The 288,358-nt window shown below is 46.7% G+C and overlaps 1 protein-coding gene across 2 annotated transcripts; it reads left to right on the forward strand.

The window, feature by feature from the left end:
* Nucleotides 1–63,312: 63,312 nt before the first annotated feature.
* On the forward strand, nt 63,313–241,225 carry YIF1A (Yip1 interacting factor homolog A, membrane trafficking protein). Of its 2 annotated transcripts, none has more exons than XM_078660748.1 (9): nt 63,313–63,447; nt 82,990–83,118; nt 83,289–83,512; nt 130,739–130,843; nt 140,886–140,964; nt 163,866–163,923; nt 192,165–192,320; nt 192,560–192,653; nt 240,782–241,225. In XM_078660748.1, exons 2-9 carry the CDS (start codon nt 83,091–83,093, stop codon nt 240,944–240,946), a joined length of 909 nt encoding a protein of 302 aa, XP_078516874.1. In that variant the 5' UTR covers nt 63,313–63,447; nt 82,990–83,090; the 3' UTR covers nt 240,947–241,225. The 2 variants fall into 2 exon arrangements, with proteins under 2 accessions (XP_078516874.1, XP_078516873.1); XM_078660747.1 differs by having other exon boundaries at nt 63,318–63,453.
* Nucleotides 241,226–288,358: the final 47,133 nt, after the last annotated feature.

A 288,358-nucleotide genomic window follows, 5' to 3' on the forward strand; every position in this document is an offset into this window, starting at 1 on the left:
CACTTTCATGAAGGCGACAGGTAAATAGTCTTCTTTAAAAAAATGCCCAAATGATGTGCCTTGAGTAGTAGTGCATCCATCAGTCAGTCGTATTCATCCATTCAGGGAAAATGATGTCACCTGTTCAGAGAATACCACGGGATGTCGTCATTATGACTAATCTCATGACTACGAAGTCTATACACACACTTCTGTTCCCTCAGGACAAGCAGTTTTTAATGTCTCCTGTAGAGTTATAAACATTTGGTTTATCCAACACCCTCCAGAAGATGTCATCCACAGAATGGTGTTTTCCAGGTAGTATGTGGTAAACTTTGTGTTTGTTTTTGCCATTGTATGTTGCTTCTGTGCTCCATTATGCCTATCTTCAGTTTGCGCGTCGTCATACCTATATATTGTTTTTTGCATGGGCATTCAATCAAGTATATGACGTTTTCTGAGTTGCAATTTGTGTGAATTTTTTGCACCCACGGGTAGGTCAGACCCCGTCTATTCTCTTTCAGTCCCTGGTTAAATTGCACACATCACTTGAACCACACCTAGGGGTCGATCAGGATGGCGGACGGAAGAGCCACCGCGGCCCTGGAGTAGGCGGAAAAAGCCTTTTCCGTGTCCGCCTGCCGCGGATACTCCGTCCGCCATATCAGGATAGGAAAACGTGTCAAATTTCCGTCCGCGACGGAAAAGCACGCTCCGCCGGCCAACTACACACGACCACGCGGCGGACGGAACACATCCGGACGCTCCGCCGTACGCACTGACGTCGAAGACCGTCCCCCAAATCAAGATGGCGGAAAACACACATAAAACCGCTGCGGAAAAACAACCTGTCTTAACACGGCGGAATCCCCACAGCGAACATAGGTGACACAGCCGAGATACCCACCGCAAGCTGACCACCACCATGGACCCGGCGCTACACGCTTTCCCGATGCTCTTCGCGATCCACCACGTCCTAGTCATGGCCTACTATGGACGACGACGCAGGTAAGGTACAAACCATTGGCTGTCTGGAGGGGAATACCAGCAAGGGACGTGACGTAGGGAGGGGGAGTGTCATGTTACCGAAACCACTGATGAGAAGCATATACGAATACACATTAGCAGTACGCAAGCAGGAATGACAACGACAGACCACGAGACTTGATAGACTACCTTTATTGTCAAATAATAGGGGTCAAATCACAGTGTATGCGTGAACATGGGCAAAGTGGGCACCAGAGCAGGTACAACATAGCAGGTAACGAGAGGGCAGCATGCAGTATCAGAGCATCAACAGGGCATTGTGCATTACAGAGCAGGTACATCAGAGGCAGGTAACGAGAGGGCAGCATGCAGTATCAGAGCATCAACAGGGCATTGTGCATTACAGAGCAGGTACATCAGAGGCAGGTAACGAGAGGGCAGCATGCAGTATCAGAGCATCAACAGGGCATTGTGCATTACAGAGCAGGTACATCAGAGGCAGGTAACGAGAGGGCAGCATGCAGTATCAGAGCATCAACAGGGCATTGTGCATTACAGAGCAGGTACATCAGAGGCAGGTAACGAGAGGGCAGGTTGCAGTATCAGAGCATCAACAGGGCATTGTAGAGTACAGAGCAGGTACATCATAGGCAGCACGTGAGAGGGGCAAAGTGCATCAACAGTCCATTGCACAGAACAGGCCCATCAGAGGCAGCACGTGAGAGGGCCAAAGTGCATCAACAGTCCATTGCACAGAACAGGCCCATCAGAGGCAGCACGTGAGAGGGGCAGTATGCAGTATCAGAGCATCAACAGGGCATTGTGCATTACAGAGCAGGTACATCAGAGGCAGGTAACGAGAGGGCAGGTTGCAGTATCAGAGCATCAACAGGGCATTGTAGAGTACAGAGCAGGTACATCATAGGCAGCACGTGAGAGGGGCAAAGTGCATCAACAGTCCATTGCACAGAACAGGCCCATCAGAGGCAGCACGTGAGAGGGCCAAAGTGCATCAACAGTCCATTGCACAGAACAGGCCCATCAGAGGCAGCACGTGAGAGGGGCAGTATGCAGTATCAGAGCATCAACAGGGCATTGTGCATTACAGAGCAGGTACATCAGAGGCAGGTAACGAGAGGGCAGTATCAGAGCATCAACAGGGCATTGTGCATTACAGAGCAGGTACATCAGAGGCAGGTAACGAGAGGGCAGTATCAGAGCATCAACAGGGCATTGTGCATTACAGAGCAGGTACATCAGAGGCAGGTAACGAGAGGGCAGTATGCAGTATCAGAGCATCAACAGGGCATTGTAGAGTACAGAGCAGGTACATCATAGGCAGCACGTGAGAGGGGCAAAGTGCATCAACAGTCCATTGCACAGAACAGGCCCATCAGAGGCAGCACGTGAGAGGGGCAGTATGCAGTATCAGAGCATCAACAGGGCATTGTGCATTACAGAGCAGGTACATCAGAGGCAGGTAACGAGAGGGCAGGTTGCAGTATCAGAGCATCAACAGGGCATTGTAGAGTACAGAGCAGGTACATCATAGGCAGCACGTGAGAGGGGCAAAGTGCATCAACAGTCCATTGCACAGAACAGGCCCATCAGAGGCAGCACGTGAGAGGGGCAAAGTGCATCAACAGTCCATTGCACAGAACAGGCCCATCAGAGGCAGCACGTGAGAGGGGCAGTATGCAGTATCAGAGCATCAACAGGGCATTGTGCATTACAGAGCAGGTACATCAGAGGCAGGTAACGAGAGGGCAGTATCAGAGCATCAACAGGGCATTGTAGAGTACAGAGCAGGTACATCAGAGGCAGCACAACTACGTGTCCCTACCAACCCGTCACAGGGACCACAAGAGTGCCACGCAGTTCTCAATGGACACACCATGTGAATTAACATTTGAGTGAAGTGTACAGCACGTCACATCACAGAATCAGGGGGGACTGCGTGAACTACCTGCCTCGGACACACTGGCAGCACCAGCAACAGGAGTGTGAGACACAGCCACAGCCCGAGTGACACACACATGGGCCACGGACCCAGACACACTGGCAGCACCAGCAACAGGAGTGTGAGACACAGCCACAGCCCGAGTGACACACACATGGGCCACGGACCCAGACACACTGGCAGCACCAGCAACAGGAGTGTGAGACACAGCCACAGCCCGAGTGACACACACATGGGCCACGGACCCAGACACACTGGCAGCACCAGCAACAGGAGTGTGAGACACAGCCACAGCCCGAGTGACACACACATGGGCCACGGACCCAGACACACTGGCAGCACCAGCAACAGGAGTGTGAGACACAGCCACAGATGTAGTCACTGACACGTGAGCCACTGACCCAGACAGACTGCCAGCACCAGAAACAGGAGTGTGCAACACAGCCACAGATCTTCTAACTGACACGTGAGCCATAGACCCAGATACACTGCCAGGACCTGCAACAGGAGAGGGCACAACTGACACTGTGCCACCATCTGATACATGAGAGTCAACTGCACCGGCGCCACTGGGACAACTGAAATGATGAGCCACAGGGCTGTATGGGCCAGGAGGCAGGGTGGGCCTGGGAGCTGGGGATAGCTCACCTAGAGCCAAATCGGGGTTTGCAGGTGTCAATGGTGTGTGTCTGCGTTTCTTAGGGAGGTGTGAGTGCACCCTGGACAGGACAGGACTGCCAAGTGGTGGGGACTCCAAAGAATCACCACCCAGCATAGGTGGAGCAACTGCTGCCGGGGATCTGGTTTCGGGGGACGTGCTGGAGCCTGCTTGTCGTTTGCTCTGTGCCTGCCGCCTGGACTCGGAATGATGTGTAATGGGGGATGCAACAACAGGGGACACCCTCCTCTGCTTCTGACTGGCCTGGATGGGAGTGGAGGTATGGGGGGACTCCGCCGCGGAGACATCAGTTTGGCGTTTAGTAGAAAACATCAGCCTCAGTGCAGCCAGGGGTGAAGTATGCCTGTCCTTGATTGCGCCATTGTCCATGCTAGATGCCTTGTCCGTAGGATGTGCCTTATCCTTAGGTGGAGTGTTGTCTCTGGATGTAGCCTGTGCCCTGCTCGCCGCCCTGTTCCTGCCAGCAGGCTTGTCGTCTGTGGTGCACCTGCCTCCAGCAGACACCTGCTCCCTGTGTGTGTCGCTGCCCTTGGGAGTGTTCCTATCCACTGCTGTGGGCCTGCTCTTGGGAGTCTCCCTGCTCTTAGTAGGTGCCTTAGTCTTCTCACTGTCCTTGGGAGTGTTCCTATCCACTGATGTGGGCCTGCTCTTGGGAGTCTCCCTGCTCTTAGTAGGTGCCTTAGTCTTCTCACTGTCCTTGGGAGTGTTCCTATCCACTGCTGTGGGCCTGCTCTTGGGGGTCTCCCTGCTCTCAGTAGGTGCCTTAGTCTTCTCACTGTCCTTGGGAGTGTTCCTATCCACTGCTGTGGGCCTGCTCTTGGGGGTCTCCCTGCTCTCAGTAGGTGCCTTAGTCTTCTCACTGTCCTTGGGAGTATTCCTATCCACTGCTGTGGGCCTGCTCTTGGGGGTCTCCCTGCTCTCAGTAGGTGCCTTAGTCTTCTCACTGTCCTTGGGAGTGTTCCTATCCACTGCTGTGGGCCTGCTCTTGGGAGTCTCCCTGCTCTCAGTAGGTGCCTTTGTCTTCTGACTGGCCTTGTCCAAGGAACAGTCCATGGACATGTGAGTATCCCTTGCCTTCGGAGTACCTTTCGTGTTGAATGCCTGTGTAGCTCCGGAAGGCATGTCCCCCAACAACACTTGTGGATCCTGTGTGTGTACTCCAGTGCATCTGACGTCGTCTACGTGAACAGATTTAGCTGATCTAGGGGATGGGGTCTGTGCCCTGCGTGCCCTGACGTGCTGTCTGACGCTGCTTCTAGTGCAATAACCTGTATTTGAGTCCTGCTCTGAATAATCACTACCCCCTGAGACATCCAGCGGTGTAGATGGGGAAACAGAAGTAGCACCCTGTTCATTCGACTGTACTATTGCAGACGACACACTGCTTGCCAATGACTGCACTGTCCTGTGTAGACCTGCAAGATCGCCATGCATCCCTTCCATGAATGCCACCACCTGCCCCAACTTCCTATCATGATCCTGGAAAGCATTTGTCATATTGGTCTGACCCACACACAGCTGTCGCAGCAGATCAACGGCCTCAGCACACAGTGCATTTTGGCTCACCGTGGCAGGGGCAGCGGTGCCTGCACCGAACGCCACTCTGCTCCCCCTACTCCTTCGGCCACGAACAATACATGGTGCAGTTGGCGGAAGTGTGGGCCCTGTGTGCTGTCTTCCGACAGAAGGTGATGAGTGCCCACTCCCAGTCTGTGACAACAGTGCAGGCTCACCAAGAGTGTCCGACGAGGAGGACGATGGTGTCTCCACATGCGAGTCCTCAGGGACGGTCCTGTCCCCCTCTCCGGCGCTGGCCTCCTCCGTGTCAGTCTGCGTGTGTGCGAAGTCTGAGCCGGACTCATTTCCTCGGCTACTCTCCACCGTCTGTGGCTGAGTGTCCTCTGTCAAAGCTGAAATGCACAGAAAAGATGTGTGAGTCATGGGCACACTCACGTACAGAAGGAACAGGATAGCCAAATCACATAGCAGACAAAGGTTCATGAGCCCTCATCCTGCACATGGCCCACCCCTACCAGTCATCCTCACATTTTCTGCCATGGGGACATGGACCACTAGGGGATGTGCTTTAACACTCAACTACTAAGCAAGTGGCGTGTCAACATGGCGGACCTGGATGTCAAATGAGTACCACCCAATGGGACCAAAATGCCATCACAGGCATACATACGCAACACGGAACTCAATAGTGTGTCTGTGCACCAATACATGCATAGCACTCACAAGTTTCCTACACAGACAGTATGCTCACCGCTAGTTTGCTGTTGATCGGCACTCAGACGTTCGGCCAGTTCAGGATGCGTCACTGCAATGATACGGTGCATGAGAGGGGTCATGGAGCGTCGGGCCAGACGGGGCGTCCTTGGAATCAGGCCCAGTGTTACTTCCGCTACATTCTTGCTCAGCCTGGAAATGTCGTCCCAGCGTTTGTGGCAGTGTGTATGTCGTCTGTTGCACACCCCCAATGCCCGTACTTCCCGTGCTATGGTCCTCCACAGGTCCTTGCGAAGGTGCAGCTTGACCTACCATGATGGGAGACAAAAGGGTTTAAGTCAGTGGACAGGTGGCCTGTCACACACATAGGGGCAAGACGTTACTGTCAGCAGCCATGCACAATCAGGAACATATGTCTAGCCCACACTACACAGCTAAGATATAAATAGGCCTGATCATTTGGCCCCCTCATGCACACCAACATGTCCCACACTGCACTTACCACCCGTCCCGGTGCGCCGTAGAGGCGTCCATAGTTGCGGAGTACACCGTCCACGAGGACATCAAGCTCCGCGGCGGTGAAGGGTCGAGACCGGATCTCTTTGCCACTCGACATGGCAAGATCACGGAGTATGGCACTAGAGCAGCAGTCGGTGGTCAGCTCAGCAGCAGCAGCAGCAGGTCGAGGTGATGGTCACAGGCAGCAGTCGGTGGTCAGCTCAGCAGCAGCAGCAGCAGGTCGAGGTGATGGTCACAGGCAGCAGTCGGTGGTCAGCTCAGCAGCAGCAGCAGCAGGTCGAGGTGATGGTCACAGGCAGCACTGGTCCCCAGGGTAGGAAGTTTCATGTTGGCCAAGACACATATATAGGGCCCTCAGCACGTGTCAGTGGCATACGTCGCCAGCAATTGGTCAGCCCTGGAAGCGTGATCGTGAAATGGGCCAATGACTGGCCCTGTTGTTGCGGTGCACAGCTTCCGCTACTTGCGATTGGCCGTATGCGGCCAGCGTCCCTCTTCCCATTGGCTGCATGTGCAGGGACCGTGACGGGCACACATCGGCAACCGCACGTGCAAGCTTCAGGCACGGATGCTTCAGTTGCAACAATGTACTATCACTGGCGCCTCCATGGCGGTGCACGTACACAGCGGGGGAGGTGCAGGCCTATACACCCTGCAGATGTACTCAATGGACATGCCAGTTCATGACCCCCCTTACAGTCACCTTGCATCATCCACCGTACACCGGCCGGAGCGGCCGGCCCATGAACATCCGCCGTGCCCGGCCATGAACACAACCGACATGGCCGGGACCGGCGGTTGTTCATGGCCGGGCACGGCCATGGCGGTTGTGTTCATGGCCGGGCACGGCGGTTGTTCATGGCCGTGCCCGGCCATGGCGGTTGTGTTCATGGCCGGGCACGGCGGTTGTTCATGGCCGTGCCCGGCCATGGCGGTTGTGTTCATGGCCGGGCACGGCGGTTGTTCATGGCCGGGCACGGCCATGGCGGTTGTGTTCATGGCCGGGCACGGCGGTTGTTCATGGCCGGGACCGGCGGTTGTTCATGGCCGTGCCCGGCCATGGCGGTTGTGTTCATGGCCGGGCACGGCGGTTGTTCATGGGCCGGCCGCTCCGGCCGGTGTACGGTGGATGATGCAAGGTGACTGTAAGGGGGGTCATGAACTGGCATGTCCATTGAGTACATCTGCAGGGTGTATAGGCCTGCACCTCCCCCGCTGTGTACGTGCCCCGCCATGGAGGCGCCAGTGATAGTACATTGTTGCAACTGAAGCATCCGTGCCTGAAGCTTGCACGTGCGGTTGCCGATGTGTGCCCGTCACGGTCCCTGCACATGCAGCCAATGGGAAGAGGGACGCAGGCCGCATTCGGCCTTTGGGAAGTAGCGGAAGTTGAGCACCGCCATGGCGGCGCCAAATATGTGATCTTGTCAGACGCTGCACCGTGATGTGTTGTGTGCAGTTGCGTCATGAGGGATGTGAGCGTGATTGTGAAAGGTCATATGTCATACAATATAGCATGTGTGTCCATACAATGGACATCGGTCGGCACACAATGGCCAACAGATGTGCATTCGTACGTGTTGACGTCGGGTTTGACCCTACAGACGTTGTTACATCTTCACAACTACACAGTACATCACGGCTGTGTGGCCAATTCATGCATCTGTTGTCGGTTTATTGTTGTGTCGAGGTGACTACAGTGGTGGTGGTACACATGCATTCCGTGTATGTGATTTATACGTTCTGTCACCATGCATGTCATTACCGTATGCACATCATCATTGGTGGTGGCATTTGTGCTTGATGACATGGCGTGTGTAAACTTATCGTTTGTGTGCATGCAGTTGCATGAGTGTCTGTGATGTGTCTACGATACATTAGGGTGACGACTGGAGTTATGTCAGTAAGGTACACATGTGATGGAGTTGTACACGTATGCGTCGTTTGTACGTTGACCTAAGTTACATCTCTCTCCCACACAGGAGGGCTCCAAATGTGCATCGCCCATACACTCAGCTGGAGGATATGGTAGACGAGGAGGTGATTCGGAAATTCAGGCTGGATCGACGTCGGTTGCTGGAGCTTGTGGCTCAATTGTCTCCTCATCTGCAGCCACGTAGAACGTATCCTGGCTCGTTTACACCCACTGCAAAGGTCATGGCGGTACTACATTTCTTCGCTACTGGCACATTTCAGTATACAGTTGGAGGTGCCGGGGGTATGTCACAGGCAATGTTCAGCACGGTTCTTCGGGATGTGTTAACAGCTATGATGCTGTACAAGGATGAGTACATACATTTCCCACGTCCGGAAGAGTTGCCAGCTGTCAAAGCTGGTTTCTATGCACTGGGCCACATACCTCACGTTGTGGGCTCAATTGATGGCACGCACATCGCGCTCATTCCACCACGGGCACGCGAACAAGTGTTCAGGAATCGCAAACACTTTCATTCGCTGAACGTGCAGGTGGTGTGCCTGGCGAGCAACATCATCTCCCATGTGTGTGCAAGATTTCCTGGATCCGCACATGACGCCCACATCATGCGAACCAGCAATGTCCCACGACTCATGGCAAATCTGCCACCCGGTCAAGCGTGGCTTGTTGGTGAGTGTGCAGTGGGGACTCTTGTGATCTCTGTGTTGCATGGGGTACCCACCATATCTTGTTCTGATGTTTGTCTCTGTCATCCCCCTACATAGGCGACTCGGCTTACCCAAACCGGCCCTGGCTCCTCAGTCCCCTACGTAATCCGAGGACGGCGGGTGAAATGCGGTACAATGAGGCACATGGAAGGACACGGAGAGTCATCGAACGTACCTTTGGACTGCTGAAGTCTAGGTTTCGGTGCCTCGATAAGACCGGAGGGGCACTGCCTTACTCACCAGGAAAAGTATGCAAGATCGTGATTGCCTGCTGCATGCTCCACAACCTGGCAGTACGCAATGACATTGAACTGCTGTTGGACCCTGAAGACGAAGGAGTTCCTCGGCCTCCCATCCCACCCATGTCGACTGATGAGGATAGTGGTGAGGAGGAAGGTGTGGACCAGAGGCGCCAGCTCATTGATCGCTACTTCCCTTGAATGTGAGTATCTACCTCTAGTGGCGGTTGACAATGCCTCATGTATGTTTTCTGGTGTTGTGTGGATATGGGGTTATTCAGCTGGGTGTGGTTTGTGATGGTTGCACATGTGTGTCTTCATGTCTTTGGACATAGGAGTGTCCATGATGTGTGTGCTCCCATCCCATGCTTGTGTGATGGTTGTCGTTTGTGTAATGTTGCTGTGCATTGTGTTGTGATGTGTGTGAATCTCTTTACTGACGTGTGTTTGCTGTCTCTGGTTTTCTCTAGGTCACTCCCGCAGCGCCATGATCATGTGCGACTATGATCCCTGTACCTGTTTACGTCTGTATCTGATGGCAATCATGTGAATAAACATGGAGGCAAAACATCATTGTGTGAGTAAATGCAATTTATTGACAGGTTGTGCTTTTGTGCTGGTGAATATTTACAAGTAAGTGGGAGGGAGGGAGTTGGAGTTGTAGGTAATGGCAGATGAAATGTCCGTGCTGACACCACATTGGGGGGTGTCAGGCTAGTCCAGCAGACCAGTGGCAATGATTGTCTATGTGGGACAGGATGGTTTGCAGGGTGAATGTCTGGCACAGGCAGTGGCATTGTCAAGGTCGTCCCCTCTTGGAGCGTGTGCCTGGCGCTCCAACACTGCTCTCAGCAACTTCCTGCCTCGGCCGCCCCCTCCGTCTCGGAGGTGGTACAGAGGCAGCTGGGAGGGCAGGTTGGTGATGGGCCACATCCGTCGCCAGGGGCTCAGGTGGTGGTGGCGGCGGTGGAGGCGGAGGCGGAGGTGACGGGGGAGGCGGAGGTGACGGTGGCGGTGGCGCTGACACACATGGTGGAGGGGGGGGGGGTTGTTCCGGGCAACCCATTCCCTCCACATCGTTGCCTGCTGGCCCATGATCACCAACATCTGGCCAAGGATGCCAGAGATCTCGCGCAGGCTGTTGGTGTTGTCCACTGAGTCCTCGTGAACACGATCAGCGTTTGCCTGGGACCGGTCGTATGAGGCCTGGCACCTGGCAAGAGCTTGTAGGGACTGTGCCACTGGCTCGGGTAGCTGTCCCTCCTCTGACCGGCGGTGTGTGGGTCGCCTGATTGGCAGTTGTCCCGTTGCCTGTGTTTGTGGCCCACTCACCCTGCTTGTGTGTGGGGCCGTTGGACCAGCGTTGCGCGCTGGGTCATGCTGGGTGGCACCGGCAGGAGTCGTGGTGCTGGTGGTAGTGGTGGTAGTGGTGGTACTGGTGGTACTGGTGGTACTGGTGGTGGTGGGGACTGTGCAGATCACAGAGACGGGTGCCGCGGGAGTCACACATGCGACGTTGGTCGGTCCCGGGAGTCCCTGTGAGCCAGATGGCCCTGGCTGCGTGCTTGGTCCCGCTCCATCCTCCGCCCCGGAGCTGCCTGTGTCGTCGTCGGCAGAGAGTCCTGTAGGTGTGGGAGGCGAGGCTGGCGGCCGGGTACTGCTTTCCCCAGTCAGTTGACGATCACCTGAGGGACAAGATCGAGCAGGTCAGTAATGTGGACAGTACATGGTTACATTGATTTGTAGACATTTCTGTTTCCTGTCGCACACACCCCACCCTCCACCACCACCGCCACCCTCCCCGTGCACATGGGGGCCTGTTGGGAGTTGTAGTTTGGGCCTCTCACACACCCCACCCTCCACCACCGCCACCCTCCCCGTGCACATGGGGGCCTGTTGGGAGTTGTAGTTTGGGCCTCTCACACACCCCACCCTCCACCACCGCCACCACCACCGCCACCCTCCCCGTGCACATGGGGGCCTGTTGGGAGTTGTAGTTTGGGCCTCTCACACACCCCACCCTCCACCACCGCCACCCTCCCCGTGCACATGGGGGCCTGTTGGGAGTTGTAGTTTGGGCCTCTCACACACCCCACCCTCCACCACCGCCACCACCACCACCACCCTCCCCGTGAACATGGGGGCCTGTTGGGAGTTGTAGTTTGGGCCTCTCACACACCCCACCCTCCACCACCGCCACCCTCCCCGTGCACATGGGGGCCTGTTGGGAGTTGTAGTTTGGGCCTCTCACACACCCCACCCTCCACCACCGCCACCCTCCCCGTGAACATGGGGGCCTGTTGGGAGTTGTAGTTTGGGCCTCTCACACACTCCACCCTCCACCACCGCCACCCTCCCCGTGCACATGGGGGCCTGTTGGGAGTTGTAGTTTGGGCCTCTCACACACCCCACCCTCCACCACCGCCACCACCACCACCACCCTCCCCGTGAACATGGGGGCCTGTTGGGAGTTGTAGTTTGGGCCTCTCACACACCCCACCCTCCACCACCGCCACCCTCCCCGTGCACATGGGGGCCTGTTGGGAGTTGTAGTTTGGGCCTCTCACACACCCCACCCTCCACCACCGCCACCCTCCCCGTGCACATGGGGGCCTGTTGGGAGTTGTAGTTTGGGCCTCTCACACACCCCACCCTCCACCACCGCCACCACCACCACCACCCTCCCCGTGAACATGGGGGCCTGTTGGGAGCCATGGACATGTTAGTGTGTTGGTGTCCGACGTGCATGGGTTGGGGCGTGGGGGATGTTTCTTCTCAGTTGTGTGAGCCTGACCATGTCGTGCTGATCGTGGTGCTTGGTTTGTACTCACCAGTCTCTTCTCCTTCGTCAAGGCCGTCTAGGCTCTCTGGGTGTAGTATCACCAGCACCTTCTCCTCCCAATCGGTGTAGGGTATGGGCTCCGGGGGTGTGCCACCGCCAGTAAGATTGGCTCTGGCGTGGTTTTTCGCTCGGATGCCCTTGACCCTGGTCTTAAGGTCATGCCACCGCCTCTGAATGTCGTGCTTGGTCCTCGGCACAGTCCCCGACGCATTCACACGAGTGACGATCCTGTCCCACATGTGGTTCTTTTGCGCCACGGTCGTCTGCTGGACTTGGGCCCCGAAGATGTTGGGCTCCACACGGATAATTTCATCTACCATTACCCGCAACTCTGTCTCCGTGAATTTGGGGTTTTTTTTGGGTGCCATGGTGTGTGGTGCTCAGTGTGTGAGTTGAGTGAGTTGGGAGGTGCAGGTGTGTGGTGTGTGATGTGTAGGATTTGTGTGGTGGGTGTTTGTGTGGTAGGGTGGTGGGTGGGTGTCTTCTATGTGATTTTATGTGAGTTAGCAGTGTCTCGAATGGCCCTCTTGCTGGCAGCAATGCTGTGGTGCAAGGGATTGTGGTTGTGTGGGGGTGTCTTTTTATAGTCGTGTCTCGATGGTTGTTGGCAGTCAGGTGGTAGGTGGGCGTGTTGACTTGTGTGCATTATTGGATAATTGGGACGTGTCATGGTGGCTTGTGCTGGGGGGGGGGGCCTTGTCAATGTTCGTATGTTTGCTTAGGACTTGCGGTGCACTTTCATACATTTGTTAGGCGCTAGGGATGTTGTGCGTGTTGGCCTTCCGCCCTGATGCTGTGGTTCTCGTTGCATTGTTTCCGCCGCGGACGTGGATGGCTGTGAGTTCCGTTGTACGGGCGGATTTATCCTAATTGCGGCCACGGAGTATTCTCAGGGATGGCGGTACATGTTTTATTTTCCGCGGTCATTTCCGTCCGCGGCAGTGGTTGTTCATTGGACTCCGTCCGCCGCGGACGGACTTGGTTGTGTTCCGTCCACCGCGGACGGTGTTGGTTGTGTTCCGTCCGCCGCGGTCGGAGTTTCGTGACATGAATATCCTAATCCCAACCGCGGTTTCTCCGCGGCGCAGCCGGGAGTAAAATTTCCCCCACCATGGCGGACAGTACCCATTTCCGTCCGCCATCCTAATCGGCCCCTCAGTGTGGCCTGTCACAGGGGTATTTCCCCATGGGCCCTGGACTCTGTTTAGCGCTGTGATGTAAGGTTGTGTTTGCGCCTGTATGTCTCTCAAGTTGGCGCTTCTCCTGTTAGAGAACAAGGGTTTTTCCACATTCAGGCCATTGGAGTTCAAGATGCGCCAGTTTTTTAATATGAGGCGTCTTATGTTGCGCCAAGGTGTATTAAAAGCCGTGACACAGACTATATTCGTCACGTTGGGTTTTTCCACTTTATGCAAGAGACTCTCCCTGTTCATGGCTCTTTTCCTAGCCCTCTTCACTACTCTCTTTGGATATTGTATTTCACTGAGTTTTCTCGCCAGCAGAGAGGATTCATCCAAGATGTCTGTTTTGTGTGTACAATTTCTCTGTAAATGGACAACTGTCCCACTGGCAAGTTTTCCCCGAAAGATGTGGGGTGGAAGCTCTCAAAAGATAGTAGGGCATTGTTGTTGGTTTGTGGTAAACCAGAGTAGACAGGGTTCCTTCTTTGGGTTTGATAACCAGATCCAAAAAGGGCAGTTCCATTCGTTTGATGGTCAAAGTGAAGTGCAGTAATGGATTTCAATCATTGAGCCAATGTAGAAAATCTCGTACTGATAGTTCATCTCCCCTCCAAATCAAAAGGACATCATCAATGAACCTCTGCCATTATCCGATGTGATGGAACCAGGGGCCGTCTTGGTTTAGAAGTACTCCTTCTCAAAAACACCAACACACAGACGTGCCAGGTTGGGCACAAAGGTACTCCCCATAGAATTACCATGGGTCTGAACGTAGATGGTTCCTTCGAATTCAAAGTAGCTTCTGGTGAGGGCAATCTCTGCTAGGTTTAAAATGAAGGCTCTAGGTGTTTTATATGACCATTCCTCTTCATATTGGAGATCCTCTACAACCCTCAGGGTTTCTCTTTGTGGGATATCGGTGCAGACTGATTAGATATCGAAACCCACCAAGTATTCACTGGAGGGGTCAAACTCCATTTCTTTTATTAGGTTTAGTATGTCATGTGTGTCCTGCAAATAGGCTTTCATCTTCTGTACCAAAGGCTTGAAGTAGAGTCACAAGACTGTGACAATGGTTCGAGTATAGAGCCTATCCCAGAGACAATCGGTCTCCCTTGAGGTGGTCAGGTAGGTTTGTGAATTTTCGGGACTGTATAGAAATACAGGGTCACAGGATGATCATTACAAAGGAAGAGGCCTTCCTGTTGCAAGATCCAATCATTAACTAACCCTCTTCCACTAAGGTGCCTATCGCCCTTTTTATTTCTGCTCTGGGGTCCTTCTGGAGGATGTTAGTTTCTCTGGTCTGATAGAATCTCAAACATTCATCTGTGTAGGTTTTCTTGTTTTGTATGACTATTGCTCCTCCTTTATCAGACGGTTTTATTACAAGGTCTGGATTCCTTCTCAATTGTTCCAGGGCTTCCTTCTCCTCCTTGTTCAGATTCTTAAAGGATTGACATTGTTTCTTGCTGAGCTCCTCAATGTTGTGGTTCACAGCCTGTTTGAATGCTGCTACCTCTAAGGGTAAAGAAGAGATGGAAGTTTGATTTTGGGCACAGAGTTGTATCCCTTGCAGGTGCTCTATTGTTCCCCTTTCCTTCAAAGAACATTTTCAATCTAATGTTCCTGAAGAATTCTGCTAATTCTTGCTGTGATTGAAAACTGTTCAAAACATTTGTGGGCACACAACCTAATCCCTTATTCAGGAGGTTCTCTTGGGGTGTAGTTAGTGGCATGACTGTGAGGTTGACCACTAGTACCTTCCTGCTCGTCCCGGGACCCTGGTCCAGTGACATGCTCCTTGTTACCCACTGGTTTAGGTCCTCCCAGGGTACCCTCTGCTGTCCTTTCTGTCTTCCTCTGCCCCTTCCTCTGTCTAAAATAGGGTTGTGGCTGTGGAAATTGGGTGTTCTGGAAGCCTTTCATCTGTTGTAGTGGAGGCAACATCATTGGACACCCATACCCTTGGTTCATATAGCCTTGGTAAGGGACAGTGTACATCGGGCATGGTCCATGTTGGAAAACCAGCCCTCTCCCCCTCCTCCGCAGGTTATATACATTGTCGCTGCTGACACTGTTGCTACTTTGTGTCTACCTCTCTCCTTCCTTCCTGGAGACCCCTTTTCATGTCCTCTTGTTTTTGTTGGACATATTCATCTCTTATATAGGGGTAGACCTTTTCTTTAGTATAACGTTTTAAATCCTTCTGCAATTTTGGATTGCTTCAGGTACTCTTTGTATTCACCAGTTCCCTGTTGATTTCCTCCAATTTCCGTTTGTATGTAGCTATTATCACATTTGTCTTCAAACCCTGTTCGTTGGCTTGTATATGATTGATCAATGTGTCAGCAATCCTTTTTGCAGTGTTAACAATAAGGATTAACCAATCCATCATTCACTTCCAGGCAATAAGTGCCCGGTCTTTAAAAAAGGTAGCATCTTCAAGGAAAATCAAGGGTTCATTTGTTACTAGTAAACGTTAAGATGCTGCGTTTCCCCTCAGATACTCTGTCAGGATTGCTCAATGTAAGATAGTCTTGACGTGTTTTTTTCAATTCTAAAAGTGTGTCCCAGCCTTCTCCCTGGGTGAGGACCTGATTGATTATTGTGTCACCCAGTAGAGAGGGTCCTGATAAAATTTCTGCTACCGCTTACTCACCATATGATAGGCCTTGTTCCTCTGCCATGGTGGCCAGTGGTACTAGCAAAACTCAGGGTGGAATATGGACTCAGTATTAAAGTAGGCCGTTACCTGTGTCTAAATTGCCCACTTGCACTTCCCCTGCCGCTCAGCTGCCACGCTGTCTAATAAATCCACTCAAGAAGGGGTAAGAGGTTACCTTCCTACCCGACCTCCCCAGTCAAAACACTATCCATACAAAAAAGAGGTAGGAATGTATGTTGTGGCTCAATTATTTAGTGTATGTGGCGTGTGCTCTGTGCGAAAAGACTAGTCTAGAACTGCCATGTCAACCTGGCAAGTACACCCACTTGCCAGGCCCTAACCTTCCCTTTTCTTACATGTGAGTCGCCCCTAAGGTAGGCCCAAGGTACCCCTGTCTGCAGGGTACAGTGCATGTGAAAGGTAGGACATGCCCTGATGTGTGTGGCAAGTCCTGATAGTAAAACACCGCCTATTTCGTTTTTCACAATTGAAAGGCTATCTGTCCCATAGGATAGAATGGGGAGTACACTTATAACATCTTATGAAGTATAACTGCCCATGGGAACAAGATTGGAGAGTAGAGTTTAGTATGCCTGAACTCAGAATGTATAGATGCATCTTTTAGTAAGGATGATTTTTACATGCTAGGTTTGAAAAAAACACTTTTAGAAAGTATGTATTTTCTTGCTTAGCCATCCAGTGTGCCTCAGCAAGGTCTGTGTATTGACTGTCTTGTTTTGGATTGACAGGGGCTGGGGATGTGCATTCTGTTCAGACAGCCACTTGGGGGTGAGGTGTGTCCTGCCTTTCCAGGGTAAGTCAGGGCTGGGCTGAATAGACCTGGGCTGCATTTAGAGTAGATGGAGGAGATTCCTTTCAAACCTGAATGGGCCTGATCCGCCTTGGACAATGCTGTCCTCACCTCCTGCCAGGAAGCTGCACCAGAGAGGACAGAACCGGTTTTGGCTGAGCACAGACACTCTCTGACTCCAGAGAACAAAGGATTTTGTACAATAAAAAGTGGCACCCAGACCCCTGAACGTTAGATAACTTTTGGATTTCAAGAGGAACCTCTGCCAAGGAGAAGAGCTGGAAGAAACTGGAGGAGTACTGCCCCTTTGCTGTGTGCTGTCTGGGGTTGGCCTGCAGTAGCTGTTTCTGCTAAGGAGAGGAACTGTGTGTGTTAACTGCTTGAAAACGTATCTCCAAAGGCTTGGAAGGGGAGCATGCCCCCTGTTCAAGAGGTCTCAGGAACAGCAAAGACCTCACCATCCTTCTGGGCACCATCTCTGGAACCGCTGGTTTCAGTAGCTGCAGAAGAAAAGGATAACCGACTCTGTCACTGTGTTCTGAATGCCCCGCAGAAGGCACCGCCGCACTTTGTACTGCTTCCTTGGTCTCACCGACGCCATCTTGACGATCATCACCGAGCCGCTGCTCACACCACGTCCTGTGGGCACCAGAATCCTCACCATCTCACTTCACCCCGCCTGGACGTCACCAACACCGTGGCTGCCCAACCCGAACTTCGACCAGCTCCGTCGCCGGCACCGCAACCTGCCAGCACCGCATTAAGCACTGCCTCACCCTGTACCATAAGCCTTGGCCTCACCGATGCCGCCTGGACGACCGTCACCGAGCCGCTGCCTACTCTGCATTGTGAGGGCTCCGCACCCTGCATAACTTCCATTTTGCAATTCAACCACAATGGTTTCCCTGAGCTGTACTGTTTTCGAGCCTGGTGACGCTTTAGCTGACCCATACTGACGCTGTTGGCTGGAATTGTTATGTTGTTTTCAGCATTGCGGTGTCCCCAGACAGAGCGACCGACTCGGAAGAACTGTGTTTTTCAGCTATTTTTATCTTACAAAGTAACTATTTTTACAATATTGAATGTCGGATTTTTGTCATTTTTGGTCTTGTTGGTTTAGACAAAGTTTTGCTTATTCTTCTAAACTGGTGTGGCGTTCATTTGTAGTTTTTTCAATGTGTTACTGTATGCATGCACAAAAACTTTACACACTGCCTCTGAGATAAGGCTGTCTGCTGGTGCCAAGGTACCAAGGGGGGTGAGCAAGGGTTATTTTGGAAGTGTATCCCCCTGACCCTGACTAGGAAGAAGGGTTCCTACTTGGACAAAGGTGCAAACCATTGCCAACTAGAGGCCTCCATTTCTAACACCCATGCACACACACAGTTGCAAACACTCTGCCCGGTCACTTGGGGGAGAAACCATGCAGCAAAAGTGCTGTTTCCACTCAGTGGAACACTGGACTCGTGTGAAGCAGCACATGCCATGTGCAACAAATAGCTGATCAGTTTTGCAAACCGAAGTCGGCATATACAATTCTTTTCACTTTTACACAGCGCATTGCATTGGTTCTATGTGGTGGCATAAAACCAATGCAGAGCGCTGTGTGAAAGTGAAAGAATTATGTATATTGACGTTTGCTCGCAAAAGTGATCAGCTATTTGTTCAATATTCTTTCAAGAGCCAGATAAGTGGGTTTTGTTATTAAAATCAGATTCCACTGAATAAAAAAATTGTGTTTTTTTTTTCCAGAGGAATCCGCTTAAATACAATACCACTTATCTGGTGCATCTAAGAATATCACACAATATAGCAAGAAAGGTCTAAAAATGTTCATGAGTCTGGCTTGACAGATCACCACAGCTCTAAACACCCTGCCAGAGGTTGGGGAGGGGGTCTCTATGTCCACCTCCAGATCTTCCCCTAGCTACTCGTGTGTGGATGCCCCCTCTGTTTCAGTGATTCTGGTTCATTGGTGCCCAACACTTGGTCCTCCTCTGAGTCCGAAGTAATTGTTGGTCGCACAGAAGCGCCCTGTCTCCGCCACGGCATGTCAGTATAACTTTACGACCGTCTCAAACCCTTCCGCCTGGGCTACTGCTTGTCCTTCCACAGCGCAAGGGCGGGAGTCAAGCCCATTCTCCCAGCGTCCCAGCAGTCTGGGGTGCTCCTCCAGTCAGGTCCAGGCTTCCTGAGGTGTCAGGAAGAAGTAGGATTTTCCATGGAACAAAACTTTAAGCTTGGCCGTGAACATTGGCATGCATTGTAGCTGGAGGACTCGCAGTCTAGCCTTCATCGCATCAAAGGTGCCTCTTTGTTTCTGCACTTACCTGGTGTAATCAGGAAATATCAGTATTTTAGAATTGTCATGGCGCACTTTCCCAGTTTGCACCCCTCTATTAAGATCATGGCTCTGTTGTGAAAGTTCAGAAATTGAGCAATCATATTCCTGGAGGGTGACCTATGTGGGGTCCCCCCTCCACCCCCAAAGTGTATGGTGCGCCCTTTCTATGACAAAGCAGGAGGAAAATGTGTCCTGGGGAGGAAGGAGTGTAGCCACTTATCCAAAAACGTCACCATGTCAGGGCCCTCAACCCCTTTGGGAAATCCTATAAAACATAGATTGTTCTGAAGGGGTAGGTTTTTGGCACCTTCCAGTCACCACAACACGTACTTAGTGGTAGCCTGGGACTCAGTGACATCCTTGAGGAGAGTTGTGACAGTGTCATTACTGATATCCTTGACTCTGAAGAGGAGACTCTTTCGGCCACATTACAGAGATCTTGACGTAACAGGGTAACCTCCGAGCATACTTCGCCGACTCTTCCCTTCAGCGCCTCTCAGGAAGACTGTATGGCCAGGAGCAGGGCTGCGTTATTGGGCATGGGTTGCGGGGCAACTTCTGGCAGAGGGGGGAAGTCACTACCCTTGCATATCGGTCAAGCCACCCTTGGGGGGTAGATTTCAGGGCCCTGTCCTTAGCCATTGATGTCACTGATGTGTATCTCCTGTTTAGTGTCAAGGCGCCATTTGCTTGAAACCAGTAGCAGTACATTGGTGCAGCCATCGTAAACTTTTAAGCTAGTATTACCTGACACCGAACTGGGCCTTGAAATTAAGTTTTACTGCAAAGGAGAAGCCAGTGTGACTGAGGCCGCTATGAAAACCTTCACACAGAGGGCCAGCCAGGCTATAGAGACCGTACACATTAAAAAGCAAAACTGACTTTCACAGAATGAGGCATTCAAAGATAATTCCATCCTTTTTACAGAAGTGTTGGATCCTCATGCTTTAATTAGTAATGCTCAGTGTTATAGGCACTGTTCCTATCCATTTGTATTGTAGTCCCTCGACCCAAAGGACTAGTAAGCCCCAGAAAGTTCTCACCCAGCTAAAAATCAGCTTGCCATAGCAAGTCGGCGAGAGGAATTTTCGAGGCCTGGAGTGTGGGTATATCCACTGTACCAAGTGTACCAGAAGCAGAAATACTTCATTTTGTATCAGAATCATCTACTGATTTAACTGCCGCAACTACAGTTACTACTGTTACAGTCATAGAGCCGAAGTCACTCGAAAGAGAACCAGTGCCCAAAGAAATGAATGTATGACAATTGAAGACAGAATTTGAAGAGATACTGAGGGATATGATTGGCACAGAAAAACTGAATACATATAATGAGACTGATTTGAAATATTTGAGCAAGGGATCTGCTAGGCAGTCCTGTGAAGCTTAAAATAAATTGGAAACCCTGGCTGAGGAGTATGGAACTGATTTAAACAGAAATAAAAATGTGTGAAAGAATTTCAAGATTGGTGGTGAGTGATGAAAGAAATTATATCACCAAGTTTGAGAGTGCCCATTAAGAAAATAATATATCCTACAAACGAAAGGCGAGAACTAAAGAAGTTCAAGGATTGATGTGCAAGAAAAGAAGGAGAGAAGGTGAAACAGAAAAGTCAACAGGTGAAGTTGAGCACGAGACTAGTGGGAGTGAGTTGGAGACTAGAGTAACTACTGAATTACCTTTGAGAAATGCTTGGAGGAGTGTATGTGCATGGGCCTGTGTCTTGGAGTTAATCTGATCACCTTTCGTTTGCAAAACACTTCACCAAGCTGAGAAAGAATAACGGGAGGGAAGGCTTGAAGATACAGAAAGGATTGTGACTGAGTCAAAGTTGCTTTAAGAAGATTTGAGCATGTTGGTTTCAAGTTGTCGTTCCCAGGGATTTGTGGATGGAGTGCAAAGGGGTCTTAAACTGGCCCAAACAAGAAAGCTTGAGAACAGCCCAAAATGGTCCTTCTTCAGTCATTATAGCAAAATACAGGGAGGTGATTGAGCATCTAAAACTGAAAGCTCCCCAGAAGAAAGTGAATTCCTCTAAAAGTATGAGGGCTTCACAAGAGTCCAAGGAATCAATACATCCTTATTATGAGAGGTTAATGCAGATTTACAGACAGAACAATAGGATAGAAGACCTAGCTTGCGAAGGTCTTAGTGAATTTGTTTCAGTGCTTGTGCTTGGTTTGCACCCGGAGCTTAGTTCTCAAAGAAAGCAGAATGGAAACCTCAAGCAGACAAAATCTGTGGATGAGATCCTGAAGATTGTGAAGTATTGAAGTGATACTCAGGAGGCCAAATATTAAAGAAGGGTACATTATGGCACAGACAAAGCTCGCTTGGGGAAGTTGGCAGATGAGCTCTTCCATGACAGATTCTGGTATTCGTTCCATTCAAAGTATGAATATTGGGGCACAAGGAGTTGGTGTTCAAGGTGGTGGTCGGCATCCACTACTAGGGAATGTTGTCACCAAAGACACAGAGGTTTTGCTGATAATTTGCGTGTGAATGTGAGCATTAGCACCTTGAAAAAGAGTACCATATGCCATATCTGTAACAAGTTTAGACATTAGGGAAAAGTCTGAAGACCCCACAGGTGTCCTGTAATTCAGGGTTGGTCTATTATATAGACCACCTAATGGTAGTGTCCAAAAGAAAAGAAGGGGGAGGGCTAGACACATTGCTTTGTTAAATTCTCTTGCAGAGAATGGATACAAGGTGTCTCCCACTAAGCGCCAGCACTGACGAAAAGAGGTCATATATTTGCGACATCACATTGAGAAGAGAGTGAGAAAGTAGACCAAAAAGCACGTCTCCACAATTATAAGAAGAAACCCACCCACAACTCAAAGCTAAGTGCTGTTGTTCCTGGGAATAATGGCTACTAACAACAGTGGATTCCTAACTTTTCTCTAGTGTTAAAGCCTCTACAGGGGCTTACTCACAATGATGTGAGTGGTCTGGTACCCTGAGATAACAAAGGCATAAGTGCCTGCCTAGATCTCTGAGACGCACTCTGTAGACACCAGCATTAGGAATCCCAGATTATGAGAAGGATTTCTTTTTATTCTGTCATTAACGTGGCGAGTGAGCATTGTCTGTTTTGGCACAGACCCATGCAGAAGTGAAACGGATAGTGGCTTACTTTTCAGCCACACTGGATCCGGTTGGATAAAATAGGTCGCATAAGTCTGTGTGAGGATCCAGGAGAGTGAGGGAGGTGTAATGGATTACATTCACTTTGTGAGGGTTGCCACTCAGTTGAGATTTTGCTGTCTTGTAATCACCATATGACAAAACAGCGGTTTAACCAAATATGAACATGTAATCTTGGCAACTGAAAACATTTCCTTCATATGAGGCACTGTTCTGAATCCCGCAATACTTTTGCCATTTCCTGGTCAGAATGTTGAAGAGGAGGATTTTGAACATGACTGTGTGAATGCTACTGGGTTATGTACCAAGCCAAGACCAGACATACTGAATGTACCACTTGAATCAGCTAATTTGACAATTTTTTGTAGATGGCTCTTATTTAGGAGACTTTATGGAATGTTGGGAGCTGTATATATAGCTGTGAACATATTAAAGCACTGCATTTACCGAGATACATTTCTGCTTTGAAATGTACTGCACACAAGAGTGGCGAACACCTGGTCACAATGGGCAATCGATATTCTGATGAAGTGGCCAGATACTGTGTTCTTGAGTCCAACTCATTCAATTTGGATGAATCATGAATCATGTAAATCTGACAATGTAACCAGTATGGAAAACTGACAATGAAATCTGTATGGTTTTGACAACAATCCAAACATTTAATGGACTCAAAGAACTCCAACGAGAAGCGCCTAAGAATGAAAAAGAGAAGTTGGCAAGAGTGGGTTGCACCAAAGATGTAAGTGATAAGTGGGTTTCAAATCATGGCAGGCTAATGATATCCTATTCTCTGTTGCCTGCAGTGGTCTGATACTTTCATGCTAGCACGGTAATAAAATATCATAAAGTTCAATGCATCCCTAGAAGATTACGAATTCTCCTTAAATCAATCCTATGTAAAAACAGCAACAGGTTCACTGCACACTGGTATGCAATAAGTGCTCTTTAGATCTGATATTATTGATAGTAGAGGAACTATCTAAACTACTGGAGGAACTTAACAAAGTAGTGATTCAACTCAAACAAAACGAACTGAGAAAATGGCAAAAGACAAATGGGAAAAGACACTAACGGACATAAATATTCAACTTGAACAATACGCAAAAGAAATAAATTAAAGAAGAATTTGAAAATGTAAAAGATATACGATTGATTACAAGTTGGGGGTGGTATACATTGGGCGGAAGTGTATGCACGCAGACAATATCAAAAAACATTCTCCTTAAGTTTCCTCGATGGTAAAACTTCTTCCTCTGATGAATAGCAACCACAAACACATAAAGGTCGTCAAAATAACAAGAGAAAGCGACCAACCGGTTTAAAACATTTCCACCAAGGGGTACCTTTTTTAGAGCGAGGCTAAGACATGCCCATCAAACCCAGAGGGGGAGGGGGCACAAAACAAACAGACCAACCAATAGTAAAATCAACCAGGAGCCAGAAACCATAGTAATCAACAGCTCAAAATACAATTTAACTACATTCCGACCTTTTAAAAAGGTCCTGAGGAAAGCCAGATTTAGTTTAAGGCACTGGCTGAAACATGTCGACCAACTGATGGATGTAGGAGGTAGTAACTCGCCTCCCTTAAACATCCCCAAGCCTTATTTTAACCGCTGAAGGGGGCCCAGTTATTAAAATTTAATTTACCCTCGGGTACTGGGACCCTCGCCAAGCCGTTTTAACTCACACTTCATTTTACACCTCACACTGCACTCTCAGTAAAATACCAGCTCCGCTGTAATCAGGCGTCGCAGCACACCCGGGACACATTAGGTGCCACTGGGTGGGCCCGATGATGAAGCATGCCACCAACCAGGTTGGTGGGTGAGGGCTTCATGAACTCACCAACGAGGTGCCCATGACAAATCTAATCAGAGTCCTAACAATGTTGGTCATATTTAAGCTAGTCTCTTTTGATAACACATATCAACCACGGGGACTCGGACTAGCTTTCTAGTCCTCTCTCTCTCTCTTGATACGCGCACACTTTTCATTATACCATAGCTACATTGAATAGAATAACGAGAATTAGATTCAATTATCTGTTACTTCCATGGGAAATTGTGCTGCACTGTCATATGCAAATCTTTTCATGCATAGGTTAGAACTGGACAACATTTCCTCAAAACAAAGTTGGCTGGAAAGTGTGATTATTTTCCGAATAAACATTGATGATATTTTCCTAATTTGGAAGGTAGATCATATCGGTTTAACAAATGCTATTGAGATTCTGAATACCATCAATGAAATTATAGAGTTTACTTTCACCATGAGCACAGAAATGATCATCTTTCTAGAAGTGGAAGTAACACTACAAAATCGACGATTAGCAACCAATGTCTTTACCAAGCCAACGGACCACAACAATCTACTTTACTACACTAGTTTCCATCAAATGCCTCTGAAGAGACATTTACCCTACTCTGAATTGCTCCGATTGAAATGCATATCTTCCAGTGAAATTCTATAACAAAAGTCAAGCTAAGATAATTACCAAGTTTAAACAAAGAGGATACCCTGATCACATTACACAATCTGCCATAAATAGAGCAGACACCAAGGATCGAGTGAGCTTACTTGAAAATAAAGCAAAATCAAAAAATCAGATGTCAGATCTGTATTTGTATCTAAATTTTCTACCAGGAGTCAAAAAGTAAAAAGTATCATCTTGAAATATCGGCCTATGTTACAAAGAGAAACCGAATTCAAAGGCATATTCAAACATCAACCTCTCTTTGTATACTAAACGTCAAAGAATCTTAAACAACTTCTTGGCAAAACCAGTGAGCACAAAAAACAGACATACATGGGAACTATACCCTGTTTCAACTGTGGAAGTTGCAATAACCTAATCAATGGTACAACCATTATGTATCCCACTCAGGGGACGCCAATTAAACTACAAACTACGGCAACATGTGACACAAGCAATGTTATTTATCTGCGTAAATGCCCATGTGGACTGGTACACGATGGAAAAACTGAACAAAAAATTAAAACCAGACTCACAGAACGTAAAAGGAATATACATACCAAAAATCCTGAATCTACAAACTCAGTACATTTTAATCCTCACAATCACAACATTAGTCAACTTGGATTCCTGCTATTAGAACAAGTACCACTTAAAGAAGGAAGAGACAACAGCAAATATCTGCTCTAAAGGGAAATCTACTGGATATTAGAACAAGTACCACTTAAAGATGGAAGAGACAACAACAAATACCTGCTCCAAGGGGAAATCTACTGGATATTAGAACAAGTACCACCTAAAGAAGGAAGAGACAACAACAAATACCTGCTCCAAGGGTAAATCTACTGGAAGAATCGCTTGGACTCAATAAGCCCCAAGGGACTGAACAAACGGATGAACTTTAAGCTCCCCTTTTGTCTACCTTTATTGTGAACTCGTCAACTGCTTCATATCGAGGCCACTCTTCAATTTGTATATTTAATTTGTATATTTAATTTATGTTATTTTTTAATTCTTCCCCAATTTTCCCAAACACAAAGTAGCATTGGATATTTACTCATATTTATTTAGAATATTAACATTTGTTTCCAACAGGAAGCATGTACATTGATATTCAACTTAGGCTGAAAAAGACTGGCCACCTGAATTTGTTAGGGAGTGCCCACATGGCGAGGAAGTAATTATGCCACACTTCTCAAATCACATTCCTATTCATAAAAAACCCCCACATATGCCAGAAAATGGGCTGTGGCGCAAGCTCCAGCATTATATAAAAATCATACAGGATGGGATGAGGATTTCCCTCACCATAAAATCCAGTTAAAAATCAACCTACTGCACAAAGGCAGTATCCAGTTAAGCAAGAAGCTAAAAAACAAGTCAGGGAGATTTTAAATCAACTTGAATACCAAGGGATGATTGAAACATGCACCTCGTCAATGAACAATCCTTTGTTTCCTGTCTCCAAACCAGACAATTCATATTGTCTAGTTTTGGATTACAGACACTTAAACTCCTGTTGCAAAACATTTGTAGTACAAAATGCACATAGTGCAGCACTGATGAATAACATTGTGCCGAAAAAATATAAAACCACATTAGAAATTTCAAATGGGTTTTTCGGTCAAAACATTGCACCTGAAAGCAGGCATTTGACCGCTTTCTCAATTATGGGGACACAGCGACAATGTTGCCGTCTCCCCCAAGGATTCAAGAATAGTCCAGGGTTATTTTCAGCCAGAGTAACAGAGTTACTACAAACGTACGATGATGAGGCATTATCATATGTCGATGACATCTATCTTACAGATGATGATTTGGACGTGCACTTGAAAAGAGTGAACACCATCATGCTTGGGTTTGCTTCTGAAGGGTACAAATTAAATTTTAAGAAATCACGAATTGCCCACCTCAACGTCCTATTCTTAGGATACGAGTTATCAAGTGAAGGCAAAAGCCTGGCAGAAAACTTTCTAGAGAAATGTGCGCTGCTCCAAACTCCAAGAACGCTGAAGAACTTACAGTCAATTCTAGGTTTCCTGAATTTTGGAAGAACATATGTTCTGAATTACGCAGAAAGGGTTAAACTGCTCTACGAACTAATCAAACCTGATTTCAAACCAACTAATTGGACTAAAACGCACCCAGAAATTTTGCGTTCAGTGCAAACAGACATGTTAGCAAAAACACAATTAGATACACGTGATAATACACACAACCTTGTGATCCGAATCATCCCAGGGAGATGCGGATACACGTACCAGACTTTTAATAAAGGTGAAAAGGTACGAATAGCATACAAATCCCACTTGTACACACACGCGGAAATAAAATTCACTTCTACAGAAAAAATTCTGACAGCGGTTCAAACTGCAGTAGCAAAGGAGAGAGCCCTGGCACAGGGTCAACGCATAATGATCGTTACACCTGTACCTGCCTTACAGGCAGTGACAAAAGCAAGCATTCCCAATGCAAAAGCTTTACATCCAAGATGGATACAATGGGTTAACTCTCTTGCTGCAACAGATGTTGAATACGTGTTTGATCCCTACTTAAAAACACAAGAATTCCTACAATACGAGTACGAATGTCCCCTGCCGACCGAGATTCTGCCTCTAGAACATTACGGATGTATAATCTATACAGACGGATCAGAGCAGCCTGCATTTGGGGGTAAACAAGCCTATAGTGCTGCATGCGCGATCGTTAAAGGTCATTGGCGCAAAAGGTAAATTCAGACCTATGGTCACTAAAACTGAATCACTCGGAGACTGTACAGCTCAGCGAGCTGAACTACAAGCTTTTAAGATGGCGCTTGAAAATACCGATCGCGAATTCCCCACACTAATAGTGTGCGATTCGCATTACTGCGTACAATCTTACAATGAGTATCTACAGAAAAGGGTTCAAAACGGTTTCAAAGACGCAAAAGGTGGCACAAATAAGCATAAAACTCTTTGGGAACAAGTAGTTCTTTTGCAGAAAGAACTACAAAAGACTCACGTGATTCATACACTGAGTCATCAACGTGATGGCGTTCACGTTGCAGGGAATTCATTGGCTGATGAAGCCGCGAAGGCAGCTGTGCAAACGGCTTCCGTAGCTGGGATCACTCGGTCAAAAACAAAAATAGACAGAGAAATAATGCAAGCTGTCACTGCTTCAGTCAAAGACAGTGGTAAGATACTCCCGAAAGGCTTTCCAGTAAAGTACTTATATATAACTGATGCAAATAATGTTCCTTTTGCTCAAATCCCTGGAGTGGGGGATAGGGCAATTCCAAACATGGAACATAGGTTAGGACTAATCTTAGCAGCACATGAAGGACTAGCGTCTGCACACGCAGGGGTTTCCGCCAAAGTATCATTATTAAAACAAAGATATTGGTGGCCGCGCATGAGGAAACAAACTAGAAATTATGTTCTAGAATGTGAAATATGCCAGTAAATAAAAGTTTCAACAGTGAAACGACCTGCACAGACGCCCCTTTTTATTTCAGATAAACCACTCGCATGCGTTTACCTGGACCACTGTGGTCCCTTAACAAGGGATGGCAACTATAAATATATCATGGTCGCAGTGGATTCCTGCACAAGATTTATTTGGATGTGGCCCCAGCGCTCGGCTGATGCCAGAACTGTTATAAATTTGCGAGTCTTTATCGGCACATACGCAATAGGCACGCTACATTCTGACCATGGTCCTGCGTTCAGCTCTCGAGCTTACAAGGAGGCCATTGCTAGTTTGGGCGTTGCATTGCGGTATTCTAGTCCCTTCCATCCTGAGGGTAATGCGGTTGTGGAAAGAAAAAACCGTGACATAAAGCAATCCATAACAGCTAAGGCACAGCTTTCCAAACTGTGTGGCGCGACACATTACTGTGTCGCGCCCCAGCCGTAGGTGTGTCGCGCGATGAGATGACTTCTGCCGGGAATCGGCAGAGTCGAGCTGCAGGGGCTCTTAGAAGTGGTGAAAAACAACAAAGCACTATTAACATGCGCAAGGCCTTTAAAGACCTGTGAAGTGCTCGGGAGCGGCTGTGAGCGGCCACGGGCTGCCACACATGACGGGGGGGGATGAGTGGGGGCTGCATGAGTAATGGTACACATTATTCAATTGTGCAGCAAAAATGCCTTTGCGTGAGCACAAGTGCATTTTATTATTTTGTTCCTCCTTTGGGAAAATATTTTTCCTCTCATTGTCACACCTAAATTGGTTAACTGCTGCCAGAAATAAATCTCTGATTTCCTGATTCCACTATATTTTCTACATTTTCATGAGCATGTCCACCCTGGAACTCCCACGCCCTGCCCCTGGAGAGGATTTACTCATGCGCACTGGTACAAGAAACGGGCAATATTTTGCCCGAATAAATGAATCCGTGCATGCAAATTCGCCGCTTGTGAAACCCAAAAGCGAGTTTGCCGCCATAAATTGAGCCATTTGCAAGTGAAAATTGAAATGACAAATGCCAGCCATTTGGCTCTGTGAGTCAGACCTGACATTTTAAATCGATATGCAGATAAAGCACCTTCTGCTCAGCCAGTGGCGTCATGAGCCCGCCCTCCCCCTTCCCCCTATTATCTTTATCAGCCACAGACCAGGATTGCCCTTGTGCCACTAAAATGTCACTGAGTTCTTTATGGGCAGTTTCCATCACCAGGTTTTCTGATAGCTGCTCATACATGATGTAACATATAGGGGATGTGGGTCAAGGAATGAATATTGGAAGGAGCGGTGGAAGGAAGGAAGGAACGAAAGATGGAAGGAAGAGAAGAAACAGAAAGTAACAAAATGTGGAAGGAAGGGAGAGAGGAAACAGAAAGGAAGGAAAGGTGGAAGGAAGGGAGGAAACAAGCAACAAAAGGTGGAAGGAATGGGAGGAAACAGAAAGGAAGGAAAGGTGGAACGAAGGGAGGGAGGAAAGAGAAAGGAAGGAGGCGTAGTTACATAATTTAAGTGACACTGCTGTCAGGGGATTTACTTACCTTGTGGCAGGATACCGCAAGGACAGGCTTCTAGGAGCCCCACCCTGCCTGCAGTCTACCGGCACATGCTGCACGCACAGATGGTGGGGTCGGGATGAATGGCTGTGCGCGCATCCCTGTGTCTTTCCCTATATGTGCTTTCATACTGTTGTGTGTGTGTGCGTCAATGAGTTGGTACCTTCGGATTTGCTTCCAATTGCCTCTCGGCATGGTGTGGTAGTATTTAACATGCACATCCCTGCGCTACCTGTTTTTTTGTGTTAGTATGTTGTGTTGTTAGCATGTCGTGTGTTTGTGTTAGCAAGGCGGCACACTTTTTCGTTTTTGCTCATTCATGTTTGTTTGATCCAGGCATTTCTTTGACAGTTTTTGAGCATGTTTGTGACTATAATTTTTATGTCAGGTACTTTATTCCCTGCACTTGCCCGGATGCATTGGCCTCTGTATGTGTGTCTGTGATTGTGTGTTTTTTGTATGCGCATCTGCCCATGTGCGTGCACTGATTTGTGTATTTTTACTCTCTCTGTGCGTGTACCTCTGTTCTGTGTAGGGGTATTTGGTCGTGTTTCTTTTTGTGTTCTTGTTTCTTATCGGAGTTTGTCTGCGTGTGTGTGCACCGGTTTGTTCTGTGTGCTCCTGGGACCATGTCTGTTTACATTCATGTTTAGACTTTCCAGCCTGCATTTATTTGCCTTCCTGTTTTTTTTGTTTCTGAACCTTTTTAGGTCTCGCCCTGGAATTCGCATCCGAAGGATGCGTCCAGGGTCGGAGACTTATAGCGAGCTGACACGGGGGAATGACGGACAAAAAACTGTCACGCGCTTCTCCCCGGCTGGATTCAGCTGCTTGCACGCGCACCAACATTCACGCATGCGCACATCACAGGCACACGCATACACAGCACTCACGCATGCGCACATACACACGCGCTGCTTACTTTCACTTTGCAACCCCCCCACCAGTCATCGTTTTTTTTTACACACACACGCATGCATGCATACATACACACACACAGACACACGCGCACGCACAGGCACACACGCACACACAGGCACACACACAGACACACACGCGCGCGCGCGCACATGTCCCCTCCCCCCCTCACACCCCACTCACCGAGTTCTTTTCGTGTGTCCCTCTCTCCTTCCCTCTCTCCTTCGGCAGGCAGCGGCAGGCAGCGGGTCATCCTCAGCAGCAGGCGGGGCTCTCCACGAGCACAGGAGCCCCGCTAGCTGACACGCAAATCTTCCGGCAATCTTCCGGCTGACGGGCACAGGAGCGCGGGGTAGGCTCCCGTCTGCTTCCTGTCTTTTTGCGGCCCCGCCCCCGTCCCAACACAGGTTGCCTGGCTTCCTGTTCGAGCCGGGCTGCGGCGGTGAGTTTTTGCTTTTCCTTGTTGTATTGGAGCCGCAGTCATGCATTTTTAATTCACTGTAAATATTGCAAACAACCAATTTAGTAAATGTCATCTCTGCAGACGTAGAATGGCCGGTATTAAAAGATCAATGTTCTGCTGGCATACTACAGCGTTTATTGTTCAAGACAGGGACGGCGGCTGTTAAGTGTTCTACTTCATGGAAACGTGACCCCGGCTGCGGTGGTAACGCACCCCTGCAGGATCAGTTTCCTCCGAGAAGCTCCATTTAAAGTTGCAAGCAGGGGGTGCGTGGCGCAGAGTTTGCAGACATGTCATCTCTGCAGACGTAGAATGGCCGGTATTAAAAGATCAATGTTCTGCTGGCATACTACAGCGTTTATTGTTCAAGACAGGGACGGCGGCTGTTAAGTGTTCTACTTCATGGAAACGTGACCCCGGCTGCGGTGGTAACGCACCCCTGCAGGATCAGTTTCCTCCGAGAAGCTCCATTTAAAGTTGCAAGCAGGGGGTGCGTGGCGCAGAGTTTGCAGACATGCTGTCATCATTTTGTTGCATTCAGAAAGGAAAATCTCAAATCCCTTTTGCCTTTTTACCTTCTGTTTGTGTGTCCGTGTAATGATTGTGATAAGAGCATTTAACCAACATTGCTGCCTTTCACTGCAAGGGAGCAGTCTTGCTCTTCTTCTTGCATCCCTGACGTTTGTGAAATCGTTTCGTAGGATGGAGTGAAAATGACAAACAAATGTAGAACTATAGGGTGGTGATTGCGTGTATGAGTAAGAAAGAATGAAGAGCCGCCTCTAAATCGCATTTAAACCAAGGGTTTCAGTTAACAATACAATAACCCTGCACAAATCGTGGCTCTCAGTAAGTTGGCTGCAGTAACTTTAAAAAATATATATCTGGTAATGTACAATATATACTTTAAAAGGAAATCACAGACATCGATATTTTAACTGGAGGCCCTTGTTCTCATGTTGTAAGGTTTAATTTCATAGTCTAATACTTGACTGAATTAATATCACAGCTCAGCCGGTGCCCTGTTCCTTTCTATTACCTGTACTACCCATGCAAGAAGCGCGTCTCCAGGTAATCTGCAGGATTGAAGTAACTCAATCTGGGTTGATGGGTGTTTGTTTATGCACCAGCAGCCTGTGTGGTCTCGTTGTGCCCGCCAGGACCTGTGGCTTTCAGGGGAGGCATCTTCGGAGACCCTCGCATTCCCACATCACAGGTGCTTTTGTGCACTGCAGCCTCCTCAAAAAACAACAAAGAACCAATGACAGATATTCATTGCCACAGCAACTCTTACTAGCTGTCCTGTTTAGGTGTCACAAGAGGTTTCGGTTTCAACTCCTTTGATTCCACTCTGTTGTCCCAAGTCTGCTATTTTTCTGTGATATTTGGATTCATTTTTACATAAATTTAAAGGGTTATTTAAAAATATATGCTTGGATTTCATGAGGATCAAAGCCTGGGTGAAGTCACTTCCTTTCGCGTCAACGGAGTGATGTTACTGTTGAAGTGGCTTCAAAGAATTCATGATGTGAAGTTAACCTTGTGATTTTGTTGACATTTCGCCTGGAGTAAATATAAGATGTCTTGTCCCTGTGCTGCTTGGGTGCACTTGCGACAAGAGACATAGTCTTTCAGGAAATGCTGTTTAGGTTATTGGGGTTACGACTACAGCGACAGGGGCTACTGGAGTTAATGACACGAACGCCCACCTCTGACTGGAGTAGGTACCAACATCTTTAACTAAGTTAAGATTTTTCATGCGTTTGGTACTAAACGCACCTCTAAAAAAAATGCATTATTTAGAACGACAAGTGGAGGAATACATATACCGAGATGGTGGGGTAAATGGACAGGGAGATTTGATTGAGGTTAAAGACACCAATACATATTTTTGCTGAGAAATAACAGCAAACGCATCTTCTAACGGAGTGGCCAGACATAGTGTGACCTTGTGGAATTATACATGTTTACAGAATGATCCCTTAGATGAGTGAGACACAACATAATGTACAATTTTACAGAATGCTTAATGCAGTGCTAGGAGGAAGCTTAGACCGACTTCTTATAGTTTGTGTATTTGTAGTTTCAAGAAACGTGGGCTTGATATCATGCGCGTGCGTGGGTGTTCATGATTGTGTGTATGTGAATGCCTCTCTCTTTCTGCCAGCCTTGTAATGTGCTGTAGACCGTGTTCTGGCTATTAATTTAGCTATTTTCAAAACCAACACATAAATGAACATTTGGTGAATTACCATTAAAATATTTGACTTTTTTACTAAGATATTATTGTACTCTTTTATGCAAACAAAATTTAGATACTGCATAAATAACTTTAATAAAACATATTTTATATGTAGCTTTTTATGTAAAAAAAAAAACTATAGCACAAAGCAAAAAACAATTGCCATTTACAATGCTATTAGCTCAAATTTAAATAATGCGAGACCTATTGCATTGCAAATGCTTGTTCTTTGTGTAGGAGTTGTTGAGTGTGTTTGTCTGCCTGCGATGGTTTCTGCATTTGCTTTGCGTATTTTTTTCACAGCTGTGTGCAAGTTTAAAGCCAGTTGTATTTGAAACATCTAGCAGGGCAGATATGGTTTCAGTTACTTGAGGGTGTACTGTCAAAAGTGCAGGTGCTTCCATTTTTGTTTTGGGGTGCTCCCAGAGAGTTTGTCTATTTATAGCATTGTGTGTTTGTTAGTCAATTGCCCTTTGTGTCTAGGAGAGTGCAAGCATTTGTGTATGCGAGTGTCTGGGAATTTGCGTTCATCATGCCGGCACTTCTTTGAGTCCTCTCTGTGTGTGTGAGTGTGTGTATATGTGTGGGAGAGCGTGTGCTCGAGTCTGGAAATATCACATATTTCCATGCATTTGATTGTTTTTGAACATGTCGGTCATCCTTTGTATATTTATGCATGTTTGTGGCAGAGTATGAGGGAGAGGTATGGGAGACATTTACATACTCCAGCACTATAAGTAGAGTATGAGGGGGAGATATGAGAGACACGTTTACATAACCCAGATACCCGCTTCTGTGGTACGGTGTGCATTAAAATAATTCATATGCGCTACAGGTGAAACATGTTTTCTAAGATTGACTTTTTCATCTTTAAAGTTTATTTTATTATAGCGATACTAAGGGCGCAGGTGGCAATCGGCCACCAGTTCCGCAATAGATCAGCAGCACGGACGTTATTATGCATGAACACTGGTTGTGGGCATGTGTCAATGTGTGTATGATTATATTCTTGTTTCAGGCACAAACTTAACCTTCCGTACACCCAGTTTTGCGAGTCACTGTCTTTGTTAGAAGATATTCACAATTGCTTTATTAGCCATCCTGCTTTCTCAAATTTGCTTGAAAATGCACCATTGGCCCACTATTTTTTCAAAATGTTCTCCCCCCCCCCCCGAACCTTCCTAAGGTGGTACGGGCTCGCGCGCTGCGCACGCGTTAGCGTGTCGCACGATCAAGATTGTCTAAAAGGTGTGTCACTCACATGAAAAGTTTGGAAAGCTATGAGCTAAGGTATTAGGTTCGGGTGATGGGTGGGTCAAACATCTAATAAGTAAAAAAACAACTGCTGAGGTCTTTTAGAAATCCAGAAACACTGGGCGCACACCTGGGTAACCGCTAGATGATGGAAAACAAGAGTAAATGGTGTAGGCAATGGGGCGAGTGGTAGTACCTCACAACCACTCAGAAAGACCAGAAAACTGGTCTGCAATGAATAAGAACAACTGTGCCCCTGCACTAACACAATACATAGAAAGCTTCAAAGTTTGAATTAAATTGTTTACATGTAATAGTAACATATAGCACATCAATCTAAACAGATAGTGGAGGTATGTAATTCAGTGACCAATAGTCGAGTGAGAAGTGTAAGTCAATTAGTAGTCTGTAATTAGAGTGTCCATTTTCTGTTTATTGTTCCGTTTCAAAAGCCAACACGTGTTTCATCGCAGGGAACAAATGCGAATCTTCAGGGCTAAACAAAAAATACAAATTATATCTTCACTAAACATGTTCTGTTTGTAGAATTTTGTCAAAAACGGGTGACTCTTAGTGTCACCATAGTGACACAAGGCATGCTAAAAAGGTGGGGGGGTGACTTGGTGTCTGTGTGAAGAACAGTCATGAGTAAAGTGACATATGTGACAAGGTGGAGTGTGAGGTGACAAACAATATTTTTTATATAAAAGCAAATAGTGTAACTAGTTATTATACATTTGGAATACTGGCCGGTCTGAGAGGTGAAGTGGTGAGGCAGATAGTGTGTGTAAATAGAAAGGACGATATCCCCAGTGACTCGTGAGTGACGTATGTAAACATAATGGATTCAGAATACATGAAAAGTGATGGCAGTGTTACATATTCGTGAGTATTCATCTATTAGTTTGCTGAGCTTGCAGTACTTAGAATTAGTAGACGCAATTGTGCACAACTCATCTTGACGAAGTTTATCCTATTTAAATCAAAATGCCGACTTGAAATGCCAGACATACCTGGAAGAAGTGGCTTTCGAGATAGGATGTACTTGTTCAACTAGAACACAAGAAGGGGCGCGAAAGGACCGGTCAGTGCGTAGACTCTGGTGTTTGTCATAGATAGGATTTCATAACAAAGAGAGAAAAGAAAGAAGGAGGAAAAAATAGAATACGTAAAAATAGTGAAAAAGTAAAAAATGAAAAAATGAAAAAAAAAGTAAACACACGCTGGGCGTTAGGTTTCAACGTTGGAAGAGAAAGTTTTTTATAAATTACACCAAAAGTAAAAGAGGGGGGAGCAGTGTTTCAAAAATAGTAGTATTACACAAAACGGGGGGACAGGGCTACACAGGATCTATTAACTCGTGGTAATTGTAGTCATGAATTATACTGACGGTGCTGTCTAAAATGGTAAAAACTCACCGGGAAAATCAAAATTGTGTTTTTTTGATTTTTGTTATAAGGGTATTTGCCACGGTCGGGGCGTAGTAGGAAATCCCAAGTGTCGGATTTTCGAACAATAATATCTTTAGTGTAGAGAACAGATCTGCAATTAGAGCAAGTTTTAAAGCGCAATGTAAGTATCATTTTTGGTTGACGTGTCGTTAAGCACGCAGGCAGAGAGGGAGCATAAGTATAGAGTCACACCTACCTCGGTAATTAGCAGGTTAGGTGGAGACCGGGAGGAGAAAGGTCTTCGTGGTTTGGGCGGGTACGCTTGTAACCACAGAGTGCCTTGTCTTTAGAAGAAAAGAAAAGGAGGGGTTAAGTCCACATGGACTACACAGGATCCAAAGCGTTTTTCTAATGTAGTTACTAAACTACATAAGGCTGCAGATGTTAAGGGACCCAGAGCGCTTACCTGATAAACGAAATTCTCCCTCTTAGAGTTTCCCGGCGCCGTGTTTCAGAAACGGACACGTGACCGGAAGTAGAGTTCATTTAAGTACTGGTGCGTATGGGTTGGTTAAAAAAGACTAGAACGTAGCCATCGAACCCTATTGCAGAGAGAGTGGCAGAAAGAAGAAGAAATACTACCCTGATTGGTTGGGTAGAGGAAATATATCTCAATGTTAGGAAGATATTAAATTCCCGTAAACAAGAGGGGGGGGGGGGTTTCAACGAGCGCAAAACTGGTGTAAAGTATTACATTCTCGTTCGCAATTCCAGTATAATAAACATTCTTTGCAAAAATATTTATATATTTGTTATAGGTGATAGAATAAATGGTATATTCTTTAGAAATATCTTGCGACCGTGGATTTTATTAGAAAGGTGATCCACTTAAACTAATGTGAAGCCCAAGGGGCCTCAGACCTATAAAAGTCAAAAGTCAGATAGGACAAAAAACAAGTGACGAAACACCCAGCTGGGTAAGTATAAACATCACAATGCAAGTGTGTTTGCATATATAGATGAGTGGATATACCTCGAGAAGGTCTCGGTTAGAAGAGATGTAAGCGAGATGTGTTACATGTCTAAGCCCGGGTAGGGGTAAATTAGGTTCATTATTTTTGATAAGTTGCAACTCTTGTTCTAGTCGTCACACGAAGGATCCGGAATAGTCCTGAGTGAGCACTTGTGTTTAAGTAGAGCAAATGTTTACCCATATGGGAAAGTAAGTGCACAAGCTGGTTTTGAACGCAAAATGAGAACAACAATAAAGTACTGTTAAAACATGATTACTTATGTCAATGCATATTCATATTGGAGTTTTTACAGGGGAAAGAACAGGACAGCAACAAAGATACAGTTTGGAACAGGGTGCATCCTTAGTCACCCAAAAAGAATTGCAATTCTGGGTCATAATTCAAACCGCACTCTATGCTACGAAGGCGCATTATCCAAGTCGCTTCTTTGCGTCTTAAAAGTAGTTCTCGGTTACCACCTCTCACATGGATAGGCACAGTTTCTATTCCATAGAACGAAACTTGAAAGTCCTCTATGTTCGGTTGACATTTGGCTACATGTAGAGCCACTGGGTATTTAGGATCTTGCTTTAAAATGGCTCTCATATGCTCAGAGATTCTTTCTTTCAAAGATCTTATTGTGCTACCAACATACTTCTTACCACAATGGCATTCGATGATGTAAATTACGTATTTGGTAGTGCAATTTATGTTGGTTCTGATGTCATATACTTCTTCTGAGGGGCCTATAAAGTGTTTGGTTTTATGTTTGGCCCATTTACACATTGGGCATAACCCACATTTGAAGAAGCCATTACCACGTTGGGTTAGCCAGGTCGGGTTTCTATCCGAACGTGGCACTGTGGGACTGAGCCTGTTCCTCAGGGTCCTCCCTTTGCGAAATGTGATTTGAGGGGTGGTCGGGATCATTTCTTTTAGTGTAGAGTCATCTCTTAACAGCTTCCAGTGCTTGGTCATGCTGGTCCTGATCGAGTTGTGCAGAGCATTATATTCTGTAATCATTCTCACTGTACTCTCTTTCTTGGTTTGGGGGTCTTTGGTCCTCAGAGTTTCCTCTCTCTTAATTTTGTTTAGTTTGGATTTTGCTTGGGACAAGATTGCTTTAGGGTAACCTCGTTTGGTGAATCTCAGATTCATGTCACTGATTGTATTATCAAATTCTTCATCATCGCTACAATTACGTCTTGCACGAAGAAATTCGCCAAACGGTATGGATTTGATCTGATGGAAGGGATGAAAACTATCCGCTCTTAAAATTGCATTACAAGATGTGGGTTTCCTGTATAGTTTGCTTTGTAGGGTATTGTTGATTATATAGAATTCTAGATCTAGAAATTCAATGTGCGATTTGCTCTGTTTCATGGTGAAACTAAGTTCCCAAACATTGTTGTTGAGATAGTCAAAGAAACTTTGTAGTAAAACATCAGTTCCGGTCCATAGCAAAATGCAATCGTCTATGTAACGACCCCAGAAAAGAATGGAGTCAGTGTATTGACTGCTATGCGTACCCCAAAGATGGTCTGCTTCGAACGCTCCCATAAAAAGGTTAGCGAAGGAGGGTGAGAATTTCGAACCCATGGCTACTCCTCGTTTCTGTTGGTACCATTTCTTATTGAACATGAAAAAGTTGTTGTCCAAGATTAATTTCATCATGGAAATAAGCATTTGTGTATGTGCCCAAAGCGAGGCCGGCCGTTTGGACAACACTCTAGTAATTGCTTCAATGCCTAGTTTTGGATTGATGCTGGTATAGAGAGCAACCACATCCATAGTGACTAATGTGGTGCCTGGTTGCCATTCTAGATCCCCTAGCAAGCTGAGAATGTGTTTGGAGTCTTGAATGTATGAGGGGAGGTTTTTGACAAGTGGGCCCAGAAATAAATCCACATATTCTGCTAGTCTTTCAGTCGGAACTCCGATTCCTGAGACTATCGGTCTACCAGGGGGAAATGGGAGATCCTTATGAATCTTAGGAAGGGTGTAAAGCCATGGATATGTTGGTTTCAATACTTTTAGATACATGTACTCTTCTTCATTTAGGAGACCATCCTCTTTCCATTTCAGTAGATGGTCGTTGACGGTCTTTGTGAGTGCACCCATGGGGTTAGATGCGATGGGTTCATAGCAGGAGAGGTCTGCTAGTTGGGTCATTATCTCATTGTTGTAGTCTTCTGCGTTCATCACCACAATATTTCCTCCTTTATCTGCCTCACGAATAATAATGGAGGGATTCAGTGTCAGTACAGTCAAAGCGTTGCGCTCTCCTTTGGTTAGATTGTCTTTAAATATGAATGTTTCTTGTAGTCTTTTGGTGTTGATTTTGTTAAGGTCTTCCAACACATGTCTGTGAAAATTGTCAATGCTGTTACCGCCTGGTAACGTCGGAGTCCATGTGGACTTGGATTTGAGACCACTGGCTACCCCAAAGTCCATGTCTATGTTGAGTTCTTCTAAGAGTTGCCCCATTTCCATAGGGCTGTCTTCTCGTTCAGTGATTGACAACAATAGATGGACTGCTTGTATATCTTTTATTGTATATACAACATTGTCATTCAATACATCAGGAATGTTTTTGGTATTTTTCTTAACAGGAACTTTACCTGCAAAGTACTTTTTTATTTTTAGATTACGGACAAATTTGAAGAGATCTATTTTTGTTTGACAAATATCACCGGTGGAGTAAGGATTAAAACTCAAACCTTTTGCGAGTAACTTTGTCATGTCAGAGGTGAGGGGAAAAGAGGATAGGTTGATAACTTGCACCTCCTTGTTGACGTTATCTAATTCTTTGTTTTCCCTGACCTTAGTTTTTTGCGATATTCGTCGTTGTCCCTCCCTGCTCCCTCTGTGGGTTTTGGAGTTATAAGGCCTCTTCGGGATTGCGCCCTGTTCCCCTTGCGAATGCGTTCCATTTCTACTAAAAAAGGACTGCTGTTAGCGTCCAGATTGTCTTCGCTTTCTGTCTCTGGTTCGCTGGTACCCACAGTGTTTAGGGATGTAGTACTCGATGAGATGGAGCCTGGGGCAGATGTATTGCTCTCAGGTTTTTTGGATTTAGTAGAGGGAATCAGGGCATCATACTTTCGATCGAAAGTGAACACTCTACCGTTACGGTAGTCACCATCATCTCTTTTGATTTGTCTTGCTTTCCTATTTTTGATTTCTTCCTGATGTTTTAGTAAAACCTCGTCCAGAATAGTGTAGTTTTTTACAGTTGGTTCTGGCAGGTTAAGGTCTTTTATTTCTTGTTCAAGAATAGCGATTTCTCCCTGTAGTTTCAGGGTTTTGCGGTCCGCACTTTCTATTAGAATGTCCATAAGGACAAAAGAGTTGTTATTAACAGAGTCTTCCCATTTTTTCATAAGGTCTACATCTAGATTATCATAGGTCGGAAAAATTTGAGAGCGCAAGCCTCTGGGTATTTGCTTGAGGCGCATATATTGCTTCAAAGTGGTGGCATCCCACCATCGTGAGTTCTCTTGCATCTTCAATTTTTCAAGTTTTTTGAATTTCTCTTTGAGGCCCTCCACTCGAGGGGGACCAGAATTGGCTGCTGCTGTATGAGTAGGCATGCCTTTAGCTAGATTTTCAAACAGGTCTGCGGCTACTTTGTCTCTATCCATGTTGTAAGGAATACGTTTAGATTGTTAAGACAGTTAAACGGTGCAATTTAAGGAGTACTGGTGGGGGGCAGCCCACTCTGGCAATCTGATATTGTAAAAAAACAACTGCTGAGGTCTTTTAGAAATCCAGAAACACTGGGCGCACACCTGGGTAACCGCTAGATGATGGAAAACAAGAGTAAATGGTGTAGGCAATGGGGCGAGTGGTAGTACCTCACAACCACTCAGAAAGACCAGAAAACTGGTCTGCAATGAATAAGAACAACTGTGCCCCTGCACTAACACAATACATAGAAAGCTTCAAAGTTTGAATTAAATTGTTTACATGTAATAGTAACATATAGCACATCAATCTAAACAGATAGTGGAGGTACGTAATTCAGTGACCAATAGTCGAGTGAGAAGTGTAAGTCAATTAGTAGTCTGTAATTAGAGTGTCCATTTTCTGTTTATTGTTCCGTTTCAAAAGCCAACACGTGTTTCATCGCAGGGAACAAATGCGAATCTTCAGGGCTAAACAAAAAATACAAATTATATCTTCACTAAACATGTTCTGTTTGTAGAATTTTGTCAAAAACGGGTGACTCTTAGTGTCACCATAGTGACACAAGGCATGCTAAAAAGGTGGGGGGGTGACTTGGTGTCTGTGTGAAGAACAGTCATGAGTAAAGTGACATATGTGACAAGGTGGAGTGTGAGGTGACAAACGATATTTTTTATATAAAAGCAAATAGTGTAACTAGTTATTATACATTTGGAATACTGGCCGGTCTGAGAGGTGAAGTGGTGAGGCAGATAGTGTGTGTAAATAGAAAGGACGATATCCCCAGTGACTCGTGAGTGACGTATGTAAACATAATGGATTCAGAATACACGAAAAGTGATGGCAGTGTTACATATTCGTGAGTATTCATCTATTAGTTTGCTGAGCTTGCAGTACTTAGAATTAGTAGACGCAATTGTGCACAACTCATCTTGACGAAGTTTATCCTATTTAAATCAAAATGCCGACTTGAAATGCCAGACATACCTGGAAGAAGTGGCTTTCGAGATAGGATGTACTTGTTCAACTAGAACACAAGAAGGGGCGCGAAAGGACCGGTCAGTGCGTAGACTCTGGTGTTTGTCATAGATAGGATTTCATAACAAAGAGAGAAAAGAAAGAAGGAGGAAAAAATAGAATACGTAAAAATAGTGAAAAAGTAAAAAATGAAAAAATGAAAAAAAAAGTAAACACACGCTGGGCGTTAGGTTTCAACGTTGGAAGAGAAAGTTTTTTATAAATTACACCAAAAGTAAAAGAGGGGGGAGCAGTGTTTCAAAAATAGTAGTATTACACAAAACGGGGGGACAGGGCTACACAGGATCTATTAACTCGTGGTAATTGTAGTCATGAATTATACTGACGGTGCTGTCTAAAATGGTAAAAACTCACCGGGAAAATCAAAATTGTGTTTTTTTGATTTTTGTTATAAGGGTATTTGCCACGGTCGGGGCGTAGTAGGAAATCCCAAGTGTCGGATTTTCGAACAATAATATCTTTAGTGTAGAGAACAGATCTGCAATTAGAGCAAGTTTTAAAGCGCAATGTAAGTATCATTTTTGGTTGACGTGTCGTTAAGCACGCAGGCAGAGAGGGAGCATAAGTATAGAGTCACACCTACCTCGGTAATTAGCAGGTTAGGTGGAGACCGGGAGGAGAAAGGTCTTCGTGGTTTGGGCGGGTACGCTTGTAACCACAGAGTGCCTTGTCTTTAGAAGAAAAGAAAAGGAGGGGTTAAGTCCACATGGACTACACAGGATCCAAAGCGTTTTTCTAATGTAGTTACTAAACTACATAAGGCTGCAGATGTTAAGGGACCCAGAGCGCTTACCTGATAAACGAAATTCTCCCTCTTAGAGTTTCCCGGCGCCGTGTTTCAGAAACGGACACGTGACCGGAAGTAGAGTTCATTTAAGTACTGGTGCGTATGGGTTGGTTAAAAAAGACTAGAACGTAGCCATCGAACCGTATTGCAGAGAGAGTGGCAGAAAGAAGAAGAAATACTACCCTGATTAGTTGGGTAGAGGAAATATATCTCAATGTTAGGAAGATATTAAATTCCCGTAAACAAGAGGGGGGGGGGTTTCAACGAGCGCAAAACTGGTGTAAAGTATTACATTCTCGTTCGCAATTCCAGTATAATAAACATTCTTTGCAAAAATATTTATATATTTGTTATAGGTGATAGAATAAATGGTATATTCTTTAGAAATATCTTGCGACCGTGGATTTTATTAGAAAGGTGATCCACTTAAACTAATGTGAAGCCCAAGGGGCCTCAGACCTATAAAAGTCAAAAGTCAGATAGGACAAAAAACAAGTGACGAAACACCCAGCTGGGTAAGTATAAACATCACAATGCAAGTGTGTTTGCATATATAGATGAGTGGATATACCTCGAGAAGGTCTCGGTTAGAAGAGATGTAAGCGAGATGTGTTACATGTCTAAGCCCGGGTAGGGGTAAATTAGGTTCATTATTTTTGATAAGTTGCGACTCTTGTTCTAGTCGTCACACGAAGGATCCGGAATAGTCCTGAGTGAGCACTTGTGTTTAAGTAGAGCAAATGTTTACCCATATGGGAAAGTAAGTGCACAAGCTGGTTTTGAACGCAAAATGAGAACAATAAAGTACTGTTAAAACATGATTACTTATGTCAATGCATATTCATATTGGAGTTTTTACAGGGGAAAGAACAGGACAGCAACAAAGATACAGTTTGGAACAGGGTGCATCCTTAGTCACCCAAAAAGAATTGCAATTCTGGGTCATAATTCAAACCGCACTCTATGCTACGAAGGCGCATTATTCAAGTCGCTTCTTTGCGTCTTAAAAGTAGTTCTCGGTTACCACCTCTCACATGGATAGGCACAGTTTCTATTCCATAGAACGAAACTTGAAAGTCCTCTATGTTCGGTTGACATTTGGCTACATGTAGAGCCACTGGGTATTTAGGATCTTGCTTTAAAATGGCTCTCATATGCTCAGAGATTCTTTCTTTCAAAGATCTTATTGTGCTACCAACATACTTCTTACCACAATGGCATTCGATGATGTAAATTACGTATTTGGTAGTGCAATTTATGTTGGTTCTGATGTCATATACTTCTTCTGAGGGGCCTATAAAGTGTTTGGTTTTATGTTTGGCCCATTTACACATTGGGCATAACCCACATTTGAAGAAGCCATTACCACGTTGGGTTAGCCAGGTCGGGTTTCTATCCGAACGTGGCACTGTGGGACTGAGCCTGTTCCTCAGGGTCCTCCCTTTGCGAAATGTGATTTGAGGGGTGGTCGGGATCATTTCTTTTAGTGTAGAGTCATCTCTTAACAGCTTCCAGTGCTTGGTCATGCTGGTCCTGATCGAGTTGTGCAGAGCATTATATTCTGTAATCATTCTCACTGTACTCTCTTTCTTGGTTTGGGGGTCTTTGGTCCTCAGAGTTTCCTCTCTCTTAATTTTGTTTAGTTTGGATTTTGCTTGGGACAAGATTGCTTTAGGGTAACCTCGTTTGGTGAATCTCAGATTCATGTCACTGATTGTATTATCAAATTCTTCATCATCGCTACAATTACGTCTTGCACGAAGAAATTCGCCAAACGGTATGGATTTGATCTGATGGAAGGGATGAAAACTATCCGCTCTTAAAATTGCATTACAAGATGTGGGTTTCCTGTATAGTTTGCTTTGTAGGGTATTGTTGATTATATAGAATTCTAGATCTAGAAATTCAATGTGCGATTTGCTCTGTTTCATGGTGAAACTAAGTTCCCAAACATTGTTGTTGAGATAGTCAAAGAAACTTTGTAGTAAAACATCAGTTCCGGTCCATAGCAAAATGCAATCGTCTATGTAACGACCCCAGAAAAGAATGGAGTCAGTGTATTGACTGCTATGCGTACCCCAAAGATGGTCTGCTTCGAACGCTCCCATAAAAAGGTTAGCGAAGGAGGGTGAGAATTTCGAACCCATGGCTACTCCTCGTTTCTGTTGGTACCATTTCTTATTGAACATGAAAAAGTTGTTGTCCAAGATTAATTTCATCATGGAAATAAGCATTTGTGTATGTGCCCAAAGCGAGGCCGGCCGTTTGGACAACACTCTAGTAATTGCTTCAATGCCTAGTTTTGGATTGATGCTGGTATAGAGAGCAACCACATCCATAGTGACTAATGTGGTGCCTGGTTGCCATTCTAGATCCCCTAGCAAGCTGAGAATGTGTTTGGAGTCTTGAATGTATGAGGGGAGGTTTTTGACAAGTGGGCCCAGAAATAAATCCACATATTCTGCTAGTCTTTCAGTCGGACCTCCGATTCCTGAGACTATCGGTCTACCAGGGGGAAATGGGAGATCCTTATGAATCTTAGGAAGGGTGTAAAGCCATGGATATGTTGGTTTCAATACTTTTAGATACATGTACTCTTCTTCATTTAGGAGACCATCCTCTTTCCATTTCAGTAGATGGTCGTTGACGGTCTTTGTGAGTGCACCCATGGGGTTAGATGCGATGGGTTCATAGCAGGAGAGGTCTGCTAGTTGGGTCATTATCTCATTGTTGTAGTCTTCTGCGTTCATCACCACAATATTTCCTCCTTTATCTGCCTCACGAATAATAATGGAGGGATTCAGTGTCAGTACAGTCAAAGCGTTGCGCTCTCCTTTGGTTAGATTGTCTTTAAATATGAATGTTTCTTGTAGTCTTTTGGTGTTGATTTTGTTAAGGTCTTCCAACACATGTCTGTGAAAATTGTCAATGCTGTTACCGCCTGGTAACGTCGGAGTCCATGTGGACTTGGATTTGAGACCACTGGCTACCCCAAAGTCCATGTCTATGTTGAGTTCTTCTAAGAGTTGCCCCATTTCCATAGGGCTGTCTTCTCGTTCAGTGATTGACAACAATAGATGGACTGCTTGTATATCTTTTATTGTATATACAACATTGTCATTCAATACATCAGGAATGTTTTTGGTATTTTTCTTAACAGGAACTTTACCTGCAAAGTACTTTTTTATTTTTAGATTACGGACAAATTTGAAGAGATCTATTTTTGTTTGACAAATATCACCGGTGGAGTAAGGATTAAAACTCAAACCTTTTGCGAGTAACTTTGTCATGTCAGAGGTGAGGGGAAAAGAGGATAGGTTGATAACTTGCACCTCCTTGTTGACGTTATCTAATTCTTTGTTTTCCCTGACCTTAGTTTTTTGCGATATTCGTCGTTGTCCCCCCCTGCTCCCTCTGTGGGTTTTGGAGTTATAAGGCCTCTTCGGGAATAAACAGAAAATGGACACTCTAATTACAGACTACTAATTGACTTACACTTCTCACTCGACTATTGGTCACTGAATTACGTACCTCCACTATCTGTTTAGATTGATGTGCTATATGTTACTATTACATGTAAACAATTTAATTCAAACTTTAAAACATCTAATAAGTGTCCAACGTAGTCTTAACAATCTGCCAAGAAATTATCTTGGTGGAATCACTCAGTATGAATTACTGTTTGGTACTAGAATGTTAATCGAAGACCTCAATTGTCAAACTTCAGTGGTGGAACAAAAACCCTTTGATGTCAAAGATCGTTTGGCTGTTTTACAGGACTTAAATGAAAGAAGAAGAAGAACACATCACAAAAGCCAGCATCCACTGAAGAAAAACCACCTGTCCCAGGAAGACCTGTCTGGATTCCAAAGATTGGGGATCTAGTCAGAGAGAAGATCGCGGTGAAGAAGGAATGTGGGCCTTCTTACAGAATAGCAGTATCTATCTTGGCAATTCAAGGAACAAGATCTGTAGTACTACCGCGCCTTGCTGGAAAAAGGGAGAACAGAGTTGTATCCATCGACCTGGTCAAACCACAATATGTGGCCAATAATAAGTAGTAGGTCCAGTGGACTCCCAAGAAGTAGCAGAAGACCAAATCTCGCTACTATTCAAGAGGTTCAAAATGAAAGACGTATCACCTTTGATAAACCTGCAGTAAGAAATGAAGGACTATGCAACAAAGTCATGGAACTCGTGCATCTTGAGACCCAAATAACAGTTCGTCAAGAAACTCCTGTCTACAATGATGTAGCCTCTGACTATACAAATATGACAAAGGAAGATTCAGCTACAAAAATTAATAACAATCCTAATGCAATTCCAACAACTGACAGAACTGCCTCTGGCTATTTTATCAACTTTGATACATTTTCTGAGGATCCCAGTGAGCCCGAAGATGAGTCAGCAAATAAAACTTTCAACGTAAAAATAAAAGAACTCTTTCATCAACTTGAGAAAGTATATCTGGTTTCACCATGGATTGAATTTTGGATTGTGTTAGGAGTACTTTTCCCCCTCCTCTGGCTCATTCTGGTTTTGAGCTTGGGAAGAATGATAGATGGAAAATATAATACAATGGACACAGCAAGTCAGAAAATCAACTTAGTCCTGAAACCTTATAAATCTTCCCATCGTGAAAGAAGAGATCTTTCATCAGTGAACATCACATCCGTTCTTATACTTGGTGGTATAGCATGGGACAAAACTGAATATGACATCTATGGTCTGGCAGAGCTTCTGAAGATTCCGCACCAGTTCATGATCTCTTTAAGTGACTTTGTATCACCAAACACATTTTCTGATGATTGGGACTTTGAGACTATTAATAATATGATGTCAGATTTAGAGATGTCAGCTAAATTTACTGAACATGAATACTTACAAGGTTCATCAGATTATGAACAAATGTATTGTTTTAATCATTATGGTCACCATTATTTGCATAAATCTGCAAACCCTAGAAATGTTTATACATATTATCAATGGGAACACTGTCCAACGCCGCCATAAGGCAGCTCAATAACGTTCTATGAAAAGTTTCCATACTTCACAGGGTTTAATGTTACAAATCCAGAAATGTTTTATTTCAAAAATGAGAATAAGACCGGAATGAAAACAATGTTGACCAATACTAAACAAATGTATTCTGCAAACTTTTATGCTCAGCTGTCTACATTAGGTTTTGACTTTTGGAAAGACAACATCGAGACAAAAACTGTCTGGGGCACAAAAGACTGGCATGTGCAAGGTTTAGGAGCCCTGTTCAGAGCCTGCATTATACCAGAACAAATAATGTTTTTAAATGACACTGTTCAACAAACTTCTTGTCTTGGCCTAGCTAAGATAAAAGATTTAAATAAACCGTCTATACCTAAACCCACATCTGACAGTGATAATGCTACAGAAGAGGAGGTAGATGTACCCTATATTTTAAAACAGAACCAAACTAATCCTGATTGGAAAAAATGGTTAATCTGGCCCACAGACACTAATAACTGTCATGATAGATTCCTGAAAAAAAACCACAGGGGTTGACAATAAATAGGCCAGATCAAAGATACTCCCAGAGACAACATCCAGGGTTAGTAACTACTTATAGTGTAGGAAAGCTATGCCTTGAGTGGCTACAGAAATCTACACTTCCGGAAATCAAACAACACTTATCTTTACTTAAAGAAGGCAATGATTTACGAGATTTCATAATGGGGCCTCCCAAACCACGTCAAAAACGTTTCAAATACGCCGCTATATATGCTGCGTACAACGAAGCTTGGAAAGTGACGCAAATAGAAACTGCAGAAAGAATACGAGAAATTGATCGTATTAATTTAGAGAAAACTCTCTCCGTAGTAGGCAATGGGTTAACAACTCTGTCCTCCAGAATATATTCATTGGACAGCATTGTATCATCTGCAATTGACATAATAGAGCAGGACTTGCTAATGTTACAACATGGCCAGTCTCAATTACGTTCTATAATGCAGCTGGGCTGGACGTTGCAAAATCTGCGTTCAGGCTATGTGCCATGGCGTCTAATCAACACGTCTTCGTTTTCTGTATTTAACCTTACAGATAAACAAATATCTTTGGCACAAAAAGGAGCAGACTATACGGTGCTGAGCATTGAAAAACTGGAAAGATTACCATTAACAGTTTCTGAGAAGCCTGTCATTGAATGGATAATACATGGCACCATTACGATACCAGTGACGATTTTCAAGTTCGAGTATTGTCTACAGCATATACCAGCGGGCCTGTATGAAAGATTGGGTAAAGAAAACATTAGGTCGACCTGGACTTTACCTTACACACATAAATGTTTCAATAAGGGAAAAGAGGTATTCCTTAGTGGTAATAATTGTATCAACTCACTAAGTGGTACACTTTAGTGAAAAGGTATTAATTTACACTGAGCCTGCGACGGTTCTCCAAATAACCTTTCATGCCATCTGCACGGGACACCCTCCGCAGTGATAGGTCCAATTTTCAGGCAACTATCCAATGGCAGTTACGTTATGCTGAATGATCACAGCTGTTGTGGCATGTTGCCAGGAAAAGCTTATCTAGTTAGTGTGTCGTCCATGGTCACTTGTTGTATGCAAGTATTGTATCCAACGCACAAGGCAGACAGAGGGACGGACTTATGGCCTTCACTGAATATCTCTTCTATACGAATTGATACTTTAAGCAGAATGAAAGTCATTCTTTTACAAAAAAATGTGCCACTGACCTCGTCTAGAGAAACGTATGGGGCCCGATGTAGGTAGGCATTTACCGGTCGGTAACGGCCGTTACCGACCGGCAAATGCCTTTTCCAATGTAGGGGGCATGTATTTACAGATTCGGTATTTTTACCGAATTTGTATTTATCGAATCGGTAAAATTACCGAATTGGTAAATACAGACTCGGTAAAAATACCGAATCTGTAAATGCAGATGTAGGTGGCGCTTTAAACAGTGCCACAGGACCCTCAGAATTCGTTATTTACCATGTAATACTATTGCATGGTAAATAACGAATTCAGGTGTACATGCACATCTGTGCATATACACCTATGCCATGTGACACACAGACATGCCCTTAGGGCATGTATGTGTGCCGCATGGCACACAAGCCTGACCTTGGGGTGCTACAGGGTGTCAAAGTGACACCCGTCCCCCCTGGCAGGATTCGGTATTTACCGATTCGGTAATTACCGAAATGGCAAATACCGATTCGGTAATTACCGAATCGGTATTTGCCATTGATTCCTATGGGCTTCAAGGCCCATAGGAATCAATGGCAAATACTGATTCGGTATTTACCGAATCGGTAAATACCGAATCATACAGATTCGGTAATTTAAAAAGAAAATTTACCTACATCTGCCTACTTCATATTTACCTACTCTTAAATACCGAATCGGTATGATTCGGTATTTAAGAGTAGGTAAATCGACATTACCTACATTGGGCCAATGATCTGCAAGTTGCAAGGTCTTCTGCAGAGATACATGCATTATTATCAACAAACTGCCCAGTACATTTCGCAGAAATGTTAAGTCAAATCTTAAACATGCCTGATACCAGCGGCATAGCACATGTATTTAAGACAATTTTTTCGGGACTGTTAACACCATTTGAAGCAGTCCTCGGCATTTTCCAAATTTCGTGCACTCTGTGTTCGGCGACCTGCCTCTCACCTTGGGACTAGTAGCAGGAATTCTATTTTTATTCCTTCTACTCCGATATGGCAAGTCTGGCCACCAGCAACACCCAGACTACCATGGAACAATGCCTCCTTGCCATGAGGTATCGTGAGAGAATTTCACTGATTCTTGGCTTGGCTCGTTTAAGAGATCTGAACACAACCTGGTTTCTATCGTTCAGACCAATCTGGCAAGATTGCATCTTACCTGTTCTTCGATGCCAGCTTTGCGGACAGGAATGCGTGTTGGACATTTGTCTTACACTTCCATCAGTACTGCCATCGGATGTTGACGGTTTGCTAGGTCCAGTAACGGCTCATGCATCGTGTTGCCCCCAACGGCTGCCTATTCTGAGGAGGCTCACCGGCAAGTCTAACTGAGGGTGAGATACGCGAAACTACAGGCATACAGGTACCATCTACTACGGACATTGCTAATGCATCAAACGCTGATGGCGATGATCCACACTTCTGCACTTTTGATCTGCTAACTGAAGTGGTTCCACTTTCACCTACTACGGTAGACGGTTTCTTTGTCAGCCTAGATGATCTGATGTTTTCTCCTGACACTCCTGAGAATAACTTTTGATTATTTCACACAGCTTTCTCTGAACTCTGAAATTCGGCCTTCATTTTTCAAAAACAATCTACTAATTTGCCCTTTTTCCAGTAATCTGCTTAAAGTAGAACTATTCTCAGAGAAAAAGATTTATTTTGAAAAACTTCCTAAATGACTATATTTGGCCTAATAATCAGAACAAAAAGGTCTTTTAAAGTATGATATGGGATGGTCTCGAAAATGTATTTTTCCTTTCTGTAAAGCTTCAGAGACATTTCATGAATATATTTTACAATGATAGAATGTTTTTTCTATGCTTCATGTCTATAATGACCTGCATATTCTATACTCATTACATTCAAACAAGCCTTTTCAAATGCAATTTTGTATGTTGTATTTTGGGTGGGATTGTATACACCAGCTTTAGATATGTTCAGTGCTTACAGATTTAGTTTTATTGAACTTAAGATCGTGGAGTGGGTGTTGTAAATGAATCTAGGACCCTAGTGTTAATTTTCCCGATTCATGCCCTTATATAGATACGGATTATCCTATCCTTATATAGGCATAGAAATCATTAACATATTTAGACTGAGCCTATGCAGCCCAAATACGGCATGGCTACTTCCACTATGTTCCAAGAATCAGCAACGATTTCTTAGAAAAACCCGCCTTCAGCAGCTAGGGACATCCCCTTGCCTGCATACTAATTTATCTAGGAAATCATGGAGTTTTCAAAAAAATAAGTCTTCTATGACGTTATTAAGTCCAATCACACGTCAAACTCGGCACCTTCATAGTATAAATATGCCTAGATTTGCCCAAGCAGACACACGGTGGTTTAGAGCAGATCGACTTACTACTTGCCCGACGCCCTGCAACAGCAAGTGCCGAAGGAAGCCCACCCTCCAGCTGACGCACTGAGAGACTCTGTCTTTTCTCCTGCCGAGAAATCCAGCTCCAGTGTTTCCAGGCTACCCTTGCGGGTTACTGGGAAATCGAGTCCTGAGAGAGCGATACAAGACCTCCTTCATTCTAAACCAAGGTACGGAGCTGATTAGACCCTTAGAGAATTCTTGATTAGATTCTTGGCAGAAAATACTAAACTTAAACTACTCCTCACTTACTTCTTCCCTTGTGCTAGGCTTAGGTCAGGTACACCGGGGTAGGCGTATTTTAGAAGCACCAGTTGAGTACTTTTAGCCATCATTTTAACACTGTATGTATTTTATCCGTTTTAACCCCTTCCATGCTCATGACAAGGTCAGCTCGTCATGAGGCACACTGGAGCTGTGCTAATGACGAGCTGACCTTGTCATGAACAATGGAAAATCTGACTTTCAGCACCCAGCGGGAATTGCCTTAGCACCAATGTGGTTAAGGCAATTTATGGCTTAGAAACCATATCATGCTTTTACAGTACTACTTTATAATACGGTTCTTATTATATACTCTGTACTTTATTACCAGTATTACGATTGTAGCAGTACATTTCTTATGCGTGAGAAAGAAGACTGTTCAATAAATACTTTTTATTGAAAACGCCCGTCTCTCTATTTTCTCAGCACCTTTGGTGAAACGAAGCATGCACGAATGACTGAGTAAAATAGCTATCTATTGTTTCCGCGACTCTAGAGATTGATTTCTTATTCTTGGGAAACAAAGTTGTCATGTTTATGCGGTTGTCAGAAACGAATCCCTTCTTGTGAATTCGAGAAAGTTTCTAGTGACCTCTGAGCTAGCTGGCACTCACAATTAAGTCTAATAGATTCGGTAGAGATCTAGTTGACCTCAGTCCTACGTCTAAACTACAGGATTTATTATTCCAATACGCAGAGCCTATTGGGAATATAGGAACTACACTACAGAACCACCACCACCGGTGAGGAATAGTTCAAGACCCAAGGGCGGAGGTTGTCTACTCGCGTCGGCGCAGCCATTTCCTCATCCTGGTGAACTGTACCTAGAGATCAAGACCCCAACAACCCGTTCCCCGTTCCTCATTGTTCAACTGCCTATACCAAAAACCCTTCAATAAATATCTGGTCACAATTACTCACCCTATACGGCCTCCTAGCTTTCAATTCCGACCCTCCCTCCGACACACACATTTCAGAAATAACGGTTTAATCGCCTCTTCTGACCCATTGCCAAACGTTTGTTTCAGCAGTATATTACATGCCAGCAGATAAATGCCGGTAAGACAAACCCCCCAGGATTTTGCGGCCTTGGGTGGCAAATTTCATGCCCAAAAAAATACACAATTTGCAGCCTAAAACCTCAAATTGTGCGACATTTTTGCGGTGGGCAAAACATGTGCCCGCCACAAAAATACTGCACACTTATGATTTCAAATGGCCTGCAGGGTCCGCAGGGTGAACACAAAGGTGTGAGTGGGGTCTGCAGGCTAATTGCTCAGGAGGGGGTGAGATGTATTTAAAGGTAGGCCACAGAGGAATGTATCACCTCTGCTGACTGCCTGTTGCTCACCCTCACTTTAATGGCACAGTAGCTGCACAGAGCCAGTAAAGAGAGGATGAACAGCAGTTTTTTTTCTTTCATATTTTGCATGGACTTTTGTAAAAATCGCTGTATTTTTACAAAAGCGCCAATTTCGCAATTTTTTGGGCAATACGCGAAATCCTGGGGGGTCTGGTAAGAGGACAGTTCTGAGCATGAGTCACATAGGAAAGTCTGATGGGCCATTTAGTCCCCTGCAGTTGGAATTTGTTGAGATGCCTATCTGTAATGGGATGAGATATATTTCAGTGGTAGTCTGTCTTTTTTCCTGATGGGTTGAGGCAAAGGAGATGTGAGAGCCTCGCTGTAGCCAAACGATGATTGCTGGAGTTGATCCCAAGGACTGGCATGCCAGTTTTTTTAGAACCGGACCATGGGACCCATTTCAAGAATGAGCTAATGAAGCTACTCTGTACAGCCCTAAAGATTTACCAAAGGTTTCACTGTAGCTAACAACCAGAAGCATCAGAATTGTTGAATATGTTTACAGCACAATGAAATCCAAGATTGGAAAAGAGTGCTTCTCCGCATCACCAAAAAGGCCTGACGTACTCCCACTTGTTTTGAAGAGTCTCTGAAGAACACCAAACAAAAGAACAAGACTCTCCACTCATGAGGTTCTGATAGGGAGGTCCTTCAAACCCTGCAACTGCACATGTAAACATCACAGATGACATTGGTCTTGAGTACTGCAATGTGGTGCATTCTATCTCTCGTCAGATTGATTAGGAAACCCCACCAACAGGGCAGAAGCAGTGCCACAAACCTCAAACCTGGAATTTGGTGAAAAAGCACTTTTGCAAGACCTGTTTGGCGCCTCACTGTAAGGGACCGCAACAGGTGATTCTTGTGGTCAATTCTGCTGTGAAATGTGACGGATTGCCACAGTGGACTCACATGTTGTACGCAAACATATTGAGATGATTCAATGAAGAAGTGGGGAACACAGCCACAGTGTCACCAAATCGATCCCCATCTCAGTGTGTGGGCTCAGAAGTAGAAGCCCAAGTTGAGCCTCTACAAAATTAATGCTGGCAGATCCTTTCTGATGAAGCCGTAGAACGCCAGGCCCAAGCTCAAAGAGAGGATCCTAAAAAGTCTCTCATCTAGAAAAGAGAGACTGAGATTAAAGATTCACATCTTTCGAACTCCTGGCAAGTGTTAGTCTGCTGTGAGATGTGAAGGTGACCAAACTGAAAACAATCCTCAACCTGTTTAAAATGAAGCAAGGTCACCAGCAGTGGCCCAAAATGAATCTGAAGATGGAAATGAGCATTGTGAATCAGAATCAGTCATAAGAAGTGGAAAAGTGTTTTGTGAGGTAGAGTGACCAAAAGGAACAGGAATACATACATTAATATTTAAAAGGATGCACAGACTCAACAATTGAAGAGGAAACAGAGCACATAGTGTATTGTGACAGTGATAGAAGACATTATGTATTTCCTCAATGTTCATATCAAGTTGATGCCAGCAATCATAAAATTGGGAGGAAGAAACGATTGATCCGACAGATTGTAAGCTCATCTTTGAAGAGCTTCCATGAACATGAACTGATAAAATGCTGAAATGATAATCTCGGAGTAATTTCCTGTTGGAACACTGAACTGAGAGTCGAACCAAAATCTTTAAGTCAGGATATGTTTTGGTGTGTACCTTAGGTATCCAGTCAAAAATATAGGGCTTCCTTGTAGGTAGGTATTGACTTATGAACTGAATGACATCTGAGTTTTTGAAAAAACAAACGTTTATTGACTTTTGTACGGCAACATTTGTAGTTATTGATTTTATTTTTAGAACTTTTTTTAGAAGAAACATGCCAGACAGCAAGAATTGCTGCAAATTCTTACAATTTATCTTTAATGATTTAATTGTAATATTCATTGTTGGCTTATTAGAGGAATATAGCACAACAGTTAGGCATGCCTCATTTTAAATTAAAATAAATCAGTCCATAACAGATGAATGATTAGATAGCAAACTGTTGCATAGAGATAATTCAGTAGGAACTTTTGGGGATAATGTATATTTAGGTATTTAGACTAATATTTAAAACTCATGGAAGTACAGGATTGTTATGTTTGTATCTTTTTGCCTGCATCTGATGCTGAGCAGGTCACCTTTCATCACCTTCTCTTTACTTATCCTTTATCTTGCTGAGTGTTTATTAATCTATTCTATTGACAGGAACTTCTTGAAATATATCTTTCCAATCATGATGCTTCTTTAGAAAATGTGCCTACTCTTATAACCTTGCATTCTTATGGAAGCAAAATCCTGCGGACTATATCTAAGTTCATTGCTTACATTATGCAAATGAACTGAACTAACAATGCTGTTAATAAATTCAAAAACAGATCAAATAGAGATGAGGAGTTTGTGGAAGAGCTAAATGAACGAAAGGTGAGGTTCAGTGGGAAGTTGGAAGAGGACAAAGCGGTTAAACTGGAAAAGCAAGAAATGAAAGTCAGAAATTCCAAGGCGCACCCAAGACTCAGTCTTGATCAAGCAAAGAAAGGGCAAATGTGGATACTATGTAACAAGCATTGGAAATGCAATAGGTCTCGCATTAGAAAAGTTGGAGTTATTGGTCTTGTAAATGACATATTTTATTTATTTGTTGGTTTTTAAAATTGCTAAATTGATGGCTTTGTCATTTACAATGCCAATAGTTATAACTTTCGCGAATGTGACACTTATAGCATTTGGAATGCAACATGTTTTGTATTTACGTGATTTAGATGGCAGCTCTGGTCGTTAGGCCACATCTCTAGAGAGCAGGAGAGTGCAGCAGGGGAGAGAAGCACAGCAATGCAATAGGTCTCGCATTAGGAAAGTTTGAGCTATTGGTATTGTAAAGGACACATTTTTTATTTATGTGCTTGTTTTGAAAATAGTGAAATTAATAGCTTTGTTATTTACAATGCCAATAGTTTTATCTTTCGCAAATGTGACACCTATTGTAACACAATATGTGTTGTGAGGGTGAGTGAGGGTGAGGGTGAGGGGTTGAGGGTGAGGGGTTGAGGGTGAGGGGTTGAGGGTGAGTGAGGGTGAGGGGTTGAGGGTGAGTGAGGGTGAGGGGGTTGAGGGTGAGTGAGGGTGAGGGGTTGAGGGTGAGTGAGGGTGAGTGAGGGTGAGGGGTTGAGGGTGAGTGAGGGTGAGGGGTTGAGGGTGAGTGAGGGTGAGGGGTTGAGGGTGAGTGAGGGTGAGTGAGGGTGAGGGGTTGAGGGTGAGTGAGGGTGAGTGAGGGTGAGGGGTTGAGGGTGAGTGAGGGTGAGTGAGGGTGAGGGTGAGTGAGGGTGAGTGAGGGGTTGAGGGTGAGGGGTTGAGGGTGAGTGAGGGTGAGGGGTTGAGGGTGAGTGAGGGTGAGGGGTTGAGGGTGGGTGAGGGTGAGGGGTTGAGGGTGAGTGAGGGTGAGTGAGGGTGAGGGTGAGTGAGGGTGAGTGAGGGTGAGGGGTTGAGGGTGAGTGAGGGTGAGGGGTTGAGGGTGAGTGAGGGGTTGAGGGTGAGTGAGGGTGAGGGGTTGAGGGTGAGTGAGGGTGAGGGGTTGAGGGTGAGTGAGGGCGAGGGGTTGAGGGTGAGGGGTTGAGGGTGAGTGAGGGTGAGGGGTTGAGGGTGAGTGAGGGTGAGTGAGGGTGAGTGAGGGTGAGGGGTTGAGGGTGAGTGAGAGTGAGGGTGAGTGAGGGGTTGAGTGTGAGTGAGGGTGAGGGGTTGAGGGTGAGTGAGGGTGAGGGGTTGAGGGTGAGTGAGGGTGAGGGTGGGTGAGGGTGAGTGAGGGTGAGGGGTTGAGGGTGAGTGAGGGAGGGTGAGGGTGAGTGAGGGTGAGTGAGGGTGAGTGAGGGTGAGGGGTTGAGGGTGAGTGAGGGTGAGGGGTTGAGGGTGAGTGAGGGTGGGTGAGGGTGAGTGAGGGTGAGTGAGGGAGGGTGAGGGTGAGTGTAAGGGTGAGTGAGGGTGAGGGGGAGTGAGGTTGAGTGAGGGTGAGGGTGAGTGAGGGTGAGTGAGGGTGAGTGAGGGTGAGTGAGGGTGAGGGGTTGAGGGTGAGTGAGGGTGATGGGTTGAGGGTGAGTGAGGGTGAGGGTGAGGGGTTGAGGGTGAGGGTGAGGGGTTGAGGGTGAGTGAGGGTGAGTGAGAGTGAGGGTGAGTGAGGCGGTGAGGGGTTGAGGGTGAGTGAGGGTAAGGCATTGAGGGTGAGTGAGGGTGAGGGGTTGAGGGTGAGTGAGGGTGAGGGAGAGTGAGGGTGAGGGTGAGTGAGGGTGGGGGTGAGTGAGGGTGAGGGTGAGTGAGGGTGAGGGGTTGAGGGTGGGTGAGGGTGAGTGAGGGTGAGTGAGGGTGAGGGGTTGAGGGTGAGTGAGGGTGAGGGGTTGAGGGTGAGTGAGGGTGGGTGAGGGGTTGAGGGTGAGTGAGGGTGAGGGGTTGAGGGTGAGTGAGGGTGAGGGGTTGAGGGTGAGTGAGGGTGAGTGAGAGTGAGTGAGGGGTTGAGGGTGAGGGGTTGAGGGGTTGAGGGTGAGTGAGGGTGAGGGGTTGAGGGTGAGGGTGAGTGAGGGTGAGGGGTTGAGGGTGAGTGAGGGTGAGGGGTTGAGGGTGAGTGAGGGTGAGTGAGGGTGAGTGAGTGAGGGTGAGTGAGGGTGAGGGGTTGAGGGTGGGTGAGGGGTTGAGGGTGAGTGAGGGTGAGGGGTTGAGGGTGAGGGGTTGAGGGTGAGTGAGGGTGAGGGGTTGAGGGTGAGTGAGGGTGAGTGAGGGGTTGAGGGTGAGGGGTTGAGGGTGAGTGAGGGTGAGGGGTTGAGGGTGAGTGAGGGTGAGGGAGTGAGGGTGAGGGGTTGAGGGTGAGTGAGGGTGAGGGGTTGAGGGTGAGTGAGGGTGAGTGAGGGTGAGGGGTTGAGGGTGAGTGAGGGTGAGTGAGGGTGAGGGGTTGAGGGTGGGTGAGGGGTTGAGGGTGAGTGAGGGTGAGGGGTTGAGGGTGAGTGAGGGTGAGGGGTTGGGGGTGAGTGAGGGTGAGGGGTTGAGGGTGAGTGAGGGTGAGTGAGGGGTTGAGGGTGAGTGAGGGTGAGGGGTTGATGGTGAGGGGTTGAGGGTGAGGGGTTGAGGGTGAGGGGTTGAGGGTGAGTGAGGGTGAGGGGTTGAGGGTGAGTGAGGGTGAGTGAGGCTGAGTGAGGGTGAGTGAGGGTGAGTGAGGGGTTGAGGGTGGGTGAGGGTGAGGGGTTGAGGGTGAGTGAGGGTGAGGGGTTGAGGGTGAGTGAGGGTGAGGGGTTGAGGGTGAGTGAGGGTGAGGGTGAGGGTACATGCTTTTCACTTTCTTCAAAGGTTGTCCGTGCATCAAGGGTAGTTGACTGAACTTTAAGTATAATAATTGTACGTACTCTTCGGTGGCATTGAGCTCACACCCTCGAATGGTCTTCGGTAGTATTGTTTCCTGTAGAATTCTATTTCCTGCTTATAAAGCGCATGTCTCGGTCAGTATCAGCAAAGTGGTATGTGCATGTGAAAGTCGGAGAGTTGGAGGCGGTTAAGGAAATGCAGAACATTCTGCAAAAGTAATGGGAAACCATTTTTATCTTGAAACTGTTTTTAACCGACAGTCTTTTATTCCTAATCATAGATGAGTGGGAGTAATACAGGGACTGGAGCAGCAGCGCCTCAGTTTGGATTGGTGTGGCAGGCAGGAGAAAGTCAGGAGAGGGAGGAGGGGGAACTGCTTGCGAAATGAAATTAAAAGCGGCCGGCCGGGAAATGCTCTCGGTAGCATTCGTTTGAAGTGTGAAGCAGGGGGCGGGAGCAGCCTTTGATGTGCGGATAATTAGGGGAGGAGCAGCCAGGAGATCCAAGCTGGGGAACAGATGGCTGGCGATTTGATGCTGTGCACGCGCATTTTAGGTCAATGCGCTTGCGCATTGACCTAAAAGCGCACGGGCACAGCACCAAATCGCCACAGTTAGTTAAGCTTTGTTTAAAGCCCTATAGTCTCGCTTCTCTCAATGCGCATGCGCATTGATAGGTCACGAGACCTAAAAAGAACCAGAATAAAACAATAGTGTGTTGGAGTAAGTGTGAAGAAAGTTATGTGGATTTTGACTGGATGAGAGCCCATTATTAGGAGGATTTATTATCTGTGTGGAAGGACAAATTATTTTGAAGTCCCAGCACCCAACTGGGCACGTGCTGCTACTTAGGTTTAGAGTTTTCCCACATCTATCAAGTGAATTAATTTAATGAGAAGGATGATAGTTGTGAAAAGGGAGTAACATAGTCCTAATCAGGTGGTAGAAGATTCCTTCTGTTGGTGTAGCCTTGAATGATGTTTTTGTAAAGTATATCAAGGCCCGGTCTGAGTCTTCATTTTAGTTTCACGTTTTAGCCTGACATTGTTTTCTAATAATGACTTTTTACAAGTTATACACTTACACGATATAGTACTGAGAAGCTGTTCTACATGCAGTTTGTTTCTTAGTAAATATTACTATCATACAAAAATGGAAACGGAACGGTGCAACCATAAAAATAATCAGTAAGTCTTCAAATATATTCTTTAGGAAAAAAGTCCTTTTTATTTCCATTCACTTGTTTTAAAAAACGGTGAATGGTCCAGAAACCAGCACATACAGCCAAGGTGTTTTGTTCAGTATACACTGAATTTCCTCAGGGCTTATGTGATTTTTATTCTATGATGGAAATGGTCCTTAAATTATTGTTAGTAATCTGTATCCGGTCACATATGGTTTCCTATTTCTCAACATTCCATAATGGTTAATGCCAGTACATATAGGCCCAAGAAATACGATACAAAGTGAACTATGAGGAAAAAACTATGCCCCTACCGATACCAGAATCCGTCTCACAGCACTCCCATAGCGTGCCAGCATTCAATCGGAACTGCATTTGGCAGCATGTGCTAGTTGCGGACCATATACAATTTATTTAAACAAGTGAATGGAAATAAGAAAAGACTTGTTTCTTAAGAATATATTTGAAGACTTAGAGATTATTTGTAGGGTGCACTGCTCCTTTTCCATTTTTGAATCTTACTCTGCTATGCAGTAATATCACTAAACGATGGAGTGAGAGTGCACCAAACCATGATTTCTTGGAACTGAGTGCAATATAGAGGTCAGCCGTTGGTGTGGTTATTCGATTTCTGTTTAAATATTACGATGCTATGTTAACCCGATTTGTAAAGCGCGCAGCTACTCAACAGAGTGTCCCTGCACTCAGGCTAAGGGCAACAGATCAGGGTACCTAGATTTATTGCATAAAAAGCCACGTCTTCAGTTTCCTCTTGAGGGCAGAGAGATTGCTGACCATGCGGAGGTCTTTCAGGAGTTTGTTCCAGGTGAGCAACCCTAAGTAAGAGAAGGATCTCCCGCCTACTCTAAGTCGGTTGATCTGGGGCACACTTGCAAGGCGCCTGGAGGAGGAAAGCAGGATAAGCGCTGGAATGTATTTGCTAATACTCTCTCTGGGGTATATCACGCCTGCGTCATGCAAGGCCTTAGGCATTAAGACCATGGCCTTAAAAATAATCCTCTTTTTTATAGGGAGCCAGTGGAGGGCCCTCAGATGAAAGGACATGCGAGACCTAGGTGGGAGTCCGAGTAGCACTCTGGCCGTCGAATTCTGCCCCACCTGGAGTCTACTAAGAAGGAAATCAGGGAGATCAAGGAAGAGGGCATTCCCATAATCCCGTCTCATCATGATAAGAGCCTGAATAACATTTCAACCTGCTGACTCAGACAGAAGAGGTAGAATTTTTTTTAGCATGCGGAGAGTGTTGGAGAAGGAGCTGGTTAGAGCTTGAATCTGTGGTTGTAAAGAGAGGGCGCTATCAATTTTAATGCCAAGATTCTTCACAGAGTTTTGGAGGGGGCCAGGCTGGGGCACAGCGCTCGGCCAGTAGGTTCTCACAAGATTGTGGGGGACATCATCGAAGACCACAATCTCAGTCAGGGTTGCACTTCAGTAGCCAGCATAGCCAGGGGCATGAGGTAAATATTAAACAGGGTGGGGCTAAGGGCAAATCCCTGGGGTACACCCACAGTCAGGGTTCTGGCTTGAGAGGCATATGGGCTAGCCAAACTTCCAGAGTACGATTACTCAAAAATGATACCAGACAATTCAAGGCCATGTTTCTGATCCCTATCTCATGAAGACGCTCAAGAAGTTTAGAATGGGGCACAGTTTTGAAAGCTGCAGTGAGGTCCAAGAGGATCAGAATGGCCTTGCCTCCCTTGTCAAGGGTGTTACTAACGTGTTCAACAATTCCAGAAGCGCTGCCTCTGTGCTGAAATGGGGTCGAAAACCGGATTGGCTGGGGTGTAATATTTTATCTTCCAAGTAAAGGGAGAGTTGGCAGCTGACTTCCTGCTCCAGAATCTTGAGAAGGCATGGAGAAGAGAGATGGGCATATAGGTAGCCAATTGCTTAGGATCATCTGCCGTTTCTTTTAAACAGAGGGAGCACTTTCGCCCTATTCCAGACTAATGGTACCACTCCCGTAGCCAGCTAGGGGTTAAGTAGGTTGTTCACTTTAGGATTAATAGATTGAGCAGCCACAGTTAGCACGGAATTCGGGCAAGGGTCTAGAGGGGAGCCAGACTTCAGGACTTCCAATAATTAAAGTGACAGTTGAGGAGGAAGAGGTGAACTTGTATATCATGTTGTTTGTATACTTTATCCAAGGCTAAGTACACAGTAGCGATGTCCGTTTATTTGGTTTTACAGTTGGAGACAGCGTTAAAGCTCTCACAACAATTGCATCAGCTCTGCACCTTTGACACTGTGCATTTGAAATGGTGCTTTTATTATGTAAAAAGCCTCTGTGCTTCACTTGGCAAAGGAGCACTTCTGCTGGGATTATCCTGCATAGCGGAGTACGGTTACTGAGATGCAGCCCTGCTCACTCTGACCTCTATTCTATAAAGGACGATAGCCTGCACTACATCAAATAGGCTTTCTGGGACCATAGAGATCTGATTAACTGTTATGTTTCAAATATCACTAACATCAGGCATGAGATTACGTTTTAGGAAGAATCAGGTGCCTGAGAAATTGCACAGCGTTTATTGTGATTGGAAACGGTTCTCAGAAACTGGTGAGTGGTTTGGTAATCCAAAAGGTGTCCCTAGTACTATATTAACACCTATTTTTATTGTTTTAAACTAGATGTTTATCATTAAGGGAGGGTTAAATAATGAGTGTTCAAAGAGGTGGCCAGCAAAGAGCGGAAGTAAAAGCAAACTGGTAGATTATGAGTTAAAGGACATCAAATTCAAAATGCGAAATGAAAAGGTTGTATAAAGTCAGACCCAAGTAGCTGACATCAGAGAAAACTGTGATAAAGGGATTTAGTTAATGAAGTATCGACTACAATAATTTATAATCATCAGGGGAGGTTGATAAAGGATTTTTTGTAATTCAATTTGCAAATAGCATTAACACGATAAAAGAAAAGTAACATATAGTTGAGGTTTTTACAGTACCTAACGTCATAATTTTTTTTCTTCAAATATACCAACATGACGTCTAACACGGGACTTTTCAAGTCAGTCATGCCAAAACTTTTGACATGGTATCTGACATGTCTATGAGCAGTCAGTGTAACAGCAAGATGCGCAATGAACCAGTATCGCATCACAAATGAAATATCAGTCAGTAAATGCTAGAAAGCCGACATATGCCCCAAAAACTGCCAACCGCTATCCTATAGAGCACCGGCCGCGCCCCCTACGGCTGTCAGCTCGAGTGAGTCCAAAGGTTCGGTATTGTGAGGAAAACTGAGGACCGTCTGTCAAGTCGAACACAGACCGTGTCAAATCCCAACTTTCACACAAAAGCCCTACTTCGCAGTACACGCTCCCTTCTCCCCGCCATTCCAGCCCAGCACTGCAAAAAAATATCAACGTGGCCTAGTCTGCCAGTGCCGCCACGCCCCCGTGTACTCTCCAACCAATCAGCACTCATGAATTCTGTTCGGCTGCTAGGATTGGCTGCGGTGGCAATAAACGTCCAATCATGGGGCACCTTGCATAGGAGAAAGGCCCTCCAGTTCGCCAACGACTCTCAGAATATGTTCAACAGCGACACTGGTTGTTGGGCGACCTGGAAGTACTAAAATTACCGATAGCTTCGGAAAGATCAGCAACGAGTGACGGACAGTAGGATGGATTCAGGGACGGTGCGTGTAAGTAGTGCCACGTAGCATACCTGTAAACTTTTAAAGATTGAAGTGTAGGTGAAAGTGCCCAGAGATTAATTTTATAGACAATTCACATATGGAAGTGAGGGGTATCACATAGGAACTAATTTTGCCATTTAGTTTAAATACTTGATTTTAAAGCAGATTGGGTGAAGAGCTTATTCGAGGATTGAGAAGACTTAAAGGTACAGCTTAAAGTTGCGGGGGGCAGGTGGTATCTTCTCAACGTATATATAGAAATTAATTGGGAAGTTGTAATATTTAAATCCCGTGGACAGATTACACATGGGGGCAGAGGCTGAGAATGTGGGGTTTGAAGGCAGGGGTTCTCTCAAAAGGAGTTCTGAGGGGAATATGGTAAAACCTTTTTGAATACTGAGGGGGTGATATGGTAAAACCTATCTCATTTCAATGGCTATTTCTAATGTGTCACTCACTCAATTTTCACTTACTGTGTATAGTACATGTATGTGTGTATATATGTATACAGGGTACAAGTCATATTAAAAAGAAGTGGGGGGACAAACCAAGTTAGGTAGTATGCAAGTGAAAGCATGATGCGTGCCTTCACAGCACATGGTGTCACGACGCGTGACACTGCATGTGACATAACTGGAAGTGACAAAACAAGAAGTGACATCAGATATTAATACCTCATACATACGTTTATCAGATATAGCATGAGTACATTTAAGCGCATTATGAGATTTAACAAATTAGAATTTGAATTGGGGCTGTGCCAAAAATGTCACAATCCTGGCGCAAAATCTGGGCCTCAACCAATGCATTTATTTTTTAAACCCTGCCACAAAGATATTGGCAACAAGGAGAAGCGTGGCAGCAGATCTATTCTGCTTAATTGGTTGCAAAGTCTGCATTTTAAAATATTTCATTGGGTTAAGCCAAGGCATCTGCTGCACAGGTGCCCACTAAATCTAATGGAATGGAAGTAACAGTGAGAACTCTGGAGGTTAACGAATTTGTGGGAGAGATCAGTGGTTTGTGAAGTCCCAGATTTGAATCAAAGTAGTATAGAATGTTAATGTCTCCTGGTAAACACATCATGTACCATGCAGAGGACCAGTATTTATTTTATGTAGATAGGTAAGTGGGTTACTGCTTTTAATACAGAGATCCTTTTGATACCTGCAGTTCTCCTACACCTTGTAACCCTGTCTCAAGTCCCTCATCTTGTACATTGATTTACACACTTGCATGATTTACTGTCAATGTACAATGTGTATGTTTCGTAAAGAGCTCTCACACCCTGCACTAGGATATGTAGTGTTATAAAACAGTGCTATTGAAATTACTTGTGTAAATACTGGGAAAGATCAACACAAAAATAAATAAATATATATATATATATATATATATATATATATATATATATATATATATATATACACACACTGAACAAAGTCAAAAGCATGCTTCTCAAGTACCTGTGAAGAGATGAGAAGCTGTGTGCCTTTGTTTCTCCTCCGTTGCATTTACTTTTAAGTGTGAGGTTCCACACCGCCTCCAGTCAGCATATTCAAACAAGCCACCTCATGCCTGCACGTTGCTGCTGGGAATGGAAAGCACACCATGTTCAGACACTGCTGAATGTGTCCTTGCATCTGAAAATTACACCGGGACAAGTTCAACACACTTATGTCTGTTCAACTTCTTGGTAGGGTGGATAGCGTACACCCCCGGAAAATAGTGGGTGGACGCAGTGTACCTGTGTGTACCCCCCACTTGTCCCCTGTCTATATAGATTTTTTCATTTCAGCTCCCAATATGGGTTCTTCCTCAATTAACTGTTGGGAGTACCCAAAAGAATCCTGGTGTTGTCTTTATTTTGTTACTTACCATTATGAAAGCTTGGGACACCTGCTTGCTTTTTGTTGGCATATGGATTTGTTAAAAATTTCTTTTGAATTTTGTGCTCTAGTCTAAATCGACAGAAGAATCAAATTATAAGGAATACTCTATTATGGTAACCCGTGCTCGTGCTGCTTTGCTACAAATCACTGCCGTCCCTCTACTAATTTACCCTCCGTCCACTGCATCTAAAAGATTAAGTGCGTCTGCCTTGCAAAGTCCCAGAGATTCTTTGAAAATGGCTCAGCGCAGGGCTCCGAATTATATACTGAAAGATAATCTTCAACTTTGATATCAGGTTATTGGTAATGCGTTTCAGTACATTTAAAAACATTTGGTACCTCTCTCTTCGATTAAATATTCAGTGTCAAGGGCACAGTTGTTTGCCGTCATTCAAGGGACAACCCTTTCCATTACATTACTACAATGAGTGCCAAAATACCAAAGCAAAAGACGAGCACGCGGTTAAACACAGACTGAAGCTGTGTGCCCATTAAGGGCAATCAGTCATCATCCATGAATTACTATGCTAAATATGGAATTAGTCTGATATCAACTAGCCTTGGAATAAAAGTGACATCCAAGTGGTTTACAAAAACAAGTATCATGTCCACTGGCCTAGTTTGACACTGGCACTGGCACATGCTGCTCTTCAACGATGTAAAAAAAATACAAAAATCCTTGGCGCTTGAGGGTCTCAACCAACTTTTATCTCTGGTTACGGGTGACAGCCTAAGTCTTAGATTGTGACCTGCCCTGAATGTTGGTGATACCAGGATATTGTTGATGTGTTGACATGTCTGTTTGGTCTCCTTACTGTTGATTTATGTCAGATCTTGTGTAATTCTGGTTTTAGGGTCCAGACAAAGAATGTTTTAGGCCTAAAACGCTCCAATTCTGCATTTGCCCGCTCTAAAATGCTTTTTTCTATGTACGAATTGCATTTTAAGAATGAGAGCAGTTTTTCCAACTCCTATAGTGGGGGTTCCAAATGGATAACACTTCGGTATCTGGAAGGGGCATGTTGTAGGTGTGAGTAGTAGAGAGTATTAGAGTGTGAGTATTAGTGTGAGTAGTATTGTAGTAGAGTAGTAGTGTGAGTAGTATTGTAGTAGATAGTAGTAGTGTGAGTAGTAGTGGAGTGTGAGTAGTAGAGTAGTAGTTTAGTAGAGTGAGTAGCAGTGTAGTAGTGTGAGTAGTAGAGTGTGAGTAGTAGTGTAGTATGGTGTGTATTAGTGTGAGTAGCAGTGGTGTAGTAGTGTGCGTATTAGAGTGTTAGTAGTAGTGTGAGTAGTAGAGAGTATTTGTGTGAGTATTCGTGTAGTAGTGTGAGTAGTAGAGTATTCGTGTGAGTATTCGTGTGAGTATGAGTGAGTATTAGAGTGTGCGTATTAGAGTTTTAGAGTGTGAGTACGAGTGTGAGTATAAGACTGAGTAGAGTGAGTAGTAGTGTAGTAGTGAGAGTAGTAGTATGAGTAGTATAGTGTGAGTAGTAGTGTGAGTAGTAGTGTGAGTAGTAGAGTGTAGTAGAGAGTAGTAGTGTGTTTAGTAGTGTGAGTAGTAGAGAGTATTCGTTTGAGTATTGTGAGTATTAGAGTGTGAGTAGTATTGTAGTAGTGTGAGTAGTATTGTAGTAGTGTGAGTAGTATTGTAGTAGTGTGAGTAGTATTGTAGTAGTGTGAGCAGTATTGTAGTAGTGTGAGCAGTATTGTAGTAGTGTGAGCAGTATTGTAGTAGAGTGTGAGTAGTGTTGTAGTAGTGTGAGTAGTATTGTAGTAGTGTGAGCAGTATTGTAGTAGTTTGAGCAGTATTGTAGTAGTGTGAGTAGTAGAGTGTGAGTAGTGTTGTAGTAGTGTGTGTGTAGTATTGTAGTAGTGTGAGCAGTATTGTAGTAGTTTGAGCAGTATTGTAGTAGTGTGAGTAGTAGAGTGTGAGTAGTGTTGTAGTAGTGTGAGTAGTGTTGTAGTAGTGTGAGTAGTGTTGTAGTAGTGTGAGTAGTATTGTAGTAGTGTGAGTAGTATTGTAGTAGTGTGAGCAGTATTGTAGTAGTTTGAGCAGTATTGTAGTAGTGTGAGTAGTATTGTAGTAGAGTAGTAGTGTGAGTAGTATTGTAGTATTGAGCAGTATTGTAGTAGTGTTAGTATTGTAGTAGAGTGTGTAGTATTGTAGTAGAGTAGTAGAGTGTCGGTAGTAGAGTAGTTTGAGTAGTGGTTTGAGTAGTTTGAGTAGTAGAGTGTGAGTATTGGAGTGTGAGTAGTATTGTAGTAGATAGTAGTAGTGTAGTAGAGTGAGTAGCAGTGTAGTAGAGTGAGTCGCAGTGTAGTAGTGTGAGTAGTAGAGTGTGAGTAGTAGTGTAGTATGGTGTGTATTAGTGTGAGTAGCAGTGGTGTAGTAGTGTGCGTATTAGAGTGTTAGTAGCAGTGTAGTAGTGTGAGTAGTAGAGTAGTAGTGTGAGTAGTAGAGAGTATTCGTGTTAGTATTCGTGTGAGTATTTGTGTGAGTATGAGTGAGTATTAGAGTGTGCGTATTAGAGTTTTAGAGTGAGTACTAGAGTGTGAGTATAAGACTGAGTAGAGTAGTAGTTGGAGTAGTAGAGTATTAGTGTGCGTATTAGAGTGTGCGTATTAGAGTGTGCGTATTAGAGTGTGCGTATTAGAGTGTGCGTGTGAGTACTAGAGTGTGAGTATAAGACTGAGTAGAGTGAGTAGTAGTGTGAGTATTAGTGTGAGTAGTCGAGTATTAGTGTGAGTAGTAGAGTATTAGTGTGAGCATTAGAGTGTGAGCAGTATTGTAGTAGTGTGAGTAGTATTGTAGTAGTGTGAGTAGTATTGTAGTAGAGTAGTAGTGTGAGTAGTAGAGTGTGAGTAGTATTGTAGTAGTGTGAGTAGTAGTGTGAGTATTACAGTGTTAGTGGAGTGTGAGTAGTAGTGTGAGTAGTAGTGGGAAAGGAACTACTGAGCAGTGCTTGAACTTAGCACTGATTATGGGCAAGTACATGGGTGCCAAGAATAATTCTATTTACTTGGCATTCATGGACTTGTCCAGTGCCTTTGATACGGTATGCAGGGATAAATTGTGGCGTATGATGGAGTCTATGGGGTTTGAGGAGCCTTTGGTCACTCTGCTCCGCAGGTTACATACCGCCACAATGGTTAGAATTAGATATGGCCCTGGAGGAGAGAAAACTAGACCTATATTATCTACTGAAGGCGTCCGCCAGGGATGTATTTTAGCTCCTTTTTTATTTCTGGTTTATACAAACGGTTTAGAAGGTTTTCTGTTAGAAACTGGTGCTGATTTTCCTAAAATTAATGGTAAAAGAATTCCAATGTTGTCATATGCAGATGACACTGTCCTAATGACCCTTACCCCCAATAGCATGCAGATTTGTCTGAATGCCTTTGATATGTGTATGGGAAAATTAGATCTTGGGGTCAATTTTACTAAATCTTTTGCCCTGACTTGCGGTTCGAAAAGTGTTAAAATTCGCAAATTCAGGGTGAGGGACTCCAATATAGAGAAAGTTGATAACTTCAATTATCTGGGAAACCTTTTTAATAAAAAACTGAACTGGGAACCCTTGATGTTAGCCCGAGTTCAAAAGGTTACACAGTCAATTGAAGCTCTCTTTCGCTTTGCTAGTAAATTAGGACAACGACGTATAGCTGAAATAACATCTTTGTATAAAGCCAAATGTGTTTCTGCTATGACCTATGGTGCTGGTGTCTGGGGGTCACATAATTGTGAAAAGATACAGATTATGGAGAATAAGTTTCTAAAACGTTTACTATCTGTCCCATCTGGCACATCAAATATATTTTTCCATGGTGAGGTTGGAATTGAGTTTGTAAGTGATATTATTCACGTTGCACCTTTAGTATTATGGTCTAAAGTTTGGCAATCCGATGAATTGAAATTGACAAAAGATATTCTTCAAGATTGTTTTAAACTTGAGCATTACAGGGAAATCCCATGGCTCCGATATGTCAGAGATACCTTTTATAAAATTGGGTTAGGCACTATGTTTACAAATCCTGACATGCTTAATAAGGATACTAAGGAAATTATAAAAAAAAGCGTATAGTCTTAAATTGGGTTCCCTAAAGAATGAACATGTATTACGTGTTCGGGGAAGGCTAGTGCGACCCTTTTATTTATCATATATTATGAACACGCAATGGCGTTTCTATCTCACAAGGTTTCGCCTCGGTACTTTACACTTCCTTTTTGCTTTTCCAAAGCAGGGGGGTTGGAGGGAGAAGTTACCTTGTTGTCCCTGTAATAATAAGGTTTCGCAAAATACCCTGCACCGTATCCTTTTTTGCACTTTGTATAAGGTCCCAAGAAATACCTTTATCAGACCATTACTATTATCCCTTGGAACGTGCTATTATAAAGAAGGTTATGAATTTTTGTTATCACTGTCAACTGTAAATATCTGTAATGCTGTATTGAATTTTATCAGATCAGCTCTTGTAATCAGAAACCGATATTGAATGTTTTCGAAAATCAGATTTATGTAATTATGTATTGTGGTTTTACTATAGAATATGTAAAAATATATTGTGATTTTATCGCAGTTCAAGTGCCTTTTAAATTGATGTATACTTTTATGATTTCCATGAGGAATCGAAATAAAGTTATTTGAATTGGAGTAGTAGTGTGAGTAGTAGAGTAGTAGTATGAGTATTAGAGTGAGTAGTATTGTAGTAGTGTGAGTAGTAGTGAGTATTAGAGTAGTAGTGTGAGTATTAGAGTGTGAGTATTAGAGTGTGAGTATTAGAGTGAGCATTAGTGTGTAGTAGAGTGTATTAGAGTGTGAGTAGTATTGTAGTAGTGAGTATTAGAGTGAGTAGTATTGTAGTAGTAGAGTGTGTATTAGAGTGTGATTAGTATTGTAGTAGAGTGTGAGTAGTATTGTAGTAGTGTGAGTAGTAGAGTGTGAGTAGTATTGTAGTAGTATGAGTTGTAGTGTGAATATTACAGTGTGAGTATTAGTGTGTAGTGGAGCGTGAGTAGTAGAGTGTGAGTAGTATTGTAGTAGTGTGGGTAGAGTGAGTATTAGACTAGTGTGAGTATTAGAGTGTGAGTATTAGAGTGTGAGTATTAGAGTGTGAGTATTAGAGTGTGAGTATTAGAGTGTGAGTATTAGAGTGTGAGTATTAGAGTGTAGTATTGTAGGAGTGTGAGTAGTAGCGTGAGTATTAGAGTGTGAGTAGTGTGAGTATTAGAGGGTGAATAGTAGAGGGTGAATAGTAGAGGGTGAGTAGTATTGTAGTGGAGTGTGAGTAGTAGTGTGAGTAGTAGTGAGTATTAGAGTGTGAGTATTAGAGTGTAGTGGAGTGTGAGTAGTAGAGTGTAGTGGAGTGTGACTAGTATTGTAGTATTGTTAGTGTGAGTGTTAGTGTGAGTATTAGTGTGGGTATTAGTGTGTGAGTAGTAGTGTGTGAGTAGTATTGTAGTAGTGTGAGTAGTAGTGAGTATTAGAGTGTGAGTAGTATTGTAGTACAGTGTGAGTAGTAGAGTGTGAGTAGTAGTGTGTAGTATTGTAGTAGTGTGAGTATTAGAGTGTGAATAGTAGTGTGAATAGTAGAGGGTGAGTAGTATTGTAGTGGAGTGTGAGTAGTAGTGAGTATTAGAGTGTAGTGGAGTGTGAGTATTAGAGTGTAGTGGAGTGTGAGTAGTATTGTTAGTGTGAGTGTGTGAGTATTAGTGTGTGAGTATTAGAGTGTGAGTAGTAAAGTGAGTATTGTAGTAGTGTGAGTAGTAGTGAGTATTAGAGTGTGAGTAGTATTGTAGTACAGTGTGAGTAGTGGAGTGTGAGTAGTAGAGGGTGAGTAGTATTGTAGTGGAGTGTGAGTAGTAGTGTGAGTAGTAGTGTGAATATTACAGTGTGAGTATTAGTGTGTAGTGGAGCGTGAGTAGTAGAGTGTGAGTAGTATTGTAGTAGTGTGGATAGAGTGAGTATTAGACTAGTAGTGTGAGTATTAGAGTGTTAGTATTAGTGTAGTAGAGTGTGAGTATTAGAGTGTAGTATTGTAGGAGTGTGAGTAGTAGCGTGAGTATTAGAGTGTGAGTAGTGTGAGTATTAGAGTGTGAGTAGTATTGTGAGTATTGTGAGTAGTATTGTAGTAGTGTGAGTATTAGAGTGTGAGTATTAGAGTGTGAGTATTAGAGTGTGTAGTATTAGAGTGTGTAGTATTAGAGTGTGTAGTATTAGAGTGTGAGTATTAGAGTGTGAGTATTAGAGTGTATTAGAGTGTGAGTAGTATTGTAGTAGTGTGTATTAGAGTGTGTGTATTAGAGTGTGTGTATTAGAGTGTGTGTATTAGAGTGTGAGTATTAGAGTGTGAGTATTAGAGTGTGAGTATTAGAGTGTGAGTATTAGAGTGTGAATTAGAGTGTAGTAGAGTGTAGTAGAGTGTAGTAGAGTGTGAGTAGTATTGTAGTAGTAGAGTGTGTATTAGAGTGTGATTAGTATTGTAGTAGTGTGAGTAGTAGAGTGTGAGTAGTATTGTAGTAGTATGAGTTGTAGTGTGAATATTACAGTGTGAGTATTAGTGTGTAGTGGAGCGTGAGTAGTAGAGTGTGTAGTATTGTAGTAGTGTGGGTAGAGTGAGTATTAGAGTGTGAGTATTAGAGTGTGAGTATTAGAGTGTGAGTATTAGAGTGTGAGTATTAGAGTGTGAGTATTAGAGTGTATTAGAGTGTATTAGAGTGTATTAGAGTGTATTAGAGTGTGAGTATTAGAGTGTGTGTATTAGAGTGTGTGTATTAGAGTGTGTGTATTAGAGTGTGTGTATTAGAGTGTGAGTATTAGAGTGTAGTATTGTAGGAGTGTGAGTAGTAGCGTGAGTATTAGAGTGTGAGTAGTGTGAGTATTAGAGGGTGAATAGTAGAGGGTGAATAGTAGAGGGTGAGTAGTATTGTAGTGGAGTGTGAGTAGTAGTGTGAGTAGTAGTGAGTATTAGAGTGTGAGTATTAGAGTGTAGTGGAGTGTGAGTAGTAGAGTGTAGTGGAGTGTGACTAGTATTGTAGTATTGTTAGTGTGAGTGTTAGTGTGAGTGTTAGTGTGAGTATTAGTGTGTGAGTAGTAGTGTGTGAGTAGTATTGTAGTAGTGTGAGTAGTAGTGAGTATTAGAGTGTGAGTAGTATTGTAGTACAGTGTGAGTAGTAGAGTGTGAGTAGTAGTGTGTAGTATTGTAGTAGTGTGAGTATTAGAGTGTGAATAGTAGAGGGTGGGTAGTATTGTAGTGGAGTGTGAGTAGTAGTGAGTATTAGAGTGTAGTGGAGTGTGAGTATTAGAGTGTAGTGGAGTGTGAGTAGTATTGTTAGTGTGAGTGTGTGAGTATTAGTGTGTGAGTATTAGAGTGTGAGTAGTAAAGTGAGTATTGTAGTAGTGTGAGTAGTAGTGAGTATTAGAGTATGAGTAGTATTGTAGTACAGTGTGAGTAGTGGAGTGTGAGTAGTAGTGTGTAGTATTGTAGTAGTATGAGTTGTAGTGTTAGTATTGTAGTGTGCCTATTAGAGTGTGCGTATTAGAAAGTGCGTATTAGAGTGTGCGTATTAGAGTGTAGTAGAGTGTGAGTAGTATTGTAGTAGTGTGAGTATTAAAGTTTAGTAGAGTGTGAGTAGTATTGTAGTAGTGAGTAGTACAGTGTGAGTAGTACAGTGTGAGTAGTACAGTGTGAGTAGTACAGTGTGAGTAGTACAGTGTGAGTATTAGTGTGAGTATTAGTGTGTATTAGAGTGTGAGTAGTATTGTAGCAGTGTGAGTAGTAGAGTGTGAGTATTAGTGTATTAGAGTGAGTAGTATTGTAGTAGTAGTGTGAGTATTAGAGTGTGTATTAGAGTGTGAGTAGTATTGTAGTAGAGTGTGAGTATTAGAGTGTATTAGAGTGAGTAGTAGTGTGAGTATTAGTGTAGTGGAGTGTGATTAGTAGAGTGTGAGTAGTATTGTAGTAGTGAGTAGTACAGTGTGAGTAGTACAGTGTGAGTAGTAGAGTGTGAGTATTAGTGTGTATTAGAGTGTGAGTAGTATTGTAGCAGTGAGTAGTAGAGTGTGAGTATTAGAGTGAGTAGTATTGTAGTAGTAGTGTGAGTATTAGAGTGTGTATTAGAGTGTGAGTAGTATTGTAGTAGAGTGTGAGTATTAGAGTGTATTAGAGTGAGTAGTAGTGTGAGTAGTAGAGTGTGAGTAGTATTGTAGTAGTGTGAGTAGTAGTGTGAGTATTTGTGGAGTGTGAGTAGTAGTGTGTGAGAATTAGTGTGAGTATTAGAATGTGAGTAGCAGAGTAGTAGTATGAGTATTAGAGTGTGAGTAGTATTGTAGTAGTGTGAGGAGTAGTGTGAGTATAAGAGTGTGAGTATTAGAGTGTGAGTAGTAGAGTGTGCTTAGTATTGTAGTAGAGTGTGTGTAGTAGAGTGAGTAGTAGTGTGAGTGTTAGTGTGAGTGTTAGTGTAGTATTGTGGGTATTAGTGTGTGAGTACTAGTGTGTGAGTATTAGTGTGTGAGCTTTAGTGTGAGTACTAGTGTGAGTATTGTAGTAGTGTGTATTAGAGTGTGAGTAGTATTGTAGTAGTGTGAGTTGTAGTGTGAATATTAGAGTGTAGTAGAGTATGAGTAGTAGAGTGAGTATTAGTGTGAGTAGTAGTGTGAGTATTACAGTGTGAGTATTAGAGTGTATTAGAGTGAGTAGTATTGTAGTAGTAGTATTGTGAGTATTAGAGTGTGTATTAGAGTGTGAGTAGTATTGTAGTAGAGTGTGAGTATTAGAGTGTATTAGAGTGAGTAGTAGTGTGAGTATTAGTGTAGTGGAGTGTGATTAGTAGAGTGTGAGTAGTATTGTAGTAGTTAGTAGTACAGTGTGAGTAGTACAGTGTGAGTAGTACAGTGTGAGTATTAGTGTGTATTAGAGTGAGTAGTATTGTAGCAGTGTGAGTAGTAGAGTGTGAGTATTAGAGTGTATTAGAGTGAGTAGTATTGTAGTAGTAGTGTGAGTATTAGAGTGTGTATTAGAGTGTGAGTAGTATTGTAGTAGAGTGTGAGTATTAGAGTGTATTAGAGTGAGTAGTAGTGTGAGTAGTAGAGTGTGAGTAGTATTGTAGTAGTGTGAGTAGTAGTGTGAGTATTTGTGGAGTGTGAGTAGTAGTGTGTGAGAATTAGTGTGAGTAATAGAATGTGAGTAGCAGAGTAGTAGTATGAGTATTAGAGTGTGAGTAGTATTGTAGTAGTGTGAGGAGTAGTGTGAGTATTAGAGTGTGAGTATTAGAGTGTGAGTATTAGAGTGTGAGTATTAGAGTGTGAGTAGTAGAGTGTGCTTAGTATTGTAGTAGAGTGTGTGTAGTAGAGTGAGTAGTAGTGTGAGTGTGAGTGTGAGTGTTAGTGTAGTATTGTGGGTATTAGTGTGTGGGTATTAGTGTGTGGGTATTAGTGTGAGTAGTGTGTGAGTATTAGTGTGTGAGTACTAGTGTGTGAGTACTAGTGTGTGAGTATTAGTGTGTGAGTTTTAGTGTGAGTACTAGTGTGAGTATTGTAGTAGTGTGTATTAGAGTGTGAGTAGTATTGTAGTAGTGTGAGTAGTAGTGTGAGTAGTAGTGTGAGTATTACAGTGTGAGTAGTAGTGTGAGTAGTAGTGTGAGTATTACAATGTGAGTATTAGAGTGTAGTGGAGTGTGAGTAGTATTGTAGTGGTGTGGGTAGAGTGTGAGTAGTAGAGTGTAGTAGAGTGTGAGTAGTATTGTAGTAGAGAGTAGTATTGTAGTAGAGTAGTATTGTAGTAGAGTAGTATTGTAGTAGAGAGTAGTAGGAGTGTGAGTAGTAGGAGTGTGAGTAGTAGTGAGTATAAGAGTGTGAGTAGTAGTGTAGTAGTGTGAGTAGTAGAGTAGTAGTGTGAGTATTACAGTGTGAGTATTAGTGTAGTAAAGTGTGAGTAGTATTGTAGTAGTGAGTATTAGAGTGAGTAGTAGAGTGAGTACCAGTGTAGTAGTGTGAGTAGTAGTGTAGTAGTGTGAGTAGTAGGAGTGTGAGTAGTAGGAGTCAGTAGTAGTGAGTATTAGAGTGTAGTAGAGTATGAGTAGTAGAGTGAGTATTAGTGTGAGTAGTAGTGTGAGTATTACAGTGTGAGTATTAGAGTGTAGTAGAGTGAGAGTATTAGACTGTGCGTAGTATTGTAGTAGTGTGAGTAGTAGTGAGTATTAGAGTGTGAGTATTAGAGTGTGAGTAGTATTGTAGTAGTGTGAGTAGTACAGTAGTAGTGTGAGTAGTAGTGTGAGTAGTAGAGTAGTAGTGTGAGTAGTAGAGTAGTAGTGTGAGTATTAGTGAGTAGTATTGTAGTAGTGTGAGGAGTAGTAGTGTGAGGAGTAGTAGTGTGAGTAGTAGAGTAGTTGTGTGAGTAGTAGAGAGTAGTTGTGTGAGTAGTAGAGAGTAGTTGTGTGAGTAGTAGAGAGTAGTTGTGTGAGTATTAGTGTAGTCGTGTGAGTAGTAGTGTGAGTAGTATTAGAGTGTGAGTATTAGAGCTGAGGGATATACAAGCCATCAGCAGCACCGCAAGGGCCAGTGAGAGCTTCATCGTAGTCAGGTCGATACCAGCCACAGACCCCGTAGAACTGTGTGTCTGAGCGCAGGGTCTGAGTCCAGTCAGAGCCCGGGGTCTGTCAGAGCCAAGAGTCCGAGCAGAGGGACCATCTCTAAAGAACCCTCGAGTCCTGGGTGCCAAGAAGCCTTCTACTGAGCCCTGCTCGCCAGCTCATGTTTGCTACTGGCCCAGCCCCTAATGAGCTTGGACTGAAACTCTACCAAACAGGATATCCAGTCTAAGCAACAAGTGTGTGAGGGAGGAAGATTCCGGCATCTGTTAGGACCTCTCACTCTAGGACCTGCTTCTTCTGCCACGGTCAGAGCTCGTGCACAGCGCTCTCTCGCCTTGGACTGCTATTACAGACGTGTTGTTTATGGCCCACGGAAGTACTGCATCACAGCTTGTGGATCACGTACATTGGGGGAGGGGACAACACCCTTGCGCAGTAGGCGAGCTGGACTGAGGCGGCTGAATCCCTTGGATATATCTAACGCGTTAAGTCCATGAAGGGTCAAGGGAGTGGGTGAGGTGCAGCGCAGAGCTCCTCCTCGTGCAGCGACCAGCAGGTCAGCATGAGTGCAAGGGACGCCAAAGGGCACTTACACGGCAGCCTCAGTCACATATCACTTGGATATGTGACCTGAGCCTCTCTGGACCACATCCAGTCACACACCGATCATGGCACTTCAGTCGGGGGTCAGCCCTAACCCTCTATTCCTAGTCTTGGTCTCTCGTTTTCTTAATGTTACTAAGGCTGAAGACAAAGCCCCCGCATCGGAGAGGGGCCTTGACTTCTGAGGGAAGTGCTTGGAATCGCACGAGGTGCCCACCTTGAGCGAATGTCTGTTTTGCAGGAGAACGCGCAGGATACGCGTTTCATTAACTGGAAGCCTGTAAATAAATAAATGCTTCACTTTAAGCGAGATGCAACAAGCAGGAGTGAGGAAATGCGCTCGCCACAACGCCGACTTTTCTCTTTTGGAGCGGTCCCATTCGGACGGCCTCAGCCTGACTTGCTGCTGACACAAAAGGTTCCTTATCTTGTTTAAAGGGCCATCTGGACCCATAAAGAAGAGGAGAAACCTTTTACGCCAGCAGTAAGTCAAGGAGCCCAGTCTGAAAAGGACTGGGTTTAGAGAGAAAGAAGAACGTCACTTGGACCTCTTCTCCAGTGGCTGGCCACCTTTCAGCATGAACGGTGACGCCAGCCAATGGAAAAGAGGGGCGGGGCTTAACCTCGCTAGTGGTTAATACTCGGTCATTAAATCTTGCCAGAAGTATTACTTTGGTAGCTGTCCTTGCATGTCTCATACCAGACATTTGTCTTTGTTTTTACTGCCTTGGGACGTAAACTGCATATTCTTGATACATAGACCGCAGAGCTGTCTCTTAAATAGAGCAATTAGATAAGGCTGTACTAGTTTCACATAGCATGTTGCAAAATGAGCTTTATTGTTGATGTCAGTGGTTAAAGTTTTGACATTTTCTCTGCATGCTGCCCACATGGTACTCTGTTTTTTTGTTTTTGTTTTATTTTTTATTTCCACTGTCGTGCTCTGACTACTTTCCTTTCACTCTTTGCTCTCTGTCTCTGCTTTTGTCTTGCTCAGTTACTGCTTTCCTGTCACTCTTTGCTCTCCTATGCTATTGACAGTAGGAGGGGCTCTCAGGTTCCCTTTAAAAACGCCTCCTATATAGAATGTTGACCAACGAGGTCCTCTCATCAAATTATTGCGCAGTCAATACCAGGAGGGATGAACAGGGCACATTGAATTGACGCCTAATTAAATATCTGGTACAGTAAATAAAATTAAAAAAAGGGAAAATGGCATCGTTTGTTTTCCTAGTCGCGTGTTCTCTTTGGAACAGTCACTCTGAGTTATTAAGCAGAACCGTAGAGGACACGCAGCCACATCGTTTAGGCTCAGAGTGGCAAGCGCACCCTTTACTTTTATTTCCTCCTCATTAGTGATGTGCTCACGGTCTTCCTTTTTTAAATTGAATATTTTATGACAGAATGACCATAAAGGTTTAGTACGGAAGAGGCACCAACACTGTCAAAGAACTTTAATTAATGACTGGTAGTAATAGGGCAAGTATATCATAGATGATTTCCCACAAACGTTGATGTCTTTAATAGCTAATATAATGTAATGCATAATATGCTGCATGGCTAAACACTCATAAGGTCCCAAAGGCGAGACCTATTGGCTATGCCAATGCTTGTTGTTTTCATGCTTTGCTAGATGTAGTTTTTTCTGCTATCTCATAATGTGACCCAGTAGGATACACTGCTTCTGTTTTTGCTTAGGTTTTGAAAGTCAGATTGTTTTTACTCAGAAAATCTATGATGACGTAGCACCTCCTACCGTTGCTTCATACTTGGTACACTGCTTCAATAGTTTTTCAGGTCTAGATTTTGACGGTGCAGCTGTCAAACAGCTGTAGCCAAACATACTTTGCGTAGACTTTTGAACTGCTCTTTTCAATCATTGACTTTTTTTTATCCGCCTCTTTCAGCCATTTGGCTTAAGATTTTGTCAGTCATATCTTAGCTCTGTCATGTGGGGTGTTTATCTCCGCCTTTCTGTTATTGACTATTCGGGAGTATTGTTTCACCTCCATTAGAGTGTGCACATTAAACTTCACAAGGGACTTCTTTATAACGGCAGACATCTCTGTCCATTTCTGCTGGCTTCCACCTTTTTGAATCTCGCTCTAATGTGCTAATATTTTTGTGATACGTTAGTTAACATATTAAGCCTAGACCTTTAAGTTTTGTCAGTGCTAGTTAGGTATGGCTTGACAATGCACCTGTATGACCTCTTATTCCAGAATACATAGCATGGGCTTTGGATCAGCCCACTTCCACTATTGGTTTGTTTGGCTCAATCCTATTCTATTCTATTCTATTGGTTTGAAACTTTGTCAGTCACATCTTGGCTCTGCCTAGGGGAGTAATCTCTCCCCTCATGCTATTGGTAGTTAGGTGCTTCAATGCATTTGAGCGGGATGAAGTGCTTTGTAATTGTAATTGCAATGAGAGTAGTGCGGCTTAGGTGAAAGCTATCCCTCGGGGTTGTCATCTCTGCCCAGGTACGCAATTGTAAATCGATACTGGTGAGCCTGCAGGAATGATTTTTTCAATGCTCAACAGCAAATGTAGAGCAGATCCTTGAAACAGAGGCACAAAAGATTTTGATCAGTTGCTTCTGTGAATGCATGACAACCGCAGAGTATATCTATGTCTTCTTCTCGTTTTGTGAGTAACACTGTTCCATTGTTATCAAAGTTCTGTTGGCTTATGTCACAACTTACAGCTGTATGTTTTTCTTGGCTTTAAATGGGAGAACCCTGGTACACATGGACCTGATGCCCTTTGCCAGTTCCATCTCCTTCGGATTAAAATTGGTCACACTAAAGGTGCACTTCTTTAGTATGGGAGTTGGGAAAATATGAGAGCATGCAGGAGGTAAAAATAGATTAAGTTCAAGAGCCTACAAATAATGGGTAGCTCCACATTTGGCCTCTACAACAGTGTCCTTAACATTACCTGACTTGAACTGGATTTACTACTGTGTAGGATTTATCGTGTTGAGTGTTTGCCCAAAGGAAATGAATGACCTGCCCACCATTATCTGGGGTAGTTTGTTGCAAACACCATCCAGCATATGAGAGAGTCTCAGGGCCGTATCAAATCCTTCATTAAATCTGGTTTGCAGGGGAGGAGCTACGACACCAACCAAGATGGCAGCATAGTCTCCCGGCTTCGCTGACCTCCGTCCTACGCTCGCTTATCCTGTCGACTATCCTGATCTCCTGCCCCGGATTCGTGTGGGTGAACTAGTCGGCACCCCAATGGTGTGACCACTGAATTTTTCTGATGTTCTGGGGTGAAGTAACATCGAAAATGTTTTGAGGCCTAACCCAGACTGGAAGCCGGGGACTCGATTGCTGGTCTACCCGGGTCCGAAGTGAACAACAACGGACTGAGGAGAGTGGTTGGGTCCGGTCCTTGGAACTTTTGAAAATTTCTCTGGACTACTTTGCAACCATCTGCTGCCTGGTGCTGTACCTGAGGTGAGGTGACGGGTGGCGCGCGGTGCTGCGTCGCGGGGGGCCCCGGCCCTAGCACCGCTGGTGCCCCGGGGTGGGGGTCCCGCCGCGCGTTGCTGCGTGCTGCTGGCCCGTCCCTCACGGCTTGTTTCTGCTCCGGCGTATCCTGCCCCGGAGAAGGCGCCTCTCCGTGGGGATCGTTATGTCTGCGGACGTATGGAACTTGGCGGAACGGACCCAGTGTGGCCCTTCCTTGCGGATGGTAATGGCAGAACTTGCGGCGCTTCACGCGACGGTGAGGGCCCAGGTCAATCATTTACTGTCTGCAGCAGATGGGATCATAGGACCGGGAGCAAACCCTGACTTGATTTTTGAGACCTGGCTGCCGACCTGCCTCCTGTTGGGCGCCCTAGTGGCGCGTTTGGACCCGGTGCTGGAAGCTGTGCCTGCCCCCGAAGAAATGGAACTCATCGTGTGTGCTGAGATTGGTGACTCTCTTACGTTTTCGGAAACATCGGTCCTACAGTTATCGGAACATTTCACTGCTTCCCTCATCCTGGACACTGTTGGCCCACGCTATAATCTGTATCGGAACGAGTCGCACCCCCTCCCCAATCGGTCTCCCAACATGGCGGATGTAACGATGCTTGGCTTCGGAGACGGGGAGGGACATCGTTTGTGCAAGCCGTGTGCGTTGGGATCTGCTATTCCTCTCCCGTTTGCTGGCCCAGGCTCCGGCTGCTACTGTGTGACTTTTGACTTCCCGGGGATGGGGCTTTACTTATCCGAGGGACTCGGCAACTTTGATAGACGGGGCCAAGGCTGAGATTGTGGGTTGAATTGTTCACAATGGATCTATTGGTAACGGGACTGCTTCATTAACAGACGGATTCCGGGGCAGGGGGTTTCTGGTTTCCCCCCGGGGCATTTTTGTATGGTGGACAACTTTATTTGTGCTGGCTTAGGGGGGCCCCCTTTGTTAGGGCGGGGGGAGAGACCGGGAGCGCATAGACTATCGCCCTCCTCCACTTCCCCGTTGGGTGGGATTTCCTTTCTTTCTCCTTTTTCTCTGTTTCTTCTATATTTCGGGTTTGGTTCTCGGGCGACAGGCACACTGCTGGGGGGGGGGGGTGTAGTCATCTGCAGGGGTACAGGGTGGGGGGTTGGGGAGGGGATTTTTTCGTTTTTATTTTTGTTTCTATGGCCTTTTTTCTCTTCTCTTATCTTTCTTTGTCTTTTTCTTTTTCTGGGTCAATGCAGTGGGTTTCCTTTGGTATTAATCACTGCTTTTTCATCTGTGCCTCAATTTTCGTGGTGTTCTCTGGGTCTTAGGGCAGGTGACTAGCAGGCGCGAATTGATCGTAATATTCCCTCCCATCCTGAACCGCCTGTTCCAGCGCCATTGATTTGACCGATTACTGTTGACACGTTTACTATTCTGCCTGCCGTTTTTTGCTGCTGGGAAATTGTTCGGCACCTGATCCTTCCATCCTATACTATAAAATGAAAACCTTTTATATCCTGTTTTTCTAATTGTGCTGTTCAGTGACCAAGAGTACGCTAGCATGGTGATTCTGCTCCCCGAAGTGCTGCATGTGATTAAAATTGCTCTCTGTTAATCTAACTGCTTAGCGGCCAGCCCCGGGGGTTGTAGGCCCATACTTGTATTTGGTTGAAATGTCAATAAAGATTTAAAAAAAAAAAAAAAAATCTGGTTTGCAGAATTCTGATCAAGGATATCCTCGAGCAAAGACTTGGAATTTTCCAACATATTTTGAAATTCTGAATGCCGTAGGCCTGGTGAGATATTTGGTTATGTCATAACATAGTTAATTAAGGCATATGCCCATTTAATACGTATGATGCAATAAAATGAAACTACCGTCCTTTTTTCAGACGTAGTTTTGGTTTCCAACGGTTCCTTGACATACAACTCCAGTTCAAATAAAGAACACTTTTAAAGCATGTTTGAAAACATTGCCACCTGCTATTGCAACCCTTGGGGGTTTCACATTAAAGATACGATCAAACATTTAAAAAAAAAAAAATCAATTCAGTTTTATTGTGGATTCTTTGAAACCTTTACAATACCATGTCAGCGTACACTAAATAACTCCATGCCGTAAGCTGTGTTTCTATTCTTATGGCTTCTAGTATCATGGTTGACCAAGGTAAGGATCACCATCTCTGTACACGTTTCACTACTTGATGATTCCATTCTAAATTACTGCTTAAGTAGTTCTGCTCCATACTGGAAATGAGGACGAATCAAAGCGCTATAGGCTGACCGAATTGGGCATGAAGAAGGGCCTCCGCACTTATTAATAAACTGCTTTAGCCCACGTTATGAGGACAATGCTGTAGATTTTTTATCAGTTCAATGTGGTGTTTCTGTTTTTTAACCCCTTTTATTTTCTTTCCTCCTAGAAAACGCCTCTAATTTGTATTACCTATTTGTATTACCTTTTCCCAGTACCAAAACCTGTCTTGAACGTATTTAGTTAAAGCTCCTTCCTAAGGCAGTATTCATGTAATACTTCAATTCCCTTGGCAGGCCAATTTCTGTCATGTTCATTATCACCAAATCGTCTGCATTTAAAACACATAAATATGTGGCCAGGCTCCAAGTAGTGTCTGTGTCGTGGATGTTTTCCTGACAATCCCCATATTTTTTTTCCCTATGTCTTTATTAGCATTTTTTTATCATAATACAACAATACACAACATGAGACGAAGACTGCAAAATTCTCCAATACTCATTGTCAAGTATACAATACTATATACTCCAATCCCAAGGAAAGGAGTCTTGTCTGTACAGGAGCAAGATCGTGGGGGGTATACTCAAACACAAATTATCCAGAGAATTCCCATGCATTTAACAGAGTTTTGGGATTGTGGGGAAGGACTGTCTTCTGTAGCTGGGCAATATTGACCATGTTAAGATCTGTAGTTACGGGTACTGACTTTTGAATGTTAATTTTAAAAGTGAACCTATATTTTTTCATTCTTGCATCAGGGATGGGAGTGAATCCACGGCATCCAAGAGGAAAAGCATCACATTGTTCATAGATTATCAACTTTCTAAAGAGTGTTGGGTAAATTGGTTTATGGTACGGCATGGCAGACCCTCTTCGGTTTCATTCTGGTAAGTTTGAGATTTTCCTATCAATGTGAATAGATCACTGTGCACCAAAGGATTTATTCCAAGTTTGTGCATCCAAAGCTTAAATTGTGCTTCAGAATGTGAAGTTGAGGCCAAACAGAAGCTTGTTGCTTTACACTTTTTCGTGTATTATGGTTCTCTCCTTTGTTTAGGATCCAAGCACCGGGGGAGAGGCCCACCCCCACAGATGGCCGACCCTAACCAGCTCTTTGATGACACCAGTGGTGCAATCCCACCCCCTCACGCAGCCTACGGCAACCAAGGTATTGATATGGGATTCAACGTCAACAACATCTTCACTGATCCCATGGCCAATGTTGCAATGACCTACGGCTCCTCCATTGCTACACAGGGCAAGGATATTATGCACAAAGAGGTAATGGAGCCATCCCTTCTCTTTGGGGCTTTAGTGCCCGTGTGTTTTAGACATGGTCCAGAATGCTGAGAGTGACATTAGCTTATTTTAATCTTGTATTGCTAAAAGTATAAAGTATTTTTAGAATGTAAAAGACTTAAGTTCATTCGTGGTGATTTTTGATTGTCCTCATTTAAAAAATAGAGCAGAGTATGTTGTGGTTGACAAACCACCAGACACCACATGGCATGTCCTAAAGACATTCTTGTCCTTTGTGGTGGTGGGTTCCCTAGATTGAAAGACCAATGAGGACCTGAGGGGGGTACTCTAGTATTGTTCTATGGTTCTCTGTTTGAGTGTAATATGGGTTCTTAGAATGTTTCCTTTTAAGGCACTGAGTTATTTTGAGTTAACATGTTGTAGGCGGAGTTAAAAAGACAATTTACCTCGTTCAGTGCTTCTGTATATTGCGTGGCCACTGATGAGGAGGTTGGTTCAAGAGGATGTGTTCTTTCCTGGTTAATAGGTTCAGTTAGAAGTTTAAATTGTATTGCGCTTTCAGGGCTCTTAATGAGCACCCTTTGTACTTAGCATCTGCTTTTTGATGCTGGTGGGAGCAAGCATATTTTGCTGATTTCTAGAGCTCTCATTTCTGAAGCAGGGAAAACAGATTCAATAAGTGAAGTCTGTGTCTGGATATGATTCTAGAATTTATCTATGAGTGTGAGAAATAAAGGTTTCAGTTTGTGAGAAGAATCCTAAACCATTGAAATATAGTCCATTTTTGATCCCTGTGACCTATCTTGAAGTTGAGTTCTAGACCTTCTGGTAATGTTATGAATTGCTTCACCAAGCCAACTCGTAGGCCAATTCTTTGGATAACTCTGAGAAAAATGTTCATAGGATTGATTCTCATAGAGATATGAGGGTGATGCTAGTCTCTCACTTTTAAAGCTGAAAAAATATGCTGATGACAGTAAGTACTTGATGGTGTAAAGTCAGATCTTTATGTACCTGAAAGCCAAGGTTGTTGACTCCTGATATCGGAGAGGGGCAGGCACTTTGGAAAAAGGTAAGAAATCTGCCATACAAGTGTCCTCTTTGACTTTTGTTGCTAGTAACATGAGTCGCTGGCGCATAAACTTTCTTATCAAACCCTGTTTTCATCCAAGTCCTGTCTGTGGATAAGGCTTTGTGTACTCTTTTTAATAGTTAGAAGGTGAACCTTGTGGCTTTGAGAATCTCCTGAAATATATTTTTGTACAGAAGAGACATGAGTCTTTAATAAGTTTGTCTAGACCAGCAGTTCTTCACCTTTTGGTTTCCGTGAACCACTACTGAAATACTAATGGAAGCTGGGTACCACCACGTAAGAAATTTCGATGATTTTGAACTTCAAAGCAGTACAAAACAATGCAATTTAATTCTGCAGGATCAAATTCTGCGAGTTCACCCGTGCCTAAATTTTATTTTGGACACTGGACTAATGTCAAAAAAGGTATTGCTCCCCCACTTGTAGTGGTCAAAGACCACCTAACTTCCCTCAGATGGTTGTGCAGCACAATAATAGTCCTAATGGGCACAGATTATGATCAAACTAGTGTATCTCTTGGCAAAAGAGAGGTAGTTCAGTGCTAAGCTGCCTTGAGCAGCCCTGTTGCCTTCACTTCTCTTTATTAGTAACAGCTTTTCATGGATTTCCAACCTCTGATATCTGGTAAAAAGGTGTTTGACCCTATCCTCTTTCTAGCAGCTGATTAAACAAAGTTGTAAATGGTGAGCCCCAAATCCAATTCTCTTTTAAAATACTATGATCTTTAAATTGCCTTATTCATCTCAACATTTATACTTGGTGGCAGAATTTTCAGTGTCCATAATGTAGGCTGGCATCTACCTCTTGATTTGCGAGGATAGCTTTTTATTGTTATTGTTGTGATTACGGAACAACACTATTAGGATGAATGTTTTCATTGTTTTTTGCACGTTTCCACATGTTTCCTTTTCCTGCCAAGCTTACAGTACTGTCCCTTCATACACTACATTTGTTTCCTTGCGTCGCTGGCCTCTGCTAACTTGATCCCAATTGTGTCCATGCTTTATCTATGTAATAGTGCTACTGCATCTCTTGTGTAAACTTTGAAACCCAACCTGGGTGAGCGCTTCCATAAACCAAGTGTGGGTACTCTGTATAGAATGGTTAGTTCCTCTGATTCCCCAGTGGTAGTCGGCTAGGAAACTGTAGTCCACCATTGGGAAATTGAACAACCTTCTGAGGACAAACACACCAAATTGCTAACCCTTTCCTTAAACTGAGTGGGATTCTCTTAGAATAATTAGCGCAGGAGATAAATTGGATCGCAGATGGCAATTATGCATTCAGAATTTAGAATCAGTAATTACTTAAACATTAGGAAGGAGTGTTGATTTATAAATAACAAGATGGAGGTCAGTATGCACCAAGCTGTAAGTAAACTAGGTGGTACCCATTGACCGCACTAGGGTAAGTATTAGACTAGGGACTGTCTGGAAACATCCAAGACTGGCAGTAGAAGGTCAACAGGGACCAAGGTATAGCAGTAATAAATAAACCTAGAGGCAACTGGCGTTTGATAAGGCTGAGTAGAAGAGCAATAGCAGTGGAGCAAAGAATGGTATTTCTGGACCAGAGCATACCAGAGAGGCAGAGGACTGGAAAAAAAGAACATGTTACACGAACAACTATTTAGTAAACAGTGGTTTCCATCTACCTGTTACGAGCAGACCGATCGAAATTTCACTTTCCATATCTTGATGTTTACAGAGACATCCAAATTCTTTGTGGAAAAAAGAGCAAATGTAGTCTGCGTGTGTGTGTGCCAAATGTAGGCTTGTGTGTGTCGCCATATGACAGTACCTTAATAAGTCATTGTATTCTTCGATGGGCTCACTTGCACCCTGGACAGAAATAGAATGGAAATGTAAGCTATAGACAGGAGAGAAAATTCAGTTTTTCCTGTATTGGGAGTGAGGGGAGATGGGAGGGGGGTTGCTGGGCTAGGAGAAAGAGCGCTAGAAAAGGGCCACAGAAAAGGCTGTACGTTGGCCTAGGATAGAGTGGCTGGACCAAAAGAAGTAAATTCAGAAAAGAATAAAAAGTCGGGGAAGAAAATTGTCCTGAGAAGAGCGGGAACTTGTATTCCATAATTTACAGTAATGTAAAATACTAATTGGAACACTGATGTAGAATACATTAAATTAATCAATAGATTCAAGAATTATACAGGTCTTAAAACCAAGGAGCACTATGATAGAAGCATTATGCTGTAGGTATGAATTTTGGCAGCAGAGAACAACCCCACATGAGTGAGTTCAAGGTAGCATCAGGCATGTGTGCAACTTCAAGAAAATCAATGCATGAGGAGCTACGACACCAACCAAGATGGCAGCATAGTCTCCCGGCTCTGCTGACCTCCGTTCTACGCTCGCTTATCCTGTCGACTATCCTGATCTCCTGCCCCGGATTCGTGTGGGTGAACTAGTCGGCACCCCAATGGTGTGACCACTGAATTTTTCTGATGTTCTGGGGTGAAGTAACATCGAAAATGTTTTGAGGCCTAACCCAGACTGGAAGCCGGGGACTCGATTGCTGGTCTACCCGGGTCCGAAGTGAACAACAACGGACTGAGGAGAGTGGTTGGGTCCGGTCCTTGGAACTTTTGAAAATTTCTCTGGACTACTTTGCAACCATCTGCTGCCTGGTGCTGTACCTGAGGTGAGGTGACGGGTGGCGCGCGGTGCTGCGTCGCGGGGGGCCCTGGCCCGGAGGCCCGGCACTAGCACCGCTGGTGCCCCGGGGTGGGGGTCCCGGGGTGGGGGTCCCAGAAACAAGCCGTGGGGGGACGAGCCAGCAGCACGCGTTGCTGCGTGCTGCTGGCTCGTCCCTCACGGCTTGTTTCTGCTCCGGCGTATCCTGCCCCGGAGAAGGCGCCTCTCCGTGGGGATCGTTATGTCTGCGGACGTATGGAACTTGGCGGAACAGACCCAATGTGGCCCTTCCTTGCGGATGGTAATGGCGGAACTTGCGGCGCTTCACGCGACGGTGAGGGCCCAGGTCAATCATTTACTGTCTGCAGCAGATGGGATCATAGGACCGGGAGCAAACCCTGACTTGATTTTTGAGACCTGGCAGCCGACCTGCCTCCTGTTGGGCGCCCTAGTGGCGCGTTTGGACCCGGTGCTGGAAGCTGTGCCTGCCCCCGAAGAAATGGAACTCATCGTGTGTGCTGAGATTGGTGACTCTCTTACGTTTTCGGAAACATCGGTCCTACAGTTATCGGAACATTTCACTGCTTCCCTCATCCTGGACACTGTTGGCCCACGCTATAATCTGTATCGGAACGAGTCGCACCCCCTCCCCAATCGGTCTCCCAACATGGCGGATGTAACGATGCTTGGCTTCGGAGACGGGGAGGGACATCGTTTGTGCAAGCCGTGTGCGTTGGGATCTGCTATTCCTCTCCCGTTTGCTGGCCCAGGCTCCGGCTGCTACTGTGTGACTTTTGACTTCCCGGGGATGGGGCTTTACTTATCCGAGGGACTCGGCAACTTTGATAGACGGGGCCAAGGCTGAGATTAAGGGTTGAATTGTTCACAATGGATCTATTGGTAACGGGACTGCTTCATTAACAGACGGATTCCGGGCGGGGGGTTTCTGGTTTCCCCCGGGGCATTTTTGTATGGTGGACAACTTTATTTGTGCTGGCTTAGGGGGGCCCCCTTTGTTAGGGCGGGGGGGAGAGACCGGGAGCGCATAGACTATCGCCCTCCTCCACTTCCCCGTTGGGTGGGATTTCCTTTCTTTCTCCTTTTTCTCTGTTTCTTCTATATTTCGGGTTTGGTTCTCGGGCGACAGGCACACTGCTGGGGGGGGGGCCGTAGTCATCTGCAAGGGTGGGGGGTTGGGGGAGGGGATTTTTTCGTTTTTATTTTTGTTTCTATGGCCTTTTTTCTCTTCTCTTATCTTTCTTTGTCTTTTTCTTTTTCTGGGTCAGTGCAGTGGGTTTCCTTTGGTATCAATCACTGCTTTTTCATCTGTGCCTCAATTTTCGTGGTGTTCTCTGGGTCTTAGGGCAGGTGACTAGCAGGCGCGAATTGATCGTAATACTCCCTCACATCCTGAACCGCCTGTTCCAGCGCCATTGATTTGACCGATTACTGTTGACACGTTTACTATTCTGCCTGCCGTTTTTTGCTGCTGGGAAATTGTTCGGCACCTGATCCTTCCATCCTATACTATAAAATGAAAACCTTTTATATCCTGTTTTTCTAATTGTGCTGTTCAGTGACCAAGAGTACGCTAGCATGGTGATTCTGCTCCCCGAAGTGCTGCATGTGATTAAAATTGCTCTCTGTTAATCTAACTGCTTAGCGGCCAGCCCCGGGGGTTGTAGGCCCATACTTGTATTTGGTTGAAATGTCAATAAAGGTTTTAAAAAAAAAAAAATCAATGCAAAGCAACTGCACACACTTTGGTGTAACACAGTACAGAATATACCAACCAAGCAGGAAACAAACTTGTATATTTTGTGACTTGGATCCAAGTCTATTTTCAAAATTACACGGCCTTACAAGGACATGAATATGCAAGTTTGCTTGGTTTATGCAAACAGCTTTCAGACAGTCCGTTTTGTTTAGTGACCCAAATGCAGATAAACTGGGATCTACTTTGTGAACGTGGTTTTTCAATAGTCTAAATAGAAAAGAACCAGAATACATTATTCTGGCTATTTGCCAAATTAAATGTGTCTTGGCGAGTTTTCTGGAATTGATCAGAGGTTTGCAATTCAATCAGTGCAACCAATTTTATTATTTAAGTTTTGGAACTCAACTGAGGTCCATATAAAAAATACATAGATAAATGCTTAAAAAAATCGTCACTACAGTATAATAAAACCTTCCCCCCCCAAAAAGGGCAATCACAAAATATATTTATGAAAACCATAATAAAGTGTACTATTCCATCCATTCGATATTAGGATACAGAAATACATATGCATATCCATAAAAATAAATGAATAACACGTACAGTGCGATACACTCCATAAGAAAATACTAAACCTTAAAATGTGTAAAATACAACACACTTCATATTAAAGTGCTGACGACCTAGAAAGTGGAAATGCAAGAACAATCCTATTTGGGACAAATAACGTGTTGTTAGAACATGTAACTGCAAGGACGGAATATACGGTTCAGTCCATCCAATTAGTGAATTGAAAAAATACAGATATGTGCAACTAACATAGGTTGAAGCATATGAAGTGCAAATAAAGTATATAAAAGCACATGGATTGCAATTCCTTGCACGTAAATTATAAAGTGCGAAGTGCCATACACATATACATGAAAACATTTAAACTCATTAAAAAAATCATTTAAAAAAGTTGAAATAACTGTGTGCAAACCATTTCAGTTGAGGCTCACCAATGTTTATTTGCGCATCCAACCAAAGGAGTTATATTATGTTTCAGAAAGATCAGTTTTTAAAAGTGGAGATGTGCAGAATGAAGATATGGACATACAAAAATCACACAATTTAAATCTTGAACGTTATTGAGGCAAAGATTGTGAGAAGTTGGTCTGGTATATTAGAGTGGGCACCTTGCACCAGTCCAAACGCCCCTTATTGATGATGAGGTCAAAGACAACCTTCAAAGAAAGCTATCCAAGTGGTAGTTGTGGAGAGCAGCCTTCAGTCTCGAAAGAATGTAAAGCAGCTTGTTTTACCAGACTAGAACCTCCTGAATAAACAAATGAAAGGAGAACCACACAATAGATATATAAATTATATGTATTTATTAGTAAACACACTCTACTAACCTCTATACGAGATTAGAACACAAGGCACACAATTATTAATCAATAGAACAGTAAATGGCACAATGCACAGTGGGCTCCAGGGGGAGACCATACCATATACTAAGAGTGGTATAACCACCACGAATTACCTAGACATAGTACCTAGAGCACGTAGAATCACTGGGGCCCCAAGCAACCACCCAAAGTAGTGACACAGGGGACCCACGGAGGACTGGTGCAGTGGGAGAACACAGACATGAACTCCGTGCAACTCTATGGGAAAGTCACGGTTGGAAAATTAGATTAAGGTCACTTCAGAGAGTACTTCAAGCAAACTTTTTGGAACATAGAAGGTTCTAAGGCCAGCACCCTTGTGAGTACCGGAGTACCTGTGTTACCTATCCCAGGGTAGGCGGGTGCATAGGTGTCAAGTGATGTCGGAAACCTTCGTCGTTTTCAATGGCGTGACTCGAAGTGCTGCTGCCGGGAAGATGAAAAGTGTCCGGTGGAATCCAAGCCTGGATCCGAGGTGAAAAGAACCTGAAAACAGAAGCGTGACCAGGGGATCGGTAGACTAATGCCCAGCGATGTTGGGTGCTTTAGGTGAGATGACGGGATGCTTGACTCTGCAGCCACGGGGACCAGGAGACTTTGACGACGACCAAAGTCCGGAGGTGAGCAGTCCCACGAAGGAGGTCAAGTACTGAGTGGTCAGTGTCCGGATCGAACATCAACAAGCCTTGGCAAATGCAACCCAGGAGGGAGAGGAAATCAGTCCCGTTGTGGACCGGCATGGTCCAGGAGACTCCAAGTTATGGGGAGTCGGGGCATGTCTGGAGAAACCAAGAAAGCCCAAGAGAAATCAAAGTTACCTTCACAGGGACCCACAGGCCAATGGACCAGGGATTGCAAAGGGACCTTGAGCTGAATCAAAAAATACCAGTCCACGGAACACTTTGGAGTGTAGGACGGAAATCTTCGGTGCAATTACTGCTCGGGGTCAGGACAACATGTAGCCCACAGCACAGCCTCCGGGATCGCCAAAAAGCATATGCTGCTGCAAAAGTACACTGTGCACAGGGGTTCGGGTTGCACGGTCCCCACTAGGGATACTGGTCTCAGAATTGCTGAGAGGGCAGATCGACCTGAGGGACGCTCAGGAACCCACCTCCTGTGTTGCAGAAATCTTCCCGAGTCCTCAGGAGCTCGGGAGATGGAAACCGGTCAGATGCGTTAACGGTGCCTGCCTTGCAGGGGAGTAACTCATTAACTCCAAGAGAGATTCTTCAGTCATCCAGCAGAGTGCAGATCGTCGAAGTACTTGGTTTCTGCTTTGAGAGTTTAGTCCAGGTAAAGTCTAAAGTCCTGTAGTCGGGGTTCCTACTTTATACCCAATGAAGGGGTGGGACAAACTCTGGGAACCCACCTATGGGAGTGTCCGGACAGAGGGGTGGTTACACCCATGTCCTTTGTCCAGTTTTGCGTCGGAGCAGGAGCAAATGGCTCCTGCAACCGGTTTGAACTGGACTATGCGCAGGGACACCAAATGTGTCCCCAGTGCAGACTGTCAGGCACTCTCCGGGTGCACCCACCCAGCCCCAATACACAAAATTATGTCTGGGAGGTGGTCACAACTCCCTGCGACAGGAAACCTATTGACCAGCCTCCCCTGCTCTAGCTCAGCCGCAGGAGGGCAGACGCATGTCTGTGGCTGGCATCATCCATTTTGTGATACCCAGGTCGAGAAAGCTGATACCGGGTTGCCCGGTGACCCAAAGTAGTGAATCTACAAGGGAGGAATCATACCTTCCACACCAGTTACTCGTGTGGAGGAGGTATGATTCCAAGGTGTTTGACACTAAACACAACATGTTTCTAAGCAGCCGTTTTAAAGTTAGCATTTACTGCAAGGTTATAATGCACTTCAATATAGATAAATAAATAATTTATTTATATATATATATATATATATATATATATATATATATATATAAGCGCTCCAAGGTTGCCCAGCTGGCAGGAAGCACTCAGGGAATCCGCAATGCCACCTTGACTCTGTGACCCACGGAATGCAGCCTGACGCGTTTCGCAATAATTCTCTTCAGAGGCCGTTTCGTTGTGTGTCATAGCGTGAGGCGCCACACCTTTATTATGAAATGCTGCCTCCTGATAGGCTTTCACTATTCAAGCAATTAAAGCAGTCCCCCACAGCATTGTGGTATACGTAGTGCGGCGCTATGGATACCTGTATAGGTGCTATTATCACAAGTCCACTGATTCATGCCCTGTATGGGCTCCGTGAATCTCAGAGTCTATCATTCCGGCACTTCCTCCCTCGTTACAACCTGTGCTTGTTCACAGCTCGCCGACCCGCTTCAATTCTCGCGGTGGTGCTTCCCTCGCGACAGGGCCTGCCGCGTATATATAAAAGCTCCAAGGTTGCCCAGCTGGCAGGAAGCACTCAGGGAATCCGCAATGCCACCTTGACTCTGTGACCCACGGAATGCAGCCTGACGCGTTTCGCAATAATTCTCTTCAGAGGCCGTTTCGTTGTGTGTCATAGCGTGAGGCGCCACACCTTTATTATGAAATGCTGCCTCCTGATAGGCTTTCACTATTCAAGCAATTAAAGCAGTCCCCCACAGCATTGTGGTATACGTAGTGCGGCGCTATGGATACCTGTATAGGTGCTATTATCACAAGTCCACTGATTCATGCCCTGTATGGGCTCCGTGAATCTCAGAGTCTATCATTCCGGCACTTCCTCCCTCGTTACAACCTGTGCTTGTTCACAGCTCGCCGACCCGCTTCAATTCTCGCGGTGGTGCTTCCCTCGCGACAGGGCCTGCCGCGTATATATAAAAGCTCCAAGGTTGCCCAGCTGGCAGGAAGCACTCAGGGAATCCGCAATGCCACCTTGACTCTGTGACCCACGGAATGCAGCCTGACGCGTTTCGCAATAATTCTCTTCAGAGGCCGTTTCGTTGTGTGTCATAGCGTGAGGCGCCACACCTTTATTATGAAATGCTGCCTCCTGATAGGCTTTCACTATTCAAGCAATTAAAGCAGTCCCCCACAGCATTGTGGTATACGTAGTGCGGCGCTATGGATACCTGTATAGGTGCTATTATCACAAGTCCACTGATTCATGCCCTGTATGGGCTCCGTGAATCTCAGAGTCTATCATTCCGGCACTTCCTCCCTCGTTACAACCTGTGCTTGTTCACAGCTCGCCGACCCGCTTCAATTCTCGCGGTGGTGCTTCCCTCGCGACAGGGCCTGCCGCGTATATATAAAAGCTCCAAGGTTGCCCAGCTGGCAGGAAGCACTCAGGGAATCCGCAATGCCACCTTGACTCTGTGACCCACGGAATGCAGCCTGACGCGTTTCGCAATAATTCTCTTCAGAGGCCGTTTCGTTGTGTGTCATAGCGTGAGGCGCCACACCTTTATTATGAAACACCACCGCGAGAATTGAAGCGGGTCGGCGAGCTGTGAACAAGCACAGGTTGTAACGAGGGAGGAAGTGCCGGAATGATAGACTCTGAGATTCACGGAGCCCATACAGGGCATGAATCAGTGGACTTGTGATAATAGCACCTATACAGGTATCCATAGCGCCGCACTACGTATACCACAATGCTGTGGGGGACTGCTTTAATTGCTTGAATAGTGAAAGCCTATCAGGAGGCAGCATTTCATAATAAAGGTGTGGCGCCTCACGCTATGACACACAAACGAAACGGCCTCTGAAGAGAATTACTGCGAAACGCGTCAGGCTGCATTCCGTGGGTCACAGAGTCAAGGTGGCATTGCGGATTCCCTGAGTGCTTCCTGCCAGCTGGGCAACCTTGGAGTGTGTGTGTATATATATATATATATATATATATATGTATATATATATATATATGTATATATATATATATGTATATATATATATATATATATATATATATATATATATATATAATTTTTTTAATGCATATTTTATATAGCGCAAACTCAACCCAAAGGTATTGGAGCGCTGTACATGAGCACCGGGTACGTTACATATTCAGGCACGGGGAGATTAGGTTGGCTGCTTCACAAACAACCCCGGAAAATAGGTTCCTGTTGCGGGGCAAGAGTAACGGAGTCGGACACCTTAGTGAGGGATTTTAGTGAAGGCTTTATTTTCATAAACACTTTTCTCCTCCTACTGGTGAGCCTCTCTCGGGCGAAGGCCGCCGGTTCCACCTTGGTGTTTCGTAGGGGATACAGGCTGTAGGCGGTACAGAAGGGATGAGGGGCCCTCCGTGGTTCAAGGATCTCCCTCCGTAATGAGGTGCCAAACCGCGTCCAAACAAAGAAACACAGGGATTAGGACGGTTGTCCGGAGTCAGTGTATCCGAGGGCCGGGAGTGAAGGAAACAGAGTGCTTGAGTGCTCACACAATGGCGGCAGGAGTGCTCAGGTGCTCGTGAAGAGGGTAGGGGTTTTTAGACTTTACAGGATATCTACAACTATATACATGCGGGTTTTACGTGGCAGGCTGGTTGCGACGTCCCACCCAACCCGCTACCCTACCCCGTACCTGTTCAAGCCACGCTCCTCCCGTGGGAACGTGGCAGGGCGGCTCGTGGGATCGTTGGCCTCCTGGCTTGTCAGGGACGCCGGTGGGGTTCCACGCCTGGCACGTCTCGTCGTCTTCGTCCTGGGTCTTCGGGTTCTCTCTTCTCCTCCACTCGCTTTCGCCTCCTTCTTCCTCCTGGGAAACGCCGTCCGTCCTCTTCCTGGTTCCACCTTCTTTTAACGTGCTCGGCGCGATGACGTCCGTCAGGGAAAGCGTGTCGTCCCAGTTAAAGAAGCCGTGTCCGTTTCCTTCCTCTTGGCTCCATAGAGGCTGTTTCTCCGGTTTCCATTCCTCAGTGCAATACTGATCGGGCTGCTGTTGAGAGGGGACAGAAGCTGGTGAGAGGGGGACTACTGACCACCATTCCCTTATCTGGTCCAGTCCCTCACGAGAACGCCTAACCCCATCACAGTTCCGAAGGCTACAGAGCTGCTCTGCTCATGTAGGAGCACCCTCTCACACAAAACCCAACACCCTGCCTTCAGGATTGATAAGGTCGGCCATACGGGTGACTGATAGGTTTATATGTGCAGTGATTTAGAATAGAAAAAGTGAACCTATATGTATGTAAGTAAGGGGTGCATGCACCAACTTACACAGGCTGCAGTAGTAGACCTGTGGTGTCAGTTTGAATGGTCTCTTAGGGGTGGCATTATACATGCTGCAGCCCCTGAGAGGCCTCTGGGGTACCTGTGCCCTGGGTACATAGTGTTCCATGTACTAGGGACTGATCAGGGTACCCCAGTATCCAATCTGAAGTGTACCTAATGTACATGCAATCAATTTAGAGGAGAAAGCAGCTTGACTGGGGTCCTGGATAACAGGATCCCAGTCAGTCTAAGTCGAAAACAGTGATACATCAGCAAAAAGTGGGGGTAACTATAAGAAGCAGATCCTACTTTCCTACAAAGATCACAAAACCTCTGATCCTTCAGAATGCCTTACCATATTTCTGTAATAATAACTCGCAAAGGAAGCAAACTTAGACTTAATAGCAAAAAGAATTTCGAACACCATGTAGGAGATTCCATAGGAGGTAGGATTGTGTTTGTTTTAATTTTTTTTTTTTACAAATACTGTTATGATCTCATTCCTCACATGCTGTGAGCTAAGAAAAATATCCCTTTTTCTACTGAACATATACAGTGATTGTTTTAAAAATGTATTAAACTTTTTAGAAAGGGGTTTAGTAACAGTAAATCTGCATGCTCCGCAGTCCCTATCATTTCCAATGCCTCTGTATCAGAAGAATAAAGTGCATTTTTTTCTCTCATGGTGTGGAAATGTTTGTGCTTTAGGGCTGCTCGAATAGATCCCATTTCACTTCCCAGCAGACTGTTGCCCCACTTTAAACAGCTGCCATAGCAAGCCCTACTTTAGAGGGTAACTCCAATCCGAGTCGGAGAGCAGGTGGAGAAGCAGAAGAAATCAAATTACAAATGTGACCAAGTACGTCCCTTCGCAGTGTTAAACAAGCATTTACAATGCAATGGTTTTGCCTTTGTTAAAGTTAGAGCTATTGGCATTGCTCTTGACATTATTTTTATTTGTTTTTTTTTTAACATAAATAAATGGCATTGTCATTTACAATGCCACTAGCTTTATCTCTCGCAAATGACACACACAAACACACACAAAGCCCCCCCACACCCACCCACACAGAGCCCCCCACACACACAGCCACACAGAGCCCCCCACACACACAGCCACACAAAGCCCCCCCACACACACAGCCACACAAAGCTTCCCACACACACAGCCACACAAAGCTTCCCACACACACAGCCACACAGAGCCCTCCACACAGCACAAGCAGGCAACAGGGGCACACGGAGGCACAAGCAGGCAACAGGGGCACACGGAGGCACAAGCAGGCAACAGGGGCACACGGAGGCACAAGCAGGCAACAGGGGCACATGGAGGCACAAGCAGGCAACAGGGGCACATGGAGGCACAAGCAGGCAACAGGGGCACGAAAACGGAGGCACAAGCAGGCAACAGGGGCACACAGAGGCACAAGCAGGCAACAGGGGCACACGGAGGCACAAGCAGGCAACAGGGGCACACGGAGGTACAAGCAGGCAACAGGGGCACACGGAGGCACACGCAGGCAACAGAGAGGTGTTTTATGTAAAGAGTGTGTGCGAGGACTTGGCACGGGGAGTTGTTGCGGGAGCTGGTTATTAAAGAGCAGGACTGAAGATGTTCTAATGTAAATGAGGTGGGACAGACGGCCGGAGACACGGACACCGGGAGGGGGGGTGGGGGGGGGGGGGGGTGCGGGAAGGAACGGGAACACGGACATTATGGAGCTGGGGGGCCAGGGTCGAGTCTCGGCGTCGACAAAATAATCTGTTAGGATAGTAAAGAGGCCATTGTGCAGGGGAGAGAGAATCGTGAATCTTAACATTTCAAACAAATACCTTTATATCTATAAATCTCAGAAAGCGAGCATGCAAGCATGTATCTGACAGCTGATCACTTACAAGACAGCGTGCCTTTGGAGGCTAATAATACTTCTCAGCAGGAACCTCTAAAACGAAGACATTCGGGAATGGATCGCGGATTGGAATGTTTGCAGCACTATTTTTGGCTAGACATGCCTGCTAATAGACAGAAATAGTCATCTTATTTTTTTTTTTTTTTAAAGCCAAAGACACGTACACATTGGCAACCCCCCCAGGCCATGTGCAGAATACCTCTAGTAATGGTTAACCGTATTGGCTCCAGGGTGCCCCTGTGGCACTGCACAAAACAATCCTTATTGCATGCACCCCCTCATTCATGTCACTTCTCACGCAGGACCCTGCCTTAAATAATCCTATAACGTATGATTCTCGAATCCAGATTCATCCACATACCAGGCCTTCCTGTTAATTCACAGACCATCCACGTTCAGCGATTCCAGCGCCATTAAATACCACGGGTTACTAACTAGCCGCCCTCGGCCATTAACCAGCTCCGTTGTCATTAAAACGCACTAAGCTGAGCACTCTGCACTGGTCGCCGCCGCCGGCCCTGGAGGAGTGTCACTGGGCTCGGGGTTGCCACATTAGACATCGGGACAATAAAACCAGAATTTGTCTGCAAACAATATTTAAAACGTAGTTTCCCTTCTCCAACTCAACCAAGTTTAAGTCACCTTGGTGTCTTGGTGCCGGCGGGGAAAGGAGCAGGGGGCGGGAGGGGGCGGGATAGAAAAGAAAATAGAAAAGGTCAAATTTTTTAGATTCATATTCTTTTTCAGGCTGAAATAGGGAAGGGGCAGTTTGAAGCAAAGAGCATCTTTCCTACTGCAAAAGCGAAGATGAGCAAAATCACAGGTTTTGTTCTGCTGCTCCCCCGCCCCTCTTGCTTCCCCCGGGTGATTTCCAGGCTAGCACATTCTCCAGATGAGAGCCAATACCTACGTTTGCTGGATGACGTCGGACATAGGAGAAGGAACAAAGTGGATGAGTAAAGAGATAAGGATGGAAAGAGTGAAGTATTAGAGTGACTGTAAAGAGGGAGGCGATGAAGGAAGAAAAGGAGGGATATGAACAATTAAAAGATAGGAAAATATGAAAGCAAGGAAATACAAGGATGGGGAGGATAGAATGGTGAAAAAAGAGGGAATAAGAAGGAAGAAAGAAGGTTTACTACAACGTACAACAGCAAAATAAAAAAAATTGAGAGAAAGAACAAACCAGCGCGAACCTCTCCGGGGCGCAGAGCAGCAGCAGGGCCCAGCAGAGCAGGGCGGCAGGGGCTCGCAGAGGTGTCTCCTGGGGCAGCCGCCCAGGTCCACCATGGTGCATTTCACTTATAGGCCCACGTGCCCACTCAATGACTACTACCAGTAGCGAGCGGGCTGCCTGACCCTTTCCATCCCAGAAGCAAGTGATTGTAAAAGTACTCACGATGAGATGGGCACCGCCGAGGCCAGACCAGCGACCGCCACGAGGCACAGGAGGGCGAGCATCTTCATGGCGAGGGTGACAGAGTGGAGTCCACGGAGGCCGCGGAGCCGGGCAATATCTGCTGAGACCGGGGGCGGGGCTAAAGGGCACAAAAGCAGAGGGAGGGTCACAAGCCACTGACCCTCCCATGCCAGCTCCAGCCAGCCTGGCAGAACCTGTTTGGACGGGGGGGGGGGGGGGGGGTAGACAGGGGGAGAAGGACGAGGAGAGAAAATAGGATGTGAAGGAGATGAAAGGATGTGAAGGCGGAAGGAAAGAAATGGCAAGAATAACGGAAGCAAAGAGGGGAGAGGAAAAGAATAAAGAGGAGAAACGAGAGGAGGGGGATGTGAAAAAGAGGACTGTGACGACCCCATACAAAGGGCGGACATAGGCGGTGGGCTGCGAGCACTTCTCTGGTCTCCCTCTTCAGCATGGGAGACCGGCAACGTCCTCCGCTTCTCCCGGGGCTCCCTCCAGGCAGGCCACGGGAGCCCCGCGTGGGCCGCCATACTTCTTCTGCTGCCGTCTTCCTTCTTCCCCCGCCGTCTTCCTTCTTCCCCCGGGCTGCAGGGGGGGGGGGGCGGGCACTTCCGGCCGGCCGCGCTAGGATTGGCCGGCCGGCTAGTCACTTCCGGGTCGCCGCGGGCAGCGCGGCGGCCCGTCTCTAGCTCAGGCAGGCGGGCGGCAAAGTTTCCCGCAGCTCACGGGAGCCTGGCAGAGCGCCCGCCATGGTAGTGCTGGTGGCCGAGGCTGCTGCAGGGCCCCGCTGCGGCGGGACGGTCGGAGGCGGCGGGACGCAGGAAGAGGTGGCCTGACATGCAGCCTAGGACTCGTGGAAGGGGTGCCGTCAATGCTAGAACAGATTCGGGGGTGTTCCCGAGAACAGGCTGACGTCACCAAATTGGAAAAATTCTCGGGAACGCCCCCGAATCTGGTCCGGCATTGACGGACAGAGCCCTCTCCCAATGGCTAGCCTCCATTTATGGAGCTAGCCAATGGGAGGAGGGGGCGGATACCCGACCCCACATACAGATATCAGAGATATCATTAGATTTTGCTAGCGCATGCGTACTTCGTACGCATTGCGTAGGCAAAACCTAAAAAGAAACCATGTCGCTTGTCCATCACTTCACAGGCTTAACTCAATGTGGTCGAGATTTGTGCCTTTTAAACCGATAAAATGTGCAAAGTGCCTTCTTCTACATCAATTATATAATCAATGAATAGCAGAGACCTGGGTCAAGACCTTACTTTCAATGGTTTATATGATCCTTAATTAAACAGTTACTTGAAAATATGCTACTAAGACCAGAATAAAGTAGCATTACCATCTTAACAATCCCCTAGAACCATTTAAGATTTTGTCTGACTCTAACCCACTTCTTTCTGTAAGTCAGAACCTTACTCTAGGAAGTGTTTATTCTTAAATAATGTTCTTCTGCAAATTTTCCAAAGCACGAAGGCGTCTTTGGAGACCTATCAAAGTTAAGTCTAACCAAATAACATCAGCATATAGAAGACAACCAAGTTTGGGGGAAATCCTCCTTTGGCAGACCAACTCTGCAAGGCAAGTCATACGTGTGGGGCAAGAAAAGAAGTGGCTGCAGCAGGCACCCCTGCTATAAACCATTCTGTGTCTCCACCCTTCTCTAAAGTCCCTGATTACCTCCTATCAAAACCTAAGTCCAAGTGGAAGAGTGAAGGCCAAATATTAGTCTCCAACGGTGAGCAAGAATTCCTAGCAGTGCGTTTTCTCCACAGCTTCCCTCAGTCTACCGCGTTGAACGCCGTAGAGAAATCAATGAATGCAGAATACATGGGCATGCTCCTGAACTGAGGATACTTTTCTATAAGAGTTTGTAAGGCCGTAATGTTGTAGAGAGTACCACAATTCTTAGGAACGTCAGCTTGCTGTGCATGTATGATGCTATTACCAAACGCCCATTCTTGGAGATGAAGTAAAATGCTTTTGGCAAATAATTTACATGTCTTGTCCAGAAGGTCGATTTGTCTATAGATGGCAGGTGAAGTCTTCATAGCTTTTTTGTATAGGGGAACTAAAATGCTTCCCTTCCAGGAGGATCTCACCAGACAGCAGTGCTGAAACAATGGACAAAAGAAGATAGCCCATAGGGAAGCTTCCTACTTTATTAGTGCTATCGGGAATTCATCAGGGCCCATAGGGCCCAAAGGTTTTGCGCCTTGGATGGATCCTTCGATCTCCTTACCAGAAGGTGGACCATATTATTCCATTGAGTCTGCTTCAGCCTTTAAAACGGGCAGGACACTGCTTCTTGAGTTACAGGGTTATAATTCCAAAGTCCAAAAATAGTCCGATATCTGGATTGCTTGAGCAGTGACTCTGGAGTCAAGGTCAAGAATAACTTTATTTGGTTCAATGAAATTGACCATAAATGTATAACATTCATTCATTCATACATACATATAAAATGTACATGTCCACCATATATCATTTGACTCAAAAGCCCTAAAACGTTTTCTAGTTCAAAAAGTTAAAAATCAAATTGCTAAAAGAACAAACAGCCATTTCATTTACAATTCATATTGTTTCCTTATTGAAAATGCATTTCTGCCCCACCACCCGAACACTCCGATCTGGACTTGAGTGACTGATAAACTGAAAGTATGCTCACCTTGGGAAGTCCTCTATGTAAGGCGGTGGAGGTTGAAAATTTTACGACGGTGGGATGGTAGCAAATGTACTTATATTTATACTTCTTGTGTATAGTGATATTGCTTTGTGTATTATGTCAACGAATAACTGTAACAGTCAATGATAGTGAACAGCTCTACTCGATGTGTATAATAACAATCAAATGTTTAATACATTTCCTGAACAAATCCTGGGAAACTACGACTGTCAAAAAAAAGAAAATGCAGTTCTGATAAATTGTAATACTGCAGAACAAATAGCTTCAGAGGACAGTGAACACAGGAGGTTGAAGCCTTCATGGAAGCTGCGAGGGCGGGCTTTTCTTAAAAAGGGGGTAAGGAACCGTGACTCATTTTCCAAGCACAGAACAAATAAAGTGCAGAGTGCTTTGGTGAGTTGAGCCATCACAGGGGCAAAGAGTAAGATTATTGCGCCAGCGGCCTGTTTGTTGAAGGCCACCAAAAAGTGCAATGTGCAAAGCCGAAACCTAGTCAATAAAAATCTATAGTCCGAATTCATGGTAAAAGACAAGTAAAATTGTTGGTGGTGAGAAAGGTGCCGGTCTATATGAGGGTGCACACCTGGGTGCTGCTCCTGGTTATCAAGCTCAGAAAAGTAGGCATTTTTTATAATCGATTTCATGTTTCTGTCAATTCAACAAGGATGATCATAATAGTGTCCTAGGCCTATTTCGTTAAATGTATCTTTCACGTAACTAAGCCAGGGGATGGCCTTGGCATTATCCAAGGCCATGCAATCCTTGATAATGGCCCTTGTGAGATTTAAGTCTTCCGACTGCCAGACTTTGGCCCACAGAATCAAAGGGGCAATGTGAATTGGATCTTCAATAAAGCCCATCCCTACCTCAGAATGGCAGAATACTGTGGGAGCTCATTTTGGGAGCATCAACAATTTTTAATGAACTTGTTTTCTAATGTTTGCAACTGATTGCCTATGTGAACTCTGTGAGAAAGTGGCTCTAAATATACTGAACCAAAGTAAGGTATAGAGTCCACAATCCCCAGAGGTATAACAGAGGTTAAAGTCAAGTCTGACCTTACTCTCTAAAGTGGTAGCTTGGTCGAGCAGTAAGGCAGTACCAGAGGACAGTGTAAAGCATTGGTTGTATACAAAAAGGTTTCACACACTCAAGAACTGAACTCTAAGTCAATTGTTTTTATATCAAAAGATATCGTTTTATTTTTAGAACCAACAGGTATCAAAATATACTTTCCTCAATATGAGTACTCTCAGGTAGTTACTTTGCAAAGAGGCAATAAACTTTGTAAACACAATAGGTACAGTGGTTGCAGTAGGCAACCCAATTCTAAACCCAATTTAACATTGAGCTCAATGGGTTTTTCTACATAAATGCAGCTGATTACTTTATAGATTACTTTTGTAACTTCAGGACTGGATCCTAGATTCAGTCCCGAGGGTCTAAGCTGAAAACAGTTTAGTAAAAACGTTTTAGTAATTGCAATGATTTTTAAAGAATATAAAGGTATTTTCAAAGTTGACACAGAAACTTTTCATTGAAAAACTAGCAATGTTATCCAATGGAAGGAAATTCAAAGCACAGGTAAAGTAGGTTCTCGTTACTTTTGTAATCCAGTACTGGACTCCTAGGTTCAGCACTGGGGTCTCTACCTAAGACAGGTAAGTAATAACGTTTTAGTAGATGGTACGATTTTTAAGGAATATTTGTAATTTTCAAAAGTAGACAGAAGAAATTTCACAGAAAAACAGTCAATGGTTTCCTATAGATGAAATTTAGATTACTAGTAGCCACGCTTGTGATGACTTTTGCGGTTCAGTACTGGGCTAAGAGATACAGCACTGGTTTATATCCTGAATACAGGTGAGGACTTCGTATTTCGATATTCGGCTGATTTTAGATGAATATTTTAACATTTCAAAACTTCACACTTAACAGTCAATGGTTTCCTCTGGAAGAAATTTTAGATTACTAGCAAACACGGTTGTGATTACTTTTGCGGTTCAGTACTGGGCTACAAGGTACAGTACTGGCTTCTCTCCTGATCACAGGTGAGAAATTCGAAATTCGTTATTAGGCTGATTTTAGATTAGTATTTTAAAGTTTCAAAACTTCACACTTAGAAGATTTTTCGAGTCAAACCAATCAATGTTATCCTATGGCAGGAAAGTGAGTCCTCGGTTTTCAGGTGAGTACTCTACTGTTGAAGGTAAGGTTCTGGGCATAGACTCAGGGGTCTCCCAGGGTCAGGTAGGTACAGTTGGTACACCCACACCGGCACAGGGGCAGCAGGGTGCAGAGGTAGTTAGGCCCAATGTTATCCAATGAGAGGCAGGGTGCCTTCGGCTGGTGACTGCTGACTAGCAGGCCACGCGGCTGTGACATCGTGTGCACTTACAACACACACGACGGTACGACGCGTGCGTTGTCTACGCACGCCATTACGTCGCATGCGCATTTAGAACGCATGCATTCCCAACGCATGGGATGTAATGGACGCACGCCGAGACGGCCTCTGGGGGTCACAGACGACAGGGAGACAACGCTAGAACAGCGACAAGACGGGTAAGGAGGTGCTGTTTTGGGGTTGCGTTAGGGTTTAGGGCTAGTTGCAGTATAGGTGCTGTTTTGAGGTGGGGGATTAGGGCTACTTGTAGACTGGGTGCTGTTTTGGGGTTGCGTTAGGGCTACTAGGGCTACTTATAGAATGGGTGCTGTTTTGGGGTTGCGTTAGGGCTTAGGGCTTTGTGTACTATTGGTGCTGTTTTGGGGATTCCGTAGGGCTTAGGGCTACTTGCAGTATAGGGACTGTTTTGACCTTTAGGGATTAGGGTTCAGGGTTTAGGGTTGAGGTCGTAGTGTAGGCTTGATTTACTGTTTAGGGCTTAGGGTTTAGTGAAGTGTTAGCGTGCCATATTGTAGGGTACTGTTTCATGGTTCAAGGATTAGGGTTTAGGGTCGGGTGAAGGGAAATGCGCATACGGCAAAAAAATGCTATGTAATAACATGTGGGGTGTCTGTATGCGATGTAACTGTATTTCACATGCATGCCTATACGAATGCAACGTAATGGTATGCGATGTGATTACTCATGATGTAAGGGCACATGCGATGTATCAATTGCGCTGTAAAGGCATGGGATATGAGTGTTTGCGATGTATCATCATACATCAGGCTGTGGGAGCTGGGCTCCTGGTCACTTGCTCAGGGTAAATGGGGAAGTAGAATAGGGTACAGGTTGCACTGCCAGGGGCACTCGGGCGGCTGGGTGCAGGGTGATTTTGAGCCGTCGGGCGCTCAATGTTATTCAACGGAGATCTTGAAAAGGGAACAAAGGCTGCAGGCTCGGGGATGGAGGTATCTTCTGGAGCAACCAACACTTCGAGGGGTAAGTTGGGATCTTGGGCCCATGAGTTGGGCACAGGGGGCCGTGGGGCGCCGGTGCAGGGGTGTCTTTTGAGGTCGGGAAATCTTACCCCCTGCTGGTCGCGGTCGGAGGGGTCCTTTGTCCTGAGGCTGCAGGTGTCGTCGGGGGCATCGGAGGGTCCTTGGGCACTGGATTCCAGGTCAGAGTCGCCGGGGGGACGTCCTCAGGGTCTTGACCCACTCCAGCACAGGCCAGGCTTGGCGGGTGCAGAGTGTGCTGAGTTTGCGGTTCCGGGCTGATGCCAGGGCTTGTTACTTGCTTTGAGCAGTACCACTGCTCGAGGGAGACCCAGGTAGTTGGAGTCACAAGGCAGTCAGGTCCTCCAGGGTTTTTGAAGTTGCTGACCCCTGGAGACGCCGGGGTTGAGCAGGTTTGAGGGTTGACAGGCCGGTAGGGCTGGGGCCAAATCAGTTGGTGTCTTCCTCTTTTTAGCAGCTGCACTGCAGGTCTTCTTGTTCCTTGTTATTCTTTCTTGTTTTGGAATCTGGATCAGTGGAAAAAGGTTCAGGGTGCCCCTAAATACTAAATTTAGGGGTGTTACAGGTAGGGCAAGGGCAGGGACCAATGGGTCCCTGTGCTGGGGTGGGTACACCCCCCTAGCCTGCTCCTCTCCTGTGGGAGGGGGGCAGGAGCCTCGCTGTGATTGGCAGGGCTCCCCATCTTCAAGATGGCCGGAGCCTGGGGTCGTGCATCACCTCATCTCTCCCACCTGAGGGATGGAGTTGGCACAGGCTGGCACACCCCCCTTTCTGACATAGGGTTTCCCGCCAGTCTTTCCGCCAGAGTGGGGGTCAGAGCTGGTGGGGGCCAGTTGCTGAGTACAGCTAGTGGTCTGGAGAAGCTCACAAAAGCAGAATGCCTTTGAAGCTTCCCCTGCTCATCCTGGGGGAGGAGGCTTGGCACCTCGTCCCAGGATGTGCATTATTGCAAGCCCAGGAGAGCGGGAGCTCTCCACCCAGGGGTCCAGCAGCATGTCTGCTGTGTTGCAGCCTAGACAGCCTCTCAGACAAGACGTGGATTGTAGGTTAGGTTTCAGGGGACATCTCTATGATGCCCTCTGTAGTGCATTTTACATTAAATCCCACACTGGCATCAGTGTGGGTTTAATGTGCTGAGAAGTTTGATAGCAAACTTGTCAGCCTTCAGTGTAGCTATTATGGTGCTGGGGAGTTCGTAATGACAACCTCCCAGCACCATATACTCTTAATGGCATCACTGCCCAGGAATGGCCATGGGTACTGTAGGGGCACAGGGCTCATACACCTGTGCTCACACCACTGGCATAGGGCACCCAGCTAGAGGGGTGGCTGATGTATGCCAGGGCAGTGGGTTTGTGGGCATGGCATACAGGGATGTGTGGCATGTCGACTCTTTGTTTAGTTCTGCACCAGGACACTCAGCCTGCAAAGGCAGTGTGTGTGTGTGTCGGTTAGAGGGCCCCTAAGGGTGGCACAATAAGTGCTGCAGTCCTTAGGGGTCTTTTCTGGTCACAATGCCCTGGGTACCATTTACTAGGGGCTGACATGTGGCCAGAGAAGCCAATTGGAGTTAGGCTTTAGTACAGTATTTAGGGAAGGAACACAGGCCCTGGGTACCTGATTGGCAGGGACCCAGGGCACACCAAGGAAAAATGCATCGTACAAAAAGTGGGGGTGTACTGCAACAGAAACTCACTTTCTCACAAACTCCCCATACTCCCGCCCCGTAGGTAGCACTGGACCAGCATTTTGCTTGTATAGGGTGATCATTCTGCTACGGGTTTATGGCCTAACTTGCGTGCGAAACGGAAAAGGCCTTCCACAGCACGGTTGGTGTTCATCACCCTGGACGTAATAAGGGGGTCCCAATTCAATTTATTATTAAAAACATTCCCCAGATAGTTAAAATTAGAGACCTTTACAATTGCCCTTTAGAATACATTTCCTTGATTTAGTGTGGCGTGGACCGCAAACCATAATATAAGATTTTGTGAAATTAACTTTTAGGTCCAAGTCTAACATCAAATCAGTGAAGGTATTCAGGGACTTCTGCAAAATATTTGCGGTTAAAGCCATTAAAACCGTGTCGTCCGCATATGACAACAAAGGTATCTGGTTACTGCTGCTTTTCGGGTAGTCTAAATTCTGTTCTCTGAGGGCTGTTTCCAGACCATTAGTATACACGAGGAACAGAAAGGGTGCCAGTATGCACCCTTGTCTTACTCCCTCTGTGTAAACGATGGGACCTGTCCTCTCACCTCCTAGACCAAAACGTATGGCTACCGAGGTGGATGCACTCTAGAGTCACAATATTGTGCAATTAAAGCCCAGTATTTTCATGGATTATTGGAGGTGGCGGCTTCCCTCGATTAATCCACTTCCTTTCTGCATTCTGCCATCCTCAGCCTTGTTATCTTATGTTTAAGGTAAATAATGTCCCCGTCTCGAGATCATAGGGAATTTATTTCATGATGTACCTTTTTTTTATTTTTTTATTTTTTTTTATTTTTTTTTTTTTTACAGCCCAGTAGATCCTAATGAATGATGAGGATCTTTTACCTCTATCTTTGCTCCCAAAGGCTTGAATGGGGGTCAACTGGCTTTCAAACCAGGAGGTAGGATGATGCAGTGACAAATTAGGTGGACCCAAGGTAGCTGTTTTAAGACATTGCCCCAGAGCCTTTATATTACGTGCCTGTTGCAAAGTCATCCTCTGTCCTGGGCACCACCCAACTTTTTTGCTGACTGGTACTGGTGGTAATTGACTCTGACTGACCCTGGGCTCTGCCTAACCAGGCCCAGGCCCAGTTCTATGCTGAAAGAGAACTTAGAATATAGTGAGAACACCTAAATACACTGGGGTACACTATAGGTTAAGGTACCCCTGCGATTGACATGACCTACCCTATACAGGGGTGGGGAATTCATATCGCCCAACGCCAGAGACATGTTGATTTCTGTCAGGGGCAAGAAGATTTAATGTCTATTTTATCCGACGGACAACTAGACATTAAATCAAAGTAAACTGCGAGTTCCCTGCTCGGCCCCGCCCCGACAGCTATCTTCTCGGTGAGGGGCCGGTAGTGTTCTGTCAGAAGCAGCTTCTCTTCCACTACTGGTTGTAGCTTCTGTACGCACGCATCTCTTGTGTATTAGGAGTGCGCACAAGAACAATGGTCTGCCTATGGCTGCTCCACAAGTCTGTCATATGATTTACTAATGCCATAGCATGCGTGATGGCACGTTATGCCGAATACAGAACGTAACATTTATTTGCCTTGTTGGTAGGATTCTAAAAACACGTTTTTGTGTTTTCCTAGCTGCTAATGTCTGCGTGGCTAGTGCTGAAACGTGGACACTTTTGCTCTGCAAGCACACGTAGTAGGGGAAAGAGGCGGTAGAAAGAGAAGGAAACCGGGATGAGCAAGGAGAGGAGTCTTTAAGAGCGTGGTGTCTGCATTTTTTTGTTTGTTTAGTAATTGCCCAATTATACAAGAATGAACTCCATATCAAAGTTATTTTAACTTGTTTAGGTTAAAATAAGAACGCAATATAAAATGGGCTGAGGCACGGTAAATACTTTCTTCCATCTGTTTGGTTGTCCGTTTTCTCTCTTTTCTTTGGTGCAGTTGTCCAAACAAATCGAAAGTGTGGTGAGTATTGCTCATGCAGGAGAGTAAGTTTGTATTTAAAATATTTAACTACTGGTGCGCCCTGAAGCAGTCCTGCGTGGGTAGCGCTGGAGAGGCCTATCTCATCTGGCATGCGGGGTCCCGTTTGGCTCAGATTCTCTCCTGTTCTGGCCATGGCGGCACTGCAAGGGTTGGAGCAGTCGGCCGAGGCTGTGCTAAAGAGGGCAGTGGAGTTGGATGGTGCTTTAAGATCCAAGAGACCCTGATTGGCCGCCAGGACGGGGTAGACCTTGTCATTTAGGTGCTGAAAGGTGATCTTGTGTTCAGGAGAGACGCTGCCACATTTTCAGTGTGCTTAGGCATTACAATTTCATATTTTCAGGGTATTTAAATTTAACGTGTTGTTTTATGTGTGAAATTTAAGAATTATCCTGCCCCGACCCTTAACACGGCAAAGTATTTTTTAAGAGTTATGCTTTTGGCTCTTTGTGAAGGCCTTTAAGTTGAGGTTGTGCTCTTAGCTGACGATTTTTTATTGCGTATGTGTGACAGTTCCGTGGATTCAGTGTACATTCTACTGTCAAATGTTGGACACCTCGAATGACATTTTATTGTGAGTAAACCGAATAATGAAGATGTGAAGAAATGCATATCAGAAACGACCCCCTTTGAGCAATGAGAACTGCCACATAACCCCTGAATTGGACAATCAACATACTTCCGAGTCAATACATGTAGTTTTCCCAACAGTAATACTGTCTCCATTTTTCCCAATGCTCTGTGGACAATAAACCACAAAGCAAGCAGTGAGACCTTTCCCTACAATCCTACCAAATTAGGTGGAATTTTCTTCCTACGTTTACCCTGGACCCAGATTTCGTTTGATCTTTGGTATAAATAAATATTTGGCCATGTACATGATGAGAATGGGCTGTGGAAATAGTTGTGAATACTCCCAAATGCATTATTTCGTGGGTGTGCATACACTTCCCAGGGCAAACCGTCCCTGAAATACCCTCTTGAAACACCCTCTTCTCTCACCTCAGAAAATATTTATCCACAAGAAAAGGTAGGTGTAAGTGAATCTTTTTACAAGTGTACATTTACACTTTGAGCCTAACAACCTGAAAAGCTGTGCTATTTGCTAACCAAAGTTGAAATAAGCAATGGCAAACTATAGATCCTAAACAGCCAGAGACTAGGGGTGTCCAACATGTTCCAAGGAGGGCCAAACCCATACTAGATTTTCAGGATTATTACATAAAATAAACATATACCAATTTAATCTCATTAGAACTAATTTGAATAGTCAGTGGTCATTTTGAAAGTCTGGCAATGGATTCTGACCTGCCCTCGCGGACCTATGCTGGACATCATTGCCACCTAATCCAAAACTTCCTTGGAACCCTTCCCCTTCTGCAACATATATTTGTATTTCTCATACATTTGTAGAATGTCCTTCATTAGAACAGAAAACGAGTGGCTTCTTTCAGCCTTTTCTGGAAATCCATGGATATGTTTGCGGGCAGTATCTCTGCTCCAGTCAGGGCCAAGTTAAGCACATGTTATGCAAACCTTTCCTGTTAGGCACTGCCTATCTATAGGAGGTATCCTTACGTCTGCACGGGGGTATGTCTCTAGGGGTGTGGTCCTGCATGGGGTTGTGTGTCTGTCCATTAAGTGTATGCATCTGCAGTGTAGCTATGTGTCTGTGCAATGGTGTTGTTTGAGTGTGCAGTGGGTGTCTGTCTGTCCCAGGTGTGCGTGTCATTGCAGTTGGGTTGTGTGTATGTGCAGTGAGTATGTCAGTATGGCAAGATAAAAGGGGAAGAACTAATTAGGCTGGAAGGAGGCCAGACGTTTTGTGACAGACAGCACCTCCCCAACTGCACAGCATTTCTCATCCATTTATTTTTTACTGCAACACTGAGGTACTCCACCTTAATTATGAATAAGTATATCGTGCTACCAGAATATTATATACAAAATTTTGAGCGTCAAAATTTGGAGAAGGTAATTGGTAAGCAAAGATTTACTATTCCTAACTCCAGACTCTATATTTTGGTTTTCAATATTTTGGCAGCATGATGTTTCTGCAGTAGATATTTCCACATACAACCAACATGGGTGGATGTGCAAATATGCTGCAGCTTGTGATTTGGACCAGTATATCGAAGCTTCCATAAATGAAGTCAGTTATTCAAGATCCTTCCAAGATAATATGGAGGAAGCTTTTCACAACTTCAAAGAATGTCTTGGAGCAGTCACAACTTGGATGGATGCAAATTGTTTAAAACACAATTCTGACAAATCACAAGTTTTGGTTTTTAACAAAATGGCCCCGGCCACCTTCTATCTGGCGGTAGCCTACCAACCACCTTTCCTAATCATACCACGTCTGCTAGAAATGTGTGCATTATCTTTGACTCCACCCTCTCTTTTATGTCTCAAATTAAACATATTTCGTCTGTCTGCCTTATGAAGATGAACATTATAAAGAAGTTTCTTGATCTGGTTTCTAAAGAGACAAGGAAAACAGTTAGTTCATTCTTTAATTTTGTTCCATCTGGACTACTTTAACAGTCTCAACCTTGGTCTTCCTGCATATTTGATACACCAACTTCAGCTAATTCAAAATGCAGTGGCACGACTAATCAGGAGAGTGCCGAGGTGCCATAACATCTCTCCATATTTGAGACATCTGCACTGGCTTCCAGTGGTATAGCCTATCAACTTCAAAACTCTAACATTGGCTTCCAGCACTTATCATGGTGAGGCCCCATGTTATCTCCTGAATAGACTGTCTCTGTATACTCAAAAGAGGGCACTTAGATCCAACAATAGTCAACTCCTGCGGATTCCAACATTTCTGAAGTCGCATTGTGGAGGTAACCCCTTTACTGTATGCACTGCAAAATTATTGACATTCTTCCTTTTCAGTTACGGTTAATTGACTGTCAGCTATTTGACTCAGTTACATTTTTTATTACTTTGGCCTTCCTTTACTGTCTGCTAGATCGCTGGGACACTACTTTCATACTGTGGGCTTTAACAAGTGTCATTTGATTGGTTCATTGATTGTTTTGTTTCAGTACTTAAGGAGAAGATCGCTTTTCTCTGCAATAAAGTCAAGATTTCCTTCAACATTTTTGCAAATCATTGATATCACTGGTCAGTTTTATTAAAACAAAAATCCATTAATGGCTCTTTGTCATCCCACATTACTGATTTGGGAACAGATGGGACAAGTAGATTGTCTTACAGGACCTGTAGGTATAAGTTGCATTTTGTCCCATGGACAAGTAGATTATTAAAAAATGTCCACACCCCTGCCTATAAGACCCTAGTATATGATAGGGCAGGGGGATTGAAACTACCTTTAAGCCTCTCGTATAGAATAGGGCAGGGCAGTTTAGAGGCTGATTGATGTTATTTTTAAGCAAAATATCAATTCTTACACTGGCATGGCCTTTTATGGAAGATTTTCCTACACAGGAAAAAAAATAGCAATTGTCACATGTAAAATCAGTACAGTCCCACATTTCCTGCAAACATGATCAATGGCTTAAGATTCAATCCTAAATTCTATTTCACATTAGAATGGCGTAGGCCAACCATATTCTAAGATACTGATTTGCCCGAGGGTTACCTCCGCAGCACTGGGGCTTTGCAATGTTGCTGGTCCCATTCAGTGTGCATGCTACCCAACTCCAGTTGGTTAGGTTGAGGTTCCCTAGCAGACAATTCAACCTACTCCGCCACATTTATAAACTCTCCTCCCTGTGTCTCTACCTACAAAGACAGTAATTTCCTTCGGGTTAACAAACATCCTCCGTGTAGGATTCAGAGATTTACACTGAGGAATTACCACAAAACTGTTACAATTAAACTCTGGGATAGGCTCTGTGCAAAAGACATCGATATATCGTTTCAGGAAATAACCTACTTTCTCCGAAATCACCTTCACGATCAGACGTTTGCAATTCAAGGTGCGAACACTCAAACCTGCAATGCAGTCTGTGTTTTGTGAGATTTTTTTTGTAATTCTTTTTTTTGTTTGTTTTTTGTTTGCTTTTTCGTTTCTTGTAATACATCATCTATGCAAGTGATAAATCAGTCATCAGCAGCTCAAGTTGTAAAGTAGATAAGTGATTATATACTTTACTATATTAACATGCCAATATATATTAGCCTGCCATTTCTATGTCTAATAGATGTTAGGGTGTTAACCTTTTTCAATTTGAGACAAGAATGCCTAACAACATAAGTGAATTATGCATGTCTGGAGCCAAAATTTGCAATTAAGATTAACAATTTCAAAGCTGAACCCGCTGTCAATAATATATTTTGTCATGTCAACAGTGTGGACTTTGGGTGAAGTAAAGTTTGTATAGTGATCCACAGATTTGATATTAAAGAAAGGATACATCAGAGCGGTTATGGAAGGGAAGGACGGTTGCTAGCAGGAATACACGTGAAACAGCAGTGAAAAGGTTTATGGCTGTAACTACCATCACTGCGATTGTAGGGTCTTGTCAATTAAAAGCAGAATTGGCATATAAGTTAACACTGAATGAACGGAACTTAAATCTAAGGGTGTTTGAAATCATTTGTGGTGCCATCACAGAATACCTGAAATAGGGTATCCCACGCACTCTGCAATAGGTCTTTTTTTGCAATCCCCTTCTCTGTAGAGAGCTGTCCTCTGGCTGCAGTGCACTATTTAACACGAACAAGCAGAATTATTGAATCCTGGCTTGCTTTCAGGCTGAGCTGCATTTCTTTTATACTGTATTTTAAAAAGTTTGTAGATTTTAGGTTTGGCGTTAAAAAGGGTTTCTTCACTTCTATATTTATTTCTATAAGGGGGTATATCGCGACTCTGTGTCTGTTATGTCAGCCCGGCACGATTTGTTAGCTGGTTATGCTACAGAACAAAGGGCTTGTGCATATTGCACACTATCATATTGTCATTCTATTTGTAGGAGAAACAAGTGTATCACTTTCCAGAAAATTAATTCTTGGCCTTATATGTGTCCGGTGCTGTATCCTTCAGACACCATGATCACTTAATGTCCCAATGAATTCAGCAGATTTTCTGTGGGCTAGCGGCAGCTCCTGCTCTATGGCGGAGGAGTGTCTTCCCCCTCAAAAACATTTACAACAAGGGGTGGTGAGGGACAGAGTCTCTGAATTAAGCAGAATACTCTCACCCAGTCAAGTGATCAGGGCTAGATCCAACACCGTTTTTTAGCTCATTGCACCATCCCAGTTTCAGAACCTGGCTGTATGCAAATTAGTCTGTCCCTGGCCCAGTGCATCATGGGAACAGGGCAGACCAGACTACAAAAGCCAATTCTTACACTGGGAAAGAATTGGCTTGGTAGTTTGGTCTGCCCTGTTCCCATGATGCACTGGGCCAGGGTCAGACTAATTTGCATGTAGCCAGGTTCTGAACTGGGATGGTGCAGTGAGCTAAAAAACGGTGATGGATCAAGCCCTGATCTTTTGACTGGGTAGGAGTGTTCTGCTTAATTCAGATACTCTGTCCATCACCACCCCCTTTTTGAATCGTTTTCCCCCTCAAAAACGGCAGGAAAGGAGAGAAAAAAGTTTTATTTCTCCTTTCCTGCTGAGTCTTGGCGGCGGAGGTTGGGGGGTGACGACACTGAGGGGAGTGGTAGTGCACTTCCCAAACCATCATGCGCAGTGAACGGCTCTCCCTCCCCAGCTGCATTGCTGAGGTTGGAGAGAGCAGTCACAGACTCACAGTCTGACCTGGAGTTCTGATCGAGGGCGCTAAGCCCAATCCTGAAGCTCCTCTTATGGGAGAGCAGCTGCAGGATTGGCCCCAGGGCATTTTGGGAGCCTGTGCCTAAAGCAGAGGAGAGAGACGCGGCCAGCTGAAAGTAATGTTTTTGTTTTTTATTATTTATTTTGCTCTCCTCCCTTCACAAACCCTATGCCCCTGCCCGGCCATTCGTCCCAAGCACGGGCCGCTACTGAAAAGTGCACTAGTAGTTATAAATCCCCAAAAGCTCTTTCTGTCCACCCTTCACGTCTACGTGTTACCACTGGCTTCTCTGTATGACATGATACAACGAGGAGTCCAAACACTTCAACCCCAAATAATCTGACTAGTTAATAAATGTCTAAATATTTGGGTATATGCTAGAAGGCAGATATGTGGTACATATATTGTGTTAGAAATCAGCTTAATTGTAAAACACCAGAGGAAAATAGCTTGTATTAGGGCTTTTGTCTCCTGGAATCTGTAGGCAAAACCTGTGAGGGTTGAATTGAGAATATAAAGCCCAGAAAAATCTGAAGTCCTTGTTTTGAGATTGTTTTCTTATTTATAAATCCTCTATGATACTGGATTCATTGGTGGTCCTAGTACCCTTCTGGAAGAAAGGAAAGCTTGTCAGTCAGTTCGTGGAAACACAGCTCTCTGGGTTTAAAGTATGAAGTGGGTTATTCGTAGGACCTGCAGGCAGAACCATATTGAACCTCTAAAGAGTCTGGCGGGGAGAATGGCAGATTGTCTTGACGCAGAAAATCTGTTGCAGAAAAAAAAAATAGAATGAAAAATTGTGACACACAAAATTAACTTAAATATTAAATAAGTATTCTATTTTTTTTTTAAAGTTGCCCTTGTAAAAATAAATGTAAAAAATCAAAATAAACCGTTTTACAAAAATGCATTTATTTTTTTTTAAATTCAAATGAATCCTAAAAAAAAATCACTAAATGTTTGTTTATTACATAGAAAAGCATGAAAATCACAATTTTTTACTTCTAAATTGTTTTCTGTCCAATTGATTGAACGGGTCTTTTTATATACTATCAGAAAATGGCCCCTCTTAACTATGAACATCTTAGGTGTAAGAGATTTTCTCTTTTTGTCCTCATCCTGACATCATTTTCTTGCTGGGGCAGCACTCCTCTCTTATAAGGAAAGGGTGGTCTGCCCACACAAAGATATTGCGGTCCATGGTGATCTCCCCCCAAACATAGAGAGAGAGTAGAACAAGCATTGGCATAGCCAATAGGTCTTGATTTTGGGACTTATAAGTATTTAGTTATGCAGCACAATATCCTTGGTGCCACAACATTAACTGTTGCATGGTTAAACACTTATAAGGTCCCAAAGGTGAGATCTATTGGCTATGCCAATGCTTTTTTTTTCTCAAAGGACCAGCTTTGCTATCAGGCTCCGGCTGCCACTTGGAGGTAAAGCTAGAGAGGTGTGTAGAGAGATAGAGGTGTGTAGAGAGAGAGCGGTGTGTGTATAGAGAAAGAGAGGTGTGTAGACAGAGAGAGAGAGAGGTGTGTGTAGAGAGAGAGGTGTGTAGAGAGGGAGAGGTGTGTAGAGAGGGAGAGGTGTGTAGAGAGGGAGAGGTGTGTAGAGAGGGAGAGGTGTGTAGAGAGGGAGAGGTGTGTAGAGAGGGAGAGGTGTGTAGAGAGGGAGAGGTGTGTAGAGAGAGAGAGGTGTGTAGAGAGAGAGAGGTGTGTAGAGAGAGAGAGGTGTGTAGAGAGAGAGAGGTGTGTAGAGAGAGAGAGGTGTGTAGAGAGAGAGAGGTGTGTAGAGAGAGAGAGGTGTGTAGAGAGAGAGAGGTGTGTAGAGAGAGAGAGGTGTGTAGAGAGAGAGAGGTGTGTAGAGAGAGAGGTGTGTAGAGAGAGAGAGGTGTGTAGAGAGAGAGAGGTGTGTAGAGAGAGAGAGGTGTGTAGAGAGAGAGAGGTGTGTAGAGAGAGAGGGGTGTGTAGAGAGAGAGGGGTGTGTAGAGAGAGAGGGGTGTGTAGAGAGAGAGGGGTGTGTAGAGAGAGAGGGGTGTGTAGAGAGAGAGGGGTGTGTAGAGAGAGGGGTGTGTAGAGAGAGGGGTGTGTAGAGAGAGAGGGGTGTGTAGAGAGAGGGGTGTGTAGAGAGAGAGGGGTGTGTAGAGAGAGAGGGGTGTGTAGAGAGAGAGGGGTGTGTAGAGAGAGAGGGGTGTGTAGAGAGAGAGGGGTGTGTAGAGAGAGAGGGGTGTGTAGAGAGAGAGAGGGGTGTGTAGAGAGAGAGAGGGGTGTGTAGAGAGAGAGAGGGGCGTGTAGAGAGAGAGAGGGGCGTGTAGAGAGAGAGAGGGGCGTGTAGAGAGAGAGAGGGGCGTGTAGAGAGAGAGAGGGCGTGTAGAGAGAGAGAGGGGCGTGTAGAGAGAGAGAGGGGCGTGTAGAGAGAGAGAGGGGCGTGTAGAGAGAGAGAGGGGCGTGTAGAGAGAGAGAGGGGCGTGTAGAGAGAGAGAGGGGCGTGTAGAGAGAGAGAGGGGCGTGTAGAGAGAGAGAGGGGCGTGTAGAGAGAGAGAGGGGCGTGTAGAGAGAGAGAGGGGCGTGTAGAGAGAGAGAGGGGCGTGTAGAGAGAGAGAGGGGCGTGTAGAGAGAGAGAGGTGTGTAGAGAGAGAGAGAGGTGTGTAGAGAAAGAGAGAGGTGTGTGTAGCGAGAGAGAGAGGTGTGTGTAGAGAGAGGTGTGTGTAGCGAGAGAGAGAGCTGTGTGTAGCGAGAGAGAGATTAAGCTGTGTGTAGCGAGAGAGAGCTGTGTGTTGAGAGAGAGAGAGGTGTGGAGAGAGAGGTGTGTAGGGAGAGAGCTGTGTGTAGCGAGGGATGTGTAGCGAGAGAGAGGTGTGGAGCGAGAGAGAGAGAGAGAGAGAGGTGGAGCGAGAGAGAGAGGTGTGTAGGGAGAGAGAGGTGTGTAGGGAGAGAGAGGTGTGTAGGGAGAGAGAGGTGTGTAGGGAGAGAGAGGTGTGTAGGAGAGAGAGGTGTGTAGGGAGAGAGAGGTGTGTAGGGAGAGAGAGGTGTGTAGGGAGAGAGAGGTGTGTAGGGAGAGAGAGGTGTGTAGGGAGAGAGAGGTGTGTAGGGAGAGAGAGGTGTGTAGGGAGAGAGAGGTGTGTAGGGAGAGAGAGGTGTGTAGGGAGAGAGAGGTGTGTAGGGAGAGAGAGGTGTGTAGGGAGAGAGAGGTGTGTAGAGAGAGGTGTGTAGAGAGAGAGGTGTGTAGAGAGAGAGGTGTGTAGAGAGAGAGGTGTGTAGAGAGAGAGGTGTGTAGAGAGAGAGGTGTGTAGAGAGAGAGGTGTGTAGAGAGAGGTGTGTAGAGAGAGAGGTGTGTAGAGAGAGAGGTGTGTAGAGAGAGAGGTGTGTAGAGAGAGAGGTGTGTAGAGAGAGACAGATGTGGAGAGAGCTGTGTGTAGGGAGAGAGAGGTGTGTGTAGCGAGAGAGAGAGAGGTGTGTGTAGCGAGGAGAGAGAGAGAGGTGTGTGTAGCGAGAGAGAGAGAGGTGTGTGTAGCGAGAGAGAGAGAGGTGTGTGTAGCGAGAGAGAGAGAGAGGTGTGTGTAGCGAGAGAGAGAGAGGTGTGTGTAGCGAGAGAGAGAGAGGTGTGTGTAGCGAGAGAGAGAGAGGTGTGTGGAGAGAGAGAGAGGTGTGTAGGGAGAGAGAGGTGTGTAGGGAGAGAGAGAGAGAGAGAGGTGTGTGTAGGGAGAGAGAGGTGTGTAGGGAGAGAGAGGTGTGTAGAGAGAGAGAGGTGTGTAGAGAGAGAGAGGTGTGTAGAGAGAGAGAGGTGTGTAGAGAGAGAGAGGTGTGTAGAGAGAGAGGTGTGTAGAGAGAGAGGTGTGTAGAGAGAGAGAGAGGTGTGTAGAGAGAGAGAGGTGTGTAGCGAGAGAGAGAGAGAGAGAGGTGTGTAGGGAGAGAGAGCTGTGTGTAGCGAGAGAGAGAGCTGTGTGTAGCGATAGAGAGAGCTGTGTGTAGCGAGAGAGAGAGCTGTGTGTAGAGAGGGATGTGTGGAGCGAGAGAGAGAGAGAGGTGTGGAGCGAGAGAGAGAGAGAGGTGTGGAGCGAGAGAGAGAGAGAGGTGTGTGTAGCGAGAGAGAGAGAGGTGTGTGTAGCGAGAGAGAGAGAGAGGTGTGTGTAGCGAGAGAGAGAGAGGTGTGTGTAGCGAGAGAGAGAGAGGTGTGTGTAGCGAGAGAGAGAGAGGTGTGTGTAGCGAGAGAGAGAGAGGTGTGTGTAGCGAGAGAGAGAGGTGTGTGTAGCGAGAGAGAGAGAGGTGTGTGTAGCGAGAGAGAGAGAGGTGTGTGTAGCGAGAGAGAGGTGTGTGGAGAGAGAGAGAGGTGTGTAGGGAGAGAGAGGTGTGTAGGGAGAGAGAGGTGTGTAGGGAGAGAGAGGTGTGTAGGGAGAGAGAGGTGTGTAGAGAGAGAGAGGTGTGTAGAGAGAGAGAGGTGTGTAGAGAGAGAGAGGTGTGTAGAGAGAGAGAGGTGTGTAGAGAGAGAGAGGTGTGTAGAGAGAGAGAGGTGTGTAGAGAGAGAGGTGTGTAGAGAGAGAGAGAGGTGTGTAGCGAGAGAGAGAGAGAGAGAGGTGTGTAGGGAGAGAGAGCTGTGTGTAGCGAGAGAGAGAGCTGTGTGTAGCGAGAGAGAGAGCTGTGTGTAGCGAGAGAGAGAGCTGTGTGTAGCGAGAGAGAGAGCTGTGTGTAGAGAGGGATGTGTGGAGCGAGAGAGAGAGAGAGGTGTGGAGCGAGAGAGAGAGAGAGAGAGGTGTGTGGAGAGAGAGAGAGGTGTGGAGAGAGAGAGAGGTGTGGAGAGAGAGAGAGGTGTGGAGAGAGAGGTGTGTAGAGAGAGAGGTGTGTAGAGAGAGAGAGAGCTGTGTAGCGAGAGAGAGAGAGAGGTGTGTAGGGAGAGAGCTGTGTGTAGCGAGAGAGAGAGCTGTGTGTAGAGAGGGATGTGTAGCGAGAGAGATGTGTAGCGAGAGAGAGAGAGGTGTGGAGCGAGAGAGAGGTGTGGAGCGCGAGAGAGAGAGAGAGAGAGGTGTGGAGAGAGAGAGGTGTGGAGAGAGAGAGGTGTGTAGGGGGAGAGAGGTGTGTAGGGGGAGAGAGGTGTGTGTAGCGAGAGAGAGAGAGGTGTGTGTAGCGAGAGAGAGAGAGAGGTGTGTGTAGCGAGAGAGAGAGGTGTGTGTAGCGAGAGAGAGAGAGGTGTGTGTAGCGAGAGAGAGAGAGGTGTGTGTAGCGAGAGAGAGAGAGGTGTGTGTAGCGAGAGAGAGAGAGGTGTGTGTAGCGAGAGAGAGAGAGGTGTGTGTAGCGAGAGAGAGGTGTGTGGAGAGAGAGAGAGGTGTGTAGGGAGAGAGAGGTGTGTAGGGAGAGAGAGGTGTGTAGAGAGAGAGAGGTGTGTAGAGAGAGAGAGGTGTGTAGAGAGAGAGAGGTGTGTAGAGAGAGAGAGGTGTGTAGAGAGAGAGAGGTGTGTAGAGAGAGAGAGGTGTGTAGAGAGAGAGAGGTGTGTAGAGAGAGAGGTGTGTAGAGAGAGAGAGAGGTGTGTAGAGAGAGAGAGGTGTGTAGCGAGAGAGAGAGAGAGAGAGGTGTGTAGGGAGAGAGAGCTGTGTGTAGCGAGAGAGAGCTGTGTGTAGCGAGAGAGAGAGCTGTGTGTAGCGAGAGAGAGAGCTGTGTGTAGCGAGAGAGAGAGCTGTGTGTAGAGAGGGATGTGTGGAGCGAGAGAGAGAGAGAGGTGTGGAGCGAGAGAGAGAGAGAGAGAGGTGTGTGGAGAGAGAGAGGTGTGTGGAGAGAGAGAGGTGTGTGGAGAGAGAGAGAGGTGTGGAGAGAGAGAGAGGTGTGTGTAGAGAGAGGTGTGTAGAGAGAGGTGTGTAGAGAGAGAGGTGTGTAGAGAGAGAGAGAGAGAGCTGTGTAGCGAGAGAGAGAGAGAGGTGTGTAGGGAGAGAGCTGTGTGTAGCGAGAGAGAGAGCTGTGTGTAGAGAGGGATGTGTAGCGAGAGAGATGTGTAGCGAGAGAGAGAGAGGTGTGGAGCGAGAGAGAGAGAGAGGTGTGGAGCGCGAGAGAGAGAGAGAGGTGTGGAGAGAGAGAGGTGTGGAGAGAGAGAGGTGTGTAGGGGGAGAGAGGTGTGTAGGGGGAGAGAGGTGTGTAGGGGGAGAGAGGTGTGTAGGGGGAGAGAGGTGTGTAGGGGGAGAGAGGTGTGTAGGGAGAGAGAGGTGTGTAGGGAGAGAGGTGTGTAGGGAGAGAGAGGTGTGTAGGGAGAGAGAGGTGTGTAGGGAGAGAGAGGTGTGTAGGGAGAGAGGTGTGTAGGGAGAGAGGTGTGTAGGGAGAGAGGTGTGTAGGGAGAGAGGTGTGTAGGGAGAGAGGTGTGTAGGGAGAGAGGTGTGTAGGGAGAGAGAGGTGTGTAGAGAGAGAGAGGTGTGTAGAGAGAGAGAGAGAGCTGTGTAGCGAGAGAGAGAGAGAGAGAGGTGTGTAGGGAGAGAGAGCTGTGTGTAGCGAGAGAGAGAGCTGTGTAGCGAGAGAGAGAGCTGTGTGTAGCGAGAGAGAGCTGTGTGTAGAGAGGGATGTGTAGCGAGAGAGAGAGAGGTGTGGAGCGAGAGAGAGAGAGAGAGAGGTGTGGAGCGAGAGAGAGAGAGAGAGAGAGGTGTGGAGCGAGAGAGAGAGAGAGAGAGAGAGGTGTGGAGCGAGAGAGAGAGAGAGAGAGAGAGAGAGGTGTGTAGGGAGAGAGAGGTGTGTAGGGAGAGAGAGGTGTGTAGGGAGAGAGAGGTGTGTAGGGAGAGAGAGGTGTGTAGGGAGAGAGAGGTGTGTAGGGAGAGAGGTGTGTAGGGAGAGAGAGGTGTGTAGGGAGAGAGAGGTGTGTAGGGAGAGAGAGGTGTGTAGGGAGAGAGGTGTGTGTAGGGAGAGAGAGGTGTGTAGGGAGAGAGGTGTGTGTAGGGAGAGAGGTGTGTGTAGGGAGAGAGAGAGGTGTGTAGAGAGAGAGAGGTGTGTAGAGAGAGAGAGGTGTGTAGAGAGAGAGAGGTGTGTAGAGAGAGAGAGGTGTGTAGAGAGAGAGAGGTGTGTAGAGAGAGAGAGAGAGAGAGAGCTGTGTAGAGAGAGAGAGAGAGAGAGAGCTGTGTAGCGAGAGAGAGAGAGAGGTGTGTAGGGAGAGAGAGCTGTGTGTAGCGAGAGAGAGAGCTGTGTGTAGCGAGAGAGAGAGCTGTGTGTAGCGAGAGAGAGAGCTGTGTGTAGAGAGGGATGTGTAGCGAGAGAGATGTGTAGCGAGAGAGAGAGAGGTGTGGAGCGAGAGAGAGAGAGGTGTGGAGAGAGAGAGAGAGAGAGAGAGAGAGAGGTGTGTGGAGAGAGAGAGAGGTGTGTGGAGAGAGAGAGAGGTGTGTGGAGAGAGAGAGAGGTGTGTAGGGAGAGAGGTGTGTAGGGAGAGAGAGAGAGAGAGGTGTGTAGGGAGAGAGAGGTGTGTAGGGAGAGAGAGGTGTGTAGGGAGAGAGAGGTGTGTAGGGAGAGAGGTGTGTAGGGAGAGAGGTGTAGAGAGAGAGAGGTGTGTAGAGAGAGAGAGGTGTGTAGAGAGAGAGAGGTGTGTAGAGAGAGAGAGAGGTGTGTAGAGAGAGAGAGGTGTGTAGAGAGAGAGAGGTGTGTAGAGAGAGAGAGGTGTGTAGAGAGAGAGAGGTGTGTAGAGAGAGAGAGGTGTGTAGAGAGAGAGAGAGGTGTGTGTAGCGAGAGAGAGAGAGAGGTGTGTGTAGCGAGAGAGAGAGGTGTGTGTAGCGAGAGAGAGAGGTGTGTGTAGCGAGAGAGAGAGGTGTGTGTAGCGAGAGAGAGAGGTGTGTGTAGCGAGAGAGGTGTGTGTAGCGAGAGGTGTGTGTAGCGAGAGAGAGAGAGCTGTGTGTTGAGAGAGAGAGAGCTGTGTGTTGAGAGAGAGAGAGCTGTGGAGAGAGAGGTGTGTAGGGAGAGAGAGCTGTGTGTAGCGAGAGAGAGAGCTGTGTGTAGCGAGAGCTGTGTGTAGCGAGAGAGAGAGAGCTGTGTGTAGCGAGAGAGAGAGCTGTGTGTAGAGAGGGATGTGTAGCGAGAGAGATGTGTAGCGAGAGAGAGAGAGAGGTGTGGAGAGAGAGAGAGAGAGAGGGAGAGGTGTGGAGCGAGAGAGAGAGAGAGAGAGAGAGGTGTGTGGAGAGAGAGAGGTGTGGAGAGAGAGAGGTGTGTGGAGAGAGAGAGAGGTGTGTGGAGAGAGAGGTGTGGAGGGAGAGAGAGGTGTGTAGGGAGAGAGAGGTGTGTAGGGAGAGAGGTGTGTAGGGAGAGAGAGGTGTGTAGGGAGAGAGAGGTGTGTAGGGAGAGAGAGGTGTGTAGGGAGAGAGAGGTGTGTAGGGAGAGAGAGGTGTGTAGGGAGAGAGAGGTGTGTAGGGAGAGAGAGGTGTGTAGGGAGAGAGAGGTGTGTAGGGAGAGAGAGGTGTGTAGGGAGAGAGAGGTGTGTAGGGAGAGAGGTGTGTAGAGAGAGAGAGGTGTGTAGGGAGAGAGGTGTGTAGGGAGAGAGGTGTGTAGGGAGAGAGGTGTGTAGAGAGAGAGGTGTGTAGAGAGAGAGGTGTGTAGAGAGAGAGGTGTGTAGAGAGAGAGGTGTGTAGAGAGAGAGGTGTGTAGAGAGAGAGGTGTGTAGAGATAGAGGTGTGTAGAGAGAGAGGTGTGTAGAGAGAGACAGATGTGGAGAGAGCTGTGTGTAGGGAGAGAGAGGTGTGTGTAGCGAGAGAGAGAGGTGTGTGTAGAGAGAGAGAGGTGTGTGTAGCGAGAGAGAGAGAGGTGTGTGTGTAGCGAGAGAGAGAGAGGTGTGTGTAGCGAGAGAGAGAGAGGTGTGTGTAGCGAGAGAGAGAGAGGTGTGTGTAGCGAGAGAGAGAGAGGTGTGTGTAGCGAGAGAGAGAGGTGTGTGTAGCGAGAGAGAGAGAGAGGTGTGTGTAGCGAGAGAGAGAGAGGTGTGTGTAGCGAGAGAGAGCTGTGTAGCGAGAGAGAGAGAGGTGTGGAGAGAGACAGATGTGGAGAGAGAGGTGTGTAGGGAGAGAGAGCTGTGTGTAGCGAGAGAGAGCTGTGTGTAGCGAGAGAGAGCTGTGTGTAGCGAGAGAGAGCTGTGTGTAGAGAGGGATGTGTAGCGAGAGAGATGTGTAGCGAGAGAGAGAGGTGTGGAGCGAGAGAGAGAGGTGTGGAGCGAGAGAGAGAGAGAGAGGTGTGGAGCGAGAGAGAGAGAGAGGTGTGGAGCGAGAGAGAGAGAGAGGTGTGGAGAGAGAGAGAGGTGTGGAGAGAGAGAGAGAGGTGTGGAGAGAGAGAGAGAGGTGTGGAGAGAGAGAGAGAGAGGTGTGGAGAGAGAGAGAGGTGTGGAGAGAGAGAGAGAGGTGTGGAGAGAGAGAGAGAGAGGTGTGGAGAGAGAGAGAGAGGTGTGGAGAGAGAGAGAGAGGTGTGGAGAGAGAGAGGTGTGGAGAGAGAGAGAGAGGTGTGGAGAGAGAGGGAGAGGTGGCGGGGTGGAGAGAGAGAGGTGTGGAGAGGGAGAGGGAGAGGTGGCGGGGTAGAGAGAGAGGTGGCGGGGTAGAGAGAGAGGTGGCGGGGTAGAGAGAGAGGTGGCGGGGTAGAGAGGTGTGTGTGTATACCAAATCAACACTTCTTTCTTTAGGAGGCCATCTTTCACCACCTGTTCAAGCCATGGTTCCTCCTCCTCATCTACCCACTCTTTGGTTGCCCACCATGATCATAGCTGATAGTATTTGAATCTGGTTAGCTGACCGTTAGTACATGCGCTCAACACTTCCCACTCCACCAAACCCAAACCTGCTCTGAGAGCTGCCCAACACCTTAGCCCAGCTGACTTTGAAGGTCGACTTAGCTGATCCACCAGCCAGACTTGAGTGACCAGGGAATCCTAGATTGGTGCCGAAGACGTATAATATGATATCCAAAATTTTCAACCTGACTTTTTAAAAGTATTTCGGCTCTCCTTATTTGTACAAAGTGACTCTGCCACAGTCCACCAAGCCTCATATAGCCTGCCCATAGAGGATCTATCTGGTTTATTGGCCAACATACGAAAGTTCTTAAAATGGAAAGCATAACAATACGTCCGATATCAAGAAGAGCCAAACTCCCCGCCCCCAGCTTTCTCCTCCATTTTTTCCAGGCGATCCTAGGACCCTTAGAAGCCCAGATAAAGCTCCCAATTTTACCCTTTAACTTAGCAATGCCTTCTCTCGGGAAAGTAAGGGGTATTGAATTGAAATGAAGGTGATTTTGGGGAGAATAATTATCTTAATGAGGTTGACTCTATCATAGATGCTAAGTGGCAAGATAGACCTGCTTGCTAGGAGTCTCTCAACCTCTTGGCTCACTTTTTAGGTCTCGCCTGAGACAGCGCATGTGCTGCTCTGGTGAGACATTTAGTAGCTGCTTCAAAAGTGCTACCCTGCCGGCCACCAGCTTGCTATTACACGCACAAGCGCGCGCGCCGTGCTCCGCACTTTTTCCCCGTCGTGCGCAACACTCGCATTTTTTTTATATTTCATTTTTGCGAGCAGAGCTAGCCATCGCGATCTCTTTCGCTTTCACCGTCATCGCGATCGCAATGACTTTCGCGGCTGCGCAGCGTTACTTTTACGGCCGCGAGGCCAATGCTTGGACTTTCAATCTCACCCATCATGCCTCGCGCAACGCTGTCCTTTTTGGTCCTGCGTTGGCATAATGGGGACTTGGTCCATAGTCCTGTTAGCCCACCAACCAGCACCCCGGGTATGATTGAGTCTTCAAACACCAAATACGACAGCAGCAGCCTACTGCACATCAGTATATTGCCGCCACCTGTGCTCCAATGCTCCAGATGCATAGGTGCAGACAACCAGAGCCCACCAAGCTGTAAATACACGTGTGCGCCGAAAGCAGAAGTGCCTGTGCGTACCTCGCAGTTGCAGCAATAATTAAGTGCTGCATGCAAAACACGTCCGGCAGACTAGGATGAAGGTCAGCGGAAGCAAAGTAACCACAGGGTTGGAGTATCAAGGAGCCCACATACAAGTTTTATTTCACTGGGGCAATTCACTTGAAAGGGAAATGCCCTTACATTAGCTCCTCCATCCTATCTGACAGAAGAAATTGTGACAGGATGTGGAGGTTCACAGGGACTCAAACTTGGTTCTCCAATTCCAAATCCGCCTCTTCTCCGACAATATTCCCAACATTCCTGCATTGCATTTAATGCATCTGCTCTGTCTGTCTCTTGATCAATAGACACCTCCTTTCCGGCTCAGCCTAAATACAGACTGGCACACTCATCATGGCAATGGTAAGATATCCAGTTTGTCGTGGGGCACGGCAAACCTTACTGCATCACACCCCCACAGTGAGATTGACTGCCGCAGGAACGCCCCTCCAATCACTCATTCGCCTTTGTCTGTGATCCTATACAGTACTCCTCTGCCTGTCGACTAAGCACAATACACGTTCATACATTCCGTCCATCTACATATCGCATCCTAAAGACAAGATGCATTCAATTCTGAATTGAACCAAAAACCCAGCAGATCAATAACTTTTTCTGTGCACCCTTACGATTGCCGACGTGAACAAAGATAAATAAATCGACCCGTCTAAATAGGCAAAGAAACAAAATGGCATGGAGGCACCAAGCATGCATGAAGTTATGCAACGAGATGGGGCTAGTGCCGAGACACCTATGGCATTAGTGGGGTAGCACACAATTTTTAATCCGTTACAATTTGGCACTGGTTATTTTTGGATGCCTAGTTCATCTAGTTCACTACACTGGTGGAGGAAGAGGCAACCGCTATGAATGGACTCAAAACCATGATGTTTGAAATACTGCCAGGCATTGGCTCATTTAAACAAGGTTTCTTGCTCCACATCCCACAGCGGCATTATCCCACCTACTTCTAAAATGGGATTCTGAAACTGTTTGGGGCCAGAGTGTTGTGCACCCGGGCCGCCCAGAGCCTGCCCTTCAATTGCTTCTTCGGACGAGTTGGACCAGCCCCCTCTCACCTAAAGGCGCCACATGGAGCCTCGGTCTCTGCCATCGACAGGCCTCAGCTCATGACTCCCCATGCACTGGTTCCCTTCTGAAAAACTGCTCCGAAAAATTTCACCGGAGGCAGTTTCCTCGCCTACATCAACTCCACACAGCCAACGAGGTTTGACAAGTGAGCTCTGAGGGAAACCAGTGAAGCCAGAGCATCTCCATAACATAGTCTAGTCGCCGCTCTGACCCCCTTCCATTGTTTGCAGGAAGCGTATTCCAACGGGTATAGTGTCTGGTCGTGTAAAAACAGTGGCCATCTTGGCTGCCCCCTGATTTGGATCCGCCTTTCAAAGAGCTTGACGTATAGAAACGTAGAATCCATCTACTTCTCCTCCTTGCTTTCTTATAACAGCAGCCTTCATGAATGATAACAAAACACTAGAGCATATGTAAAGAATGTAACATTTCACAGCTGTTTGAAGAACGACATTTTCAGTTATATTACTACACAGATGTAAGGATTACCCATGTCATGTTTCACTCAATTTTGCATCCTGTCCACTAAGAATGTACCTTTAATATTAATACAACTACATTTCAAATGACTTCCGGGGAAATGTTCCGATTAGTTATCAGTAATCTTCGTAGCTCTTAGTCCTATTCGTCCTTGTCAGTCATTACAGTATGAGGGTGACTCCGCTCTCTGGACAGAAAACAAGCATGGTCATAGCCAATTGGCCTCGCCTTTTGGACTTTATAAGTGTTTAGACATGCAGCACGTTATCCTGGGTGCAAAGACAATAGGTCTTGGCAACCTGAGATTCGGGAGTTTAGGAAAACTGCACTATAAACTTCAGTAACATCCGGTGGTCTCCTCAAAGCAAGATGCCCTGACCCGCTTTGAACAGGAAGTAAAATAGTTTAACAACATAATATTTGAAAGTGTAGTTTTAAATCTGGGTATAATTGTCTTAGAAAACGAACATATTTATAAATGGTAAAAAAATGCAATACATACGAAAGGGATAAGAGCTCAAGTAAAGTGCTGCCCTAAAGATCATTCTCAACTTCTTAATCATTTGCATCTTAGAGAAAACGTTAAGTGACACAATACTGCAAAAATAAAGTAAACGAGCATGACTATGACTATGTTGAACACAAATCATAATAGGGTTTGTGGGAATAATGGCCAGATTATATGGGGTGGCTCCTCTGCTAAGGCGAGGAGTATCTCCCCACTGCTTTCAAGCAGTGAAAAAAGCAAAATGACAATAACTTTATTATAATTTTACTTTTGGTAGCTGGGCGGCGGGTGTCACAGGAGGAGTGGTGGGCACACTCTAAGTGTGCATGCCTGTTTGCAGGCCCTCTTGGGCTGGCCAGTCATGCATGTTTACATGCATTGCATGTTCCCCATCAGGCTTACACAACCTGGTGAGGAACATGCCCAGGTTAACATTCCCCGTCTGAGCGCCGAACCACGGCACTCACAAATCACAACTCTGCATTGCAGCCTTGTGATTGGCTTAGGGGAGGGTGCCTGTGTATGCTTCCAGTTTCTGCTTCCGGATAGTACACAGGCAGAGAAGCGGAGAAGAGACGCAGCCGGCCAACCCCGCCACCCCTGTTCTCTGCCAGCCACCACTGCAGATTTCACCTCCAGAGATTGGAAACAAGCATTGGCATAGCCAATAGGTCTCGCCTTGGGGACCTTATAAGTGTTTGGCCAAGCAACACTTGATATTGTTGCACCAAGGATATTGTGCTGGATAACTTCAGCACAATATCCTTGGTACAACAACATCAACTGTTGCATGGTTTAACACTTATAAGGTACAAGGTTTAGCCATGCAACAGGTGATGTTGTTGCACCAAGGATATTGTGCTGCAAAACTAAATACTTGTAAGGTCCCAAAAGCGAGACCTATTGGCTATGCCAATGCTTCCAGTTTCGGAGTTATTAAAATTCCCAAGTACCTCATTTGGGATTTCGCCTCACGACTGATCATTCCCTGGTTCCAATCCATAAGTTCAGTTTTATCCATGTTAACCCTGTATTCAGATATTTTACCAAATTGCTCAGCCCTCGCCATCAAGCTATGTATTGCGGACTGCAGATTTATTTATATATTACCATATTATCCGCATAGAATGCTAATTCAACCTTCAATCCAGCTGACTTGAATGGGGTTATGGTGGTATCTGCCCTAATCTGGTGTGCTAGCGGCTCGATATATAGATTAAAAAGCAGGGGAGATGGGAGGGAACTCCATCTTGTGCCTCTAGATATTTGGAACCGACCTGAGAGCTCTCCATTTACCAATACTCTTGCTGTGGAGGACCTATACAAATTTTGTATTGAGCTTATTCTATTTTGGGGAATGCCGAAGCTCTTAAAGGCTTCCCAAAGATACTTCCACTGGACCCTATCAAACACTTTAGCTGCATCCACAGCTACTACAGTTAGAGGAGAAAGTTCTGAACCTCTGCCATGTCTAGAGCCCCCATCATCAGATTTGTTGGCTCGTTTAACTGCCACCTTGGGATAACACCACTCTGATCGGTACATGTAGGCAGCTGGCTCTGTATATACTATACCAAAATGAGGTATAGTGTGCACAGAGTCCAGTGGAACCCCAAAGGTAGGCAGAGGTAAAAGTAGATATCACCTTACTCTCTATTTGTGGTAGTGTGGGCAAGCTGTAAGGCTTTATCAGGGAGTAGTGTTAAGCATTTGTTGTACACACTCGGGCTAGAAATTATGTCACACACTCAAAGACTGAACTTAGACCAATTTGTTTGTATCTAAAATATTTAGGGCCAGATGTAGGTAATGAAGATTTACCGATTCTGTATTTTAGAATCAGTAAATGGGATGTAGGTACTTAGACACCCTGTTACACCCCATACTCGTGCTTGTGTGCACATGTGGCACACATACATGCCCTAAGGGCATGTATGTCTGCCACATGGCACAGTTGAAAATGCACAGCTTTGCAATTTCAAAGGCATTCGGTATTTACCACCAACTTATAGTTGGTGGTAAATAACTAATCCTTAAAGCACATATGCACTCTTAAATGTGCTTCCTACATGCCATTTACCGATTCTGTATATACCGAATCGGTAAATAATGATTTGGTAAATACCGAATCGGTAAATACCGATTCGGTATTTACCGAATCATCACCTACGTAGCAAATGGCTCAATACCGGTCGGTAAGCCTGAAATTTGCTAAAAAAATTATTTATAAAAAGTTAGCCATTCAGAAATCACTTCCTACCTGGGAAATATTGTTCTAAATCCTTAATTTGTAGTGATGTGTATATTAAAGGAGGGGAACTCCTCCTGTGGAGCTCTCCGCTTCCCTTAAAAGCCTTCCTTGATTACTGTCTCAGAGCTGAAGAAGACAAAGGCCAATCAGTGAGGGCCTATTTGCATAGGCTCCTGGGAGGGAGAGGGAGAGGAGGTGGCTGCTAAACTAATTTGCATATTGTGTGTGGGCTGTATTGAGAGTGATCATCAGTCACCTGTTCTGGCTCCTTTCAACCCTTGCCGGAAAATGCCAACATATTAACAATTTTAACATTATTCTTCACATTCTTTGCCATTTAACAACATATGTGTTAACAGCAGTCGTGGTTTTTAATCTACTGCGGCAGACTTTAAATCTGGTACAACAGATTCCTATCACCACATCGATTAACATGTGAGCAGTTGAAAACCTTTAATGCAATGAAAGTTCGCCTACAAGCGTACGTTTGTTTGGCTTGCAATCTCCCTAACACACCATCCACATAGCCACCTAATGCTACGCGTAGCAAAACCTGTAAATGTTAAGCACCCAGGATAATGTGCTGCATGGATAAAAAATGTTAAGGTCCCAAAGCCGAGACCTATTGCCTATGCCAACGCTTGTTAATGTAGTCTTTTGCCTGTGAAATTGCATTTGTATTTTTTTGTTTCTGATGTCTTGTAGGCCTTGCCCACTCCTCCTCTCTAAACCAGTTTTGAAAAATATTTAGTGTGCATATTGGAAAGTGGAGTGGTTTGCAGAAAAAGTGATGTGTTGGGATTCATGTAGTGCAGGCCTAGCCAACTGGCAGAGACCCACTGTACTCGAAGGGGGTTGTGAAACAGTGCAAGATCATGGACCTCGATCTGGAATGGGATGGTTGAATTTCTTGTGTGTTCCACCCAGACACCAAACCTTGAAAAGGCTTGGTGAGATCCCTGTAAGGCTTTGCCTCTTTTTGTTTGTCTTGCATCGCTCCTTTTTGTAAAACCACCCCAGAGCAGAACTGAACTTCTTGGTATGATGCTGTACTTGTTCAATTATAAATTGAGGAAAATTGTAGAGGAATCTCAGTTATTTTTCTTTTGCCTCTTGGAACAGATCAACCGTTTCATGTCCATCAATCGGCTGAAGTATTTTTTCGCTGTTGACACCACATATGTGATGAAGAAGCTGGCCCTTCTGATGTTTCCATACACCCATCAGGTAAAGAACTGTGTCCATTTGTGACCAGACATAGAGAACTAATTAGTTCCGCAAATAGAATGTTCTGTCAGTGTTACCCTCTATGTGAGATACAGGGGGCACAGAGGATGACATTGAAAGATGAATCTGAAGGTGATGAAGAAGAGATGCAGTTTCAAGGATACTTTAGGAACAATACCATTATGGAAAAATGTTAGCAATACTTTTGGTTACTTAAGAAGGGAGCAAAAGTCTTGTGCATGTGGTACAAAAAGGAACCGAGCCCATGCGGTTTCTGGAAATTGTATTTTTCGATTTATTAAAAAAAAAAAAAAGAAAATGCCTTAAAGGATGTTTACGTTTAGTATTTCCATGCAACTTTTTATAATGTAGCATTTTTTCCTCTTACCCCTATTTCTTCTTCCCTTTTTCCTGTATCTTTGACTGAAGCACAGGAAGGATGTACCAGCATTCCATCTTAATTTTCTGTTTTGCTAGCAAATGCACCAACAAAAAAAAAAAATTAAGACAATTAACTTGCTTGCATGTAATTGCAAGCCTTATAAGGACAGGTCAAAGGCTGATCTGCATTTCATCCTGAAAGGCATAAGAACATGAATGGTACCAAAGTACACTTTACTGATCGGATTTTAAAATCGTGATCCACTTAATTTAAATACTCAATACCTGTAAGACACGGAATTTAAGAGGGGCCTGTGCTAGTGTGCACCCTGAGCCTCTCGCCAGGGTCTTTGAGTTGAGATTCTATACCAGACTGTTGGGAGTCGTTGAAAAGTGGATCCGATGATTAGTTTTTGGTGACCACTATCTTTAAGGATTTATTTTTTTGGTTCTGTTTTTCTCTTTATGCACTATTTGGCATCTCTTGAGATGGCATAAGTGAATTGTTAGAGGTCCCGGTGAATGCAGGCAGTGAGGGCAGAAGCATGTCAACCATAGGATAGTACATCGCCGGGGTTTATTTCTTCCCTGCATATTCATTCATTTTTAATCCTGACCCAGACGACCACAATAAAGCATAACTTTTGCCTTGGAGTCCGTTTTAAAAGCGTGGTTTACATTTTTCTTTTGACACCACTGCACTTACTACACTATGCTGCCCTCACCACACAACTAACACTATCTGGTTACATCATAACATACTAAAACTTCCAAAAAGCTCCTCCCAATTCGAGTGGGAATCGTAGCCCACACCATGACCTGCTGTTGCAGTGTGAGGAGAATCCCGATGATGAAGCCTTTGGTGGGTGAGGGATTACGTCCTATTAAAGGGATACTTCGCCAACATCTTGGGTTTCAAGTAACCCCTCTTCTCCGACCCGGACATTTTGATGTGTTTAGAGTTGCACAGAATCCCCATGAACCACTAATTATTAAAGGATAGCTTAAGTACTAACTCAAGAAAAGCATTCATTAAATTGCAGTGTATTGATGTTCCTCTCTTGGGTAAGTTCCATCAATCTTTTCTCTAATACATAAACCAGATTCAAAAGCACACAATATACATTTTGGCAAGATAATCTGTATTTTTTGTCTATTTTAACAAATTCACTGTGGCCCAAATGAATAGTATAAGTTCACTTCCCAAAATGTGTTCTAAGTGGAATCCACACCTAAAAACTACAGTCTCCCACAGAAGAGAAGGTATTCACCCGATATTAAGTTTTAAATATCTTCCTACCAGAATGCTGTGACCTGCAAAGATGGTATAAGTGCACACGAATTGTTACCTAATTGCTTTGAACTGAATTTACTGGTGTGCCGTTTTGACTGTTATGGGCTGCCTCTCTGCTCCAGCTTTAGTTTTACTTTGTTTTGCTTCTGACTGTAGCTATGATAAACAATCTTAATTTCTTCAAATAACACTCCTGTGGCACTTGAATTTTATAGACTCCCTCGTAAAAAGCTTCTCAGTGTTCTAGTACTGTGAGCCTGCCACCCCATACACATCTTCAGTACTGCTGGACCAGGTCTTCCTATCCACAGCCCTGGTTCCTGTCTGTTATTTGTGGATGGCTGTAGGTTAGTTTGCTTGGTATTTTATACATCTCATTCAATTTATTTGGCAATTTAAATAAAGCCTTCAAGTGTCCATAATAAATACAAAAACTTGAGGGGCTAAACACCGCTTATACGGTCTCTGGTGCTTAGCATATGGATTGAAAAATGTTATCCACTGTGTTCATGATAAAGCCATCTAGCAGCATTACAATATTTATGAATGTCAGCCTAAGCTGACATTAGCCAACGGTTGTTGGTGGCAGGTTAATATATTCCTTATACACCTCATAATAATATCTGGTTAAAAAAAATAGTTGTATTTGTTTCAGTGGTCTTGCGCGCAAAAAACGGAATTTTTCACCTTTGTTCAGAAGCCTGCTAAGGTAAGAAGCCCAGGCAGATAAACATACGTCTATAAATATCCCTGTTACTTATTATCCACCCAAAGTAGGCATTTCTCATTGTACCGACTGGTACATCATTAGCGTAAAATTGTTTCTTTCTGAAGGCTAGAACTCGGGACACTCTGGCAAGGGTAATTATGAATCTGTTGACATGCTGTTCACTTGCATCACCTGGTATCCCTTTGCTCAGTCAACATGACATCGCCCTTTGATTTGTATGGCTCCTATCCGTTTTCTTTAGACTAGGAGGATCTGTTAACAGTAAAAAAAAAAAAGTATCTAGCAAAGAAAATTGTACTTCAAGCGATGTGAGCGTTTGATTCACACAGTTCAAGATTTCAAGTATATTGAAAGGTGTCTGTGCACGAGGGTTAATCCAATATGAAGCCCATATGAGTTAATGGACAATATTGATCAAATCCTCAATACAACCGAAGTCTCAACTCTTAGTGTAATGCATAACTCAACACGAGCAAGGTACCCATCGCAACCTATGAAACAATTTCCTGAATATGAATAATTTTAGCAGGTGTGCAGCCCCATTAACCACTATGGTAAGTTGTACAACCCACACCTGTAGCTTTGTAACCTTTCATCAGGAATGCTACTGGTCCTGTACATCTCACACTTTCATACCTAAATGATCAGGGAAGAAAATGAGTGGAGCATTACTCTCAACTCGTGTTTGGTTTATCAGTGCACTGTTACACAAAGTGTTTCCTTTAGACTGCATGAGGCACTATTAAATGGCAGGAAAGTTCACTAAATCGTCAAACTGTTTGTCATATTCAATCCTTTAACTTCTATATCTATTCTTAACTGAAAGCAACATTTTTTGCAATTTTTCCACAGTATTGGCAAAGCCAGGAGGGCAGGATTTAACGTGATAAGCAGCATTTGTGGATGCAACACATGTAAACAACATTTGTGAATGTCTTTCTTAACCTATCTGACTGGAGGTTTGCTATTTAGGTCCAAGGATCCATACAAAAATATACCTTTTAATGCCTTCAGAAATAATGGTTCTGCTATAGTATATCCTGCCTCGGCACACATGATGAAAGGCAGGGATCCTGATGTAACTAACATTTTTTTTAAAATGTTTTACATTTAATAAAAAATATTTTCGATACAGTACAACAAACTTTCGTTACAACCAGGTATCTAATGCACTTATACATACATGGGTAATGGCATACATCAAAATCATGTCTAGACAGTAGATCGAGGTCAGGGGCAGTGTTGACAACTACATCGTGATACTCATTACAGAAAGCATTACAGCTGTTACTATTTCATGTTCAGACATCAAAGGAAACCCAACCGTGTATGAAGTTACTACATCAATGCACTAATACATAATCCTACTTAGTGGTATCTGCACACCCCTGTATGCTACAATTTAAAGGAATATACCTGCCCATCCTGTAAAAGGCGCCCATCCTGTGAAAGGCACCCGTCCGTCATTTTCAATTGGCCTTATTGCTTGACCTTTCTTCTCACCGGTCTCCTAACTTCTCAAATATAATTGGTAAGGGCACCAGCAATTTCTGGGTCTGATCTGGGGTGGGAGTAGAGCACTATATGTGTCTGCCTGTGTGTTACAGTAAACCATGTCTGCATGCCAGTGTTCTGCGGTCGGCACTGGACCCACCTCATCGCCAATAGCTACCAGTTGTCTATTTGTTTTCTCAGTGCTTAGGTCGCATTTTAACAATGCCAATCCTGGGTTAGGCTCCAGACCGGTACCAGTTAAAGCCCCCAGTTCTTAGAATATTTTTCGCCAGAACAGCTGCATCCCAGAGCATTGCCAGGCATTTAATAAAGACAGTGGTCTGTAGGAAGCACAGAGGTTGGGTTGCTCCTCGGGTTTTAACAATGCATATCATCGTCTCCTGCATTGTAGGGGGCATTATGCCCATCCTCACCATTTCCTCATATAATGTCATTAAGTGTGGGAGTAATGGATCTAGAAAAGCTTTATTAAATATGTCACTTAAGCCATCAGAGTCCAGTGCTTTCCTGAACTGCATCTCTTGAACAGCAATCTTAATTTTGGCAGGCCTCAGTGGCGCCATTAGGTGTTCCCTGTGCTCTTAGATCCACGAGGATATTGCTGTACGAGTCAAAAAATAATTTATGGCTTCGCTATCAAGAGGGAGTCGTGAGCGGTATATCACTTCATAATAACCACAGAACCATTATAAATATTTTCGTCGGTGCCATATATAGCCTGTTCCTCATCGTTTAGTATGTCCAAGATCATGTTGGCAGATCTCTTGGGTCTTAGTGTTCCTGCTAGAACAGCTCCTGGATGGTCTTGTTCCCCATATGAATGTGCTATCGCATATTTACCCATGTGTTTTACCCCCGCATTGACTATCTGTTGAAAGTCTTCTAGTGTTAATTTTATGTCCACTAGGATGTGGGGATCTTTTGTGTTCTGAAATCAGTTTTCCATTCGCGCCATTTCCTTTTCAAACCTGATTAGACGACTCCTTAAGGAACGAAGGACCCCTGCATGTTTAGAAATCATGAACACCCAAATATAAACTTTAAAGGATTCCCATACTGTGACGAAGGCATCAACCGATCCCACATTGTGTTGAAAAAATTCCTCTCTAGCCTGTGCTAGCTCGGCCCTAAAAACTGAATCTAGTAAAGAGTGTGGTGGGAAACGTCAAGTGAAAGCTGGGATCCGCCATGCCCCATATTCTAATACCAGCAACATTGAGGAATGGTCTGAATAATTCCTGTAGAGGGGTTTACCGTCTTGAACCCTGGTCACCAGGATTTTGGAGATCTGCCAGAAGTCTATACGGGTGTGCATGTTGTATACTAAGGAATGAGTGTATTCAGCCCCTAAGGGTGAATCTGTGTCTCCGTACTTCCATTAGGGTCTCCCTTTCCATCACATCTAGTATTATGCGCGCCACTGCAGAGGGACGCCTGGGGGCACCCTTAGATTGATCTAAATTGGGGTTCAAAATGCAATCAAAATCTCCTCTCCCGAGTTCTGGAAGCCCATGCCATTGGTAGAGAAACGACCGAGAGAGTCAAAAAGCTGAAGATCATCATAATTTGGGCCATACACATTCACCAGCAGTAAGGCGCGATCTTCTTTATTACAGATGCCAATCGAACTTTAGCTGTGTTCAGGAGCTGTCAGCTCTGCCCATCCTGAATTCCCTCTGCTGGCTCTGGTCCCCACAGGCTGACTCCTGTATAGTGTTCCCCAAAATGTAGAAAAGAGCCTACTACCGTGCCGATTTGTTCCGCAGGCTCTACCTTCTGCGTGCCGATGTCTTGAGCGAGTATAACTGCACCCTCAAGACACCCCTCCAATTCCAGGAGTAGTAATTCTGGGACGCGGCACACCATACAATGCTTGTATTTCTGGGCCCTCTCCGACATGTGATCTGTGCCCGCATCTCCTTCGGCGGAGCAACCCAGCACGCAAAAGCACCCCTAGAGGGTTGTCTTCGGTTCCTCCAAGGCTACACATGCAGATTATTCCTTAGTTTCGGATCCAGTCAGTCTAACCTAGTATTATCACAGGCTCCCCACCAAAGCAGACACCCACGGGCCGCAGACTTTATTTGTTTATTCCATTGTATCTTTAAGTGACCTTTTCACCTTACTTGTGTCAATGGGGGATTTGAGCCTAAACCGGTAATTACCCACTAAAAGCTGTGTGGTTTCTGCTGGGGCTTGTTGCGCTATATTTTCCTGTTTTATATTTTCTGCAGTGTGCATCTTTTATATTTCCTACAACACAAGTACCCCTAATCCAAGCCCCACCCGGCAGCTCCCCACACCAACTAGGAGGCAATCAGCAGTGGCCTTCACCCAGCACAGCATTCCTCTGCATAACCTTCAGAGTCCGGCCCATCCTGGTGTTCGCCATATAGGAATTGCTATCAGCAAGGAGTTAGAGGACGGGAGAGACCTAGCTGGTTTGTATAGGATGAATCTGTTGGACAAGTGCTCTGGCCCTTTATCTTAGAAAGCTCTGAGAGTCAGTACCAGACCTTTGAACCTTGCATGTTCTTTGATGGGCAACCAGTGCTGTTCTTTTAGGCCCAGTTAGATGTTAGCTCTCCTGGAGAGACATAACAGAAGCCTGGTTAGAGCATACTACACCAACTGTAATCTCTACAGCAGGTAGACCCCTTTACATTTTGTCGGCATAGTCCAACCCTGAAGTGATCAGGTCCTGGATCACAGTTTTTTTGCTGTGGAAGGGAAAGAAGATAGAGCAACGTTTCAAACATTTTTAGCAGGCCACAGCAGATGCCTACTACCCCCTCTGGCTGGTGAAAGAAGCAGTGGTGTTGAATTTTGCCTTTAGATTGCGCGCTACCGTGGTTGGGTAGCATCCTTATGTCAGTGACTGTTGTCCTAGCTGGGGGTGGGTTGACCCCAAAGAGCAGAATTTTTAGAAATGTAGGAAATGCACGATGGTTTGGATTTTGGAGGGTTGGTTGCATAGTTTGAGAGAGGTTGTAGAGGCTGAAGCAGGGCTTCGGGGTGCATGAACCTTTTGATGATTGTTAATACCTCCCCTGGTTTGTTTACAGAAATGTCTATCTGGCCTGTAAAAAAGTCAGCTGGGGCTTTCTTGATTACTGGATGATAAGTATTTAGAGCCTTCTTTAAAGCAATTTGCTAATAGAAATGTATTGATGCCGCCAGTCTCTTTCCAATTTCTTAGTGCTTTTGGAACACCTTAAGCTCCTTGTTGAACTAAAGTGCTGACTGTCTTGTTACTGAGGGCTTAACATCTCTGTTTAATGGGTGCGATCTGCTTTGCCACATGTATGTGAGGAGTTGACCGATCTGACATCAACCTCCATGTCCTCACTCCTATGCGGGGGATGCTCTGCTGGAGAGACAATGGCCCAATTATGGTGATTTAGAGAGGAATGTGACCTATATCCACAAGGGCAGTGGTCCAGTGACCAGTGAAATTGAATGAGAGCATGGTCAGACCAAGTCATGGGTTTAATGTCAAGTACCGAGACTTAGTTGTTGGAAAAAATGGTTTCTACAGTGTGACATGCATTGGAAGCGGGCTGGGTCACAAACTGAGACTATAAATAAGACCCTACACAAGAAGGGAATGTGTGTCAACTGCCTACGGTATAGGATCAGCGCGAGGCATCTCTCTATAAGCAAACGGATATCTCAAGGGGGGGAGCGGAACCATGAATAACACAACACCAGAAGATGGGAAAAATATATGTAGATGTACCCACAAAAACAATAATACAGCTCATAAAGTGTCCCCCAATCCAAGTGGATCCCGGTAAAATAAATGCTTAAAACTTCATCCTCTCAGTTACACAAAAGCACTCTCCCATAAAATCAGTCATACTGCAATTGCATCCAAACATCTGTCAATCTGTCAAAGCCAAACAATAAAAAATACATATATTGACAGGAGCCATAGATAAAAATGGTAGTGGTATCATGAGCAAACCTTTATCTAGGTGGAACAGTACAATGCTATGTAAAGATGCACAGCCAGGTTTTGGCTGGAAAACAATGCATATTTATATCTGTTGTGCCAATAATCAAGAATTCCCATATAAATATTCTTTATTTAAATAACATTGGTTTCATATGATCGTGGAGAGAGGGAATAGTAAATAGGAGATATTTGGATGATTCACATTCCTCTTTCTTTCCATGGACCACTGCGTGGTTCCTGTCATACAAAGTGCTGACGCGCGTTTCGGCGAAGGGCTTCAGTGCACCCACCACCTTCTTCAGGGCACAAATAGATGGAAACCAGAAGGTGTGTCACATACATAATTGGGGTAAGGCGGGTGCCAAATAAGACGTACAAATCAGGTCTCCATTAACAGCGAATAATGACCCTTGGCGTTAAAACAAGGTCAAAGCCAACGTCTAATTCAACTACAAGCCGAGGAATAGAATAACTTAGAAAACGAAGAATACATTCTTGAGTAGTAGGATGAGGCAAACGCAATCTAGGCGGGAATGGCAGATCTATCCAGCTCAGGGCTTGGTGAATACCAAGTCCGGGCAGTCATGGACCCCCAAAGAACCGTGTCCGGGTACAAAACCTCTGTCCAGAAGTGGCGCAGTCCACGAAGGGTCCATCCTGGGGCGATAGCCCCCTCTCGTACGGCTGTGAAGCGTAATGCCCCAAAGAGTCTGAGGTGATCTGGCAGTCAGAGGAAGATGTCCGTGGGGCTCCATCTGAAATGACCGGCGTCCTGTATCTGCTTGCAAACAAATCGCAAACTGAGAAATGTTCCAAGATGACCTATTTTCCAAAAGAAGTTGGTCATGTGGGTCAGAAGATGAGTCCACATGTATATTGAGGTCCCCTAGTACTGTAAAATTTGAGTATTTTAACATGTTCTTAGAGGAACTAGTCCAGGGTAGGTAAGACATTCTATTAAAGAGGAAGATTGATAAACCAGTAAGAACAATATGACAAGTGGTATAGTGGCAGTGTTACTGACTTGAAACCAGGATTCTAGTTTCAATACTAGGAATCAAATGTGTATTGTTGAATTACTATCTCCTTACCCACTATATCTGTAAATGAAATGTTGTATATATGTGAAATGTAGGTCAAAACAGATCGCATAAGTCTTTCCCGGCCCTCCGACACTTGCCCCCGAGGTAGCACCCAGGGGACTGATCTGAAATATGATCTGTGACTGCGCACATTTACGCAACCGGCGAACCTCACAGGCATTCTTAATCTTTCCAACTGGGAGGTGGGCACCTTGGGCATTTACTGCGCTACGCAGGGCTGCTGCTAGTTATATTCACTTGGATCTAATATTGGCTATACTCGGTGGCAGACACTGTTTACCCAATAGGCTAAATCCGAAGCTTTGGCATTGCTCAGGGCAGACGCATGGGGTCTTCGCCGGTGCCCATTAGCCCCTGGCTGGGAGGACCTGCTCTTCAAATTCACTGACCCACAGTCTGGGTCTTCCTCCGTCTCTGCTGGATCTTTCTCAGCCCCACACATCTTATAGACATTGAGGGCGCACCTTTTGACCTTTTCCACACCTCCTTATGACCATCACCTCAGCCCCTCTCCCCCAGCCGACAGCTGGACCCCTGACTCATGGTCACCAGGATCCTTCATCATCAGTCCTTAGAGTCCGTCCTCCGATGTGTGTGACCTCTGCAACTGTATGCTTTGCATGTTTTGCCATTTCATGTTATATAGCTGTTAAAAAAAAAAACTCAACGAAGACCTGTTTTATATAAAAATGGTAAACAGTAGCCTTAATAATTGAAGGTAAATGAAGGGCAAAGAAGTCCTTAAAATTAGGAGACCATATTGATTGAGAGTGCAGGTACATTATCCATCCTCTTGCATGAGGAATGTTCATATATGTTGTTTTAGTGTTGGTATGTCAAGAAAAGAAATGGACAATAAGCCATTTGCATGGAGTATGTAAGACAAATTCACACTGCTTTACATAATGGGGTTTGCAAAGCAATCCTGAACTTGATAATTTAGGAACTAGTTATCTCGCAGCTGCTACTGGCAAACTAGGTCTTAATGTAGCCTAATATATTGCATCTCATTTTGTTACTGGAAGCTATTTTATCATGGTCTGACAAAATGTTTATTTCAGAATTGGGAGGTGCGGTATAACCGCGACTCGCCTTTGACGCCGCGTCATGATGTAAACGCTCCGGACTTGTACATCCCCAGTGAGTATCCAGTGGGTGCTCATTGTTCCACTGTGATGTTTCTTTGATATCTTTGACTGACATTATTAATTTTCCTATTTTTGTTTTGCTTTTCTGGAGTCTCTTATTCTCCATGCAATTTGGCTCTCTGTACCTCTGTCTTCCTGTCTTAAATTTCCTTCCTTATTGATTCATTCCTTGCTTCCCTTTTTTTGCTGTTCCTGCTGCTTCTGTCGGAAAGACACGTTAGTGATAGATTCCTTACCTTAAAATATCCCCAGGTGTCAGACTGGATCCGGAAAGTTTTGCTTAGCAGTGTGAGAAGTTGGCCTGATATATGATGTTCACTAGTTCTAGTGACCACCTTGTATCAGTCCAAGCAACCCTTATGGTGATTGGTTGTAAGTCAACCTTATAGACCAGCTATCCTAATGGTAGCGTGGGCAAAGCAGTCTTAGGCTAAACTATTTTGGCATGTGAAGCCGGCTGTATTACCATATGTAACCCCTTGAACACCAAGTGAAAGGACACCACACAGGATATATATTCAAAATATATATGTATTTATTACTACAAATAGTCCCCTGAACTCTTTATGAGCACAAGAGCAAACACGTTAAAACAATTCAATTGATAAGTATACAAAAGTTGCACAAATATGGATAGGCCCTAGTGGCCCCATAAACCATATACTAAAGAAGTGGTATAAATACCACGGGTCGAAAGGAATTAAGGCCTAGGGCCTTGGGAATCGCTGGGGCTATGCTGTACTAACGCAAGTTAGGAACTAGGAGGCCCACGGGATCTGGTTTGCAGTGCCCAAAGTTAGAAGCAATTTACATTGAAGTCAATGGATATGTAAAAGTTAAAAAGGTAAAGGTAGGAAGTCTTCCGGTCAGTCTAGAACTTAACCCTTTGGAATCTGGACACTAGGAGTGTTAAACTACTCGGGGGCACCGGAGTGCCAGCGTTACCTCACCCACAGGAAGCGGGTGCAGTGGTGCCCAAGTATGTCGGGATTCTGCAGGAGTTCAGATGGAGCCTTGGAGTGTTGATGCTGCAGGCGACCTGATGTGAAGAGTTCCGGTGGATCCAAGGGTGGATCTGAAGTGATGAAGACCTGAAAGCAGAGGGGACAATGTTCAAAGTCACTAGCCAATCACAGGCGTGGAACCAGGAAGGAACCAGGCGTTGTCTGGTGCCAACAGGTGAAGTCGTGAAGCTTGTCTCTTCAGCAGCGTGGACTAGGCGACGATGACGACGACCAGGAGTCACTCACGAGCTGTCCCACGTAGGCTCTAGTTGATGGCGGAGTCGCCTTCTTGATCGGAGCAAACAGGCCTTGGCTAAAGCAAGTCACACAGGAAACAAAGAAGGCTTCTCACTCTAACCAGCAAGGTCAGAGGTGTTACTGCTTCTGGGAGCAGTAAGGGCCAGTCTGGAGCAACCAGACCAGCGGTGTAAAGATGTCGTTTGGTCACCAAGATGGCCACTAGCCAACGGACTAGTAACCGGTTAGGCGCGTCGAGTGGAACAAAGCAAAAGGGCCCCACGCAGGTCTCGTGAGAGCTGGAGGGCTGGTCATTGGTGCAAATGTAGCTCGGTGGTGGGGCTTCTCAAGACCCCAAGCACAGCGGTGAGGGTGCCTCAGGTGCTGCGCAGTCAGCTTCTCGTGGACTTTTCAAGAGGTCCGGTCCCACGTCTCAGGTCTCCTCCACTCGTCTCAGCTTGGCAGGGACTGTGGATCGAGCTGTTAGATGTCTGGGAGTCTGGTTCTTGTCAGGCTCCGGGCTCGGGCTCAGGCGGGAGCCAGCGGCAGAGCAAGTCGTTGATCGCTGGATGGTACCTGTGTTCACAGGGTGGCCACTCCTTGGCCACAAGGGAGATTCTTCAGTCTTCTGAGCAGCAGAACGTCGAAGGTCCAGAGTTTCTTCTTGTGTAGTCGAATTTCAGGGTAATCTGCAGTCTTGGGACGCAGCTCCTAATTTTAAACCAATTCTAGGGGCTGGACTACCTACTAGGTCCCTCCTATGGGTGGGACCAGGAAGGGGGGTGGTTACACCCCCTTTCCTTTGTCCAGTTTCGCGCCAGAGCTGGGGTTGGAGTGCCCCAGCACCGGTTTGAACTGGCCTATGCACGGGAACACCTTATGTGCCCCGGGCATGTCTGATTCTATTCAGCCCTACCTAACCAGATACACAAAATCCTGTTTGGGGTGGTGCTAGCACCTCTCAAGGCAGGAAACCCTTTGTCCAAGCCTCCCTCGCTGGAAGGACTCCCAGCAACAGGAGGTCAGACTTGTGTCTGTGGTGGCAGCATCCATTTTGTGATGCTGAGGCTCCGTTTAACTTTAACCGGGGTTCAGGTCCTGTACATGTCGTGTCCCTCTAGAAGGGTGGAATGCTACCCCCGTCACCAGAATTGGCGAGGGGGTAGTATTCCAATTCGTATGACACCTTACTCGACATGTTTTTATAATGTCAAACCTGAGTTAGCATTTAACCACGAGGTTCATAATGCACTTAAGAGTATATGGTATGACGCTATCAGGAAACAGCTAAAGGACATGGTTCCGAACGCTGCAGACAGGCTCAGCTCGTGCTAGAGCACCGTCTCACACATAACCAAGCACTCTGCCTCCAGGATCGATAAGGCATGCCATAGGAGTGACCTATAGGTTACTGTGTGTCCTTGTATGTGTTAGATATAGAGATACTATACCTAAAGCAAAGGGTGCTTACACCACCTTGCCCCAGCTGAGTGATCAGCCAGTTGTGTCAAATAGTAAGGCCAGGCCAGGGTTGGCACAATACGTGCTGCAGCCCCTGGTAGGCCTTGGATGCACCTATGCCCTGGGTACCTAGGGTACACTGTACAGGGGCTCATAAGGTGATCCATGTTCCAATTGGTAATGCACCTAAAGTGCATTGGCATACATTTAGAGCGAGAACAGCAGGCTGTGGGTCTGATTGGCAGGCCCACAGCCACATTAAGTCAAAAACGAGCGAAGCAAAAAGCAAAAATTGGGGTGAAGGATAGCAGACCCTACTCTCCTACACAACCCCCCCCCCCCCCGCCCCCCCCCCCCCCCACGCAGGGACAATAGACTAACCTTGACCAGTTTTGTCTTCTTGTTCTAAGTGGAAGTACCTGGAGAGACCATCTGCATTACCATGGTCGGTCCCTGGGCGGTGCTCCACTGTAAAGTCCATCCCCTGTAGGGAAATGGACCACCTGAGCAGTTTGGGGTTTTCACCCTTCATCTGATTTAGCCACAAGAGGGGCTTATGGTCGGTCTGAATCCTGAAGTGAGTTCCAAATAAGTATGGTCTCAACTTCTTCAGGGCCCACACCACAGCAAAGGCCTCGCTCTCAATGGCTGACCAGCGTTTCTCTCTAGGGGTCAGCCTTCTGCTAATGAAAGCAATGGGCTGGTCTTGACCATCTACATTAAGTTGTGAAAGCACAGTTCCCACCCCCAACTCAGAAGCATCTGTTTGGACAATGAACTCTTTGGAGTAGCCAGGACTCTTCAAGATAGGTGCAGAGCACATGGCCTTCTTCAGGTCATCAAATGCCTTTTGACTGTTTCCTGTCCACTGAACCTTTTTGGGCATCTTCTTGGATGTCAAGTCATTAAGAGGAGTCACAATGGACCCATAGTTCTTAACAAACTTTCTGTAGTACCCAGTCAGGCCTAAGAAAGCTCTGACCTGAGTCTGGGTAGTTGGAGGGGCCCAGTCCTTGATGGTCTGGATCTTACTCTCCAGTGGTTGAACCTGTCCTCCACCTACAAGGTGGCCAGGTATACAACTTTACTCTGCCCTATCTGGCACTTAGTAGCCTTGATAGTGAGGCCTGCCTTTTGCAGAGCCTCAAGTACTTTCCTCAGGTGGATCAGGTGATCCTCCCAGGTGGAGCTAAAGACCGCTATATCATCTAGATATGCTGCACAAGTCATCCAACCCAGTAAGGACTTGGTTCACCAACCTTTGAAAAGTGGCAGGTGAATTCTTCAGACCAAAGGGCACCACCACAAACTGGTAATGACCTCCTGGGGTTGAGAATGCGGTCTTGGCCTTAGACTCCTCAGCTAACCTGGTTTGCCAATAGCCAGCTGTCAAATCAAACGTGCTCAAAAACTTGGCAGAAGCCAGTCTATCAATGAGCTCATCTGCCCTTGGAATTGGGTGTGCATCTGTCCTGGTGACAGCATTGAGTCCTCTGTAATCCACACAGAACCTCATCTCTCTCTTGCCATCTTTGGTGTGAGGTTTGGGGACCAGAACCACTGGGCTAGCCCAGGGGCTCTCTGAAGGCTCAATAACACCTAATTCCAGCATTTTCTGCACCTCAGTCTTTATACAGTCCCTGACGTGGTCAGGTTGCCTGTAAATCTTGCTTTTCACAGGAAGACTGTCACCAGTGTCCACCACATGGGTACACCAGTTAGTCTGACTGGGTGTCAATGAGAACATATGTCTGAATGACTGTAAGACTTGTCTGCAGTCATTTTGCTGATGGTCAGTGAGGCTGCCACCTAAGGCCACACCATCAACTGACCCATCTTCAGGGTTCTGAGACAACAGGTCTGGGAGAGGGTCACTCTCTTCCTCCTGCCCCTCATCTGTAGCCATGAGCAAGCCCATGTCTTCCCTGTCGACATATGCCCATACTCTGTTGACATGGAGCACCCTGCGGGGGCTCCTGGGAGTGCCTAGGTTCACCAAGTAGGTAACCTCTCCCTTCTTTTCAACAATTGTGTGGGGTCCGGACCATTTGTCTTGGAGGGCTGCTGGGGCCACTGGCTCCAACACCCACACTTTCTGTCCTGGCTGATACTCAATCAAGACAGCCTTTTGGTCATGCCAGGCTTTTTGGAGTTCCTGGCTAGCCTCAAGGTTTTTAGTGGCCTTCTTCATGTACTCAACCATCCTGGAGCGGAGACCAAGTACATAGTCCACTATATCTTGTTTAGGTTGTTTGAGAGGTAACTCTCATCCTTCCCTCACTAGACATAGGGGTCCCCTTACATGATGCCCAAACAGAAGCTCAAAAGGGCTGTAGCCAACCCCCTTCTGTGGAACCTCTCTGTAAGCAAACAGAAGGCAGGGTAGAAGGATGTCCCATCTTCGCCTAAGCTTTTCAGGTAACCCTTTAATCATACCCTTCATGGTCTTGTTAAACTTTTCAACAAGGCCATTACATTGTGGATGATGGGGAGTGGTGAAGTTGTAGTTAACACCACACTCCTTCCACATTGCAGATAAGTATCCTGACATGAAGTTTGCACCCCTGTCAGATATTACCTCCTTTGGAAAGCCCACTCTTGAGAATACTCCCAGGAGGGCTCTTGCCACAACAGGTGCTGTTGTGGTCCTCAGGGGAATAGCCTCTGGATACCTGGTGGCATGATCCACTACCACCAGTATAAATCTGTGCCCAGATGCTGTGGGAGGATCAATTGGTACAACAATATCAATTCCCACTCTTTCAAAGGGTACCCCCACCACAGGTAGTGGTATCAGGGGGGGCCTTTGTTGTGCCACCTGCTTTGCCACTGGCTTGGCAGGTTACACAGGAGCGACTAAACTCCTTGGTATCTTCAGACATGTGGAGCCAGTGAAAGTGAGGGACAAGCCTGTCCCAAGTCTTGTTCTGGCCCAGGTGTCCTGCTAAAGGAATATCATGTGCCAAGGTTAGAAGGAAGCCCCTAAATTGCAGAGGTATGACCAGCCTCCTGGTAGTACCAGGCTTGGGGTCTCTACCCTCTGAATAAAGGAGCCCATCATCCCAATATACTTTATGGGTACCTTGAGCATTCCCAGCAGCCTCAGCAGCAGCTTGCTGTCTGAGGGGTTCAAGAGAAGGGCAGTCTAACTGTGCCTGCCTCAAGTCTGCCCTTGAAGGTCCCCCTATCCCTAGAAACTCAAGCAGGTCAGGTTCAAGCTCTTCTGGGACAGTTCCTTCAGGGGTCTCGCAATCCGCTTCCTGTGAAGGCTGATCATCACCTGTAGGTAGGAGGGAAGGCACTGCCTTAACGCTTCTGCTCTTTCTCTTAGTAGGTGCTTGGTCCATTGTTCCAGGATACAAGACCTGAGGTTCAGTGAGGCACTTCCTGGCCTGTGACCTGGTCACAGCAAGGACATGTGATGAAATCCCGAACATCTGAGCATGAGTCCTGTACTCCACTTCTGACCATAGTGAGGATTCTAGGTCATTGCCCAACAAACATTCAACTGGGAGGTCTGCAAACCCTTTTCAGGCCAGTTACCCCTCCCCAGGAGAAATTAACAACAGCCACACTATGTGTAGTAGTGACATTGCTAGCGTTGTTCACTAGGTAATTATCACCTAGTACAATCTGTCCAGGGTCCACAAATGCTGGTGTCACCATGGTGACACTGGCACAGGTGTCCCTATAGGCTTGAGCCACTTTGTCATTTATTAAAGGTGTCTGCCTGTACTTGCCCAGGTTACTGGGACTCACAGTAGTGGTCATGGCTATGTCCACATCACAGATCAAGACAGTCTGTGTGGGGATCCTGACTAGGTCAGGACCCACTTCAGTACCCAGGGTTAACCCTACTACACCCTTGGCTTGGGAGCTACCACTGCTTACTGTACTAGGGGGAGCAGGTGCCTTAGGGGCTGCAGTGGTAGGGGCTCCAGTTTTCCTACAGTCACTGGTCCAGTGACTAGTGTTCTTACAAGTAGAACACCAAGGTTTCCTTTGGCCATCATTGTTCTTCTTCTTCTTGGAAGTTTGGGACCCCCTCTGTGGTTTGTTGGGGCCCTGTAGAAGACTCCTGGTCTTTAGGTTTCTGCTCCCCACCCTTCTGGTCTGCCTTCTTTTGATCACCACCTTGGACCTGGTTTTTCTGCTTAACCCTGGTTCTAACCCACTTGTCTGCCTTCTTTCCCAATTCTTGGGGAAAGGTCAGATCGGAGTCAATCAGGTGTTGATGCAACTGCTGGTTCTGACCATTATTAAGAATCTGTTCTCTCATTAAAAGATTGTACAATCCTGTATAGTCAGTGACTTTACTTCCCAGTAACCAGCCCTCCAGAGCCTTAGTGGCACAATCAACGAAATCAGTCCAGTCCTGAGCCTGTGTCTTCTGGGTCTCTCCGAACATCAACCTGTACTGTTCAGTGGTTAAGCCAAACCCATCAATCAGAGCACTCTTCAGGACAGAGTAGTTGTTAGCATCCCCATCACTAACTGTGAGGAGCTTGTCTCTACCTTTTCCTTCAAGGGAGAGCCACAAGATTGCTGCCCACTGACTCTGGGGTACCTGCTGTACTTTGCAGGCCCTCTCCAAAGCAGTAATCCATTTATGGATGTCTTCACCTACCTTGTAGGTGGGCACAACCTTACTCGGGTGTCTATGATCATAGGCCCTGTCTTTATCCTTAGGGATATTGCTGCCACCAGTGGAATCTAAGCCACTCTCTCTATGCTCTCTAGCACGAGCAAGCTTCTCCTTAGCCAAGGCAACCTCTATTTCTTGCCTCTCAATCCTAAGTTGAGCCTCTCTCATCTTGGCCTCATGCACTTTTCTGAGGGGAAGTCCTCCCCCTCTGAGTAGGCACCTGAGGGCCATTAGAGGTATTGGAGTGATTGGATTCACCTGAGTGATTCCTGTTCCTCCTGTACCCCTGGTTAAGTCCGCTTGGGGGCCTGAATGGGGCTGTCCCATTCTCAGCTCCAAAGTGACTTAGGTTAGCCTGGTTAAGCCTCCTGATTTGGACCTGGCTATGCCCATCTTCTTCAGAATCATCCTCCCCCCCCTTATCTGAATCATCATCATCATCATCATCATCATCACCATCATTAACAATAACTGGGGGATCCCTGGCATCATCTGTAGGATTCAGGACCTCTTCATCATTCCTTGTAGGGGCTGGCTCAGAGGTTTTTAGAGCTTCAGACTGTTCTAAAAGCCCTAGGAGGTGCTGAGTGGTAGGGTTAGACCCTTGTTTCAGCTTCCTTGTAGAACACAAGTTTCTCAGTTCCTGAAAACTGAGGATAGCAAATCTGGATGGTGCCTTGGGAGGGTCACTCTCCACATTTGGAACTCCACTGGTTCCTTCTGTGCCAGCCATTTGCTCTAGTTAGGTGGATATGTTGCAATCTACCTACTCTAAGTGTTCTTCCTACTAAACCTTCTCTAGTAGTTGTAGTCAGGGTGTGCTAAGCCCTATCCTCTTCAACACTAAGTTCAGTAGAACTTAAATATACTATCTTGTTTTATATGTACCTATAGGTACCTGTATGATCTTTCACAAGGTATTGGCAAAGATTACAATGGTAAAACAGCAAGCTCAAATCCCAACCGCTGCTCACCAATGTGAGAAGTTGGCCTGATATATGATGTTCACTAGTTCTAGTGACCACCTTGTATCAGTCCAAGCAACCCTTAAGGTGATTGGTTGTAAGTCAACCTTATAGACCAGCTATCCTAATGGTAGCGTGGACAAAGCAGTCTTAGGCTGAACTCTTTTGGCATGTGAAGCTGGCTGTATTACCATATGTAACCCCTTGAACACCAAGTGAAAGGACACCATACAGGATATATATTCAAAATATATATGTATTTATTACTACAAATAGTCCCCTGAACTCTTTATGAGCACAAGAGCAAACACGTTAAAACAATTCAATTGATAAGTATACAAAAGTTGCACAAATATGGATACGCCCTGGTGGCCCCATAAACCATATACTAAAGAAGTGGTATAAGTACCACGGGTCGAAAGGAAGTAAGGCCTAGGGCCTTGGGAATCGCTGGGGCTATGCTGTACTAACGCAAGTTAGAAACTAGGAGGCCCACGGGATCTGGTTTGCAGTGCGCAAAGTTAGAAGCAATTTACAATGAAGTCAATGGATGCGTAAAAGTTAAAAAGGTAAAGGTAGGAAGTCTTTGAACAGTCTAGAACTTAACCCTTTGGAATCTGGACACTAGGAGTGTTAAACTACTCGGGGGCACCGGAGTGCCAGCGTTACCTCACCCACAGGAAGCGGGTGCAGTGGTGCCCAAGTATGTCGGGATTCTGCAGGAGTTCAGATGGAGCCTTGGAGTGTTGATGCTGCAGGCGACCTGATGTGAAGAGTTCCGGTGGATCCAAGGGTGGATCTGAAGTGATGAAGACCTGAAAGCAGAGGGGACAATGTTCAAAGTCACTAGCCAGTGAGCGGCGTGGAACCAGGAAGGAACCAGGCGTTGTCGGGTGCCAACAGGTGAAGCCGTGAAGCTTGTCTCTTCAGCAGTGTGGACTAGGCGACGATGACGACGACCAGGAGTCACTCACGAGCTGTCTCACGTAGGCTCTAGTTGATGGCGGAGTCGGCTTCTTGATCGGAGAAAACAGGCCTTGGCTAAAGCAAGCCACACAGGAAACAAAGAAGGCTTCTCACTCTAACCAGCAAGGTCAGAGGGATTACTGCTTCTGGGAGCAGTAAGGGCCAGTCTGGAGCAACCAGACCAGCGGTGTAAAGATGTTGTTTGGTCGCCAAGATGGCCACTAGCCAACGGACTAGTAACCGGTTAGGCGCGTCGAGTGGAACAAAGCAAAAGGGCCCAACGCAGGTCTCGTGAGCTCGGTAGTGGGGCTTCTCAAGACCCCAAGCACAGCGGTGAGGGTGCCTCAAGTGCTGCGCAGTCAGCTTCTCGTGGACTTTTCAAGAGGTCCGGTCCACGTCTCAGGTCGCCTCCACTCGTCTCAGCTTGGCAGGGACTGTGGATCGGGCTGTTAGATGTCTGGGAGTCTGGTTCTTGTGAGGCTCGGGCTCCGGTGGGAGGCGGCGGCAAAGCAAGTCGTTGATCGCTGGATGGTACCTGTGTTCACAGGGCGGCCACTCCTTGGCCAAAAGGGAGATTCTTCAGTCTTCTGAGCAGCAGAACGTCGAAGGTCCAGAGTTTCTTCTTGTGTAGTCGAATTTCAGGGTAATCTGCAGTCTTGGGATGCAGCTCCTAATTTTAAACCAATTCTAGGGGCTGGACTACCTACTAGGTCCCTCCTATGGTTACACCCCCTTTCCTTTGTCCAGTTTCGCGCCAGAGCTGGGGCTGGAGTGCCCCAGCACCGGTTTGAACTGGCCTATGCACGGGGACACCTTGTGTGCCCCAGGCATGTCTGATTCTATTCAGCCCTACCTAACCAGATACACAAAATCCTGTCTGGGGTGGTGCTTGCACCTCCCAAGGCAGGAAACCCTTTGTCCAAGCCTCCCTCGCTGGAAGGACTCCCAGCAACAGGAGGTCAGACTTGTGTCTGTGGTGGCAGCATCCATTTTGTGATGCTGAGGCTCCGTTTAACGTTAACCGGGGTTCAGGTCCTGTACATGTTGTGTCCCTCTAGAAGGGTGGAATGCTACCCCCGTCGCCAGAATTGGCGAGGGGGTAGCATTCCAATTCGTATGACACTTTACTCGACATGTTTTGATAATGTCAAACCAGAGTTAGCATTTAACCGCGAGGTTCATAATGCACTTAAGAGTATATGGTATGACGCTATCAGGAAACAGCTAAAGGACATGGTTCCGAATGCTGCAGACAGGCTCAGCTCGTGCTAGAGCACCATCTCACAAATAACCAAGCACTCTGCCTCCAGGATCGATAAGGCCTTCCATAGGAGTGACTTATAGGTTACTGTGTGTCCTTGTATGTGTTAGATATAGAGATACTATACCTAAAGCAAAGGGTGCTTTACACCACCTTGCCCCAGCTGAGTGATCAGCCAGTTGTGTCAAATAGTAAGGCCAGGCCAGGGGTGGCACAATACGTGCTGCAGCCCCTGGTAGGCCTTGGATGCACCTATGCCCTGGGTACCTAGGGTACACTGTGCAGGGGCTCATAAGGTGATCCATGTTCCAATTGGTAATGCACCTAAAGTGCATTGGCATACATTTAGAGAGAGAACAGCAGGCTGTGGGTCTGATTGGCAGGCCCACAGCCACATTAAGTCAAAAACCAGTGAAGCAAAAATTGGGGTGACCATATGATAGCAGACCCTACTCTCCTACAAGCAGTACCCCTGCGAATCAGTAGGTGGCGTTGTGCGCCTCCGCGTCCGTCGCTGGCATCGTATGCGCCCGAGATGACATCACGGAGACTAATTAGGCACCACCCATGCGCGCTGACGTCAGATCTTTCTTTTTCCTCGCAGATCTGGATTGAGCACGTACCTCAGTCAATTTTTGACTACTTTTTTGAGACTTTTGTCTCCTGGTGCACGTAGGGATGCCCGGATGTAAGTCTTGTGGGTCGTGCTGCCGTAACATGTCGGTGGCGGTCCCCCACGATGTGTGCCTCTACTGCTTGGAGACAGACCATGACTCCCGGGACTGTCGAGCCATGGCCCGAAGGCCTTGCAGGAGCGGTGCCAGAAGTTGCTGGAGGTCCGGCACTCCTCTCACCGCCGCTCTGGGTCTAGGGAGCGTGTTTGCTTTCGAACGTCCCCCCGTCGCTCCCCGGGGGCGGACGAGGAGGACAGGGGCTCCGCCCCTGCGGTTCCTCTGGAGCCGGGGAGTCCAGCGGCCTACCCGCTATACCCGCGTCAGTCGACCACTCCCGAACAGATGCAAGAGTTTATTGCTGCCATGGACTGCCTTTTTAGGCCCCGGGCTCCCGCTGTCACGCCTTCAGGCCCAGCGGTCCCGTGTCAGAGCCTGTTGGCCCGGCAGCACTGCCTCCTGCCCCCGGCGCCACCCTTGGCTCAGCCGCAGGCGCCGCACTGGGTGTCGTATATCCCACCCCTGCCCCGGTTCTCGGAACATTTTGTTCCGGCCTGGGATCCGCATTCGGATACGGCGCCGGCTTAGCGCCCTTTTGGGTGCCGTTCCCGACGCCGCTTGCCGCTTCTCATGCTCCGGCTCTGCCACCGCAGCCGTCTCCCTCTACTCCAGGGCCAGACTAGGACTGGGACTGCTCCGAGGACCCCCTCGCCCGGCAGTGTGACTCCGAGCAGGATTGGGTGGACGACCTTCAAGATGTGTCTTCAAACCCGGGGTTTGCCTCTCCTCAACCTACTATGGAGGAGGGCGCTTCCTACACCGTGGTGCTGCGTCGGGCTACGGAGGCTCTCCATCTTGACCGCCCAACGGTGGCCCTTATGACAAACCTCCTTACGGAGGTGCTCTAGATGGCATCTACGTCATCGGAGCCGCTGCTCCCTTTCAATGAGGCTCTCACCGAAGTCCTCTTGGGCACTTGGCCTCGGGGGTACCAGTGGATCAAAACGTTGCTAGGCGTCACCGCCCGGCTCTCCTGCCTTCTTGACCACTCACCCCACGCCTGAGAGCCTGGTCATTCAGGCCTCGACTTTGCAGTGTGCCTTTCCCACGGCTCCGCCGGATAAGGACTCTAAAAGGCTAGACCAATTTGGCAAGAGGTTTTTCTCCTCAGCCAGCTTGGGGTTGCGGTCGGTTAACGCGGCCTGCTTATTGGGCGTTACTCCCACGCGGTGTGGGATTCGGTAGCCGAGATCTTGCCTCAGTGTCTGAGGAGGCCCAGGCTGTCCTTTCCCAAGCGATTGCGGAAGGCAAGGATGCGGCTAAGTTTGCCATCCGGTGTGGTTTGGACACCGCTGACTCGTTGGGCAGGGTGATTTTCACGACTGTGGCGTTGCGGCACCACGCCTGGTTGCGTTCCAGTGGGTTCTCACCCGATGTCCAGGGTTCGCTCATGGACATGCCCTTTGATGACTCCGGCCTTTTTGTCGATAAGGCCGAGAATGCCCTGGAGCGCTTTAAAGGCACTCGGGCCATGGCCAAGTCTTTGGGTCGTACCACAAAGAACCCAGCCACGCCTGGACTTAGTTCCTTTCGTGGCCAGGGTAAGGGCGCCCAAGCACGCTCCTCCAACAAACCTGAGTAGAACCAGCCTCGCCACGGCCGTGGATTCCGCAGGGGCGGGTCTGGTAACCAGCACGTGGGTCAGTCCACCCCTACCCCCGCTGCTTCCACCTCTAAGCCGTCCTAATCCAAGCTTCAGGGAGCACTCTACTCTGGTGGGTGGCAGGGTCCGCCACCAACTCTACCACTGGCACAAAATGACATGGGACAAGTGGGTGCTGCAGATAATCTGCTAAGGTTACTCGCTCCCATTTTGTCCTCCCCTCCAGCCATGCCACCTCGGTACCACTGCATGTCTGGGGATCATTTGGCTCTTTTCCGTCAGGAAGTCATGGCCCTCCTGGCCAAGGGGGCCATTGAGTGCGTTCCCGGTCAGGTCACTACTTTCTGGCCCACAAGAAGGACAAGGGGGGCCTGCGCCCCATCTTGCACCTCTGGGATGTCAATCGCTTCCTTCGGAAGGAGAAGTTCAAGATGCTGACTCTGGCTCAGGTCCTGGCTGCGCTGGACCCTGGAGACTGGATGGTAGCGTTGGATTTGTAGGACATTTATTTTCACATTCCCGTCCTGCTGGTCCATCTGCGCTACCTGCGGTTCACGGTGGGCCCGGGAGCATTTTCAGCTTGCCGTGCTTCCCTTCTACCTTACCAATGCCCCTCGGGTGTTAACAAAGGTGATGGCGGTGGTCGCAGCTCATCTGCGCAGGTCAGGGGTGTCCGTCTTCCCCTACCTCGACGACTGGCTGTTGAAGGCGGGTTCGCCCCAGGCAGTCATCACCCACCTCCAGACTACGGCCAACCTCCTGCATTTGCTGGGGTTCTCAATCAATGTGCCGAAGTCGCACCTGAGTCCCTCTCAGAAGCTCCCTTTCATTGGAGCGGTTCTGGATTCCCGAGCAGCGAGTCCAGGATATTCAGGCTATGATTCCCCTCTTTCAGCCTCTATCCTAGGTTTCAGTCCGGATGACCCTCCGGCTTTTGGGCCTGATGGCCTCCTGCATCCTGCTGGTGAAGCATGCCACATGGAATATGTGGGCTCTGCAGTGGGACCTGAAGTTCTTGTGGGCACAGCATCAGGGAAACCTGTCAGATCACGTCCAGATCTCTGAGGGCGCTGAACGACATTTGCAGTAGTGGCTCACAAATTGGGTCAGTGGCAGATCCCTCTCCCTTCCCCAACCGGAACACACAGGGGTGACTGAGTCCCTCCTGGGATGGGGAGGCCACATGAGAGAGGCGGAGTTCAGGGGCCTCTGGTCTTTGGCGGAGTCCCAGCTCCATATCAACCTTCTGGAGCTGCGGGCGATCCGGCTTGCACTGAAGGCATTTCTTCCCTCTGTCCGGGGTAGTGTAGTGCAGGTATTCACGGACAACCCCACCGCCATGTGGTATTGCAACAAACCTGGCAGGGTGGGGTCGTGTACCCTATGTCAGGAGGCTCTGCGACTCTGGACATGGCTGGAAAATCAAGGCATTACCTTTGGTGGTTCAACACATGACAGGTTCTCTGAACGTCAGGGCGGACAAACTCAGACGCCGGTGCATGGTGGATCACGATTGGCGTCTGAACTCGGACGTGGCGCAAGGTCTCTTTCTGCAGTGGGGAGAGCCTTGGTTAGATCTATTCACTACCTAAGAGTACGCGCAATGTCGTCAGTTCTGCGCATTGGAATTTCCAAGGTTGCAATCGCTCGGAGACGCTTTTCGTCGCGAGTGGAGCTGCGGTCTATTGTACGCCTTTCCCCCTATACCACTTCTGCCCAGAGTGCTGAAGAAGATCATGCGCGACCGGGCCCAAGTCATTCTTGTGGCTCCGGACTGGGCTCGAAGAGTATGGTATTCCGAGCTACTCAGTATGAGCGTCGATCCCACGATCCTTCTGCCTCTTCGGGAGGATCTTCTGTTGCAGCAGCAGGAGACGGTCCTCCCCCCGAACCTGTCCAGCCTCCACCTCCATGCATGGAGTTGGAGCGCCGACAGTTGTCACCTTTCGATCTTCCTCCTGAAGTCTGTGATGTTGTTCTGGCAGCCAGGCGTTCCTCCACCAAAATGGTATACGCCTGCAGGTGGAACAGGTTTGTGGCATGGTGCACAGCAAAGGCTGTGGATCCCCCTTTCTGACCCTCTTTCTGAGGTTTTTCTGTTCCTTCTCTCTTTGGCCCAGCAGGGCTCTGCTCTGGGCACTATCAAAGGTTACCTTTCGGCCATCTCCGCCTTTCAACGGCTTCCAGATCAGCCTTCTCTTTTTAAGTTCACGGTTGTTAACCGTTTCCTTAAAGGCATTATGCACACATTTCCACCTGTGCCCTTCATAATGCCTCAGTGGGACTTGAATCTTGTCTTAACTTTTTTGATGTGTGCTTCTTTTGAGCCCTTTCATAACTGTCCTTTACGTCTTCTCACCTTGAAAACGGCTTTCCTGGTAGCTATCCCCTCTGCCAGAAGAGTGAGTGAGCTCCAGGCTCTTTCTTCCAAACCTCCTTTCCTTTCTGTTCATCCGGACAAGGTGGTTTTGAGGACTCGTCCTTCTTTATTGCCAAAGGTTGTCACGCCCTGTCACATCGGGCAGACCATCACTTTGTCCACCTTCTTTCCGCCTCCGCATTCTTCCAGGGAAGAGGAGCGGCTCCACCGTCTGGACCCTAAATGTGCGCTAGCATTCTATCTGCAGCGCACGCAACAGTTCCCGGTGGATGATCAGCTCTTTGTTGGCTACGTGGGTGCCAAAAAAGGTTGGGCTGTGCACAAACAGACCATCTCCCGGTGAGTCGTTGTGTGCATTAAAGCATGTTACTCCTTGGCCAAGAAGGACCCTCCTGTGGGGCTGCGTGCTCATTCCACCATGGCAACTGCAGGCACTACTGCCTTGGGACGCGGCTTTCCCTTGCAGGACATTTGTCAGGCAGCTACTTGGGCCTCGCTGCACACGTTTACCAAGCACTACTGCCTTGACAGTCAAGTCCAGGGGGACCGCTTCTTTGGCCGTTCTGTGCTCCGTGAATTCGTGGTGTAAACTTGTTCGGAGACCCACCAACGTGGTTTGTATTGCTGGGTATCTATTCTAGGGTAAGGAATCTATAACTAACGTGTCTCTTTCAGATGCACTAGTTACTACTTGTGTAACGGATATATCTGTAAGAGACCTTAGTTAGTGATAGATTCCTTACCGCCCCCCCCCCATCCTCCCCGTTCTGTGAACTGATTACTAGGGTTAAGGTCATCCCTTTTAGGGCCCTGGCTTTATGCACCAATGGTCAATTTCTTGCATGGATCTGCATTTCGTCGCGGAAAGTAGTGTTCGAGGCATGTGGGCTGCTAAATTCATATCTTAGCATTAGATCGCCGCCTAGTGTTGGGCTCGGATGATCGCACATTGTTGTCCTGGAAGAGTCTTCGAAGTATCCTGAGATAGGTGGCTCCTCCCCTGGACTACAGTGCGCATGGGCATCGGCTCCATCCCCAGATTGTTTTTTTCCGCCATTGGGTTCGGATGTGGTCTCGACGTCTTACTGTCGGAACCAAGAAAACCTAACTTTTACCGGCCAAAAGGCCTCGATTTTCTTGCGTCGGTATTGTCTGCGCACGGTCTCGAGTCTTCCGTCTCTTGGAGCCGGAATAAGCCGAGTTTTCTTCGCTCTCGGAACTTTGAGGCCTTCTCATCGCGACACGACTGCAAACCTTTTCGGACATGGAGCGGAGCCCGTTTAAGTACTGCCCGCTCTGTGGGTCCAAGTACCCACACATCGATCTACACCCAGTGTGTAACAAATGCCTTTCGCCTGACCACGACGACGGCAAGTGCAAGTTGTGTGCACAGTTCCGCTCAAAGAAGACTCTCAAGCTTCGGCGCGCGATGCGCATGGAAGCTAAACAAGCGGCCCCGGATCCGGAGAACATCTTCGGCAACCAAGACGAAGAGGAACAGGGTCATCATCTCCAAATCTCCCCACCCGAGACGGAGGTCGAGGCGGATCCGGGAGACGACGACGGAGTCGCGGGTCAAGGCCTTGAATACGTCGACGAGGTAGGAGACGACGATGAGATTTATGGGGCCGCGGCGGATAGCTCAGGGGACGAGCTCTGCCCCGAAGGTTACGAGGATACCAACCGGGACACGGGATCGCCTGTCGGCCTTACCCAAGACCCGTTGCCGCAAGCCACAGCCCCGCCTTCGGGCCCGGCCACGGACTTACTTGCTGAGCAGACTGTTTCGAAACCGAAACCGAAACCATCGGGATCGACAACACCTAAAATGGCCGACCCGAAAACGAAACCGAAACTTAAGGACTCGAGTGTCCCTAAGATGGCTGCCGTGCCGGTGAAAACGACGGTGCCCGCTACCCCATCGACTCCGTCGACCTCCGGTCCGCAGAAGTCGAAGAAGTCCGTCGATTCCGATGCTGCAAAATCGAAACCGACGCCAGCGGAGGGGTCCTCCAAGAAAGATGGTCGGCACGGGTCAGCGGCTACGACGCCGTCCAAGCCTGCCAAAGTCGGCTCCAAGGAGGCTACGCAGGCACACGGAAAGAAGTCTGCGCCCCGAACACAGGAATCGGAGGCGGTAAAGACGAGATCCGCGCCCAAAGCGCACAAGGCCCACACGGACGTCGGATCCGAGGGGAAGCTCAGACCATCCTCGTCAGCGCCTAAACAAACTGTGAGTGAGCCGTCCCTCATAGCCGAATCGCTGCAAAGAATCAGGGAGAAGGCCTTTGCCCCGTCGGCTCCGATACCATCGCCGCAGCCGCAAAAGGACACTCCAGCGAAGCCATCTGGGAAACTTCTCTTTATTTTGCCGCCGAAGGAGGCGCCGAAAGCATTTTCAACCAAATCGGCACCGAAACAGGTGATTTCTTCACCGACTGGCCCGCTTCCACATCGGGTACTCGAATCCGAGGACGATTCAGAGCATTTCATCGACGCTGACACAGGCAAACTGACCCTCTATAAGATGAAAATCACTTCGGAGCCGGTTGACTCCTATGTCATCCCACTAAAGAAGAAGAGGGTGCCCCTTGACGCCTCAGGCCTCACGGAACCAATCCAGCCTCCTCCGAGACGGAGCCCTACTCCCTCCCCAGAACACTCTGCGGGTGAGGGGTATGATGAGGACGAGCAGTACAATTTCCCAATCAATGAACCTGATGCACAACCGGATTCATATGATGACACTGGTGACCAGAACACCCAGGGTGCGGGACAGGACCCGCAGCTTTTTAATGCACGGGCATCCCCGACTGAGGATTCAGCAGGATTTCATGCACTACTCGAAAGGGCGGCAGCCAATCATGATGTGGACATGCATGCCGACCCGGTTGAGGAAGACTTCCTTTTCGACACTTTTTCAGTCTCAGAAAGGACTGTAAAGACACTGCCTATGCTTAAAGGAGTCCTCAAGCATGCTGGGGACATATTTAAAGAGCCTACAAGAGCGAGAGTGGTCAACCCTCGCATTGAAAAAAAGTACAGACCTGCACCTGCAGACCCCGCATACATTCGGGGACAATTGCCACTGGACTCTCTTGTGGTCGCCAATGCCAGGAAACGTGCCAACTCCCAGACAACGGGTGAAGCTCCTCCCCCGGATAAGGAGTCCAAAGTGCTAGAGGCAGGGGGCAAAAGAGTAGCTGCACAGGCATCAAACTTTTGGCGCATCGCCAATACCCAGGCACTCTTGGCGCGTTACGATAGGGCGCACTACGACACCCTAGAACAGATTGTACAACACCTGCCTCCACAGTTCCAAGAGGGCACCAAACTGCTTATTGAGGAAGGAAAGCTAATCTCAAACGCAGCCATCAAGTGTGCACTTGACGCTGCGGACACAGCTGCTAGAGCTATCAACACTAGCGTTATGCTGAGACGACAAGCGTGGCTACGCATCTCAGGGTTTAAACCGGATATTCAGACAACAATTCTTAATCAGCCAGTCAATCCTGATAGTCTGTTTGGTCCAGATGTTGACACCACCCTAGAGAAAATAAAGAAAGACACGGAAACTGCTAAGTCTATGGGGGCCCTACAGTCACAACAGTTTCGTGGCAGCAATTTTCGTCGCTCAGGTGCACGTGGAGTCACCAGAGGACAAATGGGTCAACAATCCCAGTTCTCAAAAGGTGGGGCACAATCCTCGTTCACAAAACAGAACAAGGGAGGTTACAGAAATAACAGCAACAGAGGTCGCGGCAGAGGAAACAACAGCTCCCGCTCCTCTGCTCCAAGCAAACAGTGACTCTCTGTCACTGCCCCCCGACCACCTAACACCTGTCGGGGGGAGACTGCAGCAGTTCCTGCCCGTCTGGAGAAACATCACCACAGACAGGTGGGTGCGACAACTAGTCCAGTATGGTTATTGCCTAGAGTTGAAGTCCACTCCACCCAACATCCCGCCAAGGCAAAGGCCTATGTCCGCAGAGCACTTGCTCTTATTGCAGCAGGAAGTAGTGGTGATGCTGCAAAAGGGAGCAATCGAGCTCGTGCCGGTGGGAGAGGAAGGCATGGGGGTATATTCCCTGTACTTCCTTATTCCGAAGAAGGACGGATCTCTCAGACCCATTCTAGATCTACGTCCCCTCAACCTGTACATACTATCAGAACATTTCCACATGCTTACACTGCAACAGATTCTTCCCTTGCTAAACCAGGGAGACTTCTTAGCGACCTTAGATCTCAAGGATGCTTATTTCCACATTCCACTACACCCGTCACACAGGAAATACCTCAGGTTCACTATTCAAGGCAGGAACTACCAGTTCAAGGTCCTACCCTTCGGAGTCACAACAGCCCCGAGGGTGTTCACCAAGTGTCTGGCGACGGTAGCGGCGCACCTCAGGAGGCAGAACATCCATGTCTACCCCTACCTAGACGACTGGCTCGTGCAAGCCAAGTCAGAGCAACAGTGCGCCGCAGACATGTCGACTACAATTCACCTTCTTCACGATCTGGGTTTCTCCCTGAACTACCCAAAATCGCATCTTCAGCCGGCGCATGTCCGGCAGTTTCTAGGTGCGACGATCAACACCCTGACGGCCATGGCTCAGCCAAACCAAGTCAGGATAGACAGCATGCAGGCTCTGATCCAAAAGTTCAGGCCACAACACTCGCTTCCAGCGAGAGTGTTCATGCAGTTGATAGGCATGATGGCCTCCTGCATCTTCATAGTCCCTCACGCACGGCTACATATGCGCCCGCTCCAGGAGTGCTTAGCGAATCAGTGGACACAGGCTCGTGGGCAATTGACAGACCTAGTGTTGGTTACCAGTCGGGCATACGACTCTCTGCATTGGTGGACTCCACACAACCTTTGCAAGGGCCGACTGTTCCAAGAGCCCGTGCCGCAGATTGTCCTGACAACGGACGCATCTCTCCAGGGATGGGGAGCTCATGTGCTCACTTACACAGTGCAGGGACTATGGACGACGCAGCAACAGAAGATGCACATCAACTATCTGGAACTGATGGCAATCTTCATGGCGCTCAAGTCCTTCATTGTACATCTGTGCAACAAAGTCGTGCTAGTCCGGACGGACAACATGACCGCGATGTACTACATTCAAAAGCAGGGAGGCACCCACTCGCCACAGCTGTCTCATCTGGCTCAGAGCATGTGGAAGTGGGCCATTCAGAGGAACATTTTCCTCATGGCAGAACACCTCCCAGGAAAGGACAATCAGATGGCGGATCTGCTCAGCAGATACAGCCATCAAATGCACGAGTGGGAGATACACCCATCTGTTCTCCAACCGTACTTCCAGCAGTGGGGTCATCCGGAGATAGACCTGTTTGCCACAAAAGAGAACGCAAAATGCCAACTCTTTGCCGCCAGGTTCCCTCACCCACAGTCGCAGGGGAATGCGATATGGATGAACTGGTCAGGCAAATTTGCGTACGCTTTTCCGCCAGCCCCTCTAATACCGCTGGTCGCAAGAAAGCTAAGGCAGCACGAGATGACTCTCATCCTAGTTGCTCCAACGTGGGCGCGCCAGCCTTGGTACACCACGTTCCTCGAACTCTCAGTGGTGCCGCATCAAAGACTGCGCCTCACGCCCAGTCTTTTGACGCAGAACCATGGAGACATTCAGCATCCAGATCCGCAACAGCTCAACCTGGCGATCTGGCTCCTGAAGTCCTAGAGTTTGGATACCTTAACCTACCTCCGGAGTGCATGAACATCATCAAGGAGGCGAGGAAACCAACTACTAGAGCATGCTATGCTGCAAAGTGGAAGCGTTTTGTCATTTACTGTACAGCCAATGACATCAACCCGCTAGATGCATCTATCCCCAACATCATCTGCTATCTGTTGCATCTTTACAAGTGCAATCTAGCGTACACTTCCATTCGGATACATCTATCCGCCATAGCGGCTTATCTCCAGAACAGGCAGCACCTCTCTGTCTTCAGAGTGCCTGCCATTAAAGCCTTCCTTGAAGGTCTGAAACGAGTCATTCCCCCAAGAACACCGCCAGCTCCGGTGTGGAACCTCAATGTCGTTCTCACCAGACTGATGGGACCGCCATTTGAGCCACTGCACTCGTGTGAACTCCAGTTCCTTACGTGGAAAGTAGCTTTCCTTGTAGCTATTAAGTCTCTGAGGCGTGTCAGTGAGCTGCAGGCGCTCACAATCCAGGAGCCATTCATTCAAATTCATCCAAATAGGGTGGTGCTACGCACTAACCCCAAATTCCTTCCGAAGGTGGTGTCACAGTTTCATCTAAACCAAACTATTGACTTACCAGCATTCTTTCAAAACCCGCAAATGGTGGCGGAAAGAATGCTCCATACCTTAGATGTACGGAGGGCGTTGATGTACTACATAGACAGAACACAACCCTTTAGAAAAACAAAACAACTCTTTGTTGCCTTCGCACCACAACACAAAGGCAACCCAATTTCCAAGGCAGGGATAGCCAGATGGATTGTTAAGTGCATCCAGATATGTTATCAAAAAGCCAAGCGCACTTTAACAATACCCCCCAGAGCGCACTCCACACGCAAACTGGGGGCATCCATGGCTTTCCTAGGGAACATTCCTTTAGAGGATATTTGCAGAGCAGCCACGTGGGTTACACCACATACCTTTACAAAACACTACTGTGTTGATGTGCATTCCAAGCAGCAAGCTGCTGTAGGACAGGCTGTTCTGAAGACACTTTTTCAGGTTTCTGCAGCTGGCACGGGCGGCAGCCGCTGATGGAGGGACTGCTATGTATTCTATGCTAAGATATGAATTTAGCAGCCCACATGCCTCGAACTGAATATGCTACTTACCAGTATGCATCTGTTCTTGGCATGTAGGGCTGCTAACATTCATATCGCCCGCCCTCCTCCCCGGTGCCTGTCGCAGCTGCAGATATACTATTGTATTTATTCATTAGCATGGACATCCTTTACACTTTTCACTCCATCTTCTGCCACAATGGCGAAAAACAATCTGGGGATGGAGCCGATGCCCATGCGCACTGTAGTCCAGGGGAGGAGCCACCTATCTCAGGATACTTCGAAGACTCTTCCAGGACAACAATGTGCGATCATCCGAGCCCAACACTAGGCGGCGATCTAATGCTAAGATATGAATGTTAGCAGCCCTACATGCCAAGAACAGATGCATACTGGTAAGTAGCATATTCAATACAGAACTGACGTTGGCGTGCATGGGTGGCACCTATGTAGTCTCCGTGACGTCATCTCGGCACATACGATGCCAGCGACTGACGCGGAGCTGCACGTCGCAACCTACGGAGGCGAAGGGGTACTGCTAAGCAAAACTTTCCAGATCCAGTCTGACGCCTGGGGATATTCTAAGGTAAGAAATCTATCACTAACTAATGTCTCTAACAGATATATTGTTACAAAAGGAGTAACTTTTGCTTATTTAATTTTCTAATGTCTTTTTTTCTCCATATCCTTTACTACCTCCTTTATCCTTCTTAGCGATCTTTGTGCTCAGTTTTTGTTCTGGATTTATAACTTTTTTTATCTTAACTTGGCGCTATGTTATTCAGATGCTTTTAATCCTGCATCAACATATGCAAATAACATTGTTTTTTATCTTTTGTTTTTAGCAATGGCCTTCATCACCTACATCTTGCTTGCTGGAATGGCTCTGGGGATACAGCAAAGGTTGGTCCTTTGTGAATTGTGATTTGGTACTTAGTCCTTTTGTCTTTATTCAGCTATACCTGCTTAACTGTAGAAACTGTGGGCTGTCTGTGTTGGGGTGGAGGTCCAATGTAATTGGGGAAGTTCTGTGGGTCAGGAATTGTTTCATAAACCTCTGCTCCTCCCATCTGCAAATAATGTGTGAGTTTGGTCGTTTCAGGATTTTGGCAGGAAATCTGTGAGTAAAAGGCAAAATATAAAACATTGGCACATGTTACGGTTGAAACTCAGTGGAGTAATTACTATTGTGAGAAATTATTTTACAAGACCATCCACTCCATGGAATTGCATAGTTGTACACTCTGTGAAAATCAAATAGGGTGCAGTAATACCACATTGGATGGTAACCTTACAGTGCAGTATTACCAGGCCTTTGTAAAGTTTGGGCCAGGATTGGGGGAATAACATGCAGGTTGCAGCAAAAACCCATTTAGATCCATATGTTCTTGATTACTTGGCCTTTCTGTTTTCGGTAATATATTCACCCTGCTTTAAGTGGGTCAATATGTGGCACTTGTAATCATGGTTTACCCAAAAATGTGAGTTTTCAACTGAAATACGAACACCTTGTGACTTCTAATGGGGCTTGTATTGAGGGATGCACAGTGCAATTGTTCTGATTAACACATTTGAAGAAGGGAAAGGCTGTATCACTAACTTAGCTTTGATTGCAAGATGTTTCCTTCTTGGATTGCCACTAGAACAATAACATGCTTCTGGCTGGTAAAAGACCATTGAGCTCAAATCATCCCATCTATTTATGCCCCATGTACCTCAATACTGTGTTCTATTTGTTGAGTAAATCTTTTGCAGTGTGAAGCTTTTCTGGATTCATATGCTGTGCATTATTATGCCATCTAGTGGTTGGGTCCAGAATTGTTCTATCTTGTTTCTATTTTTTTTCTTTCGTGTTGCTAGGCGTCAACCTATCAATCTACTACCATTTGGTGTCCCCCTGAGACGTTGTAGTGCTTCCTCCGGAAGCTCCCACCTTTGGTCGCCATCTTCGGATATTTTTTTCCACCGTTTGGTCTGGATCGATACGGAAGGAGCACCCAACTTTGGAAAGGAGAATCGATGAAAATCTGGAAAAAATGTATGAAAATGTACAGTACAGCCATTCAAGGTGCCAAACTTCTAGTCAAGGTGCCAGAGGGTGCAGAGTGTGGAAATAATAACCTCATTGATGGCCTGAGAACAAAGCCTGTGTAGGGGGCTCCTTGTGCGTGGTGATGGACAAAACACCATTCAAGTTTTGCCAGAATTGCAATCACAAGTTCGCCCAGAAGGACCAACATCCAGTTTGCAACCTCTGCTTACCAATAGATCACCGAAGAGAAGATTGCAACGCGTAGTTGGCGTTCAACCTTAAAACCCTTGGGGTAATGGAGAGGCAGAGAAGAGCCAACTATAAGATGCAGGGGCAGAGCGTAGCACCATCGCTACGGGTCCTGCGTCTCCATCGAGGAGGAGGAGGACAATGTCGCAGACTGGCCAGAAAGCGACCTCTAATGCCTACACAATCAAGGAACCAATTCCTTCCTATGCTACCAAGTGTGCTAGACCATGGAAAGGCGGCGTTTACAGAGCCTGCCACATGTAGGGCAGTCACGCCTACGCTCCTCCAAGGATCCTAATTACACCAAGGGCTTGGTGACTGCTGTCTCCATCTTCACAGCCATGGCCAGGAAGAAAGCAAATGTACCAGGTGCAACTGGGTCACCACCAGATAAGGAAAGCAAGAGAATGGGCATCATGGGCAGGAAGGTCGAAGTGCCGCGAAGCACAACCAACACGCATACCAGCACTGGGAGGAGATAGGTGACCTACTAAAGCACCTACCAAAAGAGAGCAAGCCACTTAGTAAAAGATGGGAAGAATATAGCAAATACCTGCTGAAAATCGCCCCTAGATGCCGCAAAAACATCAAACGGGCAAATGAAGATCAGTATCACAGAAAAAAGACAAGCATGGCTATGAATCTCAGGATTCAAGCCAGAGGTGCAGAACAACATACTGAATGCACCTTTCAATGGGGAACAGCTCTTAGGAAGCCTGGTGGACGACATTGTAAACCTATTAAAAAAGGACAAGAAGAAAGCAAGATCTATGAGGGCTCTATAATTCCGAGGTGCCATGCATATAGGAACCACCCCCTCAAGAAGGCCAGCAGGTAGAGGGAACCATCACTCCACAACCTCGCACCAAACATATCAACAAGCTTACCAATGGGGGAACCGCAACAGGGACAGCAACAAGGTTGGCAGTACCAGCAAGTAAGTCAGTTCTTTCGAGGACACTCCCGGGGAAGAGGCCTTCCACAATGTTGGGGGGGGCCCCTACAACCAAATGACTGCACTCTGAACAAAATACATACCCCAAGAAGATCTGGGAATGAGCCCCCAAAGGGAGCAAAATGACAAGAGACGAACGCATCCAACCAGCTCCTCCAATATTCTACACCAGTTGGAGGCAGGCTAAAAAAACTTCCTCCACAAATGCAGAGAGATCAATTCAGACAAGTGGATCCTTAACATAATACAGTACGGTTACTGCAAGGAACTAATCAAATCACCTCCAAATAGAGGCCCAAGGAGGAAAGTACATTCCAAAGGGGAAACTACTCCGCTACTCCAAGAAGTACAAGAACTTCGGGCGAAGGAAGCTATAGAGCTAGTGCCACACATGAAGTATGTGGAGTAATTTCCCTTGTTTATTTCTCGAATTCCAAAGATAGACTGAATGCTGCGGCGTCCTATCTTAGATCTAAGGTTTCTCAACAAATTTTATAAACTCAAAGGTTCAAGATGGCAACCCTAAAACAGGTGATACAGCTACAAAAATGGGACTACATGGCTACAGTAGACATAAAGGACGCCTATTTGCACAGCCCCATGAACAACCAGCACAAAAAACTCCTCATTTGTGATCAACAAGACACACTACCGGTTCAAAGTGCTAGCATTCCGATTAAGAATACGAGGGGAGTGGATAGATCTATCCTGAAAGAAAGAAAAAGCTAACTTCCATAATTATTGACGCAGCAATAGATGTCTCGAACACAGGCTTTCACCATTTGGCAGGAGAAGACAAAGCTGGTTAAAGTCTACAGTCTTCAATACTGATGTCCAATCTAAGATACTAGTTCTACCTTTTGATGGAATCTCTCTTATTTGGTAAACATGTTGATGAAGTTTTGCGAGATGTTAAAACTGGAGTTGACTCCTGACTTGTACCCCATTTTCCGTCTGGTCCTCTGAAGTTAGTGCGGGGGATATCCTTTTTTTTTCCTGCGTGGAAGAACAAAACATCAGATATGAGTCCTGCAGATTATCCAGTCAGGCCATATGCTGGAGTTCATCCAGAGACCATCCTGTTAGTCCACCCAAAAAGGTCATCATCTTCATCATCTTCATTTGTGTCAATCAGCCTGGGCCTGAAATTATTCGCAGTGTTCCGCTCAAGTGTAGCCCACTTGAGCGGACAGAGAGACACTACGGGATGGCGAGAGTATTGTGTACGGAGCCTCTTGGCCTACTTTGATGAAAATAAAACATTGCAAATAATTTCAGGCCCAGGCTGAGTGACACGCCCGGCCTATGGACAGACCGCTAGGGATTTTGTGCCTTCTGTGCTGTTTTGCTCTCTCTCCCCTCACTGGAGCCCACGCGCCCATTTTCTTCACGCCTAGGCCCACAAAGGCCTTCTCAGGGTACCATGCCCTCCCTTCTCACTACCACTGTCCTGAGGAAGACCCCGGGGTAAGGGACTCACTTTCCTACAATTCTATAGGGGTCGAAATGTCGTCATCGGACACATGAGCCAGTTACATCAACAGCGGTGAATCACTGTTCTTTGCTATTTGATCATGGCTTTTGGAATTATGAATACTGGGTGAATAACTTGTCTGATTTTGTGAGCCTTCCTGTCGTGTAAATATTATACTATATGAATCACACTTCCGTGTATTCACTTCCTTATCCTCCCCCCCCCCCCCCCCCCCCCCCCCAAATCACAATACTCCTACCTTCCCTCTCCCCTCCTGGGGCACTGTTTTTTAACACTGTTTACGAATGTATGACTCGTTAGAAGTCCAGTGTGATTAAATAACACTGTACACTAAATTAAAAAAGTATTTTTTTATTCGTTCTTTTGATAAGTATTGTTTCTTTCTATGTATAAGAAACTATCCACTGGGACCTCTATTCCAATGTACTATTTGATACCCAGGTCCCAGTGACTACCTTTGGGTTTACCCTTCTATGTAACCACAGAGTTTACAAATCTAGGTCGGCGAGAGGAACTCTGGCACAGGGGAGAGAAATCTCTCGAGATGGGGACCAAGAATATTTCATGAAGAAAAAAAATCTGTACGTTTTATGGCTAACTCGTGGCAAAATGAACAACATTTCCCTTATATTGATAGACTTCCCTGTTGTTGCATAAGAAGAGAACTACTAAGGTTAATAATTGGTATGAACCCCTGTTATGCTAACAGGGTAAAAAGAGTGATGATTAATAATAAAGGGAAATGTGTTTGTAATCTGGGAACTATGTGCTACATATTACATTTTATTGGTCTGTCAGAAGGTTTTGGATATACGGAAAATGTTTTTACGCCCAATTTTTAAAAGGTATGGTATTAATAAAAATAGGGTACAAGCAGCAGATCTAACATATGATTAATTTAGATATAGCTTGTGCTATGGGGAAGTTCATCTAAATATTTTTGTAAATCCTTAAATGTGAATAGAACAGAAATATGTCTCTTCAAAATAATGATATGGTATATGGTATACTAAATGGAAAGATGGAAGGATTAATGAATTTTAAATGTATGAATTTTATGACTGATTTTATCCAAGATATGTGTTTTTACGGTTTGTATTATCGAGTTTTTAAATGTTTAAGGACTAATTAGTTCAAATAAAACATTTTTGTTTGAACTGAAAGTGCGCCACCTTTTAGGTGGTGCATTGTGAGTGCGCCTCTTGAGGGCTTCTTTGCCTCTGTTTCAATTCTGGTAATACAGCGCGGGCGCAGAGTCACAGGAATTCTCTCACTTTCATGGGGCGCTTTATGTGCACCAGCGCTACTGATATTGCACCTGGGGGGTCTGCATCGGTGTCCCCTTCTGTAATACCAAAGAGCCCCGGGGGCGCACAAAGGGGACGCAAACACCCATTGCTCCCCCGGGCACTTTATGTAATACGGCCCCAAGTGTTTCCAAACTTGTTAACCGGCCCGTAAAAGCACCATGCAGGGAAGGAGTAAATGCTTTTACAAAGAACTGCACCAGTCTTTTCCAAAGATTGTGTCTCACTTTGAACAAAGAGAAATCAGCATTGCAGCCTCGGATAAAAATCTAATTTCTGGGAGCAATACTCTCGATGCAGTTGGGAAAAGCTTTTCCATCAGCAGAAAGGGTGAGAAAGCTGCAGACTGTGGTAAAGACTTTTTCTGCAAGACAGTTAGTCACAGTGAGTCACTAAAACTATTTTATATAGTCGCATGCGACCCTCCATCCTCCCAGATCAGAGGCTCATTGTGTTTTATTGCACACTTGTGCTCTGAAATCTGAGCTACGGTGGCCTCTGTGGGTAAAGGAGAGCTTAAGCTTCCACCTCATCGGCTGTAGTTTGGGTTCTTTCAAATGAGATGGATGTCTTGGTAAAGATACTATGTTGTTTCAGGCCTATGGCCCACTTACTTTGTACACTGTATGCTTCATATTTGTATACTGTGCACTGCTATATTAATGTACTGGAGAATCTCAGTCTGAAAATACAGAATACTTTAAGCATATAAATATATAAAAGATATCAATGTTGGAGAACTGGAGGTACAGGTAAGTGACTAATCTCATATAGACCCATATAAATTCACTTGTCGACCTGGATTTTGGGATTGCTGCAAAGGATGTGACACATGCCTAGGTTGTTTTAATACACAGGATTGAACATAACTTGACAGGGAACAATGCATGCTTTCTGAGGCAATAGTTATTGTGAAAAGCCCAGTGTATGTCAGTTGGGTGGGGCTGTAAAACTCCAGCAACTCATTGACCCTAAGAAAAAGAAACAGTGGCAATAAGACGCCAGATACAGGAACTAACAGCACCAAGATTTCCCTGCCCAGCCCCAGGTGGCACGAAGCCGCGAGGCAGGGGTTATTCTCCACAGCGCAAAAATATAGCACCACCAGTAGCCCAGCTGCATGTGTTCCGTAATCGTACACCAGCTGTAGGGATTCCAAACCCCAGAATTCACAGTGCAGCCCCAGGTGGAACAAGGGGTGAGGCAAGGCCTTTCTTCCCGGCCTTATATAGCACCACCAGTAGTCCAGCTGCATGGGACGTGCCCAGGCCCGGTGGGACAATCGTCACCAGGAGGAGGCTGGGCCACCCCCCTTGGCTTGACTCCAGCATAATTTGGGGGCCTGGGAATGTCCTGCAGATATGCACTCCTTGTTCTTCCATGTTTTAAGAGGCGCAGATGCAAAAAAGGATGAATTTTTAAATGCCTTTTGTCTTGCATGGTATAAAGTCCACCTGTATGTAAATACATTCACTTAGTCCACTCAGCTGAGCCTTTACAGCAGCAACTCTTTGATCACTCTTTTGAAAATGGGGATGAGAAAAACATCTGCTAGGCCCCAGGATAAGGAAAATGAGAAATAAAACAGCCAAACACACTGCAACTAGCTCTATGGTGGATGAAATTGATAACTAAATTGAAAAGGTGGAAAGCATTAAGTGTACCAATGGGAAGTACTCTGGACACCATTTGAAACAAAACAAAAAGTTGCTAAACTCTTTGTAAAAAAGGGGAGGAAGACTCTCTTGCAAAATTGTATATCTCTTGTACTGCAAGTACCCACCCAAAGCCTCTATGCCTCTCCAGAATCCAGCCACCCCACAAAGTTTTCCCCAGGGCATAAACATCGTTTGCATGAACAGTTACCCCTTTGCAGGAGGATGATGTTTACTCCAGTCAGGAGTCAATTATACTTGCCTTGCTTACCATGATCTGTGTGGAGACTCAAACTGAGCCTTAAAACTAGAAATTCTTGAAGTCAAACCTACAAGTTGCTATCCTGATTGTATCATTGAAAGATATTTTATGCAGTTGACATTAGCCTGTGCCCATACAGGGCTTTTCACCACACCCTGGTTTAAATGTTCTTACATTTGGTTTATTTAGTACAAGCAATGTGACGGAGGAGATGACAGATGGGAAAACGTTCTGCAAGACCCCTGAAACTGAATACCATTGAGGACAATTTTATAGCAACACAATGAAGTTTGCATACATATAGGAGAACTGATCAGTCAAGGGAATATTATGTAATGGAGAAAGCATTGGTAATGGGGGGGAAGAAAAGAGCGCTCATCCATACCCAAAATATGTTTAATATGCTAGGGGGACCCCCTGTACCCCCGGTTCCTAATGCCCCGGCTCACAGTATAACAAAATGGAATCCCGGGTGCAGGGCGGCATATTAAAAGATCTCCTCTCGCAGAGAATGTTGTCATTATGACCAAAGTGCTGAAACTATGCCCTAGAATACCTGAAAATTCCGAATCCATGAAAAATTAGGTGATTCATTGGAACAGATCAGTACCACATTCTTATTCTATCACTTATGCTTATCTGGACAATGATGGTCGATACTAGGCTACTCTTGATATTGGGACTGTATTAAAATTGCGTTAAAATATGTCAGACCGGTGGGAGGCCTGATAGCTCTAGACCTCGGACAGACCCTACACAGGGCTTGAGAATTAAGTTTAAAACGGCAGACACAATCCATATTGTGAGGGGAAAAAGAAATGATGGAGAACCCCACCCCACTTTGGATAGTTTAGAACAATTCCAGGCAACTTGGTAGAGGGCTAGTGTGACCCAAGGGGGAAGCTAACTGTGTAGGAAGTCAGCAACCCCTCTTTTAATACGCCACTCCGACCAAAACCATTATAGCATGTCCAGAAGTAGACTGTGGTCAGTACAGTATATGTGTTGTAAAGATCCGATTTTATTGTACATACTGCTATTCTGGGTCGAGGTGATAGCCCTACTGAATTTGCTGATCCAAAGGGAACAACATGTAAAGTTGGTATGGGTGATGACTTTGATCCATGCAAATGTCAAATAGGATGTCCCCATTATACACTCCACCTCTCCATAAGACCCACTTCAAGACTATAGGAGATAGGTTAGTAAATCCATAAATCCTCTCTACTGCTTAAAAAAGCTCTGCAGCCATGCTTAGTTGGAATGTATTTGGTATAAAATCAAAGTTGGCTGACAAGAATTGGTGAATTTCAATAGATTCTTTTGAAGTTTGTATGTTCCAAGGAATGTGGGCCACTTGCGAGGCATATAGATAAGGCAAAAAATGATCAAATGCTTGCTAAAACAAAACTGTGGGCCTGCCAGTGGGTAGCCCAAGCACATGGATTAAGGCGTCTTTGTCTTGGCACCGCAAAACAAATTCCCACTGAGTCCCCCTACAGGTTCGCCCCAAAAATCGAACAACCATCCTCCTAATTAATGTATACAATAGAAGTACACCCTATTCTCTGAAGTCAGTAATATTAAACTATATATGCTTCAAGCCTTCATGGTTACTTTTGGAGATAGCCAACAAAGAAAATGATTACTGGGGTATCTCAGCTTTTTAGCACCCTCAAGAAAGAATCCTTATAATTTTTACTTGCAATTAGTTGACATTTCCTCATCCTTTGAGGTTTGGGCTTGTTATAGACGTAGCCCTTAACACATGATGGCGGCTCCTAGGTTTAAGAGCGGATCCTGTGGAAGTAATATTGATTATATATTGCTTGATATGTCTTTATGGTATGCAATGAAGGACATGAAGGTATTAGCTAGACGCAATAGGGATCATGACCCTCTGGCTTTATACTTAAATTGTTCTCTAATCCCTGATCTACTGTAGGGGAGCAGACCGATAGTAGACCCTTTAGTTGTCTGTTATAACCATAAAAATTTAAAATGGACCAGCATTAGTAGCCACGTAACTGCCATGAGCTCTATATACGAAGTAATTGGGAAGAAGCTGGAAATTGCCAGTGCTAATCTAGACAAACCAGTGTTCTTATTACAAGTATATAAACTACTGTTTTTGGAGCTAAAATAATTATTTGAAAAGAATGCATGGGTTACTAGAGTCCAAAAGGATGACAGTGAATGGTTTAATAAGGGCTATAGTTCCAAGAAAAATCGTGTGGAAGAGATGAAATACGTTTCTGGGGACTTCCTACAAAAATGGACTAGTGACACTAGAGTAAAGAGGGAAACAGAAATTTGGGACGATCTTCTTAAAGCTGCTTTAACTACAAACTCAAAATGTTTGTCACATAGTGTCCCATGGGGGTCACAATAGGCTAATGAGACCCGAAATTAATGTTCAGGCAGATGACTGGGTAACCCACATCGGAGCCCTCTATGGGTACCCCTTGAGCACTGCCAACTATAAACCCTGTCCACTCTGCCCGCCATTGAACTGTTATACTAAGTACGCCTAGTACTATTTTCTCCTTAAAGAATGTCAGAAAGCTCTAGATGCCCAGAAGGTGAGCAAAGCCCCTGGCCCGTATAAAGTTTTGAATAATCTTTTAAAACTGAAGTAGATATATGGGTTCATTATATCAATGTTGTATCTAATGCTTTAGCTGCTGGCACTCTGATTCCTGAAACATGGAAAGGAGCAGTGATTGTTCCAGTCCATAGAAAGGGGTTGTGTACCGAGCCTGGAAACTATTATCCTATTAGTTTAATCGACATCCTCTAAAAGACTTTTTTGCAGACCGGTACTAGATAAACTTACAACTTGGCTGGTAGAAAAAAATCCTTTGCCAATTCAAGCTGGGTTTGGAGATGGCATAAATACAGTCAATCAGGTCTTCTGATTTCTTCTGATTAAATGAAAGACAGGGGACCTTCAAAGGGGCTGTCTTTATGTACCTTTTGTAGATCTTTGTGCAGTTTTCGGCATGGTTCCTAGGGCCAAGCTGTGGGAGTTACTCTGAGATTTAGAAGTCCCTTCCAATCTGTTGGATGCACTTAGGCGGTTGTATTCTGAAGATTATACCCAGGTCAGGTGGGGACCTAAGGGTGAACTCACCCCGTTAATTGTGGTGAAGAAACTGGTTTGACAGGGTTTGTTCTGTCCCATACATTGTTCCTTATTTTCATTTATGTATCTATAAACTTTGTATTAAATTGCATGAATTCCTCCCCTCCTCTGGCTGGGAAAAGTATTGATTCTCCTTTTTGCTAATGATACCCTGCTAATATCCAAGACACCGGAAAGGCTTTCTATCCTTACTAAAGATGTGTGTTATTTTGTCCCACCCATGGCCTTGAGATTAACACGAACTACACAATTGATGGCACTTAATCCAATTCTGTGGCAAAATAATCTGAAATGGGAGTCCCTTGGAAAAAATAATGGATTCTTGCTACCTTGGGACATGGATTTCAGACTCCCATCTATGGTTGGGACAAATAGAAAGAAATACAGCGCAGGCCGTCATCAGTAAGTTTTCTAGGAGAGCCATTAAGCACTCTGTTTTGCCAGCACTAGAGGCTTAACGAGCCCAAGCAGTGAATGCAGCTATGTATGGTGCTGAGATGTGGGGGCTATTGAAATGTGTTTTTTTTGTTGTCCTCATTCACCTCAGGCTTTTATCACAACTCTCCAACTTTACTCCCTCATTTTTCGATGTTGCCACATGGAAAGGTAATTTGCTTTCCTTCGTTGAGTATTGAAGAGCAGAAGCAAAGATAGGTGTAATCACAGGGCACATTTTTTTAATGTCAGCCAAATGAGTTTTCTACCACACTCCCGTTAGTATTACAGTGTTCCAACCAACTCATCAGGAACAACCAAAACTTGTACCTCTTTAGCAGTCAAGTCTATTGCATCCATTTTCAATATGTACTTCACTGACCTGAGCCATTCATCATAAGTTGATGGAGAGCCCATTACCCACTTCCTTTTTTTTTTTTTATATTTTATTTTATTGTTTTTCATTGCAAGTAGGTCAGGTTACAAGCATATTTAAAACAAAAAAAAGCAACATAATATCAGCAGAGGAAATTTCTTATATAAATGATACATTACAGAAAACCAAGAGTTCCAAACAAGATTATACATTAGAAAAGGGCAGCATTATAATTAATAACTCAGGAATTACTACTCCGCTTCCCCCTCCATCCATCGCTCTAGAGGCGCCCAGATTTTTATTCCTATTGCCCTTCTTTTACGCCCTTTCGTTCTATAAATGGCACGTTCTAGAATATACATTGCCAACAGACGCCCCCTCCAGGCAAAAAAAGAGGGCGGATCTGGACTTATCCAATCTTGAGTCACACATGAACGAAAGATCCCAGTTGAGATAAATATCAGCTTTTTATGGTCGTCCATCATAGGTGTGGAAGAAACTCCAAACCGTACAAGCTCAGATGTGAGTGTTACAGAAATGCCTAGTATCAAAGAAAGAAAAAGTTGAATTTCAGAAAGGATTATACTTAAATGTGGACATAGAAAAAACATATGCACCACATCCGCAGCGTGCAGGCCACATCTGCTGCATGCGGTACCAACCAATGAACCCCATTTTGCAATTTTAGCTGGCGTATAGTACAGATGGAACAACACCATATAATGCTGTGTTCTACTCCTACCAGAGAACAAAATAGAGTTGGCCAAATAGATGGACTCCTCGATCTTAATAGAATCCAGTCCTAATTTCTCAGCCCAGAGCTGTTGTCTAAAAAGTAAATCATCTGAATGTGAAGATAACAGATTATAAAAATAGCCTATCTTTCTTTTTTGATACATAGCGTCAATCAAAGGGATTCGATGTAGCGATGCCCATTACCCACTTCCTACAGATTTCTGTTTGCACCAAAAGGATCAAACAAAATACCAGTTTTTTTCTTCTTTACTCACATTCACCAGGTTCTGTATAGTCCTAAAGATAATGAAGGAAAGACTTACCCCGACGTCTATTTCCAAGATACTCCTCATAACCTTACCCACATTATCCCAGAAGTTGTGAATCCTGGGGCACTCCAAAAACATATTGATGTCACTGGCCTTCTCTAGTCCACATATTATTCACTTAGTTACGCCCCTTTTTCCCATCTTCTATATTTTGCTGGGCGTACAGTATGATCTGTGATGGGAAAAGAGATGGTTTCTCCTTAGGCTAAAGTTCTCATTGATATTTGCTATAATTCTTTTAACTGCATCCTCTGCAAATGTTCTCCCCACAGCTCCTCTGGTAGTGTGAACTCTCCATCAGCCATATTCATAAAAAAAAATATTGTTTTGAGACTTCTTTCCTCTTTAGCATTCCTTGCATTAGGGTTTCCTCCAGTTCATTGGATTCCCCTATCACATGAGTTAAAATATGTGTCCAGCTTTTCAATTGTAAATATTTGAACTTCGATATAGTCCCTTCCATCATCACATAGAGATCGTTCGATGGTAAAAGCTTGCTATCCTGGATAAATTGACCCAGCCTCTGAATACCCTCTCCCTTTATAGGAAGTGGCAATTAATCGTGAACACATTTACTATGATACATAAGTCTCGTAATCCTCAGAATTTGACACCAAAGTTCAGCACTTTGCAACACCTTAAGCCTGTCCTTCTTGTAGTAATTGGGATCTCCACATTTGTACATAAAAGGAACCTCCCTGCCCCTGATACCCTTTAGCATTCATAGTGCCTATCTCCAAGCTATCAGGCTATTTAACAACATTCTACCGTTCTTTAATTGGAAAGCCCATTCATAATATTGTATATCTGGTAGTGCCAGTCCCCTTTTTTCTCTTCTTTTCCAAAGCTTCCTCCAGGATATCCACGTGTCTTTTTAGGCCCAAATAAAGCTGTTGATCCTACCCTGCAATCCATTTAACCACTCCTTCTAGAATCTTAAGGGGATTGTGTTGAACAAAAAAATTAATTTGGCCAGAATTGCCATCTTGACCAGAATAGTTATCGCAGAAACAGTAAGCAGCGAATGAGACCAAGCCTTCATTAATCCACATGACTCTGTCGGAGCTTTAGCAAAATTTACTTCAGGGATTTTCCTTGTACCCAGATATTTAATCTCAACTGTGGTTAACCCAATGTCTCTCGGCAAGTTCCATACTGCAATTGCAGTTTTGGAAGTGTTAACTGTGCAGCCAGCCAACTGGCCAAAATCCAGTGTTAACTGCTCAATAATCTGTAGGGCAACATATAAATTTAACGTATAGACCATAAGATCACCACCTATAGTGAGACCTTCTTTTCCCAGTTGTAAACAGAAGGGGGAATGGTGCTCTCATTCCTAAGTTTACATTCCAATGGCTCAATATATAAGTTAAATAATAAGGGCAAGAGTGGGCATCATTGTCTCGTACCTTTGGATATTTTAAACACAGATGTAAGTTTAGCATTCACAAGGCTGAAGGATTTTGATAAATCAAGTATATGACTTTGCAAATTTAGGAGTGAGATCGGTCTATATGACTCACAAGTGCAGGGATGTTTCCTGGGTTTAGGATTAAAATAACTGTAGCTTAATTCCATGAAGATCTCCCTGAATAAACTAGTCATTACAAGTAATATTATATCACCCAGAGCTTTATATAATTCTGCTGGCCAACCAGTCGGGACCTGTTGCCTTTCCTGCTTTTTGCGTGACCTAATTGCCTGTCTTACCTCACCGAGGTCAATATTGCTGTTGAGCTTATTATTGTTGTCCTCACTAAATTTTCCTAGCTCCTCTACCTCAATCCACTCCTACACCCCCTCCTTTGTTACCGCTAGATTTTCTGTGTAATGTGTAATATTCTTTAAAAAAAAGTTGCAAAAAACATTTTCACTCTTATTACTGCTTCTTAAACTCACCCAAACTTATTATACTTCATTTCCTTGATTGAGTTTCTCACTTGGTCTGATTTTAATTTTCCTGACCTCCAGTACGGCAACCAACTTGTAGTAATATTACTTCATCGGGTCCTAACTTTTGTGATTGCAATTTTACCTCCACATTCCTTAGCTCAGTCTCTAAAACTTAGACATCCTTATTTTAAGCCTTCCTTTTAAAAGATAATATACTACTGATCTTTCTCCTCCTAAAGGCTTTAAAAGAGTCCCACAGTGTGTTTATCGGGGTGGTGCCTATAATAATTTGAAAAAACTCTTGTGTCTCTGAAAGGAGTACATCTACTGTCTCCTGATCCAAAAATACTATGCGTCCTAATGTCCATCTTCTAAGTTTGGCCTTAGTGACCGGCTTAAACTCTAATAATACTGCTGAATGATCCCACATGTGGGCCCCTATATGATTTACCCCTGAATCTCCCCCTTATAGTCTGATCTATTAAGAAATAATTAATCCTTAACTGGTAGCCGTATTTTAATTGTGGAACGTATAACCTTGTCGTGACCCAGTCTTTTCCCTCCATATATCACACAGTCCAATCTATCTTTTCATACTTTTGATAAAAGATTGCATTTTCGGTGATACAGTCAATCTACTTTTAGCCAGCTTATCTAACAAGTTGCCTGGTAATAACCATGTTTACACTAGCAGCAGGGCCATAACCTAGGCAGGACCGAGACACAGCAGTACAATTGAGAATGAACCAGATCAGCCAGGACGGAGGACAGAGGGAGGAGGGAGGGTTGTTGTATTTTCGTTAGCTACGTGGTTATTGGATCTTCTTCTGTACTTCATGGAAGCAATACATGTATATTGGATCAAGCTATAATAATGCAAATTTGACCGACAGCTGTTATTCAAAAGTAGCTAACAAATGTATGACACTCTGCTCAATTACAAAGTAATGTATAAGCGGATTTCATGAATGCAACGTATAAATAGAAAATTAATAAAGTTTGTTGAAAAAAAAAAGTTGCCTGGTAATATATTCAACTCACTGGCCATTATAACTGGGGCGGTAAAATCAAACAAATTGGAAAACATCAACTTAGGGGCTCTATTACATCTATATTTGGGCCATAATATCCCACTATAGTTATGATCATAAACTGTCAATTTAGTGATTATCAGTCTTCCTGATTTATCTGTGATGCTATCTTTGATGGATACATCTGGGTGTTTTTTTAATCAAGATAGCCCCCCTTTTGTGCTATTCTGGTTCCTATAAGCCATTAGTTGGACCCATTTATTATTAGAAGCGCTATATAATAACAAATCTTTTTTCCTCTTCTATCCTTCTGCAATCCTTCTGAATCCATATAACTGACTAACGTATCCACCACGTAAAATTTACTTGCATGTTTCACTATACTAATTCAACACTAATCCTCTATGGGCCCCGGAATAGCGTGCTACTCGCCAAAAAGCGTTTTGACGCCTCGTCAGGGGTAGTAAGCACTATACAATACAATACAATGCAATTAAAAATGCCCATACACTCTTTACTAGTCTAATGTGTTCCCTGTAAAATAATATGTGCTGGAGAGTCTCTCAAATATTGTAGCAGGTTTATTTTCTCCTTCCTTTTATGCATAATGCATTTATATTTCAAGATAATATTTTTACAAGTCCAAATTTGCCTATATCTTCCTTGCCCGTATGACAAGGGATTGTGCAATTACCTATAGAATCCGATGTAAGAGTAACTGTAGACATTTTTTTCTCTTTTCCCCCCAAATTCTCCCCACCATATGCCCTCCTCTCTACCCCCACCCCAACACTCCATGCCCTCCCTATCCTTGAGAACTCTACCTACCTTTCTTGTGGCGTATTGCTCTTTTGGGAGCGACCCCCACCGGAGAGCTAAAGAAAGTAAAGGATACACTGGGAGAAAGATTTATACTCCAGTCATATCTAGGCCACCATTATAAATATTTGTAATCGCCCCTCCTTATTCTTTGGAGCCGCAACTCCTATTAATCATATCAAACAAATCATCTGCCTCCTTATACCCGCTAAAGTTTTGCATTTCATTATTGTACATAACTCTAAGGGTGGCGGGTAACTTTAGTGGTTGCCCCTAGTTTTCTATGAGCTTTTAACCTCTTCTTTAGCTCCCACTAGTCCATGAAATGTCCATGAAATGTCTGAAAGTGGATGGGGTCTCCTTTGAGATCAGATATTTCATTTTCAACTTTATCACATATGCTTTAAAACTATCTCCTTCTGCCTTTTGCGGTACATTATTATTCTCCAGGACCTTTAGTTTCTCCTGGCAATCCCATTCCTTCGCCCTTAAGAGTCAGATTTCATCCTTCTTCTCCACTGCGTCTTTTAATCTTTCACACTACCTTCAAGGATAGAGGTCCTAACTGCCAGAGAATCTAACTTCTTTTCAAGATCCTAACAAATTTATTTTTTTTGATTTGCCTCAGAGACCTCCTACCTGTTTCTGATTTCTGTAGTAAGAGCAAGTATCCTGGATTCCACTGAGACAATCAAAGAAACCTCCTTCATAGCCATCGCCGCACCATTTACTCCCATTCCTGCTTCTTCATAAGCTTGCAACTTTTCTTTGAGTATCTTACCACCAGATGACTGGACACACCCCACCTTTGTTGGATCCTGCTGTTCCATCTGATGTGCTCTCATCCCTTCACCCCCCCCCCCAACCCCCTGCTCCAGCTGCCATGTCATATGGGCCTCTGAACTGAGATGCTGTCTTGGATCTTCAACCACCAATAGTTTCTCCAATGTCTTTCCTTAGGTTACTCTCTCTACTTCTCTCAGCGACTCACTGCCAATGAGTTTCTTAGGCAAACTTTTAAAATAAGTCCGCGAGGGGGTAATTTTGACTATAACTTTTTTTGTTGATTAGTTAAAAGACACCGTAATCTTAAAAAGCCTTCTCTTCCCCGAACTGGTTAGGTCTATATTTACAGGGTTTTTTTTTGTTTGCAGTAGCAGCACAGGGATTTACTTCCATAGAAGTCTCCCCCTTACTCTCCATCTCCGCAATTGTATGCATGGGTGATTTTTTTGACTTGTGTGGGACCTCCTTAGAAACATCCTTATAGGCACTCCTTAATGAGTACCTAATCTTCTTGCCTATATCTTTCCCAATTTTCCTTTGGTCAACCTTCTTAGTGTCCAGTCCAATATCCACATCAGTCCTCTGTCTCCTTACCCCCGACTCCTCTGCTCCACCTCGCCCAGGTACCGAGTCCACATAGATTCCTGCCTCCGAGTGCTGGCCGGCACCTGCTCATCTCACCCCCAAACCTCCATCTGAGGCACGCTCTGCGCTTCCCATGCGCATACTGCCACTACCTCCTTTCCCTGGGAAGGGAATCCTCGCTTATGCGGCATGCCCTTTTCGTAGCTCTAACGCGGCTCTCGACCAATGTGCTGTGTTGGTCTCCAGGCTTGCTGTGTCTGTCATGATTGCTCTCAGTTGAGGCCTGGGTTGTAGACAGTCTTCCTGATGCAAAAGAGCCAAAAAAGCCCCCTCTAGGTAAGTTGCCTCAGATGTCTATGAAAGAATATGTGGCCACAACTTATTTCTCCTCTTATGCTCATTGTTTATTGCATGCATCTCCGGGGTTGAGTGTTCCCATGACCTGCTGCTCGCAGGCTGCCATGTTCTCCATTTCATGAGGGGCTACTGTAATGTTACTTAGATACAGAAGGCAGAGAACCTCTTCCTACTATCCCTTTTGGGACTTCCACAGAGTACCCCTTTGTTGCCAGTTCAATTGGAATTGGCCCTGAAATCTATAGTAGATTTTGCAAAACTGAAGCAAAATCTTATATTGGTCTCGAGTATGGACAGTTGAAAATCGCCTTCTAGTTATGGGGAATTTGAGCATGCTACCCTATACAGAAGGTCTTCTAGATAGAATGGGAAATGTGGGTATACTTAACATACCCTGGCTAAGATATGTAAAGAAGTCAGTAACCAAGATGTGATTTGAAGACTTTTGGCCAATGCTCAATCCCATACATCCAGTACCAACTGTGTCATCTAGGAATGATTATAGTGCTGCCTCTCTGAAAGCCATCTGTTCTCATCCTCTATGGGCCGATTGACCAATGAAAAATTGAGCATTTTTTAGATTATATACAACTGTGGTTTCTTAGAACTCTCTACATTAAATTTAGATTAGGAACCTTGCAAATAGCTTCTTTTAGTAATAAATTGCCATTAGTGGATAAACTACTAGCCAATGCCCAGCCTACATGGCTCAGGAAGAAACAAGGGTCACAAGTTTTTCTGTAATGCATATAATAGGCCAAGAGCCAAATAGATAAAGTCGCTCTGCAAGTTATATGGATTAAACATTATTATGTTGCATTAAGAATGTGTAAGACCAATACGAATCCAGCTGTTGTCTTTGCAGTTTCGAAATTTTTACATTCAGCTTGGATCACACAAAGTAAAGCTTTGAATATCTGCTCATAGAACCACCTTCCACAATACGTGTATTAAGCGTTGTTTGTAATGTGAGGTGTAACTCTGTAGATGTTGGGAGAGCTGCTTCTTTTAACCGATTTCACACTTTTTTTATCATCTTGTTGATGTGTTTCTGACCTTTTTGTTCGCCTTGACTGAGAATAAACCCTGGGCTAGGAAAATAGGAAGTTCGAGGCATGTGGGCTGCTGAATTCATATCTATAGCATAGATCGCCGCCTAGTGTTGGGTCCGGATGATTGCACATTGTTGTCCTGGAAGAGTCTTCGAAGTATCACGAGATAGGTGGCTCCTCCCCGGGACTACAGTGCGCATGGGCATCGACTCCATCCTCCGATTGTTTTTTTCCGCCATTGGGTTCGGATGTGATTTCGTTAACTCCGGTTCGGAATCGATCAAAACAAACTTTTTTCAGGCCAAAATGCCTTCTTCGAACCGTCGGTATTGTTTGCGTTCGGTGCCCGACTTACTCCAACTCTTCGAGTCGGATATCCGGGGAGTCGTGTGACTCTTCGGGGATCGAGGCCCAGTCGACGCAGCAAGACTTTCGACTGCATGAAGCGGAGTCCGTTCAAGCGCTGTCCCGTGTGTGGATCTAAGTACCCACACATCGACGTCCACCCGGTCTGCAACAAATGCCTGTCGCCGGACCACAACGAGGCCAACTGTATGGCCTGTTCCAGGTTTCGTTCGAAGAAAACCATCAAGCTTCGGCGCGTGGCGCGCCTCGAGGCACGGCGATCGGCTCCAGCACCAGTGGACATCTTCGTCAACTAAGAAGCGGACGAGCAGCAAGTTCAACTTCAAGTTTCACCTCCATCGGTGGTCGTCGAGTCCGACTACGAAGCGGACGCAGAAGGCCAAGACGTGGAGGAAGTCGTCGACGAGGTAGGGGACGACGACGAGGCCTACGGGGCCATGGAAGATAGCTCGGAGGAAGAGCTATACCCCATACGTACTTTTACTAAGGCTCAGGTCGAGGGATCGCCACATGGCCTTACCCAAGACCTTACACCGAGATCCACGGCCCCGCCTTCCGGCCCGGCTACGGACACTTCAGCGGAGCCGCCATTGTCTAAATCGAAACCGAATCTGAAACCAACGGTGTCGACGAAGACAAAGATGGCCGAGACGCCATCGAAACCGAAAACGGCTCAGGAAGAAACAAGGGTCACAAGTTTTTCTGTAATGCATATAATAGGCCAAGAGCCAAATAGATAAAGTCGCTCTGCAAGTTATATGGATTAAACATTATTATGTTGCATTAAGAATGTGTAAGACCAATACGAATCCAGCTGTTGTCTTTGCAGTTTCGAAATTTTTACATTCAGCTTGGATCACACAAAGTAAAGCTTTGAATATCTGCTCATAGAACCACCTTCCACAATACGTGTATTAAGCGTTGTTTGTAATGTGAGGTGTAACTCTGTAGATGTTGGGAGAGCTGCTTCTTTTAACCGATTTCACACTTTTTTTATCATCTTGTTGATGTGTTTCTGACCTTTTTGTTCGCCTTGACTGAGAATAAACCCTGGGCTAGGAAAATAGGAAGTTCGAGGCATGTGGGCTGCTGAATTCATATCTATAGCATAGATCGCCGCCTAGTGTTGGGTCCGGATGATTGCACATTGTTGTCCTGGAAGAGTCTTCGAAGTATCACGAGATAGGTGGCTCCTCCCCGGGACTACAGTGCGCATGGGCATCGACTCCATCCTCCGATTGTTTTTTTCCGCCATTGGGTTCGGATGTGATTTCGTTAACTCCGGTTCGGAATCGATCAAAACAAACTTTTTTCAGGCCAAAATGCCTTCTTCGAACCGTCGGTATTGTTTGCGTTCGGTGCCCGACTTACTCCAACTCTTCGAGTCGGATATCCGGGGAGTCGTGTGACTCTTCGGGGATCGAGGCCCAGTCGACGCAGCAAGACTTTCGACTGCATGAAGCGGAGTCCGTTCAAGCGCTGTCCCGTGTGTGGATCTAAGTACCCACACATCGACGTCCACCCGGTCTGCAACAAATGCCTGTCGCCGGACCACAACGAGGCCAACTGTATGGCCTGTTCCAGGTTTCGTTCGAAGAAAACCATCAAGCTTCGGCGCGTGGCGCGCCTCGAGGCACGGCGATCGGCTCCAGCACCAGTGGACATCTTCGTCAACTAAGAAGCGGACGAGCAGCAAGTTCAACTTCAAGTTTCACCTCCATCGGTGGTCGTCGAGTCCGACTACGAAGCGGACGCAGAAGGCCAAGACGTGGAGGAAGTCGTCGACGAGGTAGGGGACGACGACGAGGCCTACGGGGCCATGGAAGATAGCTCGGAGGAAGAGCTATACCCCATACATACTTTTACTAAGGCTCAGGTCGAGGGATCGCCACATGGCCTTACCCAAGACCTTACACCGAGATCCACGGCCCCGCCTTCCGGCCCGGCTACGGACACTTCAGCGGAGCCGCCATTGTCTAAATCGAAACCGAATCTGAAACCAACGGTGTCGACGAAGACAAAGATGGCCGAGACGCCATCGAAACCGAAAACGTCTGCTCCCCCATCATCGACGTCGTCTTCGGAGGCCTCGAAGCCAAAGAAGGATGTCTGACCATCAACGGCACCGAAAGTGGTCAAGGAGCCCAGCTCACGAAAGGCCGTCGAATCTGTGTCGAGCCAAGCAGTCGACCCGAAGCCCAAGAAGGCAATCGAGGCCGCTCAGGACAAGGCCGTCGAGCCGAAAGCCAAGAGGCCTGTCGACACTAAGTCTACCAAGGGCGCGGAGCCGAAGTCTGGGACCCTGACGCCAAAGGTCAAGGCTGCCGATCCGAAGCCGTCGGCGGCCGTGGTCAAAGATCTCAGCGCACCAGTGAAGGATGCTCCTGCGCCTCGATCGGAGACACAGAAGGCGTCGACGCTCTGGTCTTCCCCTGGAAGCGGACCGAGGCCATCGGTCGGGTTGACGAAACCATCCGCTTCCTTTACGAAGCAGGTCTCGGACTCCCTCAAACGAATTAAGGACAAGGCTTCTGCGTCGGTACCGAAGACACCTTCCGCAGCGAAGCAAGCTGTCCAAACGCCACAGGCTTCGACGCCGATCCTCTTCACGCTACCACCTAAGGTGGCGCCGAAGGCCTTTGCTCCACGGTCGGTGACCACTGACTCGGTGGTGTCGAAGACGACTCCCCCGGCTGGGGGCCTGAAGCATCGACCACACTCTTTATCAGAGCACTCGGAGCAGTTTATCGATGCCGACACCGGGAAGCTGTCGCTTTACAAGAGGAAGATTACAGCATCACAGCCCTTGGAGTCATTTAGGATTCCTCTAAAGCGCAAAAAGCCTGCAGAGAACACACCTGCCTTAATTGAGCCAATTGTTCCACAGACTCTAAGAAGTGCAACACCCTCACCCACCTATTCCGATGGAGAGGATGGGGAAGAGCAGGATGAGGAGTACAATTTTCCTACCAACACGGAGCCTGATGAGCAACAGGACTCGTGGGTGGAGCCAGGTGATCAAGGGGATCAGCGGGCAGCCCTTGACCCTTAGGTGTTGAACATCAAGACGTCTCCCACTGAGGATTCAACAGCATTTCATGCTTTGAGAGGGCAGCTAAGAACCATGATGTTGATATGCATGCTGACCCTGTGGAGGCTGACTTCCTTTTTGACACTTTCTCCACTGCTGAAAAAACTGTGAAAACTCTTCTCATGCTAAAGGGGGTCCTCCGGCATGCTGCGGACATTTTTAAGGAGCCCACAAGGTCAAGGGTAATTAACCCTCGGATTGAGAAGAAATACAGACCGGCACCTGGCGATCCAACATACATAAGGGGCCAGTTGCCGTTGGACACACTATGACACCCTAGAGACCCTGTTGCAACACCTGCCAGATCAGTTCAAGGAGGGAGCTGTGATGCTTGTCCAAGAGGGAAAGCTCATTTCCAACGCTGCTATAAAGTGTGCACTAGACGTTGCTGATACAGCAGCAAGGGCAATCAACACTAGCGTGATGTTGAGGCGTCAGGCTTGGCTCCGAATTTCCGGGTTCAAGCCTGAGATACAGACTACCATCCTCAACCAGCCGGTGAACCCAGACAGGTTATTTGGTCCAGAGGTAGATACCACCCTGGAAAAGATTAAAAAGGATACTGAGACTGCCAAGTCCATGGGGGCTCTCCAGTCCCAGCAGTTTCGAGGGAACACTTTTCGTCGCTCAGGCAATCGAGGTGTTACCAGAGGCCAGATGTCACAGCAGACGCAGTTCAACAAGGGTGGGGCGCAATCATCGTACCCCAAGCAGAGTAGAGGAGGATACCGGGGAAACAGCTCCAAGGGCAGAGGCAGAGGCAACAACCGTTCCCGTTCCTCTGCCACCAACAAACAGTGACTCCCTGTTACTGCCCCCCGACCATCCAACACCTGTCGGGGGCAGACTCCAGCGGTTCCTGTCAGTGTGGAAGTCCATCACCACAGACAGGTGGGTCAGGCAACTTATCCAGTTCGGCTATTGTTTAGAGCTAACAGCCAGTCCACCCAACATGCCCCCAAAACACCGTCCTATGTCACAAGAGCATTTGCACTTATTGCAGCAGGAGGTTCTTGCCATGCTGCAAAAAGGCGCGATAGAGCTCGTGCCAGTGGAAGAAGAAGGCATAGGAGTATATTCCCTGTACTTCTTAATCCCGAAAAAGGACGGGTCACTCAGACCGATTCTGGACCTACGGCCCCTGAACCAGTACATTCTTTCAGAACACTTCCACATGCTAACACTGCAACAGGTTCTTCCATTGCTAAACCAGGGAGACTTCCTCGCAACCTTAGACCTCAAGGATGCTTACTTTCACATCCCACTCCACCCCTCCCACAGAAAATACCTCAGGTTCACCATCCAAAACAGGCATTACCAATTCAAGGTCCTTCCTTTCGGGGTGACCACAGCCCCCAGAGTGTTCACAAAATGTCTGGCGACAGTGGCGGCGCACCTCAGGAGACAGAACGTCCATGTCTACCCTTACCTGGACGACTGGCTTGTTCAAGCAAATTCTGCCCAGCAGTGCGCGACCGACATGTCCCACACCATTCACCTTCTTCACAGTCTGGGGTTTTCACTAAACTATCCGAAGTCGCACCTCCAGCCAGCCCACGTGCGGCAGTATTTGGGCGCGACGATAGACACTTTGGCGGCTATAGCTCAGCCAAACCCAGTGAGGATCGGCAACATCCAGTCGCTAATCCTAAAGTTCAGACCACAACACTCACTTCCTGCGAGAGTGTTCATGCAGTTGATAGGCATGATGGCCTCCTGCATCTTCATAGTCCCGCACGCGAGACTGCATATGCGTCCGCTTCAAGAGTGCTTGGCACGTCAGTGGAATCAGGCTCAAGGGCAATTAAAAGACCTAGTGTTGGTGACCGGTCGGGCATACAGCTCTCTGCATTGGTGGAATCCACACAACCTTTGCAAGGGCCGACCGTTTCAAGAGCCTGTGCCACAGATTATCCTGACGACGGACGCATCTCTCCAGGGGTGGGGAGCTCATGTGCTCCACTACACGGTGCAGGGACTATGGACGACGCAGCAAAAGAAGATGCACATCAACTACCTAGAACTGATGGCAATCTTCATGGCACTCAAGTCATTCAAAGTACATCTGTGCAACAAAGTCGTGTTGATCCGGACGGACAACATGACGGCCATGTACTACATCCAAAAGCAGGGAGGTACACACTCTCCATAGTTGTCTCATCTGGCTCAGAGCATGTGGAAGTGGGCCATTCAGAGGAACATCTTCCTCATGGCGGAACACCTCCCGGGCAAGGACAATCTGATGGCGGATCTGCTCAGCAGGTACAGCCATCAGATGCACGAGTGGGAGTTACATCCATCAGTACTCCGCCCGTACTTCCAACAGTGGGGTCATCCGGAGATCGACCTGTTTGCCACAAGGGAAAACGCAAAATGCCAAAACTTTGCCGCCAGGTTCCCTCACCCACAGTCGCAGGGCAATGCGATATGGATGAACTGGTCAGGCAGATTTGCGTACGCTTTTCCACCAGCACCTCTCATCCCGCTGGTGGCAAGAAAGCTCAAGCAACACTCTATGACGCTCATCCTGGTTGCTCCAACGTGGGCACGCCAACCATGGTACACCACGTTTCTAGAACTCTCCGTGGTACCGCATCAAAGGCTGCGCCTCACACCCAGTCTCTTGACGCAGAACCATGGCGACATTCAGCATCCAGATCCGCAACAGCTCGATCTGGCTCCTGAGGTCTTAAAGTTTGGCTACCTTAATCTGCCTCCTGAATGCATGGATATCATCCGGGAGGCGAGAAAGCCCACTACCCGAGCTTGCTATGCAGCAAAATGGAAGCGGTTTGTCATTTACTGTACTGAACACAATATCAACCCGCTAGATGCATCCATTCCTAATATCATCTGCTATTTGTTACATCTTTACAAATGCAATCTAGCATATGCTTCCATTCGGATACACTTATCCGCCATAGCGGCTTATCTTCAAAACAGGCAGCATCTCTCTGTTTTCAGGGTGCCTGCCATTAAAGCCTTCCTGGAAGGGCTGAAGCGCGTCATCCCTCCCAGGACCCCGCCAGCTCCTGTGTGGAACCTCAACGTGGTCATCACCAGGTTGATGGGCCCACCTTTTGAGCCTCTCCATTCCTGTGAGATTCAATTCTTGACAAGGAAAGTAGCTTTTCTCATTGCCATTACTTCTCTACGGCGTGTTAGTGAGCTGCAGGCGCTCACTGTACAAGAGCCATTTATTCAAATTCATTCCAACAGGGTAGTGCTGCGCACTAACCCTAAGTTTCTTCCGAAGGTGGTGTCGCAGTTTCATGTTAATCAAACCATAGAACTGCCCGCATTCTTTCCAAACCCTGAAACAGTAGCCGAAAGAATGCTCCACACACTTGATGTCAAAAGGGCGTTAATGTACTACATTGACAGGACGAAAGATTTCAGAAAGACACAACAGCTTTGTTGCCTTCTCAGCCCAGCACAAAGGCAACCCCATTTCCAAAGCAGGAATAGCCAGGTGGATCGTTAAGTGCATTCAGATTTGCTATCACAAAGCTAAGCGCACTTTAACGGTCCCCCCCAGGGCCCACTCCACACGCAAATTGGGGGCCTCCATGGCGTTCCTAGGCAATATTCCTTTGGAAGACATTTGTAGAGCAGCCACATGGTCTACACCACATACGTTCACTAAACATTACTGTGTAGATGTGCATTCCAAACAGCAGGCAGCTGTAGGACAGGCTGTTCTCAGAACACATTTTCAAACTTCTGCAACTGGCACGGGCAGCTGCCGTTAGTGGAGGGACTGCTATATATTCTATGCTATAGATATGAATTCAGCAGCCCACATGCCTCGAACTGAATATGCTACTTACCAGTATGCATCTGTTCTTGGCATGTAGGGCTGCTGACATTCATATCGCCCGCCCTCCTCCCCAGCGCCCGTAGCGGTTGCAGACTTCTTCTTCTTACACTTACTCTTAGGCATGGTCATCGTTTACACTATTGCACTCTATCTTTGCCGCAATGGCTAAAAACAATCTGAGGATGGAGTCGATGCCCATGCGCACTGTAGTCCAGGGGAGGAGCCACCTATCTCGTGATACTTCGAAGACTCTTCCAGGACAACAATGTGCAATCATCCGGACCCAACACTAGGCGGCGATCTATGCTATAGATATGAATGTCAGCAGCCCTACATGCCAAGAACAGATCAATACTGGTAAGTTGCATATTCATTATTATGACTAAACTAACTTCTTCCAATGACTTTTACCAGCTAATTCTGTGTATTTTTTAATGTATTTTTAAAGTGTTTATAATTATGTGATTTTACTTATGCAATTATCGATAAATGTTTTACCTTTATTTTATTGTCAGTTGGGAGTCTTCCGAGAATAGTACAAGAATGCCTACTTTGCTGCAGTTAAGATGGCACCATGATCCTTTTGATATGGTGTACATCGTATCACATGACTTGTATACTTTATTGTTTACTGCTTCTACTCTGTGGCAGTATGATCATATATCCTAGCCTTGACCTGTTGTGCACTCGAGGTTTGTGACTCTAGCATTGAATTTCACGCACAGGGTGATGCATGAGTACAGAGTTTAAGCAGTGTGGCCTGTTTATAACAATCTGTTTCAAAACCTTCAACGGTACAGTCTTTTGCATGGAGACGGCCACTGGGAGGTCTGGACCAGTAAGAGAGATCAGCACCTCAGCGAGCCAACCCTTTCCCATCTAGCAACTTCGCTGCGTTGTATTGCTTGTACCGTACCCTAGGATGAGTAAAAAAGGCTAGAGCAATCTATTTCTTTCTTCGATTTGATGAGTTTCTACCCTCACCAATGGGAAAAGAAAGTTGTGCATAAATAAGTCCTGCAACATTCCTGTACTCTAGGACATCTGCATTGGCTCATCCGCCATGTCTGTCTGTCTGCCTTATTCAAAATAAGGGTCAGATGGACCCATGTTTAAAACTCTGCAGGGTGGTAGTGGGAGAAAATGCCCTAATGAACAAGTCACAGTTGTTGTTCACAACTAGTGCAGATGTCCAAGATAGAATCCTGCATATGTACCGCTGTTCTAGTCACTCAATAGTTTGGTTCATGAGTCATAATAAAGTAACTACATTTGTGTAAGGACTCAAAAGTACCAAGCAAGCCCCCGAAAATGATACTTCTAGAAATGAAGGATGTTTGTAAAATGGAGCGTACCTAAACGTTATCACTTATAAAGTTACATCACAAAGGAGAGGCAGTACTTGGGTGTCCATTGCAAGTCAAGGAAGGCCAGAACCATACAAGATTTTCAGGATACTCTCATATCTGAAATATACATATAGTGAACCACAAAAGAAATGATGTACATTTGCATTGCTTATTTTTGAAAAACGGAACCTAGGCTAGGCACCAACTTCTGCATTTAAGCGATTAAGTGCTATATAAAGTCTGTGTATGCCTGGCAGCTTTGAATGTATATAAAAGGAAACCCCAGTTGGTCCTATACTGAGTACTAGAGTTATAAGGGCATTCTTAAAACATTAAAATGAGACACTCTGCTTTAAAATGGTATTTGAATGTTTAGGTCTTGCCTTCTAGACTCCACGTGCACTGTCTGGAGCTAGATGTATTGTTAGCTTACAGAGGGCTTAGAGCAAGTCTTTGGCTCATCATTGGTTTGCTTCATTATCATCTTAATTGCTTGTTTCTTAAACGTCAGGGGTGAGTGCTTATCTTCCTCTTCTGGTTTGTCCTACCTCTGGAGTATTCACACATTAGTGTGTCCTTACACTACTCTTTCAGGTTTGTTAAAGCACTCCACAAGAGTGCATGTGTTTTCCTGTCTTCCAGCTGTCTCCCTAGTGTGGCTGCCCTTCCCTGCTGCTCTCACTTGTCCGCAAGGTATTTGCCTCGCCTTCTGTGATGTGCTCCCTCTCGTGTGATACTCTGACCCATGTTTCTTTCTTGCCCATGTATTTCTCCCCTTCACTCTCCACTGTGGTCTCTCAAGCAATCGACCATTTTTTGAGTGCTCATATACATGATATCTTTGTTTCCCTGTTTCTTATAAATCTGTTTCTCCACCTCGCTTTCTTGCCCTCTCTTCCTTCGTGTTCCATCCAAAGCTGTTGGAGTTTTTTAGTTTTTAGGTCGCAGATAACATGCTCTCTCCAGATGTGCTGAAGCTCTTGTCTTTGATCACAGATCGCTCCGCTCTTTCTCTTGCAGGTTCTCCCCAGAGGTGCTAGGGCTGTGTGCCAGTACAGCTCTCGTTTGGGTCATTATTGAAGTGTTTGCCCTCCTCCTCAGCTTGTACCTGGTGACTGTGCAAAGCGACCTCACAACATTTGACCTTCTTGCCTACAGCGGCTACAAATATGTAGGGTGAGTGTATTGAGGTAGTGAATCTGTCCATCAGGGCCCTTGTCTTAACAACTACATTATATCTTAAAGCATTTTAATCACTAATTCAAGTTCTCTTTTTCACATCCCAAACACCTCATGCCTGCACTGAGTCTTAGAACATTATGTTCTGATCACATGTTGATTACCTTAGCATTTTTCACTGGTGTATGTCCCATTTGTCATTGAGTATTTCTTCTTGTCTCTTAATTGTCTCCTAGGATGATACTTTCAGTTCTTAGTGGGTTGATCTTCGGCACTGATGGATATTATGTCACTCTGGCTTGGACCTCCTGTGCCCTCATGTACTTCACAGTGAGTGTTTTTTTGTTTCTGTATTTAACTAGTTCCTTTAGAAGGAGACCGTGGCTAAGTAATGTAGGTTTGATAACCTGTGTGTACCCGGTGTTGTGTATCCTGTTTACTTGGAAATTCTGCTTCTCCAGTATTGAATCTTTCATAGATTCACATGCTTGAATCATCTCCGTTGTGATGGGAGTCCCATGGTATCCTTATAAGAGTAGTAGATAATAATATAATAGGCTACAATGAAATGAACAGTCACTGCAATAGCCTTCCTTTGTAAAAAAGAACCGAACCGAAGTCATAGCCAGCCAGACGACTGCCCCCCTGTAGAACATGCCCAAGTGAGGCTAAGTTCCTCAGATTTTCTACCGCACAACATGTGACGGAGTCTCCCTGAGCTCTGCTCAGTTGTTTTTTTTCCCTCAAAACTACCAGATCTCTTATTCAAAATGTCCGATTCTTCAAAGAAAGGTCTCTTCAGGTCGTGTGGAACATGCAGTAAGAAGAGGTTACATGTTGAAGATCCCCATAAAAACTGAGTGTTTACTGTCTCTACCCCCAGCATAAAGTAAAGGACTACAAGGTTTGTAGAACTTTCTCTTCCAAACCCCTTAAAGACAAAGAGGGTAGGTTGTTGATTTGGCTGCAGAGACTGAAAAATAAATCTGATGACAAGAAAAGCTCTACCTCACATACCTCTCTGGAAAGATCTATGAGGAGAGAGAGTTCTTAAGAGCCTTCTGAAGATAATAAAGCTTAAGCAAATCCTACAGGGTGCAGCAGGTCCCTCATAAAAAGGAAAGCATCCATTTCCTACCGAGGAGAAAGGCAATGTGACCTCAAAACATGACAAACCCTCTTCAGAGCAATCTATGAAGATTTCAGTCTCTAAAAACAAATTATAAAAAAAATTGTTGTTGATGACACCATCCTCTGGGTCCCTGTCGATGCAGAAATCTTTATTGGGGCATGTTTCCCCTGCGTCATTGCCGGCGATCTTGTCGTAAAAAAACCCATAGTCGACGAAGGTCTCTAATACGCCATCGACGGCTGCTCCTCAGACGATTTCCTGTAGTGACTGCGAAGTTACCCTCACAGCAGACTACTTCCTCGTCTACGTCTTCTCAGTCGACGACTACTTCATCGACTATGTTTGTTCTGTCGATGACCACAACAACGGTTCCCTCATCGACGGCGACGATTATTCAGTCATCGGTTCCTATTAAGTCCTCGTCGACGACACCGAAACCACTGCCGTCAATGAAGCTGACGACACTGTATGCTACACCTGGCCTAAAGTGACCGTTGATGTTACAACTTATACATTATATCAGTAGACGACGTTCTCGTTGACCCAGTCGTTGAGGCTTTTTCTTTAGTATCCTTCATTGGTTTCGCCTTCTTAAACATTTTTGGTAGTCTGATGAAGATGACATGTTTGGCCCTGCTCTCAGTCCCACGTCAAGTATCCGGACGATGTCGAAGATGGCTTTCACACTCCACATACAAAGATGCAATACATGGAACCTTGTGGTGAACCCATGGTCCACCTTCCTGTGGCATTAGTCCAAGAATTGCAAGACATGTTACAGGATTATCTTACTTGTTTTCCTCCATCGACTAGTGAACATCAACCTCCACTGGCAACTCTGCCATGCATGTCTTAGCCTTAGTCTAGAACGTCGCCAGTGACAAATGGTGTTTTACCTTCGCAACAGTATGATAACTCTGATGATGGGAGGTAGAGGAAGGTGAACTTCATGGTACAAGACCAGCTGGCAAAGACTGCTTTCCCATCACCTCAGATAGCGGATTCTCCTCCAGAGGACATTAGCGGCTTTCATACATTGATGGAGAGTGCAGCTTCTTGCTTTGAGTTGTCGATGACTGTCAAACAGTCTGACTGCTTTCTGGTTTTATATAAAGACTTATCTCTGAAGACTGCGAGAGCAATACCTATTCTAGACCATATTTGGGAGGAATGTGTGAAAGTTATGGAAACACCAGCTACATTTATCGCAGCTTTGCCTAGAATAGACAAAAAATACAAGGCTCCTGATGATGCACCAGCTCGTCTGGTAGGACACCCGAAACCAGACTCCTGTAATAACTCAAGCTGCCCAACGGTGGTCAGGTAATCCTTCGCCGCCTGTCACTGCTCCACCTGACAAAGAAGGGAGGTGCCTTGATAATATCGGCAAGAGGTTTACCACCACCTCAGGCACTACTGTGCGTGTGGCCAACGCGCTATCGACGTTCGTAAGATACAAAGTAAGATACGATCCCCAAATGTGGTCCGCTATTGCTCCAAATGTAGACCTCCTTCCTAAGGACAACGGACTGGAGGCGAGAGATTCTTCTAGAAGGCTAAAGATGTGCCTCAGTGATCATTGATGTGTCCATGGGTGTGGCTTCCCTGGCTTTTCATCAGCTCTCTGGAGCAGTTGTCCTTAGCAACAAGGCTAGTTGAGGACAACATTATGCCCTGATGTGCAAAGCAAAATCCTGGATATCCCTTTTGATGGCGATGTGCTTTTCGGTAAGCATATTGATGACGCCTTACAGACAATTAAGGCAGACTGCTAAGGCTTTAGGCACAGTCCAATACAGGAAGACACCCTTTTGTGGAGTCTGTGGTAAAGGGACATATTCATTTTGTGGGGGTTACCAAAAATACCAACCACAGACCTAGAACTCATTTCGCCCTTCCTATCAACATCAGCAGACCTATCGTGCACCACCACTGGCTGCATACTCAACTCGGACATAAACAACCGGTACAGTCCAAGGATACTGTTAGAAAACAGTGACGATGTCCCGGCACCTGCTGCTCTCTCCCCTATTATCCCAGCCGGAGAAACCAGCATCTTACGCCATTTCAGTCAATGGCAAAAATATACCACAGAGAAATGGGTCCCGGATCTAATAGAATATGGCCAGACCCTGGAGTTTATAACAGTACCACTTCCTCATCCACCCCAATAATCTCTACCATCCCCTCTTCGGTTACTCAAGAAGGAGGCATTAGTCATGCTACAAAAAGGAGCCCTAGAAAGGGTACCATGCTTTAAAGGGGAATGGGCTTCTACTCCCGCTTTTTTCTTGTGAAGAAGAAATTGGGAGAATGGATTCTCATTATGGAGTTCAACAAATATCTGCAGAAAAAATCTTTCCGCATGGTAACTCTCCAGTAGATACTGCAATGTCTGAACCATTTGGATTTTCTGTCTAGCCTCGATTTCCAGGATGTGTATTTCCATATTTCTATCCATCCCAAACATCGAAGGTTCCTCCATTTCACTATAGCAGTCCAAAGTCCTCCGACATTGGGTTCGAGGCATGTGGGCTGCTGGATTCATATCTATAGTATAGATCGCCGCCTAGTGTTGGGTCCGGATGATTGCACATTGTTGTCCTGGAAGAGTCTTCGAAGTATCACGAGATAGGTGGCTCCTCCCCTGGACTACAGTGCTCATGGGCATCGACTCCATCCCCAGATTGTTTTTTTCCGCCATTGGGTTCGGATGCATATTTGATCACTCATCTTCGGAATCGATAGAAACTTCTTTTCGGCCCAAAAGCTTTTCCTATAGCGTCGGTATTGTCTTGCGTTCGGTGCCCCGCTCTGTTCCGGCTTAGTTCCCGAGTCGGACATCCAGAGGAGTTGCGTGGCTCTTCGGTGCTCGAGGCCCAGTCAACGCAACCAGACTTATTCGACGACACATCATGGAACGGAGCCCGTTCAAGACATGTCCCGTGTGCAACTCGAAGTATGACCACATCGATGTCCACCCGGTGTGCAACAAGTGCCTGTCGCCGGATCACGATGAAGCCAACTGTATGGCTTGTTCTCGTTTTCGCTCCAAGAAGACGATTCGACTTCGGCGCGTGGCGCGCCAGGAGGCCCAGCAGACGTCCCCTGACCCGGTGAACATTTTCGAGGGGGAAGAAGCAGACGAGCAGGACGATCAAGAGCCGATTTCAACTCCAGCGGCAGAGATCGACTCCAACTACGACGCAGACGTCGAAATGCTAGACACAGAAGACGTCGTCGGCGAGGTAGGAGACGACAATGAGGCCTGTGGGGCCACCGAAGATAGCTCAGGTGAAGAGCTATGCCCCGTTCGAACAATAACTAAGGCTCAGGTCGAGGGATCGCCACATGGCCTTACCCAAGATCTTGCACCTGGATCCACGGTCTCGCCTCCGGGCCCGGCTACGGACACTTCTACGGAGCCGCCATTGGTCAAATCGAAACCGAAAGTGAGAGCTTCGGTCTCGACAAAACAGAAAGTGGTAGAGGCGCCGTCGAAACAGAAAGCGCCTGTCGCCTTGGTCGGCTCCACGTCTTCAGACCTGTCGGTGCAGTCTAAGCCTAAGAAGGTTGTCGAACCGGTGAAGTCGCTCAAGGGCGTCGAGCCGAAGACTGGGCCACCGAAACCGCTTGTCAAGGCCGCCGACCCGAAACCGTCGGCGCCGAAGGCCGTCGACACAGACAGAGGACTCGGAGCTCCGAAAGCTGTCGATCCTGCACGTCGGCCCGAAAAGGCCAGAAGCACTGTCGCCCTCGATTCTGCACATGGTGGTGGATCGAGAACACCTGTCGGGTCGACGAAACCGTCCGCATCCTTCACGAAGCAGGTGTCGGACTCGTTGTAACGCATCAAGGACAAGGCTTCCGCTGTCGAACCGAAGGATGCTTCCATCCCGAAGCCAGCAGCCAAGCCGCAAAAGTCGACGGCGCCGATCCAGTTCACGCTGCCGCCGACCGTGGCGCCGAAGGCATTCGCGCCCCGGAAGGTCGTCGACGCACCCATGAAGGTGTCCACGGGCCGAAGCCTACTCCTGCAGTTGTAGGCACAAAGCATCGACAACCCCTACTGGAGGAGCAGTCGGAACAATTTATCGACGCCGACACCGGTAAACTTTCCATCTACAAGCGAAAGATCACACCGGCACAGCCTATGGAGTCCTACACAATTCCTTTGAAGAGGAAAAAGGCTTCTACGTATTCCCCAGTTCTTGTTGAACTGATAACTCCACGTGCTCAGGACACTGATCCACTCTCGCCCATTTACTCAGATGTGGAAGCTGGGGACGGGGACGATGAGGAGTACAACTACCCTGCCGACACTGATCCGGAGGATCACCATGACACATGGGCAGATGCTGGGGACCCAGGGGATCCGCAAACTGCCCCGGACACTCAAGTATATACTGTCAAAACCTCCCCTACAGAGGATTCTGCGACATTTAATGCTCTAATTGAGGGCAGCTAATAATCACGACGTCCAGCTGCATGCTGACCCTATTGAAGTGGACTTTCTATTTGATACCTTTTCCATCTCTGAAAAGACTGTCAAGACTCGGCCAATGCTGAAGGGTGTCTTGAAACATGCTGCAGACATTTTTAAAGAACCCACACGTGCCAGGGTTATAAACCCCAGAATTGAAAAAAGTACAAGCCGGCACCAGGCAACCCTACCTACATCAAGGGCCAGTTGCCGTTGGACTCCCTGGTTGTTTCTAATGCCCGGAAGAGGGCAAATTCACAGACTACTGGTGATGCTCCTCCCCTTGCTAGAGGCATCAGGGAAGAGGGTGGCGGCTCAAGCGGGCAATATCTGGCGTATTTCTAACACGCAGGCGCTCTTGGCCAGATATGACAGGGCACACTATGATACACTTGAAACCCTGTTACAACACTTGCCAGATGAGTATAAGGAGGCAGCAGAGATGCTCATTCAGGAAGGGAACCTCATCTCAAATGCTTCTATTAAGTGTGCACTGGACGCAGCAGACACCGCGGCCAGGGCCATTAACACAAGTGTAATGTTGCGGCGTCAGGCCTGGCTCAGAATCTCCGGGTTCAAACCGGAGATACAGACCACCATCCTCAATCAGCCTGTAAATCCTGATCACTTATTTGGACCTGAGATGGACACCACCCTGGAAAAAAATCAAGAAAGACACCGAGACTGCGAAGTGTATGGGGGCTCTCCAGTCCCAGCAGTTCAGGGGTAGTACTTTTCGTCGCTCAAGCAATAGAGGTGTTTCCAGAGGCCAGATGTCCCAGAAAACACAGTACACTAAAAGTGGTGCACAAACCTCTTACAACTAGCAGAGTAGAGGCCGATATCGCGGCAACAGCGCCAAGGGCAGAGGTCGTGGAAACAATAACTCCCGATCCGCCGCCGCCGCCAACAAACAGTGACGCCTTGTCACTGCCCCCCGTCGGGGGGAGACTCCCAACAGTTCCTGCCAGTCTGGAAATCCATCACCACAGACAGGTGGGTCAGGAAACTTATCCAGTACGGTTATTATCTGGAGTTAACATCCACTCCACCCAACATCCCCCCCAAAGCAACGTCCTATGTCAACAGAGCATTTGCACTTATTGCAGCAAGAGGTGCTCGTCATGCTGCAAAAAGGGGCAATCGAGCTCGTGCCAGTGGAACAAAGAGGCTCGGGAGTGTACTCCCTGTACTTCTTGATCCCAAAGAAAGACGGGTCCCTGCGGCCCATACTAGACCTCAGGCCCCTAAACCAGTACATTCTCTCAGAACACTTTCATATGCTCACGTTGCAGCAGGTTCTTCCGTTGCTCAATCAAGGGGATTTCCTCGCAACATTAGATCTAAAAGACGCATATTTTCACATTCCACTACATCCGTCACACAGAAAATACCTCAGATTCACCATTCAGAATCAGCATTAACAATTCAAGGTCCTCCCTTTCGGAGTGACCACAGCGCCCAGGGTGTTCACAAAATGCCTGGCGACAGTGGCTGCGCACCTCAGGAGACAAAACGTTCACGTCTACCCTTATCTGGACGACTGACTTGTCCAAGCAAAGTCGGCCCAGCAGTGCGCTGCCAACATGTCCCACACCATTCACCTTCTTCACGATCTGGGATTCTCACTGAATTATCCAAAGTCACACCTTCAGCCCACCCATGTGCGGCAGTATCTAGGCGCGACAATAAACACTCTGGCAGCCACAGCACAGCCAAATTCACTAAGGATCAACCGCATTCAATTGCTGATCCAGAAATTCAGACCGCAACACTCGCTTCAGGCACGAGTGTTCATGCAGTTGATAGGCATGATGGCCTCCTGCATCTTCATAGTCCCGCACGCGACAGTTGAAAGACCTAGTGTTGGTGACCGGTCGGGCATACAACTCTCTGCATTGGTGGAATCCACAAAACCTTTGCAAGGGCCGACCGTTCCAGGAGCCTCCACAGATCATCCTAACAACGGACGCTTCTCTCCAGGGTTGGGGAGCTCATGTACTCCACTACACAGTGCAGGGACTATGGACAACTCAGCAAAAGAAGATGCACATCAACCACCTAGAGCTGATGGCAATCTTCCTGGCAATGAAGGCATTCAAGATACATCTGTGCAACAAAGTCGTGTTGATCCGGACGGACAACATGACAGCCATGTATTGCATTCAAAAGCAGGGAGGTACACACTCTCCACAGTTGTCTCATCTGGCTCAGAGCATGTGGAAGTGGGCCATTCAGAGGAACATCTACCTCATGGCGGAACACCTCCCGGGCAAGGACAATCAGATGGCGGACCTGCTCAGCAGGTACAGCCACAAAATGCACGAGTGGGAGATACATCCATCAGTGCTCCACCCGTACTTCCAGCAGTGGGGTTATCCAGAGATAGACCTGTTCGCCACAAGGGAAAACGCCAAATGCCAAAGCTTTGCCGCCAGGGTCCCGCACCCACAGTCGCAGGGCAATGCGATATGGATGAACTGGTCAGGCAAATTTGCGTACGCTTTTCCCCCAGCACCTCTAATACCGCTGGTGGCAAGAAAGCTCAAGCAACACTCTATGACGCTCATCCTGGTTGCTCCAACGTGGGCCGGCCAACCATGGTACACCACGTTTCTAGAACTTTCCGTGGTACCGCATCAAAGGCTGCACCTCACACCCAGACTTTTGACGCAGAGCCATGGCGACATTCAGCACCCAGATCCGCAACAGCTCAACCTGGCGATCTGGCTCCTGAGGTCTTAGAGTTTGGCTACCTCAACTTACCTCCTGACTGCATGGATATCATACGGGAGGCAAGAAAGTCCACCACCAGAGCATGCTACGCAGCAAAATGGAAGCGGTTTGTCATTTATTGCGTGGACTACAACATTGACCCACTTGACGCGTCCACGCACAACATCATTTGTTATCTGTTGCATCTTTACAAATGCAATCTGGCATATGCTTCCATTCGGATACATTTATCCGCCATAGCGGCTTATCTCCAAAACAGGCAGCATCTCCCCCTTTTCCGAGTGCTTGCCATTAAAGCTTTTCTAGAGGGGCTCAAACGAGTCATTCCTCCCAGGACTCCACCTGCTCCTGAATGGAATCTTAATGTGGTACTCACCCGACTGATGGGTCTACCTTTTGAGCCTCTACATTCATGCGAGATTCAGTTCTTAACATGGAAAGTGGCTTTCCTTATAGCCATTACGTCACTGCGACGTGTTAGTGAGCTCCAGGCGCTCACTGTTCAAGAACCATTCATACAGATTCACTCCAACCGGGTGGTGCTGCGCACTAACCCTAAATTTCTTCCAAAGGTGGTTTCGCAGTTCCATGTCAATCAGACTATTGAACTGCCTGTGTTCTTCCAAAATCCAGAGACAGTGGCTGAAACAATGCTCCACACTCTTGACGTCAAACGAGCTTTGATGTACTACATTGATAGGACCAAATATTTTAGGAAGACGAAACAACTCTTTGTTGCCTTTTCTGCCCAACACAAAGGCAACCCCATTTCCAAGGCAGGTATAGCCAGGTGGATCGTTAAGTGCATTCAGATTTGCTATTAAAAGGCTAAGCGCACTAACGATCCCCCCCAGAGCCCACTCCACCCGTAAATTGGGGGCCTCCATGGCTTTCCTTGGAAATATCCCTTTAGAAGACATTTGTAGAGCAGCCACATGGTCTACCCCACACACATTTACGAAACACTACTGTGTAGATGTGCACTCCAAGCAGCTGTAGGGCAGGCTGTTCTAAAGACACTTTTTCAAACATCTGCAGCTGGCACAGGCGGCCGCCGCTAATGGAGGGACTGCTATATATTCTATGCTATAGATATGAATTCAGCAGCCCACATGCCTCGAACTGAATATGCTACTTACCAGTATGCATCTGTTCTTGGCATGTAGGGCTGCTGACATTCATATCGCCCACCCTCCTCCCCGGCGCCTGTAGCGGCTGCAGAATTTACACTTACTCTTAGCATGGCCATCGCTCACATTGTTACACTCCATCTTCGCCACAATGGCTAAAAACAATCTGGGGATGGAGTCGATGCCCATGAGCACTGTAGTCCAGGGGAGGAGCCACCTATCTCGTGATAATTTCGAAGACTCTTCCAGGACAACAATGTGCAATCATCCGGACCCAACACTAGGCGGCGATCTATGCTATAGATATGAATGTCAGCAGCCCTACATGCCAAGAACAGATGCATACTGGTAAGTAGTGTGAGAAGTTGGCCTGATACAAAGTGTTCACTAGAATAGTGAACATTATATATCAGTCCAAACAACCCTTATTGATGATTGGTTGTAAGTCAACCTGATAGACCAGCTATCCTAGTAGCATGGACACGTGCAGTCTTTAGGCTAAACTCTAGAGGGCGTGTTAAGCCAGCTGTTTTACCATCACATTTACCCCTTGAACACCAAGTGAAAGGACACCACACAAGTTGTTATGAAAAATAAAGTATATTTATTTATAACAAGACTACCCTGGCTCTTTATGAGACAGGGAGCTAAGCACACAACAAAACTCTTAAAGAAATACTTAAAGTCGCACAATTTACACAAATGCCCGAGGGGCACGAAAAACCATATACTACAAAAGTGGAATGCGAATTACTAGCAGGTAAGTAACTATTCTCATAAGCTTTAGGATCGCTAGGACTGTACTACTGAACCTTTAGATTACGAGCAGGAGGCCTAGGGACGTCGTGTGCAGAGTGGGAACTCTCACGCGTAAGGCGGGAAAAAGTCTATGGAGGCTAGTAAAAGCAAAGTTAGTGTTCTCGGGCGAACCCGACTAGGTAGAGCTGAAACGACAAAGGATCCTGACACTTAGATAGTTAAGCTATGCTGGGGCACCGAAATGCTTAGGTTACCTAGCCCAGGGGCTGCGGCTGCATAGGTCTGAAAAGACGTCGGGAATCCTCGTTGCAGTCTATGGAGCCTGAAAGAAGAAGTTGCTGGCAGGCGACCAGTGAAGAAGTTCGTGGTGCTCCAAGCCTGGATCGATGAAGGAGACCTGTAAGCAGAGGGGACCAAGTTCTGAATCACTAGCCAGTGATTAGGTGGGCACCAGAGTGGCACCGGACGAAGTCACCTCGACCAGGTGAGTGGGCGACGCTGGACTCTGCAGTCTCTCGGACCAGGAGGCGTTGTGGGCGACCAGGCTGGAGGTGCGAGCTGTCCCACGGAGGTATCTGCTGTCGACGTCGCTGGACCCAGGATTGGGGCAACAACTCTTGGCAAATGCAAGCCCACGCGGTGGACTCAAGATGGCGTCTGGAGTGGACCAGGAGGGTCCGGGGTGCTCCTCTGTTGGAGGGGAGCAAGGGCCAGTCTGGAGCAACCAGACCAGCGGTGTTGTCGTAGTTCGTCATCAAAAGGGCCACTAGCCAACGGGCAAGTGACCTGGACAACGCGGTGAGCAGCAAAGAGCAGAAGGGCCCCACGCAGATCTCGTGGATGCAAGGGGGCTGTACTTCGGTGCTGGAGCTGCTCAGGGTTGGGGCTTCTCGGACCCCAAAGCACTTAGGCGAGGGTCACTCGGTGGTCGTGCTGGGCAAGCGTCGTGCAGTCTTGAAGATGGCCGGTCCCTCGGGGTCTCGTCACACCCACGAATCTCAGCTGGGCTGATGATGCAGGTAGAGGTCAGAGGTGCCAGGGAAGCTGGTTCTCGTCGAGCTGGGCAGTCTTGATCCGGAGGAGAGACTTACAGCAAACCGCGATGCTTGGATGGTGCCTGCGGGTGCAGGGTGACTACTCCTTAGTCACAAGGGAGAAATCTTAGGAAGAAGTCTTGAGTTCCTTTCGTAGAAAGTAGTTTCAGGATTCAAAGATGATCTGATTTGGAAGGGGGCCTGCTCCTACCTTTATCCTGAGAAAGGGGGCTGGCACGCGACTAAGTCCTGCCCTATGGGTGGGACTAGGAGGGGGGTGGTCACACCCCTCTCCTTTGCCGGGCTTTTCCCCAGATCAGGGGCTGGAGTGCCCCTGGAACTGGTTCAAGCCGGCCTATGCATAGTGAGCACCGGGGTGCCACTTGCAGTCACCTTCCTCTAAAGCCCTGCCTACCTGGGATACACAAAATCCTGTCTGGGATGGTGCTGGCACCGCCCCTGACAGGAAACCCTTTGTCCAGGCCTCCGTTGCTGGGAGGACTCCCAGCAGCAGGAGGGCAGACTTGTGTCTCGGTGGCAGCATCCATTTTGTGGAGCTGAGGCTTGAGTTAACTTTAACCGGGGTTACAGCTACATACATGTCGTGTCCCTCTAGAAGGGTGGAATGCTAACCCCGTCGCCAGAATTGGCGAGGGGTTAGTATTCCAATTCGTATGACACCTTACTCGACATGTTTTGATAAAGCGATACCAGAGTTGGCATATAACCGCGAGGATTATAATGCACTTAAGAGTATATGGTATGCGATATCATGGAAACGGCTAAGGGATGGATCCCGAAAGCCGCAGACAGGCCCAGCTCATGCCAGAGCACCATCTCACACGATTCCAAGCACTCTGCCTTCAGGATTGGTAAGGCCTGCCATAGGAGTGACTGATAGGAATACATGTGTCCATTTTAGGGTTAGATATAGGTATACTATATCTAAAGCAAAGGGTGATTACACCACCTTGCCCCAGCTGTCGTGCAGCCAGTTGTGTCAGATTTGGATGGTCAGCCAGGGGTGGCATAATACATGCTGCAGCCCCTGGTAGGCCCTGGGTACACCTATGCCCTGGGTACCTAAGGTACACTGTACAGGGACTGATAAGGTGACTCAGTATCCAATTAGATATGTACCTAAGGTACATGGAATCCATTTTACAGAGAGAGCAGTAGGCCTGGGGTCCTGAATAGCAGGGCCCCAGGTCAACTAAGTCAGAAAACCAGCAAAACACCAGGCAAGACGTTGGGGGCAACCATAGTCAGGGATCTACCTTCCTACAAGTAGCATATGCAATACCCTCCAAAACAAGATTCTTTTCCACAGAAAGACGAAACACCAAACTATTGTTAGCTCACAGTCGGCAAAAGAGTCTGAATCCTCAAATCCTTTCTTGGCATGATGTCCACAGCCATCCTCATGGTTTTCCATCCATGTCTCAGGATGTTGGACAAGTAATGGTTTCAGGTGACCTGTTCATTCGAGGACATTATTCAGATCACTCTGGTCATGAAAAGAGCACTTCTTGGTGGCAACCCTCCAGCAATCTTTCTTTGGGCCTGACCTTCCTCTCTCCACTTCCAAAGGTCCTCCTGACCACGGTTGCTTCATTGGAAGGATCGGGGACCACCTTCAAGTAAGCGGTAAATGTAGTCTCCCTCTCCCTCTCCCTCTCCCTCTCCCTCTCCCTCTCCCTCTCCCTCTCCCTCTCCCTCTCCCTCTCCCTCTCCCTCCCCCTCTCCCTCCCCCTCCCCCTCCCCCTCCCCCTCCCCCTCTCCCTCTCCCTCTCCCTCTCTCTCCCCCTCTCTCTCCCTCCCCCTCTCTCCCCCTCTCCCCCTCTCATTTTTTTTGAGGGCTTGCTCCGCTGCCATCTGCGCCACATGCCTTGGGCCAAGGATTTTAGCAGGAGCGACTGTTGTGCATGATATATATGTATGTGTATATATATGTATGTGTATATGTATATTCACTGAAAAAACATAGGTTTCAGGCCTGATATAGTTGGGAATTAGCATTTAAAAAAACCTTAGAAATTCACTGAAAAAACTGCAGGTTTTATGGGTGTTATAGTTAGCTGGACATTTCACTCGTACAAACACATTCAAATTTATATCTCTCGCGCCCGCAATCCCCTGCTGATAATGTCACATATTATATCATTCATGACATGGTCAGTGACATCACTGATGACATCATCCAGTGGATGTGGTTTGCTTCGTTATTTAAATATGTATTATATATCTAGCAATTTGCATTGAAGAATGAGTGGATATATAAATATCTGAATGGAGGATTTAGTAGCAGTGTGATTGACTGTTTACTTGACTAATTTAACCCCTTCGGTGCTCATGACATAACGGTTCCGTCATGAGCTACGGTTGAGCTGTGCTCATGACGGAACCGTTCCGTCATGACCACGCCCGTTTTCATTAGGGCTAAGCACCGGAGGGGGAAACGCGGCCGCACGCAAGGGGTTAAAGTGTCTCTCTAAATATATTGGATAGTGACTAAACTGTGAACATCTGTATCACTTTGTCAGTTGTTGTAAAAACGACTTCTTCAGTTGGTTACTAGCTATTTGAAAGTCTATATTAGTTATTGATTAGTTAACTGAGTATTTGTATGGGAGAGTGAATGTGTATGTGGTTCAGTGGGAGGTGTGTGACTGCCCAAAGATGTGTGAATAGTTGATTTATTAGGTATATGACGTTAAGTCTACATGTTATAACAGTTGTTTGGGTGAGTGAATATCTTTATGGGTGTGGTGATGAGCAAATAAATCTCTTAATGGTACATGTCCAACAAAGTAGAAAAATAAAAGGCAATGTATGTGTCAGTTGTTGCTTATAAATAAGTATACATAAGACTCAGTGATTGTATGTGTGACTGTATGGATAACTGTATACTTGTAATAGTGATTTTATAACACACTAAGTATAATTTACCATTTATATGAATAGATGAAGTGGTGTTGGTATTAGTGTATAGCTAAGTAAATGTAAGTATGATCCATTGTTTGCATAAGTGAATAGGATGACTTTATAAGTGAATAGGATGTGTGCTGGTGTGTAATGTCGTTCTGTAGTAGGGGATCGCTGTTATAGTCCTAATCTAGTGAATAGTCCCGCTCATGTGCGGGGACCCCGGAGCAATCAAAAATAATCTCTTAAGCGGTCTTCTTTGCAGCAGTGCATAGACACTCAAGAAAGAATTAAAGACAGATAATGCAGCCTATACATGCAAGGCTACACTGTCCAGTACTTCAACTAGAAATGCAAAGGATATTCCACCAATATCACATTTAAACCTGTCTGCCAGGTTTCACCATGGAAAACACCCCCCCACACCCCCCCTTCACCAAATCCTTGGAATGATAGAGAGGAAGGACAGGACAGACAAGCCCCCATAGGCTGCCATTATGTGGCTTAAAAAGGGATACCGTGCCTTTAAGGAAACTTTCCAGAACTCTCCTGGTATCCCAGAATGCACAGCAACTCCCTCCACTTTCAGTTCTTTTTTCCGGCTCCTGCTAGCCGGACCCTGGAGCATTGAGCTCTCCCTCTTTTTGCTTTATTTCTACAATTTGTGCACTTTTAAAGTGTTAGAGTGTATTCACTCGATGTGTTTTTGCCTTTTCTAATCTTTGCTGGAGTTTTCTGGTGTTTTTTGCTACTCTTTTATCAAATATGCCTGCCTTATTTGATAAATGTCCTGAGTGCTCCAGGAAAAAGGCAAAATCTGATCTTCACAGGGTTTGTACCCTGTGCCTGCCTTCTTCCCATGTTCCTGAGGAGTGTGATATTTGCCTCCAGTTCTCTAAAAGGACCCTGAAGGACAGGGAGAAGACCAGGCTCCAAGGCTTGGAGCAGAGAAGGCAGAAAGGACAAGGTGGGTCTGGGCATGAAGGGGCTCCTTCCTCTGCCCGTACGCAGGCCTCTGGGGGGCTCCCCAGGAAGGAGAAGGCCAGAAAACGCCACCGGTCGACGTCGATAGCCTCGGCGTCGAAAGGAATGACCACAGTCTGTTCCCCGTCTCCCCAGGGCTCTGGGTCGAAGCGCCGTCGACGATCGACGTCGAGGACTGATTCGTCGTCGAGCCATCATCGACGTCGTGAGGGGTCAGGACGCCGGCGCTCGCCGTTGAGGCGACACCGCCGGTCACCATCGACGTCGACACGTAAGTCAACGACGTCGAGACTGAGGTCGTCGACGCCGAGGAGATCGCTGTCGAGGGGGTGATCGACGTCGAGGCACCAACTGTCGACGTCGAAGCGACGACCATCGACGCCGAGCAGGCGCTCGTCGATGTCGAGGAGGCCTTCGTCGACGTCATGGAGACGCACGTCGAAAGGACGTTCAGCGTCGAGGAAGAAGCCTAGACGGTCTAGGACCAGGACGGTGTCCTCTACTTCAGCGAGCCCACGGTCGCGGCGGCAACGTCGCTCGTCAACGAATGGTAGAGCCTCGAGATCACCACCTTCTGGTCAGAAGAGGAAGAGAAGGAGAGTGGGGAAGTCTCCGGGCTCGGAGTACTCTCAAGTCTACTCACCCTCCCATCCGAGGTTGCCTACACCGCCTCCGTTACCAAGGGGTCTGCCTCCACGTACCCCGACTCCTCCTCCACTGCCTCCACCCCCTACACCACCACCGGTGCCGCCTCATCTGCCTACTCTGCCTCCTCCACTGGCTCCGGCGAGGTCTGTCTCGCTGCATTTACCGACGCCGCCTACGGGGCTCCCTCAACCTAGGCTCTCGGTCAGGCCTCCACAGCGCCCTCCTGTCCGGCCCGCGGACCGACCGAGGCTGTGGAGATTGAGATCTCGCTCCGGACAGAGAGATAGGTCCAGGAGTCGCCGTCGCTCGTCTACACGATCCTGACGGCGCCGTAGGAGGGACAGGTCTAGGTCCCGCCACACGGATTCATCTAGTGCCAGGGACTATTCACCGACCCTGTCTGACTCCCCTCGGACGAGGGTGTCCCCGATAGATGACCTTTTCTCCTTCCAGGAGGTATTGCTGCGAGGAGCGGCGAAGCTGGGCATCACACTCACTGTGCCCACACCCTCGACGTCTGTCATATTCGAGACACTGCACAAGAAGCAGTTATCTCGCCCATTGTTGCCGTTGGTGCCAGGGTTGGTTGAACCCGCCACGGAGCTCTTCCTCACCCCTGCGGTGACTAGGTCAGCGCCCTGAACGCTCCAAAAGAAGTATCGGGCCCCCGACTCGGACCCAGCGTTTCTGCGCTTGGACCCTGCGCCGGACTCAGTGATTGTGACGGCGGCGATGAAACACGCCACCACCCCGTCATCGACAGTGCCTCCTGACAGAGAGCCGCTGAATGGATTCGGCGGGCAGGAAGGTCTGCGGGTCGGCCGCCACGGCTATGACGGCTGCTAGTGCCTAAGCCTTGATGGGCCGTTATGATCAGTCCCTATGGGAGTCCCTCACACGGTTCGTGGAACTCCTTCCCCGGGACAACAGGGAGGATTTCCAAGAGATCATGAATGAAGGACTCATGGTGTCCAACCAAGTGATCGGATCGGCTGCGGACTCCTCCCTCCTGGCAGCCCATGGGTACTGTCATGGGGTCAACCTGAGGCGCCACGCCTGGCTGCGTCTGACATCCTTGAAGCCCGAGGCGCAGCAGAGGGTGGCCAATCTACCTTTCTCTGTCGAGGCACTGTTTGAAAAACATGCGGACGAGGAGATGGCCCGCATGAAGGCGGAGGCTGAGACCTTGACGGCTGTCGGGCTTGGAAAAGCCGAAGGAACAGAAGAAGACCTTCCGCCCGTTCCAGAGACGGTACGGGGCGCAAGGTAGAGGGCAAGGTCGGCAGGCTGGACAACAGCAGCAGCAACAACAATTCCAGCGGCGCCCGTTCCAAAAGCGCCAGAGGGGCCGAGGTGGTCAGCAGTTATCATCCGCGACCAAAGGCCCCGGCTGGGTCTAGGCCTTGAGGTGCTTCTTCCCCCTCATCCGTTACCCGCTCCGGTGGGGGGAAGCATCCAACATTACCTGGCAGAGTGGAGAAACATACTCAAGACAAGTGGGTGCTGAATATTGTTTGCAATGGATACAGTCTTCGGTTCACCAGTCCGCCTCCAGCTGTTCCACCGGTGGGCTCGCAGTTCCAGCTGCGCGAGCTCCAGGCGGAGGCCGACACCCTGTTTAGAAAAAGGGCGATAGACGTCCCTCTGTCTCAAAGGGGAAAGGGCCTTTACTCACGCTTCTTCCTGGTGCGGAAGAAGGACAAGAACGAGTTCAGGCCCATTCTGGATTTGCGACAAGCAAACAAGTGGATTCGCAGGGAAAAGTTTTGCATGCTGTCTTTCCACCAGATTTACCCTTAGCTGCAAAGGGGAGACTGGCTTTGCGTGATAGATCTGCAAGATGCGTACTTCCATGTGCCCATTGCACGGAAACACCGGAAGTTCCTGCGCTTCCTTGTCGGCGCCAATCACTATCAGTACACCGTACTACCGTTTGGACTGAAGTCTGCACCCAGGACGTTTTCAAAGTGCATGGCAGTTGTGGCAGCGCACCTGCGCAAGAACAAGGTGTTTGTCTACCCATACCTGGACGACTGGTTGATCAAAGCCTCCACCTTCCAGGAAGCACATTTGCACTTAAACAGGATGGCCGTCCTTCTGAATCGGCTGGGGTTGCACATAAATATGTCCAAGTCTGTTCAGATTCCGGTCCAGTGCCTGCAGTCCTTGGGAGCCTCCATCAATACGCTGTCAGCAAGCGTGTCTCCTTCAGGGAAGAGACGCTTATCACTCCATCGGAAGGCTCAGGCTCTCATAGCTGCTCCATCTACAACAGTGAGGACGGTGTCTTCTCTACTGGGATCGATGGCCTATTGTATCTTCCTCACCCCACATGCGCGCCTCACATGAGGCCGCTGCAGGAATGCTTGGAGTACCAATGGGGCCAGAGGAAAGGGTGCTGGGACGACAGGATCCAGTTGTCTCTTCATGCACAGCAGTCCCTGAGATGGTGGTGCTGGGCAGAGAATCAACTCAGAAGGGTGCCTGTCCACAAGGAAATCCCGACTCAGACTATCGTGACGGATGCGTCTCTCCAGGGTTGGGGAGCGCATTCAGACCATCTACAGATCCAGGGAACGTGGTGTCCGGCGGAGTCCACGTATCACATCAATTTCCTGGAACTCAGAGCGGTTCACTTGGCACTGAAGGCCTTACACCCGTCCTTCCAGACCGACTCCTTGCTTGTACAGACGGACAATACGACCACGATGTATTACCTCAACAAGCAGGGGGGCTCAAAATCGCGCACACTGTCACAGGAAGCGCAGGCGATCTGGTACTGGCTGCTGGCCAGAAGACTAACGATAACGGCGACTCATCTGCCCGGTGTGCAGAATGTTCAAGCGGACGCCCTCAGCAGACTTCTTCAGGAAAAACCACGAGTGGGTCATAAACGACGAGGTACTAGGCGACGTCTAAGCCATATGGGGCACTCCAGACGTGGATCTGTTCGCCACCGCCGAAAGCAGCAAATGCCGCGACTTTGCCTCGAGGTATTATCAGCCGGGGACTCTGGGGAATGCGTTATGGATCAGCTGGTCGAACAGCTTTCTGTACGCTTTTCCACCCATTCCCCTGATTCCGGCGGTGCTCATCAAGCTGGCCCAATCCCGGCGCGGATGATCCTCATTGCTCCGGAATGGCCCAGGCAGTGGTGGTTCACCGACCTGCTTCACCGGTCAATCCTGCCTCATCGGCGGCTGCCGTGTCGGCCGGACCTTCTCACGAAGTTCGGGGGGCAGATGGTGCACCCCAACCTCTCGTTGTTGAGTTTGGCGGCATGGCTCCTGAGATAGTGCAATATGGCCACTTGAATCTTCCTGAGGATTGCATGGACATATTGAAGGAGGCTAAGAACCCATCGACTAGGACCTCTTATGCTTACAAATGGAAGAGATTGTGCATCTGGTGCATGTCTAAGAAATATGATCCGACGACCTGCAAGGAGGATGTTATCCTTCCATACCTTCTGCATCTAGCTCAGTCTGGACTTAATTTCCATTCCAGTAAGGTTCATCTGGCTGCATTGACTGCGTACAGGAAATGCCCTTCGCAGACGTCCTTCTTCCAGATCCCTGTGATTAAGGATTTTTTGGAAGGGTTAAAGAAGGTGTTTCCTCCTGTTCGGCTTCCTTCGCCTGCATGGGAACTAAATGTGGTGCTGTCCAGGCTGATGAAGGAACCTTTCGAGCCTATCCACAAGGCTTCGCTACAGCATCTGTCTTGGAAGGCGGCGTTCCTAGTGGCCATTACATCGGCCCACAGGGTGAGTGAGATTCAGGCATTGTGTTGCCAAGAACTTTATACTGTGTTTCATGCTGCTAAGGTTGTGATGGGTACTCCCCTTAAGTTCCTTCCCAAGGTGATTTCTGATTTTCATGTTAATCAGACTAACTTTACCGACTTTTTCCAGAATACTTCCACTCCAGCGGAAAGGTCTCTTCATTCCCTGGATGTCAGAAGGGTGTTAAAATTCTTTGTGGATAAAACTAAAGACATTCGTAGATCCGACCAATTGTTTGTCAACTATGGGTTGGTTACGACTGGTCTGGCTACTTCGAAGCGATCTTTCTCTAGGTGGATTGTGTCTTGTATCCAGCTCTGTTATCAGAAAGCGAATAAGACCTTAGGGGGGTAAGCCTAAGGCTCATTCCACCAGGGGCAAAGCAGCTACTACAGCTTTGCTTCGTAATATTCTCATTGCAGAAATCTGCAGGGCTGCCACTTGGAAGTCGGTCCATACCTTTGCTAAGCATTACTGTCTGGACTCTGATGCCAAAGCAGATGCTCAAGTTGGGCAGGCTTCATTGAGAAATCTGTTTGCACAATAGTGGTATTGCCTTTTTGCTCCACCGCCGGCTTGTTTTTTGGATGGGCTTGCCATTCTATTCACTAGATTATGACTATACACAGAGATCCTCTACTACAGAAGGAGTAGTTTCTTACCTGTAACTCCAGTTCTGTAGTAGGGGTATCTCTGTTATAGTCATAAGCGCCCGCCCTCCTCCCCGGTGGAGAAAAGGATAAAATGATAAATGCTTCAGGTCTAGCTGTATACATCTCCAAAAAGAACTGAAAGTGGAGGGAGTTGCTGTGCATTCTGGGATACCAGGAGAGTTCTGGAAAGTTTCCTTAAAGGCACAGCATCCCTTTTTAAGCCACATAATGGCAGCCTATTAGGGCTTGTCTGTCCTGTCCTTCCTCTCTATCATTCCAAGGATTTGGTGGGGGGGGGGGGGGGGGGAGTGTATTCCATGGTGAAACCTGGCAGACGGGTTTAAATGTGATATTGGTGGAATATCCTTTGCATTTCTAGTTGAAGTACTGGACAGTGCACATGAGCGGGACTATTCACTAGATTATGACTATAACAGAGATACCCCTACTACAGAACTGGAGTTACAGGTAAGAAACTACTCCATATAGGTGTATAAGTATATTTGATAGTGTTCTATTGATCATTGACTGCATGTATGAGTGAATCTGTAGCTAAGTGATTAGATGTGTGTATAGATCTAGGAATCCCTGAGTGGGTTTTTAGAAACTTGTATTGGTGTGTCAATGGATTCAAATATGGTACTCTGTATTTTACAGTGAGTAATGAAAGGTTATACTAGTGTATGATGAGGTGTATCGTCACATGGATGATGTCATCAGTGATGTCATTTGAGATGTCATCAGTGATGTCACTGACCATCTCATGAATGATGTAATATGTGACATCATCAGCAGTGGATTGCGGGCGCACGAGATATAGTTAGTACAACTAACTATATCGGAGGAATTTCAATGGTTTTGTACGAGTGAAATTTCCAGCGAACTATAACACCCCTAAAACCTACCGTTTTTTCAGTGAAATTCAAAGGTCTTTTAAATGCTAATTCCTAACTATATCAGGCCTGAAACCTATGTTTTTTTCACTGAATTTCAAAGGTCTTTTAAATGCTAATTCCTAACTATATCAGGCCTGTAACCTTTGGTTTTTTCAGTGAATTTCGAAGGTTTTGTAAATGACAATTTTTAAATGTATTGTTATATTTTTTTATACTGATTTACTACATTTTCTAAACTATTTATTTTTAGATATTTTATTATTTAAATTACATTGTAATTACATTATGCATTACATTACAAAATATACCTTCTCAGAATGAATTACTTTAGTTTAAATACTTTACAAATAGGCAATAGACATTTAAGTATAGTAGTTAGAGTTGTTGCAATGGGCAACACAATTTCAAATACAAAGCAACATTGGCCTCAATGTGTTTTTCTAGTTAAATGCAATTAGTTACTTTATGGATTACTTTTCTAACCACAGGACTGGATCCTAGATTCAGTCCTTGGACATCTCCTGTAAACGGTTGAGTAAAAGTGTGTTAGAAAGGCGATCCCACGGGAGACAGAAGATGTCTGACTGTCCACCCCGAGACCCACCTCTCTTTATGGATTAGGCCGAGCGCCGTCGAGAGGCCCCCTTGGCGAGGCTCCTCTCCTACAATCGTAACAGCCGAGCAATCACACTACCACAGAAGGACACCACACAAAGGTATTCTCAAGAATCTTTATATAAAGAATAAAGGCAAGTTCTCGTAGCAGTATACACAAAGGGATCGAGGGAACCTTAAAGTCTTGGTATCCGGAAAAAGGGGGTAGCGGGACAGTCTTGATCACAACTAGTGTGAGGATAGTTCACGAGGTTGGGCCGCGACCGCGTCAGCAGGGCCTCGAAGGTGGTTCAGCGTGGTCAGGCCGCGACAGCGTCAGCAGGGCCTCGAAGGTGGTTCAGCTTGGTCAGGCCGCGACAGCGTCAGCAGGGCCTCGAAGGTGGTTCAGCTTGGTCAGGCCGCGACAGCGTCAGCAGGGCCTCGAAGGTGGTTCAGCTTGGTCAGGCCGCGACAGCGTCAGCAGGGCCTCGAAGGTGGTTCAGCTTGGTCAGGCCGCGACAGCGTCAGCATGGCCTCGAAGGGGGTTCAGCTTGGTCAGGCCGCGACAGCGTCAGCAGGGCCTCGAAGGTGGTTCAGCTTGGTCAGGCCGCGACAGCGTCAGCAGGGCCTCGAAGGTGGTTCAGCTCGGTCAGGCCGCGACAGCGTCAGCAGGGCCTCGAAGGTTCCAGGTGCAAGAGTTCAGGATCAGCCGCGACGAGGTCAGCAGGGCTTCGACTCCAAGATACAACTGGCGTCCTAATCCAGGGCTGGCCCAGATATAGGACTGGAGTCCTTTGATGTCCGGACCCTCGTGCCTGGGGGTCAGAGGGGCCGGGATGAAGGTGTCCAGACACCAAGCAGGGGGGTGGAGCCAGCGCCCAGGGAGGCCGGAGGGCGATCGATACCAGGCGTCCGGGGGCGGCTGGAGGCCCATCGAAACTCCCCTTCTCCGGGATCCGCCAAGTGGCTACTCTACCCCCTGGGAGGATCTTGGTGCCTCGATGTCGGGGCTTCGCTGGGGCCGGGGCCAGGGTTGGCTGCGGCCACGTGCTCGGGACGAGAGGGGCACAAGATGGAGTCGGCCCGGAAATGGTGGCCTGGCATGGTGCTGGACCGGCAGAGTTGGCGAGCAGGGTTCGCCGGGGTCCACGGGGGGAGACCTGTGGGTTGCCAGGGGGGCTGCTCTCGTCGAGGGTTCGTGAAGGTTCGTGTCAAGGGGGCGACAGCGGGTCGATGGAGGGCCGATGTCGTCCTGGGCCCGCCATGCGGGAGGGGTAGGACCACGCCACGAGGCCGGGTGCAACACACGTCCCCTCCAGCTGAAGGCGGGGAGAGTCACCCATCTTCTTGGGGATTCTCCTCGTCGAGGCGGAAGAAGCGGGACAGGCCATCAGCGTTGGCGTGGTCGTTGCCACGGCGATGTTCCACAGTGAAGTCCATCCCTTGCAAGGAGTTGGACCAACGCAGCAGCTTCGGGTTTTCACCACGCATCTGCATCAGCCACCGCAGGGGCCGGTGGTCGGTCTGGACCTGGAAGTGGGGGCCGAAGAGGTAGGGCCTGAGTTTGTTTAGGGCCCACACGACGGCGAAGGCTTCTCTCTCGATGGTGCTCCATCGTTGTTCTCTGGCCAGCAGCCGCCGGCTGATGAAGGCCACAGGATGGTCAACCCCCTGGGGGTTAACTTGCGATAGGACCGCCCCGATGCCGTGCTCCGAGGCGTCGGTCTGGACCACGAACTCCCGGCTGTAGTCGGGGGCCTGGAGCACAGGGGCGGTGCACATGGCTGTTTTCAAAGTCTCGAAGGCCACCTGACACTCGGGGTCCAGCTCACCTTCTGGGGGTATTTTTTGGAGGTCAGTTCAGTGAGGGGCCCCACAATGCTCCCATAGTTCTTTATGAAGCGCCGATAATATCCAGTGAGCCCCAGGAAGGCTTGGACGGCCGTCTGAGTGACCGGGGCCTCCCACGCCACGATGGCGTCAATCTTGGGTTGGAGGGGAGCCACATGGCCGCTCCCCACTTGGTGTCCCAGGTAGGTCACGGACCCTTGACCTATCTGGCACTTGCTGGCTTTCACAGTTAGTCCGGCCCGGCGGAGGGCCGTCAGGACCTCCCAGAGGTGCTGCAGGTGCTCGGCCCAGTGGAGGCTGTACACCGCGATATCGTCCAGATAGGCGGCATTGAACTCTTCTAGCCCCGCCAGCACTTTGTTCACTAGTCTCTGGAAGGTGGCTGGGGCGTTTTTCATGCCGAAGGGCATTACCTTGAAATGGAAGTGGCCATCGGGGGTCGAGAAGGCAGATCGCTCTTGGGCACCAGGGGTGAGGCCGATCTGCCAATACCCGGCCGTGAGATCGAAGGTGCTGAGATACTTGGCAGCCCCCAGGCGATCGATCAGTTCATCTGCCCGAGGAATGGGATGGGCGTTGAGGTACTGGGTTTTTAAGGACCGGCACAGAACCGGTAACCCAGCGGTGCCAGGGAATCAACACCCAGAGACCTCGGGTTCTTCCTGATTCAGACCTACAGAAACTCAGAGTCTTCTAGGTGAAGTCAAAGATTCGTTTATTGGCTGCAACCAAGGTAACAAGTGTCCTAGAAGTACAACGGGGGTATATTCTCAGGAGACTGCACAAATTCACGAAGTCAGGCTTCTCTCTTTATACAGAATATTCAGCCTCAGGCAAACATTCTTCGAATTCGCAGTATGTCATTTATAGTTACTGGTTACAAAAGAAAAGCAGAGTCATGATGACATGTACATATTTTACGTTGTGCTGCCCATAACAAATCATCCGGCAAGGCCTAACATTTCATCAGATATCGCTGGACCCCAATAAAAACGGGCACCTCCCCACCATAAAGTAAGTGAAGCAAAAGAGTGCAGATAGATGTGAGTCGAGATATGGCAGGTGCGTGTGCTGAAATGGTTTTATGGTTCGTTGAGCCTAGATGCTATCTTGCTCTGGCACTGGGAGGGGAACTGACCTAACGAGTTCGGCCTGGGGCAATGGTTCCAACCTGCACGGGTCATGGAAAAGTCAATCAAGGAGCATGTGTCCTTGTGGAGTTGAATTCTACTGGATTAAGGCCTATGTAAAGGGCAACATATAAATGGGAGTCAAGGGTTCAGAACGTTAATGACGATTTCCAGGTGAAATCGTCACTCGAATGTGCTGAAAATATAGGTACATGATGTGCTCGTCATTCTCGGTCTTTTGATACCAAATTCGTCATGTTTCGGCGAAGTTTTAATTCTCGAGTTCAGAATAATTATACGAATCCAGATTTTCAGAACCTCAAACCCTCCTTTTGCCCTTACATAGGCAATTTAATCTATCCTCATGTTAGTCTGAGTCCAGATCTATATCCCTAAAGTCTTTGAGATGATGCTGTAGCATCATTCTAGTACTTAGTTCATTTCTTGACACAGGCTTCCTTACACATGATGTAACACAGAGGCCACATATTGCAGGAGCACACTGTATGCATAGACAGAACAGGAAAAGAATGGCTAAGACCATCCCAATGACCATTAGAATTTTCCATCCCCAGGCGGATATCAGTTCCCAAAACCATCCCATTAGCGACCAAACTCCTTTATCCACATGAATAGAATCGGAAATCTTGTGTAGTTAGGAGATGGCCTGGTACACTGTTGGAGCGTTATCAGGGATGAAAATGCAGCAACTAGATTGGATTAATCTGCATACTCCACCTCGGTCTGCAAGTATAACATCCAAAGCGACCCGGTTCTGAAGGGTCATGAGCCGATCCGACTGGAGCTCAGCAGTCAGGTTACTAAGGGCACCAGCAGTTTCAGTCACGGTGGATTCAACTACCCTTGTCAATTGCCTTATGTTCCTGCTATTAGCCATGGCTCCCCAGAACAGCAGAAAGCCCATTGCAAAGTCACCAAATTCTTGACCTGCAGTGTCCTCTTCACTCAAGACACCTCTAACTATCCTTGTCCTGTGGTAGTCTGCCGCTGCTGTGTAGGTGGGAGGCAACAGGAATGAAACAAAACATGAGCCCGAGAAGTCAGGGGGCAACCATGTATAGGCTTTATCGTGGCAGATGAAATAAGTACCATTAGCGGCTAAGAACGCAGGGGAAGTCTGAGATCCAAAAACGTACGTTTCTGTACAGATGCTTTTCCCTAGCTGAGCTCTGGGATTCCTGCCAATACCTTGCAGACATAGATGACCCTGATGGGGTACGATCCAGATTGGGGAGGATCTTTTAGCTTGCTGTTTCTCAGTTAAAGTAGTTCCATATCCGCTCACGTTCCAACCTACATATGCAAGTATCTCATCATCCGGAGTATCTTCATAAGAAGTTACTTCCCTAATCATGTCCACTATGCCTTTTACTAGGGCGCTAGTCTTGAGGTTGTCCTTTACAGAACGCAGGGGTTGGACTTCTCGTGCGTATATGAACATTGTTCTGTATGCCCATACAGAACCATTGCGGCTGAAAGGAAGGACCAGATAAGGGATACCTTTATCCGTAGTGTGAGGCATAAGGCCACACACCCAACAGTTAGTCGTGTTCATTACAAGCTGGTGTTGGTGTAATAACTGAACAAAGGAGTTATTAATGAATTCTAATCTCCTAGTTGACTCATGGTCAGGCAAAGGGTGGAAAGAATGAGAGGAAACCGTAAGAGGAGGTATGGGTGATGTAGTGGGCGCAAATGTTACATGAAAGGTGAATAAAACATAACTTATCAAAAAGATCATTACGCTGGATAGCATAAAAATACACAATATTATAAAACTTTTCTTCGTCATCGTGTTACAAAGTCTCTGCTTAAGGTTCATTTGTTTAGCAGGTCTCTCCACATCAGGAAACTCCATCCTCTCTAAGGTGCTGCCCGCGACGAGGAGGTTGATTCTGCTATGGAGTGCTTCTGTCAGTCTAGGGCAACTCCCTTGGACCGACCAGAACCACCGACCTAACGTCGTTGGCTGCACTTCCGAAGACTTTAACCAATCGCGGCCCTAGCAGCGGAACCCGGATGGCGGTCCGAAAAACAAAAATAAGCAAGTTTCCTAAATGGGAGAGCTGCACAAAAAGTGTTTGGGAGAAAAAAAGGGCTTTATTAGTCCATAGGTCTTTTTAAAATCTTAAAAAGGAATCACTTTTCTCAGTTCGTTTTTCTCGGTCTTAGATTGTAACGTCTTTTCCCTGGTACTGTCTGGTCCTGAAACAGGAGTTCAGGCTCCAAAGAGTTCAACTGTTCTGGTGGTGGCACAGTTTCTTGAAAAATTTTCTCGCTTTCACATTCACGGTTAGTTCCTTTTACACGGTCATCACTGACAGGTATAATACGTGGCACAGCCGTGAGCTCTGAGTCAGTGACACCTTTTCTGGTCCCACTGGTCAGAGGGCAGAGGGAAGGGTACTTTCTTACAATGGATCCCGTGGACCCAGTTGGCCTTCCCCTCCACCCGAACGGCTGACCTTGTAGACAGAAGGACGAGATGAGGCCCGGTCCACCTGGGCTGGTCGTTCCTTGTTCTTTGAAAGTTGCGGACGAGAACCCAGGAACCGGGGTCAATGGTATGACCTGGAGTCTCAGAGACCGGAGGCAGGGTGTTGTGGACCTGTTGATGCAAAACACACAATTTAGCCGTCAATTCATACAAGTAATCAAGCAAAATAGGGTGTTGCAGCTCGCTGAACTTCATGGGCCTAGGCACTCCCCATATGTTGGCTGGCCGGCCAAAGATAATTTCGTAAGGGCTGAGTTTCACTCGCGAATGCACAGTCATTCTGGTGGATAGGAGTGCTAAGGGTAGAGCGTCAGGCCATTTAAGACCTGTGCTCGCTTGGATTTTGGCCAATTTAAGTTTAAGCGTGCCATTGTAACATTCTACTAATCCAGCTGATTGGGGGTGATTTGCAGCGTGGAACTTCTGCCTAATGCCTAGCCCTTCACACACTCTTTTCATCACACGACCCACAAATTCACTTCCGTTGTCAGACCAGACCATTCTAGGCATTCCGAACCTGGGGAAGTACTCTTTTACAAGGGCTTTTGCTGTGGACAAGGCAGTATTGTTTTTTAGGGGATAGGCTTCTACCCATCTTGAGAAAGCACAAACAACCACGAGCATGTATTTTAAGTTGTTGCACCTTTCCATGTGTATAAAATCTAGCTGCAAAACCTCTAACGGATACGTAGGAGGTGCAAAATGACCAGCTGGAGTTGGGGTTCCCCTACCAGGATTGTGTTTCAGACATACCATGCAATTCTTGACAACGTTCTCTGCACACTTGGGAATCCCTGAATTCTTTCATACTGGGGCCAACAACTCGCAAATCCCTTTCGCGCTGATATGAGCCATTCCATGAGCCATTGTAACTACTGCAAGTGCATATGCATCGGGTAACAACCATCTCTGGTGCTCTGTCAATTCAACCCAACAACCATTTGCATCCATTCTTCCTGTACTCTCTCTCCACGTGCTTAACTCTTTCTCTGTGGCCTCAGTTTGGATGGACTTCACACTCTCTATCGTGTCCTCACATATTCCAACCTCACCAGTCCATTTTCCAGGGCTTGCAACATACATTCGGCTCATCACATTCCCTGCGGTTTCCTTAGCGGTCTCATCAGCAAATGCATTTCCCCGCCAACATCATCAGTCACTTTCTTGTGAGCACTACATTTCACAATCGCTATTTGCAGGGGCAAGGTCAGTGATTCAAGAAGCTCATTCACCAACTGACCATGCTGAATTTTAGCTCCATGCGAGGTCAGGAATCCACGTTCTCTCCACAATCGTCAAACTGTGAGCCACTCCAAACGCATACTGACTATCAGTGTAGACAGTCACTCTCATTCCTTTAGACAATATACATGCTCTCGTCAGTGCGACTAGTTCTGCGGCTTGAGCTGAACCATGTGGTATTCGTGCAGTTTCAACGACTGTGTGCAAAGTTGTGACAGCATATGCTGTAGTCACGTTCCCATTTGGGAGTTTAAAGCATGAACCATCCACCCATAATGTACCATCACATTCAACCAGAGGGGTGTCAAAAAGATCAACTCTCCCTTTCGTCTCTTCCTCTGTTCTAAGAAAACAATCGTGCTGTTCTGAAGCATCTGATTCCTCTGCAATTGGCAACAATGTAGCTAGATTCAAAGTACTGCACCTTTTTATGTGCACATGACTCGCTAACAGCGTTAATTCGTAACTTGACAGTCGAGCACTAGTTAGGTGCTGTGTCTTGGTCCTATTTAATAATGTCTCTACTGCATGCGGGACCATCACGATTAGTGTATTATTCATTACTAGACAAGCAGACTGTCGAATAGAAACAGCTGCTGCTGCTGTGGCCCTCAAACAACTTGGCAAAGCTTGTGCTACCGGATCCAAAGTGGACGAAAAATAGGCGCATGGCCGCTGTCTATTTCCGAATACCTGAGTCAGCACAGACAATGCACAGCCCTCCTTCTCATGGACATATAATGTGAAGGGCTTACTGTAGTTGGGGGTACCTAACACAGGGGCCGAACATAACGCTGTGCGTAATTCAAGAAAACTTTTCAGACACTCTTCAGACCAAGGAATGGGATTGGGTGTATTTTTACACGTTAATGCCACCAAGGGTTTGGCCAATAACGAAAAATTTGGAATCCACTGTCTACAGTACGATGTAATGCCCAAGAAAGCACGCACTTCTCTCTGTGTTCTTGGCACACTCAATTTCGCTATTGCCTGAATTCTCTCTGGGGTCAATTTCCTTCCCTCCTTCGATAAGAGGTGACCTAGGTAGGTCACTTCTTGTCGGCAATATTGAAGCTTGGAAAGTGACACCTTGTGATGCAGATCACACAGATGACGCAATAATGACAATGTGGCCTTTTTACAAATTTTCTCAGTATCTGCCGCAATGAGCAAATCGTCCACATACTGCACAAGAGTGGCACCTGTAGGTAAAACAATCGTATCAAGCTGTGTTTTTAGAGCTTGACTGTATATTGATGGACTTTCACAGTAGCCCTGAGGAGCGCGTTTGAAGCGGAAGCTTCGACCTCCTAAACTGAAGGAAAAAATATCCCTGCTCTCCTCAGCAATTGGAATGCTGAAGAAAGCATTCTTTAGGTCGATCACCGAAAACCATGAGGCAGAAGCTGGAATCATAGTCAATAATGTGGTGATGTCGGGGACAACTGGAAATTGTGGCACAACTATCTTATTTATTTCTCGAAGATCAATCACGAATCTGTACACAGGTGGCTGAGAAGGGTCAGTTCGTTTTAAAACAGGCAGAACAGGACTATTGCAAACATTTCCTCGTGTTTCTTCAATCACATTCTTTTCAATTAATTCGTAAACAATCGCTAGTAAAGCTTTTTCACCCTCATTAGATATTTTGTATTGTGGAATTCGTGGCATTTTGACATTAGATTTCAATGTCACAACATATGGTGGAATTTCTAAAAGACCGACATCATTAGGACCAGTAGCCCAAAGAATATCTGGGAGAACCGACAATTCTGCTGGAAGTGCATCTCTCGACAAATAAATGGGAGAAACCACTTCCTTACCTAAAGTAAGTTGTACTCCTGAAGGAGAACAGTATAAAGTCGCATATAATCTTTTTAGCAAATCCAATCCTAGCAAATTTTCACCACAACCTGTTGTCAGGATAAGAGGTGCTTCGAATTCACAAGGACCAACAGAAAGAGATAAAGGGTCAGAAATTGGATTTCTAACTGGGGCGCCAGAAAAGCCTACAGAAACGTTCATTTCGCCAGACAAAGGTGCGCCAGGGAGTTTGGAGTGCATAATAGAACTCTTTGAAGCACCAGTATCCAACAGAAAAGGTTCTGACACACCCGATGTAATCACCTCAACGTAAGGTCCACTCTGATCTACTGGAACTGAAACAACTCCCTCTCTTTGTCTATGGCTGTCCTAGCAGTCATTATTCTCCCACTGCTCATTTTCTGTGTAATACTCATCAACGTAGTATTGAGTTGTCCTGTCAGATACGTTATTTTGCTGATCGAACCGGTTCGTAGAGTTTTGTGGTGGAAGAGGACGTGTGTCCTGTGGGGCGTTTCCACGCCCTCTACCTCTAGGTGCTTGCTGACTGCCACGACCTCTAACACCAGAAACTCCATTTGTACGTTGTGATAGAATAGGACAATTATACTTGTAATGACCCTCTTGTTTGCAGTATAAACACTGGTTGGGGCCTACAAGTACACGGGGTTGGTTATACTCAAATCTTGGCGAGTGTCTCTGATACTGTTGAGGCTGCTGAAAGGTATTTTGGTAGTGATTTTGACCATTATTATTTTGATTACCACCACCACGTGGCGGATATGCTTACTGTAGCAAAACCTTCGTTTTTAGTTCTCTAGTTTTCTTTTCTACTTTATCATCTTTGTCTCTATTCTCGTAATATTGTGCGGTAGCCAATATCTGGGCTGAAGATGAGACTGCCCAAGAACTTTCTGAATCTTTTAATTTTTTACACAATTCTGGGAGCAGATTGTGCACGAATTTATCGACGAACAGTCTCTGACCACCTTCTGTGGTCATATCTTGACCGCTGTGGTCAATGAATGTTTCTTCAAATCTAGTGAAGAAATCTGAAACAGTTTCTTCCTTCTTCTGCTTGCATGCAGACAACTTATCCCAATTTACACGTATTGCAGGCAATATCGTTTTCATGTAATCTACTATTTTACCAGGGAGTTCTGCTATCAAAGGCTCAGGCTTGGCACCACCAACTTGTCGGGCATCTGCAGCAGTAATATTAGCCCATGTGTCACCTAATTCCTGGTCATGATCCATATGACGAATTGTTCCCCATAAAGGCTGTGGAACAACATACCCAAATAACATATCGATATCGGCTAGATTCATTATACATGACCCAGCAGTTTGTGACAACTCTTTATAGTACCCTGCAGGATTTTTACGCGTATCTGGTAATGTTTGTTTAAGTGCTAAAACTTCAGCTCGCTTCCACGGGACATGTACCCATACACGCTGGAAATGTGGCAAAATAGGTGGGTTAGCGGTTGTGTCACCCTCTCTCCATTGTGGGGGAACTTCTCTCATAGGGTATTGGCGTGCCTTTTTCCTACTAGATGCACTAGATTCCGATGGTGACCCAGAACTGTTTCCCTTACTTCGATATGATAACAACATTTCAAGTGCTTTTTCCACTTCGGGACCTACAATCATACCCTCTCCAAACTTAAACCGTACACGACACATCTCTTGTGGGATGCATTCCTGATCGTTGTCTTCTAAGTCCTCGCAAAGGAAAACACACATCTGTTCGAAAACATATCTCTGGGTCGCTGCTTCCCATTGATGGAAGACTTCCATAACAGACTGTACATCATATTTTACAGTGTCCATGACCCATTTCCGTGCTAAACTATTCAGTGAATCTCTCTCTTGATAATCAGGCAGTCGACTTCGCAACTGTCTTCTTCCCATGTTAGGGGTCGTAGTAGGCGACCCGAAAAGCGGTAAAAGAAAGTTAGTAACAGTGCTGGCCATTTTCTGCCGAATAGAAGGTGAAACTGAAGGACAAATAGGTGGAAGAACGGGGTGTGATAAGGTAGGGGTAGAGATAGCAGAAGAGGTATCAGGGGAAATAGAGGGGGCACTAGGCAAAATCGTAGAGGGAGTATCAGACGACGTGGAAAATACAGTAGGCAAAATCGTAGAAAACACAGGTGAAACAGAGGTGGTCGGTGGGCCTGGAGGAGGCTGCACCGAAGAAGTAGGAGCCAGCTGAAGAACAGCTGGTGGGTGCTGTTGAGGAGCAGGAAGCGTAGTTTGCGCAACTAAAGGTTGCGGGGGTGCTGTGGCATTCTGCGCATAGGGGGGTGGCGAATTTAATAATTGCAACATTAATGGGTCTTTTTCACGCTCTTTTGCTGCCTCTTGCTGAAGAGACGGTAAAACTGGATAACATTTATCTATTGCCAGTTTACGTTGCCTGTGCAACTGCTCATTCATCTGCTCTTCTTCATTGTCTTTAAACTGCACAGCAGCTTGCATTACTGATAGTCCCCCTTCTCTCTTATTTTTCTTAGCTAATTTAATTTCTTTTTGTTTGGCTTCTTTACGCCATAAGCGAAAAGAGTCAAACATCGCCGGCCGGGCTTTCTTTTTAAAGAGTTTTACTTCAAGGTTGTCTAAGATTTCAGAATCAAAGCTACCATATTGGGGCCATTTTAGAACACCATCTTTTCTAGTGTATTTAATCCATACTTCGTTGTAAGTGATGGGGCCTACCCCATGCTTCACGTATAGCTCGTAGGTCGGAGTTCCAACTGGAGGAACCGGACATGAGTCCTCCAATCGGGAGTCCCTATTATTACTACCAAGACAAAACAAATTCCCAAGTCTAAGACTAGGCATCTTCGCTCTCTAGTCTAGTTCCAAACTTCAAAGGATTTATCGATTACGATATTTCTCGTGAATACACGAGTCCTTCGGTTATGGTGCTTGCAAGTACCAATACAAAACCTTGTATCAAAAAGATACCACAAAGTAAGTCCACCTAAGGACTGGGAGACGCTCCACTTATACTTAACTGAAATATCGATGACGTCACCAGAAGACTCGTCTCAGTGTTTCGCTATACCAAGAAACTTCAAGGGTCCAAAATCAGGGCGATAGCCAGGGCAGCAGTCCTTGTAGCCGTCGGGAAGCGGGGAACCTCGCAGCAAAGACCTTCGGACCACGTCGACATGCAGGGGTCGATGAGGTGGTTGGCCGTCCTCCGGAATTTCCACACGAAGCTCCTCACGATCTTCTGGCTGACTGGTACCACTGGAATCGCCCCAAACGTTGGGCGCCAACTGAGGTACTGGGTTTTTAAGGACCGGCACAGAACCGGTAACCCAGCGGTGCCAGGGAATCAACACCCAGAGACCTCGGGTTCTTCCTGATTCAGACCTACAGAAACTCAGAGTCTTCTAGGTGAAGTCAAAGATTCGTTTATTGGCTGCAACCAAGGTAACAAGTGTCCTAGAAGTACAACGGGGGTATATTCTCAGGAGACTGCACAAATTCACGAAGTCAGGCTTCTCTCTTTATACAGAATATTCAGCCTTAGGCAAACATTCTTCGAATTCGCAGTATGTCATTTATAGTTACTGGTTACAAAAGAAAAGCAGAGTCATGATGACATGTACATATTTTACGTTGTGCTGCCCATAACAAATCATCCGGCAAGGCCTAACATTTCATCAGATATCGCTGGACCCCAATAAAAACGGGCACCTCCCCACCATAAAGTAAGTGAAGCAAAAGAGTGGAGATAGATGTGAGTCGAGATATGGCAGGTGTGTGTGCTGAAATGGTTTTATGGTTCGTTGAGCCTAGATGCTATCTTGCTCGGGCACTGGGAGGGGAACTGACCTAACGAGTTCGGCCTGGGGCAATGGTTCCAACCTGCACGGGTCATGGAAAAGTCAATCAAGGAGCATGTGTCCTTGTGGAGTTGAATTCTACTGGATTAAGGCCTATGTAAAGGGCAACATATAAATGGGAGTCAAGGGTTCAGAACGTTAATGACGATTTCCAGGTGAAATCGTCACTCGAATGTGCTGAAAATATAGGTACATGATGTGCTCGTCATTCTCGGTCTTTTGATACCAAATTCGTCATGTTTCAGCGAAGTTTTAATTCTCGAGTTCAGAATAATTATACGAATCCAGATTTTCAGAACCTCAGCGTCGGTCCTGGTGACGGCATTCAATCCCCGGTAGTCGACACAAAATCGGAGTTCCGGAGGGGCGCCAGGGGCGGCGGCTTTCGGGACCAGGACAACTGGACTGGCCCAGGGACTGTCGGAGGGCTCGACCACCCCCAGGGTCAGCATTTTGGCCACTTCGGACTGGATGCAGGCCTGAACTCAGTCGGGAACCCGGTAGGCCCGGTGTCATACTGGCGGGCTGTCCCCGGTGTCGACATCGTGGACACACCACTGGGTGACCCCGGGGGTGAGTGAAAACAGGTCCGCAAACTGCCCCAACAGCTCTTGGCAGTCCTGGCGCTGCGCGGGGGTCAGGTCGGAGGAGAGGGTGATTCCCTCGATGGAGCCGTCTTTCTCAGAGCACGTCAGGAGGTCGGGCAGGGGCTCGGAGTCATCTTCGGCCCCATCATCCGTAGCTAACAGTAGGCTCAGCTCCGTGCGGGCAAAGTGAGGCTTGAGCCGGTTGGCGTGCAGGACCCGGAGGGGGTTTCGGGGGGACTCCATGTCCACCAGATAGGTGACGGGGCTCTTGCGCTCTATCACTTTGAAGGGGCCCGTCCATTTGTCCTGGAGGGCACAGGGTTTGACCGGGGACATGACCCAGACCTGCTGGCCCGGCTCGAACTCGATGGACGAAGTGTTCTGGTCATACCAGCGTTTCATCTCCTCCTGACTGGCCTCAAGGTTGGCCTCGGCAAGTGCCCGGAACTTCCGAGTCTGGTTTCGGAGGGTCAGGAGGTACCGGTAGACATCAGGCGGAGCGTCTTGGACTGTAGTTTCCCAGCCTTCTTTGACCAGTCTGAGGGGACCTCGGACAGGGTGCCCGTACAATAGTTCAAACGGGCTGAACCCCAGGGACTTCTGGGTACCTCCCGATAGGCAAACAGGAGGCAGGGCAGCAGGACGTCCCATTTCCGGCGGAGGGGCTCTTCCAGACCCTTGACCACTCCCTTGAGTGTTCGGTTAAACCGCTCCACAAGTCCATTCCCTTGGGGGTGATACGGGGTGGTGAACTTATATGTGACCCCGCACTGTTGCCACAGGGACCGCATATATTTTGATATAAAGTTTGTGCCCCGATCACTCACGACCTCTCGGGGAAACCCCACTCTGGAGAAGATCCCCATCAGTGCTCGGCCCACCACGGGGGCCGTTATGGTCCGGAGGGGGATGGCTTCGGGGTAGCGGGTGGCATGGTCCACCAGGACGAGGATGAAGCGATGCCCTTGCGATGTTCGGGGGTCTAGAGGCCCCACGATGTCGATCCCCACTCGTTCGAAGGGGGTGGTCACTACTGGAAAGGGTTGGAGCGGGGCCTAGACTTTCCCCCCACTCTTTCCGCTGGCTTGGCAGGTCGGACAGGTTCGGCAGTAGTTGTGCACATCGTTGCGCATTTTCGGCCAGTAGAAATGGGTCACCAGGCGGCTGTAAGTTTTGTCCTGCCCCAGGTGCCCGGCGAGGGGCACGTCGTGTGCAAGGTTTAAGAGGAAGTCTCTGAATCGTAGGGGGACCACCAACACTCTGCTGGCCCCCAGTTCGGCAATTTTCTGTTCGCTGTATAGGAGGCCGTGGTCCCAGTAGACCCAGTGGGAGCACGAGGTGTCCCCGGCAGCTTGGGTTGAGGCTTGCTGCCGGGTCCCCTCGAGGGAGGGGCAGGCCTTCTGTTCCTGCCGGAATTGTTCTTGGGTGGGACCACCCTCTTGGCGCCACTGGGCGAGTTCGGGGATGTTGCTGAGCTCGGCGCTGTCTTCGCGGTCGGGCTCCGTTGGCCCGGTTTCAGGGTTGGATTCTTCATGGACTCTTCGGTCGGGGCGGCCTCGGTCGCCGCCGGGGCCTGGGCTGCCATAGATCGGGTTGTGGCGCAGACCCACTCGGGTAGTCCCAGCATCCCCAGATGCTCTCTCCGCTCGACTTGGGCCCAGGGGGAACTCTCGAGGTCGTTTCCGAGGAGGCAGTCCACGGGGGCGTCGTCCCGGACGGTCACCTTGATGGTGCCTGCCACCCCTCCCCACTCGAAGGGAATTCGGGCCATCTGGCACAGGGTCTCAGAATTGTCGGCGGCCAGCACGGGGCATAGTACGTTTGGCAGGATCTGTTCGGGAGTCACCAAGTGGCAGCGGACGGCCGTCACACTGGCTCCAGTGTCACGGAGTGCTTCGACCCGTCTCCCATTAATGTTGACCCACTGACGGTATTTTTGGGTGTTGCTCGGGAGTGGGCCCCGGGGGACCATGTCTCTTTCGCCCAGACAGACTAGGGCCATGGCCGCCGGCTCCCACTCGGTCTGATCCTCGTTGTAGGCCTCTTCGTCTTCTTCTCCTCCTTCCCCTAGGGCCGCGGCAGCGATCTGGCGGGTCGGAGGCCCGGTGGTGCCAGGACGCTGGTTCATGGGGCAGTGGGGGTCACTGGCATAGTGACCGGACTGCTGGCATCTGTGGCAAGTGATGTTCGGCCGGGGCCCCGGCCGTGCGGGGGGGAGGGGCCTCTTCTTGTTAGGGATGGCGAGGGGTTATTTTGGGGTGACCCCCGGGGCGGAGCAGATGGGAAGTCTCGGCTCCTGTTCTGGCCTCCTCTGACGCCTCGCTGGTGGGAGTGCCCCTGGCCGTTCCGCCCTGATTCTCCTATCGGGGTCCGGGGGACCCGGGTGCTCACCCATCGATCGGCCTCGACGGCGAGTTTCCGTGGCTCGGTCAGCTTGCTGTCGAGGAGATGCTGTCTGAGCTCGACAAAGCAGTTGTTGGAGAGGTGCTCCCAGACGATGAGGTCGAACAGCTGCTCGTAGGTGGACTCTTTGCTACCCTTGATCCATCCTTCCAGGGCCCGGCTATAAAAGTTCACGTACTCCACCCAGGTGGTACCGGGGATCTTTTTGCAGTCTCTGAATCTCTGCCAGTACATCTCAGGGGTGAGACCATAGCGGGTGAGCAGGGCGTCCTTCATGTGATCATAGGAGGACATCCCGTCCTCGGCCAGTTCTAGCAGGGTGTCTCTTCCTTCGCTGACAAACTTCCCCCATAAGCCGGCACCCCAATCTTTTCGGGGTATGCAGTGCGCAGTCATGGCAACTTCATAGGCCTTAAACCATTGCTGGATGTCGTCATTCTTATAGTACTCTTTAACGACATCCTTGGGAATGTGGACCTTCGGTTCGGCAGGAGGTGGGGCGTCCCTGGTTACCGTGGCGCCAGCTTCTTCGCTCTTGGCCTTGATCTCCAGTTCTTTAAGGCCACGCTCGTGCGTGAGTTTCTTTTCTTCTAATTCTCTTTGCCTCCGCCTCTCCTCAATATCTCCCTGTAGTCGTAGTTGCTCAATGGCCATTTTCTTTTCTGCTAATTGGAGTTCTCCGTCCAGCCGGAGTCGGGCGAGCTCCAATTCATGGAGCCGGTTTTTCTCTCGTTCCCGGGCGTCTTTGTGGGAGAGGCCCGGTTCTCTGTTGGCGGTTCTTTCTTCCGTGGGAGCTGTGACTATTCTCGGGGGTGCTTCGTGGAGAATGTCATCGTTAGTTTGGGGTGGAGTCGCTCCGGTCTCCACCCACGTTTGCAGCGCTTCTTTAAAATCTTCTTTTGTGCTTAGTCCGGTGGTAGCGATACCTAAGGCTTTGCAAAATTGTTTGAGTTCTTTGTGGGTGTAATCCTCTAATAGTTCCTTCTGGAATTCTGTGGTCGTTCCGGCTTCCTTAGTAGTCATAGCTGTTGTGGGTCTCTGTTAGTAGTGGCGAGTTACTCGCTGTACGATTCGCGTCGGCTCGGATCCCGTCGCCTGCCACCAATGTTAGAAAGGCGATCCCAGGGGAGACAGAAGATGTCTGACTGTCCACCCCGAGACCCACCTCTCTTTATGGATTAGGCCGAGCGCCGTCGAGAGGCCCCCTTGGCGGGGCTCCTCTCCTACAATCGTAACAGTTGAGCAATCACACTACCACAGGACACCACACGAAGGTATTCTCAAGAATCTTTATATAAAGAATAAAGGCAAGTTCTCGTAGCAGTATACACAAAGGGATCGAGGGATCCTTAAAGTCTTGGTATCCGGAAAACAGGGGTAGCGGGACAGTCTTGATCACAACTAGTGTGAGGATAGTTCACGAGATTGGGCCGCGACAGCGTCAGTAGGGCCTCGAAGATGGTTCAGCGTGGTCAGGCCGCGTCAGCGTCAGCAGGGCCTCGAAGGTGGTTTAGCTTGGTCAGGCCGCGACAGCGTCAGCAGGGCCTCGAAGGTGGTTCAGCTTGGTCAGGCCGCGACAGCGTCAGCAGGGCCTCGAAGGTGGTTCAGCTTGGTCAGGCCGCGACAGCGTCAGCAGGGCCTCGAAGGTGGTTCAGCTCGGTCAGGCTGCGACAGCGTCAGCAGGGCCTCGAAGGTTCCAGGTGCAAGAGTTCAGGATCAGCCGCGACGAGGTCAGCAGGGCTTCGACTCCAAGATACAACTGGCGTCCTAATCCAGGGCTGGCCCAGATATAGGACTGGAGTCCTTTGATGTCCGGACCCTCGCGCCTGGGGGTCAGAGGGGCCGGGATGAAGGTGTCCAGACACCCAGCAGGGGGGTGGAGCCAGCGCCCAGGGAGGCCGGAGGGCGATCGATACCAGGCGTCCGGGGACGGCTGGAGGCCCATCGAAACTCCCCTTCTCCGGGATCCGCCAAGTGGCCACTCTACCCCCTGGGAGGATCTTGGTGCCTCGATGTCGGGGCTTCGCTGGGGCCAGGGCCAGGGTTGGCTGCGGCCACGTGCTCGGGACGTGAGGGGCTCAAGATGGAGTCGGCCCGGAAATGGTGGCCTGGCATGGTCGCTGGACCGGCAGAGTTGGCGAGCAGGGTTCGCCGGGGTCCACGGGGGGAGAGCCGTGGGTTGCCAGGGGGGCTGCTCTCGTCGAGGGTTCGTAAAGGGTGGTGTCAAGGGGGCGACAGCGGGTCGATGGAGGGCCGATGTCGTCCTGGGCCCGCCATGCGGGAGGGGTAGGACCACGCCACGAGGCCGGGTCCAACAAAGTGCTTTAGTTACAGTAGTGATTTTTGAGGAATATAATTGTATTTTAAAAGTTGACACACATTTTTTCACATAGAATAACCAATGTTATCCTATGGGAGAAAATTCACTTAGCAGGTAAGTAGTGTTATCATTACTTTTTCTTACTCAGTGGTGGCTCCTGGTTCCAGCACTGGTGCATCTCCTGTAAACAGTTGAAAGAATGTGTTTAAGTCATACAGGCGATTTGTTTTTGTTTTTTTAGGAATATTGTTAGTTTGTGAAAATAGACACAACTTTTCTGGTCAAAACCAGACAATGGATTCCTATGGAAGGAAATTCAAGTTACTGGTAAGTATGGTTAGAATTAATTTTCAGGATCAGTACTGGGCTCAAAGATGCAGCACTGAGGTCTCTCCTGATAACAGGTGAGTAAATCGGAATTCGTAGTTCGGCTGATTTTGGAGGAATTTTTTTAAGTTCCAAAACTCCACACTTAGAAAAATGTCCAAGTGAAACCAGTCAATGTTAGCCTATGGAAGGAAATTCAAGTTACTGTAACTACGATTAGAATTACTTTTCAGATCTGAAATAATGCACAACAAGATTATATCATAAATACTCCATCAGTTCCAGTGCACTCACATAGCCACATCAAAAGTATTCAGTATATCTGTTGCCATCAACACTGCATCGTCTGCAATAGCGACTCAATCTGAATTGTGATCCCACGATTTTTTCAAATTAAAAATTTATTTTGGCCTTGGTGGTCCTTGTGGGACCCCCTAAGCAGGCCTAGGGGGTCAGGGTGTTTCTACCCTGCCCCCTTTGCGTGTTTTGCACATTTGTTTAACTGCCTTATCGTGGCACAAGACGGCTGCCAACACTTCCTGGTTTGGAGTGTTGACAGACAGTTGACATCCAATCAGCATGCAGCTCGTGCTCGGGAAGGTACAGAGAACAGTACAGAGAACAATACAGAGTACAGTATAGAGTACGGTACTTAGTCTCTAAATATCACTATGATTTTACTTTTGATTTTCTCAGGAACTACTTAACGGATTTACACCATTTAACAAAAAGCACAATCTGCGAACCGAACTCTACCTTTTTGCCAAATTTGGTGTAATTACGTTCAGCCGTTCGAGCTGTAGCCCTGGCTAAAGGTCCTATGGAAAATTGCATGGGGAAAACACGTTTTGGGACCCCCCTCTTTTTTCTCGGCCCCCACTTGACGAATCACCCCCAAACGTTCAGGGAAGGAGCGGAGCAGGCCATTTTCTTGGAGAATTTCGCGTGTATTCGTCCACCGGCACCAAAGTTATTCCAAATAGAATGTTGCGGATTTCCTATGGAAACTAGGTCCTAACTATATCTACCTACTGGCGACCGCCAGTAGGTAATATATACCCTTTGCATGTTTTGCTAGTTTGTTTCACTGCTTTTTTGTGCCTCGGTTCTACCGAGGCACAAGATGGCTGCCAACACTTCCTGGTTTGGAGTGTTGACAGACAGTTGACATCCAATCAGCATGCAGCTCGTGCTCGGGAAGGTACAGAGTACAGTACAGAGTACAGTACAGAGTACGGTACTTCGTCTCTAGATATCACTATGATTTTACTTTTGATTTTCTCAGGAACTACCTAACGGATTTACACCATTTAACAAAAAGCACAATTTGCGAACCGAACTCTACCTTTTTGCAAATTTGGTGTAATTCTGTTCAGTCAGGGCTGTAGCCCTGGCTAAAGGTCCAATGGAAAATTGCAAGGGGAAAACACGTTTTGGGACCCCCTTTTTTTCTCGGCCCCCACTTGACGAATCACCCCCAAACGTTCAGGGAAGGAGCAGAGCAGGCCATTTTCTTGGACAATTTCGCGTGTATTCGTCCACCGGCACCACAGTTATTCCAAATAGAATGTTGCGGATTTCCTATGGAAACTAGGTCCCAACTATATCTACCTACTGGCGACTGCCAGTAGGTAATTATATGTATCTATGTATGTATGTATGTATGTATGTATGTATGTATGTATGTATGTATATATGAAGCCGCTCTCTCCGGTACAACAGAAGATACTTCCCCCTCCGTTTTCGAAGATGACCAGAGACACAAATGGAGGTTTGGCAGGTAAAATTTATTAAAGAACAGGGGCAGAACCGGTTTCGGCTGGTGCCTTCTTCAGCTGCCTAGTCCATATGCAGTGTTGACCCACACAGGAATGTTTTATAGGCTCCTCCTCACAGTGGTAGGTTGGGCTCACCTGCGTTGAATTGTTGCAACGTACGTTAGTGTAGGGGTCTACCAGTCACAAAATGCACTGTACTGACAATCCTTGCAGTGGTGGGGCTTCACATTGAAACACAAACTTGTGGCTGCCAAACTCCTTTCTCTCTGCCACAATCACCGAGGACACGCATCAGCGGGCATTGGTCGGTCATCAGCGTCTTTCGACGACCTCCTTGCCTGGTGTTGTCTTGGTGCGCTTCATGCCTCGGGGAAACTCATTGGTGGGCCGCGGTGCACTTCGACTCGTTGTCACCATTCCGCTTTTTCCAATGGAGTCCACGGCCACTTGTAGGAGGGTCTCTGGTGCGCGTCACAGGAACCGCGCTATTATGAAGCCGCTCTCGCCGGTACAACAGAAGATACTTCCCCTCCGTTTTCGAAGATGACCATATATTTCAATTACAATCATTCTACGGGAGGATTTCTAAAAGCATTGTGACTGTAAGTCCGTTCATTTCGTCACCCCAGTGGGCTGCTGGCAGGGTGCAGTGGCACTATATTGAAACGATATGGAGCACAGACCAACACTTCCCCAGTGTGTACAATACCCTTCTGCTCCGTATTCCCCTTTTAACCATCCATCGCCAAATCCGCACTCAGCTGCAGTGTCTGCTTGCGACCGGGTAGGCTGCAAATCTGAGAGGAAAGGTGTGCGGAAATTATATTAGCGGAGCCATATATGCCACTCCCGGCGCGCTGGCGTGCGTTTTCTTCTTGTCTGCGTCAGAGCACAGATCCTGGAAAACCAGCAGTTCCTTGGCCTGGTTTTTGGGACTTTTCGACACACTCAGTGTCATGGGAACAGTGTGCAATGCCTTCCAGCTTTAAGGTTTGCGAAGCCTGTGCGCGTCACATGTGTGGCACTGTCCCGCACCTCATCTGTATGTGGTGCCTCGGTGTGCACCACGACTCCAAGGACTGTGACGCCTGTCAGAGGATGAACCCAAAGTCCTTGAAGGAGCGTCGCATGAAATTGCTGCCCGCATGGATGTCCATTGCGGCTCCCTCCCCTCGCCGCTCTTCTTTTTGGGATCAGGCTCGTTCCCGAGGTCGCTCCTGTGACCGCCGTGCGACAACAGGTAAGCGTAAGCACAGGCGTCGCTTACGATGATCTTCTTCCAATGTCCCTGCTGCTGCCGCCCATTCCTCTCGCACTATCCCGGGTAAGGGCGCACAGCAACCTTATCCTCTATATACACCCTTTCCGGGTGTTGGGGTAACGCGTGCCCAAATGGAGGCTTATTCTAAGGCACTCCAGGCTTGTTTTGAGTCTCCCCCTCTCCCTGGTGGGCCTTCAGGTCCCACAGAGGTAGCAGGCGGTCATGCCCGGTCTTCGTCTGCGGACGTTTCCCCAACTCCGGCTGTGTGCGCCAACTCCAGTTCAGGAGCCGGCGCGTCACCTCCAAGCCAATGCCTAGAGCACAGCTCTCCTTGTCACTCAGCGCTTGGCCCTGTGCGGCTTCCTGTGCCGACGTCGGGGGCGCCGCCGGCCTTGACGCCGGGTACTACACCAGGCTCGACGCCGGTTCCGGCACCTTGTGCTCCCCCAGGAAGTTGGCAGTGGGATCGACGTCAGTCCTCTGTGGAGGTAGTCGACAACCAGGCAACTCCCATGCGGCATCGATGGACGCCGGTACAGGCGTCGATTCCTATTCCTTCGATGGTTCCTCGGGCGCCGATAAGTCTCCAACGCGGCGTCCGTCGACGCCGGTAACACCATTTATTCCTCCTCATTTGCAACATGATGCTTCCCTGGACTCCCCAGATCACTGAGCCAGAGTGCAAGTACTCTGTGTTGCCTGGCCTTTGGGTCAGTCTCCGGCTCCTCCACTCCTCATGTCTAGTGGCAGGCTTAGCCTTTAACCGTCTCCTACAGACGGTTTGTTGTCACCTACACGGATGGAGACTGAATCTAGTGCTGCCTTTGCGCCCGCTATTCAGGGGGCGGCTGCTGTACTCTGCTTTCAGCCTCCAGTGGTGCCTCTACTTTCTGATCCTTTATTGGATCTGCTCCATTTGGAACCTATCGAAGTAGAACCTTTGCTGCCCTTTGGGGAATCTCTACTTGACGTTCTGCGTGGCACATGGTGAAGACTCTCTCTGCGTGACCCTGTTGATTGGGCTATGGCTTGTAGGTACCGCCTTGCTCCGGGTGATCCTCTTTGCCTGTCTCTTCACCCAGCAGCTCAAGGCCGAGTTGTTCAGACGGCTTTTAATTTACAGTCTTAACCCACATTGCCATTGTTACATCCCACCAGGGAGTCTCGGTGGCTGGATGATTGTGGTCGCCGGCTTTAAATACAACCTGTGAATTTGCACGCGAATCCTCAGTTCTTTGGGACTAAGTTGCTAATCTTCTCCTTTCTATTCCGGCAGGGCCACAAACAGAATTGCTCCGCCTTCTACTGCATGGCAGAAGCATGGCTCACTTCTCTCTTAGGTCTTCCCTTGATGCAACTGTCTCTATGGGACTGGTCCTTGCTTGCGCTGTGGCTTTACGCCGCCATGCTTGGCTGCTCGACAGTCATTTCCCAGATCAGATTCAGGATGCCCTCCGAGATCTGTCGTTCAATGGGGTGGATCTTTGACCGCCACGCGGATTCGGCTGTCTCCCGTCTCTTGTCCGGCCTGCAGTAAATCTTGGTGCCATATTCTATGCATCCTTTTACGGCACCCACCCTGATGCACTGTTTTGTTATGGTGCCATTACTAGGTTCATTCAGTACATCCATTTGGCTGCTTCTCTTGTTTTTTCAGTCCTCTGATTGTGTGCTTAGTCCAAGAGGATAACCCTACCGGCGATTAGCCTTACCCTATGTGGGCTATTTCCCTGGCATTAGGTTCTGCCTTCGCCTTGGTTCGCTCCTGTGGAGTCTCCTCGCGGACATTCTGCTGGGAACCACTTGTTTATTCCTACAGTGATCCTTGTATGGTATTGCTTATTGCATGTCTGATTGTCCGTCTGTGGTGCATTGGACCCTGGCATAGGTTCCATGCCGTAAAGTGTCTATCTCGCACACCTGGCGGGATACCTTTTGGTCGCACTTTTTCACAACTGACACCCTATTGCTGCTGTGCAGCTTACTTATTATTGTTCTTACTGGTGCAACTCAGGTGTACGGGCCCTTCAGGGTTTGTCCTCTAAGGCAGCGGATCAGCAGACGTTCTCTGCTATACGTGGTCATGACCTCCTTCTGACCACCTAGCACTACCACTACAGCATTTTCCATATCCCCTGCTGTTTCCGTATGGGGGTTTCCACGCTTTACTTGAGTTCATGCTGTGCACTCTCAAAGGGGTGTGTTTTCCTTGGATTAGTCGCTTCTTGAGGTCCGGGACCTTTACATTTGTCTTCACCTTTTCCACTGTCGTAACTCGGACAGGGGGCTTGGGCAACTTACTGTACTGGATATTGCCCTACCCACATGTCTGCAAGTAATCTCACATTTTTTCCTCCTGCTCTGTATCTGCTCTGTGTTCTTACCAGGCGGATCCGTGCATGCTCTTTCCTTCATGTGGTTTCCATGGTTCTTGTCCCGCTGTGCTTGTACCACCAGCTCTTATGTTGTGTCTGGCTTGCTGGTGCCCTTTTTTTGGTAATTGCCTTCTTGCTGTTGTGCGCCTTTGAGCTGCTCACGCTACCGTACAGGAGGTGTTTGCTTACTTCGTGTGGCTCCAGCGCCCACACGGTATGCTTAGATGCCTTCCGGTATGCTTGAGTACCTTTGGGTCTTCCCTCTTTTTTGTTGATGTTCAACTGTACGTCTTCTGCCCTTCACATATTGCCACAAACCACCTGTCCTGTCGTATCTGCTGCCTTAGTACTACCGGCATCTTGTGGCCGTGGATTGGCATCCTGCTAATGCGGTCACTTGTGTCTTGCTGGTACCGGTTTCAACAGGGTTCCCTTTCACTGTTGTACATATTGGGCCGGTGTGCGATGTCTGTCATACCAGTTGCTGTCTCTAGAGGCTATGCTGCAGTCGACACGCTGCATCCGTCAGATCTCTCAAATCCTCGGTTTAGCTCTTCTTTTTGCGAAGTCATAACCTTCCTTTTTACCCCAGCATATCTAGTATATGGTTTCTTCTCCATGCTGGCGTTTGCTGGGTAAGGGTCATCCTCTTGCCACAGCTGCCCCACGTGCCTTTTCCGGTATAGGTTGCACAGGGTTTTTTTCCACTGTTTTGCTTGGCTTTTGCTTTCTGTTGCCACCTCGGATCCTGTGGATCCTTCAAACCCTGTGTTGGTTCATCCCCTTTTTTGAAGTTACGAACTCACTTTGCCATGGGTATTCTGGCTCTGTGCTATCCTTCTCTCAGCCTGTTATACACAAAGGGATTTGTGTGCTGTTATTGGCGGCTTCTGGTGCCTTTGCCTCCCATTCCTTTTTGCCCTCTTAGAGCTTCATGGTCTGGTGGTTAATTGCCTGTCCTCATTGTGGTCCGTCCCAAAGGTTGACAGTGCTGTTAAGTCACCTTATGGACTACAAAGTTCTTTCGGGAACTTGGTGGGGTTCAGTGGCAGACCCGCCTCCTTCATGGGTATGGCTTTGGTATTTATTCTAAGTTAAGGAATCTGTGGCTAGACGTCTCTATCAGATGAACGAGTTACTTACCTTCGGTAACGATGTATCTGGTAGAGACATAGTCTAGCTGCAGATTCCTTAACGCCCGCCCGTCCTCCCCGTTCTGCGAGGACCCTTTCAGGTTGGGGCTTTCTATCCTCCCCTCCCTTATGGTGGCTTGCCATTTTACAAGGTGATATTCTCTCACTTCAACACAAACTGCTTTATTCTGTTTCTCTGCTCCATCCTGCCCATTCTCTACATTAGGCGGTATGTTAATAGCTCATGCCAGCCTTCGGCCTGGATTGTAGGGTGTGAATTCTATTCACGCTTTTTCCCCCCTCCATCCCGTTCTCCCCTTCCACAGTGCCTTGTGGTCTTTGTCACCCTTACAGCTTTTTCTTTCAGATCTATTGGCTCTGTACATTTATGGGTCTATTAGTTGGGGTTGCGACGTCTTTCTGGTAACGTCTTGTGGTGTACTCTTTAATCTTCTGTTCCGGACGTTCCCCTTCACGGTTTCACTTTCTGGATGCGGACATTTTATCCTGTGCCAGACTGTTTTTTCCACATCTTTATCTCCCTTTCACGTTGATTGAGCCTTCGCTCATGCAGGATGGCTTTTCAGAGCACCGCTCTCTCGCCTGTCAATTTCTTCTAATTTTTTTTCATCATTTTTGCACACAGTTTCCGAAATCTCTCTGTTTTTTCTTTTGGATATGGTCTGCGTTCTGACGCGGAAACGTTTTCTGACGAAAACAGACAGCGCGCCGGGAGGGGCATATATGGCTCCGCTGACGTCATGTCTGTGGCCGACGCCAGGGCGGTGCCGGCACGCAGCGATGCTGCTGCAGAAAATTTTCCAGATTCAGTCTGACGCCTGGGGATATTCTAAGTTAAGGAATCTGCGGCTTGACTATGTCTCTACCAGATACATCGTTACCAAAGTTAAGTACCTCGTTCACCTGTAACTGCGGTTCTACAGTATTTGTATCTTTCATAGATTCACATGCGACCCACCCTCCCCACCTGAGAGACCCTTATTTCCTCAAGGTGTATAGTTTGACATTTGTGCTTGAAAGTCTAAGGAGTTTAGCTTCTCTTGGGGGTGTTGTACAGGGTGCTGTCACGTGATTGGCTATTACTTTACAAAATAAGGTAGATAGACTATTGCTGTGACTGTTAATTACATTGTAGCCTATTATAGTATTATCTACTGCTTTTATAAGGATACCGTGGTACTCCCACTACGAAAACTGGGGTGATTCAAGTATGTGAATCTATGAAGGATACCAATACTGCAGAACCGTTGTTACAGGTAAGTAACTCATTTTCTTTCGTGACAGTTGGAAGTGCTAGCATGCTGATTGGATGCTTTAACTTTAACCACTATATCGTAATGGTAAGTGTTTAATCTCCTCACCCTTACATCGACTTACCTACAGTTAACCTTAAGATGTAGTGGTTAGGTCAATGAAGCGGATGCAGTGTTTTTCCCAGTGCGTATAATTCATGCAATATAGAGGTGGAACTATGATACACTTTTACAATGTTGCTGCTCATATTGTACAGGTCAGGCAGAAACCTTGCTCTTCTGCCTTTGTGTACCTATTCTCAATCAGCTGCAAAGTGCTGAAATATGTGTATCTATTCTCAATCAGCTGCAAAGTGCTGAAATATGTGAATTAATTTGAACCACTGGTAGTTGAGGTGTAGTCTCTACCATTATTTTTTAATTAAATCAAAAGCTCGGTACACGTTACACACAAGGACCAACCATATGCAAGTCGGCCTTAGCACTGCACAAAGGGAACAGTGCAGGTTTGACTGCAAGTGCACATTCGCTTTGTGCGGCGACCTAAGAAGCCGTTGAAGTGTTTTGGCCTTGTGGTGTGAGGGCATCTCACACTGCTGTTCACCATATTCTTTTCTAGTCCATTATTCACCATATTCTTTTTTTTTGTCCTTGATTTGAAGGACACTTGCTTACCTGTACATGCTCTCCTTGTTCTGTGTGAGGTCAGCTTGTGGTAGCCACTTTTTCATGTTTGTTCCTTCTGCCAATTTTCACCTGATTTTCAATGCAATGTCCAAAATGACTGATCCACAAAACTTTCATCCTTTGTCAGGTACGCTCCTTGAGGATGAAGATTCTCTCCACCATGACAGCAGACGGCCTTGGTGCCAGTGGAAGTCACAACTCCAGAAACCGCCTTCGGATGTACATCACCTTGGCCGCAGCTGCCTTCCAACCCTTAATAATCTACTGGCTGACATATCACCTTGTCCGATGAGTCAGGCGAGCTGACTGTGGAGAGGCTATGGGAGCCAGCCTGTCAGCAGAAAGATTTTTTCAGCTTTGCAATATGGCATATGGTGTTCTAGGACAGAAGTGGAAGTGCCATGGGGAAGGTACAGCCATCCCACCCAAGGGGGCAGAGGACTCCCCTCAAATGAACTTAAGGCTTTGAGTGCGGGACCTGGTTCTGGATGTCCTGCTTTTCTACTTGTTTTTCATTCCCCTTGTATTAATATTTCATCATTGTGCAATAATACAGACACTCCTTATCCGCGCTCTGCTTGTTATATTTCATAATGATTTTTTTTTAGGTATTCATTCACAAAGACTGTTTGGTGTTTGAATCTGGGCACAAGTCCTAAAGAAATAAGTGGGGGCACTAAGCTAGTTAATCGGTATGCAAGTGACGTCACGGTGTGTGACATCACGGCGCGTAATATCACAGGAAGTGGCATCATAAGAAGTGACGAGATCTTAAGCCCTCACGTACATGTTTACTAGGTCTATCATGCGTACATTGGAGCACATTTCGAGTAAACATGCAAACCCTCCTGATTAGGAGAGAAGACTCACACTTTTATAAGCTACACATAAAACAATGTTGCCTTTTGTCAGCGTAAACCTCCTCAACCCATAGTGCTTTACAAGAAAAAATAGTGATATTTAGATTATTACAACGCCTCCTCAAGGGAAGTAAGCTCTATGTAAATGCTATTTTTTTGTGTAAATACTGGGAAAGACCAACACATCTGACATTCTTACAGTGCATGCATATCTCTTAAACAGAGCCTGAACAAAGTGAAAAGCTGCCTCTCTTAAGAATGTGTGGAGTGCTAACATGGTGTGAGCCTTTGTTTCCCCTCTGCTGCATTTGCATCTAGGTGTGATGCTCCTGACTGCTGCCAGCCAGGAGACTGGAACAGAAGGATGCCTGATGACCCCTCGGCCTTTGTTATGGGCCCAGCAGGAGTGTGCAATAAGAAAGCCCTGTTACACCGGCACATTGTTGCTGATCAAAAGCAGACAAAGTGCAGGCGCTGCTGAATGTCTCCCAGTGTTTGCAAATTACACCGGGACGAATTCAGCATATTTTTCAGTGGGGTCCAATTCCTGGCAGGGTGGAAGGCGTCCAACCTGTGAAAATAGTGGGTGGACGCCATACACCCACGTGTACCACCAGGCTCGTGCCCTGGTTTGAATCTGCTTTTGGAACTTCTTATTCTTACTTCCCAGATTGCTCCATGTGCTTCAGCTTGCTCATATTCTACCTTGGTGCGTTATGATGCTTACTGTAGCCCAGGAAAGAAAAGGGCCACCCCAAAATCTCTTTGCCCCAGTCTGCCTATCTATATTGGGTATTGTTTCCATGGGGATGTGATGTCAGTACCTGCCGTTTTGCAGTGATTCTCGGGTACATAGTCTGGGATTTCTTTTCAACAATTCGTTATTTCGTGAGTGGGCAAGTGTCATTTGTACAGCAGTCAGACTTTGCAACCTAGCAAATCTAGGTGTATCGCAAACTCAACAGTAACAGGAAATAAGAAAAACTTAAAACAGAGGACCTACTCACTGTTTGAAAGCAATGACGAAAAAGTATCCACAACTAGATAGTGAAGGTAGGGGAGGAGAAACCAATAATGCAATATGGACTCTTCAGTTGTTCCACTCGTGGGGTGGAGGGGAAGAGATAAGTTGTAAAAAAGGAATCCATATTTGACGATTTGTGGCACATTCAATTAACAAATAACGTTTTCAGAGGGTAAGACCATTGTAAATACAAATAAAGAACATACGTCCATAGTTAGCCAGTCTGGGAAGGTCCAGTCCGATGTAAAGAATTTATGCCCACTTATAGTGTCTCATAACTGTTGATAACTATAAATCATCTCATTGTTCTGCAAGCAAAGTGAGTCATTTGGTCATAAGCCTCCAGTTGATCATTGATCCTGTATATGAGCCTTTTGCAGTTAGCAACCCTTGAGAGCTTTGTCAACAGTTTTGTTTTTCCGCCCCATATATAAAGTTTAATATAGGAGTCAGTTTGTGGCAGTGACGTTTTGTAAGTTAATATCTATAACATTCTGTATCTGGGGGCTAATATGATTTGTAACCGCCTGCATCCTACCTCACATAGACATGTTAACCCCTTGAATGTTCATGACGAGCTGAGCTCGTCATGAGCCACGGCGCTCCGGTGCTCATGACGAGCTCAGCTCTTCATGAGCCGTGGAACGCTCGCATGCGGGGATAATTCCCCTGCTGTGCTGAGCGTTCCACGGGAACGGATGTGGCCGTGACGAGCTGAGCTCGTCATGAGCACAGGAGCGCTGTGCCTCATGACGAGCTCAGCTCGTCATGAGCATGTGAGCGTTGTGCGCGCCCCCCCAGCACAGCGGGGGAATATACCCCGCAGCGAAGGGGTTAAAGTTTGACCAGTGTGTAAAGTCATTTTTGCTATTGGTTATCTGTGGAGTCAGGTTATCTTCAATTATATGATCAAGGTTGTTATTAATATGGATTCCTAAATACTAAGGCCATTAGCAGCTCATTTCAAGCTCTACTCGCAAAGGGTAACATTATTGGTAATTCAGGACTAGGGTAGGGCCTCACTCTTCAAATATTTTGAAGAATGAAGACTTCTGAGGAGATATGGAGGTGTTGGGCCTAGTCAGCCTGAGTACGATTTCACCGGCACTAAGAAAAGACTAACTTATCCACCCAGTTTAGTAATACCCGCTATGTCTCCGAATATGCAATTGTCAATCTTGGTGCCTGCCCAGAGTATTCTTTTATTGATGGACATTAAACTTCTACAGCTGACATTTGTGGTCCGTGATCTGGGCAGACAGCAGACTTTAGAAATAAAGCTAAAGGGTAGCAAAGTCCTCTACAGAGCCTGGAAAGGGTAACCCCACCCCTTGTGGTTTAAGGCCTTTTCCTCATTAAGCAAAAGGGCCAGAACCTTCACCATCAGGTCCTTGGTTTGTCACAGAGGTCATAAGGTGGTTGTGGATGTGCAGGTATATATGATCCCAACCTGTGATTCATGTTTAAAGTATGAACAACCCTGCACCTTCTGTATGGCAACGCTTTGACAAGTATCTGTCACCATTTGTCAAAGAGATGGTTGGAAGCTTGAACACTTGATCAGGTCTTTGACATCCTTAGATAAATGCGGTGACTGTTGAAAATTGAACCCAAGCTGCTAGAGGGCTCTACTTCTTTATGTGCTGCATATAAGGGAACGGGGGCAGCTTGCCCATCTTATACATTTTGTCAGGAATCTGTCCTCACCTGGAGATCGGATATTGCCTCTGCTATTTCCTCTTTTGTGATATTTCCCTCCCCCAAGCAGGAACATGCATTGTGGGTTTAATATGGAAATCTGTAGGAATCCAATGAAGTGCTACTCGAATCAGCATCTAGTTTGTCCTAATGTTCAAATTCATTCCTCTTAGTGAGATGCAAACACCTCCGGTATGTCAAAGACGTATACAAAGAAGATTATTATTGCATTACCTACTGGGGTTATGGACATCAGTTATTCTCACTGGCAGTTGTGCAGCTGGCTATCAAGCATGTGTTCTTTGTTAATAGTGTGTCTGTTTCAGCTTGATACATGTGTAAAGACGAAATGAGCAGGAGTCTAACTTCGAGTGACAATGAGGTATCTTGTATCATTTAAGTTTTTATAGTTCAGTTACTTTTCTTATTTGTTCATCTGCACACATACACCCACTTATATCCGTTGTCCAGTTTGGAATCTTTGAGGAATATTTATTGGATTTTTTTCATTTTCAGTTTTAAAGAGCTCCTATTCACCTGCCATTCCAAAATAAAAGACCGCTCCAGATTACAGATCTTTAGTTTGTATACTCGACATGGCTGGATCTGCTGATGGGTCCCATCTTGATATCTCTATATTAATTCTCCTGCTCCGCCAGGAGGCACCATTTTAGAACTTTGATCTCACTGGCTATGAGTCTGCACACTAGGGATACCTTGGACATGTGGATTCTCTGAATTCCTGTGCCAGAACTGAGAGATGGGTCCTACCCTCCTTCAAACTGGTATGCACCCTAGTATATCGCTGATAAGATCTTCTACATGGCATTCGTTCCCAAAGCCTGAGTAACCAATCTGTGTATTCGGAAGAGCTAGAATTGTGTGGCTGACAATTGTGGAATGTTGGTGTCAAAACATTGTGTTAATGCCCTCTAAAATTCCCTGCCAGTACCTTTTTAACTTGGGACAGAGGGCATATTATGTGCTGTAAGAGGCCCACACTGCTGCAGATCCTCCAGCACTGTGTTGACTTTGAGGTATTCCAGGTGTGGATTAGTGCACAGTATTCATTCTAGTCCAACGTTGCTTTCATCATCGCTCCTTTATCGCTTTCTCTGATGTCTGATACACCTGTTCTATTGAAAACACTGCCCTGGTCAATGGTGAGGGAGGGCATGGAGACTAGACTTTTTGTTATTGCTACATTTCCCATTCAGTATGGCTATAGTATCTGGGGAGGAATATAGGACCCACTATCTATGGTTCATTTGGGTCCAGGCCACCTTCAAGATAGCCCCCCCACATGTTGTTGGTTAGTAAAGCAACAATGCTTATCAGAGCGTTTCCTGTTCCATTGTACTGTGTTCCAAATCTGAGCCGCAGAGTAGCATTTAATGCTCACCCCCCCTCCTCGATGGTAAAGTAGCATTTTTCTTAGCCTGCTTTTTTTCCCTTTTTAACCCTCCCAAACAAAACTTTCCTGTAGTTTTGGCTGGTTTTCAGTTCAGTCACTTTTTGGGCTGTTGTACTGGGAGACTTTGCATCAAATATAGAGTCCTGGGCTAGAGTCATTTTAACTGCAGTCGTTTTGCTCATAATATTCCTCCCATTTTCCTGGATTGTAATTCTTTCTGCATTTAGGTCAGACGTTGTTCTGAGCTGCTCTTTTATCCGACACCATCCTAAACTATTGTATACATAGTTTGGCCTATGTAAGTGGGAAGGCTTGTTACAGTGTCTTGTGGTACTTTTGATGTGGTTACTTTTAAGTTCTCGGATTTCTTTGTATTTATTTTGAAATCAGAAGTTTGAACAAATGTGTGGTGTTCTGTTAGCAGAGCTAGGATTGACCTCTGTGGGTAAGCAAGTACAGCAAGAACATCCTTTGTGTGTAGTGAGATTTTGTGTTCTTGGAATTTATCTTTCACTCTTAGATCTCTGGACTGTCTCTAACTATGTAGCACAAAAAGAAGCTGTGGCCACAAAACTCCCCTGCTTCATAAACCTCCCTACTTCAAAAGACTTTGTTACCCCATTTTTTCTGTCTGCATCAATTGACTGCTTCAAGGCTGTTTTCTTGGTTTGCTTAGTGTTATCTCATGCCTGTTACACATTTTGTGTTGGCCGGCATCCACGCCCTGGTATAAACCTGGTGGGTCTCAGTCCTTGCATGTGTGTGGGCCAAGGAATCTTGCTAATATTCTGGTGGAAAATTTAGCATCTACATTTAATAAGGAAATGGCTGTAAGTGATAAACAGCTGTCCGGATTCACCCCAGGTTTACTGTCTCTTTCATCGAATCCATAGGGGATCCTGATCTGCAAACGAGTTAGAGGCATGCTGATAACAGGCTATGTAACAGCAAAAAGCTTTATAAAACATTGGGGTGAAGTTGTTGGAACTTGAAGCTTTAGGGCATCATTAGGATGGGGGGCGGACATTGTCCTTGTAAATCCTTGAGATCCTTGAGATCCTTGTAAAGCTGTCATAATTTTTGGAAGTGTATCAGCTGTCACAGTTTCACACTTTGTAGTCTGTCATTTCCACAACTCTAGTTTTGTTCATTTTTGCTCTAACTTTTATTGCCAGCGGTTTACCTGGCTGCCTTATTACCACCTTTACAGGCCTGCCGTATGCGGAGCAGTGCATGATTAGCTCTCTCCATGTGCTAATCTTTAAACTGTAATCTGGCTGCTGACAACCTGTGCCCTACCCATGGGACTTCTGCTGTTTTTGTCATATTTCCAAGTTTCACGTTCCCTATTTCCACTCTCTTCTCCCTTTGACTTCGCTTCGTGGCTTGAACCATGCTCCTCATGGAGGTCTTGTCCATCGTTTTAAGCTTCACAAATGCATTACTACATTGACCAAACCGCTTCCAAGCACCTCATGTGATAGAACCTTCACTTTAAAAAAAAAGGTCACTGCATTTTTCTCAAGGTAATTGCAAGTGTAATGATTGAGTCCTGGTAGGGGCACTGCTGCTCACCAGAGTGCCTCCCAGTCTGTTTGGTCAAAATGTCTATTCTTTGGAAGGAAGATGGCATTTGTGAACTGACCTGATGACTCAGTATTTAAGAGCTCATGGCTGAGGCTCATTGATGCGGTAGAGGTCCCATTCTGTTGCAGTTTTGGCTATATCGGTTCTTCATTCTCCCACAATAACGTATAAAACTAGTAGCAGTCACTTTGCGTGTTACGAGGGCTGTGTGGCAATAACCACTTTATGGAGATTAGAAAATTATAACAAACACCTGCTGAATTCTCATACGGAGCGGAAATATTTTACCTTGCAATCTTAAGACACACTTCTGAAACTGATGCACATGTCTCATGAGATGCAGCCAAAGAGGACTGTAGTAAATTCGAAGGAGGTAAGTCTTTGAAACTGACAAAATACGCGAAAGCACCCTAAATCACACAGCCGCATCAGCCAATGAACCTTCCTCGCAATACCCGTTAATTCTATACGAACCTTACAAGCACAACCTTCTAAGTTGATTGATACATGGTGGGTATGATAGAGCGCGCAGGTCACCCGACTACAATTTTACCAATACTCACCTAGGCCCATAATTCAATTTTCACAGTTATTCACTCATGTAACCCACCCTCTACTACCAGTCTATTTTATTCCACTAATTCCTATACCATTGACTTACCAATCCTTGTCACTGGTTCCTATGACCACAATGGATCAGGGAGTTAGTTGTAAAGAAGGCAGTCAAATACCAAATAACTTTGCACTCATGTAATAACCACAGACTCTGGAAAGTTTTAAACTCTTTATCTAAATTTCATCAAAGGTCATAATCCAGAGATTAAAAGCTATCAGACTATCAATAACCAACATTAGAAACAGTGTATAGGTATGCAAAAGAAATATTATGCCGATCATTTAGCAATATAACGGAAAGGTAAGAACAGAGAACATGCTATTGAAAATTAAAACAGAATTGCACAATTCGTCAAAGAGTAGGTAAAGAAATGGGACATACTACATATCACAGCTTCAGCAAATTGTTAAAGGGAGGGTAAGATAAAGGGACACAAAATGCTATCACGAAAACAATTTTAACATATGACTAAAGAGATGGTAAGAAATTGGAACACGCTATTTAATCAAATGACCAAACTTTTTGTATTTCTAAAGGGAGGGTTGGAAAGTGATCAAGAAACATATACTATGCAATCATGAGAACATTTCAGCATAATCTATAGGAGGGTAAAAAGTGGAACATGCTAATTAAACAAATAATGATTTTGTTCATTCAAAAGGGAAGGGTAAGAAAAAGGAACATATATGATCAAAGTTTTTATCGATTTAGGGAGGGTAAAGAAAAGGACGCAAAGTATAATGACAATTACCCACACAGATATATATTTGCCTACAATGGTGGGAAGACCAACCCTGGCCACGGGTCAGTTAAAGACAGAAACCCCGAAAGTTGCAGTTGCCAGTAGGCCAGCAGGTGCAGATCAGAATCAGGACAGGATAAACCAGATTTGGATCAGGACCAGACCACCAAAGGTTAAGACCAGCACCTGCAGTTCAGTTGCAACGCCTGTGCTACTCCCTCTCTGCAGCTAACAGTCAGAACCCCGGTTGGGTTATCGATTTCACCAACAAAGTGCTCCGCCAGCACTTCAGCTTCCCGGACCCCGATTGGGTCAGCAAAACCTCTGACAGAGTGCTCCGCAGACCTCTGCTCTTGGTCACCTATTGAGTGCGTTGGGTCGGTGACAGGTCAGCTATTCGGACAAGTCGGACAATTTCTCTAGTTAAACCTAGGCTAGTTATACTATTTTCCAGGTCAGTGTACCACCCCCAATGTTGCAAGTGTAAGGATCCCCAATTTCGATTGGACAAAAGAGGAGGAGAGCTCGTCACCCCATACCAAATTTTAGCATTTTGCCATCTCTTATTCAAATTTACGTTCCCGCCAATCAAATTCAGGTTCACATAACGTCTTCATTTCAAATAACAATGGATGTTCTATTGACAAATACATTGTATGCAATTTAGCTTCTCCGAGCGGGTCAGAAGTCATCTTCCCAGGCGCATCTTGGCTGTGACTGTCCTTGGCTGGAATTCAATAACACCAAGTTCAACTCTTCTCTGCTGCTGGTCATGCGCAGAAGGACTTTCAAAATGGAGTAATAACACCTCCCAGGCCCAAAGATTATCGACACATGAAAAGCAAAAGGAAACCGTTTTAGAACACAGAACTAAATAATTACACTGTATACTATGAATTTATACTCTATTTCCTTCAACTTAACTTTAACTATGGCATTAGGATTAGGCAGAACTAACAGTTTAGCATAAGCAGCAGTGCAAGCTTCTTGCATGTGAGAACAGAGCAGCCATATTAACCCTAGTTCGCAGAAGCAACAGATTCTGTAGTAGGTGATCTCTGTGTATAGTCATAATCTAGTGAATAGTCCCGCCCATGTGCGAGGACCCCGGCAATCAAAAATAATCTCTTAAGTTGTCAGAAAATTGCAGAACTGCAAAGACACTTAAGAGAGAATTTAAAGACAAATAATGCAGCCTATATCCACAGGCTACACTGTCCAGTACTTCAACTAGAAATTCCACCAAAAATCCACAAACAGCAAAGCCTGTCCAGATTTCCCTTGCTTTAACAGCAAAAACCCTCTGGAATGATAGAGAGGAGGGAATGGACAGACAAGCCCCATAGGCTGCCATTATGTGGCTTAAATAGGATACTGTGCCTTTAAGAGAATTTTCCAGACCTTCTCCCAGTATCCCAGAATGCACAGCAGGTCCCTCTTACTTTCAGTTCTTTTTTCCGGCTCCTGCTAACAGGACCCTGGTGCATTGAGCTCTCCCTTTTTCAAGGGTTTATTGGATTTTTGTGCACTTTTTGTTTAAAAGTGTTTTCTATTGTGTACTTGGTGTTTCCCTTCATTGCTCTGTATTTGTTCAGGCTTTTTAGGGCTCTAAAATGCCTGCTCTCTTCGACAAGTGCCCAGCATGTGGAAGAAAGAAGGCCAAGTCTGATCCACACGACGTCTGCATACTCTGCCTCCCTGAAAATCATGTCCCTGAAGATTGTAACATCTGCCAAACCTTTACTACAAGGACCGTGAGGGACAGGCTGAAGATTAGGCTTCAAGGCCTGGAAGAGAGGCGACTGCAGGCTGCAGGTGGGTCTGGGCAGGCTGGGAAGGCTCCCTCTGCCCCTGCTCAGGCCTCTGGGGGGCTCCCCAGAGGCAGGAAGCTCAGCGAGAGATCCCGGTCTCCGTCGACGTCGATCGCATCGACGACGACGTCGAGAGGGATGACGACAGTGTGTTCCCCTTCTCCCCGGGGCTCCGGGTCGAGACAGCGTGGACGGTCGACGTCGAGAGGCCTGGGTAGGCCGCCGTCGAAGTCACCGCCGACGGCGTCTTTGTTGTAGTCGTCGGCGTCGAGCCGTCGACGTCGCAGAAGGACAGACTGGCACCGGCGCTCGCCGTCGAAGCGACACCGCCGGTCGTCGTCGAGGCCCGCGAGGAAACGATTGACGCGCAGGAAAAGTCGACGCTCGTCGTCGAGGACTGGCTGCTCGTCGTCGAGGTGGCGACGGTCGACGTCGAGGAAGAAGTACTCGACGTCGAGGAGGCACCGTTCAACGCCGGAGTCGAGGGGTCGACGTTCAACGCCTGAAAAACGACGCTCGACGTCGAGCAGAAAGAGATCGGCGTCCCCGAGGAGTTCCACCTCCCATAAACGGCGCAGAAGGGATTCTGGCGCGAAAAGTCATGCTGGTTCTGGTGAAGGTTCGCAGTCTCCTCCCCAGAAGAAGTCACCGGACTCGGTGGTCTACACACCACCTCGGGCTACCACTCCTCCTCCTCTACCTAAGGAGGCTCCTCCCTCCAATCCGCAGCTGCCTCCACTGCCTCCACTTCCTCCTGCGGGGCAACCTCCTCCACCGGTCCCACCTCATGGGGCCTCTCCTCGTCCGGAGGTACCTCCTGTCCTACCACCGAGATCGGTGTCATTGCCTCTGCTCCCGACGCCTCCTAAGGGGACTCCAAAACCTAAACCCCAGGATAGGCCATGGAAGACGCCCCCACGGAAACCGGTGGAGCGTCCATGTGCCGAGAGATCGCGCTCTCGTTCCAGGAGGAGGGAACGATCGCGCAACAGGTCTTCCACACGGTCGAGACGACGGCACAGGAGGCACAGATCTCGTTCCCGGACAAGGTCTTCAGGGACCAGAGACTATTCTCCGACCTTGTCGGATTCGCCAGAAACGAGGGTGTCACCGATTGATGATCTGGTGTCATTCCAGGACGTACTTTTACGAGGTGCAGCGAAGTTGGGCATTGCTTTGACGGTGCCCAAGACATCGATGATCTTCGAGATGCTGCACCAGAAGCATTTGTCTCGGCCGTTGCTACCACTGGTACCGGGCCTGGAAGAACCGGCCATGGACCTTTTTCTCACCCCGGCGGTGACTAAGGCGGTACCCTCGAGACTGCAGAAAAAATACCGGGCCCCGGAATCGGAGCCTGCCTTTCTAAGGGTGGAACCCCCTCCAGATTCAGTGATTGTGACGGCGGCTCGTAACCAGCATGCCACCACTCCATCATCCACGGTTCCACCAGATAAGGAATCTAGGTGGCTGGATTCGTCTGGGAGAAAGGTTTGTGGGACGTCGGCAACTTCCATGAAGGCCGCTAGTGCCATGGCATTGTTGGGACGGTATGACCGAGCACTCTGGGAATCCCTACAACAGTTTGCGGAACATCTGCCGCGTGACAAGCGAGAGGACTTCCAGGAGGTGTTGAATGAGGGGATGTTGGTGGCAAATCAGGTCATCAGTGCTGCGGCCGACTCTTCCCTGCTGGCGGCGCATGGTTTCTGCCATGGGATTAACCAGCGACGACACACCTGGCTCCGCCTCACGTCCCTCAAACCGGACGCACAACAAAGGGTTGCCAATCTGCCATTTTCTGGCGAAACCCTATTCGGAAAACACGTGGATGATGAAATGGCCCGCATGAAGGCGGAGGCCGAAACCCTCACGGCGGTGGGTTTGGAGAAACCCAAGGAGACCAAGAAGTTGTACCGCCCGTTCCAACGGCGGTTCGGTGGCCAAGGCAGAGGGCGTGGCCAGTCTTCGGGACAACAGCAGCAAGAACAGCAGCAGTTCAGAAGACCGTTCCAGAAGCGCCAGTGAGGTAGAGGTGGCCACCAGTCGACACCAGCGACTAAAGGCCAGGCCGGGTATAGGCCCTGAGCGCTTACTTCCCCTGCAACTGTTACCCACTCCGGTGGGGGGGAAGCATTCAATCTTTTCTGGCAGAGTGGAGAAAAATTACTCAGGACAAGTGGGTGCTGAATATTGTTGGCAATGGATACAGTCTTCGGTTCACCAGCCCGCCTCCATCAATCCCACCGGTCAGCTCGCTGTTTCAGCTGCACGAGCTCCAGGCGGAGGCAGATATCCTGCTAAGGAAAACGGCGATAAAAAACGTACCTCAGTCTCAAAGAGGAAGAGGTCTGTACTCCCGCTTCTTTCTGGTTCGAAAAAAGGACAAGAACGAGTTCAGGCCCATTCTGGATTTGCGACAGGCAAACAAGTGGATTCGCAGAGAAAAGTTTTGCATGCTGTCGTTGCATCAGATTTATCCTCAGCTGCAACGGGGAGACTGGCTGTGTGCCATAGACCTCCAGGATGCATACTTCCATGTGCCCATTGCACACAAACACAGGAAGTTCCTGCGGTTCCAAGTCGGCGCCAATCATTATCAATACACAGTACTGCCATTCGGACTGAAGTCTGCGCCGAGAACATTCTCAAAGTGCATGGCTGTGGTAGCGGCGCACCTGAGAAAGAACAAGGTGTTTGTCTACCCGTACCTGGACGATTGGTTGATCAAGGCCTCCTCCTTCTCGGAAGCGCAAGCTCACTTCCAGAAGACGTGCGTTCTACTGAACAAGCTGGAGTTGCACATCAACATGTCCAAGTCGGTCCCGACTCCAGTCCAGTGCATACAGTACTTGGGAGCCTCCATCAATACGCTGTCAGCAAGCGTGTCTCCTTCGGAGGAGCGACGATTATCACTGCTTTGGAAGGCGCAGGCTCTTATGACCTCTCCATCTACAACAGTGAGGACGGTGTCTTCTCTACTGGGATCGATGGCCTCATGTATCTTCCTGACACCTCATGCACGACTGCACATAAGACCGTTGCAAGCGTGCTTGGAGGACCAGTGGGATCAGAGGAAAGGATCTTGGGACGACAAGATACGACTGTCTCTGCAGGCTCTTCAGTCTCTGAAGTGGTGGTGTTCGGCGGAGAATCTCCTGAGAGGGGTTCCCTTCCACAAGGACATTCCCACGCAGACTATGGTGACGGATGCGTCCCTCCAGAGACTTACAGATTCAGGGGACGTGGTCACAGACGGAGTCCACGTACCTCATCAATTTCCTGGAACTCAGAGCTGTTCACTTGGCGCTGAAGGCTTTTCTTCCGTCCTTCCAGACCAACTCTCTGCTTGCACAGACGGACAATATGACCACGATGTATTACCTCAACAAGCAGGGGGGCTCGAGATCGCGCACCCTGTCGCAGGAAGCACAGGCGATCTGGCTTCTGGCCAGAGGACTGAAGATAACGGCTACCCATCTACCAGGTGTGCAGAATGTTCAGGCAGACGCACTGAGCAGACTGATCCAGGAAAACCACGAATGGGTCATACACGACGAAGTACTAGGAGAAGTCTTCGCAAGGTGGGGGACTCCAGACATAGATCTGTTCGCCACCGCCGAAAACAGCAAATGCCGAGACTTCGCCTCCAGGTACTACCAGCCGGGGACGCTGGGGAATGCGTTATGGATCAACTGGTCGAACAGCTTTCTGTACGCTTTTCCACCCATTCCCCTGATTCCGACGGTTCTCATCAAGCTGTCCCAGTCCAGGGCGCGGATGATACTGATTGCCCCGGAATGGCCCAGACAGTGGTGGTTCACGGACCTTCTTCACCGGTCTCTCCTTCCTCACATGCGGCTGCCGTGCAGGCCGGACCTTCTCACGAAGTTCGGGGGGCAGATGTTGCACCCCAACCTCTCGTCTTTGAGTTTGGCAGCATGGCTCCTGAGATAATGCAATATGGCCATTTGAATCTCCCTGCAGATTGTATGGACATACTGAAGGAGTCTAAGAGACCTTCCACTAGGACTTCTTATGCGTACAAGTGGAAGAGATTTTGTATCTGGTGCAAGTCCAAGAACTATGATCCGACGACATGTAAGGAAGATGTCATCCTTCCTTATCTTCTACAGTTGGCGCAGTCTGGCCTTAATGTTCATTCCATTAAGGTTCATCTCGCTGCATTGACTGCCTACAGGAAATGACCTTCACAGACTTCCTTTTTCCAGATCCCTGTGATCAAAGACTTTCTGGAAGGCTTGAAGAAAGTGTTCCCTCCTGTCAGGCTCCCTTCGCCTTCATGGGAATTGAATGTGGTGCTGTCCAGATTGATGAAGGAGCCTTTTGAACCTATTCATAAGGCTTCGCTGCAGCACCTGTCCTAGAAGGCGGCGTTCCTCGTGGCCATTACATCGGCCCGCAGGGTGAATGAAATTCAGGCGTTGTGTTGCCAAGAACCTTATACTGTATTTCATGCTGCTAAGGTTGTTATGCGTACTCACCCTAAATTTCTTTCCAAGGTTATTTCTGATTTTCATGTCAACCAGACCATAACTTTGCCTACGTTCTTTCAGAACCCTTCATCTCCAGCGGAAAGGTCATTGCATTCCCTGGATGTTAGGAGGGTGTTGAAATTTCATCTGGATAAAACCAAAGATATTCGTAGGTCAGACCAATTGTTTCTTAATTATGGATCGGTCAGGACGGGTCTTGCGACCTCCAAGCAGTCTATCTCTAGGTGGATTGTGTCCTGCATACAATTGTGTTATCAAAAAGCTAATAAGACCTTAGGGGGTAAGCCTAAGGCTCATTCCACCAGGGGCAAAGCTGCCCCGACAGCTCTGCTCCGTAATGTTCCAATTGCAGAAATCTGCAAGGCGGCCACTTGGAAGTCGGTCCATACCTTTGCTAAGCATTACTGCCTGGACACTGATGCTAGGGCAGACGCTCAGGTTGGGCAGGCTTCGCTGCGAAATCTGTTCGCACAATAGTGGTGTTATTTCTCTTTTCTCCACCGCCGCTTTGGTGTGGGGATGGGCTTGCCATTCTATTCACTAGATTATGACTATACACAGAGATCCCCTACTACAGAAGGAGTAGTTTCTGCCCTGTAACTCCAGTTCTGTAGTAGGGGTATTTCTGTTATAGTCATAAAGTAAAGTAAAAGTCCACATTTGTAAAGCGCACAATCACCCGTAAGGGTCTCTAGGCGCTGGGGGGCCGTCGGGAAGATTAAGCGAGCTATTGCCCAGAGTCACATGGTGCTGGGCTGACCTGCCGCCGGAGCCGGGGATCGAACCGTGGTCCCCAGATTCCAGCGTCAGTCGCCCTGGCCGCGGCGCCACACCTCTTCCACCAGCGCCCTCCCGCCTCCCCGGTGGAGAGAAATGTTCATGAAAGGAATGCTACAGGTCTGGCGTGTTACGCCTTCAAAAAGAACTGAAAGTAAGAGGGACCTGCTGTGCATTCTGGGATCCTGGGAGAAGTTCTGGAAAGTTTTCTTAAAGGCACAGTATCCTATTTAAGCCACATAATGGCAGCCTATGGGGCTTGTCTGTCCATTCCCTCCTCTCTATCATTCCAGAGGGTTTTTGCTGTTAAAGCAAGGGAAATCTGGACAGGCTTTGCTGTTTGTGGATTTTTGGTGGAATTTCTAGTTGAAGTACTGGACAGTTTAGCCTGTGGATATAGGCTGCATTATTTGTCTTTATATTCTCTCTTAAGTGTCTTTGCAGTTCTGCAATTTTCTGACAACTTAAGAGATTATTTTTGATTGCCGGGGTCCTCGCACATGGGCGGTACTATTCACTAGATTATGACTATAACAGAGATACCCCTACTACAGAACTGGAGTTACAGGACAGAAAGTACTCCTTCCCTCCAAAGCTGCGAGTAAGTCAGGACACGTGGGTATGACAGAAGCACGCGCAGTAGAAATTCCCGCTTAGCTGCAGCCATTTTAAATGCAAGCGTATTAGGATTAGTAAACACATAAGCAAGCTTCACTCTGACACCCCGTGTAAAGGTAAAATATGCAAAATTAGTAAAACTAACATATTGATTACATTATTAATCATTATTCGAGGTTCATGAATACAAGCAAGTCGCTTCATGTGCGAATGCTTGCTCCATCAATCCCCTCTGATATTTTATATCATTTCCAATTAATGAAACAGATGCCAACTTCTCACATTTCACCCATTTCAATCTCTTCAAACTTTCTATTCTGCTTTTTCTCATTATTATTATGAGAATTTTTCATCTTCTTATAAATCTGGCTATTCAATTCTTCCAATTCAAGCTCTTCAATATTTCTTTTCACTCCTCGCTTATTCATGGAAAATTTCTTTTTATGTTTCTGACATTTCAACGAAGTATTATTCCTAATACTAATAAACCTATTCCCGCCATTGGCATCAGTATTCTACTCACAAGACTTTTACCTAGATTAGAAAACCAACTACCTACTGAGGAGAGACCATCAGAAAGGCTCTTCCATGCACTATCAACCTCCAGCTCTTTTTCCAAATTAATATTTCTCACATACCTTTTAATTTCAACACTTTTGTCTGGTATGTAAGTGCAACAATGTTGCGCTTTCAACATTCTACAGACTCCGCCCTCTTTTGCTAACAATGTATCAAGAGCAAGTCGATTTTGTAAGACCATAGATCTGATCGCAACCAATTCGGTATTGACCATAAAGAAACCTCCAGCAGTGTCAGTTGATAACCGATCCACCACTGTTGACAATTTGCAGATTCTGTGTTTATTCAGAGCCACTCCCACTGTAGGTATCAATGCACTAAATATATCACCTACTATTTCACCGACACTAGCTCTTTTGCTACGCACTAATCCATTAGTTTCTTCATTGCTTCCAGTGATTTTACCCACATGGTATATCTTTGGGAAGACAATACCAAAATAACAACTCCCATACCAATGGTCGGGCAATTTGAAATAAGCCTTGTTCTCACATATATAATAAATTCCAGGAAACACAGGTTCTGACCCATCTTTAAAACCCCAACCCCCAATCACCTTGTAATTATGTTCGCAATCACTGGAACCAATTAATATATTGTTATAATAGCTGGTTCTTTCTCTGTGAAGGCAAAGTTTCCCCTTCTTTTCGAAATCCAGCAACATAGCAGCATTAGCCCCACCATTTGAGGTGCTCCCTAAGTTTTCAGCCCATTTAGGAGTTTTCTGATTCTTGTCATTTGCTTTTCTTTGAAAACTTTCTCTTCTTTTCTCTACCATATTACAAAAAATTCTCTTTTTCTTGTAATAAACACGTTAAGTTATTTTTGTGTGCATCCTCTATATCTATTTTACCTATAGTTAGAAAATATTCACTCATATAACGAGCTACATCTCTAGTAGTATGTACAGGGTTCAGGTTTCTACGTACAGGAAGTTCAGAAAATATTACATCTAAATTGAATTAAAAATACTGTAAAGGTTTTTTCCTGTAAATTAAGCTAGCTAAAACACTACAGGAAATTCCATAGGTTAGTGGCAAATGGTGGTAGGTTACACATTCAGCCACTGAAGTAGGCAGCTTCATACAAACGTAGCAATCTTCTATCTCCATAGCTTCTACATAGTATACTAATAGGTTTGCAAATACATTTAAATGAGTTCTGTTTTTGATTTTGTTATAATGCAGTCCTTCCTCATCTGGTGCGTCTAAGTCTACTTTTATTTGTCTAAGACTAAGTGCTTTCTCTTGTATATCTACTCTTTGTGGTGGATCTCTTGTTTGTAGCTCTTCTGTGTCCTTTGGCAATGGCTCATTAGTGTACGCTTTTGTGTCTTTACTCATCATATAAGGAATTGCTATTGTTAGTCCTATCCAAAGTATAAGTATTATTGCTATACTACATAAACATATTCTACAACATGTTTTTAAACAATTTCTTTTCGGTCTTCCATTAACAGCGCGGGGACACACCGGTGTGCGTAACTCAGCGCTTTACAAATGTCCCTATTATTATTATTATTATTATTATTATTATTATTATTAGTATGATCAGCCATTTCTGTCTAAAGGAGATTCAACCCCTCTTTGTAACTTCTACACAGATTTACCCTGTGCGAATTTCAGGTTGGTCTGACTTCTTCGTCAGTTTGATCAGTAATTAATTCTTCATCACTTTCATCACTTATGTCTATATTTTCGAAATCTTCCAGAACGATGTAGGTCCACTCAGGGCCCTTGTATTTATAATTAAGTCTCTTTAATCTGGGGCTTCTCCTTCTGGGTTGTGTCACAGGTTGATCAACTTGATTTGAGATTTCATTTACTTGTTCAGGTCCTTCATCAATTGTTTTTAACCGCAGTCTTAGACTTTTGACAAATCTAGGCCACTTGTCTCCTTTTCTGAGTTTTTAGCTGGCACTGTGCTTTGGCCCTCTTCAAATGTTCTTTTGTTTTCGTTCAGTTGTGGCACCTCAATTTCAATGCTGTTGTCTGTTTCCCTTTCTATCTGACTAGGTCTAGGTCTTATTTCGGTTTCTTCTGCCTGGTCACTAATCTGTACAAAAGGGGGTGGTGATGGACGTAGCATCCGAACCAATCAAACACTCACACCCAGTCAAAAGATTTGGGTTGAATCCATCACCGTTCTTTAGCCCACTCTGCCACCCCAGTTCAGACATGGCTATATGCAAATCAGTCTGACCCTGTGTCTCATGGGAACAGTCCAGCCCGAACTGCCAAGCCATGCCTTCCCTGGACTGGAAACAAGCTTCCGAGGTCCGGTTTCTGGCATTACAGCCGTCTTCAGCCCGGCTTGCTTGAATCCAGTGGCAAAGTGAGCAAGGGACTCACGTCTGAGCATACCCTGCCGCACTTATGGCGGCCAAAAGCGGTGCAAAAGGGGGTGGTGATTGTGCCTCATGGGAACAGTCCAGCCCGAACTGCCGAAGTTGGCAGGGTATGCTCAGACGTGAGTCCCTTGCTCCCTTTTCCACTGGAGTCAAGCAAGCCCGGCTGAAGACGGCTGTAATGCCAGAAACCGGTCCTGGGAAGCTTGATTCCGGTCCAGGGAAGACATGGCTTTGCAGTTCGGGCTGGACTGTTCCCATGAGGCACAGGGTCAGACTGATTTGCATATGGCCATGTCTGAACTGGGGTGGCGGAGTGAGCTAAAGAACGGTGATGGATTAAACCCAGATCAGTTGACTGGGGGTGAGTGTTTGTATTGTCAACGCTCCGTCCTTCACCACCTTTGGTTTTTCTTTGGTCACTAATCTGGCCTTGTTCAGGTATTTGCTGATTTTGATTTTTTCTTGTTTCACCTTTTTCGTCCTGAACACAATTGACTATTCCTGCCTGGTCCTGCTTCAGCTCTTCGAACCCTTGATTTTCTTCTGCTTGAGCCTCCACCCTAATTTCTATCTGCCCCTTTTCAGGCTCAGGAATTCTTGGTGGAGTGTCGATTATCTGGTCTTTCTCTATCTGATCCTGCTCAGAATCTCTTTTGCCTTGGATTTCTATGATATGAGTATCTTTTTCTTCACCTGTCTCATCCTCACTATAACTCTGTCTATCTAGATAAGTTTGACTTCTTGTCCGCACATATTCTGCAGGTATGTCGATTACTGGAACCCAATCATCTTGACTGGTGCTCGGCTGTTCCTCTTCAGCTAATTCAGGATCGATCTCTTGAGACCCCTCAGCTGCACAACCTTCAGCCTCAGTTTCATCAGATTCCGTCACCTTCTTGGTATGACTGGCATGGATCCAGTGTGGAACTCCTGCACGCTTTACAGCTGTAGTGGTAACAAAAATCACTTGACGTGGTTTACCCCACCTGGGTGCAAGACAAGATTTCTGAGTGTGTTTCTTTATCACTACCCAATCACCTGGGTTCAGGTCATGTGCTGGAGTTGCTGGTCTGGCGACAGCGTCTTCCCCAACCTGGCGAGAGATAGAACGCACCTGGTCAGCCAGTTCTTTGCAGTATTCCAGTACTAAATCATCAGATATGCTTAGCAGTTTGTGTCCTGGCACCCATGCTTGCCGCATCGCTCTTCCCATCAGTATTTCATGGGGACTCAAGCCTGTGTTCCGGTCTGGAATACTTCTAAGGTCCATCAGAACAAGTGGCAAAGCATCTGGCCACTGCAATCGAGTTGACTCATACATCTTTCCCAAGCTTGACTTGATAGTGCCATTCAAGTGTTCTACCACTCCAGAAGCCTCTGGGCGATTTGCACAGTGCAATGTTTGCTTAATTTTGAATGCTTCACAAATTAGACTCATTATTTCACTGTTAAAATGTTTTCCTCTGTCTGATTCAATTGTTACTGGAAAACCGAAACGTGGGATAAGCTCTCTAAGTAAAAGCTTAGCCACAGTGATGCTATCGTTCCTGCGTGCGGAGTTAGCTTCCACCCATTTTGAAAACAGGCAGACAATGACAAGTACATATTTTAGTACTCGACAAGGAGGTAACTGAATGAAGTTAATCTTCAATCGGATAAAAGGACCTTCTGCCTTCCCAATCTTTCCTGGTAATACTACCGTTTTCTTCCATGGGTTCATTTGTTGGCAAATTAAACACCTCTGGCAGAGTGCCTCTGCTATGTTCCTGAACTTCGGATTAAACCATGTTCGTCTGAACAGACGTATCATAGCATCTCTTCCAAGATGTGAATCTCCATGAATCAACCTAGCCATAGGAGCAAGCAGACAGTTGGGTGACACTACCGTCTCATCAAGATAAACAATGACACCATCTTCAGCCCTTCTCTGACGCCCTAATTTCCTCCATTGTTCTTTTTCTTTTGGTTCTGCTGCATTCTGTAAATCTCTCACTTCCTCCCACGTGTTCACACCTTCCAGCATCATAAGTTGGCAGCTGTTTCCGCCCACCTCAACCTTTTTACTAATTGCAATTTTATATTTTGCTCAATGTTGGGCTAACTGGTCAGCATATTGGTTACCAGCTGTCACTTTGTTGTTGCCAGATTTGTTAGCAGCACACTTGACCACAGCCAATTCTTTTGGCAACTGGATTGCTTCCAGTAAATCTTTCACATATTGACCATTTCTGATTGGAGTACCTGAAGAAGTCAGGAACTCTCTTTGCATCCATAGTTGGCCATAGTCATGCACAACCCCGTAACCATATTGGCTGTCAGTGTGTATGGTTAGTTTCCCAAATATACAGGCCTTTGCCAGGGCAACCAATTCAGCTACTTGTGCAGACTTAACTCCATGTAAATAGGATGCTTCGACTGGACCTTCCAATGTACACACGGCATAGGAAGCAATTAGACCTCCTTCCCGATGTCTCATGCATGAGCCATCCACAAACAGTTCATAATCTGAATCAATTAATGGCTCTTCTCTTATGTCTGGTCGTGGTTTTGTGCTGTATTCAGTCAGGTCAATGCAGTCATGTTCAACCTCTCCCTTCAATTCTGCAGTATGCGAGTCCGGTAACAGGGTTGCTGGGTTCAGATTATTACACCTAGCAATGGTTCCATTTCCTGCACTTACGATAATTCTCTCGTACTTAGTCAGCCGATTAGGTGTGAGATACTGAGTCTTAGTCCTTGTTAGCAAAATTACAACTGCATGTGGAACATACACAGTTACAGGATGTCCCATAATGATGGATTCACTCTGCTCAAGGCTCATGCAAGTTGCAGCTACTGCTTTCAGACATCCGGGCAATGCAGCTGCTACTGGGTCCATTGTGGAAGAAAAATATGCCACAGGACGTCTCACTAGACCATGACTTTGAGTCAAAACCGAAAGTGCACAATTATCTCGGGTGTCACAAAAAAGTGCAAAATCCTTTGAATAGTCAGGCATTCCCAATGCTGGAGCTGTACACAGACAGTCTCGTAATTTTAAAAAAAAAGCAGTCATGCTTTCGTCATCCCACTCTACTAGGTCCTTGGGGCTCTCTTCTTTGTCATCTGTATCAGCGGGTTGGCTAGGACTGCAAATACCACAATCCATAACCTGCAATATCCTACAACTCCAAGAAACATTCTGATCTCTTTTTGTGTTTGTGGCAAATTCATGTTTTTAATTATCCTGATTCTTTCTGAGGTAACTTTTCTGACACCTCTCTCTATCTGGTGCCCCAGATATTTCACCGAGTTAGCACAAAATTGTAATTTCTCTGGGGACACTTTATGTACTCCTTCACCTAAATGATTCAGTAAAGCAATGGTATCAACAACACAGTCTTTTCGTGTTTTAGATGCCACCAGGAGGTCATCTATATACTGAACCAAAACTGACTGTCCAGGTAGTACCAAAGACTCAAGGCACTTTTTCAGAATCTGATTAAAGATCGAGGGGCTTTCTGTGTACCCCTGAGGGACACGATTCCAAACATAGACATGACTGTCGATTTCAAATGAGAAAAGAAATTTGCTGTCTGGGTGTAATGGAATCGAGAAAAATGCGTGACATAGGTCAATGACAGTAAACCATCCAGCCTCCCATGGTATCTGATACAGAATCACTGCAGGATTTGGCACGACTGGACAGCATGGGACAACAATCTTATTAACTTTTCTCAGGTCCTGTACTACCCTATACTTCCCACTCGGTTTCTTTATACCAATTATGGGAGAGTTACATGGACTGCTCATTACTTCTTGTAAAATACCTGCTTCCACCAAACGCTTTATTTATACTACAACACCTGCCTTTCTTTCTGCACTCATTTTATACTGTCGAGTATTTGGGTAAACTGCACCTTCTCTTAAGGTCACTTTTATTGGGTCAACATTTGCCATTAATCCTACATCCTTTCCAGTTAAGTCCCATACCACTGGTTTTACCGTCTGTTGCAGTTCTTCTGGTAAGTCTCCTACTGTCAGTCTTTTAATTTCTGTCCCTGGTCTTGCTAGCATTAATTTGCAAATTCCATCTTCGTCTGGGGTTTGAATTTCGACACCATTTGGGGTACAGAAAATAGTGCAATTCATCTTGCACGGTAAGTCTCGTCCTAACAGGTTTACTGGACTTGAATAACATACCACAAATCTATGCATTTCTTTAAAATTGCCAATTCTGACTTCCATTGGTTCTGTAACTGAGATACTAATTTGTTTATTAGAAACGCCCACTACTTGGATCGCTTCTCCAGAGAGGGGTAGGTTTGGAACGTCTGCTGTTCTCACAGTAGAACGGGTAGCACCAGTGTCCAACAGAAAGGTGACATCATTTCCTTCAACCTTCCCTTCAATGTATGGCCCAGACTGGTCTACCGGCAAGGAGGCGCCAAGCACGCACTCCTAGTCCTCCCCCCTCAGGCACCGTCAGTAAGGTTCATCACAAAAGAATGTATCATTCAGAAGATATTGTGAAGTTGCTGTATCTCTTCGTTCCCTTCCTTCCCAATCTGTGTTATCTACACTCTGTTGTGCTTTGTTCCTGTAGTTTGGCATAGGTGGAGTGGGTAACTGATTCTGGATTACCTGCTGCTGGGTCTTCCGTGGCACCTCATTCTGCGTCTGTGGCGTTAAATCGTTATTTGGCACATTACCATTCTGCACAGCCTTACACTCGTCCTTCAAGTGCCCCAACTTGCCACATCCGTGCCAGGGGAATTTCTTTTTGGCATCCTCCCTATTGAATTTTCCCCTTGGCTTCCCTCCGTTTCCATCCCCCTGCTTCTGATTATTATTCATCTGGTTTAACTGTTGCTCTTGCTGTTCCGCTAATTTCACTTGTGCCCACATGACTTTTTCCTTTAACTCCTTTCGTTTATTTTCCAGCTCATCTTCACAATATTTGCCATATTAAAGGACTTCGTCTATGGGTTTTGACTGCCAGCAAATTTTATTATCTTTAACCCACTGTGATATTTCAAGTCTTAGGCCTAACACAAATCGATAAATAAAATGCGTCATGTCCTTCATGTCAATGTTGTCTATTCCACTGTACTGTTTGAATACCTGTAATAACCGTTCATAATATTCATGCACAGTCTCATCTCTAATCTGAGTGGTTCTATCTATTTGCGTCCAGTCTGTCTCTTTTGCAGACACTTTTCCTTTAAGGTAAAGTATTACCTGATTGTACTTCTTCATGACATCTTCAGAAGGTGCCCCTGTCTTTGGGTCTCTAGGGTACTCGTCACTAGACCAATCAACAGCAATTTTACATTCTGTCCACAAATCTACTGGAACTACAATGTCAAATAATTCATCTAAGTCTTTCAAAAGACACTTTGAAACTTTTACAAATCTTTCGACTTGTCTGTACCATTCTACAGGTTTTTCACGAAGTTTTGGAAAATCATTTGTAAATGACACAATATCCTGTACATAACCTTCACCTGGTTCCTCTCGCATAGGACACAATTTTATCAACCTTTTCTGCTTCTTTTAAAACATATTCTGAAGTCATTTGTCTTGATCGTACCTCTTCCTTTTTCTTTGCTCACCTGGCTTTCCGTTTCTCTAATTCTCCCCATTTTTGTAACAAGTTTAGTAGTTCTCTTATCTGCACTTGTCCATTAATTTTTCATGGTACACCCTTGTATTACGAGTAATGCTTTTGCAAATGAATAGTAGTTTGTCTTCACTAAGGGTATTTAGCCTGTTCAATCCCACATTTCCAGCCATCAATTCCTCCAATTCATTTCTTAATTTATATATATAATGGTTTTGGCTGTGTTTTTGGGTTCTCTATTTCTCGTGCCCATCTGTCTATCTCTTCAGGAGTTACTACAGTGGCACGTCTCGTACCTGAGGATGTCTCTATCTGTACCTCCCTTGAATTTGAAGGAGTGGTCTTTCTCATTGAACTACCTTCTGGTTCTCTTATTGGTAAATCCATTAATGAGATTACTGACTCACACTCTCTTGCCTGATCATCTATTATCAATGATTCTTTTCTTGGCTGTACTACTGATGTAGTTATAACCGGAGCTTTTGGACTAGCTTGCTTATCTCCATACAAAGGAACAACTGGGCCAATAGTTACTGGGATTGTCAGAGCTTCAGGACTTGTGTTTAATTGTGAGATTTCCTGAACTGAATTAATTCACGTTTCTGTTTATTTAAAGCCTCTCTTTCTTGTAGTACCTTTTCAATGGAGGTATCATGTACCACTTGCGGAATCAAAGTTGGTTTTAAAAACTGGGCATTTGTATTTACTGTACTCGGTCCCTCATTATAAGGTGGTGGATTTTTTATCAATAGATCCTCCATATAATCATCGTCTGAATCACCACTAGTCATTAAATGCTTAGTTTTCTCAGTCCTTTTACCTCCCGTGGTCTCTTCTAAGGTTAATAAAGGATATAGCCCTTCCACTAACATGTTCTGTCTCCATTGTTTCATTTGTTTATCTTTGGATAAAATTTACTCAGTCCTTTGTCAATTCTAGGTCTGTCTCGCTCAAAAGCCTCAATTTCCCATTCTTCTAGTGCCTCATATTGCGTTAATCTAGGTCTGGGATGTAAATCATTCATTCGAGTCCTTAAATTTAACAAAATTGTTCCATTAAATGTGCCTTCTAAGGGAAATGCTAAAATTCCGTCATCTTTTGTGTATTCCACCCAGTTCTCTAGCCATACACAAGAGTGGTAGCCTCTTTCAAACATCATAAATGATGCGGGAGTATTCGGTGGTGGAAGAATGACTCCTTCTCTAGTTTTAATCGGCTTGTCTTTTTTGAGGTAATTCTTAACTCTGTCTACAAGTGACAATTTTCTCTTACTTCCGTACATATTGCGAGGTCTGCCTCTTATCATCTGATCCCTAGCAAACCCTTGGTATCTTGGATCAGGTCGAATTTCTGGATGACTTGGTTATCACATATATTTCACGTACTTTAAAACGTGCAAAAACGTATTTTTGTTTACTAAATACTTCCAATAGTAGCGGGTCTTTTATTCTTCAACCAATCAACTATGTTTTTTCAAATACTTTTAACCAATGGTTGCACGGCTTTTCCCGTGAGATGATGTCCCACGCTACTGCGCTCACCCCTCCTTAACAATTTCATCTCCTCTACACACCTGCTGTCTCAACCAATACCCGCGTGGCACTGAGTGACGTCGGCGCAGCCCCGCGACTGACTCCCTCCTTCACAAGATATGAAAAAAATCTCAATTCTTTTATTTTAAAGTTATTAAAAACAGTATTTCCCTTGCGGGTCCTTCCCCTCTCTTTATGTCGAATCCTTCCTTATCCTTTCTCAACCCTCAGCTATTGACTCAGATTCCCTCTATTTTGGAGGAGGAATTCTTAGTTCTTTTAAATAAGGTTACCTCTGGGTCCCCCACTGACTGTTGTCCCCCCTAATTCTTCGTGAGGCCTTTACAGCCTGTCCGCTTCCCCCTTTGGGGCTCCTGAATAAGTCTCTTTCCTCTGGGTTAGTCCCCAGCCAATTTAAAGTTGCAGAAGTTGTGCCTATTTTAAAAAAAACAACGGCTGACCCTTTGGTCATGAGCAATTACCGTCCCAGTTCCCTCCTCCCTTATCTTGGCAAAATTCTTGAGTCCCATGTGACCAACATTCTGAGCTCATTCATCGAGCACTCTCAATATCTCGACCCCCAACAGGTGGGTTTCAGACCCGCCCACTCTACGGAGTCTGTTATACTGTCAGTTATGGAGGAACTGCGAAGAGGAGCGGACTCTAACATCAGTCAGGTTCTGGTGCTCCTGGACTTGTCGGCCGCCTTTGACACGGTCGACCATGATATTCTGGTCGACCGTGTCAGGGAGGCTGGCGTTCGGGGCACGGCTCTTGACTGGATCCGCTCCTTTTTAAGCAATCGCCAGCAGGCGGTCCGACTCTCGCAGTTTACTGCGGATCGGGTCAAACTGACCTGTGGTGTCCCCTCTTCTTTTTAATTTATATCTGGTTCCCCTTATTCGTTCTTTGCGAGGCAGCCATGTCACCGCGTTTAATTACGCGGACGACATTCAGCTGGTCTTTAATATCGACTCCTCTGCCCAGTCCATTGCCAATTTCCAGTTAACTCTTTGCCATATCAATGACTGGATGGGGGCTAACCACCTCAAACTTAACCCCGACAAGACCGAGTTGGTTCTTGTCGGGGGCGCTGCCAACCCATGGAAATCCACCTTTTGGCCAGCGAGGTTGGGTCTACCCCCCCCCCCCCCCCCCCCTTCTTCCAGTCGACTCAGCTAACAGTCTGGGGATAATCATTAATAATGACCTCACACTGAAGCCCCAGGTTAATGCTGTAGTCTCTTCCAGCTTTTTTCAGCTGCGGAAAGTCCGTAAGATTGCTTGTTTTCTGACCATTGAGGCTCTTACTTTAGTTCTGTTAGCCTTAGTCATCTCTAGGCTGGATTACGCCAATTCTCTTTATGTGGGCATCCCGGCGTATCTAATGAAGAGGTTACAGCTTGTTCAAAACCAGGCTGCGCGCCTTATCTATCATCAACCCAGACACCAACACGTTCGCCCTTTGTTAAAATCCCTCCATTGGCTTCCCGTGTCCGAGCGCTGCAAATTCAAACTGGGTTGCACTATTTTTAAGTCCCTTGCCGGAACGGGTCCGTCTTTTATTTCCTCACTAGTACACCCTTATGTTCCCTCTCGCAACCTCCGTTCTTCTCATCTTGCCTTGCTTAAGGTTCCAGTCTATAAACGCAAGAAGCATGGAGGTTTGCTATTTTCCTTTCTTGCCCCTTCCCTTTGGAATTCACTCCCCCTAGGTATTAGACTTGCTTCCTCCTATACTTATTTCAGGTCCCTTCTTAAAACCCATTTGTTCTGTAATGTTTATCACTAACACGTTTTGTTCTGCGGACTGTCTTCCCCCTCGTGCTCGAGCGCCAAGAAACTGTCTGGTGTTAGTTGGGCTATAGAAATATTTTTTACATTACATTACAAAGTGCGATTCTCTTTTAATTAACAACGTAAACACATTTGCCACTGTACCTGAGTGACTAAATAGAAAAGAAATATTTCACTGTAAGTAAATCTCTTCCGTTTACTTTTCATATACTACGAGTAGATCCCTTCCCCCTACCCTTCACACAAGCATTAGAGAACCAGCTACTTCTTCACACTCATCCACTCCGGGATACATACTGAGGCCAAAGTTTCACCAGCGAACCCCTTTGCTGTCATTTGAGCTCAGACGAACCTGCTACTCCTTCCGTGTGACCCTTACTAGGTGATATCACAACAAAAGTTTTGCCAGCGAACTCTTTGCTATCATTTATTCATGCACTCATACAAAACTCTAAATAGTGCTTCCGGCTCTGCCCAACCATGCACTAATTTCCTGCGGGTAAGCGACCTCACCGCGATGTGGCTTCTATTTACCACCCGCTATTCTGCCCCCGGGGATTCCAGACAAACGTATAACTGGTACGAACGATTTTGGTTAATACATAAAATCAATATAGCAGCAATGACCAATAAAATGTCAAAATATTTCAAATTTGATCGATCAACAAATATAACTATAACCAACTAATTTAACTACCTATCTTAACTAATCCCTAACCATACTACTGCTACCAAAGAAATATACTGATAGAGCGCACAGGTCACCCGACTACAATTTTACCAATACTCACCTAGGCCCATAATTCAATTTTCACAGTATTCAATCTGGTAACCCACCCTCTACTACCAGTCTATTTTATTCCACTAATTCCTATACCATTGACTTACCAATCCTTGTCACTGGTACCTATGACCACAATGGATCAGGGAGTTAGTTGTAAAGAAGGCAGTCAAATACCAAATAACTTTACACTCATGTAATAACCACAGACTCGGGAAAGTTTTAAACTCTTTATCTAAATTTCATCAAAGGTCATAATCCAGAGATTAAAAGTTATCAGACTATCAATAACCAACATTAGAAACAGTGTATAGCTATGCAAAAGAAATATTATGCCGATCATTTAGCAATATAACGGAAAGGTAAGAACAGAGAACATGCTATTGAAAATTAAAACAGAATTGCACAATTTGTCTAAGAGTAGGTAAAGAAATGGGACATACTACATATCACAGCTTCAGGAAATTGTTAAAGGGAGGGTAAGATAAAGGGACACAAAATGCTATCACGAAAACAATTTTAACATATGACTAAAGAGATGGTAAGAAATTGGAACACGCTATTTAATCAAATGACCAAACTTTTAGTATTTCTAAAGGGAGGGTTGGAAAGTGATCAAGAAACATATACTATGCAATCATGAGAACATTTCAGCATAATCTATAGGAGGGTAAAAAGTGGAACATGCTAATTAAACAAATAATGATTTTGTTCATTCAAAAGGGAAGGGTAAGAAAAAGGAACATATATGATCAAAGTTTTTATCGATTTAGGGAGGGTAAAGAAAAGGACGCAAAGTACAATGACAATTACCCATACAGATATATGTTTACCTAGAATAGTGGGAAGACCAACCCTGGCCACGGGTCAGTTAAAGACAGAAACCCCGAAAGTTGCAGTTGCCAGTAGGCCAGCAGGTGCAGATCAGAATCAGGACAGGACAAACCAGATTTGGATCAGGACCAGACCACCAAAGGTTAAGACCAGCACCCGCAGTTCAGTTGCAACGCCTGCGCTACTCCCTCTCTGCAGCTAACAGTCAGAACCCCGTTTGGGTTATCGATTTCACCAACAAAGTGCTCCGCCAGCTCTTCAGCTTCCCGGACCCCGATTGGGTCAGCAAAACCTCTGACAGAGTGCTCCGCAGCCCTCTGCTCTTGGTCACCTATTGAGTGCGTTGGGTCAGTGACTGGTCAGCTATTTGGACAAGTCGGACAATTTCTCTAGTTAAACCTAGGCTAGTTATACTATTTTCCAGGTCAGTGTACCACCCCCAATGTTGCAAGTGTAAGGATCCCCAATTTTGATTGGACAAAAGAGGAGGAGAGCTCGTCACCCCATACCAAATTTTAGCATTTTGCCATCTCTTATTCAAATTTACGTTCCCGCCCATCAAATTCAGGTTCACATAACGTCTTCATTTCAAATTTATTTATTTATTTATTTTTATTTTGTAAGTTTTATATAGCGCGAACAAGATCTTTACAGATACAGATATCAGAGCGCTTTACAGAGAAAGGAAACAGTGTGTGAGTATATAACAATTGGGGTGGGGAAGATACATGTGGGAACATAGTCAGCCAGATACATCAGTAATGAAACAGATACAAATAATTAAAAGCGTAAACACTCAGGCAGGTCAATAATACGAGTCATACAAAAAGCATAAAAGATCAGTATAACTGAATGGTACAACGTCTGTAAAATCATCCCCAAGAACAATTCAAGTGTATTTAGCCATGAGGATAGCTTTTACTTCTTTCTTAAAAAGTATGGTAGAGGAGATGAGCCCGATTTCAGGGGGGAGTGAGTTCCAGATCCTGGGCGCCATTCCTGAGAAGGAGCGTTTATACGTTTTTTCCTTGCGGAACCTTTGGGGCTTTAGCAGGAGATTGTTTGTGCCTCTGGTCTTTCTAGAGCCTCCAGAGATCGTCAACTTCTGGGCGAGGTATCCGGGTGAACTCAGGTGGACAGCCTTGTGCGTGATGCAGGCGATTTTCAGATGTATTCTGGCTTCAAAAGGCAGCCAGTTCAGGGCTCTCAGGTCGGGGGAAATGTGTGAGTGTTTTTTTGATCCGGTGATGAGTCTCGCTGCGGCGTTTAGAGAAGCTCTTATGGGTGCCGTGGTAGTTAGTGGGAGACCGCAGAGGGCGATGCTGCCGTAATCTATTCGGGGGATGACTAGAGCTTGTACCGCAGTTTGGAAATCTTTGGCTGGAAGGAAGGGTTTGAGTTTCCTTAAGGTATTGATCTGATAGTTTGCCCCCTTAGTTGCTTTGTTGATGTGCTCCTGCATGTTGAGGTTGGTGTCAAGTGTTATGCCTAGCGATTTTGCTGAGTCCACGATGGTGGGTTGAACATTGAGTGCCGTTAGGTGATTAAGCCAGATTTGAGTGGTATTGGACTTCGCAGGAGGTGAGATCAGGAGGAATTCCGTTTTAAGAGCATTGAGTTTGAGATGATTGGCGGCCAACCATGATTTTGTGCTTCTGATCGTTGAATTCAGGAGCATAATGTCTTTGGGTGATTGTACTTTGAGATAGAGTTGGGTGTCATCGGTGTACATGTGGAATTGAACATTGGATGCTTGTAGCAAGGTGGTGAGAGGTTCCATAACTAAGTTAAACAAAGTTGGGGATAGGGAGGATCCTTGTGGGACGCCTAGCGATACCGGTATAGGAGAAGACATCAAGTTGTTACTCTTGAATTTCTGCGTTCTGTTGTGTAGAAAGGACGTGAACCATTTGAGCACAGTTCCAGATATACCCATTCTAGTGTTTAGGAGCTCGGGTAAGTTCTCATGTTTGACGTTGTCGAATGCAGAAGAGAGATCAAGAAGGATAAGGAGGCAGGTATCGTTTTGATCCAGGATTTGGAGGGCGTCGTCAATTATGTGAATCATAGCAGTTTCTGTACTGTGGTCCGCTCTGAAGCCTGATTGATGAGGGTTGAGTAGATCAAACTGATTAATGTGTCTAGTCAATTGAGTTTGTGCGCATTTTTCCAGCAGTTTGGCAAGGGTCGGAATATTAGTAATGGGACGGTAATTATTTAGATCAGAGGGGTCGGCTGTAGGTTTCTTTAGTAGTGGTGTGACTTGTCCAACTTTGAGGGAGTCGGGAATGGTCCCTTGTTGGAGTGAGCTGTTGATAATTTTAGTCCAGAGTGGGAGGAGCGACGGGATAAGGTCTTTGACCGCGTTGGCAGGAAGGGGGATCGTGAGGTGGTTGGCTGGTTTCACAGTGCTGAGCAGTCTAGCAATTTCTTCTTCCGAGTAGGTGGCAAAGGATGACCATGTAGCATTGTTTTTTTGTTCAGTGGGTGCTGTGCAGAGGGGTTTGGGGTAGAGACTTGAGTCAATGAGGAGCTTGTTCTTTATGTTGTCTGTTTTCTGGATAAAGAAGGAGGCGAAGTCTTCACAGGAGAGTGGTTGGGGTTGTTCCTTGGAATAATAACAAATAACAATGGATGTTCTATTGACAAATACATTGTATGCAATTTAGCTTCTCCTAGCCGGGTCAGAAGTCATCTTCCCAGGCGCATCTTGGCTGTGACTGTCCTTGGCTGGATTTCAATAACACCGAGTTCAACTCTTCTCTTCTGCTGGTCATGCGCAGAAGGACTTTAAAAATGGAGCAGTAACACCTCCCAGGCCCAAAGATTATCGACACATGAAAAGCAAAAGGAAACCGTTTTAGAACACAGAACTAAATGATTACACTGTATACCATGAATTTCTACTCTATTCCCATTAACTTAACTTTAACTATGTCATTAGTATTAGGCAGAACGAACAGCTTAGCACAAGCAGCAGTGCAAGCTTCTTGCATGTGAGAACATAGAGCAGCCATATTAACCCTAATGCGCAGAAGCAACAGATTCCCTCCAAAGCTGCGAGTACGTCAGGTCACGTGGGTATGACAGACGCATGCGCAGAAGAAATTCCCGCTTAGCAGCAGCCATTTTAAATGCAAGCGTATTAGGATTAGTAAACACATAAGCAAGCTTCACTAGGACACCCCGTGTAAAGGTAAAATATGCAAAATTAGTAAAACTAACATATTGATTACATTATTAATCATTAATCGAGGTTCATGAATACAAGCAAGTAGCTTCATGTGCGAATCCTTGCTCCATCAGGTACACAAAGGAGGCAGGGACAGGTGGGGGTGGGAAAGGAAAGGTATAACATATCTTCCTCTTTAAAAATAAACGGCACATTGCAGCAATAGGAGTAAAGAAGAAAAATAATTACTGGAGGATGGAGTACGGGTGTTCTAAGAAGGATTAATAAAACAGTTAACAATAGAACCTTCACTGTATATATCGGTATATTCAACAACAAGAGCTTGAGCCTTTGCTCGTTTCATCATAATGCATTATTTTATTATCGACATTCCCACTTACATCAGGAGTAATAGAATCGTCGAAGAAGGTGTTCTCAAGTTCTGCAAAGGAAATGGACTCTACGCTCACTCTTGGCAACTCTCCTTATGATGCATTTTCATACTTGGCGACAACGCTGGCCTTGTTCACACTATCAATTTTGATAGAACTTCCATTCTCAACTTTAACAGGTAGTCTTATTTTAACTATATCACCTATTCATATTACAGAATGTCTAAGTCTGTGTTCAGTGTCCTAATGCTGTTGACTGTATATTGATAAAACTTAACCTTGGATCTAATTTTTCCCGTGTCATACTCTTCGGTCTTTTTGACTGACACTCGGAAACTTGTTCCTCAGCCACCATCGGCAAATACCGGAGGTAGGAAGCTTTTATTTAAGTAATTGAAAAGGGCTCACACCAGTTACAGAGTGGTGAGAGATCCTGTATGACCTCAACCTCTTCCTGATGGTCTGGGGCATAGGTTTTTGGTTGTGGAAGGCAATGTGTATACTATCTTAAAGATAGTAGCTAAAAATACTCCATAAAGCCATTTCACCAGTGCTCAGAAAATGCTGCTGTCAGCTGTTTAACTCATGCAATTGAACGAACTTTGGCACCTCAAAGGAACACCAGACTGTGACAATTATCTCTGGGAATCCCTCTTTACTGAAAACTTCTCTTAGGAAGTCTAGGATTTCCAACAGTGGTGGCTCTTTCAAGAAACATGATCTCCGGCCATTTCGAAAAGTAGTTTACTAAAACTTGGGCATGTTGCATTTGTGAAGTCTTTTTCATCAAGGTATTTTCTCACAAGTTGTAGTACGTAATGCTTGGTGTCTTCAGATTGCCTCTACTCTGTTAACCATTCCTTTCCGCATAGCACATTTGTCCTTCACACCCACCAACTCATCAAGCTCATAATCACTTTGTTTTTCAGCTTCACAGCAGGGTAAATGCAAGAAGAAATCTAGTGGCTTGGTGTTCGTCCCAGAACATGTGCGACCAAATAAAACAATACTCTTGAATGTAACGTGGTTATGCAGAGTGTTGAGCTTAAACCACCACCAGGGGATAGAATTATGAGCTGAAGGTTTGTGATTGGTTTGGAGTATGACCTTGTCACCCCTTACAAAGTGCCTTAAACAGTTGGTGGCCCAATATTAGTCATTGAGCATCCTTGATGCATATCCTACCATACATTTAGTGTTACCAAATTACTCTATCTGAAAGAAACAGGTTAGTATTAGATTCCTTACCTTAGAATAGAATAGAATATCCCCAGGCGTCAGTCTGGATCCTGAAACTTTTGCGTAGCAGTACCCCTGCGCGTCGGTAGGCGTCGTCTGCAGGCGTCCCCTGCGGCTCCGCGTCCGTCGTCGGCTTCGTGCGCCGTGATGACGCCGCCGGAGTATATAGACGCCGCCTCCGCGCGCTGACGTCAGTTCTTCTTTTTTTCCGCGCCAGTTAGCGCAGATCCGAAGAGCAGTACTCCGGTCTTTTGACCAACGTTTTTTGATTAACTTTCTAACTCTAAGGTGCCGATAGGATGCCCGGGTTTAAGAATTGTGACGGGTGTGACCGCACGATGTCGGTCACGGACCACCACCGACTCTGCCTTCGGTGCCTGGGCGCGGACCACGACGTGGAGTCCTGCGTCGACTGCCGGGCCTTGACGAGTAAGGCTAGACGGGAGCGGTCCCGCAAGCTACTCGAGCTCCGGGTGGCGGCCCCGCGTCAGGAGCGGTCCCGGTCCGGCCGGAGGTCGAGGGAGCGGTCGCGGAGCCACCACGAGCGCTCCGGAAGTCGTCACCATTCCTCTGGTTCATCAGGTAAGAGGCACAAGAAGTCGGGGCGTCGTCATCGTACCCCCGACTCCCCCCGACGCTCGCGCGATGCGGCCGGGGGTTCGGGTGGCCCCACCCCCGCGGCTCCGCGTGGGTTGCCGACGCTGCCTGCTCCATACCCGACGGTCCCTGGGCAAGGCGCGTCGCGAGAGGAGATAGAGGAGTTCCTCATGGCCATGAGGGCGCTGTCTCCTCCGACGGGGCCTACGGCGCCTGCGGGCCCGGTGGTCCCGTCCGGGGGCCTGAGCGGTTCGGGTGCTCCTGCCCCGACGCCGTCGGGTGCTCCGGCCCCGACGACGCCGGCGGCTCCGGCCCCGCGCCGCTGGGCCCTTCAGGGTCGACGCCGGCTGGTCCACCGGCCTCTCCGGCGCCGATTCCATCGGGGCAACCCATGGTGCCGCCTGTGAGAAGTTGGCCTGATATATAATGTTCACTATTCTAGTGAGCACTTTGTATCAGTCCAAACAACCCTTATTGATGATTGGTTGTAAGTCAACCTTATAGACCAGCTATCCTAGTAGCATGGATACGAGCAGTCTAAGGCTAAGACTCTAGAGGGCGTGTTAAGCCAGCTGTTTTACCATCACATTACCCCTTGAACACCAAGTGAAAGGACACCACACAAGTTGTTATGAAAATAAACAGATATTTATTTATAACAAGACTACCCTGAACTCTTTATGAGTCAGGGAGCTAAGCACATAACAAAACTCTTAAGAAAATACTTTAAGTCGCACAATTTACACAAATGCCCTAGGGGCACGAAAAACCATATATTACAAAAGTGGAATGCGAACTACTAGCAGGTAAGTAACTATTCTCATAGACTTTGGAATCGCTTGGCCTACAATTCTAAACACTTAGATTAGTTGCAGGAGGCCTGTGGACGTCGTGTGCAGAGTGGGAACTCTCACGCGTAAGGCGGGAAAAAGTCTATGGAGGCTAGTAGTCACAAAGTTACTGTTCTCGGGCGAACCCGACTAGGTGGGTCGAAAACGGGGGTGGATCCGAACACTTAGGGTGTTGGACTATGCTGAAGCACCGGAGTACTTGGTTTACCTAGCCCAGGGGCTGCGGCTGCATAGGGTTGAAGTTGCGTCGGAAACCCACGTTGAAGAACCAGGAGCCTGAAGAAAGAGTTGCTGGCAGGCGGCCAGTGAAGAAAGTTCGGAGTGATCCAAGCCTGGATCAGGGAAGAAGAAACCTGTAAGCAGAGGGGACCAAGTTCTGAATCACTAGCCAGTGATTTGAGTGGGCACCAGGATGGCACCGGACGAAGTCACCTCAGCCAGGTGAGTGGGCGCTGCTGGGCTCTGCAGTCTCTCGGACCAGGAGGCGTTGTCGGCGCCCAGGATGGAGGTGCGAGCTGTCCCACGAAGGTTCTTGCTGTCGACGTCGCTGGACCCAGGATTGGGCAACAAGTCTTGGCAAATGCAAGGCCCACGCGGTGGACCTAAAATGGCGTCTTGAGTGGACCAGGAGGGTCCAGGGTGCTCCTCTGTTGGAGGGGAGCAAGGGCTAGTCTGGAGCAACCAGACCAGCAGTAGTTGTCGTCGTGAAGCGTCGTGAAGGGGTCACTAGCCAACGGGCAAGTGACCTGGACAACGCGGTGAGCAGCAAAGAGCAGAAGGGCCCCACGCAGATCTCGTGAATGCAGGGGGGCTGAACTTCGGTGCTGGAGCTGCTCAGGGTCGGGGCTTCTCTTACCCCAAAGCACTCAGTCGAGGGTCACTCGGGAGTCGTGCTGGACAAGCGTCGTGCAGTTCTGAAGATGGCCGGTCCCTCGAGGTCTCGTCGCACCCACGGATCACAGCTGGGCTGATGATGTAGGTTGAGGTCAGAGGTGCCAGGGAAGCCGGTTCTCGTCGTGCTGGAGCAGTCTTGATCCGGAGGAAAGACTGGCAACAAACCGCGATACTTGGTTGGTGCCTGCTGCTGCAGGGTGACTACTCCTTAGTCACAAGGGAGAATCTTGGGAAGAAGTCTTGAGTTCCTTTCGTGGAAAGTAGTTTCAGGATTCAAAGATGATCTGATTTGGAAGGGGGCCAGTTCCTACCTTTATCCTGCAAAAAGGGGCTGGCACGCGACTAAGTCCTGCCCTATGGGTGGGACTAGGAGGGGGGTGGTTACACCCCTCTCCTTTGGCAGGCTTTCCCCAGGCCAGGGGCTGGAGTGCCCCTGGAACTGGTTTCAGTCGGCCTATGCACAGTGAGCACCGGGGTGCCACTTGCAGTCACCTTCCTCTAAAGCCCTGCCTACCTAGGATACACAAAATCCTGTCTGGGACGGTGCTGGCACCGCCCCTGACAGGAAACCCTTTGTCCTTGCCTCCTGCTCTGGGAGGACTCCCAGCAGCAGGAGGGCAGACTTGTGTCTCGGTGGCAGCATCCATTTTGTGGAGCTAAGGCTATGTCTGACTTTAACCGGGGTTACAGGTTATATACATGTCGTGTCCCTCTAGAAGGGTGGAATGCTAACCCCGTCGCCAGAATTGGCGAGGGGTTAGTATTCCAATTCGTATGACACCTTACTCGACATGTTTTGATAAAGCGATACCAGAGTTGGCATATAACCGCGAGGATTATAATGCACTTAAGAGTATATGGTATGCGATATCATGGAAACGGCTAAGGGATGGATCCCGAAAGCCGCAGACAGGCCCAGCTCATGCCAGAGCACCATCTCACACGATTCCAAGCACTCTGCCTTCAGGATTGTTAAGGCCTGCCATAGGAGTGACTGATAGGAGATCTGTGTGTCCATTTAGGTTTAGATATAGGGATACTATATCTAAAGCAAAGGGTGAGTACACCACCTTGCCCCCAGCTGTCAAGCAGCCAGTTGTGTCTGTTTGGTTAGTCAGTCCAGGGGTGGCATAATACATGCTGCAGCCCCTGGGAGACTTCTGGGTACACCTCAGCCCTGGGTACAGGGACTTGGAAAGGGCCCAGTGCCAATTCAGTACCTGGGTACAATTTGGAATAGAGAGAACAGCTAGGCTGTGGGTCTGATTAGCAGGCCCACAGCCAGGGAAAGTCGTAAACCAGTGAAGCAAAAAGCAAAAATCTGGGTGATCATAGGATTGCAGACCCTACTCTCCTACACCACCTCCGCGCGGCGCCGGGACTCCGACGCCGGCTCCGGCGCCGGGCGGCGCCACCCCCATTCCCTCTCCTACTCCGGATGCGGAGTCGGACCGGCGTCGTCCGACGCCGAGTCCGGCGCCGATGGGCCCCATTGACCCCGAGGAGCCGGTCTACATCATTGACTCCGAATATGGTGAGGATGCAGATTATGGAGAGGGTTGGGAGGGGTCTGAGGACCCTCTGTCACGCAAGTGTCAGTACGACGTGGACTGGACAGGTGACTTGGGTGATGCCAGTGGTCTGGACGATTCTCCTAACCCTGGTTTTGTCTCGCCTCCTACTGTGGCCTCGGAGGCTGGGGCTGCTTATTCAGTGGTGTTGATGAGGGCTGCCAAGGCCTTGTGCCTTGAGCTCCCCGTCGCGGTCGTGAGGCCTAACATCCTCACTGAGGTCTTCAAACCGCAGTCATGCCCACAGGAGCCTCTGCTGCCGTTCAACGAAGCCTTGACAGACGTTCTTTTGGGCACGTGGTCCAGGCCCGCTTCAGGTTCGCCTGTTGATAGGAACGTGGCCAGACGCCACCGTCCGTGTCCGGATGACCCCAAGTTCCTGTCCACCCATCCCACCCCTGAGAGTCTGGTGATCCAGGCCTCGACTTCCCAAACCGCATTCCCGTCGGCCCCGCCCGACCGGGAATCTAAGAGGTACGACCAGTATGGGAAGAAGGTCTTCTCGTCCCTGAGTCTGGGACTGCGGTCTTGCAACACCGCATGCCTCTTGGGCCGCTACACCCACTCTCTGTGGGATACGGTCGCGGAGTGTCTGCCACAATGCCCGCAGGAGGTACGGGCAAAGCTCGGTCAGGCTATGATTGAAGGCCGAGACGCAGCACGATATTCCATCAGGTGTGGTCTCGATACGACTGACTCGCTAGGCAGAGCGATGTCCACGACGGTGGCGATTCGTCGCCACGCCTGGCTGAGATCCGCCAACCTTTTGCCGGATGTCCAAAATACTTTGATGGACATGCCGTTCGATGGCAGTCGCCTGTTTGGCGACAAAGCGGACCACGCGCTGGAGCGCTTCAAGGACTCCAGGGTCACGGCCAAGTCCTTGGGTCTCTCGACCCAGCGCCAGCAAACGGGTTCGTTTCGCTCCTTTCGTGGCCACGGAAGGGGCGGTCCCACACGTGCTGCCAGCCACGCACCGCAGAACACTTCTCAACGCGGTGGCGGCCGTGGCTTCCGCCGTGGAGGTGGTCGGGGACAACGGCGAGGTCAGACCACACCTCCCCCCGCAGCATCAGCCTCCAAATCCTCCTAGTCCGAGCTTTCAGGCCCATGTGACGCCAGTGGGTGGCAGGGTTCGCCATCACCACTCCCGCTGGCGCACCATCACATCGGACAGGTGGGTGCTGCAGCTCGTCCGAAGGGGCTACTCCCTCCCCTTCGAGAGCACTCCTCCAGCCATGCCACCGCAGAACCACCGTGTGTCGGGGGACCACTTGACACTTCTGCAGGAGGAAGTTACGGCCCTCTTGGCCAAGGGGGCCATCGAGCGCGTTCCTGGGCCAGAAGTAGGGTGTGGTTGCTATTCCCACTACTTTCTGGTACCCAAGAAGGACAAGGGGGGGCTACGTCCTATCTTGGATCTACGGAACGTCAACGGCTTCCTCCGGAAGGAGAAGTTCAAGATGTTGACTTTGGCTCAGGTCTTGGCTGCTCTGGACCCACAAGACTGGATGGTGGCGTTGGACTTGCAGGACGCGTATTTTCACATCCCCGTCCTGCCGGCCCACCGACGTTACCTGCGGTTCACGGTAGGCCACGAGCACTTTCAGTTTATCGTGCTCCCATTCAGCCTTACCAGCGCCCCACGGGTGTTCACGAAAGTGATGGCGGTGGTCGCAGCTCATCTGCGCCGGTTAGGGGTTTCAGTCTTCCCCTACCTCGACGACTGGTTGTTGAAGGCGGGCTCGCCCCAGACAGTCGTCCACCACCTTCAGATGACGGCAGACCTCCTGCACGAGCTGGGGTTTTCCATCAATGTGCCGAAATCACACCTGTGTCCCTCTCAAAAGCTCCTTTTCATCGGAGCGGTTCTCGACTCGGCGCAGTTTCGGGTTTATCCTCCTGAACGGCGGGTCTGGGATATTCAGGCTCTGATTCCAATCTTTCAGCCGTTATCCCAGGTTTCGGTGAGGTTGACGCTGTGGCTGCTGGGGCTGATGGCTTTCTGCATCCTTCTGGTGCATCACGCCCGGTGGCGGATGCGGGCTCTGCAGTGGGACCTGAAGTTTCAGTGGGCCCAGCATCAAGGCAACCTATCCGACCATGTCCTGATCTCGGAGGGCACTGCGAGACAGTTGCAGTGGTGGCTTACGGACCGCGATTGGGTCAGAGGCAGATCCCTCTCCCTTCCCCAACCGGAGCACGTAGTTGTGACGGACGCGTCCCTCCAGGGCTGGGGAGGCCACTTGGGAGAGGCGGAGATCAGAGGCATCTGGTCTCCGGCGGAGTCCCGGCTCCATATCAACATGTTGGAGCTGCGGGCGATTCGCCTAGCACTGAAGGCATTCCTCCCCTTTGTCAACGGGAGTGTAGTGCAGGTGTTCACGGACAACACCACCGCCATGTGGTACTGCAACAAGCAGGGCGGAGTGGGGTCGTGGACCCTTTGCCAGGAGGCTCTGCGTCTCTGGCAATGGCTGGAACGTCAGAGCGTGACTCTGACGGTTCAACACCTGGCAGGTTCTCTGAACGCCAGGGCGGACGAACTCAGCCGTCGGTGCTCGGTGGATCACGAATGGCGTCTGAACTCGGACGTGGCGAAAGGCCTCTTTCTGCAATGGGGAGAGCCTTGGTTAGATCTATTCGCCACAGAAGAGAACGCGCAATGTCATCAGTTCTGCGCGTTGGAGTTTCCAAGACGGCACTCGCTCGGCGACGCCTTTCGGCGCGAGTGGAGTTGCGGTCTATTGTACGCCTTTCCGCCTATACCACTTCTGCCCAGAGTGCTGAAGAAGATCAGGCGCGACCGGGCCCAAGTTATCCTTGTGGCTCCGGACTGGGCTCGAAGGTACTGGTATGCCGAGCTACTCAGCATGTCAGTCGGTCCCTCGATCCGCCTGCCCCTTCAGGAGGACCTTCTGTCGCAGCAGCAGGGGACGGTCCTCCACCCGAACCTGTCCAGTCTCCACCTCCATGCGTGGAGATTGAGCGGCGACAGTTGAGGCCATTTGACTTGCCTCCTGAGGTTTGTGATATGATTCTGGCAGCCAGGCGTCCCTCCACAAAGTCGGTATACGCCTGCCGGTGGAACAGATTTGTGGCATGATGCACAGCAAAGGCTGTGGACCCTCTCTCTGCCCCTCTTTCCGAGGTTCTCCTCTTTCTTCTCTCTCTTGCCCAGCAGGGCTCTGCTCTGGGCACTATCAAGGGCTACCTTTCTGCCCTTTCGGCCTTTCTAAGGCTGCCTGATCAACCTTCTTTGTTCAGGTCCCCTATTGTAACAAGATTCTTGAAGGGCATCACGCACATGTATCCACCTGTTCCGTTCGTGATGCCTCAGTGGGACTTGAACCTGGTTCTGACTTTCTTGATGTGCGCTCCCTTTGAGCCACTTCATTCCTGTCCTCTCCGTCTCCTGACTTTAAAGACGGCCTTCCTGGTTGCCATCACCTCTGCCAGGAGGGTGTGTGAGCTCCAGGCTCTTTCTGTCAAACCTCCTTTCATGTCAATTCATCCAGACAAGGTGGTTCTGAGAACTAGACCTTCTTTCCTGCCCAAAGTAGTCTCTGCTTTTCACATCGGGCAGTCCATCACCTTACCCTCCTTCTTCCCGCCTCCGCATCCTTCAAAGGATGAAGAGCGGCTCCATCGTCTGGACCCAAAACGTGCGCTTCATTTTATATAGATCGCACACGCCAGTTCCGGGTGGATGACCAACTGTTTGTTGGCTACGTGGGTGCGAAGAAAGGATGGGCGGTACATAAACGGACCATTTCTCGGTGGGTCGTTCTGTGCATCAAAGCGTGCTACTCTTTGGCTCGGAAGGAGCCTCCTGTTGGGCTGAGGGCCCATTCCACTCGGGCCACGGCGGCTACTACTGCCCTGGGCCAGGGAGTCCCTTTGCAGGACATTTGCCAGGCGGCTACGTGGGCCTCGCTGCACACCTTTGCGAGGCACTACTGCCTGGACAGTCAAGTCCGGAGGGATGGCTTCTTTGGCCGTTCGGTCCTCCAGGACTTTCTGGTGTAGGATTGTATTGGTTTGCAGACCCACCACCGGGGTTGGTATTGCTGGGGTATCTATTCTAAGGTAAGGAATCTAATACTAACCTGTTTCTTTCAGATGAACAAGTTACTTACCTTCGGTAACGATATATCTGTAAGAAACAGTAGTTAGTATTAGATTCCTTACCGCCCCACCCATCCTCCCCGTTCTGCGAACTGATACCTAGGGTTAAGGACATCCCTTTCAGGGCCCAAGTTTCAAATAGCACCAGTGTTGGTTCTCGCATGGCTCTGCGTGTTCTGGCGCGGAAAAGCTATGTACAAAGAACTGACGTCAGCGCGCGGAGGCGGCGTCTATATACTCCGGCGACGTCATCACGGCGCACGACGCTGACGACGGACGCGGAGCCGCAGGGGACGCCTGCAGACGACGCCTACCGACGTGCAGGGGTACTGCTACGCAAAAGTTTCCGGATCCAGACTGACGCCTGGGGATATTCTATTCTATTCTAAGGTAAGGAATCTAATACTAACTACTGTTTCTTACAGATATATCGTTACCGAAGGTTAGTAACTTGTTCAACAGGACTTCCCCAACCCATGAGCACTTGGATTACACAGTTTTCCTTAGGAAAATCGTTTCAAAGTGGGGGACTGTGATTATAAGGTTTCCATTGTCACAAAGGCATATTGTTACGTTGGACCCCAAACAAAGTCTCATTCTTGACGTTTTCTGAGAGGTTCCATGACAGAGGCAAAGTTCATCACAAATTTAGTGTAATACTTACAGTGCCCGTGAAGTGCATTTGTTCTTTGTTGTCTGGTGCAAGCACATCACTAATAGTCTTGCTAAGTAATTACTTGGCACTCGAGCACTAAGCACTATAAAAATGATTCACATTGGAATATACAGACCATGTTGCACAGGGTTACTCTTCAAAACTAAAGCAATGGAACCAATACTTGTGTTGCAGTGATTTGACTTCAGCAGCTGATATGAAGCCCAAGTTTCCTGGTCTACCACTGCCCCGCCACCTAAAGGAACAGAAGTGTCCACATTTATTGGAGAGAACACAACTCTCGTGGTGGTAGGAGTACGGGTAGAAGTCTGTGGTGTAGAGGCACAGTTACTGGAGTTCCACTAGTCTAGTAGCGACCGTACTAAGTGAAGGAGGGTAGTGGCCGGGGTGCCAGTAAACCCTGATACTCACAGATGACACAATAAGGGGTTGAAACACACAAAATGATGGGATTTATTTTATCCATATAGCCCAACCACTAGCAGTCGCATGGAGTACCATTCCAACCCATTGTTTTTCACCCATAGTGCCACTATATACAGAGGCTGGCTTATGAAAATCAGTACTGGCCCTCCTGTTCACAGGACCCCTTCATTGTGAACTACCAAGCAAAGCTTCTTTGAGTAGGACACACAAGGAACATCAGACAAGATTCAACCTCGCTGGTGCAGTTTAGCTTGGATCCTGTAGCACTGCGAGCAAGGGATCTACATTTTGGGCTTATCTTTGGCCACTTTGGTGTTAAATAAAACACACAAAGCCACTGGCAATCGCTCAGGTTACCATAAGGAGGGGGGGCCTGTACATAAGAGCCCACTGTTGACTGTCGAGTTTCTAATATGAGGGCACTCATGGGGATGCTACTGGTACAATATTTGCAAGGAGAAATACTATGCAAGTCATGGGGTAGAGCTCAAAGGTTCAAATGCTAAGGCCCTAAACCGGCCATTCTTTCTGGTCCACAAGGTCCAATGATAAAGCAGTCTCGGCTTAATAACAGGAAGGAGCTTTCCCTGATTCTCTTATTATTGGTGTGCAGCAATTTTCCTTATCTTGAGCAGCTGCCAGGAGTATCCTTGTGCTTCAAAGCAGTTGCCCTTCAACAACCACCTCCCACAGCCCTCTCAGTTAGCTGGTTCGCTGTTGGGATGCTAGTAAATCGTCCCGTTAAGCTGAAGCCCAGCTCTTCCTGCCAGACTGGTAATTTTCTTTCTGAAACCAATCCATCACAGAAATACCTTATCAAGTCAAGGCTCTGTTCACTGGTGTAAAGGGGAAAGGCAAAACAGCTCAAAGTTTTCACTCCTGGATCTCTGCTTACTTTGTCTGCTTGTTATGTGGCTTATCAGTAAACGAATATAGAGTACAGCATTCAAACAACCGACTTACTGATGAGTTTAGTTTTTTATCATATCCTGATGTGCAGGCTCATCCATTCAGGGGTCTACTAATTTTGAATCCTGGGTTCCACTTCAGTTCTGGGGGGGCACATTCCCTACATGTTCACTGCATGATCATGCAAGGAGAACGCATTCTGCCCTTCTCCCCTAACTCTTGTTACCTATGTGTTCCATCTCCAGGGAGGAATGTTAATATAAAAAGAATTGCTCGCTAATCCAGCCTCACTCATGGAACATACTCCTTCCCAACACACCTAGAGCTTAGCTATGTTCTCGGTCTATGGCAAGCGTACATATGAAACAGGAAAACCCTAGGTGAACATGTGAATGTCATGTCAACTGAGCTAAAACTCAGAACGCCAAGCCTGATAGCACACAATTGATCAGATTCTAGAAAGTGATAAAAGCTTTCTTCAGTCCAAAAAGCATTACCTTAAATTGGTATAAGCCAGGGGTCTTGAACATTTTCTGTAATAAGAGCTACTTACTGTTAATGAAAATAATCACATGCTACTAATATTAGTGTTGTAATCATGGCTGTAAAAATTGCGATTATAATAGTGGCTATTATTTACAAGATTACCAACAGTGATCACCTCAGTTCATCAGGCACAGTTGGCAGCAGTAATGTTAAAATTGCTTTGTCAATGTGGAATGAATCTGCATGGGTAATACATGGCATCCATAGCTCCAATTCCACTGGCACCCAGGTAATAGTAATGTGTCCCCAGTACTGCATTAATAATCAATTATCGGAATGAGATGATGCAAGGAGGGGAAGAGTCTAGAAAGGGTTATTTTGTGGATCATAGAAGTAGACTGGGGTTTTCATAGAGTGGAGGTAGAGGATATATTGAGAGCGGTATAGGGTGAGAAATAGGGTTGTGTATTGGAGAGAGTAGTAGAATGGGGTTTGGGATGAGTCAGAGTTGAGGTAGAGGATATATTGAGAGAGTTAGAGGGTAAGATATAGGGTAGCGCCTTGAAGATGCTGAATTAGTAAAGCAATAAATATAAAGATAAAGAAGTACATGGAAGATAAATATGTATGAGGAATTTAATATATGTAGATTTAAGTTGTATTTAATAAACTCAGATTTTCAAGTTTTGCTGTACTTTAAGCTAATTTGTTTTTATATATTTTTTGTAATTCAATAGCGAAGCAGTTGTTGATAGTTATGATAAGATTTACTTATTTATGTTGTCACTGATATACATGTTAAGCATAGAATAGTATAACCATAAGTAATATGTACAATTGTTAAGCAGAACAAACGAATATCTATATATTTATAAACTTCATTATTATACACGTTTATACAAAGCAATACACATATGTAGGTACACATCTGCAGTCGAAATAAATGCTCATATACAGAGGGATATGCTGTATATAACTGTTTGAGTATGGTAGTTATGTGGGGAAGAGCCAACTCTTGAGTAGTCTTCTGAAAATAAGGTAGTAATCAGTGGATCTTATTTTTGGGTGTAGAGCGTTCCATATTTTTGCTGCCTGAACTGAGAAGGATGTGCCACCTATGGTTTTTTGTTTCTTGTATAGGGGGATTTTAAGGCGAGGTGCCGATCTAGAGTGGAGGTTCCATTGTTGTTTGTATTTGGTGATTTTATTCCTGATGAAAAGCTGTCCTGCTCCATGTATTGCTTTGTGGGTGATACAAGTTAAGGGCCTTCAAACCCTGTCCACACGTCTTTGCTTTAACTCCTCTATGATCAGGCCTAGAAGTTCAAATTCCTGCCCAATGTTCTCTACCATGTTATGTAAATATTAAGTATTCACTGAACTGATGCCATCAGTGTCCAATGAGTCTGAGGTCTAATGATCCAACACTGATTGCCCATCAATGTGACAGTTTGTTTCCTGGGGCACCAGGGTAGTCAGGAGTCACTGTCTCCAGTCTAATCAGTTGGAGTTGTTCACCACTCGTGTTCTGGGTCCACAGTACTATTGGATGCTTATAGCCATCTTGGTTTTTCATTCTGAAAATCTGGTCACCCTACTTGAATCACAATAAATCTCCTTTCAGTTTCTTGTTCTTATGGTTTTTAGGTCAATCGTTCCAGACCGCTTTTAGCTGTCTGTAGACCAAAGCCTCTTTTGGACGTACAAAACACTTCCCTGCCGGAAGGGCTTAGAGCCCACCACTACTTGCCATTGATTGGCTATGTTGTCACTCTCATTTGCTAGCTTCTTATTCATTGGTTTGCCGCCGCTTTCTCATGTTTGTCCCTTTTAAGGAGCACATCCTCTACCATTCTTTTGATTGTCTGATGTATATGTCCACTGCTCAAATTTAAGGCAATACTTTTTTCTTTTGGCACTTCAAAAAAGAGCATGTATTTTTTCCTGTCTCTTTACTCTCTGCACTTGTTTTGTTTTACATTTCCCCGCCTTTCAACTGAGTGTATTGCCCCCGACTTACTTTGTTACTCTCCCACCCCTCTGTTGCTTTTACCCCCTCCCACTCTGGTTGGCATCTTGCGTCTTTTTCTCATAGCATTTCCACTGCTGCTACACCACTCTGCTACTCTATTGTTTTCACACCCATTGCCCTGTTGCAGCACACAAATAACTCTAAATGATAACCAGTCACTTCTGAACACAAACGAATGCTGCATTATAGAACCAAGTGAATACCACATCAACCTTTGTTGGTACTTGACAGGGGCTCTAGTAACACTACCAGGTATGATGGAGAGTCCTTTCGCCCCTTACTGAGAAATGCCCATTTGCTGCAGACAGGCTGCAAAAAAAAACATGACGTTTGTATAGTCTTGTACACAGAACAAAACGCCCAAAGGGTCTGTGAAGCTTTCATTGCTCTGTTTCAGAGATGTATAATTTATCAGCTAAAGCAATGTAAGGCAAAATAAACAAAAATGTAAACAAATTATACTTTGAAGTTCTTAGAATTGCCTCAGCAGTGTCTGCATAATACAGCAGTACAGACCAGAAAGCAAACGAGTACCGGAGATGGTGTGAGGTATCCATGTGTTCTTAGCCCTTGTAGTGCTCCATTAACTAGCTCAGCACAATTGCTGTTTTTAGGTCTCGCTAGAGCCAGTGCATGCGCTGGTCTGGCGAGTCATTTAGTGAGTGGCTTTTAAAAGTGCCACCAGAGGCTTTTGCCGGCCACCAGCTTGCGGTTACACGGGCGCGCAGCTGCCAGCTTTCAGCGCCTGATCGCGATCAGTTTCACTTTAGCGCGCTCACAACTCCCACTTCTCCCCCTACCCCACCACAGATTGCCTCTCGCGGCCCCTCGCGCCCGGCCAATGCTTGTCCTTTCCCCGCGGTTGCTGACGTCTTTACGTCACTTGTCTCTCTTCTTGAGCTGCCGCTGAGCTGTCCACGTCACCAGGTGATATTTTTACTCCCTCGATGAACCTTCTTTGTACCCTCTCTCTCTATTAGGGGTCAGGAGCTACTCCAGTGACTTGATCTGGGCTCCATTTCTTCTATTAGCTGTCTGTCCCTTTCATGTCACTTGTCAGCTGGATTTGTCACAGTCCTTTCCCCTATTGTGTCACTTAGCTTGACTCTGTGTCATCTGTCAGTTTCATTACTTCATTTCTCCCATCGTTCTCCCCGTCTCCCTGTGATCCCATATCTCGTTAGTTGCCGCC

The sequence above is a fragment of the Lissotriton helveticus genome, chromosome 9, assembly GCF_964261635.1.
Source record: "Lissotriton helveticus chromosome 9, aLisHel1.1, whole genome shotgun sequence".
NCBI lineage: Eukaryota > Metazoa > Chordata > Amphibia > Caudata > Salamandridae > Lissotriton > Lissotriton helveticus.

Coding starts and splice junctions, on each gene's coding strand:
- YIF1A (XM_078660748.1), top strand. CDS start 83,091: ATGGCAGACCCTCTTCGGTTTCATTCTG. Junction 163,924..192,164: donor GCTCTGGGGATACAGCAAAG/GTTGGTCCTTTG, acceptor TTTCTCTTGCAG/GTTCTCCCCAGAGGTGCTAG. Junction 192,321..192,559: donor AGCGGCTACAAATATGTAGG/GTGAGTGTATTG, acceptor ATTGTCTCCTAG/GATGATACTTTCAGTTCTTA.